Genomic DNA, 288,358 nt, shown 5'->3' with positions numbered 1-288,358 from the left:
AGGGCTTGAGGTAGAGAACAGAATGCCTTAAATATTTGGTATAAAGCAAAGTCATTTGAAGGGCTGATGGACTTTGTGTGAGAGCAGTTGTAACTCAGCTACAGATGGGGAGTTCCACAATGTACTGGTATTATCTGTGGCTGTAGCCTCCGCATCCCCAAAACTATGTAGCAGGATGAGAAAAGGCACAGTGAATATCGAAGGTCTAGAAAAGAATTCCTGCAAGAAGAAGAAATTTGCTCACAGCTGCACTCCCCTATTTTATGTCTACCATTACTTTTTCTGGGCAAAATGCCGAAAAATGAAGCTTCTAAAGAGAATCATCCTTTATGATCTGCTGGTTTGAGGTTATGGACCACTGAGCTGGGCCAGTGAGTTAATTGCCCTTTGAGACAGGGATTTAAAACATACCAAACCAAGCCCAAAACCCAAACCCTTGCTGTTCAGGGAAAAAGGGCTTGTTTGGTGTTCTGTCTGTTCCCTGAGCTCTGTGTAGTGTTTGTCTGTCAGCAGAGTAACTGCTGGGAGGGATGGCAGTGTGATCAGGGCATGAGGTACCAACATTTATAACCCACTGTGTTTCTAATGATCTCTGTTAAACACAGAGGAAAAAAAACTTCTGATGCAAGAATGGAAAATCTGTAAAACTACCCATTTTCAAAGCCACCAGTGACTGCAGAGGGATTCCAGTTTTTATAAACAGAATAAAAAAGCAAGCAGAACTTCTTCCAAATTTGTGCTTGGTTAAGAAGCCACAGATGTGTGCCTATGTGGAGGTCATGGCAACAACTTTGAGGCTGTAAACTGAAGGATGAAGTCTGGAGTGCAGAAAAACAATGGGTTGGAAGACTAAAGAAAGTACTGCCTAAAAGGAAAGCAGGAAAGATACTGGAAAAGGAGCTTAGCTCAGAGAAGGAAGAAGTGGGAGGGGAATATCACAGCATTTTATCTATTATTCAAGGCTGTTGCAAAGAGGAAGGGAATTAATTTATTTTGGGTAGCCATCCTGGATAGATCAGGAAAAATTAGGAGGAACTTTCTAACAGTAACATATTTCTGAGCCTTGTAGAACACCGACACTGCCATAAGGGGACCCTACAATGTCCCTCATTAGGCACTCTTAAAAATGCTCCACAGAAGTATCTATCAGGAAGAGCAATCTAGAACTGGTCACATTTTGTCATTCTTTGGGTGAGATCCACATTGAACAACCAGAAATTAGGACTGTTTCTACAAAAATCAGGAAATGCCAAACTTTAAGGTTTCGTGTGTGGAATGGGGCAGAGGGTGACCTTCCAACTAAAATAAGTGTTCACTGCATTGCTCATGGGTTTTAGTTGAGCGTGCAGAAAGATCTTAGTTGCCTGAGCACATGTTGGTCTCATATCATACTTTTGTATTTATCTGTTTTCTGTAAGGTGAAAGATCTTTACTTTTGTTTCTGATCAGTGTCCACACTTCAAGGAGTGCTCTTAGCCCCCAAGGAGGGCTCAAAGCCCTTCTGGCTCTTTTGAAAGACTTTCTTACACAGAAGTGAGGGAAAAGCAGAATGGATGCTTTACAAATGGCTATCAGGTGAAGAGATCCTCCCTGGGAGATAAATATGTATGATATTTGTATGTGGGTGTGTCTATACAGATAAAAAAAACATAGTAAAGCTGTATGCTCTGTTATGAAATAATGGATTTATTTTAGCTTTACTTTAGAACACTTTAAAAATAAATTAGGAAAGGAAGTGGGAAATCAGTGTGAGTTTATTTCAGTCCTTGGGAACCTACCCTGATCACCATGACATTTCAGAAATAGAGTGTGACCTCTCGGTAGCTCACTGGGCACTCGCAGTTGTGTCAGATCAGAGGCCATAGGCTTGTGATAGTTCAGTTTGTGTAAATGTTCCTTAACCTGGTCCTGCTCCATGGAGGGCAAGTTTTCCTGTATTCCAATTCTTCCTGCAGGACAGAACCTCTGAGGAGGAATCAGTTGCAAGCTGATGGCCTGCTGCATGCAAGCTGAAAGCTAATTTGGGCCAGTGAGTTTGGCTCCTTACGTCAGTTCTTTGAAAGAAACATGGGATGTGTTGGATCACCTCTCCTCTGGACACTGAAAAATAGAGACAGCCCATTTGCCCTGGCAGCTGGGCAGAGTGGCACACGATCTGCCTCTAATTAGACATAGAAGAGCAAGTGAGACCTGAGAATCTGAAATATGCAACAGTTTTTGAAAAGTCTGAGCTGTGGAAAGCAAACTTTGAAGTTTTCCTCTCTCTTGTGTCTCAACTACCAGGTTATTGATCTCAACATCAAGTTATTGATGTTCTGAGACATGAAGTCTCAGGTGCAGCTCAGCACTGGAGCACATCTTCCCTTGCAGAGAAACCAAGGGGCTGTGAATGTGTGAGATCCTAAGAAGGAGTATAAGAGACCGGTGGAGCAGGCACTGGACAGAATGAATTTCATGCCAAGAGCTTTTGTCTTTTTACTTGAGATGCTGCTTCTCCAGCTGAGAGATACTTCTGGCTTGCATAAGAACAATTGCTGTCAGAGCTGACCAAAGGATGTTCTTTTTTAATTAAACAAGAAACACTTATTTTAAACAGAAAAAAAAAATCTTTTTTCCATTAAGAGATAATGTTCTGACTAACTATTATGCAAACAGGGGTTTCTGTGTCAGAATGAATTGAAGCTTAAAAGAGAGTATTATGTGGCTGGACTTGTAAAGCTTCTGGGCTGCATGCAGGGACTATTATGACATTGGGGAATGTTTGGCCAGCCTTTAGTAGAAATCTTCCCAAACTGAAAAGTGTTGCTGTTTACACAGGAATGTTGGAATAAATGGGGGGATCATCAACACACCTCATGATATTGTAGGTCTGCCATCTCTGGGAAATGAGTAAGAACTGAAAGAATTTATTCAGTTGATTACTCATAGCTGAATGATGCTGGCATTTTCTTGTTGCATACAAGTAGAGATACTATTAAAAAAACCCTTATAAAATATAGTTTAGGTCCTGCTACTCTAGCTAAGCTAGCAGTCAGCTTGTGACTTCCCATGGGAGAAATCATAAGAATAAAAGCAATTAGCACAACAAACTATTCTGGTAAGAGAATGCACTGTTTGCACCTGTAATAAACAAGAAATCTATCCCATAAGAACCAGTGAACAAAATATGTAAACTAACCACAAATAAAGAAATGTAACAGACATACATCCTGGCCATTTACAAACCAATAAACTGAGTGTGAGTGTATTATTAGCCAATTAAGTCTAACACAGTGCCTTCTGATTTTCCTATAAATTTGAGCTTTGTGAATAAAGAATTAGCTTTCCTGCTTGAAGAAACTGAGTCCCGTCTGCTTTACTGCAACATTTTCTATGTTATCTAATGTTGAAGAGTGAGGTTTTTGCCTTTTGCCTATCAGATTTAAATACAGGAATGCTGTAAATAAGTATTAGGCCTGTCAGGAAGAGTTCTTGTTGGAAGCAACCAGGAGACATGCATGGCACATGTGTTTTCTGGCATCTTTCAAACCCCAATAGCAAATTCTCGCTGATAGCCAAGATATTTCATGACTGAAATACTCTATTTTTCTTCAAAAATCCAGCCTTCTGTTGGACATAGGGCCTTTATAAAACTGGGATTTTCTAAGCAGCTACAGGCTGTGATCCTGACTGCTATAGGAAGAAAAACCATTTTGTGCTGTTTTCCCTTGGTCAAATGGGAGATAGAGGCTCTGGACTTGATGATGTCAGTGTCCCATGGCAGTGGGACCAAGAATTTTGCCTGCATATTTTACCTGGAAGATGCTTCTGAGATTTGAAGACTGCTTCTGAGCAAGAGGATTCCCTGGTAAAACAGATGCTTGATGCTGATCCCGTGGGTCTTTTACTTTCTCATTTCTTGGTCCAGGGAAAGGATAGTGTTGTGGAGGGGAATGAACATTACTCTGCCCAATCTTCCGAATCATGTGGGAGGGCTGAAGGTTTTTTCCTTCTCGTTCTTTTCCATTTGAACTGCTCAGGATTGAAGAAATCTACTTATTGTCATCTGCCAAGCCAGGGGGAAGCCACAGACCAGGCAATTCTAAGTTACAATGTGTTTTCTCTTGCTTCCAAAGAGGAGCGATACAGCTCCTTAGTTGGCATTATAGTTGAGCTGGAGGATCATGCCCAGTCCCTAAGGAGAAGGCAATTTTAGTTCTCTTTCATGAAAAACAATATCAGAGTTATGGTCTCATCCTTCAGGGATGAGGAATCCATTTCATTTGAAGACCTCCCTCTGCACATTGCTGGGTATTCTCTTTTTCTGGTTAATGATTGTTTATTACCCTTTTCTGTTAGGTTTCTTTCCCCAAGTAGTCATTCTAAACACTAGCAAGAATTTGGAGCCATTAAAAATTCCTGGAAAATACTCTGGCTTTTCTCCTTTGTTGTGTGGCAAAATCCAACAACAATGCAAACTTTTTGAACAGAACTGTGGTGTTAAAATAATCTTAGAATCCCTTTGGCATGAGTCAAAAAATCATGTCTAGTCTCACCATGTAGCTCTGCAAATCCTGATATCTATCTACTTTCTGTTTGGGCACTGAAGAAATGTATTTTTTATGATTCATATTCCTAGAAAAACTTTCCCCTTTCCTTCAAGCTTGACCAGTAGCTTAGTTTGGAACAGTAATATTTCCTGAAGGTTGTACATAAACATTGACTTTATAATGTTCTTCTGACCCAGACTCAGGATCCCAAGCTGAGAAGTTTTCCTAGCTGCTAGAAAAATTCTGTCATGATTTCTAATGTAAGATATTTCCAAAGCGTTTATAGACATGTAGATCTTACTCCTGCCAACTTAGAAAAACCTCACCTACAAGACTCCACTTTAATTTTTCAAGGAAGAAGTTGAAACAACACTGAGGACGTATTTCCCATTCATTATCCATTGTCAGTTTATCACTGGCAACTGGGATGGTCGTGGAAATAAACAGCACTTCTGAATAAATAGTTTGGACCCATTTTGAGCTAATTCTAATCTGAAAGGACTAAAATCCTTCCATGTGTCTGTCAAAAGTTCATCTGCATCAGGGAGCGAGGAGCAGTGTCTGTCCGTAAAGCAGCAGCCAGCACGAGAGAGCTTCATCTTTGTGCTGCCAGTGTCAAAGCACTTGCTTACGGAAAGGGTCTTTTTGGTTCAGAGCTGGCAAGCATGGCTTGTTCTGGAGCCTATCATTCCAGAATCACATTTGCTCTTTGTTAGTGTGTTTTTCCACTTCAGTCATCCCCCCCTTCTCCTAACTCCTTCTCCAGCTGGTTTGGTGTACTTGATCGTTTTGGCAATCTAGGATGTAAATTTGAAGGGATGCAACTTCTTCCTCACAAGACAGGGACTGGCAACATGACATCAGAGAAGAGATTCCCTCATCTGTTTCAGACCTTAATTTCTACAAAATGTTTTTTCCCCTCCTGTGAGGACGTACATGGTCACGTGCATATCCGAGTGAGGTGTAGCTGGGCATTGTAAGCTGCAAAATACAACAGATATGACATTTTCATGAAGAAAGCAGTGCTTGTATTATTAACTGGTGGCTTGGAGGACATTTGCAGGCTAGGTGATATTTTATGAAAATCCCATTGCCAGGATTTTTTCCTCTGAGAAGCTGAGAAGCCTCAGAGGAAAAGAAAAACAATAATTATCTGCTGCTGTGGAATGCAACAGGTGCATCTTTGGTTGGTCCGTGTGGATTGTTTCTACTTAGTGACCAACCACTGATCCAGTTGTGTTGAGGCTCTGAGCAGTCACGAGCTTTTGTTATCATTCCTTTCTATTATCATTCCTTTCTATTTCCTTTCTATTCCTTTCAGCCTTCTGATGAATCCTTTCTCCTTATTCTTTTAGTATAGTTTTAGTATAGCATTTTTAATATAATATATATCATAATATAATAAATCAGCCCTCTGAAACGTGGAGTCAAGGTTCTCGTCTCTTCCCTTGTCCTGGGACCCTTGAACACAGCCGCAGGTATCTTTTTTCATTTGGCAATTAACTTCCTATACCAGCTGTATTTGTATGGAAAACTTAGTTGAGAATGTTCCATTAGTAATAGACCAACAGGTCTCTCAAAGTGCCATCTGTGATCCTTAGAGGATGCTGTGACAGTAGCAGAATAACTTCAGAAGAGCCTGCAGCACAGACAGAAAATGAGAAATTCCTGCTGTATTTATCCTACTTACAATAAAAAAGGAAATTGAAGTAATAGGTTCCTGCAGGGATAACAAGGCATCATATTTCCACCTCTTTCTTATCGTGACCTCTAGAGTTTAGACCTTTTCTCAGAACTGACTTCCTCTCACTGAACTTCCTGGCCTCAAGGAGGTTCCTATGGCAGCACCTGATCCTGACACTGAACTTTATTACTAAATTCTTGTTGAGGGGGAAAACTGCCTTCTCTCAGCTTTTCCTACAGGCCACAAACTCTACTCTTTCTTTGATATCAGGTTCCATTAAATCTACAGTGTGGAAGTAAATTGTATTTCATTGTATTCATTTTGCAGTTTTGTTTTGGCAAGGATTCTCAAAAACAAATAAGAGCTCTTAAATAGGACTTCAAAAAAAATAAAAGTGAGGAGAACAGCTGCTTCCCATAGGCATTGTAGCAAACAACTAAATGGAAAGTAGAAAATTTGAGTGTCCTTTTCCACCTTATAAATGAGACAGGAAATAGAGCACTTGAGAGCATTTAGAGATTTATATAAAATATGGAGTCTCATTACTGTTTCAGTTATTGAAACAAGTACATCAAAAGTACAAATACTCTAGCAATTGCACTGGATAAATTGGAAGCCTTGGTAAGAGTATTCAGTTAACTAAAGAAACCAGAACGATGTGATGGAAATGTTTTCTCATTTGCTGGAAGTTTCCTTTCCCATCTCCTCCTGGCCAAAACTACAGTATGAATCCAGTGAATAAGACCAGCAGTGATAACCATCCAAAACAGGAACTTTGGCTGTTCTGAGGACAATCTGTCATGAGCATGCCTTGCTATGCTCAGCTCTCCACTTTGGGCATTAGTCTCTGTTCTGGCATTCTGCTTTTATTTTCAGAATTCCTGAGAGAATTGCTATTGAAAATTAAGGTAATATGACATGTGCTGTAGAAATATGGGAAATAAAGCTGAAGAATGCCATTTTGAGGAGATAGGAGTTCAGGGCAGTGCTGTGAGCAGGTGTTCTCAAGATCCCCAATTCCCCTTCCAGTACTTCACTTCCCTTGCCATCAGCACTGCTGTCAGAGTGAGTGTGGTACCCTTTTGGAATGTCTGAAAGCAAAGTTTGAAATTTGATTCAGCACATTTTTTAGAACCTTTCCACCTTTTATACCTTTTATACCTTTTTAAAAGCAGATATAGAATTCTTATGTGACAAGAACTTTTACATTCATTTTTCTTTGTTTGCTTTTTAAACCTTTTTTATATAATCCGCTCAGAGATGTTGACTTCTAATGTGCAAAATTAATCACTGTACTTAGGTCTAAAACTATTACAAATATCTGCAAAAGGGGAGGTTCTTGGAAAATGCTTAGGTGGCAGGTTTCTGGAGAATTCAAGATTAAAATAGCTTTACTGGTCCTAAGAAAGTGAAAATTTAGATAAAAATTTACTGTAGAAGAATAAGAAGAAATATTTACACTGCTTAGAAGAATGCAGATTTTTAAACACTGCAAATAAGAACAATTGGAAATGACTGCTCAGATGATTCTCAAAATGTTGTTTAATGGACATTTTCTGAGATTATTTTTATCAACAAGGATGTGATTTTATTTACTTGATCTTTAAGATCCCTATATCTGTTTTTGTTTCCTTATTTTGATATCACAGAAGGCTGACACGGTTATCCTCACCATTTTTGCACAAGATCTGGTGCTGGAAATACGACAGAGGGAGCTGAGTAGACTAGTAGGACTAGAGTTTCTGTAACAGAAAGAATTAAATAAGTTACAACAATCTTGAAGTGATTTTCATTTAGAGTGGCGAGTGAAAACTGGGAAAAAGCAGACCAATGTCCTGTCACCGTCTTTGTTACTGTCTCTTGAAGGAAGTCACATGCTGCAGTGCTGGCCACCAGGAAAGTGCTAGAGCTGAGGCTTTTGATGTAATTGCTGCTGCATTTGCTTCATGAATGGAACAAATAATGGTAAGATTTAAATGTCACGAATATTTTTAGTGTTATGCACGAGGCTTAAAATTCTCCCTGGATGAGCTCCTGGTGAATGAACACGTGGCCTCTTTGGTTTCATTGGAGGTGTCCTGGACTACAGGAACTGAAGAGAGAAGACTTTATGTAGAATCAAGTGATGGGCTACAGTGAGAATAATCAGCTTATAGGAAGAGTAGGGAAGATGGCAAGTTGATTTGGATACTTTCTCCTATTACACTGAAAGAAAGAAATGCAGCTACAAGGTCACTATTTGGTGTTGGTACCCAGCAGTGTGTTCAAATGCAATGGATTTAAGTGCTTTAGCACTTAAGTGTGAGCTTTAGCTGTTTGCTGAGATGTCTGAAATTCTCCAGGTGCCTTTTTTTCACATGTCCCACATTTCCCTCAAGTCAAACATGTAAAGCTGTGCTGTCGTTTCATTGTGAGCTGCTGTCAGTGGCGCAAGAGCCAGCTGCAGTTCACAGTGATCAAGCAGGAAACAAGAGATTTCCCTTTGCAAAGAAAAACTCAATGGAAGTAAAGAGAAAGTGAGAAATGACCAACAATGGAAACGTATTATCTCAAACAAGGGCCTGAGAATATATCTGGAGGATTTTCCTGAGCTTCCATCATCATATTTTTGAGGTAACTTCCGTTTGCCAAGAACAGCTTCAGGTGATCTCTCTAATACTAGTTAAGACAATACAGCTGTGAAAGGAGAAAAAACAAAATAAATAAAAAGATTGGCCTTTTTTAGACTTTTTCCTTTTTTTTCTGACGGTGGTAGAAGAAAGTTGCACCTGAGGTCATTGCCCTTAACTTGTGTGATGTGTCAAACCCTATATGTGGGAGATTTTACATATCTGCTCTAGCAGCTGTATTGACATTTTTTTCACATGTCAGTGTCCTCATTTTGCTCCTGCACTCACAAGCATGGCAGTGAGGTCTCAGGGGGCTGTCATGGTCTGGCCTCATAGCAGGAAAGCAAGTGGTAACACTGACATTTTTGGAGTTGTGCCACCATGTATTTCAGACCGATCTGAACACAGCTGACAGAAGCTCTTTTTCATTACTTTAACTCCATTCACAACAGATTTTTCTAGGAAAAGCTGAGCAATATCCATCTTGCCTTGACTTTATAGTAGCCCTGTAGTTATGTTCAAAGCTGACACATAGGATACCTGAAATACAGACTCTCCTAAATTTAATAACTCCCTTCCTGAAATTTGAGAGAGTTCAATCTGTTGTAGTTTAAGGGGACATCAAGTAATGTCCAAGATTTATATTCTTAGCTAAAGTCAGAAAATTACCCGGACACTTAAAATGGGACTTATACAATTCTGACTAAGCCCAGAAATGTGACTATGGAAGCTCTTGCTTGGAGGCTGCCTATGCTTTGAGGCTCCATGAGAATGCATCTGTAAACATAAAGGTTTACCAAGGTCCTGCAGTTTTCTTTAATCTGCCTTGCCCTGTACATTAAGTGGCTATCACTTTCCTAAAACGTATTACCATAACTACACCATAGCCTTCAATCTAAGCCCACTTTAATCTATTTGTTTATTAGCAACTCAATATTTTTACTTAAAAAAAAAAAAACAATAAAGCACAGGTAACATTATGATTAATCTACTTCCCATGTTAAAACCTCTGTCTGCAGTGGGTTTTTTTCTGTGCTGTTTTAGAATGACATTTGCAAGACCTTTAAAAATTTAATGGGGGCTGTGTAGTGCTGTTGGTGCTTGTGAATTTGTAGGGTTGGATAACTGATATTGCTTTTATTACTATATAGTTCCATAAAAATCAATTATAATACATACAGAGGACATGATTGTTCTCATGTGACCTCTTCACTGATGCATGGGTTTGACAGCTTCTGGAGAAAACATGCTCTGAGCATAATAGATAATACAGATAAATATTATGAATGTGAGCAGAGATGTAGAAAATTGCCTCTTTCCCAGGAGTTCCTTGGGATTAAGCTGTTTCAGAAACAGAGCTTAGTTCTCCCTAGACATTTCAAGATATCTCATCAAACATTTGTCCAAGTACCATCTCTGAATTGTCTGCAGTATATTCAATTTAAATCATGAGGGCTTTGGTCTGGGGGATGGTACTCAATTTTTGTTCTAATTCAGACTTTGAGTAGGACCTTGGACAAAACTCCTGGTATTCAACTTGTATTTCTTTGTGCATACAATCTGAGATACCTCTGAAATATCCAATTTAAAATGCTGATGAATCATTCGGCTGAAAAGGTTGAATAATTCACAACTCTTTCATAATATTGTTTATTGGAGAAACTGATTTTGTTAAATTTTGGAATGCAATGATTTCCAGAGAAAAATCCCTGACCTGCACACCATGGAGGTTAATTTGTCTCAAATTATTTTTTTACAATGCATGGACATAGTGATTGTGACTTTTCAATCCTTGTTATATATATTTTTTAAATTACTAGAAATTTTACCACAAACATTAATGGAAGGTGTCACACTGCTCTGAAACTGGAAGTATTATACATGCACTGGTACAGGCAGTCTTGAAAGCTGTGGCTAATTACAGGTGGGAAAATCTTAGAGCATAGAAGGAAATATAATGTAAATCAAATTGGATAAAGGCTACCTTTCACAGAAGACCCTCTACCTGGGATACAAGATGCTAAAAAAATTCAGTAATTCATTACAATGTGTAAATCTACTCTTGATGTGAAAGAACAATTACACCTGTGTAATGCCTTTTTTTTTTATTTTGTGCACCCTAAACAGGTGCTTTATTTGTTAAGCTAAGCAGTGCTGTGGTTTGCTGCAGGCATTTCAAAGCTCTTTGGGGATTAGTGGTCAGTGTGCTGTTTCTAACTGCATGTGAAGAGCAAGAATCTGCTTGAAGACACAAATAGTCTTCATGCCAAACTTGCACTATTGACTTCATAATATTTATTGATTAGGGGTTATTTTAACACAGGTGATCACATTTATGATTGACTTTTATTTTTGAATAGCAGAGCTATTTATAGCATTGAATCTTGAAAGACGTGCTTTCAGGTCCCCATTTGAGCATTGTTCAGATGAAAAAACATCTTCCATTATGCTTCACACCTTTCAGGAAAGCTGCCTTCATTTTTACATGTTCTCATTTGATAAGCTCATTTATAGTGATCACTGCTACATGTATAAAAACCCAAGGCTTTCCAGATGTTCAGGTCCTATAAAGCTACCAAGCACCTTGGGAAGAAGTACACTTTCAGGTTTTCTCTTAAACCTGGAAGAGGATTACAGAGGTAAAGGAGGACAGATCAAGATTGTGAGACAGCCTCTAGTCATCCCAAGTTCATTGGACTTCTGTTACAGCCTGATGAATACCATTTTCATCCCTTTCATCCCAGGGCAGGAATAATACTATCAGTTGTTCTTATCTGTTGCTTTTCAGACTTTGCCATAATTGCTTTGGAATATTTTACAAGACAAAATTGCAATATGCCTTAGCTTTACAGGTCAGCAAACTGCAGTTCTGTGGAATGTTAACTGGCAGGACGACTCCTGCTGCCAGGGATGGCTGCACGGGGTGAAGGTGGGGGTGCAGCCAGGGGTGCCTGGGGCTGTCCTGCAGAGCAGGTCCTTCAGCCCTGAGGGCTCTTTGCCAGGCCAGGAGATCTGCCACCTGCCAGTGGCAGCTCTCAGCCTGCCTGGGAGCTGCCCATGGACAGCACAGGGGAGCTGTGGGTACAAGGACTGACTCCTGCCAAGGCAGGTCCTGCTGTTGTGGAAAGGCTGCTGTGTGGGCCAGAGCTGCTCAGAGCTCCAGCTCATGCCCAGGTCATTCCCAAGGGGACTTTTCATGAGCTCATTCTGAAATAGAGATTTTTGGAGTTCACTTGAGTAAGTGTGAAATACAAAGCTGTGTTTTGTGTCAGGCACATACAGGCAACGTGTGTACTTGTGATTGTGATATGTGTGGAAACTGATCATGGGACAGTTATAAAGATGAATTCTAATAAATAACTGAGGGAGTAAAGCATGGAAGAAGGCCTTTGAACCTATCCTTTGTTTGCAACTAATCTTTATAGCATTTGAATTAAAGCTTTAAGGATGATAAGAATTCATGATTTCTATGCACAATGAAACTGTTCAATATGGGAAATCATGGCAAATATCTTCCTCACTGTTGAAAACTTGAGCAACGTCAAACTACCAAGCCCAGACCACCAGTGTAATCATAATCAAATCTGCAAATATTGCTTTGTCTGGTGCTTAGCCTGTTGGCTTCTCCCTCTTGCATATTTTATCCCCAGGCTTTGGTATGGTGCTTATGGTGAGGTGATTTTCAGCAAAGTTTGCACAGAGAGCCTGCACTTTTGTGATAGAGGCTACGGGATCAAGCTATGGAATAGTGCTATGCTTATGTTCTCCTACTTCCATCTGTGATCTGGATCAGTGGGAAGGCTTTGTTCTTGGCTTTCATAATTGCACTGGGTGCTCCTTGATTTCTGAAAGTGGAAAGACCAGAATAAACAGCTTTGGACGCACTCCACAGGTGTATGACCCCATGAGGAAATCTGGCCCTAAAACTACCACTGGAATTCCTCTCCTGAGGGAATTTAGATCTTCTTCACCCATGTACATAGTCCTAGGGAAGGACAAGTGGAGTTGAAGTATCTAATTCATGTGATGCAGGGAGGATGGATTATCCTGAAGATACATAGCTGACATAAACATTTTCAATGAAAGGCTCATGCTGCACTAGAGCATTGCTCCTACTTAGATCTACAGGCAGCCTGCATTGGTTCCTGACCACATTAGAAGGCATGCCTATTTATGTGAACTTTTTGTAAGATATGCATTATCATTGGACTCACTTAAAAAACAATAGACAGCTACTAAAATATTTGGGGCAGTAGCAATTAGATAGCATTAAAAATATTTTGCCATATTTTAGCAAGAGAGTTGGAGAGTTGAAGAGGAATTGTCTTCACCTTGTACAAGTTAGCACCACTAAACTGAGCTGATACAGTGAGCTCTAAGTATGTATACAAGAATAAATGAACAAAATAATGCCATGTTGTTTAAAGAAAGTGCTGCCAAAGGTCTGTTCTAAAGTTTTAGAGGGGGAGAAATTATTGGAAAGTGGCTCATTGAATTGCTTTGGAGTGGACACCAACATGAATCAAGGGATTTTTTTTCTGAACCATATTATTGTAATGGTACTTTACTGTTTTCACTCTTTTTATTTATATTGTGCTTTCTTGAATAAAGGGAGGAGTAAAATCCATGACATGAACTCTCAAAGCTTAGCCTGTGATTTTCTAATTTATTTCACTTCTTCCTCTATTTTAGCAATGCATTGACTCACTGGCTTGTTATTTTACAGAAGAAAACAAAATAGAGGTTGCAATAGTCCCTTGAGGCATAAAAAAAATCAGTGGAATTAATTTGCTGCTTATAAGCATTCATTTAGACTAAGTCTTACAGAATTTGAAAATAGATGAAATTAGCTTGTCAGAAACAATTCGCAGGCAAAACTTTCTATTCTCAACAGAAAAATATCACCCATAGCAATTCCTTTAGAAATAAAAGGAAAGACAAAAATATAGTTTTATTGGCTTTGTCATACCCCTATCTAATTACTTTCTGAGACCACATTTCCCCTTCTTTCTAGCCTCCAGGAACTCAGAATATTTTAAGGCTCTGCTGCAATAAGCATATCACATAAGTAAATTGAGAATAGTTAAGCACCCCCTGCAAATATTCTTTCTGTTTTACAGACAAGAATTAATTTGGCTGCTGAGATAACAAAAGGTTCTACAGAAGAGACAGATGATGGACAATGTATGATTCACAGGAAGGACAGCACGCCATCCTCTTGATTCAGATTACACAATCTCAGGGAGGCATGAATCTTCTAACTCATTTATGCTCAAGGCTTCTTATTCAACAGCCCTTAGCAATTTATTTCTTAAGAAGCAGAAGGTTTACTTTTAACTTTCTATTGTAAACTTTATTATTATAGTGAATTATCCTTTACTGACTTTTTTTTTTAATCACAAACATCTGCATGCTGACAAGGTTCTCTCTTGTATGTTGAGATATACATACCAAGATCAAGCCAAGCCATGGAAGCCAAGGCATGAAAGACCCTGAATACAGCTAAGTTCTACTTCTCTGCCTATTCCCAGTGCTGGCCTCAGGTGTGTGGGAGGGACTGTCTCTGACAGCATGCAGGTTTACCTACAGGCTCCAATCATTCTGCACTTCCTAAAAGATCAGTGGGAGCACAGGGTTTTACAACTCCATGACCTAATTTTAAAGTGTCTTTCTTGAACTTGACCAAAGCCTCTCCTTTCTTTGTCTTCTGTACATTGCTCATTCTGCTGATATTCCTGATAATCCTGCCTATCTTAAGCAATAAAGTTAGAGTCTCAATAAAGGTATAGAACAATCAGTTGAAAGTGAAGGTTTTTAAAATATTTATGATTTAGATGATTCATATAGTGAATACACTGACACACCAAACAGTTATCCAAGTCCTAAGAGAGTTCATTAATGGTGGGGTGCAGTGAAAATATACAACTCTTACAATATATTCTCAAAACTTGTATGTATTTCTGGACAATATAATTCTTCTGCAAATGAAATTTTTAAACATAGAAGTTGGCTGTTCTGTTGAAGCTGCTGCATTTGGAGACCTCATGTTCTCCAGGCTGATTGAAGATCTGCAGCTTGTACTAATTGAGTGGAATTTGCAGCTAATTGACATACATGTAGCTGTCAAGTCTGAAATTGTAGGCAGGTGCTAAAACAGTGCCATATGTGCTGAGATGTAGGTACCAAGGACGGTGTGATCCCAAGCATCTACACAGTTTCCATTAAAACTTGTTGAAATTAAATGCTACATGACAGATACATAGATAATTCAGTGTTTATAGATTTAATAATTAAAAAGCAAGCCTGCTATGTGATTATTGTACTGGTAACTAAACAAGACATCTAATAGAAGCTTTCAGTTATAGCTCCATGCTGGGCTGTGACAAGGTAAGAAAGTGACTTCTAGTATTTCAATATTCATAATTTGTGCCTCCATTTGCTATTTGAAATACTGGTGATATCAACCAGTCTTGAATCCTTGGGGCAGCCTAGCATCACAGGTATGTATGCACACCAGTTTCCTTGCATTTTAAAGTCAATGGAACGTATTTTGTTGAGGAAATAAATGTCACTAGAATGCAAAGGAGCTTGTGCTCTTAATTGCTTTAGGACTACAGACACAGAAAACTGGAAAAGTAAATGTCTAGGAAGCTAATGGCAGCATCATTTACTCAAATCTGAGGATCTGTAGCTGGAAATGATGGTCATTTCTGCTCTAGCCCCTTTTCTAATATGGCTGGACTGCTGGGAGGGTTCTGGGAGGCTTCTGCGCAGTTTGTCAGCTGCTCCTGGCTAAGTAGCAGGTGCAGGAGAAAGCTTTGTGTCTTCATAATTTAGGCAGGAAAATGGGTGGTAACACCACTGTTTTTCTAGCAAGAGAACTGCCAGAGCCAGACAGCCTAGTTATCTATTCCCACCTCTATTGTGACAGTGCCCTGTGCTGTCTCCAGACCTGCAGTGCCCTTCTGATCTGGGCTGGTACTAAAAAAAGGGTGATGAAAGATTAAATTGACTTTGCACATGCTGATACTCTCATACTGCGCTTAACAGAATCTTAACAACCTTAATTCCTCTGCTCAGTCTCTGAGATGCCAGATCTGTTTGCTTTACTAAGGACAATATTTTGCCCAGTCAGATCTGGCTTCTGATTAAATCTGGAGTGGTGGACTGCAGTTTGGGCTGAAATTATTCTTTTGAAAGGTCCCAGGATTTGCTTGTGGCCCAGGAGGCATCCTGGGCTGCATCAGAAGCAGTGTGGCCAACAAGTGAAGAGAGGTGATCTTCCCCCTCTACTTCACTCTCTTCAGTACTGCATCCAACAGTTCTGGATTTCATGTTATGTGATGCAAACAGTTCATCCTGCCTAGATAATTCCTGAGGATACCAAAATGCATGAGGCTAGGGGTGACACTCACTGATGTCACCTTTCCAGTAAGCATGCTTTGCATCTGTTTATAATGGCCAGAACATACTGGACCCGGCCTCTGGGGTCTGTTCTGACAAAAATTAGGACACACTGACCATTTCATAGTAGGACTACTTAGAAGGCTTTAAAACTCCCTTCAGCCAAAATGAGTTGCTAAAACCTGTCTGGAAGACAACTTTGAAATAATGCTTTGCACTAGTTATTAAATGTATAGACAAATAGAATAGCATGTGCTCTCTTTCTTCATGTAATTTCTCTTAATTATAATGAGTAATGATTTACAATGGGTAGTTTAATGCAAATTACCTTATTGAGTGTATTAAGGGAAAGATGGGAGCTAAAAATGAGGAGAATGGCTGGTGCATTGTGTGCTGATTCCTGTACAGCAGAAGTGAGAATCTGGAAATCTGTTTGTAGATGTTGGTAGTTCTCCTTAGGACAGGAGATTTTGTTATTTGGAAGCAGACTGGATGCGAAGAATACTTTATCTGATGGGTCATGGAAAAACATGGGTAGTTTCAGAATATGAATTGTTGACTGTATCAAGCATGGTTGATGTGGTGTATTTCTAGCTCTAATTTTTATAAGCTTGATGGACAGATTGAAAAATCTGGACTGGAGAAGCAAAAATAAACATGCATGAGGAAGGATGTGTAAAAAAAAAAAAGGCTTTAAAAAAATTTTTATTTTAAATAAGTTCAGATACTTGTAGAAGCCCAGAAGATAAGGTGCTAATGTATATGTCTCAAACGCCTATAGCCGGATGGTCAGGAAGCCAACCGAAGTTTGTTGGTAAGAACATGCTGTGAAGAAAACCAAGATGATGCTGGAACTAGGGCTGGTAATTCATTCATTCATTGTCTCTCTCCAAAATAAAAGTTTTAAGTTTTTGCAGACCCTCTGACTTCTGTTGTTCCTTTTCAATGATGGGCATCTATGGATCTTGGGAGTTCTTTTCCTCTTAAGGACAGGATGTCAAAATACTCAGAGGATGTTGCATGTACGATTACAGGATTTATATGGATAGTTTGAGAGTACATATACACAATGGCATATATGCTTTTTTATGGGGAAATGAGTAATTTTCCTTTGAAAACATGTGAAACTCCACAAGTCAGACATTTAAAAGTTAGAAAGAGAAGTCAGACAATGATATTCCTGTTGTAATATATTTTTTAATAAACATGTAATTGATACTAAAAGGTTTTTAAATCATAGAAAATTCAGAGAGCTAGAAAGAAAGTTAGGCTCTGGGAAAATGTTAAAGGTAGGCTTTGGGAAAGTTAGGCCTTGCATTTGCTAGATCATGTGAAAATACACCTGTGTAACCAGTATATGATAAATTATATGATTGTTAGATGTGATGATTATTTAGTAATTAGATGTAATTTTTGTTTAGTCATAAGAAAAATCATGAGAAGCTATGAGGGGGATCATGAGAAACCCATGCTTGGATGAAGTCAATGTATACAATAGAACAAAGTAAGTTTAATAATTAATATGTAAGTTATATAATGATAGAATATAAAAATATGTTCATCCTGAACCCATGTCAGAGTCAGATTTGGGTCTGTGTACCCCTGATGCCCAGAGCTCCTCAATAAAAGCACCTGCATATAATCATTCTGTGATTATGTGTTCTTGAACGCTAACATAATAATCAAGTGTTTCATGTTTTCAATTTGTTTTCAAAATGTCCTATTTGATAAAATCTGTCTTCCACTAGAAGTCAGTATCTTTTCCAAGCATTATGCATTCTTACTAGAGAAACGTACTGTAATCCTAAGAGGGAAGCTGTGAAAGATTTTAATGTGCACACAGTTTCCACTTTTTTCATGGAAACAAGTAACTTGACTTTGTTTCTGGTAGGCTTGACAGCAGGGTACTGCTGCCTCTTTGTGCCTGGGTGACTGGCTGAGTGTCACTGCACCAGGGATGTTCTTACCAGTGGTTCTGTCCTGTAATGCATCATTTACTCAAATGTGACAACAAGCTGAATTCACCCTGTCTTATTTAATACATACTCCAATAAATGTCTGTTTTGAAGCAGCTGAATCAGCCTGTGCCAACAGCCAGGGTTTGTTCCAGTCTGCATGAGTGAACTGACATTCACCAACTGAAGATCTAACTACAAAGATGACTTAATGCTGCAGGTGTAGAACTTGTATTTTCTTTTTCTATTTACCCATAATGTAAAAATATCCTCTGTAACTTGTGGTTTTTGTTGTGAAGCTTTCCTTATAAACCACAAAGTTTTCCCCAAATTCCAGCTCAATTATGGTTTCCTCAAGAGAGATTTTTGCCAGTAAATTTCTGAGTGGTGTCATCTACCATTATATTTTGTATGTGGACCCCTTGTGCTTATTTTACAGACACAAAGAATTTTTTTTCACTTGCTTTTTTATCCATACTGCAGAGCAACAGCAGGATGCTTGATGGCCCCTTTGTTAAGAAAGGATGTTAGAAATTTCCATGATTATGTCTAATTATGAATAGGTAACTTACAGAGTTGAAGCTGTTTTTCTCTCTATTTCTATGATAAAGACATAACAGAGAGCCCATTATAGTTTATTTAAATCATCTTCTTACTAACACTAAGGGATTTTGGATTCTAAACCTTTTATTTGGTACCTGCAACGAACTGTAATTAGTTGGCTTTTTCTAATAGTTTCCATAACAACTAAGTTTTTAATGGCTTTATGTGAGTCCTACACATATTTTTCTAAGTCACATCATCACATTGTCCCTTAACCAGCCACCCAATCTAATGCCAGATTTCCTTGTGTTCTGTTAAGTGTCAGATCACTGTTCTTGAAGTCTTAACACCTGTGTATTATAGGTTGAGCCTAAAATTAGGCAATATGTCTCTTCTTTGCTTCAATGAGAGGCTAAGTCTAGGGCAAAATGACAAGAACACTTGGGTGTAATCCAGCATGCCTGTTGTCCTCCCTGTGTCTCGTTGTGTAGTGATGCACAGGGAATTACTGCCTCAGGTGGTATCACCTCCACAGAAGAAAATCAAAGGCTAGAACTGCCACCTGTCAAGCGTAGCATGGATTTTGCACCATGTTTTACGTGGACAGATAGTGATAGGAAAATGCTTATAAACAAAAAGAGGAGAGATTCAGATTAGATGTTAGGAAGAAATTATTTACTCAGAAGGTAGTAAGACACTAAAGAGGCTGCCCAAAGAAATTGTGGATGCCCTGTCCCTGGAAGTGCTCAAGACCAGGTTGGATGGGGCTCTAGGTAACCTGACCTAGTGGGTGCCATGGTGGGAGGTATAAGGTAGATGATCTTTAGGGTCCATTCCAACCTCAATCATTCTCTGATTCAATGATTCAGTGTGTGAGCCAATCACACACTGATGTAAGGAAGTGGGGTAGTAGACCTATCTCACAGTGTGAAACTCACATTCACTTATGAACAGTTCTCCTTGGTGTACATAGTCGATATGTGGCTTTTGTGAGTTAATGTAATGAAATAAAAAGACAAATGCACATATCAGCTGTTCTCAACAATAGTTTCTGGGGTAAAATGAACTCATAATTGGAAACAACCTAACTGAGACAGAAGTAGATTTTTTCCTAGCATATTCATAGAATTCTAGTTAGTTATTGGGGCTTGAATTCCAGAATTACAGAATAGTTCAAATGATGCAAGATGAATCCCCTCATTGCTCTAGAAACTGCATTGATGCAGTTCAAGAAGTTGACTTGAAAATATGTGGGCCAAGTGTCTTTTCACGGGAAGAATTAAAGGCTATGTCAATCCCAAAGATGAATTGCAAGTCAGCTCCCTACTTATATCATGTCCAGAGGAGGTCAGCAAAGCTGGTGAAATAAACATTCTGTGAAAAGCAACAATTGATTCTGACGTTCATTTCTTCTTAATGTGATTCTAAAGGGCCCCAGACTGGTTTAAATTTCACTCTTGAATACTGGCTATAGACATTTGAGGAAAAAACCTGGAGATGTAGAGGAGATGCCCCTCTTCTGAGCAGTTACTCTGCCCCCATGGCAGCCTGGAGGAGAAGCAGGCAGCTGCCACAGCTAGAAAAGTGAAAGAGCCAGCTGAGGATCTGGACTTCTCCCTGTCCATGGTCCCAGTGCAAGTGATGAACTTTGTTACAGGTGTAAAATATCTGGGCCCAATCCCATCCTTCTTACACTGAGGTGATTGCATCATTATTGCCAATTACACTTTGCAGTTACTCATGGATTTTCATCTCATTGTTTTATGAACTGCAACTAATTAATCCTCTCGTTCCTCTCAGCTCAACAGACGCTATTGAGAATCATCTGCATTTTTGTTTCAGATGAGGAACCACAGTAGAAATTTCAGGAGGCTTGTCAGTGTAATTAGAGGAGTCAAGGTGGTGGAAATTTGTCTCCCTTCACTTGGAATCTGGGCACAGCTCTGGCTATGCATCTGTTATTTGGAGGAGTCACACTGTAAAATTAATAGCTGTGAGATGAAATGAGGATGAGTCTTGTTGTCTTTTGTTTAATGTGTCTCAATTTCTGAAGAGGGTCAGGGCCAACCTATTCCATTGACAGAGAGACACTGGCAGACACTGTCTGCCAATCAGTTGTTGAGATTTAGTTCAGAGAGAGTGGCAGAAGTCATCCTGAGTGGCGAAACATTTTCTTTTTCAATTATCTCATTTCTCTGCTTCCTATCAGGCTTCATGCTGAGACAAGGCTTTTGCTGAATGCTGATTACCTGCTGCTCCAGGAAAATTATATTTTTTTCTACAGGCAATTTTTCCAGTTCTACATGCATGAACACAGACAGATTCTCCATGGACTGTGGTCACAGTCAGTGTATTCTCTGATGTACAGAGGTGTACAACAGAAATGACTACGCTGTTTTAAAATACTATCTAAGCCCACAGCTTGAAAGTGAAAATTTGCTTTTCATCCATTGTCCAATCCACAGTTCCCCCATTGCTAATAATCACATTTGTCTTTTAAACATCTTTCTGTGTCAGGCCAGCCCTAAACAGTCTATTGAGACCTGGGGATGAGGTTCCTCTGGTGTGTCCTGCCTGCAATTCCAGCAGAGAGGCAGGGCCAGAGAGCTGAAGGACCCAAGTGCTGCCTGCTCAGCAGAAAAAATAAACAGCACTCCCAGCTAAATCAAATTTGACCAACCCAATGAAACCAACTCATTAAACAAACCTTAAGGCAGAGTAATTTTTCAGAAGGTACGCTATTAGGCTCTTCCTATTTTTCACTCTTGACCCTGCCCAGTTCAGCTGAAAGGGAGCTGATTTTCTTTTGATTGCTTCAACTATCAGCTCCCTACTTAGACCACGACCAGAGAAGGTCAGCAAAGCTGGTGAAGGGTCTGGAGCACAAGTCTTATGAGGAGCAACTGAGGGAGCTGAGGTTGTCTAGCCCGAAGAAAAGAAGGCTTAGGGAAAACCTTATTGATCTCTACAAATACCTGAAAGGAGGCTGTAGTGAAGTGGGGGTTGATCTATTCTCTCAGGTAACAATTTACAGGATGAGACAAAATGGCCTCAAGTTGCTCAGGAGAGGATTAGATTGGGTATTAGGAAAAATTTTTTCACTGAAAGGGTGATAAAGCACTGGAACAGGCTACCCAGGGAAGTAGCAGAGTCACCGTCCCTGGAGGCATTTAAAAGACATGCAGATGTAGCATTTGGGGACATGGTATAGTGGTGGACTTGGCAGTGCTGTGTTAATGGTTGGGCTCAGTGATCTTAAAGTTCTTTTCTAACCTAACTAATTTCATGATTCTCTCTATCATGCTCTTGCAGCACACGTTTACACTGGCAGATTGGTCCAAATGCATCAATTGGTGCCAGCTTTCTGGTATCAGTATGCATTAGATTCAGCTGGAAAAAGTTAAAACCAGAACTGAAATAAAGGAAAGACATTCTTACTGTACAGACTGTACTGCCTGACACAGGATAGACTCACTATGGCATATGTTACGAAACCACAGTTTCCTTTTGTTGTAACATTGTGTATCTTTTAAATGTTTCCATAGTGAACAAAATTACCACCTTATTTTAAAAAGCTGTGTAGGCTACTGATGTATGAAGGTGGTGACAGCTGTTTAGAAAGGTGATGCAAAATGTAGAGCAGCTGAGTGCAGCACAAATTCACCAACACTAAAAACTTCAACAAGACTGAAAAAAGGAAAATCATGTTAGTTGTGTACTCATAATTCACCTAGTGCTAAAATGAAGAAAATCATTCCCCCAGAGAATCCTTTTGGAAATACAACTCACTATTCAGGGTTTGTTAGAGATGTGAAGACAATGTATTTTTTTTTTTTCCAGCATGTATAGAGGATTTGAAACCTCCATTCTGTTAGATGGGCTGATATGTAAAAAGAAGGAATACATGAGATCTGCAAGGAGATCAACAGGAATTTTGTCTTGGCAAGGACAGCAGACTTTACCCTAGCAGAGGACAAAACCCCTCTGCCCTCATGATCTGCTGCAAAAGCTAGATTCAACCCTTCTATTTATTGCTTGACCATTTCCCTTTCCCTGTCCTCCTAAAGGAGGAGAGAAGAAAGACTAACAGTGTGGAAAGGGCAAAAAGAAATAGGTAATCCAATCTTAAGAATTTTTTGAAAAGACAATTGCATAAAAAGCTGTGTACTTATTTTTGCCAAAAGAAGAAAACTCAGTTTTTAAAATTTTAAGGTTTTTCAGAAGTTAGAAAATTTTTCCTGTGATGTTTTTTGCAGTTTTACAAAGGAACCTTGCATAAACTAACTCAGGAGATATTTTCTTCTGTGTTCATCAAGCACATCCCATGACTCTGATGCCAGAGAGGAGCTATGGTAACTCCATACACAGTATGGCCTGCATGATGCAGGGCTGAAAATTCTCCAGTTATTTCTGCAGTGTGGGAGTGTATTTACACGAGGTGGGCTCTTATTCTAAGTGGGGCAGCTAAACCCCAGCTGCTCTGAAAAGCCATTTTTTGCATACATCAGTCTTTGGGAAAGTTGCTGGGCTCCCTCTGCCACTGCTGGGTGCCCTGGGACTTATTAAAAAGAAAAGAACAGGTAAGAGGGGAAGCAAAGACTGTTAAAGGATTCAATTCTTTGGTTCAATCTTCACAAGAATTTAAGACAATAGGATAATTTTAATTAAGTAGTTACAGAAGGGAGAGAAGTTCACAAGAGGCCAAAGAGCAGACTCAAGTGTGTTTAGTTAATGGAGATGTGCTACAATTCCTTGGCAAAGGAATATTAAAAAGCATTTTATAAGGGAATTTAAAGAAACAGCCAATGTAGTCTGTAAAACACCTGCACTTATCTCCACTTATAGCTATTTAATGGAGGACAGGAAAGGTCTTGGAAGACTGGAAAAGAATCAACATTATGCCTTTTTAAAAGGCAGATGGTCCATAACGTTCTATTTTCTCTTTATTTTTTTTCCCTGAACTTTGATAACTGCAAAGATTCTGCTCAAGTTATTAATTTTGATTTGCAAGATTATAAAATGGGTTTATTAAGAACAGAGCATAATAGTCAAATTTCCTGACAAGCTGTCTGGCCTGGTGAATTAGAAAAATATGACCGATGAACCATGACCTATGTTAGTAGAATTTTTTGCAGTGTCTCCCAGGATATTATCAAAAGAGGCATTCTTAAAAGCAGGCAACACATATAAAAAAATGTGACCACCACAACTTACAATCGCTGTAGGAAAGAATACAGCTTTCAAAGAGAAATGGTGAATTTTTAGTCAATCTGGGAAGATATTTCAAATATGGAAAGACCTGTCAGAATATTTTGACCTTTTGAGTATATCCAGGTGTATAAGCATTACAGGCAACAAGGTGTTGGGAAAGCTATTGGCCCTGCACTGAGTTTGTGATTACACTGAACTCTGAAAAAAAAGTAAATTCATATCATGCCGTCAGCAGGAGATGTTCTTTCCCAGTTAAATTGCCTCATTATCTTTATGAAATATGTGCATTACAGTTTTAAAATACCACAGTTGAATCCAGAGGCCACTGATTAATTTCTATGGTAAAACTTTTACTTCCCCCCCCCTTCCTGCCCAAGAAAGAAACACAGATTCTTTCATATCCTCTAAAACTTAATGCATCCAAGGGTCAGTGGCCATGAATATAATTTCCAGTCCAGGACATTTGCATAACAATCAGTCTGAACTGAGTTTTGATCTAATTGCTTTTGGCTAATTATGCTTTTTCCTTATGGTTAATGATCCCTTATAGCATGGTTTTAATGGACTGCTCATCAAATGAAAATCTTTCTCTTATGGGTTTTCTGTCGTGTTTTTTTTAAATCCAATTGCTTTTAAATATATTTTTTACATCATGAAAACAGCCTTTCTACCTCATTAGCATTCTGTTGGGTAGTTGGAAACAGCCCATAGCTTGATCCTTAACATTGAAATGTAAGAGGTTGTGGCAAGTTAGCCCTGGTTGGATGCCAGGCGCCCACCGAACCCCCTTCTCAGCTGGACAGGGGAGAGAAAAGATAATGAAAGGCTCATGAGAGGAGATAAGGACAGGGAGAGATAACTCAGCAGTTACTGACACAGGGCACAGACTTATCTTGGGGAAATATACTTAATTTATTATCAATCAAATCAGAGTATTATAATGAGAAATAAAAACAAATCTTAAAACACCTTCCCACCATCCCTTCCTTCTTCCCAGGCTTAACTTCACTCTTGATTTTTTTTACTTCTCCTTCAGCGGCACAGGGGGAACAGGGAATGGGGGCTCCAGTCAGTTCATCACATGCTGTCTGTGCCACTCCTCCCTCCTCAGAGGCAGGACTCCTCACGCTTTTCTGCTCCAGCTGGGATTCCTCCCACAGGGCTCCATTCTCTGTGAACTTCTACAGTGTGAGTCCTTCCCACTGCAGTCCTTCATGAAGTGCTGCAGGGTGGATTCCTTTCTCAGGGTGCACTATTTCAAGAACAGACTGCTCCATGAGTGGATCCCTCATGGGGCCACAAGTCTTGCTCCAGCCTGGGCTCTTCTCTCCATGGATCCACAGGTCCTGCTAAGAGCCTGCTCCAGGATGGGTTTCCCATGGGATCACAGTCTCCTCTGGGCATCCATCTGCTCTGGCATGGATGTTTTCCGTGGGCTGCAGGTGGATCTCTGCATCCCTGTGATCCTCCATGGGCTGCAGGGGCACAGCTGCCTCACCGTGGTCTGCACCGCGGGCTGCAGGGGAATGAATCTCTCTCTGGTGCCTGGAGCATCTCCTCCCTCTTCTTCTACACTGACCTTGGTGTCTGCAGAGTTGTTGTTCTCACATATTCTCACTCTTTTCTCCAGCTGAAATTGCATTTTTTTTCCTCCTCTTCTTAACTCTCCTGTCTCCTAGGAGACACCATCTACCTGCTACCACCACTGCTGGTCAGCTCAGTCTTTTCCAGCGGCGGGTTGGCTTTGGAGCCTATTGGTGCTGACAATGTTGGAAAAGGGAAAAGCTTCTAGCTGTGTCTCACAGAATCCACTCCCTCACTTCCAAGACCTGGCCATACAAACCCAATGCACAGGCCTGCAGATGGCTTATTCAAGAACAGAAATTCATACTGGAGATGAAAATGAGACATGGTGCAAGTGGGATGTTCATCACCCTTCATGTCGGTTTCCCAGAATGCATTCTCAGTAACTGTAATTTTCAGTGAAATAAAATTGCTCATATTTCCTGGAGCTGGGAACTAGAAAATTATGATGGCTTTAGGTCCAAGGCAGTTCATTGGTTGGTTTACCTGGAAATAAAAGATTACAAAGCTTCCAGCTTCAGCAGCTCGTTACTCTGCCAAGTACATTGGCAGGAAAGAAGGTGAAGTATGATGTCTGGAAAACACTTTTTCGTTGGTAACCTGCCTGACTTTCAACCTTGAAGTTAATAAAAGTTGATACTATTCCATAAGGTACTTTGATTTAAGAAATATACAACTGTAGAATATCTAATTGGAATTCCTCAAAACAGTGGCAACTGTGCCAAAGAACATATAAAATCTTTTCATCTCTATTTGATTTGTTCCACTATGCCTTTGTCTGAGACTTCTGATGCACAGAAGCTGAAGTGAATATTCAGTTCACCTTAAAGCTCTGTTGCACTTTTCCAGGAGTGAGAAATTCTAGGAGTCAGACTCTACTGGAAGCATAGTAAGCAGATACAGAACACAGATACATCTAAAATTCTAAAAATCAAGTGTAAAAGAAAGTCTTTCATGGGCAAGAGAGTTATCAAGTTGAATATGGGTGCATGCTTTTCCTTTACCACGTCCCATATAAATTTTAGAGAATTTTTAAAAGATGGGTGGCTGGGTCCTGCTTCCATGCCAGAACTTTTATTGTGAGAACAGCATGGTCTACCACAGTGCCTGGAATAAGGAAATAGGAGAGATCAAATTCTATGGGACAAGGCAGACTTTCTTTTATATGTGCTGCCCATGGATTAACAAAGTCAAAACATCATGAGTGCTGAAGAGGAAAGGAGTTGTCCAGGTTGATTTAAGGTTGTTTTATGAGAAATGATATTTTATTTCTCTAAGCTGTCCTGAAACTCTCCTACAGTGAGGTTGAGTGACTTGGCAGAAACACATTTGAGGAAAAAAGGCAGCCCTTTGCCTGAACCTTTCCTAACTAATCAGAGTGCTTGCAAGTGAGCTGGAAGATTCCAGCAAGAGCTGGAAGCTTGGATAGAAAGGATTTTTTTTTTTTTTAGCAAGCTGAAAAAGACAAGGAAAGTGTAACCAACTCTCTTCCCCCAGCCTTTCATCTCAGATTTTTTATGAGGTTGAAGGGTCAGAGCAGGGCCAGTTCGGCACAGTAAAATTTTCCATACTCCATTTTTTCTGGTTTAGCTGACAGATTAAAAAGGATGGTGGTGTTTTGTGTGAAAGCTTATTTTCCTCCTGTTTTTTCCTTTGTATTTTTTTTTTCCATCAGATTCCCTAAGAGATCAAAAAAAAAACTCCTTACTAAACCACCCCTCAAGATCTATTCTGCATAACAGACTCTGCCTGTTAGCTCAGGTATAAAAGAAAACCTTGATTATACATGTGGAGCATTTGTCAAGTTTGTACAAACTCACTTTTGCTTTAATGAATGTCACTTTCCAGTTTTAATATATGATTATTTCATTATGTGACTAAACTGTGCATGACCAGAGGCACCCAATGATTTCAGTCTTCACAATTCCCTCACAAACTTTCTTCCCTTTTCTTATTAGATTTAAGGTAGCAACTTCTCAGACTGTCTTTCCTATGATTCTTTGATGAGTGAGCTGCTATTTGTTGCCCCAGAATAAATATATTCCTGATCAGAAATAACAGACCCCTTTCTTTAATGCCAACTAGTGCTTATTTGTAAATCAGGTCAAATTACTTCTATCAGCTGTATTTGTACAGCTCTTCCACTTCTCAATATTTCGCCATATAAAGTCTACAAAAATTGCCTCAATTTAAACATTCTTTAGTGGATATTGGTAACATAATAGTTGGACTACAATCTCAAGCCCAAGAAGATATCAAAGCTAATTCATGAATACCCTGAAAATCTACCTAGACACAAGGACAAACCTGCAGGAAGTTATCCATTCACAGGCAAGTGTTGTGATGGAGTACATGTGCCTGGGAGCAAGGGACATACTCTGATTTTACTGCCATAGTATTTACCATGCTGTGTATCATACAGAGGGGCACTGAGTTCTCAGAGTTATAGCAAAACACTGCTCTCCCTACATCACTTGTCAGTGTTGTCTCATTTACACTGAAGACAAAAAAGATCTTCTTAAAATTCTCTTTAAAACTTGAAATGACTCAAAAATATTCAACATAATTTTTAGCACAGAGCCCCCTGGGGAATTGCTTGGGAGACATCAGTCTCTAATCAAGTACAAGGCTTCACAGAGGCTCTGGAATATGATTCCATAGTAATATAAAATAAACTGCAAAATGCAGTACTTAGGACTAAATTCCTCAGTGTCCTGTAACGTATAAACACAGTAACGCATTTTGAGCAGATTAACAAATTAATAAATATTTAAGTCTGAGGTTTGCTTCCTCCCTGAGGAGGCAGGGACAACAACTAATACAACACCAATCTCTCTAGGGTTTTGGGGGCTTCTCTGGCCTGTAGGAAATGAGATGAAGGAGCGGAAGGTGGCACGTAAATGAGGTGTTGGTATCCAAAACAGGGTGGGGGTGTCCTTTCACCAAGCAGGAATCCAATGGCTCAGTAGTCTTTTGGATATTCAATGCATAAAAAAGTGGGGCAATAAGGTACTTTCCTTGTAGTACTAGTAGAAGAGCCTGTAGGTTCTGATGTAGAGAGTGCTGTCAGGTTTCACTGTGCTGCTTTGAGATGCTGCTCTTCCTATCTGGAAATAGCATGGGGAAAGGTGCACTAAAATCTGTTCCAGGAGGAAAGAAGTCAGTGGTTATGGTGAACACTCTCTGTCTCTACACAAGAAATATATAATATCCTTTTGTCTTAAATACTTGGCTGCATCTCTTAGTAATTGTTAAAAATTTTACCCAATCTGGCTACTTTGCCTGGGGAATATTTAGGCTACTGTAGTTATATGAATCTCCCAAGTGTTTCTTTCCTTCTGTTTTTACGTTAAAATGATGCTACTTTTGCAGACAACATTGTCAGGAAGAGGAGAACACCATTTAAGTATGGCACTCTGGATTACTATTTTGGGGCAGTGAACCTGAGAAAATTGTATCTCTGCAGGTGTGGTTCATCTGCCTGAAGCTTGAGGTGAGAGCAGTCAGAAGTGAACTGCAGCTGACCACTGCATGCACTGTTCTGCTGAGGATGGAAGGAGGATGGAAACCTGCATGCCAACTTTACAAAGTGATGTTTTCTCAAAGAAATCTGGGCAGTGAAACTCTGAGCCCAGCCCAGGTGCAATAGTGCAGTTATAATACAATAAACAGGAAAATAATATAGAAAATAATATAGAAAATAATATAGAAAATAATATAGAAAATAATATAGAAACCCTAGAGCTGGGGAAGATAAGATTTTTTTCATATATGCATATGCATCTATTTCTGAGAAATAAAATTCTTATGGGTGTTCAGATACCTGAAAGCCTGATGGAAATGCTTTTCTGTCTCTTGGACTTGTATTCACTATTGGCTCTATGCATTTACATTTGAAATATCAAGTCAGATTTTAATTCCAGCATTTTTAAAGTGAAATTAATTTACTGATTTAGATCACCAAGGAAGAGAAGAGAAAGGATGAATGAGAGAAGGTTCACAGGATGGAGGTGTTGTTTAGTCCACACTTTCATGTGAAATACCTTTCATGTGATGCTGATTTTGATGCTCTGCATTTAAAGAGTGGATGAAGTATTTAAGATCTGTGTGCAGCCACTATGTGTGACACAGCTGCTGCATGGTTTTGTCACTGTATTATACTAGGAAGCCAATTCTTAAGATGTGTTGGTGTTAATAATCATGCCTGCCAGAATTAACACACTGTGACTAAGCCTCCAACCAAACTCCTAGAGCAAGCACCCATGCATGTAATGACTTCCTACGCTGTCACTCATCCTGAAATACAGAGTCTATCCCACCATCAATCAAGTGGAAGCTGGCAGAGATGATAGGCTGAGATGCTCTCTTTAAACTTGGAGAGACAAAACTGCAGTCTTTGTTTCAGCTAAAGCTGACAGAATGACCTAATAGTGCTTTGCTGCCAACAAAAAGTGTCAATATGTGCACAAGCACACTTCAGGCAGGTCAAGTTAGTCCTGTCAGAATGTCCCAGTGTTGCTGCTCTAGTTACACAGATCTCCTCCTGGCCTGTACTTGACCATGATGTGCTGTGCGATCTTAGGCAGTGAACTGCCTGGCACATTCATCAAATATAGACATAGTGACTGATTCAGAAAGAGGGCAGGTGAAGAAACTGTGCTGCCTTACTTTGTTTTACTACAGGAAATTCAGATCAGAAAAAAATAGGGAGTTTTTTTCCACACCACTGCATGCTCTCTTCCATAGTTTCATGGAAAATGTTAGCTACAAAAGCCAACAGTCTAATACATCTTTCTATCTCCATTCTTCAAAATTTAATTCCACCTTGAATACTACAAAAGTTTTAGAAAACCAGCAAGTCTCAAGTTCCCAAAACTCTATCAAGAATATCAGAACACAGCAGGGAAGTATTTCCACTGAGTGAAGTAATTGGACATAAAATGTGTGATTGGAATATACCTAGCACTTCTAATACCAAGAAAATCCTCCAGTAGAGATATGATTAAAGACGTGACAGAAAAATCAAGAGACGCAATTTGTTGCTACTGAAGTTTTAAGATTAGATGGAATCAAATTAGTCTGTCATTAAATAAAAGGTGATGAACGACATATTCTGCCTAATTGTTGTGTTAGAAACAATTACAAGTTGGGAGGGATGCTTTCAGCTTTGTCCTGCAGCAGTGATAACCTTTTTTGTTAGCAATTACAATACCTAACTAATCTCTTTGGTAACCATAACTTGTTTTGCAATGTTGTCAAAGTACTCTTGGCACATCTGTTTCAATATTTTATAATGTGTTGACCTCTCTCTTCAAAGAATTTGAATTCTTATTTTTTGTTCTCAGTTACAGCAAAGTCTTCTAGAATACACAGTATTTGCAAGGTGTTTGACATGGGATGAACCTTTTGTTCTGTGCTCGCTTAGTCTTCACCTAAGATGAGGGGATCCAACTGCTACAGGAATATGGATCCGTAATAAGAATGGATTTTTTGTTCTCTCCGGTGTCATGAAGATACATGGCAGATCCTTTTAAACTGAAGCCATGTTACTGGAGTTGAGTGTCTGGGCTCAGTTCCAGCAGCTTAGACTCTAACTCCCTGCTAATGCTGCTCAGCAGATAAAGCTGGTTATTACTGTGCTCTGTTCTAGTGACTGCCACCAGATTAAATACTCGGGAGAAACTCAGTAGCATCCTTACAGCTTTGCCTGAGACCTGAGAGGCTGCAGGCTGCTGAAAACCTACCCTGCCTGCAGACTGCACCATGAGCAGCTCTAAGCTGAAATGTCACTGCTTGTGACACCCTGGTGCTGAGCCTGAGCTGCTAACTCCAGGCAAGGTTTATAATCTCAAGCTGTGCTGTGCTATGCTATCACCACAGGGTTGTTCATCCTAGAGAAAAGAAGGTTAAGGACAGCCATCACTGATCTAGGGAGGGATTATGGGGAAGACAAGCTCCTCTTGAAAGTGTGCAATGACAGGACAAATATCGATGAGCACACATTGCAGCAAGGAACAAGAGTAATTCCTGGTGGATTTAAGGAAGAAAATTACTCCCTCTGAAAGAGGCTCAGCACTGAAAGAAGTTGAGCAGAAGGTCCCTGGAATCTCTGCCCTTGGAAACACGCAGTGTTGGACTGGATGAAGTGTGAGCTCACAACCTGCTCACAACTTAGAAATTGGTCCTGTTTGAAAGAAGATTGGGCCCTGGGACCTCTGAGGTGCCTTCCAGTCTCAAGAGTTAAATGGAAAGGGGGCATATCCCACATGACTTTTCTTCTTTCTCCTTCTGGCAAACTGATTTCTATGTAAAAAAATGCATTTTCCAGTACAGCAGGATTTGATTTAGAGATTGTTTTGTGATGGTAACTTCTTGTCTGTTGTTACAGTATGAATGCAAAATACCACTGTGACCCTCAGGAAAACAAATTTGTGAGGAAAAATGTTCTTGACCCTCCTGTCATGCCAAAGATTTTCCACTCAACTGCAAAATAGTCTGTCTTTGGTTGCCACCTGTAACCTGAGCTGACAGAGGCATGTCCAGTCCTCTGGTTCCTCAACCTCAAGTGTTGTAGCACAGACAGTTTATTGTAGAGATCACTCTTCCAGCATACCAATGTACACATCCTGGCCTCCTGCTCTGGCCTGGGAGCAGAGGAAGTATCCACACACAGGAACAAGACTACCATTCTTCCACTTGTATTTTGTACACTTGTGGAGATCTCAAATTCCCTCTTCACACTGGAGATGCACATTGACATCAAGTCAGAGCAGGAAGACACTTCTAACTTCACTTCAGCCATCACCTCAAGTCTTGTTTGATGGTGCACCCCCACTTTCCCTCTCCCCTTTTCAGACTGTACTGGGATCTAGAATTAACTAGAGAAAAACTAGAGAACGTAATTGAGGCAAAAGGCACCAGGACTGCAGGAAGTCGCTCTACTCCCTTGCCAAAGGGTAAGAGTTCTTCAGTGCAACTCAGATGCAGCTCCTGACCCAAGTACTATGGTATTGACAGTGTTCAGGAGAAGATACTTTGAAAAAAACCATGGCAAAGCATATCTCTATATCTCTATCTCTGTATCTATCTATCTATCTTCCTACCTGTCTAGCCACACACACTTCTGCTTTTCCAGTCTGTTTCCACTTCTCTGTCTATAAGGCACTTAGTAAGACAGAGGATTTATATCAAACTTTCACAGTTCTTGATGGACTCTCCTTCCATGAATTTGTCCAGTCCCTCTGAGACACTGCATCAGCAGAAGCAACATGTTGTAGTAGGGAACCCTGTAGGAAAAAAATAATTTCCTTCGGTTTGTCTTAGAGCTGTTACCCAATAAAATGAGCTTCTGTGATAAACTCACATTTCAAAGAATTGATTTGGTTGCAAACCCCCTTCTGTCTCCCATGCAGGGCGAGATTTTGGTTTTCTAAATGAGTGGCTGGACTTATTTAGGAAGGACAGCCCTAAGCTCCTTATTAAAATGAAAAAACACTAAATATTTTTAGGACTCTCTCATATAAGCTGTTCCACGGCAGAGTTTTATGCAATGCATTTTCTTAACATGCTGAGATTTTCACTGTTTCTCAGTAGTCCACAGTGGTTTCTGGGATGAGTAGAACAATTATGCCAGTCCCAAAACACTTATACACATGAGAAATACTTGAATCCAGCAGCATTTTACTGATGGTCTTAATTGAATTTCCGTTGACAGAAGGTGGTATAAATTCTTTAAACTTTCCATTATTTCAACGAAACAGGCACCAAAATGGAGGTTGTTTTTGTCCTTTTCATTTTGATTCTGTCTAGCTCAAGAATGACCGTCTTCTAGGAAAAGTGCCAGAGAAATAATTCCATTTTTTTTTTCAACTTTCATGTCACAGCAGGAAAAATGAACGGGGAAAAGATCCTTGTACATATCCTCTCATCCAAGAAGTGAAGTTCTTGGTTCTCCAGAGCTGAATGCCTACTCTAACAGACTGAAATGACTACCATAACTCTTTAAAAATTCCACTGAGCTTTTCAGGACATGGGATCATGAAACAAATACTCGTTTTCTTGTCTCTGCCTCCTTGTAGGGCAGCAATTCACTCATGAATCAAGAATCAATATGGATCGACTTCCTTGCCAAAGGGTAAGTTCTTCAATGCAACTCAGATGCAACTCCTGACCTAAGTGCCATGTTATTGACAGCGAATGTGGAGACAACTTATGGCTGGCTATTATGAGAACAATGCTTGTACACACTGTTTTCCTCCTGACTTTCAGGCTTAATAAGAATGCTCACATTATAACTCATCTCAGTGAAGTAATTATGTGTAATTGCATAATTACCCGTTACAGCTGTTTGACTTACTGGCACTTAAATTAATTAAACTAATGTGATGCACAACCACAAGTAAATTTAAAACAAGGAAACCTTAGAATGATCCCCCTTGAGGGTGTCTATGCAGGCATTGACACTGAGGTTGAACAAAAAATGAAATGTGGATCCTACATATTTTCTTTTACCTAGAGCTTCTACACAGTTTACTCTTAACTGGTGATGAGACGTGTGATTAAATTATAAGCTCTGTAATAATTCTAAACAAAACAAAATACAAGGCTCTGAAATGAAAATAATCTCTCGCTCAAGAATACTTGCCATGCTCCAAGTAGCAGAAAGTAAAAATTCTTGCGGGCAAATCATCATACATTTGTTTATGATAAATATTTCTCAGCGGTGGCCAAAGCTAAACTTGGATTTAGTTCAGTACCTGCTGGTATATTTTATTTTCTTCTAGCTTAAAATTCAGTGTTTGAGCCTTGTGCTCAGTCAACTATTCTGATATGCAAATTACTTTAATGGATTGACTTTTTCCTTCTACAGTGAACTCCCAAATAATATGAAAAGGCATAAGATTCAGAATATGAACTTTAATAAAGAAAACTGAAGGATTAACATAATGAATAGCAAACAGAATTCTGTCTTTATAGGTTTGGGGACATTCATAATCCTACAATTACTTTACTGAAAAAAACATGCTACTTAGTTTTGACTCAGAAAAGCGCTATTTCTGTACTTACTGTCTTTATCTGAAATTTGGTCTTTGCATTTCTTCAAAGAAAAATGTCAAAATCCACTCTTGCTGCAACAGATGAACAAAGCCTTCATTCTGCTTCCCCCCAGTCTTTGCATGTTATTGAACTTTATTGCTATAAATAGAAGGTCTGGTTACTGTGATGGGTTTTACTTGTAATAGGGGTAAAGCAGAAAAGTTCATGTCTGCTCTGTGCTCTGAAAATCTGAAAGCAGTTCCTGTAGTGAGCAATTTTAGAAGCCTAAATACTTTTCCATGAAGGAGAAAGTTTTCTGAGTTCCTACAGACTTCTGCCCTCTGAAGCTGAGCCTGGGGTGGGTTTACACTTCATACATTGAGGAAACAGCTTGAGTAGTAGAAGACTCTTCTTTTGAGAAAACTGGAAGAGAAACAGAAGCACTTGACTTCCTCAGGGGAGAAACTCGATGACCTCTGGCAATGTTTTCCACTCTTGACAAGCAGCAGCTCAAACAGTTCACTTAGAAAGTAAGAAAAGATAGAGATGTCCTTGAGACTGAAGCTTCTTGTGCAAACGGAGAGTTGCCTGGAGAAGAGGCCAGGCACAAAAATGAAGAGGCACTTATTTTTATTTATTTATTTATTTCATATCAATTTTAATTACATATTATCATATTAATGGTTTTTTTATATCTTAAAACATATTTTCATGGAATTAGCTGATAACCACAAGAGGGTCTATTAATATATTAAGGTAGTACAGTGTGTAATACTACATGCAGTGCTTTTCTCCCAATTTACCTATTCTCTCCATTTTCTTTCACTCTCCTGAGGGAGTAATTTGAAGCATTCTGCTACACTTCCGTGCCTCAGATGATGAGGAGGTTTTAATGCTTCTTTTGGTGACAGAAACCGACTGTTTTAATAGACTACTTCAATCTGCTGTTTAACGGTGAGACATTGTAAGGTGCATGTCAATGTCTTTTGTCAGTTACCTGGCTAATGCTCTATAAATGAAATTTTTTATTAGCTATGTGCTGATAGTGAAATTTGTGGGGTTTTTTTTCAGTGTGTTTGAAAAATTAATAGAAATAGTTCTGAAAGCATCACAATTTAAGACTGCTAAGATAGCAAAATGAGGCAGGGCTCCTGACCTCTGAAAAAGAGATCATCAGCAAATGAGAATAGCAAAATCCTTCTATTTTGCCCAGCAAAAGAAACTGGAGGAACAAAAATCAGCATTTCAATGAAGCTGGATGAGTACATTTTTTTTATGATGAGGCATTTAGATATTACATGTGTTCTATAAGAGTTGTCCTTTGTAGACTATTAACAAGAGAGATGTTTATATATATATTTGTTATTTGTTACTCTAGGTTTCCACCAACTGTTTGGTAAGTTAACCAGAAATTTAATAACCAAACCATCTAGAGATCAGTCTTTTTCTTCTCACATCCAGGTTTTCTCATTGTCAAAATAATTGAATTTACTAAATATCTCTGTAAAATTTTAAAATTTGAAAATAAACTACTATGCATGCCTGGATTAAAATATCTTAAAGTCGATTTCAGGTAACATCATAAAGTTTTTTTTCAAAAAATATTATAGCTGGGACTCAGTGAGATGTTTATCAATGGCACCTCCTACTTGAAAATAGGTATTTCTGCATAAATAAAAAAAATCTCAAACAAAACTGCTGGTATGATGCATCAAATGTATTTTATCTTTTTTTTTTTTTTATAACAGTGCTGACTTTTTCAACTCAGGAAAGATAGGTGTGAAGTCTTTCAATAGAAGGCTGGTAAAATTGATACACTGAGAAAATGTGATTATCAGCTTTAAAGAAATTGACACAATTTTGACTGTGTCACAAATTTTGCTTTTTCATTTGTTCTTTTTAAAATTAGCCAGCTTTTGTTAGACTCCTCATATTGAACACATAGCTGGGATGCTGTTAATGTGCTTTTAAAATAAAATATGTGAGTCTTCAGGTATAGATCCTAAACTGTTCTTTGGCTTCTTTGCACAGGATGATTGCCGCCATACCGACTGAGCTCACCCAGGTTTATGATACATGTGGGCCATTAGAGATACTTGAATGCCTTCTATCCTAGCTTTTAAAATGGAGTATCTATATTAACCCCTCATGGTCTGCTGGGTCATGTTATGTGATTGCCGGGAGATCTAACCACAGCAAAAGTACCTTGCAGTTAGGGACTGCACAGGTCCACTCCGGACTGCAGTGCACTGCTCTGTGTGTTCTCATAGCTGAAAGATGGATCTGTGAATCAACTGAAAAAGATTATCTTAAAATTCTCCCCAAGAGCATGATTTTGGCTGCTTCCATGCTGGGAACTTGTTTCTAACTAGAGCTTGAAAATCCTGCTTCTATTGTGCAGATGAGCTCTTCATCTTGATACTGAGCTGACAGCTCAGAGAGTTCACAAAGGGAATCGTGGTCTTGCTCTTCTCATCCTTGATGGAACACAGGAAAGAACTACTTTAAACCCAGAAACTGCTTGAGGAGGAAAAGAAGAGCTGCACACAAAGGATGAGAGGGTTTCTTTAGTCAAAGGATTTCTTTTTTCTCGAAGCTTCTCCTACTTTGGAAGTTAAACGCCATACAGGGTGCCAGCCTGCTTCGGTACTGATGTACAGCGGCGCACATTATTGCTTGAATATGCGACCATCAAAAGTGTGTGAGAAAAATTTCCATCCATTTTGAGAAATTAGCTCTTCTGAAACAGTGCTTGCTTCACCATGTTACCAGCATAGATTCACCTCAGCTTGGCCACACAGAATGCAGTTGCTGCTCCCTTGGCCAGCCTCCAGGCTCACCATTAATCCAGAGCATTTCACCTGTGTGAACTTTCTGCATTAGGAAGAGATAAGTAAATGTCCAAAGACAGAACCCATTGAAGAGTCACAGTTGCATATATTTGTCCAAAAGTATCACCCTCTTGCTGTGTGGTTATTGCAAAATAATTAATGCGGTCCAGAGAAAAATTAATGCTCTCCTGAGAAAATACTGGCACCCTAAACCACTGTATCACATCCAAACCTGAAATCAGAAAATCAGAACAAAAAAATTGGAGTGTTTTTTTTTTTTGTTTTTTTTTTTTTTTTTTTTTTTTTTTGCAAAGATCTCACAGGAGGTTTTGCATCAGGAAGTTCCAGAGCTGGCACAGCTACTTTTTATAGATCCTCTTTTAACATGTTCATGATAAAGAAACCCTTTTATTGGAGATGCCAGAGATTGATTGGCTGTTGCAGTACTCCAGTGCTGCTCAAGAAGCTAAAAACAGAAGATGGATCACCTCTATTGGAAACCCATGGAGGTAACAAGCAGTCAAATATGTTGAAATTGAACTTGCCAATATCTTAAGCCAAGACCAAATATGTTAGCATCATTAAAATATTTTCTTGCACAAATGCTATTGGCAGAGCATCTGCAAGTCTAATGCAAACTTCTCTGTAAATATTCAGGGCTGGATATTTAAAACTTGAGCTTGCCAAAAATTTTTGTGAGTTGTAGGGATAGCAATGGCAAAGCAATAAAAATAGGATATCAAGCCCTGCCACTTACACTGGCTATAATAGCAATCATGCAGCAACTCTTGATATGATAACAAAATATTTTGCACAGTTGTCTCATGATTTTGACTATGCAGTGCATTTTCCAGACCGTTGGGCAAAGGCCAGTATATTTTAAGTTGTAGTTGCTCCTTTACATGCAGTTAAGTTTTAACAATGCACACTGGAATTACCATTAAAGCATCAATTTATTCACATTAAAGCCCTTATTAGCAATGCATTCCTATATAAACTAGGAATTTCCTTCTAGCCGTTAAATTTCACATTACTGGTATTCTTTTATATTTTCCCTCAAATGATGTAGAACACATGGCCTTAATGGGACTATAATTAACCATTGAATTTAGTTGTATATACCAAGAATGTATATTTTGGACCAATCTGTAACCCTCTACAGTTTGACAAACACAGAAATCTTTTTTCTTGAGAAAATGCAAACAATTGGCTTTTTAAAGGCCCGTCATATGTCTTTCTGCAAATGATAGATTTACATCTTAAAGAACTTCATTATTCATATGATGTTTAAGCATGAGAACCATTCTATTGAAGTAATTACCTAAATTAGCACTTGCTCAAATGTTTGCCTGAATGTAATTTTAATTAGGAGAGCATTGCATACAGGTGATAGGTGACAGACATAGTTTGCCTTCCACCAGCCTCTCATTTCTTCCTCATCTCTGCACCTAAGGGTTGGGCTTTGTGCTGGCCTATGAATGTTTAAAAAAGCGGACATTGCTTGTGTGTACAAGGTGCCAACACATGGCAAGTGAGGTTACTTTCCTGGCTGGCATCAGTTCTATAGGATGGGGAGATGATGTGAATGAGCCTACTTTTTCTTTTTCATGTGTGAAACTCCTGAAGTTTACAAATTCCCTGAAAATGAAATACTGGTAGGGGTTCCAGAGTAAATTTCTTTTACAGTAGTCAGCTTTAAATTTTTCATGTACCTGAATTTTCAGAATAATATTCTGGTTTCCTTAGAAATCATAGGAGATAGGCTAATGGCTTCAAAAGGGCTAGGATCTCACCTGCACTACTCCTGTTCAAATAGAAAATCTTCTGTGCTTCAATATTTAATATCTTGAAAATAGGTTTCGGTAATAGCATATTAAAATTAAATTTAGTCTAATATTTTAGTCCTCTCTGTAGAAGAAATTAATTTAAAGAATAAGAAAAGTGTGAGTTTCCACTTTCTTAGACGTAATTTTATATCAGTGGGAATATTAAAAATAGCTTTTCTCATATTTGCGGATGCCCTGTGAGCATGTGCTCTTCATGACAATCTATAGTAGTTATGGATATTTGTGGATACATTTTTCTCTGAGGCCCTACTCCTGAAGTTTTAATGTATTACCAAAAACACTTTTCCCCTTAAATTTGCCTTCAAGCTCCAGATGTCATGTGTGCCTATTGGCAAGCATTTCTTTTGTTATGCCCACCAACTGTAACAGGCTTATTTGTGGATTAGCTGTGTCTCAGCTGTAAAATTAATTCAGGAGCACAGCCTGCTGTTCCAAACGAAGCCGTAACAGAAGGAAATGTTGTTTCCACGGGTTTGTCTTTTAAAGATTTGTATAATTGGTTAATGCTGTTTTGTCTTTTTGTTTTTTGGAGACAATTAATCAATACTTTGTCATGTGTAACTTTTATTTTCTATTTTCAGTACATTGCAATATACAAACACCAAAGTCAGATGATCATGTCCTCTAGTATGCAAGGAACCAGAGAGCCCTAATTAACTGATCTTATTGTATAGCAGATTTAGCAATTAATTTTGAGTCACACACCCATGAACTGAAGACTTCAGCTTTCAGCTTTCTGGATTTTTAAAAATTTAAACCAGTTTTTGCAGCATAAATGTATATTTTCACTTTCTTTTGCCTCTCTCAGTAGAACAGAAGGAAGATGGCTCAGTGCCTAAAGCCCTGCTTTTGCACTCAGGTGCTGCGGGCTCTGTTCTTTGGCCAGCATTTCTGCCTGAATGTATGAAGACACCACAAGGTGTGGGGAGAGAGTTGAGACTTCCTTTATGGATGTTTTCTTTATGCACCAGATATATATTTTTTGGACACACTGAGCCTGTACTCATTTTTTTTCAAGTATTGTTCTTAACCGGAAAAAAAACCCTCCCTGCTAAAAGCAGTGAGGAACCTCTGAGCAGTAACAGGCTGTGTAGGCACCCAGAGCTAATTTCAGTGCAAAACCCAAGAGACAGTACCAAGACCCAAGTTTACAGTACTTAGGACTTGCAGAGTTGAACAATTTGGTGCTCTGTGGACACCACCAAGCTGAAGCAACACAACCTGTTGACAGTGAGCAAATGCCTTCCTCCAGCTGAAGCTGAGCTTTGAACACAAACAGGACTGACTGCTGCCAGAGCCAGTTTAGTGCAGAATTAGAGCAGCTCAAGGCTTTAAATGGCTAAAGATTACCACTGGGTAAATTGTTTCACTCCTTTTCCGTCTACCACTGCCCAAGCTAGTTCATCATGCAAGTTTTTAGGAAAATAGAAGGCAAATGCTTTGCGAAGGAATGTAGCTGGACTGTGAAGGTTCTTTCTATTTATTATGACAGGGAGCATTTTTACACACACAAAAAGCAAAAATGGATGGTACTTGCCTTTAGAGGCACTTCCCCAATTATTAAGTAAGTTTTCCTTTGCCCAGCTAAGAAGTGATCTATTTTTTCCTATGGTTCTTCCTCCATTTGTCATATAGCTTGTACTAGGGCAGAAGGTTGGCACCAGCACACTCCTGATCTAACCACCATCTAACTTCTTTTCTGTTGTGATGTGAAGGCCCTTTTAGTACACTGGCTGTTCGTCTTAAACCAAACGCTACAATTTTTGGAAAAGTTGCTCTCAGTTTTGACCAATCCACTCTGATATCTTCATGCCTGCACAGCTTTGAGCAGTAATCTCCATTAGGAATAGTCCACATTGCTTTTCCCTGCTACTCTGTGAAAAGAAAAAAACACTGAGTAGCTACTCCATGCCTTCTTTAACTGATTTGCTGCAAATAATCACTTGAAAGAAAGCAAGTGAACCTATAGATTGCCCTCCAGAACTAGCTCAAATAAAGTACAGAACTGCAGAAGGCGACACAGGAAAGAAGAGACTGTTTAATGTCTGTATAATGGGGCTTAACCACCTGATGGAGCTTGGGGGATGGAGGTTAATTGTACGGAAGGACAGGAGATACTCAAAGCTCTTCATGCTTCCTGAGACAGGAACTGAGGGAGGAAACAGAGTGGAGTGGAGGAAGGAAGATAAGAGGGACTTCCAGGAGGACACAAAAGAGTGGACTGAACTGCAGTGTTTAGTTTCTTATAAAAGAAAAAAAAAAAAACAAAACAAAAAAAAGGTGAATGGCTGTCCAGGTGATAATTTAATGTAAGCTAGAAACTTCATGAAGAAATCTTTGTGCTAAAGCCAAAGTTTGAGCTAAACTTCCTCCCTGTCCTTGCTATTTTGTGCCATCTTGCAATTTCCTCAGCATTTTTTTCAATCTCCTCATGTTCAACCAGGGTATATTTAACACTTTGAATTAATAAAATGAAGACACACTCTTAGTCTAGTTCAGATTCCTGATACTCAAGTGAACCTCAGTCCCCAGGGCTGCAACAATTGTATAATGATCATTGACAACAGGGCTCAAGGAAATTTAAAAACAGCACAGGGTACTCCGAGGTGAGTTATTAGAACCAGGCATCTTTTCAGGTGCTCATTAAGTAACAATAATTTTGGCAATTATACATGTAGCTCAAGAGACTTGACTGGATCTCACTTGCACAGGAGGAAAAGTCCTAAAGCTTTCACACAAATGCATTCACACACACTTTATGTAAAATTAACCAGTGAAAACTGATTTATACTCTGTAGTCTCCCTCAGGCCCTGACCCAAGCCATTAAAACACATGTCACAAAAACAAAAGCTTCACTTTATCTGACTAGCATTGACAAAATGGGAAACTTTTGCCTATGATAAAGGCCTGAATTTCTGTTCTCAGTATGAGGACTCTGGTGATATGGCTATGTCTGCCAGGAGAGGAGAGAAATGCTTCTTCTCTCTACACTGCTCAGATGGGGTGGTGTTGGGCTAAACCCCAGACTTCTGTCAGCTGGCCCATAAAATAATGTCACTGTCTTTGCACATTGCACAGTGCAAGGCATAGCTGCTTGCAGATCCTCAAGAGACAGAAGAGCTAAATGGGTGAAAAACCTTTATTTTTCTCCAAATATTGCATCTTGAGAACAAAACTGTGTGGGTATGGCTAAATCACAAGCATCTCTGGAACAGGATGTAAAATGGTTCAAATCAGAGAAATCTGACCTTGTTGAAGGATCTCATGTATATGTCAGAATTTCATTTGTGGCATTGGTTTTTACTACATGTAGGTGGAAAGAAAAATACATCTTGTAGGCTTCTACATTTATTATTGTTTATTAGATCAAGTCCTGAATTACACTAACAGAGTTCCTCTTCCACAAAAGAATGAAGCTTTTTCTCTGACAATCTGTCAGGATTATTTATTGAAATAATTATTATCTCTATAGTGATGGGTTTTGTAAATTCACCAAGCAGTATTTATGACATAGGTTCTATAAATTGCTGAGATTGAAGTGTCCAGGGCATAATAATTTTGCTGCCAACATTAAATTGACAAAGGGCAACAAATAAAAATGTAAAACTACACAAAAATTCTGCAATATTTCATTGCAAAAATAGGCAATCTCTTTTATTCCTTTTTAGCTTCTGATGACTGCTGCTAAAAGGATTATTTAATCCCAGGATTTTTTCAGTGAGATTATGGAAGGTACATCAAAGAGAAGCTATAACTTTAAAAAGTAATTTAAGACAGGTTGGATGACTTCAAATTAGGAAGAGCCATTCATGTTAGGACAAAGGTTCTGTGTTTCCTCACTGAAAGGCTGGGAAACAAAAGCATTTCACTGTAAATGAAGGACTCATTTTACTTCTTTGCAGTTCTTGCATTCAGACTTTCTGTTCTTCTGTCCCCTCTGCAAACAGCATGAGAAATAGTTTTATGTAACAGAATCTCATTATTATAACTCTTCCAGTCACAAACCTTAAATATTTCAGTGGATCAGCTTAGAAAATTTCATGCAGAGCTGGGCATGGTCTATTCCTGGCCAGTGTATTTCCCGCATATGCAACAAAAATCATAATGTGGGTTTTAAGGTCAATCCCAGCTCCCCCTTTGACCTGCTCAAAGAACTTTTCCAGAAGGTACAGAAACCCTCCAGAAGGTATATAGACACCCTCCTCCAGAAGGACTGAGTCCCACATCAAGAAGGAAAAATTAAGAATGCGTCTTCCAGAGGTTCAGCAGGATTATACATTACTGTCATGTTGTTTTAGAAACTGCAGCACTTACCCCACATCCACTGTAGGAAATACACAGAAGTGAAGATAAAAGCAAACATCGCACTCCATTTTTCAATTCTAGAATCAACTTTCAACACTGTGCAGGTAATCTGGGAGAACTCTGTGTCCAACAATATTTTAAATAGAAATTATTGAAATGAAGAATTAGCTGCATGCATAAATTGCATTGCACCTCTCAGGTTTGAGACAAAGCTAGCAGTAATATCTACCAGTTAGGTGCTCCCAAAGGTAAATTAGTGCTTATTTCTATTATAAAATGATGATTAAACTACAAGTGTTCAGTTTCCACATAAAATATGATCGGACCAGGAGTTCACTTTCCCTAATTGAAAAAGCGTTTGCCCCTTCCCTCTCCTTCATCTTGTGTCAACAATACCCTCTCAACAATATAATTCTCCTGGGGAAGGACTGGTTGCACAAATTAAGAACTTCAAGAAATAGAAATAGAAATTCAAAGCTTTTAGTTTGCTGACAGGTTTTCCACTAAAGAAAATGATAAGTAACTTTCAGTGTAAACATTGTTCTGCAGCAAACTAATTTAATGGACCTTCTAGGTAGCTGTAAGTCATCAGATGTCGCACTGTAGGTGTGCACTGTAGGTGTGCAAAGGTGTGCTATGAAGCATATCTGCATACATACATACAGATCTACCTAAACTATCAATTAAAACATTGCACTGATTCAAAGGCTCCATATAAACTTAACAAAACTTAATAATAAACAAAATAAAACGTAATGAAGCATAAGATTCTTTGCCTTTATTATTTATTATTCATTAAATATTTTTAAATTAATTGCTTTGGTCTTCAATAGGTAAAAATTATGTTCACTTGTGGACCAATATGCAATATAATACCTTACAAATTAATTGCATAGCAACAATTTTTTATGAGAGTCTACCCATAGCTTGACATTTTTCCTACTCTTTTCTCCTACAGTGGTCCATGGATCATCAGAGGGAAGATTTAATCTGTCATAAGATTGACCAGGAACAACATATGAAGCAAGAAACAAGCTCTCAATGTGTGAATTTCTTACTGTGTTTAATTTGGCTCATTTTTGTGCATGTAGCAACCTGGATTTCTCTGAATTAAATTGAATTTTACAAATATTGCTATATTAAAGTTTTCCCTAAAAGCATTTTTTTTTAACTCTACATTTTCTATCGGTGGATGTTCCCTCCTTGATCCATATTAGATGGAGCCTTTATTACCCTCAGCTGTTCTTTGCTTTCTTGTGCTACTCCCCACCTCTCTACTAAACAGCTTCTAGGAACCCAGCCTAGGTTACCTTAATCAAAACCAGCTGGATTTATAGAAATTTCTGTCATTGATTACTTGATTTAAAGTAACTGACTTTGGTCACCATGAGTTGGGAATTCACACACTTTCTTTTACTGGGTGGGGGAGCAAGGGGTAATCGACCATAAAGGGCACTGAACAACCGAAGGTGGAAATTTCTTTAGCAAACACATAAGCTCCTGATCTGTAAATTGGAGTATCCAGACACATGCAGGAGCTTAAAGTAATGTTTCAACATAGAATCAACATTCAGACTTGATCTAGCTGGAAAAAAAACCATACCACTGGGGCTTCAAGTGAAGGAGGAGTGAAAGGAAGAGCAAGAACATAAGAATATAAAGGCAAAAGATTAGAACAACAGGCTGACCTTGTCTCTGTCTTCATTCTCTTCAGTCTTGGATCTGGGTACACACTGAGCTCCTTCAGTAAGTTTCATGTTTTAGCCACGACACTCACATAGAAATACCAACAATCAGAGGGATCAAAGGACAAAAGGACGCAGTGGAAGACAGCGAGTTAAAGCTCCAGAATGCCTTGCTGTTAGTTATCCCCCTGGCAGTGGCCACTCTTCCTCTACTACAGAATGATAGCATGACATAAAGATGTTTAATTCCTCTAATGGGCATATTTTCAAAAGCGACTAATTATAATTTTCACCAAAAAATATTGTGTAAGATCACTGTTTCCTTGACTACTCACTCAAATAGCAGAATGGTCACCAAAGCTGCATAATATTGCTCTTTCCTGGGTCAGCTGGTATAATGAAATGAAAATGAATAATACATTTTCAATATGAATTTTAGAAAACATTCAAAAATACTAGAATTAATGAAATCTTTGGAATCTTTTGAACTCAGCTGTGGCTGATTATTTAATGAGACTCAGAAGACAAATCAATGTAATGCAACAATTGCTGATATTAATCACTTAGCTCCAACAATCCAGCAGAATTTTTTTGTGGTCAGAACATTGAAACAATTTATGAGTTGAAGCTGCAATGAATAGGGATTGCAATAAAGTAAGCATTCACCTTTAAATGGAAATTCAAGAGACAGGTAATATTTGTAGTAGAACACTGCCTAATTTCAAAGAAAATATTTGGTGTGTTAGAATGACATCTAGTGACTAGTTCAGGATCTAATGCTGAATTATAAAAATAGAAACAAATAATTAATTTAACATTCTGATTCTTTATTTGCTGCCCCTAATAAAATACATAAATATAATGAACAGCAAATCTATCCAGAGAGAGTAAAACCTGAAAGAAGATCAAGTAAAATTAGGGCTAAAGGCAAACAGTGCATTAATGTAAGGAGGAAAAGCAATGAAATACTTCATGTTTCTGAGATCCTAGGAATTCAAAACTGTGATTGTATCCCACTCTTCAGTCTGAGTTTATTCTCCAAGACATAATAATTTTTATTTTGTATGGAACAAATCCAGTGAAAAATTTGTTAAAAGCCCTTTAAAATAGGTTCCTGATCAGAAATGTAAATTCACCTGCACTGTGAAAAAGGTTTGAGAGAAGCCCAAAATATCTCTTTGTAATGTTAATCAGCAGTTTCTTCCATTCAACATAGTCCAGCTACTGACTCACAGAGCATGGCACAACAGGGAAAGAGTTCAAAAGGTACCTTATGCTCATTCAATACTCCCATATTTGATCAATCTGAACAAGATGAAAACATTTTTATTCCATGTCTAATACTACAACTCCAACCTCTTAAGAAATGAAAATTTTAGAGACAAATGGAACGGTAGTGAGATAAAAAGTAATTACTGTGGCTAAAAGTGGAGACTAAAAGCAATTTTTAACCTTATTATTAATTTTTATTATTTTCATTAAGTATATGATTTCATTAAGTATATAATTGCCTGAAAAAACATTGAACTGTGCTCTTTTCACTGATAACTGTGAGTACGTTCATTAGATTAAGATTATTTTCTTCCTCTGACTACACATCTGACCAGTGTTCCCAAATAAGGAGAATGCTTCCCTTACAGGATAGGACAGAGCTTTCCTCTGACAGTAAGCTTCATTTCAAAAGAAAAGTTAACTCTCTAATTGCAGTGTTTCAAAGCAAACTGTGAGAAAACAATGGACATAGAATCATTACACATATATTTGCCTTAATCTGCAAAGAACTGAAACAAGTGAGGTCAGTCATGATAATCTAAAGGTCACTGTCATGCATTTTAGTGCTCATGACAGTACAAGGGAAAGAATATGCAAGAGAGGTGTTGTTTTTGGATTCATAGAGTACTTGTACTTTGATTCATAATGAAAATGTCTCGGGGATAAATTTATAATGCATAGGAAAATATGCTGAAGTTGTGCTGAAGAAGACCATGAGGACTGGTTTTGTGTTCCCCAGATAGTTTATCATAATTTCAGGTAATGTTGTTCTAACTTCAAACTTGGGAGGACTCAACTATACAGCTACACCTGATGTTGCTAAAATAACTAAAGTTTAGTACTTTGCCTTGAAATTGGTAAACTCTATAGCACCTAGATTTTACCTGGGATCTTCCTTAGTGAGTGAAATATGTGTTCTGCTCTGGATCTTCCAGGACTTTTGATAATGCCTCATTGCTCTTGTCCTGTTATAAATTTCAGCCTCTCATTATTTGTTTAAGATGTGGAAATATTACCCGTTGCTACACTGGTTTTGGTACTGGAATTCCTGCAGCTTTGCATCTGATGTGGCTCAGCAATCAAGACTATTCTCACTGTTCCCAGAACTTTTTGGTTAGATTTATTTGGGAGCAATTTGTGGAACACAACCATATGAAAACCTTGGAGAAACATTCCATTTCTGAACCTCATTTTGCCTAAAGATCCTAGCTACTTGGCACTGGAAAGGGTTGGATTATTTAGGGCATCCTCAGGAAAACTTGCTTACACATCTACTGACCTTCATAGTGCAAAATTAGTTATTCAGAGACTTTATGTGTTTTAGGGTTAGGCAGTAGGTGAATTGAGATTCTGAGTTCTCATCATGTTTACACCTGGCAGGGCTGCTGGAACAGTATGATATTAAGTTCCTTTGGCAGATCCAACCTCTATTATTTCTATACCTCAAATTCCCATCTATGGAGGAGGGAGAGTTCTAAAATGTAGGCCTACCAAGGATAAATATATTGAATAACAGGATACACTTATATACAGCAAGACTGGACAGACAATAGGTGCTTCAGATAGAGGGCATTCTGCACAGTCAGTGCACACAAAAATTTTTTTCACCCTTATTAATTTCCTAATTGACAGCATTGAACACTGCAATGTACGAGAGACAAAGAATTTACAAATGAATAGGCAGGAACAGAGAAAATGAGATTTGAACTGGAATCCTGGAAAGAATATATTGTTATTGTGTGTATTTTAATGTTTGGTTTGATTCACTTCGTGTGAGCATTTCTTGCAAGGGAACCAGTTGCAGAAAAGGTCAGAAAATGTCAGTGTCAGATAGCAAGGGTCTGATCTGAAAGGCTTTCAGAGAAAAAATAGTGTTCTGTTTTAAAGGCATGGGCAGAAAACCCCTTAACATTTCAGTGAAAACATCCTAGACAAGTTTCTCTTCTGCAAACCTAAAGCTGAACTTAATGGAAAATGCTTCCCATGGGATATTAAAACTTCATTATATGGATACTGATGAAATAAAGAGTTTTTGTAAAGCTTTTTAAAATATTTACTACACACTGCTTACCAAACAGTTTGTTCTGCAACGGCCCAATACATCTACACAAATTCGAAAATGCATTTTCAGCTGGGTACTTGCACGCACTGGTTGGCTCCTGTAGGGGTTTCATTTGGATAACAAACACAAAGAAATTAGTAGAGTAACACTATGAAAACACAGAGGCAAAAGAACACCCCAACATTTTGCTCATCTACTCACCGAATTTCATGATAGGCTGATCCTTCTGCTCCTGGCAGCACTCAGCATTGTGCTGATAACAACCCAACAGTGTATCACACTCCATTTTACCGTAAGAAATGTTTTAAATAAAAATTACACGTGGATATATGTGCAATTGGTATAATGTCTTTTGAGGAATTAATCCCTGGCTAATCACCATGTCTGGAAACTGCACTGACAGAAAGTGTGCTGTGTTGTTACTGTGTCTAGAAGAATTCAGTGAAGTTTTCTGGTTCCTCAGCTAATCCTTTTCTGCAGTACAAGCAAGATCATATGAAGAAGCTTGACTTTTACCCAATTTCAATCACATGATGATGGCATCAAAACGAGATGAGGAAACACCTGCATCACAGATCACACTTGGGGATGTGCCAAGGCCCCTTCGAGTGCAAACCTTTCCTGCAATACATCAGCTGCATGTATTGCCCCCCTTAACTCAGAGCACTGACCTGTTTCCCTGACAGGCAAGACTGCTCAGGGACATCACCCATCTGCTGCACCTTGCTAGGTGAGAGCAGCAGGGGGCTGCACCCCTGCATGGTGTTGCAGCAATGCGGGGTGAGGTGCAGGCGTGGGCAGGGGGGAATCTAGGAATACAGACAGCATCAAAGCTTTCCTTAAGCTTGTGAAACCTGACAAGTCTTCAGCAGCCAGAGAGAACTGATTCTTTAATTCAGCCACGATCCCTTCTTTAGAAAGAATGCTGGACTTAATAACAGAATTATAGGATTATTTAAGTTGGAAAAGACCTCTAAGATGATTGAGTCCAATCACTAACCCAGCACTGCCAAGTCCACCACTAAACCATGTCTCCAAGTGCCATATCCACAAGTCTTTTAAATACCTACAGGAATGGTGACAGCCTGTTCCAATGCTTGACCACCCTTTCAGTGAAGAAATACCTAGTTCTAAACCTTTCTTGGCACAACGTGAGGCCATTCCCTCTCACTCTGTTGCTTGCTACTTGCAACAAGAGACTGATCCTCACCTCACTACAGACTCCCTTCAGGTACTTATAGAGAGTGATAATACACTTTATAAAAAAGGATTCTGAGAGTAGTTACTAGAAAACATGCAAATGTGACTTATAATAGAAGATATTCTATATTTTTCTGTTTTGATTTTATGTTTGTTTGTTTTCCTCAGACAGATACAAATTACTGAGGTCTGAAGAGAGTAGAATATAATCTAGGAGGTTCATGTTAATAAATCCTGAGTTGACAGTCTAGTGCTGGCATACTGTGTGGGTCTCTGCTCTCTGCAGTGCCTTGCTGAAATCAGCTAGACTGTGTGTGGGTGTAGAAAGCTAAAATTAGGGGGTTTTGACTGCCGCAAAAAGCAAAGTGAGTGAGTGGGTTTGTCCCAGTTGCCTGCAGATAATTCATTATGAGTATTTACTTCCTTCAACCAAACTCTGGAGTAAGTGCAGGATTTTATTGGAAATTTTTCTCACAGTTCATGTCAAGCACTGTTTTATTGTATATTTTGGTCCTCTTACATTGCTAGATTTTTTTAATAAGCTGGAAGGAAATTAGTGACCTGAAAAATTTTTATTATCTGACCATGGAAAATGTTTATTGCAAGAACATTGCACTAAAGTAAAAGATTGCTAATATTCTGGGCTTATACATATTAAAAAGATTTGCATATTCTTCATATTTTACAGAACAAGACCAGCTCCACCCCACTACAGTACTGCAAAGCTATTCTGCTTTATAGGCAGGCAAGTTGCCTAGCTGCAGCTGTCTTAAATCATAACTTTACAGTTTCTTAACTCAGGTGGGAGCCATTTGAAGACTTGCACAAAAAGTGAAATAAGGTAATAAGCATCACATGCTAGGTGGTACTTTATGTTCAGCATCTCAAACAGTTTGAAACAAGTAATATGTGATTTCTAGTTCCCATGTCAAGTAAAAATACTGTAACTGAATATTCTTAGAAAACATCTCCTTTTATCTTTATCTCCCTTTTTTTTTTCCTCCTTCAATCTACCTAGGTATGTTGTGGCATTTCTTAACTGAAATACAGATGTAGAACCTGTCACTCCCTATGAAGCGTGTTCATCTCTCCTTATGTGATTTTTAAGTCAGATTGGTTTTATTGAAAAATAGTGGGATCCAAAGTGACTGGGAATTCAACGTGTTTTATTTCCATATAATGACTAAGAGCAATCCTTGTGCAAGGGTTGTATCATTTAGATATAATCAAGATCTGTGGGCCAGCTACTTAAAGAGAATCACTGGAGCTGGCAGCTTTCCTCCAATCTGGGAATGGAATTAGCTCTTGTACTGCCTTTGACAGGCGACCGATACTAAATGAGCAAATTTCATCAGGGAAATATTGATTCTCTTGTGTACCACGGATATGATGGAGGTAAGGCTAAATTCCCTTGTTTTGGTAAGTGGAGTGAACTGTGCTAAATGTAATATTCCCACTTTCATGGCAAAGAGAAATGTACTTTTCTTAAAGCAAACAACACCTTGCACTACTGCTGGTATCTCATATCTACCCTGCTATGTCAGATGGAATTGGAAGATGTTTCCCTGCAGAGCATGAGCAGGAGCACATCTCCAGCTCACTCCCTGCTCTAATGGAGAGGGAACGAAGGGAGGATGTATTCTTTTCTTTGGAATTGGAAGTAATTCCACAGAAATTAATGGAGCTTCCCAGCACAAGATGAATGTGAAAGAACCTGGCCTAGTAGTTATAAATTAAGTGTAAGTGAAATTCAGTGAGAGTTTTGTGCTGTAAGAAGCCAAATAAAATGTATTCTACTCGACTGGCTGAGAACAAAAATGAATCAAATTATTAATGAATACTGCAGACCAAGAAATAAGATCTGCTTCAGTGCCTCTTTCTTTCCTCTTCTACTGTTTTCACACTGATTGAGGTTATTGAGAAAGCTAACTTATATGATCTCCTTTTCCATGCAAGTGATCAGGAGAGTCCTTTCATACACAAATTATAATATCTGCAACCTGGAAGGAAAGAACATACTAAATACTTATTTAAAATAAGCTCCAAATTATAAGTCTAACTCTTTAAAAAGAAATGACAACATTCTAATTAAAAACATGTGTCTTTTTGTTCTAGAAAATTTCTAGGGTAATTTCAGGTGATGCTGACAGTCTGAATGTTTCTGTGGTGTATGCCAGACATTGTACTCCACTAATAACCAGCATTCAGCCTGATGGAAACAGGGAAACACAAAAGACTGTGAATCAGTGCTTCTAAAAATAGCCCTGGCTACCCCTTTCCTCCTCAAAAGAAATATAAAACCTTGAAAAAGATGAGGCTGAGAACAAGGCTGAATGTACAATGAATGAACAAGTAGCTGGATGGAGAAAAGCAGCTTTTGCAAAAACACACCACTTTTCTAGAAAGTGGCTCTTTCCTGCCTGCCTTGCTTGCAGTAAAATAAGTGCCCTGTGCTGATTTAATTGCTGGAGTAGTGTTGAGATGATAAGAGAAGACATATAAACCTAGAAAGATGCAGGAAAACACAGAAAATAAAAAAATTTGTTTAGCTGGAATTGATTTATATAGAAAATTTTCTCTGCAGTGAACTGCTGCTCTCTTCTAAGAGATAATCCTGAGGAACAACTCTTGCTCCAGATGGGCATCTGTAGCTGAAGTTCATTTTTTGTTTCACACACATTGAGGATTGATTCGAATGGGATATACTCCTCCTGAGTGACTGTTCAAGCTTAGAACACACTGACGTTTTAGTTCCCTATAAACAGATGAGCATATACAATTATGTTTAAGAGCTTGCACTGTGTGACTGTCTTAAAATGCATCTTATAAAATTTGTCAGTTAAAAAAAATTTCTGTCTAATTTCAAGGCTATAGTTGATCAGTTTTTGGTGTGATTTTCCTCTTCCTAATACATGAGGGTGTGTTTGTCCATATACCATTCAGCTTGTGCAATACTTCCTCTTCCTTCCATGTGTGGCCTAATTGCTCACTGGCCACTGACTGAAGAGAGAAGGAAGATTGTGCAAGCAGGGTAACAGAACCTGGTTCCCTTGCCAAAGTCAGCTGAGAGGGACTTTGCTTCAGAGGTTAAATATATCCACTTCATATGGAGGGAGTTCTCTGCAGCTCCTTTTGCTGATTTACACTTGGAAATTACAAAAGAGTAGGAATATATCTTTTTATGGAACCTAATTCTGTATCTGTTTCAGGAATTTGAAAATACCCTCAAGCAAGCATGTTAAAAACCCCTAATTTTCCTAATGCCTCAGTTGTGTAACCAATGTGTCATCTTTTGCTATGTGCAATATCTTTGTAAAAATGTTTTGAACAAGTGGCTGACAAGTCCCTTTATAAGTAATGCTCAATCTTCTAAGCAGGTAGAATAATTTTTTTTGTTCTTCCTGAATTTGCAGAAAGGGTAACCAAATTAAACACACATGATTGAGAAATGGTACTGCTGTTCTTCTCAGAGTTTCCATGGATGATTAGAGGAGAGTTATCTGATCCCTTTCACAGCTGGAAAATGCTAGAAATGCTAGTGCTGCATTTTTGTTACAGGGTTAATCTGAATAACTGGTTAAACTGAGTGAAAAACAGGTTTACGACCTCAGTGATCTTCTGAACTATCCACAGACTCACCCACCCTGTTGCCTGGGGCAATACTGGGGACCCTGAACCTGAAGGAGTTTATGGATTGTTTTGGAGGACTGCTGGCTCCTCACAAATTCAACACCTTCAAAACAGGCAACACTAAACTTTGAACCTGGGGAATCCAGGTAGTCTAAAAGAGAAGCTTTTCAGTGCCCAACAGCCAAGTTTTGGACAACATGCAAACAACATCCCAGATTAACTTCCTAGACAAGAAAGGTATTAGTACATTTGGCATTGTGCCTTAAAATCACAGAGGGATTTTCTCAATTACTGGAATTGCCACTGGAACATTAATTGCACATTCCACTTTCATATAATAACCAGTGTTTTTGCCGTTCATTACCTTGGCCATCAAAGTTTATGTGCCATTTTAAAATCTCCTCTCTTGTACCCATTGTGTTACACACTTCAGTAGTGCTGGGGCTCAGGTTAAACATTGCACCCTCACTACCTTTCAATAGCTTCATTTAACAACAAAAGTATGGAAAAAAAAATTGCACCTACTTGAACCAGTGCTTTTCTCCATCTGTAGTCCCAATGCCACAGGTGAATTTTTTTCACAGGAATTCACCTGCCAATCAAAGTGTCCAGAGCTTTTTGCCACACTTTCCACATTTGGGCATATGCCTTACCTACTTTTAAATTAAAACTTTACGTGAGTTCTCTTTGAAACTGAGATAAACTCAATCCTTGTCAAACTCAAGCATGCAGCGACTTAAAAAAAAAAAAAGTATCACCTTTCAGAAAAGTATAACAATTACGTGAAAAGTGGGGAATTCATTTGTAGTACTATTGCTTTTACATTTAAAGAGACAATATGGAACATCTTTGTTTTGGAGCAATCAAATCCAGAAATAAATTATTAGATAACCAAATTATTTGTATTTAGGGAATTTCCTCCAATCTATGTTTCAGGAATAAGGAGCAAGCCCCATTTATTTGAAAAATAAGATGAAAATCAATTCACATCAGCACTGAGAACAATATACTTTGTCAGTCAGTAGCATCTTTTTAAAGCAACAAAAAGGAAGAATGAACTTATGTGTGGTCTATTTTTTGAATACTTCATATACTTCTGATCTGCTCTGCCTTTTCAATTTGTAAAATAGAAATAACATTCCTTTGGTTTTTCAGCTGTTTACAATGGTGTTTTCTTCATGACAGGATTTTGCTGAGCAATTTTTGTGAGTTTTTCCTCCCTCTGAATGGTGCAGAAAAGGGTTTTTTTTAAAAAAAAATAAAATCAAAACATACACAAGAGAAACCACAGTACAGTATTGTATCATTCTTTCCTGAAAGGAAAAAGAAGGTTACAATATTTGGGACTTATTTAACTTCCTTTTGTTCACAAAAGGCATCAATAAGGTCCTTCACATTGCACAAAAAATTCAAGACAAATTCTATTTCCTGCATTGCATATGAAAATGACTATTGCAATGAGAATTCAATTTCCTTTTAATAATAATGTAATAAATATGAAAAGCCTGAGAAATTGGTCTTTTGCTTCCTTAACATTGTGAAGTACAAAAAACCAGACTTGTAGATTTGGGGCTAACCCAGGGAATTTTATCACTTGCTTAATTCTCAGTGTACACAGTATCTCCAGATACTTTCTTGATTTTTGCTAAAAACAAATATACATGTGGGTGGATGTAGAAGCACATTTTAATGCAATGACAAGCCAGTGGCAAATAAGGTAAGTGTTCTGAAAGTTGCAAAAGGATACATGGAGTTAGAGTTAGCAACATGATTCTAATAAATATTTATGAGGTATAATTTTTTAGTCAGCCTACAAGGCAACCTGCATCATTCTTTTGTAATTGAATTCAAATGACATCCTTTCCTACTGTCTTAATAAATTACAATATTTCAAAGGACTCTAGCCATCCCAACCATGTACTTGAGATTAAAAAAAAAAAATCTGGCCCATATCTTATTTAATAAAATAAGAAAAAATACTCTCCTGCAATTTTAACCAATGATTTATCCATTATCTCTTAATAATTTTCCTTTGGGGTATTTTTTTTTCTATGGATTATAATAAGGACAGACTACAAAAGGATATTTGACATACAACTAAAGTAGATGGTCCAAACTCTTAGGTCAGTTATCTGCTATTGGAATTGGTTAATTTTTAGGTTGGTTTAGTAGTCAGAACACTACCTTTCTAGTCAAAGACTGAAATTTCTGTTCTATCAAGAGTAATTAAAGTTAGTTACCTAGGTTACAATGGTTCATTAATACGTGGAATCAAAATGACATTTTGTGTTGAGTCATTAAAAACTGAGGCTTGCTGCAAATAACTGCCATAGAGTGCTCTGTGTCTTCTGTGCTTTAGTCACCTTGTAGTTTATTAAAGAGTGTGTGGAGGCTGTAAAGAGTGACCTGTGACAATGAGCTCAATGCTCTTTCACAGGATCTCAGCGACATTATATTGAAATAGAGCCAAATACATGAGGCAAATAAAACATGCTTTTAGAAATGATTCTGCAGTATGGGAATAGGTGGCAAATGCCATCTGAAAGCAAACAGTGGAGATGTTGGGATCACAAGAAGATGCTGTGAAAGAAAATCCTCATTCTATTCATAGGACTGGCTCTGAAATGAGCTTCAGTCAATATGCAGCCATTGCCAACTATTACACATAAAAGTTATTAAGTTATTTTGGCCAATATTAGTTTCTTTTCATCCTTACCTTGGTCTTTCAGAAGGGCCTGATAGTCTCTGGCCATTTATTAGAAAAGTAAAAATTTCAGATGTAAAAATCTTAAACTCTGAATATACAATTAAATTCCTAATGTTTCAATAAGTTGTCTGGGCTTTGCAGTGTGCAGAAAGACAGAGAGAGAAAAAACTCCAAAATATTTCCTGAAGACTACTTATTCATTCTAAGTTAGATATTTAAAATATTTCAAGATTCTAAATGGAGAAACATGAAACTTCATTTCTCTGTTCATGGAAGAGGCAAATAACACATATATGATTTGCATTTATGCAAGCTGAATGATAACAATCTTTAAATTCATTACTTCTCTTTCTGTCTGTCTCTCCTGTTGACCTACATGGCGTAAGGTAATGGAGACAGACTGCTGGTTTCACATTGATTATTCACTCCTAAATAATTTCTAGCTTTAGCTTTAGCATCCTGGAGAAATGAGGTACTTCTCTCTCCTTCTATTCTATTTTCAGCTCTCCAGTAAAAAAGAAGGCTTTATTTTCTATACTTTTGCTGCTTGTGTACTTATTATGCAATATTTCAATCTAAGAACAGTCTCTTTCCAGAGATTGAAAGCTGGATATCATATTTATCTTTGTGGGTAAATGCTCTTTTTATCTGTGCTGGAAAATACAGCACTATGTTAACAAGATGCTATTTCGGAATCCACCCTCATTTTGCTCCACAATACCTTTTTTTTCCTTTTCTCTTCCTAAAATGTGTAGTCTCTATCATAGGTTCTTTCTCACTGGGAAGCATTCTGTAATAAAGATTATTAAATTTGCTCCTACCTTCTTTTTATTTTAAAAGGTTATTCCCTTCTGTTCAGGCCCTATGACATTTTATTATTTTACAAACGGAGGCAACAGCAAATATTGACCCTTGCTAAAGAGTGAATTTCTGTTTGTCTTCTATAATCTGCTGAATAGGCTGATTGATCTTTGTGTTACTGGAACTCTGACACTGCACAGCAGCCAAGAAATTCTTGACAGTGGTTTCTGGTTTCCTGTCAGGAAAGTTAAAGCCATATGTCTAGGAAATGTCTCAAAATGCAATGTTTTCAGAAAAAAAATTCAACACTTAGCATATAATTTAGGAAATGACAGCTAAACAGCATCTAATAAAGCATTTAGAAATGTAACTTAATGCTGTGCCCATCTCCATGTCTGTTACAGCAATGCCATGATACTCATTTTGCAGGCCAGAATCTGGTGGCCTGCAAAAGGACCCAGTGAAGGCTAAATTACCCATTCAAGGATTAACTAATTCCCCTATAATTAGTGTCTGAGGAAAACATTGAAAGCTTTGTTGAATCATGACAATATGACAGCTGTAATTCAAACTTTGTTTTCACAGTTCCACAGCACTTCAGGTTTGCTTATTGGGAACACAAGTCCAGATTTCATTGCTTTTTAACAGAAAAAAAAATCATAGCTGAATTCTGCCTGGGATTTATTTTAATAAAATAAAAAGAAAAATCTTGGTTAACTTTTTACTTTTTGGTGGAATGGTGGTGAAATCATTAAAGGGAAACCCTTAGGCCCTTCTTAGTTCTGAAAATTTTTATGATTAAGAATTAAAGGATAACTTTTAGAAGTAGTTGCCTCTCTGAGTTCACTGCCACAGATAAGACTGCATTCCTGGCAGGAAAAAATTGACTGGGGAGTAGGATTTAAAAGGGAAAAGATAATAATCTGAGATCAATATGTTTATTTCTTCCACTCTCACATGTGCCTTTTAATGACTGCAATATAATATTGTCGGAGAACAAAAAACTGAATCTGAGAGACTGAGATGTTTCTAGACATTTCAGCCATTATCTGAGACCTAAAGTCTGTGCACGACAAAGGCAATGGACTGAATGAATACTCACTATCACCTAACTGCTCCTGCAACCACAAAAATTGTTTCCAGGAAAAAGAGAATTCAGAAAGCAAAAGCACACGCAGGAAAAAATCTGCTCTCTTTCTACTTCCCACCACAGAAATGTCTGAAGCCATCTGTCCTTCTCTTGCCTGGACAGGCCATCTGGAGCAGAATAGATGAGACTTAAATCACCAGCAAGGCTGACATGCTCACTTTGTACTCTTGTAAGGAAATTGAATGCATTACAAGTGAAAATTGAGGGTTGATAATTCCAAAAATGATAAAAAAATCCTCCCTTATTGTCAGTTTATTTCAGTGACAACCTTTTCATTTCCCCATCAGTGTAATACAGCCCTGTTTTTAAAGAGAGATAGCAGTATATAGAAGTTTTCATAGCAACAGATATCTTAATAAAGGTTTGGAAACATGGTCAAGACTAATAAACAAGCAGGATGGGTTCAGAAAGAGTAAAGGGGAGGAAGGTCTTCTCTTTTGTACGGTTCTGGCGCTAATAGAGCAACCACCTTACAACACACTGTTCTAACCAGAAATCCCAAGCACAAACAAAAACATACTATCAAAAGAGTCAGAAAATTCTCCTGAATTAAAAAGTAGGCATTGAAAAACTATTGATTTAAAATCTAATTTTTAATTTTAATAATGTAACTATTTAATGTAACTGCATCATTGGCATTTCTGTATCAGGTACAGGAAGTTCCTCTGTTATTTTATGGAAGTTTGGAAAACTAACCACAGTTTTCTCTGAAAAGTCATTGTACTTCTTCAGACTCAGGCAAAAGATAATTGCATCTGCAGCAGTTTAGCAGAATTGATACCTAGATGCTGTAAATGCCTGCATCCTGTTACTGTGCATGGCTCTCATGCACATGCAAGGTGATTGAGCAGATCTGCAAATCTATGGAAAGAATTGCTAGTGTCAAGAAACTGCATTAATTGAAAAGGTAGGTCTAAACATCAGGGTTTTTTTCATAATAGACAAAAGAAGAGAACTGGAAGTGGAGAGGGACAAACTCATTTGTGACAGGGATTTGGAGGTTTTCTTTTGCTGCTCCCCATTCTTTAGAAAAAACAGACACCACTTTTCTTTCTCTGCATCACTCTGCCATGCAGATCTGGGCATACCCATAGACTTGGAAGAAAGAGCAGTCGTTCAACACAAAGGTGACCCAAGAGTAAGTCGGTAATCATGAATTTGAGCTTTGGCACCTAAAACAATTTCTAAACACCAAAATGCGCTGACATTGCTGGGGTTTTTTCGGCTGTAAAACCATGTGGATTGCAAGCCTGAACTTTCGCCACAGTTTCCCTTTGTAAGATGTTCTTTCACAAACAACCTCATCTTTTGAAGTGATTGTTTATGCATAGTTTTGTTCTGTCTGCTGAACATAATTGTTGAATCTGAACTGTAGCCTTTAACCTCTATTTAAATTCAGTAAAACTGTAATAATTATAACCTTGGGTAATACAGATTATTAGTTGCTGATCCTTTCAAATAAAAATATTTAAAAATGAGCATAGGACCGACCTAATCACTGAAGTCACAGCATGGTTGATGGATTCCAAGAGCATAAATAACACTGGGAAAAAATTCTGGGAGTTATTTAGTCCTGCTTCAAAATGTAGGATTTTACCCCTACTTTTCTGCTCCTGGGAGCAGGTTGTCTGATAACTTTCACTGAAATTTGGGCTTTCCATATTCCAGATCTGTATGGCAGACTCATGACATAGCTCCTTTATGTGGAAAGATCTCTATTATGCCCAAGCCAGGAAATATTTCACCGATTTTGGTTCACAGCTAAAACATTATGAAACTATTCCATTAACTGAGTGTTTATTTGCTTGATTATCTTGCTGTGATTGTTTAGGCTGCAAAATGTTGAAATGCCCAAAATGGCCTAGCTCACTGCACTGTCCCAGACACAGAAATTATTTCAAGAGGTGGATGGATACATTTGCTTCTCCATGACTCAATTTCTGTGACCAGCAGGCTGGGACTTACTCGAACCAGAAATTCAGACTAAAGCATTGAATCTATCAGTAATTATTAAATGTATCTCCTCTGTCTCTGATTAATTGTTCTCAAAATTTAATTTTTCAGTGCATGAAAATATACTTCTTTTTGTGTGCTTTGAACCTGCAGTCTGATCATTTGTTTGGAGGATTCCCGGTTTCTGCATTTGGAGAAAAAAAAAGGAATAATCACACACTAACTGCCTTCTCCTAGCTGTTAGTTTCCAAAATGAAGTATCGTGACCCATTTAGTTTCCTTCCTACAAAAGCCTCCCACAGAGCTGCCTATCTTTATTTCACTTCTTGTTGTACTTTTTAAAACTATACTTTTTGAAGGTGCAACTATCAGAACTGCAACCATGAACTCATCTATTAAAAAAGGGAAGTATTTTTATTAAACACTTAAAAAGTACATTTCTGACTTAATTCCTGATCTATCAGGGAAACTTGTGTGCACACAGACAACATAAATTCACTGCAGGACTGCAACAGGCATGTAAATATATTTTCTGGATATTTTCATCTCCTCTTTCTGCAAATCCCCTACATTTCTAGGATAAAGAGAACAGCCCTGGAAATTTGATAGTTTAGTGTTGACTCTTAAAGCATTTGGGTCATTTAAACTCTTTCTAGACTTAGCTGAACATAAGGAGCTCTAAAATCATCAGCTAAGAGTTTTGAACTAGGCCAAACCAAATGCTGGAATAACTAAAATGATCATATGATTTTCAGGAAATTAAAGCAAGAAAGTATTTTCTGTTGAACCACAAACAATATAATTAATAATTTTGGTTTTTGTTACAGGACTATATACTTTCAAATGTTTTTTCCTTTTTCACCTATTTTTTACAACTTTCCATATTTACTAAAAAGACAAGATAGGAAAAATAAAGAAGAAACAAAGAAAACAGAAAGCACTAGACATTTCATTCATTAACAGGCTGTGTAAATGTTGGGTAATTGTGTCAGTATTGGTTGGTCACTTTTGCACAGTTTCTCCAATATAAAATTTTTCCTGTGAATTTTTGTTTGCTTTCCACAGAATTCGAGTTGTGATTTTTTTTTCCTTTGTCACATTTATTTTTGCTTTATTTCAGTGATATACTTTGGAACCTTGTTTAGGCAGTCAGCTGGGAACTCTGGGGAGGGTACCCAGTGATATAATGATATAAAAGGGCAGCTGTAGAAATCCTCATGACAGAGAAAGAAAATGCTAAATCCAAAGTAAATAAAGTAACTAATTTATCCCCAATACAATAAAAAAGAACAGAAGGATGGTAGTCTTTGAGAGTACTACACAGTAACTTGATAAGTAATCTTGCCCTCCTAGGCTGTCAAGTCCTATTCTCTACCACCACAAAAACTCAGATTTCTCTTCTAATAAGTGTTAGAAATAGATGCTGAGCTAAAAGGAACACTTACTTACATATGTAGAGGTATTATGAACGAAAAAAACTCTCCCTATCACAAAACTTATTTTCCAAATTTCCTGTATGTGACTTTATGTGCCTTTGATTGCATGTCACTAATCCTAAATTAAAATATAATTTCATACTCATTCATTGACCTGTTTAATTCAATCCAAAAGCATTCTGAAACACAGAACCTATTTCCCTTGCATTTTTTTTTCATTTTCTCTTCATTGCAGTCTGCATTAAATATTTACAATGTATTCTGTCAGAAGATCTTGGAGTAAAAAAGTAGACACCTGGTCAGAAAATGTTCAGATCCAAGATGATGTTGATGTTTTAGTGGATTTATTTAATTTTTGTTTGTTTGTTTGTTTGTTTGTGGTATTGTTTTTGTTTGTTTTAATATTTATTCCTAAGTAAATTTGAATATTTAAGACCTTAGTGATTTTGTTATATTGAGAACACAAAAAATAATTTCAAAATCACAGCTCACAAGACTTCAATATTTATTACTGGTTTTGCCACAGGCACCTGGAAAAATTAATCTTAACAAGTTTTCACTTGTGAAAAACTCTCTAAGCAACAATACACAATTAGAGCCCCTAATTAGATTTTGGCAGACTGATTTCCACAACAGTTTTCTGTTGCTCTTATTAAGTATATGGAGCTCCATGAACTTCATTTTTGTCACTGTGTTTCAGATCAACATAATTTACCAGCATTGAGAAGTAAATTAAAATAGTCACATTTTGGCAAGATGTAGACTCACAAGGATGTGTCTACATGCCTACAATGGAATCAGCAGGTGCTAAATGTAAAACAGATGTAAATTCCTGATGTAGGGATTATTTTCATTTTTTCATAAATACAGACCATAGGACTTGCACTCTCTTCTGTGACTGGGACCTTTAGGCACCAATACCACTAATAAATTATGTGAATAGATGGCTATCTATCCTAAGGCTGCCTTAGAGTTTTGTAGGATACTTGTTCTTTGCTGTCTTTGGGATAGGAAGTGAGCTGGCAGGAAAAACCAACCTGTTGGGCTTTGGGGGCCCTCAGATAGTACTACAAACAGTCTCAGTTTGCTGTAGGTTATGCCAAAAGCTACTTTTGCCTTTTTCAGCCTTAATTTTTGTAACTGATTCTATGGCCTGGAGACTGGAAAGAAGGTCTTATGGCATAATGCATCACATCACCACTAATCATTAAACACACTTGGAAACATACTGCAAGGAAAGCTTGAAGGAAGCAGTTTTTGCTAACCCACTGAAGGAAGCAGCTTTTGCTAACTCTAACACATGTAGCCTAAAACTGTGATTCAAAAACTACTTTAAATCTAGAACTTAATATGATTTTAAAAATTGCAACAAAACAAAATAAAAAAGTAAACAAAAAATCCAACCACCCTTCAAGATTAGTATTCTTTTTATGCAGTCTGGAAAATTCACTGGACTATGTAACTATTTCTAGAATTTCAGTCTAGGTGTTTTTTATATCCGACAAAATATATATTTAATACTCTTTCATGCCAGAACACTTTACTTCTCCAAGGAGTAGGAGTAACTGCAACACTGTTACAATAGTTGATTTTTTTTTTTATTTTGGTCAAACATATATTTACTGTCTGTTCTTGGAATTCTGAGAGACTGGCGAATTCTTGGTCAGGACAGAATCTTTAGAATTTCACTTGTTCTAAGAAATCAGCTGCACTGGCAATATTTGGGAAAGTGTTCATGCCCATGACTGAGCAAACAGATAATATTAAAGGCCACTATTTCTCTTTCAAAATATTGGGAAATTCAGTTATGACCGAACAGTCTTGCTCTCCTTCTCTCAAGAACCAAGAGATGTGAAGAATTTGGAGGATTTTTTTTTTTCCTACTTAGAGAATTTTTTTTCCTAGGTTTGGGAAAGCTCATCTTAGGAAAAATCGCTTTACACTGAATTTTTTAAAAAACTGATCAAATTAATGGTTACTTAAAGGATATCTAAATAAATGAAAATTTTGTGTCAGAAATATAAGCAGCAACAATTACGGCAGCATCTCTATCTCTATACAACTGTCACTGCATGACCTTCTACATAAATTAAGTTGCATTCATTAAAATACCCTTATGAATTTTAAGCCCTCCGTTATTTTTTTCATAGCATAAGCAGAAAAGTAGGAAGATGACTCTCGGGAAAACTTTAGATTATTATTTAGGTTTGCAAGACACTGAAGAGTTTTTCTGAGTAGAACCATTGCTGCAGCTCTTAAGAAAGTTCAAACTATTTAAACACTATCTCACAAACTAAACAAAGCTGCTATTGAGAACTGAACAAAATAGTGGAAATCCAACAACTATAACCTTTGCTAAAGTTATCTGTGACTTACGCAATTTAAATGAGGCTGTGACAGAAAGCTTAATCAGAAAACATCTGTCTTCTAAGATATAAGATTCTTCTTTCTCTGAAGTCTGTTTAACAAACTCTGATTGCTTTTTCCTAATTGCAGTAGAATGAGTGAGACCAGATTGTTTCTATTTATATATGCAAAGGAATTGCATCTCTGAGGATAAGATTTTAGCCACAAAAACAAAGCCAAAAGCAAAAGTCCTCAAGCCTTCCAGAAAATCTTCTATCAATTTATTCCCCCACTGAAGTGATTACCACCCAAACTGCATGATTTAGTTTTGAGCTCTGTTTTTTAAGACTTGAATGACTTTTTTAAAAGTGAGGCTAGGGAAGGAGTCCAAGAGTGTAAGCATATCCTGCAGTCCTCTCTTATTATTTCTTAGTCACTCTACATTTCCAAAAATGTTCTAAGGAACAGCTACTAATCCAAATGGAGCAAATAGAGGTTTCAGACTAGTTCTGATGTGAGTAGTTCAGACCGTAAAAATTCTGATTTCCATAATAAAAGTATTTGATGTTAATTAATGATGATTATGTCTCCTGCTGCATTTATTTTTCACCTGTACAAGTTACAGTGAAATAAATCCTATGGTTCCCAAAACAACTTTTTTTCAATCCTTTTTCATACTGCACTTACACAGCGATAAAAATAATTTTTACTTGCACCTTATCCTTACTACATAGATTTCAAACAACTGCACATGCACCATTTTAAAGGAATATGGACATGATCTAATGCAAGATATTGTCTTTTCCACATAAGATGTTTACAGTAGTATGGTATAGCAAATAGTTATATTTCTGACACAGAAAAAATTACAAATTGCCTAATGTCAAGATGGTATTTATATAACCATAGAATCATAGGTAGTCCTGGTGTCAAAGGGATTCACAGGGATCACCGAAGTCCAAATTCTAGCCCTGCACAGCCCCAAGAATCTGACCATGTGCATTGAGAGTGCAGTAAGTTTCAGGCTTGAAGCTGTAGTACAAAAGAAAATATCAAACTTTCTCAAAATACTTCCAATCTGACATTTAATTTAATAATAAGATTATAATGGATGTAATGAGGTTAGGTCATGTGGCCCAAAACTGAAGTGAGGTGTTATATTTTTCATTATTTATGGGTGTGAGTTTTATGTGTTTGTGCTACACACTGAAGAACACTAACTTTCCCAGGGTCTAGATCACCCTGACAAAATTTGATTTAATCTTTTATCATAATTAATATTTATATTAATCTTTAAAAATATTATACAGACTGTGCATTTTCTTGGAATTTTCAGGCCTCTTCTCATGCTTCTTATCCTGACCTTTCTAACTCCAGGCATTTTAACTCCTCGTTGACCTTACAAGAAGGGTTACTTATAAGGTACTGTGCAGGATTTTGGAATGCTGCTGCCCTTTATAACAAAGTGTGACTAATAAAAATCATGCTGCTAAATCCAAGTAAATGAGAAACCAAAGGTATTTATGAAAAATACCAACAAAGTAATTGCTACACGTAGGATTAATAATTAAACCATGTTACGCTCATTTATCAATTTTTTTACTATAATTAAGGAAAACAGAAAAGGCAAGGAAGAGACCTGAAGCAGTAATAGCAAAACATTTAAGAAGGAAAACCACAGGGAATATTCATGTACTTCTCTGTAGTGAAAGAGAAAGCTGATCACAGAATTTTGCCTGTGGCTCCAAAGGGGTTGCTTGGAGCTAAGGGAGGTTTGAGCCTTGACTGCAGCTCATTGGTTTTGTTTCGAGGACAGGTGGTGTGAGTAGGAAAGAGCTCTTGTAAAAAAATGTGAAAGAATCATTCTGCTTCTTGGGCTGTCAATTACAGCCTAAATAAGGCAGATGGGCTGGCTCAGCTGAAAGTGAAGACAAAGCGACAGTCAGCAACCAAAGAGCAAATAGACATGACTTGACAGTTCCAGAATGTAAAGGCAGGGTGTAAGGAAGACAGAATGATGTTGGTATTAATGATTAAACTTGCAGTGAAATAGAAAAAAATGCAATATTTTCAAGACTGATAAGATACTTTAGTACTTCATTGTTGATAAAAAGTTTTTAGACAGATAAATGACAAAAACTGTGACGAAAACAAGCAGCCTTTCTGCCTGAAATATACAAACTATGGAGGCAGCCAGGTGAACTTTGGCAATGTGTGTAGGAATACTGATTGGAGGAGAGAATCTTGAGACACATCATTATGGAAGAGATTAAACAGCTAGTAAAATAAGAGTTTACGACAGTTGGTTCAAAGACTGGGTACAAGCAATAAAAAACAACATGAACATGTGGCAGTAGATGACCTGGGGAACAAAATGCGAATTTTTAATTTAGAATTGCAGACTGCAAAACTGGATATTACACAGGCAGCACATTCATATGTGTATTCTTTTAACAGCCAGCTCTAACAAATGATCTAAGTAACGCACCACTCTCTACCTCCCTGGATCATCTGTGTCACAGCTTCAGTGATGCTGGCATCAGGTTTAGTTCTTTCTTGATTACAGCAGTAGTGTAAGATACTTTTGCTTCCCTTAAGGTCTTCTGGCATTCCTTCCTGCCTGATGTCTTACAGCACCCTATGTCCACAATTATAAAGCCACAACAGTGTGAAGTGTCACTCCTTCAAATGGGTTCCAGAAGTGACCCAGATAAAAAATCATTAAACCTCTACCTCCTCCCCTATCCAAAAAAAAAAAAGTGCTGTTACTTTTCTCCAAAAGATCAGTGCCTTGGTTTTGTTAACAGAACATTGTCATGCACAACTGTGCCCATGCAGTATGGGAAACCTGTTAATTTTGCGTATGCAGTTTCTATGGCAGCATTTGTTGGACTTCAGGAAGTATATGAACTTTTGAAATGACTGACAGATGTGTTTTTTATAGCAGCTTTGATGGTTTTGCAGCTGTTGCTCTGATGAAATCTTGTTTGATTTTGTGCTTGCTGATCCATAGAAAATTCACTTTGGGATGCTTAGATTGAAAACAGGAATGAGAAAGGAGTTCTCATCTTCTTCCAGAATAACTTATAATTGTTTAAGAACCTACTGAAGAAATTCCATTGCAAGAGGAAACACAGCAGAGCAATAGACATCCAATGGAATTTCCTCTTCTTACAATAATAAGTGCAATATTGTTGATTATTGAAAGAAGGGATCTACATATTGTGCAGTAATCTTTTTACTGAAGAAAGTAATATTTAAAGAAGAGACTTCAAGTATTATGATCAGAGTAGACACCTGTGCGAAGTCAACTACACAACTGTGAGTTATGCTGCTGCTCCTGCAGTGTCCTGCTGCTGGAGATTCAATTAAACACGATACATCTATCTTCCAAAATTCCATTTATTTACGCTTCCACAAGCGTTTTTATATATATGAGTTAATATACTACTCCACAGGTTGTCTCATGCTCATCACAGTAGTCTCTTAAACTCCCACAAAAGTGCACCTAACAGCCAAGTGATCAAACCAAAATTCATGTTGAGACATGGCATTTGCCTTTACTTACGCAGAGACAGTGCTGTGCAGGGAACCACTTAATGATCCTCCACACAAAAGTTAGGGCCAGTCTTAAGATTCCTTGTACCATGGATCTCACTCCTGTATCTGACAAGATTCTCTGAGTTGGCATGATATTGATCTTCTAATGTCATTCCCTATGCTTACAGCATAGAAGCAGATGTAAAATGGTATCCAAAAATCTAATAAAAGTGGAATGTGGGAGAATCATGAGCCAATTAATACCCAGTTATTCCAGTTAGCAGAGTAAATCAATAGCTTTAATACATAAAAATAAAGTAGCAATAATGCCACTTCACATATAAAATAAATTTTACTTTAATGTGAGGCAGCAACAAGACATAAAAATACAGTACATTTTTGCTCCATAAACCCAAGATAATGTCCTATATTACTGTCAGCTTAAGCTTCAACTTTAAATAATGTATGTAAATAAATGCTCATTGTTGTATTCCTATGGCTAGTTTTGCATTCTGCTCAATAAAATAAATGACATATATCAAGTTACATAGCTGTTACTGGCAATTCAGAAACAAATTTGTGACAAAATACATCACACAATATATCCCTCTATCTGATACTGTAGCTGCTCACTTATCCCCCCCCCCCCCCCCCCAGTGGGATGGGGGGGGCAGGGGGAGGGGGAAGAATTTGAAGGGTGGAAGTTAGAAAATTCCTGGGCTGAGATAGACAGCTTGGTAGTGAAAGGAACTGCTGTGCACACAAGCAAAGCAAAAAAATGGAATTGATTCACTGCTTCCCATGGGTAGGTAGGTGTTCAGTCATCTCCAGGACAGCAGGGCTACATTGTGTAAAGGTTACTCGGGAAGAGAAACACTGTCACTCCAAAGATCCCTCACTTTCTTCTTCTTCCCTCCACTTTGTGTACTGAGCATGATGTCATATCTGGAATAGTCTGGAATATCCTTTTGGTCATTTGGGGCCACCTGTCCCAGCTGTCTCCTCCCTACCTTTCATGTACCCCCAGTCCCCTCACCATGGTGGCAGTACTGAAAGTAGAAAAGGCCTTGGCTCTGTGCAAGCCCTGCTCAGCAGTAATAAATATGTATCTGTATTATCAACCCTGTGTTCAGTCCAAATCCAAAACATATTCCCTATGAGCCACTGTGAAGAAAATTACCTCCACCCCAGCTAAAACCTGCACAGATACCCATTGCAATGCCATCCATCAGCAAATAACTGACAAGTCTCTGTTTCAGAGCTGAAGGAACAGAATTTCTCTCTCTCCTATGAAAATCCTTACTGGGAAATCCTTGTCTATGCTCTGCATCAGTGATAATCAGGGAAGCCCATGATGTGGCTATAGATTGTTATTAGGTGTACTGTGTTCCACTGTGCAAATAAAAGTTCAACATCCAGCAAGATTTTGACTAAGTAAGCATTTGCTTTTATTTTTGGTATCAGTTATTTGCATCACTACTTCACTGATTAGCCAATCATTTTGTATTTCTGGCCCTGACGTTTACATGTCAACTGACTTGAGGTTTTACATTTATGGTTAAAAAATACTGATAGGTTAGCCTGCAGAGTATTTTGAAGCAGTTTGCCTGTGACTGAAGAAAGTTATAAGGTTGCTCTGTCAGTCTAAAGGATAAAAAACTCCACTTGACCACGAGCTGTGCTGGGTGAACAAAATAATTTCTCTCTATAATTACCAAAACAAGACGAAGAGTGTGTATTGAAAGGACAAGGGGGAATGGCCTCAAACTGAAAGAGAACATGTTTAGATTAGATATTAGAAATAGCCAACATTTAATATCAGAGGCACTGGAAGATTGTGAAGTTGTGAATGCTCTATCCCTAGAAGAGTTCAAGGCCAGGCTGGACTGGGCTCTGAGCAACCTGGTCTGGTGAAAGATGTCCCTGCCTATGGAAGGACGGTCAAAACTAGATGGTCTTCAAGGTCCCTTCCAACCCAAACCATTCTATGATTCTTTGATGATTAATGAAAGAAGATGAAGCTATTAGTAATATGTATTGCATAAAAACCATGGTGCAAGTATAGCAACTGAGACAAAATTGTATAGTGGAGAGTGAGGCAATTCTGTATCTCCATTTTTTTTTGCCCTGTGTCTGACTAAACTCCACACACACTGGAGACCTGGATTCTTGTGCAAATCGATCCTGCTGCCACATCAAGTGTGCCCAGGCATGACCTGGCCTGCTGCCAACCCCTTGGCACACATCTATCCATGACAGCATTCTCCAGAGGAACAGAGTGATTACTGGCTTAACCCTATCACCCAGCAACTTATGGCAGCCAAGTTCATTGTCAAAGCAAGAAAGAGCAGAGAATCGATATGGAGCTTCTGTTGCCAACTTTTAAAAAATACCTCTTTAAAGCAATGGCCTTGGAACTGGTGATGGAGTGTGTATATCATCACATTTAAATTCATCAAATCCTAAAGCACAAGTGTAGCCAAACCTTCAGGCAATGCTTCCTATTCTGCCCTATGGAGAACTCTTGGGTGACAGAAGACAGACCCACATAATTGTTAGTGCTGGGAGGGGCCATCTTCCAAGACAGGGTCACCTTGAGCAGGTTACACAGGACTGTATCCAGGTGGGTTTTAAATGACTCTCTGAAGAAAGACACTCCATGATGTCCCTGGGCACCTGCTCCAGTGCTTGGCCATCCTGAATGTAAAGAGGTTCTTCCTCTTTTACATGTTGAGGTGACACTTGTGTTTTAGTTTATGGACATTACTCCTTGTCCTGTCGCTGGGCACCACTGGGAAGAGTCTGGCACATTCTCTTGACAGCCACCCTTGAGATGTTCACATGCATTAACGACTTCCCCTCTCAGACCTCTTCTCCAGACCAAGCAGGCCCAGCTCCTGCAGCCTCTCATATGAGAGAAGCTGCCAGCCCCGACTCCCGTTTCCAACTGCCCTGCATTAAAACAGCCGGAAGCACAACGACATGCAGCCGTGGCTCAGGGGCAGCGACACCTGAAGAAGGGAGGGGAAGGGCGGGCACCAGCGCTCGGAAGCGAGTACGGGAGGGGCAGAAACCCGGCCCCGCCGTGTTCTGCACAAGGCCGAGGTGACTGGACGCGGAGAAGGCATCCGCGCCCGCCGGCCGGACACAGCGGGAGCGCCGGGCGGGCGGGGCGGGACGCGGGGCCCGGCCGAGCCGCCTCACGGCTCCCTGCCCCCTTCCCGCAACCCGCTGATACCAACGGTGCGCGCGCACCAGCCAATCGGAGGCCGCGGGCTCGCTTCTCCCTCGCCTCCCATTGGCCCGCGGGGACGCGGGGGCGGGGCAGGCGCGCGCCCGCTCGCCCGCCCGCCCGCCCGCCCGCCGCAGTCCCGCAGTGCCGCCGCCGCGCCGGGGCTCGCGCGCGCCGCAACCGCCGCAGCGGCCGCGCGGCTCCTCCCGGTGCGGGGCGGCTCCTCCCGGTGCGGGGCGGCTCCTCCCGGTGCGGGGCGGCGCGGGAGCCGTGGGGCCGGGCCGGGCGCAGCGCGGAGGTGACTCTGCTCGCCCGCAGCGGGGATGCTGCTGCTGCTGCGGCCGCCGCCGCCGCCGCTAGTACGGGAACTGCAGGCGGGAGAGCGGGTGGCCGCGGCGCCCGGCGGCATGTGAGCAGCGGCGGGAGCGTTCCCCGAGCCCCGCGGCAGCGCTAAGGGGGCCCCTCCCTCCGGCGGCGGTTCTGCCCGCCCGGAGGCGCAGCGCGGAGGCGGGCGGGCACCGCCGCTCCAGCCGCCCGCGAGGAGACAGCAGGACCGGCCACAAAGCGCCTCCGCCCGCCCTCCTCCGCACGCCGCGGCGCTGCCCCTGCCAGCCCTGCTCCCGGGGCGGGAGGGCGGGAGCTCCCCTCGCCCCCTCGTCACCTTCTCGCCGCCCGATCCATGGGAGGAGCGGGCCGCCTCCCCCTAGGAAGCGCCGCCGCGGCTCGCCGGGACTGAGTGGAGCGGCCGGCGGCCGGCGCGGCGGGAGGATGCCACTGCTGCGGAAGGCGCTGCGCGTCTCCAACCGCTCCATGCTCGCCTTCATCTTCTTCTTCTCCTTTTCCTCATCCTGCCTCTACTTCATTTATGTGGCCCCCGGGATCGGTGAGTCCGGAGCCGCCCCCTTGGGAAGCGGGGGTGAGGGCGGTGGTGGGGGGCGCGCCCGCCTCCCCCGGGCTGTCACCGCGGCGGGGAGGGCACGGGCGGCGCCGGGCTCGGCTGTCGGAACGCGATCCCGCCCGCCCGGGAAGGGTCGGGGCGGCCGGCGGGGGCGGCGGTAACGTGCGCGGATCCCGCATCTTTGTTCTGCTTGCTTTCAAACGCTCTAGAAGGTTCATCTGCCATCGCGAGGTAGGTGGATGCTGCCCTTGCTTCTCCGGCTGGCAAAGTGAGGCACTAAAGCGGCTCAGCGTTTCGTCGTGTTACAGTGGTATGAATTGGGAAAGAGCTGCAAAACTGCTGGGGTCACTTAAATGTATTAATCTTTCAGATTGTTAGTAACTGCATTAATAATAAAGCCCGTGTGAACAAAAATGAAAAACCAGCTTGAATATTTGTTTTTACTTCTATTACTGGGATCTCTGTCCACAGGTTTTACAGTTTGGTAACTCTTCCACTTCTGAAGAAACTGCTTCAGAGGGAGACAAACCGTTGATTTAGAAGAAGCTTCATAAAATAACTGTGCAAGTTTGTTTCTAAAGCAAACAAAAAAAATGTGCTGGTTTCCTTAGTTCACTCTTCTGCTGCTCCTGGGAGACCATCAGGCTTTTTCTCAGAGGATGATCCTTTTAGAACTGGTTAGCATTACCCCAGAGCTAAGATCAGTGGTATCCTGTATGGTGCTCTGTGGGATTTCCTTGTCTTGGGTGTCCCTTGATTAGGGAGTGTTTTCCTTTTTTTTCCCCAGGGAACATTGCCGCATTTTTCTGCACATCACCTTGCTTATCGGGTGTTACCTAAATACTTGCAAAATCATCTCTCTCTTCATCCTTAGTGCTTAAAACTTCTCTCTGCAGTCATTACTACAAAACGTCCACACTGATGTGACCACTGAATCTTCAGGAATTGTTTCCTGTTGATTGTGTCTTTACGCTGTTTTGATCCCTCTTGTTCATTATCTTCTATTTAACTTGTAAACACTTTCTAGGTGCAGTTGTTGCTGCTATACTTGAATAGTTCCATATAGTTCACCTATCATTCTGTGGTTTTCCTTTACTTATGTACTTCCTACAATATTGACAAATCTGCCAATTATTCCTCTAGTTCAAATAAATACAAAAAAATATTAGGAAATATATAATATTTATAGGGTTAGAATTCTGAACTTTCTTGTCTGTCAGTGTTTCCCTGCTGGAAGGGATCTGATGTAGTCTTCCAAGTGAGAATGATGCTGATGTCCACTTAGACATCTTAGGTCTTTGAGATGCTGGTGCAGGACACATATATAAAGTAGACTTTAATTGCAAGTAATTGATACATGATTTAAGTAGCAGAGTGCATTTTCTACATCTTTATAAGTGAAACTTCTAACATCTTACATAATGTATGCAGCCGTAGTTTTACTTTGTTACTTAAATGTTTCTTGCCAATGGGTACTTTCTTGAGAAGAACTTTGTCTCACTGCTTATGCAGTACCTTGGTCAGAATCAGAGCCTTTAGTGACGAGACTTTTAATTTCTGATTTCATCTTTGTGCTCAGCTATTGGGAATTACATATCTGTTCAGTTTCCTTTGTACCAGGAATGAAGTGACATCAACAGTATGTACCAAAAGTGTTCTTGGGGTAGATTAGATCTGATCAACCTGAGGTAAAAAAGAATCATACCAAAGTAGTCAGACACAAATACTGTAGTTGGCCCTTTCGAGATGTGGTTTAACAATGCAAACATCTTGGGTAGTTACATGAGTTTGTGAGGTTACTGCTCTTTCCAGCTGCTGATCAATGCTGTGCTGCCCTAACTGATCCAGTGGTGTTGTGAACTCATCCAGCTTAGGTGAAAACCAGGCAATAATGAACTTATTCCTTTTCTGTGGTACTTTTTAGGTCCATCTTGAAGTGCTTCTGTGCTGTGCTGGTTTGAAGGATCCTGGGGAAGAGAATATAGAAAATGGTGAAGGGCAGTAGGAAAGTTTTACATCTCAGCCTATCAGCCTGCAGATGTAATGCTGATTTGCCAGGAATTTGCTCCTTAAAATGTTACTGTGTGGAATGGAGAGAAAGAAGGTCAGATTTTATCTAAAAACCAACAAGCTTCTGGGCAGTATAGTGAAAATGTTAGTTGTAAGAACAGAAGATTCTCAAAGAATTTAGGAATCCCCAAGTTTACAGGCAGATGATTCATCTAATAATCTTATGCTGTGTGCTCATGCCGGGTTCTGATAGAATAGAATATTTCACTGTACTTGCACCTTTTTACTGTGTGTAATGAAATAGGTGCATCCAAGTCAAGGCTGATTGTGTGTGATTGTGGAGAGGAGGAAGGCTGAAGGTTGGTTGTTGAAGCTCAGCCACCTTACCTGTTAGCAGCTTTTAATGAAATATATTCTGCATCTAAGTCATAAATGGTCGGGATCTGTTGTAATTTATGTGTACAGATGTGTTTTACTGAAGATATTTTAGTTCACCAGAACATTTTCTTCCTCAACATGCTACAAGGCACAGTGTCAGAGAGGAAGAAAATACTAATTGTGTTGTAGGGAACTGGAGCTGCTCTGTGGCTGGCTTCTCTTGTGGGAGTGTGGCTGGCTTTCTCTTTGTGAAAAGAGAGGGAGAAGTTGGACTCCCAAATGTTTTATGGAGCAGCAGTGTACTGGAAGGTGGGAGAGGAAAAATACATGAGTGGTGCAGCAGAATGGTTTTGTGAGATGTCAAAGTCAATTGAAATTTTGAATTCTTATGGGCTAATGGAGTGGGAATCCCCCTAAGAAAGCAATTAATGGCTTATCAAAGGGAAAAGACCTCTGCACATGTAAGCCCTTAGCACTGGAAGAATTCTCAAAGAGATCACTATCACATTCCCTCTGTCCTTCAAACTGTTTAGAAAATAAGAGTTACTGCATTTTTTTTTTTTGATGAAACTGCAAATTTTGTAACAAATGGAGTTTAGGTCAACTTGAAGTATTGACAATTTGTTTAGAGGAAAGAAATTGTAATTACTTATATTAAGGTATTTAATTATTTGTCTAATTTTTAAAGTTTTCATTTGCACTATAATTGCAGATATTGTAATAATATCACTGTTCTGTTTGTTTTTTGGAGAGACCTCTTAGAATGTTAGTTCTTTGGGAAACAGAAGATTTATTATTCCATGTACTTCGGAATACAAGGGGAGGAAAACCACATTTTCATGTTTTCAGAAATGGTTCTGTGTTTTGAAGAAATCTAGTACTGCAATTAATATAAAAATATATCGTTTAAATTGCTGAGAAGAATTCATACACTATGTTGGGATTGTTCATGTGCCTGCTTTTCCCTTTTTTGTAAGCACAGATGATTGGATGAGGTAGAGGTGATTACAAGCCTACCTCAGCCCCCTGGTAGTCTTTTGATAGTCAGAGGATCTGAAACACAAGACCAGATTGATTTCTAACTATTAATTAGAGAAGACAACTAGTTTTCTAATTTAAATTTTTCCTGTTTAATTCAGTGGATGTTTCAGAGGAAAACCTTAATGGACAGGATGGCAAGTTAAGGTCAAAAACATTTAAAATGTTTAAAATTAAAAAATTTCATTTAAATGTTAAATGACACTTCTGTGAGATAGTCTCAAGTATTCAATGAAAGCAGATAAGAGGTGCTGCTTTTCCAGAATGACCACTTTTGTGACGGCAGTTCATTTTGTGCTCCTCTGGTAAAAGCAGAAACTGAAATTTCTGATCTTGAATTAATAGCCTGTGATTCTGCAACTTCATTGAAAGTTGCAAATATTAATGTATTAGTTAAAGGCTGAAGAAGCTAGCTGAGAGCAGGAATATTTGGCACCAACATGAGGATTTCTTCAGTGTTATAGATAAAAGTAGTAATAAAAGGGCCTCAAATAATCTATGTCTGGTCCTGATAGCTATCCAGAACCCATATGTACGTTTGAGTTTACATCGTGGAAAGGATCCAAAGATTAGAAGAATAAGACAAATTAACAAGGCAATGGTGACCAAGGGAGAGCATTTGCTGGTCTAATTTCACTGCCAAACCAATCTGAGTATTGCAAGAGACAATTTTTTTTCTATTTTTCCTGTTTTTTCCATTTGCTCTCAGCGTTATAATTGAAATTACATTGGACAAATCTCAGAAAATGATCTCTTATTCATCCCTGGGTTATTCCTTTCTGTCTTGTTGAAGCAGAGAACCTTTGCCAGATTGAGAGGAAGAATATCTTAGAGCTCTCCATATTGTAGTCGATTGCAGTCTAGCTTTTCAGCCAGAGAGTGCTTGCGTACTGCAAAAGGCTCTCCAGGGAAGAGGTCACAGCATCAGGCCTGACAGAGTTCAAGAAGTGTTTGGACAATGTTCTCAGGCACATGGTGACGTTCTTGGATGGTCCTGTGCAGGGTCAGTAGTTGCGCTTCATGATCCTGATGGGTCCTTTCCAACTCAGTTTATACTGTGATTCTAGCTTGTCTACCTTGGACATAATGACCTATGCAGTTCAAGAGAGAACTGGTTATGAAACAGTGCGGTGATCAAAGAAGATGCAGTCTGCTTTGACATCAGTAACTAAGAATCCTGAAGGGTGAAATGAGTTTGAAGAGGAAAAAACAGCTAATGTTTTCTCTCTTATGGTCTTATGGCTTCTTTTATTAAAATCTTGCTACTTTTTTTGTCAGTCCTAACCAAAAGGCAGCTGTGCAGCCTGCATGAAACTTGGAATCATCTCTATTAGTTTTAGCTCACAATTTTATATAAATCCATTTCCTGTTCTGCTACTAGTCTGGTTTTCCTAATAGGAGGAATGATATCACTCCTTTTTGAACTTGTGCAGAAATGGAGAAGAGTGCCGAAAATGCTATCAGCAAGATAAATGCTTATCATGGCTTTCAGGTGCTGAGCCCATAAATATGGGTACAGCCTTTGTGCTGGTATTCTTTGTTCCTGGCATCTGTGGCAGTTGTGGCATTTCTAAAGACTTGCTGTTTGATTACAGAATAATTTAGATTGGCAGGGGCACCTGGAAGTCACCTGATCCAACCTCCTGCTGAAAGCAGATCCTACTGGATCAAATTGCTCAGGGTCGTGTCCACTTGAGTTTTTGAATAAATCCAGGGATGAAGATTTTGCTGTCTCTCTGGGAAACCTGTTTCAGTGTCAGACAACTGTGAAGAAATTGTAATATGTAATCGTAATATCCCACCTTATGTTCATTGCCTTGTGTCTTTTGACTGACTACTTTCAAGGGTTCAATTTAGTCTTCTCTTTTACAAGAATACTGTATCGCTGAAGACAGCAAAAAAAAAAAAAAAAAGCACCCTCCTCTTAGCCATTTTTATTTCAGACTGAAAAAACAACAAACTCATTTTATTTTAGTTTCTGCTTGCACATAATATGCTCAATTTTGGAAGGTTTCCTCTGGGCTTGTGCTGGTATTAATGTTTGGTTCTTACTGGGATGCCCAAACTGGACATGGTACCCCGAAGACGATTTTACGAGCTGTTGAAGAGACAACTGTTGCTCGTATGGATGTGCTGGTTATACTGTTGCCAGTACAGGGCAGGATACTGTTGATTGTGCTTGCCACAGTGATAGGTGGCTGGTAATACCTTGTCTGATGGTTTTGTAATAGAGCCTGTGTATAGGTTTACTGCAGCTCAAGGGCTGCAGTGAAATAGGACTAATACAACTTGCTCATTTCTCATGCTGTGTGGAAGTATCTGATAAAAGGCTGATGAGTTTTGCAGAGTGTGGTAGATGTTCATGTTTGTATTTTTCTTTCCCTGTTATTGCCTTCTTTTATTTCTTTCTAGGGAATTATTCCCATGGGTGTCTTACAAGTTTCTTGAGTAAATGAAACTTGTCTGTCCCATTGTTTCATAATTTCTGCAGGGAAATGCCTGTACTACAGAACTGGTTGTTGTTTGGGAGCTATTTTCAGCTATATTCCGTTATTAAAGTTCACCTGTTATTAAAGGCTTCATTTGGAGCAGGAGTACTTTCATTAACTGCAGAGGTCTTCTTCTTGCTTGCATTGCAGTTTTTCATGTCAGTTCCACAAATTATCATCAAATCCTTTACCTGTGAAATTGTAGTTTACCTTCTGACTAATAGGGACTTTTTTCTCTTGTGCAAAGGGGAAATGGAGGTTTAAACACTCTGCTTGATCTCTGATTTCCAGTGATCAAATGTTCCTCAGCATTCTGACTAAGCACTTGAGCTCCTTGAACCCACTGAACTTGGGCAGTATCATGGGCACATTTTCTGCCTTGGTCTGGGAGGTGCAAAGACTTTTCCATTATGCTGGCCAAGCACAGTCATTCCTAGCACTTGATGCTGAATAAATTATTGTAGTCCTGTCACTCATGACTGTCTTTCACTTTTACCAACAGATTAACTTTGACTAAACATGCATATTTATTTCTGAATCAGTTGTTCTGCATTTTTATCTGATAGTTTTCCTAAAGCCCTTAGGTATTACTATTTATTAGTCAGGGAACTTGCCTGCATAAGATTTCAATCAGTATTCATTTTGTGATGTTGTTCTTAATCAGAAAACGGAAAAAGCCCAGGTACTTATGGTGTGCAGCTAACTTCACAAGGACAAAGTAATTATGAGACCTCATGTGAAATGAGTTTTCACTTAAGCCAGCCAGTTACTTGAATTCATTCTTCTCATGGGTTGAGAAGGAGAGATTGTATACCCTGGGGACATTTATCTGAACTGTGATGCCTTACTGACAGGGCCAAAGCTTTAACCATTTCCACATCTGTCTGTGGTGGAAGATAGCTTATCTACTGGCTTTTGATTAATAAGACTGTTTCTACAAGTGACTATTTTTACTTGCTTTTATATGGCTCTTTCTCTTAGGTAATCTTTTGTATTCAAATTATGCAATCGTATTATGGGGAGCAGCATGAAATAATTATGCTTTGTGTGGGATTCAGTGCTAGATTCTTATGATCGCAGTGCAGAGATTGGTTTCAGGACTTTCAAATACAAAAGATGCTTTTTTGCAAGGTATTGCCAATGGTCTTCACTTTCTTGGGTTTGTGCTTGTCCTTCTTTGCCTTCAGTTCATTGTGCATTTACTGAATTATTCTACAGGTTACTGTATAATCAACTAATAGCCTGAGAGGATAGAATAGCATCAAATATGTTAGACATTTTATTGAACATTGTATCCTTTATAATGCTTAAAACTACTGCTAGAGAAAGAAATTTTGATTCAATTTTTTCTCTGTAAATTGAGATCCCCTTATTTGCTGTCTCCCAATAAAGAGTGAACTGATATTTATCCAGTTCCTCAGACTTGCAGTCAGAGGACTCATCCATTTGACATATTCATTGTTGCAGGGAGTATACAGAGGTTGTCTGAAGTATTAAAAAAAACGATTTGGAGCTTCTCTGTTGCAGCTGATACAGATTTGTCCATCTGCACCATTTGAATGATCACTGTTAGCTGCCAGAAACACTGGTAGCTTTTGTTATTTTCAACAGATTGAGGTGATTTATGTCTTTCTAAGATATTTTTCTTATAAGGAGGTATACAGACTCAAACACAGTCTCACTATCCCTGTGAAATTAGATTGGATTTATTATTATTTTACAAATAGTGCAAAACTGCTATTGAATATTGAAAAACAAATCAAGTAAAGAATGTATTTCAAGGCATAAAGTTTTTTTTCTTTTTTTTTGTGCTGTTGTATCTGTTTTAAAAATAACTTCTGATTAACAACAAATGTGTAAAAATAAATACAGTGCTAAGGAAGTCGGACACTTGCAATAGTATTTATTGACGTTTGTTGTAGATTTCCGTTTTTGAATAGGAACCAGTTTACAGCAGTCTTACCTCACTTGGGGTATTGTCCTTCACAGCTAAATTGTTTAATGAATCAGTTTCACAGACTAAAGTCATTATCCTGCAGAAAATATTCTAGCTCCTAGAATTGTAACTGTGATATTTCAGAAACAATCTCAGCAATCTATTTACTGTTTATTTAGATTAATGATAACATTTAATCTTTAACACTTCTGTGTTAATTTGCCATGCATGAAGCCTGCCAATAATGTATTTCTAACTCTAGAATTGCTGAGAACAATATCACATAACCTTGAGATAAGAAGAGATCCATGTGGGACTTGTTCTAGAAATGCCCCCATGAGATGATTTCCCATTTACAATTACTAGTGGAGACCTTTCTGTTAACCTATTTGAATCCATACCAATTTTTATGTAATATGTTGAATGTGCTTTTCGGAAGTCCCATGAAAACTGGTGTTGACTAGCAGATGAGTAACTTCAGGGTCAATGGTCATTTGTCAAGACCTATTCTCTGTAAAGCTGTGTTTACTGCATGGGGATCTTGCAGAATCCATGGATTCTCTATGAAATATTTCCTATCTGAGTTTTTCAGTAATTTTTTTTCCCAGAAAGATCAGTGTATAATGTTGCTATAACTGCTCTGATGATAGATCATCTTCTTTTGTCTTTTTTGTAAAGGTCTAGGCATGTTAACTTCTTGCTAAGAAGTTCATGTTAACTTCATGTTAACTTCTTTGCTTTGAAAATATTCTTGACATAATGCTTTTTTCCATGTTGTTTGGTTTGTTTGGCCTTGGTTTTCTGGTTTTGTTTGGGCAGAATAAAAGCTGCATTTGAAAATCAAATTTGTGGCCTCCAAGTTTGTTCATTTTTGTTTGGAATTTAAAAATAATTTTTGGTAATAATTAATACTTTTCTATGTTTTTAAAGTCATTGCATTTCTGACTTCCTAGTCTTGTTCAGAATGTCAGTCATTGACCCAGTTTCAAACTCACTTGTCCTGTTGTATATTTTACTACATCAATTGCTTCTAAGTGCATGGCATATTTTTTTGGCTTTGCTTTGGTGTACGAGTACAGCATGATAACTTACTAAGTTTCTATATAAAAATGAGTCTTGTGCTTTTCCTGTGAAATTGTGGGATGATAAACTAATGCAGTATTGTGAGAAATGCTTTGATTTTTGGTGTACTGCTTGGAAGGAGCTTGGTTCCCTAATGGAGAGTGATCTGTGAATGGTATAATTTTCTTTAAAAAAAGGGGTAAATAGTCTTCAAGTGAATAGTTAAATAACAAAAAGCTATCTGATATAAAACATTGAGCCATTTTTACAGATTTTTTTATACTTTTAGAATTAATGCATTGCCCCCCCAAGAGTCTAGCACACAAAACTATTAATAACTAGTGAGCTATAAAAATTCTAGACAAAAAATGATTCATCTGATACTTTTAATATGTCCTCTGAAATACAGGATGATCCCTTCAATGCCCTAATGTGTTATCAGAATGAGTTTTAAATAATGCCCTAAAACCAGGACTTTTGATTACTGACATGTGGCTGTGTGTTCATGATTGCTGATGCAGATCTGAATCAATTGATAGGAAAACTTCATCTGAATTAGTTATGAGCTCTGAGCTTACACTTGCAGTTGCTTGAGATGGAACACTGAGTATAGTATTGGTTCCAAGGTGTACTATGTGTGTGTTGTTTTATATTCCTCACTGCACTTTCCAGCTGATTAACCTGTAAACTGTGTGACAGCCTGGATTCTATGTTTCTTGAGCCAGAAATTCTCTTTCTTACTTATTATGAACCATGTACAGTGAAATAAGAAGAATATGAATAAAATTGCTTCTAGGTGGTTACATTGTTAGATGTTTTCTTTGGTTATGTGTGAAATTTTGCCTTCCTGTTTTGTGCTTTGCCTGGCACTGTGACAGCAATGTACAAATGCAGAAAGATAAAAGTAGACGAAAAATCACAGATTAGTTGAGGTTGGAAGGGATCTCTGGAGATTATCTAGTTCAAACTCCCTATTGAAGAAGTACCACCTGGAACCAGTTGCTCAGGCCCTTCCAGAAGGCTTTAGAATATTTCTGAGGATATTCTCCACAACCACTGTGAGCAACTTGTGCCAATGCTCCATCCCCCTCACAGTATAGAAGAGTTTCCTGGTGTTCAGGTGGAACATCCTATGTTTCAGTTTGTGCCCACTGCCTCTGGTTCTGTCCCTGAGCACCACTGAGAAGTGGCTGGCTCTGTCCCTTTTTGCACCTTCCCTTCATAGACATTGTGAACATATACACCTGCCCTTTGTACACATTAATGTGACCCCCTGAGCTTTCTGTTTTGGGCTCAATCCCTGCTCTCTCAGCTGTTCCTGATAGAAGCGATGCTTCAGTCCCTTTGTCTTCTTCATGGCCTAGTGTTGGATGGTCTCCAGGACGTCCATGTTCTTCTCTATTCCACTGTGGCGCTCCGAGCTGGACACTAGACTAGGTGTGGCTTGAACAGTGCTGAGTGAAGGCTGTGAAGGATCACCTTGACCTGCTGGCAGCATTCTTCCTAATGCATCCCAGGATGCTGTTGGCCTTCTTTGCAGCACATTGCTGGCTCATGTTCCACTTGATGTCCACCAGGACCTCCAAAGCCTCTTCTGTCAAGCTGCTTTCCAGTTGGATGCCCCTAAGCATATTTTAGTGTCTGGGGTTGTTCCTCCCCAGATGCAGAAATCTGCACTGTTCCTTGTGGATTGCATGAAGTTTGTGTCAGCACATTTCTCCAGCCTGCTGAGGTACGTCTGGATGGCAGCATGGCCCTTTGGCATATCAGCTACTTACCCCATTTTTGTGTCAATAAACTTTCTGAGGTTTTGTTCTGCCTGTCATCCAGATAATTAATGAAGGTGTTAGACAGGAATGAATCTGGTATTGACCCCTGGGCAACATCACTGGTCACTGACCTCACCCTTTGGGCTTGGTCAATCAGCTTTTGATCCAGCTCACCATTTGCTTAGCCAGCCTGTACATCAACAGTTTGTCAATGAGAGTCTTATGGGATACAGTGTGGAAGGTCTTACTGAAGTCCTGGTAGACAATGCCTCCTGCTCTTTCCTTATCTATCTTTCATCAGAGAAAGTTACCTGGTTGGTTGACTGTTTCTGATGATTTTCTTGTCATTTATGTACCTGAAGAATGGTTTCCAAGATCAGCTGCTCCATCACCTTCCCTGGGATCAAGCTGAGGCTGATCAGCCTGTACTTCTCTGGGTCTTCCTTCTTGAAGATAGAAGTGACATTCGCTTTCCTCTAGTCCCAGGACAGGACTTCTTCCACTCATCATGATCAATCAAGATGGTCAGGAGTGGCTGTGCAATGACATTTGCCATCTCCCTGAGCACTTGGTACATCCCATAAGGGCCCACGGACTTAACCTAAGTCCTGTTTGCTTAAGTCTTCCACCAAGGACAAGAGTACAACTTCCTTGCTCCAGACTGGTCTCAGGAAGTTGGACTTTCTGAAAACTGGTCTTGTTAATAAAAACTGAGAAAAGGTGACATTCAGTATTGCAAACTTATCCATGTGTCTTTCTCATTGAGCAGTGGGTTCACATTATCCTGAGTGTTCTTCTTATCACCTTTGCACTTATGGAAATGCTTCTTGTTGTCTTTGACATCCCCGGCCAGACTCAGTTCCATTTGGGTTTTATCTTTCCTAACTGCATCCCTGGATCCTCAAGTATTTTTTCTGTATCCCTCCTGCATTCCCTGTAATGGCTTCCTTCCAGTGTATTATTTTTGTGTTTGGTTTTTGTCATGGGAGGCCCTTGTTCATCCATGCAGGCCTCCTGGCATTTTACCTGTTTTAATAGTTGTCAACATGGATCTCTCGTAAGCTTGAAGGATATTATCCCTGAATATTACCCAGCATTCTTGCCCTATATTCACTTGAGGGCTTTATCCCATGGACTCCACACACAGATATTTGAAGAGGCCAAAGTCTGCTCTCTTGAAGTCCAGGATTGTGAGCTTTCTTTTCCTTCTTCCTGCCCCATGGATCCTGAACTCCACCACCTCATGATCTCTGCAGCCAAGGCTGCTTTTGATCTTCATATCCCCAGTGAACTCTTCCTCCTTTGGAGTTCACTTCCCCTCACTGACTCTGGCACTTCTGGCAGGAAGGTGCCATCAGGGCACACCAGGAACCCTCTGGAGTTTTATCTGGCTGCCTTCTGCTGTCCGTCATCCCCCACCCCACTGGAAGAAAAGCTGTGTTTCTCTGTTGCTGTTTTGGCCTGTGTGGGTTGAATATGTTGCTGCTGTTGCTGCTGGTTGATGTGACATGTGAACTGCACTCTTTGTCACAAGTCTTTGCCAACAAACCTGTGCCAGTAGATGAGATTTATTTTTAGGACTAAATTAATATCTTTGATTCTTGCCTGATGTTTTAACTTCTGACATAATTAATTGGCTGCTCAAGCATCTGCTGCTACCTAAGCAGCTGCTGAATGATAGTGGAATAAACTGAGATCTGAACTCCTTGTAGCTGTGATTGTGCTGGAGAGTCAGGTAGTGGGAAAAAGACTGCCCAGAAAGGATAAAGTTTCATTCCTAATTAATTCCTGATATAATTGTGTAGAGTTGGATAGTGAGTTGACAAGCTGCTCAGCAACAAAGAGGAGGTAGACTACAAGAATTACTTGATAAAAACATAGATCCTCCTGGCAGCAAGAGCAGCTCTTGCGTACTTAAACCAAGGTGGCAGCAGGCTTTTTACCTGGTTGGGTTTTTTCAATTATGTCTTTTCATGATGTCTATTTTTGAGGCAAATGCCTTTTCTAACTTTCACAAAGGTCTTGTGTGTTTGTTCAAATTTTCTCCTCTGTGTTAGAAGGGGTAAGTACTTCACTAAAGGGAGGATGTATGTGCTTTTGCAGAAAATCTTGTTTTTCCAAGGCTTATGTCTACATTATCTGGACTGCAATAACATTTCCCACAAAAAGTGAGAATATTTACGTGGCCTCTTGCTTTTGTTGTGGACTTGTTTGAAAATTCTTACTTTCAGTTCTTTACTATATCAGGTTCCTAAGACTTTTGCCCTTCTTATTGTTTCCTCCATCTCACTTCAGGGGAGTGAGCAAGCAACTTGGTGGGGACTTAGCTGTTAGCCACATCAACCTACCGCACCTGGTTTATGTGAATTATCCTTCTACAAACCTGCTGAAAGCTCTATAAACCTTCTGCAGAGCTAAAAATTCAAGTGACTTTAGCTTTTGGTATCACACTAAAAAGAAGAATAAAGCACAGAGTCTTCCAGGGATTAGCTCTGAAATCAGTATTTACTAATGGATTTATATTAAAAAAACCACTTTATTTTAGTGTTGGAGTTTATTTAGTGTTGGAGTAGGAAGATATTGAAGAGAAGAGCTGTACCTATAGGAGAAAAAAACTTATTTGGGGAAAAAGGTGATACCAATTTAAAATATCTTAAAGTTTGAAGAAAGAAATTTTTTGTTAGTTAAGAATTTTTTGTCCTGTTTGAAAGGCAAATATACACATGGTTTTACTTTCAGGAAAACCTTGAATTTTGAAATTGTTTGTTTGAAGGTAAATAATTGCTCTTGGAGGAACAGATCAAATTGCCTTTATTTTGATTCCAAAAGGAGGAGGTTTCTTGAGTAGGTAACTTCATACATGAATTCATGAATTGTACAGATTCCTTGAAATGCTTAGTAGAGACACCCTAAAAATCCCAGTATCTGAATGGAAAACTACAAATGGAATGAAACAATTGGAACCACAGTGTGTTACTTTAGGTGAATTGGGTTAAAATTTTGAGAAGTTTTTGTGTGATTTTTGTGTAAGGAAATCTGAATGTTATCTGTTGTCTTGAATCCTGGTAAGAATCTTTCTTCTGGGGTTTCCTACCTGTTGTCAGGCCAAGGTTGTAGCTTTTTTGTTTTGTTTTGCTTCTGTTTGGTGGCCAGAAGGTGTTGAGGCAACTTCAGGATTGTAGCAGCTGAGTAACTTCTACACTCATGTAAACTCTTGTTAACACATGCAGTTAGTCATGCTGGCCAAGGGTTTGAGAATTACATGCCATGCACAGCACCTGGCATGTTCAGAGCCTCTCTTTTAGCTGTCAGTATTCCTTGTTTTAATAAGGAGTTCTTTGAAAGCCAGGACAACCCCCCCATTCATTAATTTAAAAATTAAGACATTATTGTAGGACATTGAAATACTATTCCTTGAAAGATTAAGCTGTATTTTTAATCTCTGTGGCTGTTGGTAGTATTGTTTGCTAATGTGATGGAATCAACACTGTGTTTTCCTCTGGAAATGCCCCCAGTCCCTTATACACAGCTCTCTGTAGCTCTGGACTCTCTGCATTGGGCTAGAAGTTATTGGTTGATCTGGAGTTACTTGTGTCGTGCCACTGGTGCTGGGTCATCTGATGGAGTTCTTGAGATAATTTTCTAACTTTTCCTTAATCTCTTTACTTATTTTTCATCCCTGGTATGTTTAGTTCTTTTCCCCAAAGATGCAGAGCATTTTTTTGTTGTTAGGGTGGTTACTGGTTATAGGAAGCCAAATATTCCCCAGACAACTGGGTGCTTAATGTAGGTGAAGTGACAGATGATCCCCTGACCCTCTTTGCTACCTTCTGTAATGGAAATTTGTCCTTCCCTTTGCAAGATTTTTTTAGCTCTTCAAGTCCCTGGTAGACATTTGCTCACTCAGATATAAATACAGCTTCAATTCTAGCTTACTAACTTCTGTTGAATACAAAGAAATGTCTTGAGATTGTATTTGGGGCTTTGGGTGCAAGACTGAGACAGAGAAATATTTCATGCTGTTGTTGTTAGTGAGTCACTTAATTACTCAGAATGTTGATTTACTCACTCTTGATGCCTATAATAAATATTTCATGTATAATTATAAAACATTAATACTTTGAGATTGGCAGAGATTTGTAACAGTTGTATAACAAAGCAGCTGTTTGGAGTGAATGAATAAACAGTACATTCTGACTGGAAGTTGTGTTAACTAGTGAGTAAAAGGGGACCATTGTATGGGTCTAAAAGACTTTCTAGACTTTTTTTTTTGTTCTGTATATCAATGATATTTTTGTAGATCTATATATGAGACATGTATCTACATATGAAAGTGTTTTATTGGTGAATTAAATTTTCTTGTCATTCTCAGTTGCTTTTTGTTAGTTAAAGAGAAATGAAAGTGTCATATAAAATGTGTATTGATAGTCTGTAGTTTTTGGGTTTGAATAGAGCCATGGTTGTGAATCCATTTTATTCTTTTCTATTGTTGCTGTTAGGTTGCACTGTGTGGACCTTCATCTCAAAAAAATTATTGTCCACTGACCATGGATTCAGACACAGTAAAAAATGTTGAGCACATTGCAGATATATGTTAGAATAATTTAGAAATGCACTACTTTAATACAAATTCAAAATTTCTTTTTTGTTTTATCAGCAAACACATATCTCTTTATGGTGCAAGCTCGTGGTATAATGTTGAGAGAAAATGTAAAAACAATAGGACACATGATAAGATTGTACACTAACAAAAATACTACACTGAATGGCACAGGTAAGAATATTTTTTATTTAATTTTTAAAAGACCTTTTTTAATTAAAAAAAAAAGCCAATCATTAATGACATAGCTTGATTATGAAAACTTAGACCCAAATCCTACTTCTCTGAAATTGGAGTCAAGGTCAAATAGTTACTATTTATCAGTTCACTTCAGTAGGAAATATTTCTATTAGCTGTAACAAAGAGACTTGTATTTAATTATTATTCCTCTAGAGCAATAAAATGCTTTTTAAATCATGTGCTAAGAATTTGTTAACTAAAAATTAATGCTCTCACCTGCATGATGATAAGTTGCAGTTTCAGTTAGTAACATAGGTTTTTACAAAAATCAATTCTTCTTTTTAAGATTATCCTGAAGGAAACAATTCTAGTGACTTTGTTGCTCAAACAACGATGTATCTTCCAGAGAACTTCACCTACTCTCCTTACCAGCCTTGTCCAGAGAAGCTGCCTTACATGAGTAAGTTTTAAACTGACCTTAATGTTTATGTACTAAATTAAATTGTATTTTAAACAAAACACAGTTATTTTAATATAAAATATAATTGTAAGGAATCTAAGTATATAACAGAAATTAATGAATAAAATACATCTGATAATGCACAATGATGCTTAGCAGAAGTTTACCTGTAACTAATGCGTTACTGAAGCTTTGGTCTCTTTACTAATCTCCTTTACTAATTTGAAATCAAATAATTGAACTACTCATTTGTAAGAGAGAAAATGACACATATTTTCTGAAGTTATTTGTAATGTATTCCAGAATTCTAACCTCTTGTCTTTTAGACACCTGGCTTAATCTGTGGGCTGTCATTCAGCATGAGCAATTAATTAAATATATAAAATAGCAGTTCAGATCCATATAATAAAAAAAAAAAAAAGGTTGCTGGCAGCTGAACTGAAATCTGATCAATTTTTCTTCAAAGAAAAACAGTGGATTTTATTAGGATAATCTAGATTCCAATATAATATTTTTTAAATCTCAACTGAGTTTATCTGTTGAACACAACAGAAACAGCACATGTTACCTGTGTTTCTTCTCGATAATGTCAGATTCTAAGCTTTGCTTTAAATTTTAAGCATACAGACATGATGCCAAATTGTAGATCAGTTGCTGTTGCTTATGAAACTAAATCATATAGAAAACTGTCTTAAGTCAGGTAGTAATTAGCCCCATGGTGTGATAATATCCTTATTTAAACCTCTTTCCCTCCAGACATAGGGTTTGACTTTCAAAATCACATTTTTATATATTTTTGAACAGCTAAACAAATTAAACCAAATTATTTCAATAGTATATTTTTTTAGATACTTTTGGAAACATAAAAGGTTTGCGAATGGCAAATCTGGATAATCAGAAAAACAAGATGTGATGTTTTTGCTGATTGAAAAATGCATATAAATTAGTATTTTTAATGTTACTTTCAAGGGATCTGGCAGTTGGAATTCTGTCAGATTAGTTCAAAACTAAGTAATTCCACCAGTAGTAGTTTCTGTATAGATCTCTTTGTTGCCACTCTCCTTTTACCATCTTTTTTTTTTTGTTGGTGGTGGTTTTTTTTGTTAGTAATTGCTCTGTACTTCTTCTATCCTGTTTAATTTAATAGAGAAATAATAATTTTAATGGAAAAGAATTCACTGGATAAGTTGCTTTTCAACCAAGGGATATGTGTTTCCCTTTTTGGCTTCCATGTATGCCATTTTAATCATCATCTCTCTTTCTAATTATAATCTAAATAAAGCACCTCTGAAGATCTTTTAATTTAATGAAATCTTGCAGGAAGTGTGAGATAGCCAGGCAAGAAAGAGTATGGAATCGTGTATACTTTGACATGCCTAATTAGTCTAAGCTTATTATAGAAGTCAACTTTTCTTCTTTACATCAACGTGTCAACTTTATATCACGAAAGGGGCATGGTAAAATCATATCTGGTCCCAAGTATATATGCTCTTAAAATAGGAACAGTTATTGCCTTTTTTGTATGACTCAGTAGAACAGGTTATACTGCCCACTGGTTGAGCCGTGCTGTTGTAATTTGTAAGCAAAACACCTTTTCTTCGAGATAGAAGCAAGAATCTGTGCAAGAATCTGTCTTTTCCTTTGGAGATAAACTGATAATCCCAACCTTTCTAGACTGCGTAGTTTCTAAAGCTCTTGTTGTTCTTGAATTTTTTGCACCGTAGGCTGTCTTTAATTTGATTTCTTTCTAAAGCATCGTAAGTGGCTTAAATCCTGGTTACAAAACAAATTAGTTTTGGAAGAAAACTTCTCTTTTTTTCCACACAGCAGCAGTTAATACATTCCAGGATAACATTTTCTGGTTTTGTACAATTGCATTATGTTGGCTCATATTAATGTGCAATCCATTATAAACTGTAAAACTACCAGGCAGCATAGCCAGGTATTGCTTGTTTTGTTGTGCATGCTTCATTTTTCCTTCAGTAAGAAACCATCCTTTATTATTTTCAATTAATTTTACTTTATTGGTTTCTGTGTCTACCTCATTTATTGAATTTTTTTTTTCTGACTTTCTTCTTCAAAATATTTTTTTGCTTTCTTAGCTTTCTTATTTTGTGGGTAAAACATATAATTATGTTTTATTGCAGCCTGCTAGACAGTGACGGAACTAGTGAATAATAAGTGCAGTTATTTACAGAGATGCTTTCTCCTGCCCCCCACCAGTGACAGGGGAAAAAATGCTGATTTCTAGTCACTCATCTCCTGTGAGCTTTTGATAGTACCAATACTTCAGGTTTTACTATAGCTTCTTTTTAAACACTCTGGATGGAATTTCATCACGTCCCATGGAGTTAGAAGCACCTTTATCTAAAGGCTTTCTCTAAATACTGTTCTGCCATTTGATGTTTCTTTCTAATTTAAACTCTGTAGTCATCTGATCACATGTGAACTTTTCTCAGAATACTGAGGTATCTGAATCACATCATGTGCTATTTCCTTCCCTTGCTGGTGTAGCAATTGACCTTTATTTATCTTTATTTTCCTTTTAGATTCTGTATTTGAACTGAAAGGGTCTTGTTGCTTTTCTGTCTCTTAGTAGTTGAAATTGGCTTTTTAATTTGGTTTTTAATTTTTAAAATTTATTTTGTGCATGTTTATATACTAGTCCTTTGTTGATTGACCTTGATTCTATATTTCGTAAGATTTCTTTTTTGGGTTATTGAAGAGTTTCAGACACAAGCATTATGATAATCTAAGCTTATTTTTAAATAATTATTTTTATTTTTCATTATTTTAAAATTTTTATTTAAATCTCTGCAGGACTAGTATGTTCTAGTGTCTATCTATACAGGTTTTTTAGCAACTGCCAGGTTTCCTTTTTTGCTAAAATAATTAAATTAATATGGGTTTCTTTAAATCTTCTCTTGAAATAGCTCCATAGTGTTGATAATTTTTCACCTATGATTTTACATTTTAAAAAGTTACCTTCTTCATTGCAAGTAGTACTATATTCAATTATATCTCAAAGTAAAATAGCTCTTGCAGTGTCTTCTACCTTCTTTTGAAAACAATAGTTATTCCTAGTATGTTCCATAAATTTCAGTGTTTTTAAAAGATTTACATAACTAGTCAATTTGTTGACACAAATGATCTATTTGGCACAAATAGGATCTTTTTTGTATGGACAAATGGGAGAAAATGGGAGTAATTTTTGGACTGACTTTAAACCATCCCTCACCAAAATACTTGACTTTGTATACAAAACTAAGAAGAATATTTTATGGTGTTTGTCAGAAAGTTCTTGCAAGATTTTTATGTGATGATTTAGAGTGTAGTACTTCCTGAAGAAAAACTTGAGCTTCTGGTTAATGAGTATTACATTAGTCTTCTCAGATTTTCTTGCTTCTTTCTATTGCATTTGAGGGTATTTACTATGAATCATTATTTCCAGTTTTGAACTTTTTACAGAAGCAAAAGCTAATGACTGACAACTTTCAGCTGTCAACTAATGTTCATATTTTCTCATAGTAGGTACTAACCTAATTTTTTCCAAATCATATTGTGGTCTTTATTCAATAACTTACTGAATTTCACTTTCATGCCTTTTGCAAATGCTTTTCTCATTGGGGTCATTCTACCAATGGCAATTCTTAAATCCAGCCCATTGCTATGAATTGGTTTGAAGCAAATAGTGGTGATTAGTGGAAGAGGACTCTACATGAAATGCGCATATAATCTAAAATTTAAATTCAGGAAGTTTGTAGAGTGTAGTGATGATACATTTTCCTTTAATGTGGAAGTGGAGCAGGAAGGCACACAGAATTTGAGTAAAGGTTCAGTAGTGTGGATGATGTAGAATTGTTAACAGTGGTACTTGAAATGAAAAGCAACACAGATTTTCTGTAAGAGATGTAGAATTCAAATTACTTTGCTTGTTCTGTGTCCTTTGAAATGAGTATTTTGTTTATAGGTTTCATGGAAGGAATGTTTGTTTTTGGAAACACTAAAATTTCATTCTGTAAGAATTAAAGATTAGGAGGATAGTATAATTTTTTTCTTTTTTCCTGTAGGTAGTGTAACTACAAATTTCTGATGCTGTTTGTCTATGATATTCCTTGTAACATTAGGTCAATTTTCTTTTGAAATTAATATATAAGGTTTTTTTTTCCTCTCTTTAGGAGGCCTTATTGATGTTAATATGAGTGAAATTAGTTTTGATGAAATTCAGCGACTGTTTTCAAAAGATTTAGACATTAAACCAGGAGGACACTGGAAACCAAATGACTGTAAACCACGGTGGAAGGTTAGATGCTGATTTTCTGTTTTGGTTTATTTTTTCTTGTGGGTATATAAGAATAATTCACCATTGCAAGCACTCAGTCTTTGGTGCTATATGTGTAGTATCTTATAGTATTTGTAGTATGCCATCTGTGCTCAGGAAGAAACTTCAGCTAGGAGAAAAATTTGAAATGGATCATCAAGAACTTTTAAAGGTTCATTAGCTGTAGTTACTAAACATTTCATCATGTGGATGCAAATCTGTCCTATGTGTCTGTTGCTTGAAGTATAACTAGAAGCAAGTGAACATAAAAGGAAAATCTTATTTATGTTTTACTCAAGATTTTTTTGCTTAATTATTTGAGCAAATTTTTAGCACACTTTCCTAGGGAGAACCAACATGTAAAACACTTAGCCAATTTAAATGTAAAAGTTGAAAAGCCATGGGAAACTTGATCTTTATTGGAAAATTAATTTTTTAAAATGATGATATAATAGATTTTTTTTGTTTTTCTGAAGGTGGCTATCCTTATTCCTTTTCGGAATCGTCACGAGCATCTTCCAATTTTTTTCCGTCATCTGATACCTATGTTGCAGAAGCAGCGTCTGGAATTTGCCTTCTATGTTGTTGAACAGGTAACAGCATCTACTTGAAAAGTGACTTTCAAGATTCATTACTAAAAGGGATTTGATATTCTTGCCAAGGTTTGGATGAATCCAGAATTTAAACATTGTTACTCTACTTTTCTGCTCCTTTAAATGAAAAAGGAAAGCTCTGTTTCCATTCCTCATCTTGAGCAGTGGCTGGATACATGATGCTTTTCTTCAAATATAGCCTGATATTTTGTAGGTAATGAGATGGCCTCTTAGAATCTATTGTAGTTGTAAGTTTTCAATGCAAAAAAGTAGGTCAGCAGCAGTGTTCCTCAGGGCTCAGTTCCAGGGCCTTACGTTCAGTGGATGCAGGAGCCGAATGCACCATCAGCAAGTTCCTGATGATATCCAGCTGGGAGGTTGTGGTTGACTTTTAAAGGATGGGATGCCTTGCAGAGGGTTCTACATAAATTTGAGCACTGGGCAGTGATTAATGGGATAAAATTTAATAAGTCAAAATGTTGGACTCTGCACCTAGGATGGAGTAAAGCCAGGCACAAGTGTAAAGTGGGAGAGGAGTACCTGGAGAGCAGCCCTGCACAAAGGGATCTGGGGGTGCTGTGTGGCAGCAGAAGCCAGGCTCGCTCCTGGCTCATAGGAGTCAGCAATGTGCACTCTGGCAGCCAGGAGGGCAAACCTCATCCTTGAGTGCAGCCAACCTAGTGTGAGTTGCTGGTAAAAAGAGGCATCATAGTAATTTTTTTTTGTGTGTGTTTGTGTGTTAAAGTATTTTTTTCTCATAGTATGGAATTTTTTGTCTCCTCTTGATTTTTACGATGTCTCCTTTGTTTTGTGTGTGAAGACAGGTACACAACCTTTTAATCGTGCAATGCTCTTTAATGTTGGCTTCAAAGAGGCTATGAAGGATGCTGTCTGGGACTGCATAATATTCCATGATGTGGATCACTTACCTGAAAATGACAGAAATTACTATGGATGTGGAGAAATGCCACGCCATTTTGCAGCAAAGCTGGACAAGTACATGTACATGTAAGTAAATAGTTTTATTCACATTATTTCTTAAATACTCAGAAATATTTATTATTTTATATAAATATTTTACAAATATATATATAAATATTTATAAATATATATAATAAATATATATAATATTTTACTCAGAAATATTTGTGACACTATATATATGCAGTAGGTGAAAACAACAAAACAGCCTCCTACTATGCTATTTACAGAAATGAATAGTTAATAAAATATGGATTCAAATTTAGTTTCTACATTTGATGTGTTACTAATTAGAAGATATTATTTATGGTTTTCAATGTTGAGCTTGTTACAATGATGTTGATCTCAAAAAAAAAAAAAAAGACTTTATATATTAAGGGGGAAAATCTTACCTAACTTACTAGAAATGTTTTCTGGCTACATAAACACTTCTACTGGTTGTTACAAAAGAAAAGCAGATAATCTGCAGCAAAATATCACAGGAAGTGTCTTTATTTTCTGATAAATATACACTTTTATTTCTGTTTCATACTGCTTTTTAAACTGAAGATTTTCTTGCTGTTAGACCATTTTGTATGTTGTCTCAGTCTCTATTGACATTTGGTGAATGTAGTGAGACCTGCAGTTTTCTTACCTCTTTATCTTCTGTCAGTTTACATTAATAATGTGCCACTTGCTTCTTCACACTCTGCTATCTCATGGCATTCTTGGAATCACTTCACAGAAAGCTGTGGCTTATTGCTTGCTATGTGTATGTATTTGCTATCCTGGACTTTACTTGTCCTGGACTTTACTTGAAATTAATCAACTTGACAACCTGCTCAACTAACAGATGAAAAGCAATGCCTTGAAACCATGGCTCTGTGTCTGGACTTCAGATTGTCAACCAATCAGCAGTTAAATGTTTAAAGATTTAATGTGTATTTAAAAATAAATAAATAAGCACCTATGAACAAATAAGAGATTTCATCTATCTTTGTATATACTTATAAAGTACTTAAAGCATTTATATAATGTCTACATAGGTAAGCATTTACAAAATTGATAAATTTTGTGTAAACAAAACTGATTTATAAAATAAAAAATAAATAAACCTCAAAAAATCCCATTAACTGTCATATTTCAGTTGGTTTTGGTTGGTGGTCTGGTTTTGAGTTGGCAATGTTTTTTTTGTTGGTTATTTTGGAGGTCTGTATGTGGGGTTTTTTGAGAGGCAGGAGGGGGGTTAAAACACCTGCTCTTTCAGTTACATGTTGAAAGGCAAATATAATTGCAACCTTCTCCACATACTATTAAGATTTGGTTGAATCCTATGTTTCCATAGAGATCAGAAATTACATGATTGTCTATTTCTATTTTCTTTCCCCTTGCATTCTGGAGTTATTCAGTGTGGCAATTGTGTCCTAAGCAATGGTAAATCTTTTTGTAGGTGGCTTTAACTCCTTGAAGGTTCCAGATTTGGAAGTCTCCTGAGAGACTTTTGCTTTATGAAATTGTGTGCTGCTTCTGAAAGAAAGCTACTTTACTGTAGCAGCTTCTGAGTGAAGGATGCAAATTAATATTGATGGAAGTAAATATAGATACTTAAATGTTTTAATTTTTTTTAGATTGACAGTATTTGGAGGACTGGAAATAGCATTGTCTGGGGCATAGTATGTTATATGGATAGGCTGTTCATGTTGGCCAACTGCTTATTGCTTAATTATATGTGTTAGCAAATACTGTTGCATACTGACAGGAAAGCCTGTAGATCCTTTTGATTCAAAAGTTTATCTTTTAAAAATTGGAAAATGATTTTTTAAAGTCAGCATGCCATTCACTGTTTTATATATACTGTTAAACTGTTTCCCTCAAGATTTAACACTTTTGTAGAATATAGTCATAAATTAAAACTATTTAATTGATACATTACTGATTTGTAATTTTTCAATAGATTAAAGAGGGATTTTTCAGTTAAATAGTGTCAATATAAATAGTTTGAGGGCTTCACTTAACACTTCAACTCTGGGTCTAAATCAGCCATCTGAAATTCCTGGTATACTTTTGTTTCATATGTGTGATACTAGTTGCAGCTACAGTTTAAGAGCACCTTTTATGCAAATCAGACACTACTGCAAACCTTTTGTTCAGCTTGCTGTATGTTACTTAATGCTGGCAATCCATGAACCAGTTTCCCTTGGTGAATACATTCAGCCTCTGATCATGTCCTTAGCTTGGGGCTCTTGATTTTTTGGAAAGGTATTGTTCAAAGAGAGGCCTACCTATCAAAGTTCAGCTAACAATATAGAATTCATCTTTTGTTTCCAGCCTTCCATACAATGAGTTCTTTGGTGGTGTAAGTGGCCTCACAGTGGAACAATTCAAGAAGATCAATGGTTTTCCAAATGCCTTTTGGGGATGGGGTGGAGAAGATGATGATCTTTGGAACAGGTGAGCTTTGAGTGCTTAGGTCTTTCTGGACCATCCACCCTTTGAGACCAACTAGGTGCTTTTTGTCCTGTCACTTGTTACATTTTTGTAATTTGTTTTAAGTGGACAAATTCTACAGAGTTTGCTTCAGAAATATCAGAATATACCATTTGAAGGAATAAGTATGATGTTGTTTTTTCTTGGCCTGGGGACAACTAGTAGTTTTTTAAGATCTAGGTCTTGTAACAATGGATAGAACAACAGGTAACCATACTAAGCACATTGCGTCACTCTTACTGGTAGCATTATGAAATATTATTATTTTGCACATTGTTTTGCCAGCTTTTTTAGTTGTTTGGTTTGGAGTGTTGTGGGTTTTTTTAGGAAGGGAATGTCAGTGAACATAAAGATTTAGCTTTAAAATATTTGATGCGTTTTTCACTTGTATTTTTCACTTTTGCTTTAACTTGTATGATGAGTTGTAAGTAGATGTTTTTACAAATGTTTATGTGTTGTACCGCAGGGTTCACTATGCTGGATACAATGTAACAAGACCAGAAGGTGATTTAGGGAAGTACAAATCCATTCCTCATCATCACAGAGGAGAAGTCCAGTTTTTAGGAAGGTAAGAAAAACAGAAAAATATTCAAATGCTACAGCTAAAGATGTGAAATTTTTTTTCTTGCATCCACACATAGGAATAAGCAGTCAGTTCTCATCAGTGCTATTTCCTCTTTGGTGCTAAAATTTGTGTTTTCTTAAACACATTACTTTTTTTTTTTTTTCTGTTTTGCTGTTCAGATATTTTTATTTAACCATGAGAGAGACTAAATTTGCGTGTCAGAAGATATTATCGTCATAACCTTTGATCCATAATGTTGTTGTCCCATAATAGTTTGGGCATTAGTGCTGGCAGGGCTCCATTAGTTGGCTATTTTGGGTATTTTGCAAAAGGAAGCAGTGCAGCTAGGGCAAAGGACTCCTGCATAAAAACTGACTTTCAAAGTCCTCAAGGGTTGGTTTCTTCCCTCATATTTCATTATTTTTTGAGATACAGGTCTTCTCATTTCCTGCATACGTTGATTTAAACCTTTTCTTTTGGGGTTCCGTTCTTTTGCTACAAAGATACAAAACACTTAAACTGGCCAGTAGGTTCTGGCTGCCCTGGAATGGAATACAAACCAGAATGCAGCAGATGAGCTGCACATAAAATTTAGAAGGTGAAACACAAAATAAAGGGTTTATGATGGTTTTGGGTAACTAGAAATACTGCTCAGTTATGTTATCAATGGATGTCTTTTTCTGGGAACATTTTTTTTCTCTTTTATTCATAGTTTTGAATTATGAATAAAATTGTAGAGATGCACAGTAGAGATAAGTAAATCAGTTGTAGGAAACTAAAATGTATATATGGATAATCAGGGGAGGAGAACTTTTTTCCTTAATCACCTCAAATTTAGATGTCTGCAAATGCAGGAGTCTCAAGAGTGAAATGAAAATAATTTCAGACATTTAAATGTATAATGAAGAACAGTGAAGATTCCTAAATCTTCCCTGAACTCCTTTGTTGAATTTTATAGCAAAAGAACATGAAGAAATTGGATAATCTTTAAAAATCTCTTTAGTTTGGGACCATGAGAAGCTTGTGTATTGAATACTTCCTTTGTTATTTAGTCCTAATGTTAACTTGTATATGTGACCATAAAATCTAATTGTATTAAAATCTTTAAAATCTTGCTTTAAAACCTAAGGTAGGTTATTTGGTAATTTCAAAGGTCTGAGAAGTAGTTTCAAAATTTAAGGTGTACTTGAAAATTAAATGACTGCCACAGTATCATGTCTAACATCAACAGAATTGCTTCTTGATAATCTTTCTCATTTTTCTTCTTCCAACTCCTTCTGCAGATACAAACTTCTGAGGTATTCCAGAGAACGTCAGTATATTGATGGGTTGAACAATTTAGTATATACTCCCAAAATATTTGTCAGTAAATTGTATAAAAATATAACTGTTAATCTCCTACCAGAACTCGCTCCTGTTAGAGACTATTGATGGAAGTGAAATGGCAAGATAGCCTACCAGAATAAACTTTTAACTCTGGAAGCTACTGATAAACACTGTAAAACAAAACAAAACCAACAGCTTAGAATTAGAGTTTTTTGACCAACTGATGATGCATATTTGGGATGAGAAGTGCTTGTATGTACCATGCGTTTTGATCTGAAAGAAAAGCCAGCAGCTACCACTCAGATGTTTACAGCATGAGACTACTGTTCAAGCCTTCATTCTTCACACTCTCTATCTTAACTACTCAACTAAATAAACTGCAGAAACAGACTTGTAGCTTCTCTGGAAGTTAGGACAGAGGCCTCTTCCAGGAATTTTTTATACTAAACTGCCCCTCCTCATATTTAAATGAATGCTTTTGTTTCTTTTTAAAATGTGTTTTGTAAATATGTGATGTAAATTAATGTGTGTACACTGCTTTTCAATTGTTCAATATTTTATGCTTCTGTATGTATTTGAGTGTGTTCTTGTTTGAATTCTATAGGAATGTTTTTATTAGCATGAAAGAACAAGTGTAAAATGTAAGTATGCTTATAAAAAGGTTATACCTTATGTGAAATGAAGGAAATATTAATTGTTGGCCAGCTATGACTGTAAACTGTTATACTAGTTTTGAGCTCTAGGCCTTTTGCATATCTATTTAGAAAAATCAAATTCTTATATGAACCTGCTAGAAAGAAAGCTTTTGATTTTATTTATTGCCAGCAAAATTGTATGATACCCTGCCTGTCATCTGAATCGTATTTATATGCATATTGCATGTGTATTACAGAAAATCTTGCAGTTGTTGCATATTATGATCTACAGGAACTCTTAATGGTATCCAAGTGTGCCACTAGTGTCAATGTCAGGGATTTTAATGCCTAAAACGATGTGTCTGGGTGCGTACAGTATTTTGGTATTGGTTTTTTGGTTTTTTTTTTTTCAATTCTAGTAAACAGCACTTTTATTCCTCCAAAATCAGAAGAGCCAAAAATGTGTCTTCATTGGAAGAATATTAAAGTTAGATTTTTAAGAGAATAATAAAACATAATTCTGATAATTCAAATGCTTGCAGTGTGGGATTCTCAGAAGCACGGTGTTGGTCGCTCTGTTCTGCTGATGAGGATGGTGATGACATAAGCAGAACAGAAAGCAGGCCAATCTCAAGTGCTTTTTAAAATTCCACTCATAATATATTATTCAATATAGCTATTTAAGGGCCTATTCTGGTAGAGTGCTGAGTGCTTCTATGATGCACTGAGGATCCTCAAGTCGATGACTGCCAATGAGATTGAGGTTGCACAGTCCCGTTAAGGATTGGTCCTGTCTGTTTCTCTATTTTTGTGGTGTTAAATGTATGAGTAACTAGCCTCTTTCCTTATCTTCTTATTTTCTCTTTGCTTGTAATGTTATGCTACCTAAAACTATCCCACTGCTAAGCATTATTACCTTTACTAATATTTTTTTACATCCCTTGTTAATACAAAGGAAAAGGACCAGGTCATTTATTTTCTATGTTAATGCAAATATAGTGACCAAGATATACTAAACTGTTTTGTTTGTCACGGTTGCTCAACTCTTTAGGAACCAAAGACTGACTTCTGCTCCCATAAAGAATGGAAAGCAGTATATATAGTAAGGATTGTTTATCCATAGAGTGTTCTGTAAGAGTGTTGACAAAGAATCCTAACTTTAAGTCATTACTATATGTTGGTTTCCTGAATGGCTGCCACAGATGGTGTGGTGCTTTGTGTATTTTAAGTTTGTTTGCCATACACACCTTATATTTCTTTGGTATCCCAGCAGAAAATTTTGCCCTTAGCCATCCTTCAGTAATGTTATGAGCTTAGCTGTAGGCATCCCAAATATTTAGTAGAAATATTCTTATTTAATTTAGCAGTTGAGAACAATTGTAAGGAATATTTTATACCATACTAGAATTACCTTAATATCTACCAGTTAATCTAATATGCTTTAGGAATGACATAATACAATGAAAATAGCTAAAATCATAAAGTGAAGAGAACATCCTTCAAAAGCATGCTTAAGTGGTTTGCTCACCTCCTGATAGATTTTTCTATAACTGGGTGTATAGAACATTCTGAAGCATATAGAGAAAGCCGAGATAATACACTATATGAACAATTATATCTTCAAAATAAAATTAGTCTTGTTTCATAGCAGACAAATACAGTTCTTTAAGAACAGTTGAGTAAATTTTTAAATCCCTCATGTAGTTTTGAAGTGATTTCTGGTCTTCAGTACAGGTTTACTACAATTTCACACCTAAAATTATGAAACATCCTTTGGTATTGTAGATCTGTACTGTTTTCTGAAGCATGCTTTTGTTCCCATTTCTTAGGCATTCTGTGAAATTTATGTGTAATTTAAAAAAATCTAATGCATATATATGTATATATACTTACATATATACATACTATATTACACATATGCTGTGGCTGAACTAATATATCTTTACAGCTTTAAGTGATTGATCATGTATGGTCCTAGAAAAATGTGAATTAAACCAGTATGTGAATGGATTGTGACATATAGCTGAGTTCTTAAAAATTTTGCATTTTGGTGCCCCAAAATGATGGATGTTAAATTATGAATTGTTGACCAACACTCTTCTCTAAATACCTTTTATCACTTTGTTGGGAAGTTTTAGAAGTTGCCATCTTAAATTACATCAAAATAGTGCTTGTATACTACCTGTCTGAACTCAGTACTCTTCTGTAGTAAATTTTAACATAGACAGTGCCTTCAAACAAAATAAATACAATCCAGAACTAAGAATTGTGCACATTCCTTTTGATAATTTAGTGGTTCTTGTAAAATGTAGAGAGAAGCCAATCACATTGGCTTTTGTATTGCTGACAAGGCAAATAAGGGACATCTTCAAGGAGTGAACATGGAGGGAGAAGAAGAAAGGAGTATTTTACAAGATTCTGAAGGTCTTGCAAATTAGCAAGTAAAAACATTACAGAAATATTAAAAGTAGAATCTGGTTAATATGCTAAGATACTCTCAAGCCCATTTTCTATATTTCAAATTTAAGTAGGAGAATATAAAGTCCATTTTGCAAGTAGACAGTGTGTTGAAAAGCAAGTGCAAAATGTCCTTTTTCTTGGATCTTGCCACTCTATTTTTCTATTGTTATGTTTACTAATTGTAGTGGGTTACTAATGAGCCAGCTGTTTAAAAAAATTACAAGGATCCATTGCATATCAGCAAGCGGAAGTGTACTTAAGATTATTTTATTTGTAGAGGTATGTAAGATAGGCTCAATGAAAAAATGCACTGAAACAAATGCTGGGAATTTCCTGTGTACTATCATAGTTTTGGGTTTTTTTGTTGTTCATGAAAATGTTTGTACTTTTTTATCATTGTCTTTTATGAAATATAATGTTCTAAAGATTGCGTTGGTTTGTTTATTCTGAGATTCTGTGGAAAAGATATTATCTTTGTGTTTTGTTTCTCAACAAAATGCTTGTTTTTCTAGCGCTCAGTACCCCAAAGTAACAGCAAAAAGAAAGGACACACCTGTCCAAATTCATCAGGTTAGGCTGTGATGGGATCAAGCCTTAGGCTAGCAGGGCGTTTTCCCTTTCTTTGTATTTATAGGCTTTCAGCTTTGGGTTTTATTAGTCTGAGAGACTCAACCTTTTTGCATACTTTTCCCAGACAGGGTTGCTATTCAGGTTCTACCCTATATAGGAATTACTAGAAAGAGAATAGAAGAATTCATCCATATTTCTCCTGGCATTAAATAGGAAACTGATTTTCTCAGAATTCATCAGTTATCCTTATTTTTGTTTGCATTTTACAACTATTATGAAAAAGTCTGATGGTTTGAGGTATGCATGTAATTCTGGGGAGTACTTTAACTTGGGACAATATTTGCAGAATTTTCTGCAAGTACATGAATAAGCTTCTTCAAGCATGTTTGAGTGATATTCTTTTCTGAAACACAGGCTTCTGGTCTGTCCTTGAAAATGTCACTGGTTATGATATATTGGAAAACAGGAACAAAGGCATTTTAAGGATCTGTAGCCTGCTTAGCATCTTTAAATGCTGTTCTACTATGCTGTCTCCTTTACCTGCTTTCACTTCTATGTCTCCAAAATCAGAATTGAGAGGTGAGTTTATCTTGATAATTATGTGGGGCCCTGAGTGAGTAATCTCATGTGACTTCATCTGTTGTGGGCTTCATTAATAAAACATAGGAGATAGTAGTGGTGGACTGTATTTTCCATCTCCTTGCTTTTCATGAGACACCTTTCACAGATGTGTTTTGTTCAATTCCTTTGCAAGAAGAAATTTAGTTTACCAACTTCATGGAAGACTGGTTTATTCTCAGAGTCCCCATAATGGGATTTCAATATATTTTTTCCTGAGGTTAATGTGTTTTTTTCAAATCCTAAACTTTTATTCAGAAGGGCAATATTGACAATACAGAAATGCAGAATACTTTTATTCAGAAGAGTGTTTGAAAACAAATACACTTTCTTCCTAAAGTTAACAAAGGGAATAAAAAACTTACTGCAAGTGATTTACTATGAAATCTAAAGCTGTTGATACATTCAGATACTAAGTTCTTATCATTTATGGAAATTTTAATTTACACAACTGAATTTTCATGCCTATTGTCAGCTTTTATTCCACTGGCTCGCTAACTACTGCTGTGGTTGAGTAAGAGAAGGGACTGAGGACAACAGCAATCTTGTAACGCCGATTACCAGCATCATTAGCTGTGAACACCACCTGGAAAAAGAAAAAAACAAATACGAGACAAAATGAGAAGTGATATCTAGATAAAAACCTAGATGGAACCATTGTGATCATTCTATGTAACTTGACATGAAACTTCAGAAATATTCTCACTCTGAAGTGTGACTGCTTGTAACACAGTTTTTCCTCTGGTTAAATACCATTTACTAAAAGTAAAAATGTCACATTATTTAAGACTTTATTAAATTTATTTATTATCTTAATTGGCATTTCCTTGTTGATACTCATAAATAGCAACAAGACTTTTTTTCTTGTTTCCTTATGAAGGTCTTCCATGAACCCCACTGATTTTCTTCATTTAAAAAAAAAAAGGTTAGCGCATTTGCCCATTCTTTCAAGTGTTAAAATGCTTTTGTTGATCTTGCCATGTTCTGTACTTCAAGGAACAGAATTAAACAGTGCTACACCAGCTATCATTAGGCCAGAGTACAAAACAATAAGTTTCTTTAGTTCTGATTCAAAATCTAGTAGTTAGAGAAAGACTGCATTAGTTATCTGGCCACAGCATAATAACCTTACATATGAATGATTTACCACAGCCCTATTAACATGTCCCTGACCAGCACATCCTGTCCTTTGATTTCTCACTCCACATAATACATAATTTTGTATTGTGAGATGAGAGGTGTCAGCTTTTAAAATAGACAGTTTATTAGCATTCTGTGATACACAGCTTGTGCTCCGTTCAAAATTAATAAAAAAGATGCATATGAAACAACCAGTGAACTGAGCAAAATGTGTTCCCTACTGGGGCTTATTTTTAAGAAAGAAGGCTCTTGCACTGTAGATTAAATTAATTTCCAGTCAACCATTATCTTGATATACAATCAATTTACTTACAAGCTGTAAATCTTTCTTCTTCCCTTTTTTATTTCAGTTCCCATAGAATGAAAGGCTATCTATCATTAACCTTCATTATTGTCTAGTATAAGAATGTCATCTTTTATTTGTTGGAAGACAGAGAATTTAATCCAGGTGTTAGCCACTTTTTCTTCACAGAGATAAGGAACATCTAAGCAGATCTGTCACAGTCCAACAAACACCTAATACAGAACTGTTGCTACTTGAAAGGTCATAGGAAAGCACTAATGCTATTGAGGGGAAGGAGACAGTCCCCAAATCCTTCAGCAGTACCTGGTTTGGAACACCTTCTTTCTAACCAGTTTATACATACTTCTGTTTCTTTAAAAATCTAAATTATGAACTTTGTCTGTAGCCATACAAATGATGTCTCCAAAAGGCAGATCAATGCTTTTCCCAGGGGACTTCACAGAGTACCCCACTTGCTGTCCCTCAAACACTTAGAATAATCACAAAAACAATCACGGGCTTAAGTAGAGGTAGAAGGAATGAAAACCTCTCCATAACTAATGCATCCAGTAACTGGAGACTTGTGGGGGGCTAGTAACTAGGTTCAGTCATGACTGTGTTCCTACAAAGCTTTGAGACTGTGGATTTAAAGTGTTAATGTGAAAATATTTTAAAGTGAAAATGAAGCTTGACATATGCAGTTAGTAACTGAAGTCCACATATATTAAATATCTTTATTCTTTGCTACTGAAGTAGAAGAAAAAAGGAATACTCACATCAGCGTGTTGGTGGAAGGGATTCAAGCCCAGACTCTTCCAGTAAGAAGCTGTATCAAGCTCAAGCTTGTATAACCCTGCTACAAATTGTTCTTTCGTTGTAAGCTCTGGGAGGCCTCCTTTTTCATTGGTTTGCCTGTGTAATGGTAGAAAAACACACTTTTATAGTTTGGTTAAAAGCCTGAGAAAGATGCAGCTTTTAGCAATTGAACTTGAGTGTGGCTTAAGTAATAGGATGAATACTTCTATTGATCTGGAATGGCTTATGTCCATCTGTATTATGGATGCCTCAGAGCTTATCTTGGCATTTGCTACTTCCACAGTGACCACAGCAGATGGCTGCCTGCCATCTCATTAACTCTGCATGGTTTGGAGGTGAGCCAAAAGCTGGCATTATTGTTCATAGACTCTTGGCAGAGTCTTGGAGTTCAATTAAATGAACCCACTCAGAGGGAAAACTTCACCATTGCTGTAAGCAACGTGGAAGCTCTATGATGCACTCGCTGTGTAAGTAAGTAGGGTCAACTGTCCTGATTTTTCCATGGTTTTCTTTCTTATTTAAATGCATTGAGTTGTTTTATCAGTGGAAACATTGTTTACCGTTGGCTATTAGAAATTTGAGATCTGCTATTTGAAATGACCATAGGTCAGCTAGTAGTGAAGCCTCATGGAATTCCTTGTGGTCTGTGTTGGCATCAACAAACAGGCAGTTTTGTTTGATTTGAAAGTACTATCAGTGTTATCTAAAGCCCTAGTACTGGTATGAAACCATACATCTTTGAACACAAACCCATTTAGGAGTCCAGAAGCAATATTGAATGCTGTCTCTCAGACATGTCCCCTTTTTGAAACACCTTTCTGAGAAATAAGTTTTGTAATACTAGGAGGTTTTTTTTTAGGTATGTTATTCACAAATAACAGAGCTGCCAGTACCTGATTTTGGTATGTAAAGACCACTGTCTTTTGTTCTAGCTGCCATTTTTTTTTCTGAACATATTTTATTCAAATTGATTGCAGAGAAAAATAATGTCATTGTGCAGTGCAATACTTAGGATTTTTTTCTCATGTAGCTTAGAAAACAAAGTATAGAATACCATTTATATTTTACAAGATGCTCCATAGTCAGTTATCAGAAGTTTTATATCTGTTCAGCTGTCTCTTTTTTTCTTTGTCATAGATTGATCATTGCTAGATAACTGGTCACTTCTCTAATAAGCGTTTTCAGATAATACCAAATGCATCTTTGATTGAGAACATTTGTTACAGGATGTCTTGCTAGCGTTCAATTATTTACAAATTATCAAGGTGGGAGAGGTTGATTTAGTATTAGCATGACTTTTGCTTGCCTTACCGTGAGGTTACTTTGCTCCTTGTTTCAAATGTTAATTGTGTTTTTGAGACTTCAGTCAACATCCAGCTGTTATGAGTATCTTTATATAGAGTCTCTAACCTCAGAAATGAAGATAAGTGAACTGAACACCCTTACTGAGAAATTTCACGCATTTACAGTGATAGAATATGTGTGAAATTGTCTTCTCACTTGAGGGAGTGAGGCAATTTAGGCAGGACAACATGAATAGATTGTTTTCCCCATATACAAGGATGTGTGGCCTTCACTGTACCTATATTTTTCAAGGACACATGGGAGCAGTGTTGCTTGTGCCAGCCCTGTTCCGCGACATCAAAGAGGCAAAGAGGCATTTCAGCAGTTTCTGCAGGAATTTACAGAAATGCATCTGAGTCCAGGATTCCACTGTTAAGTTCATGTGCTATGCCAGCTCTAGCCCTTGAGAGCCCTTTCTCACTATTTCTTAAAGGTGTAATAGACTGTTAGCATACCTGGAAAGGTCTCAGGTGAGACTTTGCAACTGTCATGAGGAGCTTAGTGTGGAAGTGGAATATTGCTTGGTGAATAAAGAATGCTCATTCCATGTATTCCCTAAGAATTTTTCCAATTAAATTTCATGCTATACTTTAAGTAAAAATTGCTTTTTATTGTTTTAAAGTGTTCATATATAAAAAAATAGAAGGCAATTAAAAAAAAGTCAGCTGCATCCTAAATTCTGCAATTATGTTTTTCAAAGGACATGGCAATATTTATATATCTGGAGAGTCTTTTTTATTATTTGAGGCATGATTTCTTCTCTGTGGAGGAGAAGGTGAGAAAGATTTATCCCCAAATTTTCTTCTTTTGGCTAAGTCTTGAAGTAAAGAAGGCTATCAAATATGACGTGGTATATGTTCAAAACAGTTTCTTTTTAAAACTGTGATGTTGTAAGAAATGAAAATCCATTTAGAAAGATGGAAAATGGCCAATAAAGGTAGGATTGTCAACCAGAGTCTTGGTTTCAAAATGTAAGAGTCTATCTGATACTTCTGGTAACAATGCAGCAGTTCATTGCTGGGTACTTCAAGGTAATATAGACCTTTGCAATGAAATTAAAGAGAAGTGATGACTGAATTAAAGGATAGCTTAAAATACTCTCTTGTGTTCATAAGATTTATAAAGCACTATAAAACCATTTTTGTAGTTGAAACTACAGTACTTTTAGAAGACAGTCTGCAGCAAGTTAATTCAATTGTGTGTTATCTTTCCTCTGAGCAAAACAGACATCTCACTTTAGAGAATGTAGAACTGCTCTTTCAACTATTTGGCCTCTTCCCATTGCCTTTCCCATCTTTCACTCATTATTCTAGTGTGACTTACTGTGAATTTAACAGTTCCCAAGATCCATCTGCAGCTTCTTTATATAATTTAACTGCAACATTTGGAGCTGGACTTCCGCGGACAGAATCCACAACTTTTACGGAAAGAGGATGCTTGGCATCAAGATGGTCCTGCAATAGGAAGAGAATTTTTATGTTGCAAGAAGGGAGACATTGCATCATAAAACAGTGAGGAATGTTATTCTTCAGATCTACATTAGAGACCATATTTTCCATGAGAATATTGCTGTGTACTGAGGAAACATAATCTGAAGCTTTCTGGGGGCTGGATATGGTAGAGCCAGGAAGGAAGATTTCAGGAGCTGTTGGGCATGTAGCCATGTACACCAAAGAGGCACTGCAGGTATGAGACCACATTTCTATTCCTTCTTTGGCATGGCTTAGCTACACATTGTCTCCAGCATGAAGTTGTAACTAAATTGTGGCCTCAACAGGAAATAATTACATCCTCAAAGGTAGTGGGAATGTTTAAATATCTGCCAACTCTTCCCCTGTATTTTGGACTGGCAATTTGAGCACTGCTTTCTGGATTTGAGAGCCTCTGATACCTTATTCCATAGAGCTATCTTTGTTGCCACAGAGTTACAGTTCTGCTGTAAACATTATAAGCACCACATACAGACTCTCTCCTAACAGCATGTTGAATCAGATTTGTCAGCCCCGGCAGCTACACAAGGACAGGAGAGGAAAACTTTCCTTCAAATACAGGATGGCTATAGTTTCATCCCAATACATCCATCACAAGTAGTAATTATGGCTTGATGTTTTACCTTTTCAAAAATAGAGTTGAACCAGTGCTTTGACCTTACCAAATTCTGCAGATGAAGAGTGAGAAAATAGAGCTTTGTAGAAGGTGCTAATCAGGGATGATCTCAAAATAGCAGTCACTGGTATCCATTTAATCATTGCAAAATGAATTGTGATGTAGATGGTTAAAAATTAAGAGCCCTCACTTTCATGCCCTCTTACAATCTGGGATGTTCCACAGGCCAGGAACCCTGTCTCGTATCAATGTATCAGCATGTATCTCTGCTGCTTGTACGCCCAGATTCCTCATGCTCCCTTTCCGGGATGCAGTGGCTCCTCACTCGTGCTACATGCGAGGCCTTGGCAAGAAGGGCTGCACTTCCACTGCTGATTTTCCTGAATTTTGCACCCTGGGAGTTCAATGAAATCCTAATTCCTCAGCAGCGTTAGTCAGGTACTACTTTCCCAAGGATCAGAGTTGAGAGAAAAATGAGTAGTTGAGGAGAGAGAGAAAAGGCTGTTGTAGGAGAATTTCAGGCTGAAGCATCTGAGTCTTTAGCCTGCTTTCCTGGGATAAATGAGCCCTCTAGAAGAAGAATCCTGACTTTAGGTCTGTTCTTTACTTACATGGGATTAAACTGTAATGGGTAGAGCAGTAAGGAAGAAGTCTAGAGATGGCTTTTCTTCAGCATGGATTTTGCAACAGGAGATGAAATTCCTCATGACACAGCTTGTTCATTATGTTATGAGTGCTCAAGGTTTTTTGTCTAGTGAATACTTTCTTGTTTTACATTGTTTTTTAAGTAGTTGCTGTGTCTAATAAGTGCTACTTCTCTACCCATAAAGTCCTCTCACTAATCACTAGAGAAGGAGAAAGAAGGACTAGAAATGAGCAATAGCAGAGAGCTACAGTCAGTACATACTGTAAAATCAAAATAATAATGAAAAAAACAATAAAAGAAAAGAATTGGGACTACATCAGTAGAAGGACTTCAGTTCTGAGATACTTACCAATGGTGCAGCTTCGGAGCAAAGTGCCAGGCCAGCTAAGAAAACCAGATATACAGAATGAAAAGCCATTTTGCCTACCACTAGGAAGTCTGTCTCAGCAAGCAGAAAATGGTGGGAGCTGTGATTTTTATATCAAGGCCTCTGAAATGAGAAAACCCCTATGACTTTCAACACGTAGATTCAAACTATTTACTGAGTAAACAATGAGAAAATAAGTAACCCATACAAACATGAACCTTGTCTGTAAAAATAATTCTTTTCTATCCTTGTCTGTGGAAATATAGAGAACATTGCCTAGTTCAACTACTGTGTCAATTTTCTTCAAAGAAATGTCTATTCTGTATTTTTCTCTTTTTATTGAGGAATAATACTGTATTGAGGAATAATTGCTGTATATACCTGAGAGAAATACAAATTTTATATCAACTCAGCAATTTCAGTGAGAAATTCTCTGTGGTTATGGCTTGGCTTAACTGAGTCACCCACGCTCATCTATTAAGAGATTTCTCTCTGTGTCGCTCTCCTCCCCAACTCTAATAACAGGTAGGTGGATAATCTGTGGGCTATTTTGTTATCTTGAGCGTTCCCTAGGAAGAAAAATATATTACATTTGGTTTTCAGCATGGTATCAAGATACCAACACACCAACTTCTGAAGTACATTTTAACAGTATTTTACGTTGTGTCTCTTGTCCCTTAGATTCAGTACAAGCTCAGGACTTTCCCCATATATCTGCAATTCCTACCAGAAGCATCTGGTTCTATTGAGGGAAATGTGGCTTCTTGAAATTCAACTTTGTCTTTCTGACCTTTGCTCAGACATATGTGCATACATTCTTTTACTAGGTTTATCCTCCCATCAGATGGATGACTACAAGCAGAGTAGTTTTTTTCTCTTTTTTTTTTTTTTGTTTGTTTTTTTTTTTTTTTTCTGAGTGTATCTATATGAGCAAATTTAAGTCCTATTTTGGAGGCTCAGCATAACACAATTCAAATGAAGCCTACCAGTTTTCAAGCTCCAGGAATATCAGGATCCCATGAAACCTCCATACTTTATGATGGGTGCTGTTTTGAAACTGTTTGCACTGCTTACAAGGGTTGTGTAACTATGCTTGCATCTAGAAATCCACGAAAAAGTAGCCAGTGGAATGTTAAAGGCAAGCTTTTGTAACTTGTGAATTCACTTGCTATGCCGTCATCCCAGCAGGCTCTGGGTATAAACTCCAAGGTCAGTGGCAAATGAGTGCTGCAGGTTTCTGGCTGGCATGATTTCAGTTTCTTTCTCTGTAGTTTATGTAATCCAGTTAGAACCGATTTCTCTACTTCAGGATGTTTTAAATACTATACAGAAATCACTGCTGAAGCCCTCAAAGCCCTTAGTCAGTTTATCACTAACTTTATTTGAATCACAGTCACTCAATAGCTTACCTTTTCCTATTTCTAAAAATATGAAGAGACTATCAAGTTGACGATTCTCTTTTTGGACTTTTTTTTAATGATGGCTACAGATTTGACTTATTAGGGATTTAACTGGAATGCACCAATATAGGGTAGTCAGCTGTGTTATGTCAAATAATTACTTTAATATCAAAGATGTTAAAAAGAGTGCTAATTGAAATTACTTCAGTACTTCCTAAATTGATTGAGCAGCCAACTTTCCTCTTGAGACATCAATGTGTTGAGGTTTACCTGAAGTTTTAAGTAAAGGTACACAGATTTTAACTCTTTCAGCTCTCTGGTCATACTTATTTCAATGGTTTCTACATTGCTTGTTTTGCTGCTAGGTATTCAGAATTTCACCTATTCACCCTGTGACCTGGTTGATAGTAAGACCATATTTTCTGTGTGTAAACTTGGAGTAGCTCAGATGACTCTCTTATTTTGATTACATTTATTTTGTAATTTTTTTAAGGTAACACAAGTATATAAATTTCCTGTTTTGAGCCCATGTATTTGGTGCAACTTCTTTAAGGCAGTGGAGGAAGATAACGAAACTAAATCAAGTATCATCCCATGTGTGTTTTTCAGATGTCCTTTGCACTTCAATGCAAATCATAATACTTTAGAAAACAATAAAATTCCACTAATTGAGTCAAAGTTGTTTTAAAGAAGTAATATTTTATTGACTTGTCTGAAGTTTGCCAGGTTACAAAATGGAAAAAACCCAACTAATGTAGCAAAAAGTTATGCATTAGCAGTAGGAAAACCCTTCCTCCTAAAAGCCTATGATAGTTCTAGTGGAGGAAAGTATGAAAAGACAGTACATGTTTATTCCTGGGGGTCAGTGACAACAGCAGTGGTTGAGTAGGAGAAGGGGCTGAGGAGAGCGGCGATGGTGTAGTGGCGGTGACCGGAGTCATTAGCAGTGAACACCACCTGGAAAAGGGAAAACTTGTGGTCATGATGAACAACATACAGCCAAGCAGCTTATTAACAACTAAGCAGCACACCCCACTTCATCAGCAGAGCACTTTGCTGGTTCTGTTCAATGCTTTTACCCTTCTGAAGGGAAATGCTTCCTGTTACTTTGTGATTGCCAAGGACTGAGATGTTTGTGAGATTTGGGCCGAGGTCCACAGAGAGCCTCAGCTGAGGTGAAGCTGGGTGGAAATACCCACACCTGAGCCAGGCAAACTGCTTTGTGATGTGGAATAGGAGGGTAAAGGGGAGGTATCTCAAATGACCAGTAAGAAAGCCAGGGGTGAAATTCCACCTAGGGAATTTAAATACAACCCCTGTGTGACACGTCCAAACAAGGCAGCTGGAGCCAAAAGCTATTTTCTGTACTTCAGTGCCCCCTCCTATTTTTAAGACCATTGGTGATGGGTCAGTTTTTGCATTAAGAACTGAGTGGCTATACTTGCCAGAACAAGGAGAGACCTTTTCCCTAAGACAATTCAAATCTGCTGCTCTTCAAATTAGTCCAATGGGACTTGGGACACACAATTCCCAGGAAAGTATTGTCACCTGGGTTAAATTCCAGCTTTCTTAGGCTGATATTTGATCTATTTTCTAAATCATGAGGCACTTTCTATAAGAGGACTAGAGAGTTCTCTCCTAAGACCCAAGTCTAAGCTGCTGGGACTTGAGGATGGTGGGCTTCAGTGACCCTGTACAGTCAGTGCCTGAACTCTTCCCACTTACCACGCTAGCTTGTTGACCTGTAGGCTATTATGTCAAGGAAAAGCTTCCTCAGCCTAGCTGGAACAATCTCAGTCAGGCACTTTTAAGCACCTTCTGAGGTGTACTCCTTATAACTTTCAGACATCTAAACGGTTAGGGAATATTTTGGTGGGGGTTTTTTTGACCTAAATCACCCAAACTGCACCTCAGACTTTATGGACATGGGACTCAATAATTTGTTTTAGTCTTCCACTAGAGCTCCATGAACTTGTGGTTTGACGTGTTCTACAGCACCACCAGTAGCTGTTCCAGAGTACTTAAATTGGGAAACTTAACTTTAATGACAGATTAAGCCTGAAGAATTTAAACAGATTTTGGATGTGCTAAGTAAATGTAGTAGAATATTTACATAATAGTAGTAGAAATAGAATATTTATACAATAAATCAGTGTAGGACTGAAAGTAAAGGGAGAGACAGGACATGATCACATTTGTGGCCTGCTTATAAAATTTGAGTATCAATGAAAGAGTCAACTTTTCCTTTCCCACTATGGTAATGCCTTTACTTTTTTTTATACTTTTTTTTTTTAGTTGTATGTTTTGGTATACTGAACATCATTTAAAAAAAGACACACCAAAAGGAATAGTTTTTTTCCCCATAATTACATGTCATATTAGAATTCAGGGATTTTCATGCGACTGATATGGGGGAAATACCTCTGATTTAAGCATAGTTTATTTCCTATAAAATTAGGGTTTCCAAATCTCTCAATACCTTCAGTGTGAGTAAAAGCAGTCTCTTTTATTTTATTTTGTTTTTGGTTTTGTTTGTTTGTTTTTATAAAAACTGTCTACTATTGAATAATGTAGCTCTTTTCAAGCAAGATTCTCTACTGGCATGAGTGGGTGAATGGGCACAACTACACTTAGGAAGGGCTGTGTCAGCATTTGCAGGGAAGCTGGCTCCTACCTGTGGCTTAGCTGGATATTTACTGCCTTTATTTGCCCAGTGCTGTGTGGCAGTGAACCACTTCACTGAGTGTTGCTGCTCCTTCAGTATTAAAGGGCTGTGTTTGCTCTTTCCAGCTGATGCCACTACACAGGCAGTGTGTACTGGTTATCAAGGATATTTGCCACTACTCACATCAGCGTATTCATGGAATGCAGAAAGCCCGAGTGCCTTCCAGTAGGAGCTGGTTTCGAACTTCACCATGTACTTTCCCTCTACAAACTGCTCTTCTGTCGTGAGATCGTGAATCTCCCCATACTCTGTGGTTTTCCTGTAATGATTAAATATCTATATAAACATTTTATACTGTCATTTAGATGCTAAACAGAAACAGTCAGTGTGGAATATTAAGTAGCAGAGGTGCCAAATTCTACATAGAGCAGCCTAATCACCTGAACAATTCCTTCCCTCTATGTAGAGTATGTTTCCATACATTGCAGAGTCTGTCCTTGCTACCAACTCACCCATATACATCACAAATCAAAGCTGGCTGGTTTAAGGTCCCGCTTTTAGTATCATGTTTAACTTGTAACCAATGTCCTCTGGAACCAAAGGTTACTGTCTTAGGAGAAGGAATGTCATGATGAGAAGCAAGATGCCAAATCTCAAAATAAAACTAAGGAGAGAAGAGAAATTTTATTGGAAAATTATTTTGTTTTCCAGTTATTAGCACTGAGGCTCTGGAGTCTATTCCTATACACTGATGTGATTTTATGTGACTCTGAGTGGTAATGTCTTGAAAAAGCAATTTAACATCATAAGATTTTAATAGTTTGAATTACAATGCCTTGGTCAAAGAGCAAGGGCCTATTCCACTGGGTACCATATAAATGAGCAATAGGAATTCCCAGCTCAGAGCTTACGTGCTCAGCTCAGAACAAAAAACTGTGGATGAAGAAACTCCAGCAGCAAAAAGGAAGTATAGCTGTATAGCACTGCACCCTATTTGTTTGAATAGGAGGCATTTCAAGCTTTGTATGACAGCTGTTTAAATATTTACATACTTAGCTCCTAAACCCCATTTATCTCTTTTCCCTCCTTTTACTTATTTTCTGATTTTTTAACCTTTTTTGTTTGTTTGTTTTTGTTTGGGTCTTTTTCTGCTGAAAATGTTTATTTGATATTTATAGCACTTCATAACTACATGATTTAGTTGAAGGAAAAATGAAGAAAGCCTTGACTGGGAGAACCAGTGGAACTTTCCTGTCTTATGGCAAGGAGTAACTGCTTAGGCAGAAAACAAACTTGAGGAAGAGGAGAGGAAGTGGAGAAAGCAATGACATGCTGCTTATTTGGGACGGGATCAGTTGTGCTACTGGGCTTTTCTTTCCCAGTCCCTTTCTCCTCCTTCACCTTATTTGTAATCTTTAGTTCATGGTGTTAAATAAAAAAAGGACTGAATGACAGAGCTTTTGCTTAAATTAAGAGGCAGCAGGATTGAAAATCCCAGGGTAATTTTCATTTTTCTTATTTGTCAAGACTGACAAAATCTCACTGGTCCAATACAAGTGTAACCAAGTGTATCAAGGGCAGAGCAAATCTGCAGAGAATCAAAGTCCTACTTGAAACAAGTATCGCAGTCAGTTTGTAAAGTGTATGCATCTGTTTTCTTTTAGTTTAATTAGTAACTCCTGGTTTGATCTATAGTGCTATAATAAAAGAAGAAAGAATTCATTTGAGAGAGTCCTCGAAGCTGTGAAACAGAATTACTGAGATCTTGCAGAAGAGAGTTAGCAATCCATGTACTTCTGCCTTATAATCTGGATAGTCTAGATAAGCAATTAAAAGGAAAAATGGTGTCTTCCTCAAAATTTTTGTTCAGGAAAACAAATTAGTTTTAATTTGAGAAAAGTGTGGATGGAGCTGTAGAGCTGGAGTGGTGCTTTCCCTAAGGGGCAGTGCTCCAGAGTGTCTGATGTTAACCATCCAGAACAGCTGGGAAACTGCAAACAAGAGCTCACTTGAAAAGGCATGCCCACTACCAGAAGTTAATGGCACTTTCTCTATTTTAATAATTAAGTGGTAGCTATTCAGTGCAACTGGTCTCACAAGGAAACCCTTCAGCATTACTGCTGCACTGACAGACAACAGGACAGTGTGTGATTCAGAGCCTGGAGGGGATTAGAACAAGGCAGAGGATGCTCAGCATTCAGCACTGGTAGCAAAACGCTGCAATTGCTTCTGAACAGCACTTGTATTTCTGTTTGAGTGGGGGACTAAATATAACATGGTTCCTTATTCTTAACAGGATGTGGACTGCCAGCATCTGCTGTAAGATGGACAGTTAAATTAAAAAGCTGTGCTTTTCCGGTGAAGTTACTACAGTGCCAGCCCATACTGCAGTCCTGATCCTCGTTTTGACTTTCTGGACCTTAGTTATATATTGTGGCCAGGTTAAAACTACACTGTCTGTACAATGATGTTTATGAACTCTTAGGACATACTGCACTGAGATAAATGAGGAAATATCTCAGGAACACTAGTTCTTATTTTGGAGTTTAAAAAAAAAAGGAGGGTTGAGGAACAGAAGTCTTTTCTTTCATGACTTGTAACCTAGATCACATGAAAACTGTGTTCGCTGAGTGCAACTCTTGAACCACATGATAAGACCTAGATTTCCAAAAACTTGTGAGGAGTGAGAAGATCAAAGCTAGTCATGGGAGGAGCTCATATAGAATCCAAATCACATGTTCTTAAACCCTTCCCTAGTATGTCTTAGCTCAAGTTATCTCTTTTTGCATATTTTTAGCTAGAGTAATTTTGAAATAAGCCTCTTTATAAAGTCAGGTCCTACTATTCTAACTCCCCCACTGCCCCTTAAACACCATTACTCAAATTTAATAGTTGCTGAATATATTTGCTTAATTCCATGAAATGTGCCATGAAATGGTAAAAACATAACTACAACAGACATTTGTACAAAATGTAACTTTCCTGTATGTATCTGCTAGGTATTGTAACTTCAAAATGTTATTCACCTGACAGGAGTATTTACAGATTGTGTTCCTGGATTCATTCATATTTTCAGCTGTTTTAACACAGGGAAATTCTGGCTTCTCCAAAATAATAAAATTGTAATTGCATATGAAATCTTGGTTCAAACAACTGTCATCACCTAAAGTCAGTGGTATCACTGAAAGCAGCCTTGGTTGTGATGCAAGTCAAGAAAAATGTTAAAATCTTTACCTGCAATACAAGTTGTGTTTTAATGTTCTTTCACTGCCATCCCCCAGCAAAATGGTTCTCACTTCCCTAGGGTTAATCTTCCCAATTTATGCTTAAGAAGATGTGATTAGATTTTCTTGAGTGTACTAACCTAAAGTGTCAGCAGAAGTTGCCTAAGAGCTACAGGATTTGTCTCCATGGGCTTGTTGTTGCAAACTGAACAAGAAAACACTGTTATGTCCCAGAAGTGAGAGCATTTAATAAAGACATTACATTTCTCTTATTCTTCTGTAAATTTGTATTAACTGTTAAACAGTACTTGATGAAACGTTTGAAATAATTTGGGTTTTCTACTAAGGAAAGGAATGCTCACTAGGGATAAGGTCCTTGTCTCTGCTTTCTTTGAAAAAAATATGTCACTTCTCTTGGAGTTTCTCTGTTCATTAAAGTATATAAATCCATTTTAGGAGTCATTTATTCCTAGGTTAACACTCAGCACTTGCGAGTGGAGTTGTTTGTTTTTTCAGTCATGAAAAATTTCTTGCTACTTTTTAATGGGGAAAAGCATTTTTTTGGTTTATATTATAAAAAAAGAAACCATTCAGATGGAGAGAAAGTTATCTCTCCTCACAGTCTTCTTCTCTGGGGTTTTCTTTTATTTTCCCTGCTGCTTATGTGTAAATCATGCTATAAAAAAATCCTAGTAAAAGTTAAATGTACAGTTGACTCCTGTCCATTCTTGTGCTTATCATTCTGTGCTTGAATATTCTGCTGCTAGTGGAAACTTCTCTTGAGTTATTTAAAAATCTGATTCAACAAATTTTTGCAATGAAAGTTAAATGTCTCAGTACCTCGGCTACTTGAATTTTAGTGAACTGTGTTCTTCTGTTATCCATACACCTGTCATGGACTGAAGGTATTATTGTCTGACCCTCTGTGATGTGCTAAAGTGATTGTAAGGATGCTGGGTATCTGTTGGTTTTGGTCTGTCATTCTAGAAAAAGACATTCAGAGCTAGAGAAATGGCCTCAAACTGTTGAGATTTTGCTTCTGCATTGTGTTACAATAGTACTCTTAAAAACTTTCTGGTCAAGGAGTTTCTTCCAACCAGCACATTTGATACACAGCAGAAGATGAATAATGCAATTATTATTTACATGTGTGCAGACAAAGCTCACAGCGAGGATTTTTTATGTGACTACTGCAAATAAAGCTCTATATCCATTGCATATGAACATAGGTTAGTCTGGATTACCTGCAAAATCCTGGTAAATAGCCTTTTTTTTTTTTCTTTCTATAGAAAGGAAAGATAATATTGGAGCTAGGAGAAAAAATAAGTATCAAAACTAGTCCCTTACAAAGATAAGATGAGCCTCTGAACACATTTTTGCAATTAACATTTCAGTCACAGATAAGTTCCACTTAAATCTAATGGATTTGAGATCAGAATTCATTTGCTGTGAACACTGATAGTGTGGCACATGTGTCAGAAAACATATTTCTGTTTTGATCAGACCTCCATTCCGTTAACTCCTCAATTGCTTGCCCGAGGCACCTTGAAAATGGCTCCAGAAGACCACACAACTTACCCAACAGCAAAGTCCTGCCAGCTTCCATCTTCAGCAAGTTTAAAAACTTTAACAGTTACATCAGATGCAGGGCTTCCTCTGACTGCATCCAGCACTTTCACCATAAGAGGGCATTTGGAATCAACAGAGCCATGGGAGACCTTGGGAAAAGGAGGAGAAGTTGTATAGGAGCTGTTCACCAAGCCTGCAAAAACCTTCTCCCAAAGAAAAGATAGATTCTAATTGCAGAATTACTGTTCACTTCAAAGCAAGTTCTCTGCCAATGCTATTCAAAGCTAATTTCCAAACACCTATTTCTTAAGCAGAGTATCTTAGAGCTTTACACTGATACTTTATTACACACACACAGATTGCTTGATGAATGTTTTAAGTTGCTCTAAATGGCTCCAGGAAAATGGTGTAATGTTATACCTTTATAATATGATCACAAATATGAAAATAGCAAATTCTTTTAAGTGCAGACAAAGTATGTTATCTGAGGAAACCAACAAAGAAATACATATGACATCCTAAGGCTGAAAGAATATCCTTCTCTTAGGCTTCATTACATTATAAGGAATCCTTAGTCATACCTCAAAAATATTTTTTAGTGCTTTAGAGAAGCACTTGTTTGGTGAAGCTGCCTCTTTATTGAGGATACAGGATGTGAGTCATGAACAGATAGAAACAAATCAAAAGAAAAGGTCACACCACCTAGATCCCTAACCCTTCCATAATATCTTAAAAAAAGCAGGTGGGTAAATGACAAGAAAAGAAAAAGGTTTTAAGAATTCTGAAGAATACTATTAAAAAACCCCAGAAATAGCATTCTGATAAAGCCCAATGGTCACAGAATTTCATGGATGAGGAGGATGCTAGTCATCTAGAAAATGTCGATTATGATTCTTGTAATGATTGAGTTTGAATACAAAGAAACTCACCAGTGGTGCAGCTTCAGAGAAAAATACCAGTCCAGCTAAGAAAACAAAGAGCACAGACTGAAAGGCCATTCTGCTTGCTGTTAGTGAGCCTTGGTGCCAGCAGCCAGGAACTGAGGGGATTTGGGATTTTATAGCCAATCCAACAACAAAACAGGCTGCTTATTGGGTGCCCATATGACTCCAAAACTGCTGATTCTGATTATTTGCTTAGTAAATAGCCCAATCCTAGAGTCAGTCCATTGCTTCATGGCACTGCCATTGAAGTCAATGGAAGGACTGCAGGATCACTAGAGAAAAGAAAATAAGTAACGGACACAAACATGACCCTTGCCTGGGGAGATTACACTCATAGAAAGCCCTCCACAAAATAACACAAATGACCTTTGTTTGCCCAGAAATCCAACTAGTTCTAGGAGAATTTCTTTATCTTGCCCTCAGGTTGGGCACGTTAATGTCCCAGTCTGCACCTGCCCCATGTTTCTTCTCAGTATATTCAGTGCTTTCAGAGGATCAGATCCCGCATGAGGATGCAGACTCAGTATATGGGTGATGGAGTTTGTTCATTGTCTGGTTCAAGCAGTGCTGGATTCCTAGTCAGTCTCCCTGCTTGTTGGAAAGGAGCAATGTCTCTGTTTTGAGACACAACTTAAATGGGATCTGACAAAATCTGTCACCTACCAGAACTTCATAATGATTCATCTTGCCCAGCCTTCAGGTAGGAGACCCTGAGGTCTCCTCTTAGTCACTGGGCAAAGACCTCTAGAGAGATGTCCCCCTGGGAAGGGGGACATCAGAAAAGTGAAATGAGTTCTCTCTTGCACCATGTACCCCAGGAGGAGCCAAGGCAGCCAGCAAAGACCAGTAGCTTTTGTTAACATCTGGCTAAGATTCCAGTTGCCAAACTTTTATTATGCTGGGAATGTTATTGTTACATGTATGTTTGTACATTTCTACATTTTTAAGTGTACAAATGTACATTTCAGAGGTTTTTCAACCCCAGCCTAAGCTGGGAGAAGTCATCTGGGGGAGCTGGCATGGTATAGCTGGTTTTGTTCAGCTGCATCACGTAAACTGTCCATACTGTACCTTGTGCTAGTTAAGAGACAAAGAAACTGTCCTGTTTAGCATTTCCTTTTCCCCACATCCTAAACAGCCCCAAATCTACACTTTTCAGGAGCTGGCACTCATTTTTTACTGATTTCACAGTATTCTAACAAAAAGCAGTTTTCTTGAATAGGATTATGATGGAAGTCTTAGAGAGAAATCACAGATGGTATTCTCCAGAGACTTTCATGCCTTCAGGCTGCTTTAGGCAGTTTTTCTCTCCAGGCAAAGTTGATTTTTGAGGAAAAAATCTATAATACAGTAATCTCCTGCACTGGGATCAAAGTGCCCTTTGTCCTTACAGCAAAGCAGGCTGATACGTAGGAAACATTCTACACACATTTTGCCTGCACGTAAAAGTCAGGGGCCCAGCAGTAACAAACCATGCTGCAATCTAATGCTTAGGGGTTGTATTCAAATCTAGGAAAGTTAAATGCTGCTCCTAGATCTATGCAAAAACATATTACCTCAATATTTTGTTCTCATTATATATGAATATTTCTCTGAAGCAATGAAGCTTTGTATGTCTGGAAGAGAAATTATCTCTATTCTAGGGCAGGTAGGCTGTCCTGTGTTTTGCTGTCAGCTGTTCTGCAAGAAGACAATGCCAAGGAGTTAATTATATTGGCACTTGGCTGCATGAGAAATTGCTCTCCTATGGGAAAATTACTTTAAAAATAATGATTTTCTTCTAGGTTTTCCTGCAAAGTAGCAGCTTCTGAAAATTCAGGTCTACAGGGATAGTACATTTCAGCTGTCCATATCATTTTGCTTCTCTCTTTTATAACATTGATTGACCTTTTGGCAGCTGCTTCTTAGAGTGCATAATGAGCGTGAAAAATTCTAGCCTCTATATAATTTTTATTCCTTGTCCTTCATTTGCTGTTTCTTTCCAACTCTCAACATCCTATACATAACCCAGACAGGGACTCTTTGACTACTGTCAGGGACACCAGTTTGAGTGGAAAACTAGACTTTGTGTGTTTATGAATTTCCATTCACACATTTTGCACACAACTAGATAATTTCTGTATGTTCTAAGATACAGGTGGACTCAGTGAGAAGGCAAAAAAAGAGTGTCTACTACATCTCTGATCATGAAGCATCCAGAATTTATACAGAATTCTATTAAAATCCATGTGAATCCAATTTAAAATTACTATAGCCTAGTGGAAGCAATGCTAGGTTGATCTTCCCCCTTCCATTGTCAGCCCCAACTTAGTACCACAACGTGGTAATATTTTCCAAAAAACACATGTGAAGGCTCAGGGATTTGGAACAGCTGGTGGAGAAGGATGGTTCTCCTTTGGTAGAGAAAAAAAACATGATTGTGGGAGGGAAAAGAGGATGGCTAACTGCTGAGCATCCAGCAGGTGCGGATTGCCTGTTGTCTGTCTGTTGTTAAATGTTCTTAAACATTTTCTGTGCAACGGGATTCTGAAATTTATATACTCAATAGCTTATCCCAGATAAAAAATAAGAGGAGGTGAAATGAAAAGAGGCTGAGCTCTGAGATGTAAGTGGGGCTGGCAAACTCTCGGCCTCCTGAAGGAGGAGGGAAGCTGCCATGAAGAGCTGGAAAGAGGGCAGCTCCCAGAGACTTCTAGCAGGGTACGTGCCACAGAAAACGTGGTGCAACACAGAGCCTTAGCACAGAGCAGTACTGTAATTGCCCTTTTGTAATAAAAGAATAAACTGAGTTACTGAAACCTCAACAGAAAGAGATATTTAGGAATCCTGGTGTGGAAGAAGCTGCAGGGTAACATAGCTAAAACAGAGATAGTATGAGGCTATATAGTGCAAGCACCTGGGATCTAGGGGACTCATGAAATCCAGAAGAAGGGGTGCTCACCCAGCACACAGGGTTATTAGGGTGCTGGAAAAGAGAACGGCCAAGAGTCCCTGGTGTACCTAGTAACCTCAGCTTTATGGAAGCCAACAAGTGTGAGGCCCCCAGTTATGGAAAAATTTAGATAATCTTCAAATATGTGAATGCTTTGAGGCTTATCTGAATTCCAAATCAATTGAAATTCATCTCTGAAGAATTAGGATTAATGCCTATTTCTAATGAAAGTGTGCTCCCTGCTTGGAAGCATTAGAGTGTTCAGGTCAAGAGCAAACATGTCCTATGGCTAAAGCTCTTGTTTATGTCAAGGATTTTTCCCACTATGCTATGGTATTTTTCTCTGTCTTCTATGTAGTCTCACACACTTAGGCTTGTTTCACACAGATAATCTCCTTATTCTATGCAGCATTCCCTTCTATTTGACTTTATTTAGAAAGCCAACTGCTTCTACATAGCAAAATGCTCAGACAGGCTGGAATACCTGACTTTGACCATAAAAACCTGTAAGCTTCTCCTGTGACATTGGAATGAAAGGGCCTGATAGATGGTAAGCCATTCAGTAATCTGGATAGAATTACCAAACTCCCTGTTTGAAGAATTAATGAATTCCTAGCCTCTGAAAAAATCCTTTCTATTATATAGAGACCTGAATGTGACACCTTTTTTTGCTTCTCTGGAGTAACATTCCATAGGGACTTAGAGGAAAGGACCTGAGATTTATCTCTCAAAGGAGATCACCTAAATTTTCTAGGTGCAAAAAGAGTCAAGAACTCTGTGAGTTTTACTTCGGGTGCCTGCCAGCTCAGTTCCTGTGGCAGAGCTCTGGCAGTCAAGGAGAGTGCTCAATGCAGTAACTGCTTGAAGCCAGTGAGAAATCGTCTACTGCTTTCACTATTTGCTGGTTATATAACGTTCCCCCTCTCTGCAAAGCCAGGGATAATGCTTTTCTAATTAATAAATGTGCTCAGGGAGGTTCATGTTTGAGCTTGAATTTCAATCTGTAAAGAATGGTTTTAAAAATTGTGGCATTCCAGGTATGCATGGTGTTTGCATGTTTATCAGCCTTTTTCATTTTCATTTTTGCTGAGGAGTATGTATGCATTTTGAGTTTTGATGGTCATTATCAGATTTTCACAGGACTAACACTGCCTATTTAATTTGAAGTAAGGAAACACTACTGATCTTAGGCAGAAAAATAAGAAAAACATCCTTATTTTGTATCTTAAATCAAATCCAGTTGCTTCAAAAGTGAGGAAGATGGATATTGTTAGCAAACAATTTTGAAGACAGATGGGTTGGGTTCGTCTTGAGGTATAAAATCACAGGGTTTTTTATATTTGCCAAGGTTGTGTCTGAGGAGCATCCTGGGATATAGCTTAAAGTCCAAAAAAAGAGACATATAAATAGATGATTTTTGCTTTAGGGCATTTGTAAAGTGTGAATTCACCTGGCACCTGCTCATCTCAGCAGGCTCTGAAGTGTTTAAACTTCAAGGTCACTGGGCACTGATCATTACTTCTTCATTAGCTACCCCTATAGGTCCTGTGATCTCTAAAAAACAAACTTCTGTTATTCAACTTTAATATGTATTCATGTCTACATACTAATCTATCAGTCTAGACAAGTGATTAAAAAAAACCCCTAATTCAGTTTATGCACAAAGCTAACTGCACAACCTTGTGCCAGACTTAATATTTCCTGTGTATGAAAGATGCTGGAACTGCCATGAGATCAATGTTTTTAAAGGTCAATCTATTAATTAGTAAAATTATTAGGTGGTTTATATTTTAAATTTAGCTTCTGTGCCATTCTTACAGGAAGACATACACAATAAATCTACAGCATGATGCAAATGTTCCAGTAGCAAAAAGAAACCTTAACATGGATCTCTATTTTCCTGTAGTCTTGGCTAGGCTCTTTTGGGAGTGTATTATATTTTTAAGAGAATTTCCATAAATTATCCATTTGTTCTCAGTGGACTGCAGATATCAAATGATTAATTAGAGCAGACATGACAATCAAAATCTTCCTCTAGCAATAATGACCAAAAGATGTTCTGTAGGGTTAAATTATAATCTTTTCTTAGGTTATATATATTTACTAAGCTATTGCAGCTATGTACTTTGTTCATCATCTTGCTGTTTAAGATTGTAAAATGCTGAGTCTAGGGCACTTCATTCTGATACCTAAATACAAATAGGTGAGGAAATGCCTGTTTTTCCATCATGCAGGGCCACCTGAGCAGGCTCTTGAAAAGCTTCTGCAAATTTGCACAGGGCCAAATTAGCCATTGGTTAATGTCTTCTGAATTACCCAAGTCTCTGTTTAGTGGAAATTATTGTAGATACAGGTAGATCACCACATGGACACACATGGATGCAGCTTCCATGTGAACTATGGCTGGTGTGCCTGTGGGTGTCTTTGCATTGTGTCATGTGCCCTGGCCCACCCAGACCACATCTCCCTCCTGTCCATCTGTGCCATCTTGTAATAAGATCCTCATCTGCCCTGCAATAAAATCCCCCAGGCATGTGGTTGACTGGGAAGCTACCAAGTGACAGTGACAGTGACACATTTATGCCTTTCTTTTTATTAATTGAACTGGTGCCTGCTTCCTGCCAAAAGCTCTGAGGAAATGCTGTACTAATCATTTTATCTCATAAACAGGGTTCCTGTATCCACTACAGGCTTCACTCAACTTTGGCATCAGCTTCCAAGCACATTTTTCAGTGTCACAGTGACAAAACCCAATGAGTGCCTCAGGAAAATGGATCTGAGAGGAAACAGCCTTGTATCTTGTAAGGGATAAAAAGAAAAATGTATTTCAAAAGGTAAGGGACAGAAGAGATCACGACCCTATGTACAATGCATTAATAACATCTGTCTTTTCTTATTTAGTTTTTTCTTTTCTTTTTGTTCTTCTTCAGATTTTAAAGACAAGAATAGAGTATACTACAGCATTTCTGGGAGAAAAGCCCAAGGGCTAGACACTTTTGTAATGTGGAACCAGCAAAAGAAAAGTGGTAATAGCTATTTTAGACAAGCCTCTGGTCATAGTTTTTTTAGCTTTCTGAGCCAAAAGCTCTCACTAGTTCTGCCTGTAGCAGATGTGAAAGCTAGCTCTGTGACTTGGGTAGGAAATACTGGGTGAAGGCATACTAAACAAAACAGGAGTAGCTTTGAGGTAGTGCTTCTCAGCATCTTACCCATACACTGAGCTGTACAGATAAAAATGATTCACATGCTTTGAAATGCAGTGGGGTCCGTGAGTCAACAGGAGATTAATTGGCTGTTCTTCCTTGGTATATTGTAAAGGAAAAATCTTGCTTGTGTATGGAAATTCACAAACTCTCCGGAGTCCTTTCTGCACAAACTGCTGTGTGCCTTGCATAGTGGCAAACACAGGATGCTGCTAAAATGGCTGGACAAAGGCAACATGTGTATACTTTTCCATGCTTAAGCCTCTGTGGTTATATCCCCCTTTACATACTGCCTGCCAAGCTGGGAGACTGAATTCCAATCACGTAACAGATACATGCTCAGGTTTATAGAGTGCAAGCTTGTGAATAAGTCGATGCAACACTTGCTGCAGATAAAAATAGCAATTTCTTTTCTCACTATCTCTGAACTAGGTTCAGAACACCTCCTGTACCAGAAAAATAAAATAAATATCAGCTGAACCTACAACTTAGCTGTATCTATGACTCTTGTGCCACTGTTCTAGATCTACAGTCACAGCTGTTACAGAACCTGCTTTCTGCAGTTAAAGTGCATTTTATTCCTGCATTGTGTTTGTGTATCTTCTTTCTGGGGAGCCTTTAGCTTCTCTTTCTTGGCCTGCATAGTATATAGGTCCCCACATACCACTGCTGAGAAACTGTTCAGTATCTGGACTGTTCACAAATTTTTCTGCATTTGTCAATAATTGTAGCAAAGCAGAGGCTGTTGTGTCTTCAAGACAAACTCAAGCAGAACAACCACCATCTTGTTCAACAGACCTCTATGTGTCATGCAGTTTCTAGCATCCAGGGGGGTCCAGTGGCTGATTTACAGCAGCCAGTTATGTCCCTGCTAGAGTTAGGAAAAATTATTATTTCCTGCACTCAGGTCCAAGAGGAACTAAGTCTGAGCTCCTGATTCCCAACAGCTTGCTTTACAAACCTGGAGTCCACGTAGTGCTTTTAAGCATTTTAAAAAAAACCCACTCTGCAAGTGGAGTGATCCACAGTGCTGGATGAGTATGGAGCTGTTGAGGAATTATTCCTACTCCTCACTCTCATGAGGTGTGGAGGTCAAGTATGAATTGTCATTGCTGTACTGCTCTTCTAACAGTAGTTCCCAGACCAGACCACTCCTGTTCCTTGTACCCCAGCCTTCATGCAGAGCTGATCCGGGAGCCACATCTGATCTGGGGGCCAGGCAGTGCCCTTCCTGCTCGTAGGGCAGCACTATGGTCCCTTCACTACTACATGATGCAGTGCACATCATCTCATGTCTTCCTGAAAGTGCATCACAGCCCATAATATTGGAGCCACTGGAAACCAGCTTAGGGAAATATGTACTGGTAAACTAAATTCGTTTAATCCCCTTCATCTCTCTGATTTTCTCCTCTGAGCATGAGTCAAAAGAATTTTAATCCCTCTCATGTAGGCCAGAGAAGGCATCGAGGCCAGCAGCTTGTCCACACCTAGCAGAACCGTTGCCACACTTTATGTTCTCATTCTACCATAATAAACTCTCAAGTATGGCCAAATAGACAAGTCCTTAGAATTGCTTGGATGCTTCAAAAGGCTTTGAAAGGTCAGATCAAAATCCTTACCCACTCTTGCTAACTAGCATTCTCCCTCAATAGAGGACAAAAGACTCATGCACTCTGAATGGTTTTCTTTATTCTGCTCTCCTTCTTGCAATTTAAAAGATTCCCTCTGTCCTCAGTACTGGACTTCACAACACTGTTGGCTACTGCTTTGTACTGATGATTTCCAATGAGCTTGACATCATCAGCTATTTGGCTCCTGGTGGCAAGTAAAAAGTAAAAAAGTAAATTTTAGCTTTTTCTTTAAAGACGATACTCAGCAAGTAGGTGCATTAGTCTTTGAAAAATGATGAAAGAAGCATAGCATGAGGTGGGAAAAACCAACAAATAACTCCAGCTCATGACTATTATCTGGGGAATATTTGACTATAGACAGAACTGTAGATCTTTTATTAGTATCAGCTTGATGAGTCTATTGAAGTTTCTCCACAAAGTACAGAAAGTCACATGAAAAGAGGAACACATACTAATTTTGCTCTTCCTTTGTGTCATTATGTGAGGAAGGCTGCAAATAGCAGAAGCGTGTAATTGCTAGTCACACTCCTTTCTGTTGAGCAATTTGTCTTTTTTTTACACCCAGGGTTGCCATGCAGAAGCTGGGGAGATCTCAGTGCAGGAAAGCACTGAGTTATACATGGCTTATGAAACTTTTTACCTCCTCTGCCTGAAGTGCAAGCAAAACTGTGTGTTGCATATATCCAGCTGGCCTGTTGATGGTGGATTTATTTCCTACACAAGTCCATAAGTGCTCAGCACAGGTGTAATTGCCATGAGAAACCATCCCCTGGGCTCTTTTGAAAGCCAGAACTCTTCTGGCCATTCCTTGCCTGCACCCACCCAAAACAGTAGAGACGAGGCAACAGAGTGCCCTATTCTGCTCCTCCTCTTTGCCTGCTAACCAACTCTTTCCTGAGGGGACACAGTCCTGTGGACCATGGCATGGTACCCAGCAGCCATGGAGCTCTGTAGGCCCTTTGGACAGATCCCTGCCACTGTGTTTTGTTTGGTCAGGAATGAAGAACTCCAGCAATCTGGAGCAGAGCCATGTTGTGGTACAAAGAGCCTCTCTTAAACAGGGTGCATCGGTCTGCATAGGCAGGTCTTGGCTGCTCAGTTTTAGAGCAAAACATTACTGTAAAAACAAAACCAACAAAAAAAAAAGGAAAACATGTCCTTGGCTGAAGATAAACCCAGCAAAGCAAATTCAATCCTTTTAAAATGTAAATATTAATTTAAACTTTCTTTTTAACAGCACCCTTGGGTCTGTTGCCCTTTGGTTGGAATACCTCCCCTCTCTCCTCTGCTGCTGGGCAGAACTACTGGGATGGGAGCCCATCCTTTCCACAGTACAGGGAACAAATTGCTCAAGGTGAGAGGAAGCTGTCCTTGTAGGAGTCTTGTCTCTGGGATCATGACACGTGCAAAGGAAAAGGCATCTGAGTTGGACTATGGGAAGAATCTCCTGAATGCCAAGCAGGCCATGCAGTCTCACCAGGCACTCCAAGATATGGCTGAGCCTGGTTGTTAGGGGCAGCTTTTAGCATGTCTTTGAGCTGTCTCTCTGTGCCAGACTCACAGCAGCACTGCAAACTATGATGCCTTATCTGACTGCTCAACTCTGTAGGCAAGAAACACAGGAAAAGAAAAAAGGTGAGAAAAAGAAGGAAAAAAAAAAAGGTAAGAAGGAGATGGAAAGAAGAGGCTGAGCTAAAAATAGCACGGTGGCAGGCACTTAAATTTACCTCTTTTCTGATGTTTATGAAAATAGCCGAACCTAAGAGAGGCCTCAGGTATGCTGGCACTCTGTTGGGTTCAAAATGTCTCTCAAAGAAAGGACAGTGAGGTCCAGTGGGTTTGGGTAGGGATCACTGCTAATTAACACCCTCCTGCATCTCTCCTGAGCATCTCTGTGACACTGTGGATCTCCCAATAATATGATGATTGCTCTTTGACCCAGCAGTTAAGAATAGTTTTGACTGCAGCAGTTTTGGCCCAACAGTCCCTTCTTCCACATTCTCCCTTCTGAAGATGTATGATTTTAATGGACTTTGTGGACATGTGTGTCTGGATTAATCTTGTGTTTCTGTGAGTAAAATTTACTAATTCTTATAAACAAGGTTATTTGCCCAACTGAGCTGTTCTTCGGGCATGAAATTCAGGTGTCTGTACTTATATTGTGCTGAAAGGCACAATTCCCAGTAGCTGGGTAACCTGTTGTGCCTGCTTGAAGAAGGACCTTTTTTCATCTCTGTCCAGCAAAGAGAGGAATTTTAAGTCAACTTGGCTTTCCATCCTCAGTTTGTAATTCTGTTGCTAAGTGGCAATGAAAGAAGATTACCGGCTCACAGATTAACAGAAACCTCTATTCAGTGCTCGTATGTAATTACACATTTCAGTTACTTATTTGAGAACTGAGCTTTAGCTTCTGGGCTCCTACCTCAGCCTCACCCCTCCAGAGATTTTTATCCTCAGGGTCTGATCAGGATTCTGATAAATTGGCCCTTCTTTTCCAAACACTTAGGCTCTGCACCCTGAGGTGGCTCTGCCTGCAACAGTACCCTGAGGGTCTCTGCCCTCAGGGGGCTCTGAGAAACTAAAGTCCTACTCAAGTATTTTGTAACTATTTATTTTGAGAGAAAGCAGGAAGAGTATATGAAATGGTATAAAGAGTTCAGACCTGTCAGAGGCTACCCATTTGCTTCCTCCACTGATAAATTCCCTATTTTTTTCTCTCTTTTCCAAGATGATATGTTCCACTGTCTCAGCAAAAGTGGCCAAGCATCATCAAAAAGTGGAGGAAGACACAAGTCTGAGTGGCTGAGGTGATTATTGAATGTTAAGGGTGAACTTCTGGCAGAAATTGTTTAGAGTGAGTTTTGAGGGGAACACAGTGGAAACAGCAGGGAAAAATTAGGAAACAGCATATCTGGCTAATGCTGGAATGCAGACAGAGAAGGAAGGAGACGTCTGGGAAGGAGATGTAGTTTGTCAGATGTGAGAAGGAGGTAGTACACAGCACTTACATTCATAGTACAAGTGTGAGGGGCAAAGGCCTCCTTATGGAGGAAAAGTTTTTGATTATTTTAAGTAGAAAAACTGCACCAGAGAGAACCATGCAAGGAACAGGAGACAGAAGAAGGGCAGAGCTGTGTGGGGACCCATCTCTGTAACTGAGCAGGAGGAAAGAACATGAACTAAGCATTTAACAGGAGCAGGGAAGGGGGATGGTTGGAGGAATCATCTGGCATAAATTCAAGTAAAAGGAAGAAATGGCATGGAGGGACAGTGAGAAACAAGAGCTGCAAAAACAACAGAAGGGAAGGATGTATACAGGGAGAGAGGATATGCTTTCAGGTGGTGATGGCCCCAGACTGTCATACAAATAAAGCACAGAAAGAGAAAGGAGCAATGTATAGAAAAGTAAATCTGTTGGCAGTTCAATATACCTGCTTTACAGGGGACTGGTATTTCCAAAGTCTTATGCTCAAGTCTCCAAGGGAAGCAGCAACTCAAGAACAAACAAGGCTGAAATAATATTTTCTGAGTCAGTCTCTGTGTTTTAAACTGTAACTGACATTAAACATGTGTTGCCCCTGTGCCTGCTCAAGACTGGGTTTGCTGGACATCCTGTTTTACAGAGCTCTTTGCAAAAGTTTTTTGATCTCAAATTTTAGAAGGAATGAATGCACACTGTCCTTTTTTTTTCTGAAGAGCTTGTGTAATTCTCCTGTCAGCCCACTCTGCTGTAGCTTTGCATGTAATTTCTCTTTGGAGGTAGCTGTGCTGTTTCCAGGCAGGACACCTTTTCACTAAGATCAGTTTTAGCTCAGCTACCTCAGGGTAGCTACTGCCTAGAGCAGTGGGTCCAAAAATTGACCTCCTCTTGCTGGGATGAATCAGTTGTTCAAACATGGGGTAAACATTCACCTTGTGGCTCCTACATCAGAACAGATTTTTCCCATTTATATTATGGGTCTCCTTCAGACTCAAAGAAGAGAATTGGCAAACTGCAGGAGGTGTTCGCTGCCCTTGAGGTTTGGCCACAGCACCCCGGATGAGGACAGGATGTTACTTCCTTTGTTTCCTCATCCAAATAAATTATAATCTGAAACACAATGTTTTTGAATTTCAGTCTGAAGAGGTAGCATTGACATCATCATGGCAGTGCCCATGGACCACTCCAGAAGTAAGGGCCCAGAAGAGCTTGCTGTGTGGAGATGGTGGAAACCAGAGAAGTGAGCAGGCAGATGAACCAGCTTGTACTTCTGAGCAGTGATATGTAGCTTGTGGTTGCTGACCCCATGAGCAGCCTGCTTTTGGGAAAAAAAAATAATTGTGAAATGTCTGGTAGGGTCCTTTCTTCTGAAGTAATTTTGGAAGGAAGAAAAACACACTTCAAAAATAGAGAGCATTCTCTTTTCATTCCTACAGACATCCTGCTGGTTTTGTGGTTAGTCATCTGCAGTCTAAACTCCAACTTTAACCAGAGTTATCAAACACTAAATTGTTTGTATCCATGAAAATTAAATTACTAGGACTATGTCAGTCTTGCTGTTTGCTAGAGTATTCTGTTATGACAGGATGACTAATTTATCCCTCACCTTGGAATTACAAATGTTCCCCTATATGACTGATGTGATTTACAGAAACTCCCATTAGAATGACACTTGCCTGTCATGCCAGGCTGAGCTCTGCTCACAAGGAAAAGAAATTTCTGGATCCTCTCATGGTGTCCTTGCCTACATGTTGAGGAAACTACCTAGAGAGCCCTGATGAAGTAAACACAACAGTGCCCTCATGGCAAAAAGGGTCTAGTCTTGACCCTAGGTCAAGTTTAGTTTCCTCTTACAAATCTTCCAGAATAGTGAGGTGGAAAAAGAAAGAAGCACCGGTAAAGGAAAAACTGATATCTCTGGAAAAACCATAAAGCATGGACAGAGAAAAGGGGTGGAAAACATACCATATTGCAAAGCACATAACAAGATTTTTCTTTTTCTGAGGGGACACCCTGTGCTGTGTTGTACAATATTTTTAATCAACTGCTTCTTAATTTTTTGCTTATTAAAAAAAAATAAAAATCAATGTCCATAGTAGGTCCCTCTCTAAAGCTGTCACTGACAGGTTGTTCCTTTTGACTTAGAGTGATAGCCATACAGAAGCCACCTCACAGTGAACTGTGCTGCTGGGATGCTTTTTTGTCTCCTCCTGTAGCTTGACTCATCACCTGTATAAGCCCAGCATATGGGTAGAGCTATCTCAGGTTAAAACTATGCAAAGCTGAGAAGAAAAAGAGAGAAATGGGGATGGAGATGTTGCTCTGGCATTACTTGATGATTTGGGTGCTGATCCTTCAGGGATCAGTTTGTTAGCTGCAGTTCTATTAATCAGGTTGTCTGTTGTTTCTCTTTTCATTACAGCACGCATCAAAACTTCTGAAAGAAAAATGCTGTAAGGGGGTCCTAAGGGATTCATCTTTTGAGAGCAGGAATGTGCTGATATGTTACCAGAGAACGTCTTATTTAAGAGAGCAATGACAAAGCTGGAAAAAAAATCTTTATTATTTGGAAGGGATTTGTTACCGACATGAAAGGAAGCACTAGAAGAGAGAGGCTGTTTGTTTCCCTTTGTTCCCATGGGCTTTACTGGGCCCAGCTGGTTTCAGCTTAGCGCCACTAACGATGTGTTCGTAGCCGAACCAAAAACCTTTCAGACGCAACGAGGCCGGCGCGGTCTCAGCGACAGTGGCGTGTGCTGTGAGGGCAGCTCTGCAGCCCGTCCCTGGCAGAGGTGTCCCCGGCAGAAGTGTCCCTGGCAGAGGTGTCCCCGGCTCCTGGCTCCGCGCGTCGCCGTGCGAGCCTCCCGGAGCCCGGCCCGGCTGCTGCCGCATCCCCCGGCAGGCAGGCAGGGGACACGCGGGCACGGGCTGCCACCTGCTGGCCTCGGCCACTGCTCGCCTCCTCCTCACGCCCCTGGGCGTTTTCCTCCAATTCTAGGAAAGATACTTCTTGCTGTTGTTGTTTTTGTTGGCGGTTTTGCTTTGCGGTTTCGTTTCCGAGGCAGTGGGGCAGGAGCGTCCCTGCACAGCAGGAGGGCCAATGGAATCCTGGGGTGCACCAGGAACAGTGTGGCCAGCAGGTTGGGGGAGGTGATCTTCCCCCTCTAGTCAGCCCTAGTGAGGCCACATCTGGAGTGCTGTGCTCAGTTCTGAGCTCCTCAGCACAAGAGAGACAAGGAGCTACTGGACAGGGTCCAGTGAGGGTCACAAAGATGATTTTTGGTCTAGACCATCTCTCTTATGAGGAGAGACGTGGGACCTGGACCTGTTTAGTCTAGAGAAGACTGAGAGGGGATCTCGTTAATCCCTATAAATATCTTAAAGACAGGTGTCAAGAGGATGGTGCCAGACCCTTTTCAGTGCCCAGACACAGGACAAGGAGTAATGGCCATAAACTAACACTCAAGACATTTCACCTCAACATGAGGAGGAACCTCTTTCCATTGAGGATGGCAGAGCACTGGAATAGGTACCCAGGAAAGTCATGGAGTCCTTCCTCTCTGGAGACATTCAAAACCCACTTGGACACATTCCTGTGTCACCTACTCTAGGTTACCGCACCTCAGCAGAGGGGTTGGAGTAGATGATCTCCAGAGATCCTTTACAACCCTAACAATTCTGTAATTCCATAAAGGAAAGAATTAATGGTTCTGCTTTGTGAAATTATGCCTTTGGTGCCTCCTGGGAAGCAGCTGGTCATCTGCTAGTAATAAAGATAACAAACCAATTCTTTTATTTTCTTTTCACTGACACCAGGAAAAATGTCAGCCATTCTTCTGTTGCTGTGATAAAGAAGCTTATCTGTGGTGGCAGACAGAGCCAAACATAATAAAAAAAATCCACCCAAAACATAATTTTGTTACTGAAGTAAACAAAAAAATATATGCTGAAGGCAGATTTCTATTTCCCTTCCCTTTGAAAGCCTGGATTTATTTTCTAATGCTCTGCAGACAAACTTAATGCACTTAGATATTGTCAAACTCCAACTCCTTGAAACAAAAAACCACCCAGTCTGCTGGATGAGTAGGCGGCACTGTGGAGTATTTCAATTCCTGTTGATCCTTTAATCTGGCTGTAGAGCACAGCAGGAAAAGGTAGACGTGGGAGAGAAACAAAGAGGGGTTATCTGAGGGGCAGGGCCTTCCAAAGGAGGCTCTCTCTGAAATGAACCCTGGTGGTACTAACTGCTGATTTATTTGTGGTACAAATTCCTTCCAGTGCAGCAAGCATTCCTCACAGAGTATTTCTCTCTAACACACAGCAGATAATTTTGTAAACTCAGACTGAGCACTATGTTCAGCACATTCTCTTCCAGAAATAATTTAAAAAGTAACACCTTCTCTTCTTCTTCCACACAATATCGTGACACACATTGTGTCACATTGTCCTTTTCTGCTCACCTCAAACTTCAGCTGATGCAGTAAGAGAGCCTCAAATTTTATTTACAGCAAAACCTCACTGCTTGGAGGCTTTCTACCTCAAATTATTTTATTGCTCCTCAGACTACATCACAACAAGAATGTTTCTGTTCCATTCATGTACTTCCAAAGTATTCTTCTTCTTTTGTCATAGGTCAGAATACCTTTTCTCAGTGAAAAACCTGAATAAGAGATCTGAGAAATACGTGAAGACATTCTGGGACAGCATCATGTTCTGCCCTTCCCTTTGGTTTTTGCACTGTGGATGCAGTGTCCTGGCTCAGTCCCTTCCTTGCCCACCCCCATCCTGCTTGCTGACAAGACAATGTGAGCAGCAGAAAAGGCCTCAACACTTTGCAAGTGCTGTTCAGCAATAACTAACACATCCCTGTGTTAGTAACACTGTTCTGCTCATAAATGAAAAGCAGCACCACATGTGCTCTAAGAAGAAAATGAATTCTATTCCAGCCAAAAGCAGTACTGTGGGATGACAGACTGCACTAAAAATTATTAGTGTGATTTGTAGAGAGGGGATCACAATAAAGGGGTGAGATCTTTGGAAAATGATACACTGAAATACATCTTATAAGTGTGTTAGTGGGGGCCTTGAAAGTTTATGATTTTTTTACCAGAATGTTCATTTAAATATCTCCTTCAAAAGACTTCTTTAATCCCAAAATAGCCAACTACACTTCTATACTGACCAGGATTAATTTACAAGTCAAATTTTACTATGGCTGCTTTCCCAGCTCCTGTTACTGTGTTATTGTATTTGTATCTTCCTTTAATTTGACACTGGTTTGCAGGAATTTTCTTGAATTTGAAAGAACACAATGGAAAAGGCATCTAATTTTTTTCCTTATTTTAACTCTATTTTCAAAAAAAAAAAATCCCTATATTTCTGGCAAGTATTTTGAACTAATCTTTTGAAGTAACACAAGCAGAGTGAGCCAGGAAATTTATCAGAGTTTATAATGATGGTTGACTCTATGCAAGTTGTAAGGGCTATTTTCATGTGAGAGAAGACCTTGTTCAGTTCCATTCTATCTTCCCTTACTTTGATAAGAGCATCGTAACTAACATGAAGGGTGCTGTATGGTCACTCTGTTTGCACTTGCTTCACATGGTATCAAATATTGAAATGCTCATTAATTCAAAGAACAGGGGTGTGTGAGATTGACCCTTGTGCTCCTTGTTCAGGACATGTCCTTGAGATCTGTTACAGCTTGTTTACCTGCTGTAGTAGGGACTTCATCTGGCCCAGGTGACAGCCGTTTATCCAAAGTGCAGGAAGCTCAACTACTAACCAATTCCACTAGCACCACCTGGAAAAGCATATTTTCAAGCATTTTTTTAACCCATCTGACACTAAGTGTAATTTGCTTGCTTGCTTGAAAAGATGCCTGAAAAACCTCACACAGGATCCTGACTGATATGGTTTGGTTTGTTTGTGTTAGGGAAAAGTATTTTATTCCAGTAAGGCAGAGTATAGGGAGTTCCAAGCTACCATGACTATGAAAAATCAAATGTTTGTATGGATTTGTATTTCATCTCTCCCACCTTATTCCCACAAAACTAAGAAATTGATGTCAAGGAAACTTTTCATTAACAGATCTATTATTTTGACAGTAACTCTCCTGGGACTGCGATTCAAAAAGGGTATGAGAGGCTTCCTGTCTTTTCTGCCGTTGCAAAAATCAAGCTTGCTGGTTACGGAAGTGTAACACATTTGATATTTATTTGATAAATAACAAAACAAAGCACACAGGGCAAATCTGTCCATGAGCACCAGCTGTGCCACTGACAGGTGTGTGATAGATCAGGTGAGATGCATCACCTGGGAGATGCAATTTGGCTCCATCAGAAAGCTGATGCTCTAAGCACATAATCCCTTCTAGTTGGAGGCTCTGCTTTTAGTCTTATTTTCAAGAAAGAAGTAATTGGTAATACTTAGGGAATAATAACAATAGTAACAATAATGAAGTAAATCTGCCTTAAAGAGTTTTTTATAAGGGAAAGAAATATAGGGAAGCAAGGAAGGCACCAGCTTGACTTAAGTGAGTGGCAAGAGAAGGCGGAAAATGTCACCAGGCTGGGATGGAGGTTGTCCTGAGCTGTCACAGCTCTCCCCCTGGTACCCAGCCCAGGGTTTGTGCCTCTTGCTGTGCAGTGCCATGTCGCTGCCACTCAGCTACTCCCAGCAGCTCAGTGTCTGCCACCATCCCACGTCCCACAGCTTTTTGGGAGGCTGGATTCAAGGCCCGAGGGAGACCCATCAGCTGGTACCAGCACTCTCTGCTCAAACTCTTGCTCTGCCCCAGGGTTTAAACTTCAGCCATGCTCCAAAGATCTTGGATAATCATTAGCCAGGGAATCGATGCAGTTTTTGCGTAATCATTGTGAGGTGATATCTCCAAGTTCTATTTGCTCTAGCAAATAACAGATAACAGATCTAAGAGAAATAGTCTGATGAAACATTTGAAACGTAGGTCAGAAACCAGCTTGAAGATGGGGTGGGTAGGCTATCCCTCCTGCTTCCCCAGCACCCACAGAACAAACTTTGCTATGTGCTTTTCCCCCAGCATGTCCACAGCACCTTCTGGATGCACTCCTAACATATGGCTGAAGACTTTCTGTTGCATATTTCAAGGAAATGAGTTTCAGGGCAATTTTAAAACCAGTGCTACCACTCCATACACATCAGTATCTAACAGAAAATGATGAACTAAGCAGGGGGAATAGCTGCTCAGTGTGAAACCCTCTCTCCCTTGGCTTCCCTAACTAATACAAGATAGTGTTAGAAGTTTCACGACTTGGCATAAAAAAAATTGCTAAGAACTACATAAAAATACAATTTTCAGCTGTGGGTCCCACTGTTATGCCCCTTTTCATTACAGCCTCCATGGCTTCACGAATGGGTCGCTGTAAAAATGAGGATAATTTCCCCACATACCAGCCCCACAAAATAGGGAATAGATATCCAGCTCTGCATTTGATTTTTGGCAGCCAGGAGGCTGAGCAATATGACATGGTGGGGAGACCTGACCACTTGCACTGCTGGCTCCTGGGGCCAAGGAGAAACTGGGAGCTGGTGACTGCAACCACTTTGTGTAGTTCAGGAGTCACATTGGCTACATATGTGCAGTTGTTTCCTGGCAGTGACTCTTACTAGTCACACCAGAGGGTTGGGGCACTGGGCATGGCTTATCAGGCAATCAGGGCCCTACCCTACGTGATTTTTTAAATTCAATTATTGCTGTCTATGCAGGGAAAGGAACACCATTTCTCCTCATACAGTCACCTTAATCCATCGTTTTGCCTCAGGTGAGTGCTGTCCTGTTACAACTCGACACCGAGCCCCTCCCTCATCATGCCAAAAGTCCTTGTCATCCAGCATCCCATGTGTGTAGCAGCAGCCACCCAAAGGTGCCTGTGGAAGAAGATTTTCCTTATAGAGCTCTCAGCTTTTCCCATATCTGGAATCCATTTTTGTGAGTTCAATAATCCCCAATTCCTTGCTTTTCCATGCAGTGGGCCTTGAAAAGCTACATGAAACCGTGCAAACTCTGTGTGCTTTGAGAACCTGCACTAGCTGCAGGCAGAGGCCAACCTTCCTGCAAATAAGGTAAGAAGGACAGACAGCTGTCAATACACTCTGAGCTCCCTGGAAGCTCAAAGGCCACCTGGAAGGAGAAGGGGCCAGCAGAGGAGACAGAGAGCACCACCAGCTCCACCACTGCAGTGCACACTGGAGGAGTGATGCATTTTTGAGATGCCTTAAGGCCATAAAACACTCTCCTAGGGATAGCAGCTGATTTAACTTTTTAAAAACTGATTTACTGCTGATAAGCCTGAGAAGCTTTAAACCTTTGACGGGGGACTATGGGCAAATTCCCAGGAAAGAATGGAGCCTGGAAAAGATTGTACTATCTTGCAAAGTCTAACCTAGCTCCAACTAGACACTGAGGGATGACACAGAGATACTTCCTTGTAGGTATGCAGGACACAAGCTGCATCCTTGTTGTGGCAGGCTGGCTTATACTCATGGAGTCCACCATACTTACCAAGATTCACAGGTAACATAAATCACAGAAAGCAGCATGGATCTAATCCCTGTCATGCTGGAATTTCAGCATAACTGTGCTCTATTATTGTTAGATAAGAAAATTACAGACTTTGCTTTCCTTTTGAAGTCACAACAAGGCATCTCTCACAAAGATAAGTGTCTGGGGCTAGTCCCCCTCTCAGGGTTATCTAGTAGTCAGATGCTAACCAGGAACTTCCATTAATTTGGGTCTGCACATTCCTCCCACCAGTCACTATCGTTTACAAAACACAGCTCCATGAGAAGTGAGTGACTTAATCTGATGGATGTTCTGCCAGCATTAACACATGCTGATATGCTGATAGTAGCTGCAGCCTTGGTACAAGTCTAAGTAAAATAATGGAGACTTGCTCTTACCAAATCCATTCAAATAGACTCTTTACAAGCAGATCTGTGAAAGCAGTTTATATACGAACATTACACTCTTACCTCTTCTCCTGGATGCTAACAACTGTATGTTTTAATGTGTTATAAAACTGAGACTGTTCTGTGCCATGCATAAACTGGAAGCATAAACTGATTTGAAGGGTCTGACTCAAAGCCCAGTAAATCTATGGCAGGGATGCTGTTCTCTTGCATCAAGTTAGTACAGAATTTAGTGCACTTAACCACAAGGCAGAATTCACATTTTTGTCAGAATCTTTAAGTTACAGCAGGACACCAACATTTTTACCTCTGCATCCTTCAGATATTCCTTGAGGCTGTTTGGGAAATCTCAGTCCTCATTCTATCTTTAAACTCTTTATTTGCAGTAGGAAAGCCACTGTTTTCACTGGGGTAGCTGTTTGAATGAAGAATTAAAAAATACAGTAGAGTTCTTTATTTTAAGATTGCATAAACGCACAAAGATACTCTATCAGAAATTCAGAAGAGTGGTGACCACTTGGAACTGCAGGCTTGCTTAGAAATAAATGCATGTATTTTAAAAATGTAGTGTAAGAGATAAATAACCAATAGGTCCAAGCAAGCAGGGAGTCTGATATGTTTGAAAATACTTCTCCACTTAACATAATGCCCCAGCTGTCACAGTTGAGCACAGCCATGGTTTCCTAGTTCATGTATTTATGTTTTTGAAGCAACTTTTACTATTAGTAAAACTAAACACAATGAGAGCATTTCCAGTCAAAGGCAGAACACATCAGTGGAAAACATAACACTGCAGCTGCAGGAAAATTCCAGGAGATGGAGACAATCTGAAAGTTCTGCAGGTCCACGGGCTTTGCACTTGCCGATTTTACAGGTATGAGATAAACATGCTACCTATGCCTCCTCTAAAATACTTCTACTCTGAGAAAATATAAGGAGTTGTAAGACATTTTTTCCAGTATAAAATTAACTTCAGAATGTTCCAAACAGCATAAAAATATTTACATGTGTGCATATATATACAGTGCAGTACCATCTCTTGCTTTTACCACATAAACTTCAAGGAAAGCAAAGTAAGCTCAAATATTGCAGAGCTAAAGGGAGCTTCCTGTTATCTTGTCACAGCCAAGGGAAGCTGTCATTACACAGCACTATACCAGCCACTTGAGCTCTGATACTGAAACTAGTGGAACCTCACACACACAAGGCTGACTTCTATGTCTGTGAGTTCCAGAACCAATTCCAAATACCAAATTGCACCTGTAAATCAGCTCCTACAGATGTCCAAAGGCCGTAAGCTTTGCTGACAAAGCCACTGACTGAACCTCTGACTCTAAGGCTAAGGTAAGCCTTGGCTGTTTCTCATGAGTTAAATAAAGTGAGAAATGTGCACGATGCAAATGCTTACTTGTCCATTTCAGTGTAGACCCACACCAAGTAATGGAACTTTTAGACTGAGGTAATGAAAAATTGTAGTTCTCAGCTTTTTTGCTACTTGGTCTCTAACTGCTGTGGTATTATGCAAGTATTATTGCTTAAGTTACAAATTCTGATAACCCGAAATTGTGACATCTCTTCAGGAGATCAACACACCACTGCTCTGAAGGCATACTAGCTTTGGTGGCCTGGGCTTCTCAGGAGGAGTTCTTGGCAAGGTTCAGGAGGAGCTACCATGGCCCACAACACAACGGCAAACACACAATGAGAAACTGACTGCCCTCACAGGAGGACTTCAGATGCAGTCAACAGCAGTTCAAAAACTTTACTTGTGCTTTGCAGGCTACTATCCATCACTAGATTGGAGACTTTTTTCCTGTTTTCCTATAATTATACAGCTCTGGTTATATGGCATTGTTACACTATCTGTCTAATAAAAAGCAATAAAAAATAGCAAACCAGGGGAAAAAAAAAAGTATTTCCCACATCTATCTTTTCATTTCAAAGGCATCCCTACCAATGTAACATAACACCAGATTTCCTTACTTGCTTCCTGGTCATATAATCCATACTTATACAAACTAGTGCAAATGAGTACATGTCATTCTGGAAGCTCCAGCTGGACACTGCCACCCCCGCATGGAGCCAGGCTATGAGCGAGTGTACTGCACTGTGCTGTATTTGGTGACCCTGGAAGACTTGCTCAGTGTGGCACCGGCAGGAGATGGCCCTTGTGAGACAGAGCCCATCAAGTTAAGTGCGGAGTCTGTGATCAGAGCATGCTCTTTCCTTCCTGAGCTGGCACCTGTTGCCTGTTCAGCTCTGCTCTGCAGCCCCGAGGCTGTCACCACCCTTTCATTCAGCACCGTGCTGCATTCCTCTGTCGAAGCGGGGAAACTGAGCGAGCCCTGCTCTGCAGCTGGCACAAGCACCCTCTCTCGCTCCCTCACCACGACATACTGCGAGTCAGGAAGATCCTGAACTGCCAGGGCTCCTGGCCCTGTACCTGCTGACTTCACCATCCTTTCTGTAACCACCACGTTACTTCCATGTGGCAAATCAGGGATTTTCACCATCCCCTGAATGCTCGATGCAGGTGCCAGCACTCTCTCTGTCACCACTACATTCTCCTTAAACTGGGGGTCCAAAAAGACAGGGGCCGAGTGGGCAGGAGCCCCCACAGAATAGGATGTTTCTGTCACAGTGACATTGCTCTCTGTGTGGCTTGTGGGAAGGTGACGGGCACTGTGCTGCCCAGAATGGGATGATGAAAAGGTTGTTTCTGTGACCACCTCCTTGGAGAGGGTGCTTTCTCCTGTGCCACTGCCTGTTTGCATGGGTGGGATGGACTGGAAACCACTGCCTGAGGCAAAGGCTTGTTCAGAGGTGGAAGCATTCTGCTGATGTAAGAACTGTGACTTAGCTTCACTAAGACCAAAACCTGATTCATTCTTGTAGCCACTGTCTTTCATGTTGATCTGTCTACCTATACATATTTCTGCTAGAGTCTTAAACTTTTCTCCTAAATCATCAAGAAAATGGTCATCAAGATCCCCCTCAATGAAGCTGCAGCAGCCAACGGAGCCATGAGGGGAGCCTGATTCTCCCTGGGAATAAATCAGGAGACAGTCTTTTGCAGCTTGCTCTTCATCTTCATCCGCAAAAGAGACAGCTTTCTGCAGACAGAAAACAAGATCAAGCAAAAGTTCATTAATACCAGCTCTAGACTTAGTAATTTTGAAAAATCAGAAATGCTTGGACAATTCAACAAATTCAAAATAAGAAATAAGAAACTGAACTGATCCCACAGAAACTGTCAGCCAAGTGAGGGCTGTACCTAACACGTTTTTTGTTTTTTTGAAATTAGTCTGAACTTGACAGTGCACTTGATGAGAAGAAAAATCTGAGATTATATTTAAAGCCTTGGATACCATCACCACCTGCTGCTGTTCCTTCCAGTAAATGTGCCACTTGTGATACTGATCCACAGTCATGAAGAAATTGCTTTAGTTTTAGTTCAGTGAATGAACTTCACCTTTAACTAGGTTTCTGTGGGAGAACACCAAGACCATTTCTGAGAGCATCCTAACATTTAAACATTGAGTACATGCTGACATGTTATCACCTACCATGGCCCTTTTCTCTAGCGCAGACTACAGGATCACATGCAAGATGCCCAACAGGAAACAAATCAAAAAGTTATATGGATTGGTAAAGCATGGATGCATAGTTCATCATATAAATTCTTAGGATCTATGCAAGCTATCTGGCAAGAAGGAGGGCTCACGAGTTCTGGCTACAGTGCCTACAGGGTCAGCTCAATCTGAAAGCAGTGTCTGCCTCGGAGCTGATGCGGTGCTGGCAGAAATATCTGTGTATGTGCTTGCATCAGCTCCAGTTCCAAAAGTGAAGAAAGCCAAATCCTCTGGGCCCGCTGAACCAGCTTTATCTAATATGGCTCCTGGCTTGTGATCAGAACCACCTTTCTGCCACATTCGAAGTTCTGGACAGCAAGTTAGCTCAGGAGTCTGTGTAATGTGCTATATATCCAGACCGCATTTGACTCTGCATGTTTATCTGCATTTGATCCTGGAAGTAGGCACACAACCCAAGGTTCTGCCACAAAATCAGCAGTTGAAACAATTTGGTTTGGTTATTTGTCTGTTTCCTCACCCCTAATCTGAGATACTTTAGCCTCCCAGAACGGATACTGAGTATGACTTTCCTCCTGCGGATTTCATCAGGCAGTTATGCTTTTAAGTTATGTCACAAAGAGTTGAAGAAAAGGAGATTGCTACTGTAGCATCTGTTCACCTAGGAGACCAGTAGCTAGACCACTCTGAGACATACAAGTACCTAAGGCTCAAATCTTTCCCTGGCCTGAGGTGGTGATTGAAATCTGCAAAGTTACTCCCCTTTAAAACCACATCAGCTGCCAGTTGTAGGGTGTAGAGACGTTTTGTTTGTACAGGTGATGGTGCACAGAAGTCAAACTTTCACTATGAGGAGCTCTTCAGCCAAAGGACTAATGATGTGTGTAACATGAAGAGAAGTAGCTTCAACAACAGGAACAACCTACTGGCCAATGGTTAGGTCAGTAAAAAAAAAAAAGGAAGGGGATTGCAACATATGCCTCATACACTTTTGATGAATGGCCCTTTACCCAGGCTGCTGGGCAAACAGACAAGTCAGCATCACTTACTGCATCAGCTACTTTGAAAATACAGCCCCACCCACAGGTGTATGACATCTTCGGCTTATCTTTCAAAAACCTGCTCCGTGGTAAAGTTTGGAGCTGTGACTCATGATGAGTCACAGGTACCTCCCTAGAGATCAGTTTCATGTTCTTAAATCCCTGAGATTTAGATCACACAATCTTTCTCAGGGCTTTTTCCCGGGCAAGGCGCTCCTGTGCTATTGCTGAATATTCTGGATCCCATCCACAAATACTTCCCTTGAGAGAAAGGTCTATTTGTGTGGCCTTGCAAGCATTCAGTGCTAGAAGACTGAACACTGTCACACTCCAAGTCCCACTCCAAGTGTGGTCAATCCAAAAATCCTTAATGCCCCCATCTCCATATGCGCAGTATCAGGACTGTTTATATCTACATATTTAATCACCTCTGTCTGTCATAACATGATATTTCACAATGCTAAGTGCAAACATCAAAATACTGTTATTTTTGGGTCATATGCTTACATCATTGAAGTAGTCTCTTAAGAATTCTTCATTCATGGCTCCAGCTGCTCCCACAGCAACTCCTCCTCCAGACATGACTGTCTTGCCATCCACACCTGCCATGCCTTCAGCTGCTCCAGCTGCCATGGCTCCATAGTCGGCAGTAGAAAGAAGACGCCTTTGCTCTTCCCATCTTTCCCTGGTAATAGTGTTGTGATGCTCTCCTACGTGAGAGACAGAGCTGCCTGCTCCTATTAGAGCTTCTTCTCCACTCATTCCTGCTGCTGCTGCTGCTCCTGCTGCCGCTGCTGCCGTTCCTCCTTTCACGTTCCCAAGCACAGTGGGTGGAATGAAGCTTAGCACTGGCTACATAAATAAGACAAATTAAGATGTGACATGAAAGCTTTGCTGTCTAGCACACAGAACTCACCAAACCAGCAGTGGGGCTGGGTGGGAACAGGGAGGGTGCTGTCTTACAACTTGTTTGAATTTGCACTTATACATGTTGCTGCAAAGAGGAAAAGGCCTCCTAAAACAGGGTGCAGCGTCCACAAATGTATTGCCAAGAAGGTTCATCAAAATGTTTCCATAGATCATTGTTTTCTTGAAACTCAGAGGATTGAAAATGAAAAAAACCAAAAAAAATTGAAACAAAAAACCCCAACAAAAATAGGCTTGCAAAACTCTAGGGAGCTCTGATGTTCCAAGAAAAACTCTGCCCAGTTTTCCTCAGACACTAAGTGGGGAAGTATGCACTGCCTGCCACCTTTGTGGTGCTGCCTGGCCCTTTTTTTTTTTCCTTAACAAGTTTGGCTTGTTAATTATCTTTTAACAAGAATTTGGTGAGAGCGTTAGCCCTAAATCTTTTGTTTCTGTTATTGTGCAAAAGCATGTCAGTGTCATGCCCTTTTTTTGAAAACCTTGTTTTGCAGCGTAGCAACAAAGAGTAAATTTCTCTTGGTATTTACTGTTCCCTCTGCAGATTTGCACTTTTTCTGCCTTTTTCTTTTTTACTAAGGAATTTCCTCTGTTTCAAAAAGAAAATACACAGAGAAGTAATTTAAAACAGTCTGAAAGTTTAAATGAAGGGAAGCTCAGCATCATAACCCATTATTTTGCTGCTTTATCATGCTCCCAAAGGGGTGCAGAGCATTCCAGGCTTGCAAATGCAAATGTTTCACTCTCTATTGGTTCAACACTTTTCCCACAGTCCTATCTTCTGCTCAGATATGATCAGCATTTGCTTGACTGCTTTCCCTATATTTTAGGATTTAAGTGCTATGGTTGCTTTTTCTACAGCTGCTGGTGGGAGTCATGTCCCACACATCCTTCACTGAGCTTCACAGGGTTAATTTAAATTAATATTCATGTGTTAAAATCTGTCGTAGAGCTTTGAAATATCCACCTGCAGTGGGGAAGAGGCCCCAGCTGCCAAACTGAACACTGGGATAGAAATCAAAGAGAAGGGCTATTAGGGATACATGCCTTCTCCTCAGGAGCTGCTCCTTCACTGTTCCACTGACGCAGCATCGCTTCACTGTGGTCTGGTATGTCAGCAAACGTCTTTGCTCCACCAAATCCCTTTGCTCCCAAGCCACCCGGACACAGGAGCAGCAACAGTGGAACAACTACAGGGAAACAGAAGGTTGCCATTAACTGCGTGGTTATCAGGATCTTAGCATACTTACAGCCACTGTAAGTTTGGCCAGCTCCCATACCCAAATGTATTTTTAATGAGCTAGTGATCAGTATGAGGGCTGGCAAGGACTGAAGACAGGTTCCCAAATATTCAAGGCATTTCCCAACAGCATATGTTGAGGCCAGTTTCCAAGAGAGCAAACTGACAACGAACACATCAGGGTCTGAATCCTGCAGATGGCCACACATGTATGTAGCTATACTTCTATCAAAGATCTCATATACCAATTCCAAGCCCTGGCTATCACTGTACAACCTCAGCATTTCTAACTCCTCCTCTTCTTTTTACTACCAGATAACAACATGGCGTCACATAAATTCCACCTCACCACTCCTTTGACATGACTAGTGTGTTGCCTAGGGGACTCAAAATAACCCAGTTTCAGAAGCAGAGAATATTATTCCTGTGGCATGAACTTTGTTTTATCACAATTAGATTGTTGCCAGCACAAGCAATAAACTATTGTGAGTTTAAATGCAGCACTGCTACACCTGGCCACAGCAGAATTACAAATATTCTTATTTTATCTCACCAAAGAACAATGTCACATGCTGCTCTGAGCAAGGCAGTGAATCTGCAGTGACAGAAAAGACAATGGAGAATGTGCTGTGGTTTGAGTAGGAAGAGCTAGGGTTCACCTGGGGACATCTCAGAATACCAAAAGCATTCCTCACTGCTTCCCCACTAGTTATTTACTGCACCATAAACAAATATTAAAAGTTGTTGATATTAATTTTAAAATGCACAGCTTGAAATCCTTTGAGGGTGAAATGCTGATATTACCAAAATTAGCTGGGGATCTGCCATGACCTCCACAAGACTAGGAGTTTACACAGAATGTATCAAGATGATAAAACCTGGGAGTTGGATTGCTTCTTTCCTCATGCTTTGCAGACCACATTTACAGTGCTTCTGAGATAATATGAAACAATTACTTACGCAGCAAAAGTAAAAATGCCAAGATGATTAGTGCAACTGCTGCTGGTCCCAGACCCACTGACTTCACACCAACAAACCTCTCCTGGCACACACCATCATCTGTACAGTCACAAACAGTCAGCTGCAGAGACTGTGGCAGAGCACAGCTGACCCCCTGGAAATCCTTTATTAGCATGGGAACTTCAGTTCTGCCCGGCTTCAAGTTTTGTGGTACCAGCTGGATGCTGGTGTCTGAGACAGAAGTGGAGGGAGGTTAAAAAAAAAAAAAAAGACAGAGTGAGAAGAGAGAAAATAGACTCCTGCCAATGAACTAAAATACCACTGTTACAGTCTTCCAACAAATCTCCTCCAGTTAAGCCCAGCCAATGCAATGGAATAAAGTTTAATTAGCAGCTGCTACAGTATATGTGCTTTTATTTTTATCGAGTAATTCATGCTGGTAAGTGAGCAGCCATGCTCACTTGCAGCCTCAGATAATTGTGAAATTTCACATTACCAGAGACAGCATGGAAGGCAGCCTAAATCAGCTGTATAGCATCAACCATGTCATCTGGATAGATAAAGGCTGAACTCACAGAGCTTCAGGCTTGAGATTAATCTGTTGTAGGCCACAGACAGAGATCAGGAGTCAACAAAACAAGTGCTCCTGTGGCTATGTCATGTCAAGGACTAACTAGGCAGAAGATCACAGAATTAAAGTTAGGAGGGACCACAGGGGGGCATCTCTACTGGGCCCAACCTCTGTGCTCAAGCAGAGTCATCCTAAAGCACATGGCACAGGATTGCATCCATACACTTATCGATTATCTCCAGTGGGAGAGACTCCACACCCTCTCTGGGCAGTCTGCTCCAACTGCACAGTCACGACACAGTAAAGAAGTTCCTCCTTGTATTCAGGTGGAAATTTCCTGAGCATCAGTTTCTGCCCATTGTCTCTTGTCCCACTGCCTGGCACCACCAAGAAGAGCCTGGATCCATCCTCTTGACACTCTCCCTTCATCAGATACTTATAGATGTTGATGACATCTCCTCTCAGTCACCTCTTCTCAAGGCTGAACAGGCCTAGATCCCTCAACCTTACTTCATAAGAGAGATGCTCAATCCCAATTATCTTTGTTGCCCTCCACTGGATGCTCCAGGAATTCCATGTGTCTCTTGTACCAAGGAGGCAGAACTGGACACAGCACTCCAGATGCGCCTCACCACGGCACAGGAGAGAGGCAGGATCACCTCCCTTGACCTGCTAGCAATGCTCCTCCTAATGCACCCCAGGACACCATGGACCTTTTGCCCACAAGGACACACTGCTGGCTTGTGTACAGCTTGTCATCTATGCTCAGGTAATGCAGCACTGCATATTATCCATAAGAAGATGGGGATAGCTTGCTCCTAGCATTATTAATGAAATCCTGGTCATCACACATAGGGTATCAAGCCAGACAAAGATAGTCAAACTGAAGGATGGCAACACACCCCAGAGGCCAGAGGACATGTCTGGACCTTTATAACCTTTAGAGGAAAAGGGAGCAGAATGTAAATTATGGTCTTAATTTCTGACTCCTTATATAGGGCTGCTGTATTGGTCTCACTCAGCCAAACTGTCAGTTTGACTGGAATTAATAAATTACGACCTTTGGACTTCAAAGAACTGAAAGTAATTAAAAAAACATTTTCTTACCATTTCCAGATGCAATTATCCACTTTTCTGCTGTCCCTTCTGGCTCATCAATGACAGTAAAGCTGAAGGGATAACTGTATGGGTAACCATCCAAATCATGAGCTGTAACATCAACTAATTTCGCATCTGAGCACACAGTCCGCACAGGGTTCACAATAACTGGGCAGTTATCATTCTCATCTTTAACTTGAATGACGACTGTGCCAGTGATTGTTTTCCTTGGGGAATCTAAGAATTTAAAATATGAAAAATTAAATTGATTTGTGCACAAAAAGTTATCTTAAAATAAAAAAACCCCAAACCTTAGTATCTTCCAAAACCCCAAAATTGCTGAAGTAAGTTGAAAGAGATCTCCCTGGAGCTTATGACAGCAGTGCTTCACTCCCAATGTTAATAAATATATCGACAAAGTTCTTCTGAAGACAAGCTCTTTTATTACTTTAACTTGAAAAAAAATCCTGTATGGTGACACAGTAACATGTAGATTATAAATGAAGAATTCTACTTGGATACAAAAGGAGTTCAGAGAGTCTTTCTTGCTTAGAAGCTGAGCTTAGAAGCTGTTTGATGATAGCCATATTCAGATATTGGCAATTCCCAACTCTTGCCAACAGTTTCCTATCAGACCCATCTTTGAAAACTCTTATAAAAAGTTCATCTCCATCTAGTCAAAGGGGAGAAACAGATACCTTGGGAGCCCATTCCAAAAAATGAGTTGCCTGTGTCTCTCCTTTGAATACTGAGACTGCACTTGCTGCCTAACTTAAGAGATTGGTTAAACCAATAACCCTTGCAGACAGGCAATTTGTGTGAAAACAAAACCCTCTCGACTTACCAGTAGTTACACCCAACATGGTGATAGTGTAGGTACCATTTACTACATGAGGTGATTCATAATCAAGATTTTTAGCAAGCCGTATTTCACCTGTGACTGAGTCTACAGTGATCCAGTTTGCTGCATCTTTTCCTTTCATGTATCTGATGAAAATAACGCATAGACGGACAATCAAAGATTTAGGTATGGGTGCAGTACAGAAAGTACAATCAGGGAGTGAGACTGGAACAGGAGACACAGCTGCACTGCTGGGCATTGTCCTCTTCCCCGCATTCTGTGCTCCCAGCAAAAGCTGAGCATTAGACACCCATGAAAAACTGCATTACAGGCATGGGGGGAAGAGCTCCATCCCTGGGTGTGCAACTCTGCTTTGCACCATTTGTAAAGGCTATGGTGGTGGTTAATTAACATTCTATCTGAAAAGCTATGATTTAAAACCTAAGCGCACACATGCAGACATATTTGTGATACACCCTTTCTGTCTGACTGATAAATGCTTCTGCATATTCCTTCCTAATTTTACTGGAGACAATGGAATCAGATTGGTAAATCTAATCTTGAAAGTAGACAGGTATGACAAGCACACCATGCAAACACAAACAACTTCAACCCAAACAACTTCAACCCAAACAACTTCAACCCAAACACTCAGGTCTCGCCATATACAAAAAAGAAGGAGGATTTTCATATCACCAATTTTCTGCATAATAGAATATTGAATATCATTTATGATGTTTAAGGTGATGTTTAGCAGAAAATTATTGCCTTTGAAATTATTTCAGTTTAACACACAAATGTTGACAATAAGATATGACTTCTAACATACAGAGTTATGGTAATAAAAAATTCTTACCTAATGTGTTCTGCTATTTTTCCAGTGTCTTCATCATAGGCTTGATACTGTCCAATAACCTGTTTTACCTGCAGTTCCTCACTTGCTTCAATAATTTTTGTGCCACCAGGGAACACAGGGCCTTCCTGCACATTGATCACCTTAATTTTGATTGGAATTGTTTCTGCTTTATAACTGGGTTTAATCGACTTGTGGAACTCTGCTTTGTTTGTAACAACAATGCCTAAGTTTAAGCTTTGCATTTTTTCATAATCCAGCTCCTAGAGCAATAAAGAAAATTTAAAAAAAAATCAGAATTTGTCAGAATCCAGTATCTAGACAACACGCACATATTTAATATTTAAATAATACTATAGCATACTTATTTGAGTAATAGGGATGTAAATATTTAAGCAGTAAGGATGTTATAGTGCAAGGAAATTTCTTAACCTGTTAGTCTTGCTCATTTTTAATGGATGACACCATAGGTATGGCTTTATATTATTGAATGAAACTTATTCAATGTATGTGAAAGGAGGCCTACCCATATATTCTGCCTGTCCCTTCAGTGAATCAGTCCTCAATTACATGGCTCCTCCAAATTTATGTGTTTGCATTTGGTTTTTTTTAAACCTAATCATTCACTTAATAATGCTAAATTTTTTTTAATAATTAGCAGTTTTCAGATAAAGAAACCTGAGTAGGGAAAAAAAAAAGCTACTTAGGGCACTATGCATCTTCAGTACTTGTGGACTAATGAAAAGTGAAAATTACAGAATAGACATTTCCACTAATTTAAAATATTTTCATCATTATTTCAACTTGCTGAAATTCATAAAATTGTCTGTAGCTCATGAATCATGGAACAGGTGTTGCCGGCAACATTAGCAGTGGCCAGGGGAAATAAAGAAATTTATACTGAAATAAAGGACAGCAGAAATGTGAAAGTTTACAGCAGTTGCTCAAAGGGCAAGGGAAGTCTAGAGACTCCTGCCCTACAAGTTATATTAGTGATCACACAAAATGCAAACAGAAAAGCTTGACAAAATTATTATATTGCATGGAATTACTGAATGCATTAAAAATATGGCAAAGGAGGAGTATGCACACATTTTACATATTGACTGAATAAACACAATTTGTCAACACAGATGGATAAATTATTCTATTATTTAAAGTAAACTCTCTAAAATCTATACTTACCTTCACAACGGTCAAAATTCCTTCATTTGTTTGGGTATCTGTTACAATTTTGAAAAAACCACCTTCATTGCCAGAAACAAATGTAAAGTTTGCCAGCCAATTATCAGAAAACTCTTCATCTTTGTCAAATACTTTTATTCGCATAATTTCCACATTTGCTCTGTTTTCTTCAATGCTTCCTTCAAACTGCAAATAAAAAAAAATCCACTCTTTAAAAAGATGTCATGGCTTACCTCATTTCATCAGTGCAAGGAATTTTGCACAGTGCCTTATTATGGGGTAGTGGCAGGTGTAGGAGCATGCTAAGAATTGTGATAATTGTACTTACTGCATGACTTTCAACAACAGGCAGATTGTCATTGACATCCAGAACCTTGATTTCTAAAGAACATGTTGCAGCATTCCCATCTTTTTCACCACCACGGTCCTTTGCTTCCACCACCAAAGAATAACTACTTTGTGTCTGTCATGGTAAGAAAAAGGTGTTTAATTAATCCAAGCTAAAAATTCTTCCTTTGCTCTATGACTTTCATTACATTTTGGTAATGTCTCTTATGGTCAAGTGTAACTCCTCTCTAGCTAGAAGTAAATCTCACACACAAGTGCCTTGACAGATTCTGCTGGAGTAGAACTGAGGGTTTGAAAAGGGTACAGGACTTTCACATCTTCCCCACCAAGAGTCAGACTGTACTTACATCTCAAAGTAAAAAATGCCAGTGACCATGAAGAGGGACAAGACCAGTGACACCTACATGCCAGGACATAGGCAGAGCTACATCCCTCAGCCAGAGAGCCAGCATTCCCATCACCATCTGCTGGCCAAGGAAAACTCTGCAAGCACAGGTCGTGCTCCTGGTAATATGTGACTTCCAATGCAGTTTCACAGCAGCACCTGTCCTAACTATTTGAACTGCGTTTTGCATGGCAGGCCACAAAAATCCAGATGCAGCCAGCAACTTTGCAGGCGGTGATCAAGGTTATCTTTGCCATACACTCCCCAGAAGAAAGAAATGATGCCTTGTTTTGTGTAACTGCTGCCCTGACTGCACAGGAGGGACAGAAAGCAACAACCATCAGGCTGGGGCTGTGCTAGGGAGGTGATGGGGGGGATACAGCCTTAATCCCATTGCCTCCTCCCTCTGTCCCTGAAAAGCATGCTTCAGACAGACAAGCTTTAATCTCAAGGGAAGTTAAGAAAGGTGAGAGGGCCAGCTCTTCACCCTGCAGGCAGGGCTGAGGGTGACACAATGGGCACCAGAAAACCATTATTAACAAACATCAAAAAAGGAGGTGTTTTTTTACCTCTCTGTCAAGGTTTATTTTGGCTACTCGAACCTCGCCAGTATTCTTATCCATGCTGAATGCATTGCTAGGGCTTTGGGAAACAATCCTGAAAGCAATTTTGGAATTTAGATTATTTGGTTCATCTGCATCTGTTGCATTTATCCTCATTACAATTGTACCTGGAAAACACAAACAGAATAGGGCACTTGTTTACACCACCATGCACTGGTATATACCTTTACTGCAATGTCCAAGAGCAGAGCATTTTGTTACATGCACTGCCCAATTTTCTGATGCTCTTGACTTTATTTATTTAATGCATGAAGTTGAACAAGTGTTCTTAAACCCAATAGGTACATGTTAAAACTATATGTTCTAGCCAACAAAAAGATTGCATTTGCACACCTGTAACTCATAAAATTCAATGTGCAAATTAAACAAGGGGTTAAATTCTCTCAGTAATTCTGACAGAAAAATGTAGATACCACACAGAGCAGAAAGTACAAGCTTTCGAACAATGAGCAACATTTCCCTCACACATTATTCTAAAGAGCACTAATTATTCCTCTACCTGAACATTATTAATACCAATGATCTGTATTGATGCCCTCCAACAACTTCATTCAATATACATGGTGGTACCCATGGTGCAATCCCCTTACAATTTAATATGTTTCTTCACATTAGAGTGGCACTGAAAGAGACACACTGCCAGGTATTTATTAAGTAGTTTTATTCCAGCTTTTCTAATCTTCTTGAAAATAATCTGTTGCTCTTATGTTTGCTGATGTGAATAGGAAAACGGCCATTAACTTGTTCCTCAATGGTTATGGCACAGCCATATGTGCTTACCTGGAAACTACCTCTCCAGCCCACAAATAAAAGGGTGAGGATAGCAGAGTGGATGAGGATGGCAGAGAAGTCCCTCCCAAATAGGCTGTGACTACAAGGCCAGAAGGAAGATTGCATTTCCTTGCAATTCCTGCAGACGAATTCTGGTTCCTGGATTTGTGGTAGCTCTGACAACAAACCAAAGGTGCCACAAGAGGAAATACTGTTGTTCCCTCTTGCCCCTACGGGGATGCTCTCCCTTAATCATACAACACAGCCTTGAATAAAATCCTTCATTCACACATGGATGACCTGGCTTATCTCAGCAAGAGAACGTGCCCTTGCTACTGCAGATGTACTGCTTTCAAGTGCAAATTCATATGTCCCCTTGCATATCCTGGGAAGAACTGAAAGAAAAAAAATTAAAATAAAGTTACCTGTTTCGCTTAATTCTTCAACTGAACCAACAAAAACTTCATGTGAAAACACTGGAAAATTGTCATTTATATCCACAACTTTAATTGGGAGGTCTATTGGCTCTTCCAGTTTTGCCCCATTCTTATCTAGTGCATGGCCTCGGACCTGATAACACAGACAGAAACAATAAATGAATCCAATGAGTGACTGTCATACATACAAACATATATGCAAAACAGAAATACACCCACTATATATAACAAAGTCTAAATACTATAAAAGCTTATTACATATGCTTACAAATACAAGCAGGTATCCACAAATATCCAGAAATACATTATATATGTGTATTATTTCAAGCAGACACATTTAAAGAAAATAAATAAAAAATGGATAGGAGGGGACCTATAAAGAAAAAAAAATAATTTTCAACTTACAAGAAGAATGGGAGTCTTCTCTCTGTCCACCCTTCCTGTTATGTTCAGGTCACCAGTCTTTCCATTGATAACAAATAATCCATAAGGGGGTTCTGTTACTCCTTGACCAGATATAGTGTAAGTTACTACTATTCCTGTAGCTTCAAGATCTGAATGTATCTAGTAGGAATATAACAAATTAAATAGCACTCAGTAAATAAAACCACATTTAAAAGTGCAACAAAATATTTTTTCTGTCTTGTAATGAACAAACAAACAAAAATATTTAACACGTTTCCCTGCACTCCTCTGACTGTGGAGATGTAGAGATGAATGCAGGAAGGGCTGTATGTTCTATTTGAGAATCTGGTGTGGGGAGATGAGAAACATCTGGAGGAGGGAGTTGACCTGGGAGGTCAGACCTTGGCTAGGAAATATACCAGGACTGGAGAAGGGATAGGATGGAGGAAAAAGGTCAGACCTGGAGATGAACACATAGAAGAGGCTGCAGAGACTAGAGATTACATCCTTTCTCTGCTGTCAGCAGATATTCAAACCATCTGGAAAAGTGTGCATTGTACCAATATCACCATCAAGGGGCATCTCAAGCAGAGGGCAACAGCTTGCCAACACCTGCAGTCACCTCATATGCTGAAGTGGCAGGAGTGGTGAATTTAGGTTTGAACACTGGTGCTGAACCAGATGCATATCACCTTCACACAGGATAACACCTGGGTTATTTTTAGCTCTGTTTCCTAAAAGACTAGGCATACATAATCATGTTCTATGTACATCCTTCTGCCCAATCAGCACCAGCACATGTGGGACCCACTTGCCAAGTTCAACCCCACCTGAGCAGGGGTAGTGGGGTGAAAAAACTCAAAGGTATCGCATTCCCTTAATGAATAAGCTTAATGAAAAATGGGGCTATGAAAAGATGAGAGACTGAGCCAAACCAGGCTTTAAAAGTAAAGGAAACAGAAGGAAATGTGTCAATCTTCAACTAGCATTCAAGTTCTTTAAAATTAAAGAAATATTTGTGCATGTGTTTAGGGAAGCCACATTCTCATTTTACATTTCCATCTCTATTTTTTTATGTTTATTTCATATTTAACTGCTTTCTGGGCTTACTCTAGCAATTGGATTCTTATAGGAATTGTCCTCCTCCTCCCGTATGAAAGCTGGAGGGACTGTCCATTCTCGCTTCTGTCTGACTGGGCTGCTGGGATGAGACAGCAGGCCACTCCTGTCATTTCGGTTATAAACCTGTGAAAAGACAAGATGGAATGTCAGCACTGCATTTACTCATTTCAGATAAATGCTTTATTGCTGCTGTAGCCAAGATGTCTGAGCAACTTTTGATCTTTCCATAGCTAGTAACTTCAAAATCATGGAGCAGCATCTGCCTTCTGAGTCACAGTCTAAGAGCTACACAGTCCTCAAGCTGGTGGAAGAGGAAAACTGCACTGGTCTTTTCATCAAGACAGAATTAGGCAAGACAGGCTTTAAAAATATGAACAAGTTTCCATGACCGGCGGTTGGTGAAAATACACCTTCTCTGGAAGATTTAAATGCTTGTCATCAGATGTGGGAAGACGTTTGGCACTAAAGCTGTTTTGAACCACCATTTCTGCATCACCACTGTGTTTATCTTCCCACCAACAGTGCCTTGCATATTTAACCTTCTCCCTGCAACAGAATAGATGGAAGAGCAGCCCTCTATTCGATCCACCCAATGTCTCTGTTATCCTTGTTTAACTACATCTAATTCTCACTCTGCATGAGACCCCTCATCCTTCTGTCCACTTTATTTTCTACTGTCTCTGCTGACTCCCAGCTTAACATATTCAATAAAACAGTGGTTTTTCATCTACCGAGATCAAAAAAGCAATTTACACTTTTACTGTGTTAGGGGAAAGTTTCAATGCCACTCTAGGTGATGGATGTAGGAATCTATTAACTTTTCAGCTTTCATTTCTCTATTCATTATGCAGCTTTCACATTTCAGAAAATTGTAGAATTCAAGACACTTATCAACTGAAATAAGGTATGGCTTTGATATGTTGCTCAGAGAACCCTTCTACAGGCACTGATAAAGAAAAAGCTTTCCATTATATCCTACCTTCACATAGAGTCCATGTCCATAATTCAAACAGATCTGCAATGGAAATTACGACAGTCATTATTAATTCTATGTCTTTTCAGCAGCACTTAAACATAACTTTTGTGACCCGCTTCCTAAGAGCAGCAAAGCCATAAGGAAGAAGGATTTTGACATGTATAAATTAATATTTATTATTTACCCATAACAGCTTCTGAAAAATTCACCCATAACCACTGACATTAAAAACATGCAGCACTTTGGTGAAGCTCCCTTTTCTGGGCAAGCCTTGGATTTGTGGCTGTGGTGGGTTACCAATTGCATCAGAGAAGAAAAGCAGATAAATGGTGTTTAAAGGTAAGGACTAACCCAAACATCTGCTGAAGTGTACATGACAGAAGCAGCTCTCCTACTCAGAAACTTGCTGGGAGGATAAATGGCATCACTTATTTAAACAAGGCAGAGGTGCTTGCTCTGACAAAACCTCGCAGGCTAATGTTCAGCATAGGGACTGCCAACCGCTTCACACACCAGGATAGGCCAGGACAGCTATGCATGGCTTTGAATGACTCAAGTGACAAATTCTGGCTGGAAGAAGCCAACTTTTCAGAGACCCCCTGTTCATGTCCACTTTCCAGACACCATAGACTCTTCAAGTAACAACACCCATAAAATTGCAAAAAATGTAGGTATTGGGAAACAGGAACAATAAAAAGTAGGCTATTACAACATGGGAAATCTACAAATCAAACTTTTGAACTTTGTACAGGTAGCCGATACTGTTATTGTTCTGAAAACTATTACTACTTATATTTTGCAACTTAGGTGATTATTTTCTTAGGCATACTACTGCCTAAGGCAGAGCAGGCTCAGAAAAGGTGGTTTTCTACTCAAATTAGTCAGTCTCTGACTGGTTTCTAGTCTGTTCACTGGGCTCTCCCTATTCTTCCCTCTGACTCAGCCTTGATTACTGAATTGATGACAGCTTTTTTTTTTTTAAATAAAAGATACTATCTTGTACCCACACAATCCATCAGACTGTGTTGAGCAATACAGCAGATTTCTGTTTCAACTTGCTCAACAAAACTGTTTTTCAAATGGTATTTTTCCAAATTTTTCTGAAGACAGAAATTATCAAGCAGTAAGTTTCCTAATGGATATGCATCAGGAAGGGGACAGGATCTCACACCAAGCTGTTTTCATGGATGCTCTTAATCTTATTTGATTTTACTAATAGTATGGATTTTCAAAATTTATTTTCACGGCGAATGAGATTATACCAGCAAGAGTGTCAGGAGAATTTTGCTTTATAGTTAAGATTTTCCACAGAAGCTCCAACTCTTTTGGAATGTGAATAATTGTCAAGATATCATTAGAAACATCCTTGGTTGTTCTAACTGGTAAACTGGAGGGAAGGCTGTTTCTGTCTCAAAACTGAATAGAGACAAGAGGCATGCACTGAGAAGTTTACTTGTATTGGAAACTTGAGAACACACTATAAACGAAAGTGTCAGAAAACCAAGAATAATCAGATCTTCCACTGAGATGTGTGTCAAAAATGTGTGAAAAAATTCCACTAGTCATTATAAAAAGAAAATCTTTCATTAAGATAAGTAAAAGTAAAAAATCAATTTGTTTGTATAGCAGAAAATGTCCCTCAAAACTTTCTAGGTTAATGCTAAGACAGTAAAAAATACTTTTGCTCTTGTATTATTCAATCTGCAGTCCACAGGTAGCCTCACAAGGGACTTAGAAGATATCTACAAAAAATTTTTAAGAATGATGGTTTTATTCACAAGATGCATAAACACAAGGGAAAAAAAATACATAAAGGGATCCAGCCTTTTAATGAGAAATTTTAAAAGTTCCAAACATTTTAAACTTAGGGAAAAGCATGTTTTAGTGACATTTTCTTCAAGGACAAGCGAAATGTCAGAATTTACTGCCTGTCAAACATGTGAATTTCCCCCCCCATATTTTTTTTTCTTTTTAGTATCTTTCAACTGCCTTCTGTTACATGGCTCAGAGAAGGAAAGCTCTGTCACTTGCTGTGGATCACAGCCTTGGCTCAAAATCCAGACATCTACTGATGACAACTGTTGACCAGAGCTGAGAACACATTGTCAGAAGAAAACAGGATGGTTACAAAAAAAAAGTCTGAGGCTTGAAGTAATGAAATGAGAATGAAACACTACAGGAAAGAAGCAGGAATAGGCAAGAAGGCATGGGAAAGAAGGGAGTGACTGCCATGTACAGTGACTGCAAGGCTGCTCTTGCCCAAAGCCCTTCTCATCTATAGTCAGGAAGTGACTAAAGGACGGATTTTCAACGTAAAGCTCAGATTTAAGCTGTAAAACTATAAAGACTGAGTAACCAAGAAGGTACGTGTCTGCATTTACTACACCAGGAAACAGACTAAGAAATGTGATCTTTTCTGTGCGCTGTGTGTTAGGAGATTTGGAGCTTGTACCTCCTGTGAGTCAGTTTGGTGTTGAAGACAACATGTGAAGACCTCAGAGAAGCAAGCGGGGGGACCCTCCATGGTCATCTACTAGTACATCTCCTGGCCCTGGGGAAAACAAACTACACCCAAATGCTTCCTGACAACTGTTTATCCTGTTCTTAAAAATGAGGGATAGATGTCCCTCAGCCTCACTAACCTAAGGGGGCCCCTAGATAGTCCTACAGATGAAAAGTCTGTTAATTTTCATCTTCATTTTATTATCCTAATTCTTAGCTCCTTGCAAGTTGACCATATTGCTGCTTGCGTGATGTTCTGAGTAAGGCACACAAATTTACATATCTAAATGAAAGCTAAGTGCCTAAACTTTCATTATGATCAGCAGAAATATAGCCAATACCCACCAGGATCGGAACGCTGCTCAACTTGCCCCCAAACCAGTCCATATTTATTTCTCTCTGAGCTCTACTGATTGTAACTACATTCAATTAAGTACTGTAATCCCAACACAGGAGGATTTGTAGAGCAAAGTATTTGACGCAGAGAACCCAACACCATACAACCCATGGTTTGATGGATCCTTCAGACTAGAATTAGTTTGTTCCCACAGATCAAACATCTACAAGCAGATGGATGCATCTCCCAACGTGGTTTCACTCAGGAGGGATACAATTCACACATTCTTGAGATTTTCTTCAAAAGTACAATATAATCCAACCAAACAGGTGCACTCAGCATCCACTGCATCTCCATATACATTAACAGAAACTTAAACACCTATATTGAGATGTCTTAGCCTCAAACCAAACGTCCTTTGTCATGTTGGCAGTGCTCTCATTGTACAGTGCAATTCGCTTTTCTTCCACTCTTCATGTATCTGCAAACTTTTCAAACATCTTAATCACCGTCTTTTCTCACATACCAGTTCTTTAATTTCCCTTAAAAAATAATAAAGCAGGATTTTGTGACTTTTAATTTTTTTTTACACTTTTTTTCTGAAGTTTGGTCTCAAAAGTAACATACCACTTCAGTTCAATACAATGGATAAAATACTAGACCTTATTTATTTCTCAGGTGCTTTCAGACCTCACCACAGACGGGCTTTCTCTCGTTTTTAGAACAATATTAAAATGTTGAATCAATCCACAGATGGTTGTAAATACTTTTACCACGCTTCAACATGTTCTGGCAACAGAAGCCAGGTTGCTTTGAATTACCTCACCTCTGCTCTTCGTAAAACCAAGCATCACTTTGTGATAGTTTTTACTTAACTCGTTTCTATGACTTCTGAAAATAAACTGTCATCGACTCTGACATTACAGAGTTACACTTACAGACATTACATCTAATATATTCAGGACAGAATTTCATCACACTCAGCTTAAGTCTAACATCCCAAACATCAACAGAGTACAATCCGAGGAAGGCGTTCAGAGAAAAGGTAAATTTTGCTACTCCCATAGTAAGATTCATACATCTCTGTCAACTATTCTTTCACTCAAATGCAGGAAGTGTTCTAAGACTTCTTCTTTTGGATACATGATGTCCACCCCCTTTAGAAATGACCGAGAAACCTCCCAGTCTAATAACCCTTGATAGCTGTGCCCGCCTGGCAGGCCCAAGGCTCTGGGTGTGTGTCCTGGACATGCTCCAAGCCAAGCCCAACCCTTAGAGTGCACCGCCATTCAGCACAAATGTTCCTGGAAAAGAGTTGGAGGCAGGGTCCTGGGGAGATCCGCCATGACGTCTGCAAGGTACCCAGGGATGATGATACAGGGATGCAGCCTGCAGGCAGGGTGGGAGCACTGAGAGATACTTCCAGGAAAAACTGGGAGAGGAAGAACCTACCATTCCTGATGCTTTTAAGGTAGAAGACGCTCAGAGAAGACACTACTTTTAGACTAATTTTGTTTTTCAGTAGCTTTGTAAGATTTGTAAGAAATAAATGACCCTAATCCAATACTCTCAAATTAGAAACTTGACTTATTGATTAGAAAAAGAACCCCAAAATTTCAAAACCCAGCAGTCCCTCTCTTTCTCTTCTGCCATCAGAAGCTTTATTCACTCTAATATTCTGACAATGAGTCTTTTAGGCCAAAGTGAGTTGACTCTCAGTACATCATATCCTGACCCAGCCTTAGCTCAAACTGATGATGATGAGGATTGAGAAAAATAATGTTCTTCAGGCAAAACTAACAGCATCCTGAGCCAGTGCAAGCCCACCGAAATGGACCATGGTGTGGCTTCAGGTATTGCAGGAAGAATATGTAAAAACTTTTGCACAAGCGGTGCTCCATGTTTTCCATCATTAATTTGGACAAAATGAGGATAAAACATTTTCCAACCAAACCCCAACTACCAGCTTGCTGTAAAAACAGGTTCAATTGTTGTTGGCCAACTTATGCACAACCATATGTCTGTATTAAAGTCATCAGACAACAGGTCTTTAGATAACAAATCTGATTTTGCAGGTTCCTGAGCTCAGGGAACAAGGTCCCGACCCCCCCGTGCCTTCCATTCTGTCCATGCAACAAGCCATTCCTGATCCCTGCCCAGCTGCTCGGCAGCTCCTAGCACAGCCCAGGGCATGGCCTCCACCCTCACCTTTGTCTGAGTGGCGGAAGCCCAACTTACGCAGGCGTTCTGCCAGCCTGGAAAGGTGAAAAGCAAAAGCAAATGCCGCAGATACAATGAAGAGTTTGCTGTAAACCAGCTAGAAAGAGCTAGAAAGCATCAGTCCTAATCCAACAAACCAAGTGTTTCGTTCTCTGTTTGTTATGAGACAGCCGTTGCTTTTAGCCTCAGAAAGTATTTCAGAGGATGGAAGATCTAATGGTTGATGGCTGAAAAACAGTGAGAGAAGGGCAGGAGAAAGCCTAAGGAGTCCTGGATTGTTAAGAATTTGATGTAATTTTTCTAAGGTGATAAAGAATTCCAAACTTTTTGATTCATCTTCCCTCCTGGCACTGTTCCCTCAGAGAGGAAACGCAATTTACTAATACAGAGAGTGTGTTGAACATGAAAACGGCAACAATATGAACTTCTCACCGCATTCATGTTCTTTCCGGCGCCTCAGCAACCCCACCCATCCCAGATACCGCTCCTGTTGGAATTTCCTACCTCCACCTGCTTTCAGGCAGCAAACAGCGATGGCTTTTATCTAATTCCCAAAGAAAGAGAGAAAACCCGTTCCCAGCCACATGCAGCGTTGGGAGGGGCTGCCAAGCGCCGATGGGAAGGAACACCTCTTTCCGGCGGCCGCACTCGGGACCCCCGCGGCAGTACCCCCGCGGCTCCATCCCGCGGCAAAGCAGCTCTCCGGTACCGAGGGATCCCCGCGGCAAAGCAGCGCCCCGCACTCACCAGCAGCGCCAGCAGCCGCACCGCCGCCACGGGGCCCCGCGACATGACCGCCGTGCCGGGACGGGCTCAGCTCCCGCGGCCGCCCAACTCGGGAATGCCGGCGGCCCGTGGAGGGGGGCACAAGTAGCCGCGGGTGGGTGGAGTGTGCCGGGCGGGATCCGCGCCGGGAGGGGGCAAGAGGCAGGCGGCCCCGAGCCCCGCCCGGCCCGCGGCGGCGAGTCCCGGCCGCGCCTCGCCCGGCCCGGCCCGCGGCGGCTGCACGGGACAGCCCTCGGAGCGCCGGGCCCCGGCTTCCCCAGGGCGCCCTGAGTTTGCGGTTTGTTTGCCCCGCTTCCGCCGAGGAAGGCGAGCCGGAGCGTGCAGGAGGTGCGCAGGGCTGCGACAGCGAACCGATGCATTAAGGAGTAATTGCTAGGGGGGAGCGCAGTCTCAGGGGGAAATAAAATTGTGGGCGTTTTTAGGACAAGTTTCCCTGTAATCCTCATTTTTTTTATACGCCACGAGCCATATTCTTCCTACTCTTATCTGGCAGAGATCTTTCCTGGATACACCTTATTAATTGATGCTTACGAAGGCATAACTGATTCTTCACGATGGTGCAACAATTAAACGTGCTTTCTTGTACATCCTCTCTGCTGAGGCCGTTACCTGGTTAATCTTTCCAGGATCACACTCAGTTGTGGTGAGTAACTTCAGAACCTGCTGGTTATGATACTATTTGTGATACTATTGGGGTCCGAGAGGGGAACCAGCCTCAGGGGGGTCTTTCCAATGACATTATGTACCTTTATTGCATGTTGTAACAATGCAAAATAAATAATTCAATGTCAGTTGCGACAGTTATAATTTCTATGGCCGTCATTAGGGGAAGAACTTTACCTCAAAAGTTTTTCTGAAGTGACATATATCTGTTGGTGTTATTGACACAGAAGAATAATATACCACTTTATGGAGTTTGCTGATACCCCTGCATAAAGATAGTTGTCTTTTAAATTTAAAGAAAACAAAAGGCGTAAATGAGCCAATATATGTGAAATGCATAGTATTAAGGGCTTTTGCATGCCTTCTTTGTTCTGTCACCGAGTCACTGTGCTGGACTGATCACTTCATAACCACACAGAACTATGCATGTTCACACAGCAATACACACTGAGATCTTGTGAGGATTCTTCTTCAGGATCTGGAGGACAGGGCTGTATTTTGGCCCAGGTTTAACAGCTGTTGTAGCTACTGCAGCTAATGGTTATAGAAGTACTGTGAAGTTTTCTTTTAGCTATTCCTGTTTGAAATAAATGAGGCAGAGCATGTCTCGGAGAGCATTCACATTGCAACCCTTTTAATTTGGTGATTTAGAAGTAGATTCTGCTTTCAGATGTATATTACATTTCCTAGACTAATGGTCAAGTATTTCTTTACATCAAAAGGCTGTAACAGAAAAACCATGATTTGCAGCTTTCTTTTCAATCTGCAGGTTGCTTTGTGGAGTTCTGAAACAGTTTTTCATTGCTGATCCAGCACACTGTTAATGAGATAATATATATATATTTACAACTATTTGCCATCTTTAAATGCTGATATGGTGGAGTAAAAACCTAAATGAATTTCTTTTGAAAAATTCTTAGTGTTGATTTCCCTTTGAAGTCATATGTGCTTACAGGAAAAATGAATAGAATAATCTTTTCCTGGAGCTCAATAGCACAGGAGCTCTTCTGTAAATTATCTTGAGCTTAGATGTCTGCTCTTAAGTTGTTTATGGCTAAAGTGTGGGTCAGCTACATGTCCTGGACATCCTACAAGAACCTCAACTATTATAAAAATGTTGTTTGTTGGTTTTTTTTTTCTCTTTAATTTGGCTGCCTTGTATGAAAAACTTCTGTGATCCCTATTTTACAAAAATAATTATCCTGCTGTTAGAAAAAGAATGTCAAACAGTATAGATTTTGTTTTAGTACAGCTAGTAAGTGTGTCAGCAACCATTGAGGCTGAATTTCTTTCTGTCTTTCCCTCACTTTAACCTGGCAGCAGCTAAACACTCCTCCTCCCACAACCAGGCTGCAGTTCTGTCCCTACAATCAGTTTTATAGGGAGGATCCATTGAGTATTAGATCTTTGTTTTCCCGGTGGGGACAGCAGAAATTCAGAGTTCGCCGACACCGCAGAACAAAGAGAAAGTTAATCTTTGATTTTTCAAACCATAAAAGCAGCTGAGCCCTTCTTGGTGCCTGGTGAAGAGAGGGGCTTTCAAGGTGTGAGGCATGCACCAGGTTGCTGTTTTCTCGAAGTACAAACATCTAAAAAAATGTCTAAACTTTTAACAGCAATTAATTATCATCCAAAACAGCCAAACCTTTGTCAGGAGGGAGAGTGTTTGCTCTCAGGAATAATAGTTGTAATCAGGAATAATAGTTGTAAGCACACTATTCTAGAAAGTTACTATCACACTATTGCCATAGTGGCTGGATCTTGGTAACTCCCTTGAAACCTTGCCCTTCCCCCAGCTCTGCCTGCCACTCCCTGTTCATACTGACTAATCTTCCTTACAGCAGTGCGAGGAAACTTCTGGCTTTCCTGGGGAGGGGGACAAGGATGTGCTTGATCAGACCACCAGAGTCCACCTCTGCTTCTTACAAAAGCAAGGCTAACTTTACAACAATTGTGGTTTTTCTTGTTGTTTTTTCTAGAACAATACAGTTTCTTCTTTTTGACAAGTGATTCAACTAAATAAGACAAATGTGGTACCTAGCAAATGGTGTTAAGTTGGAAAACCCAGTGTATATTCTTAGTAATGAAATGTTGAAATTCATTTATATTCACATTAAGCTATTATGCAAATATTTTGCGTTGTTTGAGATTGTCATTAATCTTTTCTGCATAGTTTAAAGAGTCTTTACTGCATTGTGGTTGCAGATGCCACTCATTTTTTGGGAACAGATCCCAGTAGAAAGCAATGTATCAGGGTATTGCACAGATATATCAAAATAACATTTATTTATTTAAAATAGGTAGTGGATTTATACACATCACAGAGGGTTTCTAACACCCAGACAGCTCTTGAAACCGGAGCAATTGCAATAGGTACAGTCACCAGCTTCAAAATGCTCACTACAACCAAGCACCTGCATTTTTTTTTTGAGAGCAAAAATGCTCCGAGGAGAGTAGATTAGCACCAGGATTTGATACTTTAAGCAAACATTTGGCATTCTAAAAATGGAGTCATTGTTGTTCCTGTGTGGGTGAACTATGTTTTTGATTCTCCATGCCTCCTGTCATGCGCCTTAAACAAATTCAAGCCGGAATTATCCCCCCCTTTCTTTTGCATTACCTTCTCTCTCTCACTTAACTGCTTTCTCCTTATCTTTCTCTGTTCAGCTCTTTCCCTTATATGCATTGTTCTATTTGCTTATTTGCTACTTGCCTGGTTTTTTTTTCTTTTTTTTTCTTTTTTTTTTTTTTTTTTCTTTCTTTTATGGTGTGGCGAGGTTGTTTAACTTTTCAGGTGCCAGGTGCAGCTGTGGAAATGAGTAAGCCTGCTGAGGTGCAAGCTGTGGGATTGGCAGAGCTGTAAAATAGCCCGGCCAGATCCTTGCCCTGAACACAGGCGTTTTGTTACTGACAGCCTGATATACTGTCTTTTATGTGTGTGTGAACAAGGCGTGGCAGAGTAACCCTTTTGTTGCTTTCCCTGTGTAGCAACTGGCACTGCTCTGAAATTGCCTGTAGACTTTTTTCGAGGTGGTGTGGTTCTCTTTCTGGGAAAACTCACGACAGAGAGCATTTAGATACATACAAATAAAAGACTGCTCTGCTGTGCAGCAAGTAGAATAGAATAAAATAAATGGAATTAAATAGAATAGTTCAGCTGGAAGAGACCTACAACAGTCAGTCCAACTGCTTGACCACTCCAGGGCTGACCAATAGCTACAGCATGCCATTAAGAGCACAGTTGAAAAGCCTCTTAACTATTGATAGCTTGGGGCATCAACCATCTCTCCAGGAAGCCTGTTCCAGTGTTTTAACTCTCATTAAGCCTCTCATTAAAGAAATGCTTCCTGATGTCCAGTTTGAAACTCCCCTGGTAGAACTTACAGGTCTTGTCACTGGGTAGCAGGGAGAATAGATCAACCCCTCCCTCTTCACTTCTTTTTGAGAGGTAGGAAGTAAAGAGGCTGCCCCTTAGCCTTCTTCTCTCGAAGCTAGACAAACCCACAGTCCTCAGACACTTCTCCTAGAACATTCCTTCCACCAGCTTAGTTGTTCTCCTCTGGACACATTAAAGACCTTCACATCGTTCTTAGGTTGTGTGGGGCACACAGTGCTCCAAGTGAGGTCACACCAACACTGAACACAATGGAATAATTTCCTTTTAAGACTGACTGGGTGTGCTGTGTTTGATGTACCCCAGGTTGAGGGTTGCTCTCAGGGCTGCCAGGGCAATGCTGATTCCCACTGAGCCTCCTGCTAGCCAACACCCCCAATCCCCCTCTGCAGGCTGCTCTGCAACCACTCCTTTCCCATATTATACTTGTGTTGGGCATAAGTAGAAATATTAGCCTCCTTTTGGTCTGTGAATTTTCATCAGTGCTGAACAACTGAACTGTATTCAACAGAAAGATAATTTTGAAAAGTTGCGCCTTGGAAAAAATCTGCTGTTCTTACTCTAATCTGTCAAGTCCAGTCTTAGCTGCAATGGTACAGTGTAAGTTTTCAGGGACTGTAGAGTCAGGAATGTGATATTCCCAGTCTCAGAAGAAAAAGAGTATTATTCTATTATTTTTCCTGTAACAACTGAGGCATATGAGCTAATAAATGTAAAACTATTGTGTGTGCCTCTGCGCTATGTCGGTAGGTAACCTTAGAAAGGGCTGGTTTAGCAAAGAAAAGAGGGCTCCAACTGAAGAACAATGCAGGCAGAAAGCCAGATATCAACTGACCTGAAGTTTAGGCTGGAAACTGGAGGAAACTTCACTAAGGCACTAATCACAAGCCCGAGAGACTGGACTAGAAAATCTTTTAAGAAGCCTTCCAAACCAATCCCTGATTTTGAGTCCGTGATTTCTAAAAGTTACATTAGAAAGGACTTATGTGCTCTCTGCATTTGCAAAGAATGACAAATTGCAGTAAAGGAAGATTTAAGTAAACTATCAGTTGAACTTTCCAGTAGGAGCAAAAAGACAACTGGGAGCTTGTTGAATCCTCCTTTCTGGAAATTCTTAGGGTTAGGATGGCCATTTGTCAGGAAAGATAGTGCTAGAATTGATCTGTTGAACTGATCTCTTCAGTTTGCATTTGCATTATTCAAGTTTGACTGAATAAAACATAAGCAAGTTAGATGGGACAGTGAGCTCCAGTCCTTTAAAGCACCAGGCTTTCCTATTCAGCATCTCCTGGTGACATGAGAGGGGCTGCTGATGTAGTTAGGTGCTGTTTATTAGTGATTGGGGATGTAGAATAACAGAATCTTAAGACCTTAAAGATCATCTAGTTTCAGCTCCCTGGATGGGATGACTTGCAGAGAGATCTAGATAGATTGGAGTATTGGGCAGTGATTAATGGAATAAAATTTAACAAGTTGAAATGGTGGATTCTGTACCTGGGATGGAGTAAAATTGATCACAAGTATAAACTGGGAGAGGAAAGACCAGAGAGCAGCCCTGCAAAAAGAGGCAGGGACACCTTCCATTAGATCAGGTTACTCAAAGCCCCAACCAGCCTGGCTTTGAACATTTCCAGGGATGGGGCATAGTGTCTCATCACTGTCACAATAAAGATTTTCTTACTAATATCTAATCTAAACCCTCTTTCAGTTTAAAGCCACTCTTCATTGTCTATCACTATATGCCCTTGTAAAAAGTTCTTCTCCAGCTCTCTTGTAGGCCCTCTCCAGGTACTGGAAGGTTGCTGTAAACTCTGACCTTATAACTTTGTGTGCACTTATTTTTTCTTTAATTTCTTGAATGGATGGTGCTGTGGTCTAAAGCACTTCCCAGAATTAGAATTTTTTCCCCCTCTCTTTTCCCCCTTTATTCCAGTTTAGTTTGTATTTGTTGACCTGTTACACATGAATTTTCCCAGTCCCTTTCTAAGGCTCTTGGGGTGCTTACAGCTTACCATGGTGTCTTTTATTCAGTTATATATTAACTAAGAAGGTCAAAACGATAAAAGCCAGATGTACATATCCAGAAACAACACAAGAAAAGCATTACTTTCCTACTAGTATTTATAAATTTTGCATGTCCAATAGCTGTTATTTTGCTATTTATATTCAAACATTTGATCTAGAGTGGATTTTACAGTCAAATAGCATTCATATAATAGACATTCAACATCAAAGACTCCAGATGTCCCTCTGCATATGTGCTTCAGGCACATGGCTGACAACGTATTTATGGGGGTTACCAAAACACCTTAACGCCTGAGCATCTTGCAGTCATTGATGAATTTGTAATCATATTCCTAAGGGGAAGAGATTAATTTGCAATTCCCCTTTTCAAAGAAAATTTATTGAAAATTCAGAAAAATTAAACAACTTACCAAGATCCTGTAGGGAATCCTGGGGAGCCTTTGTCTCTTGAGTCCTGTTCTGGTGTCACAATTCACCTCCCTGACAGCCTGAGCCTGCAGTAACTGGCAGAGGAACAGACCCTTGCCTAGATCTTTGGTACTGGAAAACTGTAAAATCAAAGCCTGCAGGTAAAAAACTCATTTGTTTTACCTAGATTTTGACTGGCTTGAAACCAATCTTTAATGAAGGATCTGCAAGGAAGCCTAATATAATAGGGTAGTAATAGTAATTAGTAAGTAAATAGTAATAATATTTTTTGTTGTTGCTTTTGTTGTTGTTCTTTAGAGCTTTCCCAAAAAGTAGAAAAAATAAAAAATTAAACTGGCAACTATCTGAATTTGCACGTAAGCCCAAGAGCACATGAGGAACATCAGAAGTCAGGATATGTGACGGGTGTCAACTAAGCAGCTTTTGTTTCCTAAGTTGTCATTTTGTGACTGTTCTTTTTCATAACTTATTTCACTGTATCCTGAATTACAAGATGCTATTTAACATATGGTCACAATAAGAAAGCATGACAGATTCATCTTTATACAAACATGCATCTAACACTGCCATCAGTTGTAATTTTGTCATATTCTCCTTTTTCAAAAATTTAAGCGCGCTTGGAATATTAAATAACATTTTCTATTGACCCATTTTTGACTTGTATCAGTACTCCCATATATTTCAGCTCAAGTTGCTTGAGCATAAAAACTGATGTGTAACATAGCTTTGGTTCATTTCTGTTTAGGCAGGTTCTAAATACACTAAAGAGAAATGATACATTATCTTTGTTGCACTGGAATTGGCAGCATCATCAGACTGATAGCAAAGTTGCTATAAATTTGAAGATGGACATTCTTTTCTTTTAACTTCCTGAAAAGACACTGAAATCATTATCTGAAATATGTATGAGTGCCCATAATCATTCTGTATGAAACTGCAGAAATAAGATGTCAAAGTGCTAAGGTAAAATAAAATGATAGATTAGATGACATTTGCTTAATACATGATACTGTTTTTCAAAGCAGTACTTTACTGAGTTCAGATAAAAATTTTTGAAAAAAATCTCTGTACAAAAAATAATTATTGTCGTGAACACCGATCTGGAATATTAGAAAGAAATTTGATTTTAGAACCAAAGTGTTTTCCTTGGTTCAACTCATTCTGACCAATATGCACTGAATGTACCTGTGATGCCTGTGCTGCCCAAATACCGTGTTTCTAGAGACTTCTGCTGTCCTTCTCTCTGTGGCTTGTAGTCCAGCATTAATTTATAGCTCCTCTGAAGCACTGTTTCAGAGTTGCAGGACAGAAGGGTATCACAGAAAAGGCTGTCTAAAGAGAGAGAACAATGCAGAGAATGATGGGTTGAGGAAATTGTACTGTAATTCTTGTGAGACCGGACACACATTTCTGCTTGACAACCTGAAATAAAATATTGTAGTCAATTTGACACATGAAATAATTTTGTTTTGGAATTGCCTGACTTTCTAAATCAACACCTTCAATTTTTTATTTTCATGAAAGAAGGAGATTTTTTTTCTTAAAAAACCCATCAGTTTTAAGGAAACTGTATTTCCCACTGATAAATAGAAAAAATATTCTGAGCCACTCTATGTAAAACATGATGTTCCAAATGATCATTTATTGTATTTTTTCAGTGCCATTCAGAAATTATTACAAACAAACCTCTAATATTTTTATTTATGAAAACACAAGCCCACAGTAATATTACTTATATTTTAAATAAAATTAAAATGATGCATTTGGTGACTCATCATTGAGGAGCATTTGAATTATGCAGTTATGTTAATTCAAGCAAAATGGCAGAATTTTTTTTAACTGGTGCTTAAATTGTGTGGCCTTTTCATGTTGCGCATAGTAAGTGCTGCTCACAACTGTTTAAAAGTGTTATTTATTACTACAGAATTAGGACAAAGTAAAAAGTATTGAAACTTGCAGTTCAAATTGAGACAGTGCTCCTAAGATAGAAATCTAACGAGACCCTCAGCAGCTTGTGGCTCTGTTTTCTTCCATGTCAGTATACTTCTCATCATACCAAGATCTCACTGAGCCTGTTTAAAACTGTAGGATCCTATTCCCAAATAAACCCGAGTAAAAAAAAAAAAAAAAAAAGCAAGCCATACACTTGGTACTGCATGTTGCTGACTTTAAGTCAGAGCATTTCTCTTGAGTGGTTTAGAGCAGAACTGATATCACCACTGTCTTTCTTCCCTGAAAACCATTCCTTCTTCATTATTAAACAGTACGATTAAAGGTAAGACAGCAAACAGGCTTTTAAATTACAACTGGAAGAAAAGAAACAAAACTAATGTCTGCTGGCCAGAATTAAACTATATGCTATTTTTTAAACAATAAAGCTAGAAAAAGAATTTGAACAGAATTTTTAATGAACCAAGTATTTGTTCACATCTTCACATGCATTTTTTCTTCCACAATTTGAATCTAAAAGATTTGAACCTTAAAGAATCCTCAATTCACTAAGAAAACAATTTTTAGGAAGTTTGTAAAAATTACACAACAATAGGACTTAATATTCAGAAGCGCACGGGATAATGCAATTGCTGTTTGTTGTGAGAAACCAATATTAAAAGATGCTAGAAATACTTCAAGAAGTTGTATTACATAATAATTAATAGAGTTGGTAAAAGATAGTACTAGAAGTAGACAACCACCACAAAATCAAAATCTGTCCTTTGAAACAACATTTTTCTCTATTTTTCTATTAGTTTTCTATTTCTCTATTTTTTTCCTATTCATTCTTCCCCTATTTCTAGACATGCAAGAGACCATAGTTCAGACACTCATACTTCACACAGCATTCCTGTTCAAGGAATTCAGCATGTGCTCCTGAAGACTAGTTTCATTACTTTGAACACAATTCAGAAAAGTATTTCTGATTTGCTTAAGATGATTATGGAAATATTTACACTAGACTTAACTTTCTTTTTTTACATTACAATATTTTCTAGAGGGGTTTGGCTGTATTACATAGGCTTTTTGTATACCAGATAGTAATATGTATTTTAAATATTTGCTTTTTAATGTAAACAGGTAGTTAGCAAAATGAAAGGGAGTTTGTCAGCATTTTAGTGAACTTCTGCAAAAATTCTCAAGATGTAAAAGGATATAAAAGCTTTATATATTAGTACCTATTTTCCTTCTTTAAAGAATGGTTCCAGAAACCATAATTACACTTGGTACATAACTTATAGGGAAGACTAATCCCTTTGAAGTCAATGCAATTTTAGTGATATTTAAGATAATCAAGATTACAGATAGAAGCAAAACCAGCAATATGTCAGATTTTATGGGGAGAGCATCTAGCATGTTCAGTTGCTGTAGAAAAGACCCTGAAGCTATGGAAGGGACCTTTCCTGGAGGTAGCCTTGGATTTGGTCATGACTCCTAGGGATTACTGATGTTGACAGTGGCATTGACTCAGGGGGCACTGCAGGCTGTGGTTGACAGTAAATCTAGTTGCATTTCCAAAAACATCTTTAAAGAAATCTTTTCTTGGTATCAGACTCAGAAACTGGTAATCCGTTCCTTCTGAGGTAAGTTAGTCTGGATACACAATTGAGTTTCTTTTCCATTTTATAGAGTGGGAGGTTCACAGACAACTCTTAAATTTTTCACTAACTTATCTGTCAAAGCCAAAGAAGCAAAATTTGCAGTAAAACTACGGATTTGGTGGTCTAGCAAAAATAGCTAGTCCCTCCCTATAACTGTATTTTATTTACACTGAAGCAATGTTGGGTGTGCTATGGTTACTATACATATGATACAGAAATAAAATGAGATAAAAGATATATTTCAGTATTTTGGTCCTTCAGATCATATTCTAAGACATGTTAAGGTATTATTAGAATAACAGAGTCCAGCAGAGCTGTTTTTCTGGGAAAATAAAAGCCAGATTTAATTAAGTTTATAAACTCATAAAGACTTTTTCAATTAATACATTCAAATAAACTTTCAAAATATCAATGCAAAATACATTGACATATGAAATAAAAATTCTCCACATTGCTTATTAGCAAATTTATATTGCTTCCAAGTGTTTTTTTCTTTTCAGGAAGACTTCTGCTACCAGTGTCAGTAATATGATACTTGCTATTGCCTCCTTACATCACAAAGCTTCCAAGATTTTCTTTTCTTATCAGTATGTGAGATGAGAATTGGCACAGTATATAATAGACCTCTTAATAAAACCTGACACTGGCAATTTAAATGGTAGTCATAGTTTGGCACAAAAATCTGACTAAGAGTTCCTGGTTGTCACTGAAGTCCTTTTAGATTTAAGCAAAGCCGTAATGGCAATGGAGAAAGGATGAAGCCAACATCTTCTTGGGTGACAGTGTCAATGTGGCAGCACCAGCTGTGACAAATCGCTCCTCACCATGACAGGAACAGTATGGTAGGCTGTGTCAGGGTGTTTGTTTACTGAGAACTTCAGAAAGCAATGGAGGTGTGTTATGTTTATATAATTATTATTTATAACTATTGTTGGTGATGGGAGAAATGGTTGAAAGTGCCGTTTTGTAGCGCTTCTTGAATTACATACAAAGTAAAATGATGCGTTTGAAAGTGCTTATTTAGTCTTGAGTTGACTAATTATTAACTACATTCTTTTCCTCTCTTGTCAGTGAGGGCCTATTAACCCAAATCTGCTTATTGTGAGAGATCACTCAGCTGTACACAATATTAACATGCTTTTGTACGACGTTAATTCATGCTGTGTGCACACAAGGATCCCCTCTCAGTGCTCTCCTCGGTAATCAGATATCTCTCCAAAAATACTAGTCTCTTTATACACTTTCAGTGCTAGGTGGAGAGAAAGAAAGAAATTTAAAGCTAGCTTGTATTTTCCCTTCACTGACAAAGTGCATTTGACCTCAAAATGGGGCACCCGTCAGAGATCCTTACACAAGCAGGAACCCCTGAAATTTTAGCGCTATTTCTTAGTTATAAATAATAACAATATTCTTGATGGGTGGCAGCTAATGAGTGTTGGTGCAAATGGCGATTTCAGCAGGAAGGGGTGCCAGCAGAGGCCTTACTGACTGGAGTACTGCACAGTGCTGTACTTTGTCACTCGTCTCCGGGAGGTGCCTGGAGATGCTGTGCCCATTCCCTGACCAAGATGACATTCGGCACTGAGCATCTGACCTGTGCTGCTCAGGCCCCCCAGATTTGCTCCTCCCAGGCTTGTTCCTCCCAGGCTGCTCATCCCAGCCCCTGACACTACTCTCTCTGTGACCACCACGTTGTGGGCATTGGATAACTCTGAGGGAATATTTATTAGGCTGCCCGGCATGCCGGAGGCAGGCCTGAACACCCTTTCTGTCACTACAACATTTGACCCATCTACCAAATCAGGAATGCTCAGAGATGCCGGGAGTCGGGAGTTAGGCGCGATTACTCTTTCCGTGACGATAACGTTGGAGCCCTCTGTGAGATCTGGGATATCTAGCATGCCGCGCAAATCAGAGGCAGACGCAGGCCCAACAACCCTCTCTGTCACAACGACGTTGGATGCACGCAGAGGGTCAACACAAAGAGAGGGCGAGCTGGAGGTGTAGGTCTCGGTCACCGTCATGTTGCCATGGAGCAAGGGATCCGGCATTGGCCTTGGGGGCTGTATGGTTGTCCCAGATGTGTAGGTGTTTTCAGTAACAACCGTTGTAGTGCCAGCGGGGGGAGGCATAGGTGCACTTCCATTGACAACGATGGTGGTGCCCGGTGGCGGGAGGTTTAGATCACTCTCAGGACTGGGGAAGGGAATGTTGACGCCTGGCCAGGGTGGGTTAGCATCAGGGAAAGGTTCGATCTCTTTGCCCAGACAGATCTCTGCTAGGGTCTTAAATTTTGGTCCTAATGTATCCAAGTATGTTTCATCTGTATCTTCTCCAATAAAGCTGCAGCAACCCACGGAGCCAACAGGAGTACCGACTCCTTCATGATCATAAATTAATAGGCAGTCATTTGCTGGCCGACCTTCATCTTCATCTGCATACACAAATGCTTTCTGTAGTTTACAAAAACAAAAAAATGAAAAAAAAAAGAGAAAAGAACAGAATAACAGAGTGAATTTTGTTAGGTTTTAACCGTGAATACTCAAACCACAGTAAAGTTTCCCTAACCACGGTAAGGCCCACCTGATTTGAAAAATAGGACATCAACAGGACAGACTACACCATCAACATTTTTTAACCTTTAAATAAGTTTATTTATTCTTGTTTCTGCTGACATGTAGCATCTTGAATTTGGTCTGTCATCAATGTATCTGTCTATGGGACAAAAGGGACAGGCAAACAGATGCCTTCTTTGGGCAGCAGTATCTGAACAAAGTGGTAGGAAGAGGATTGAAGCAGGATGGCAATGGTAGCAATGAAAAGACCAGGAAAGAGGAGATGGGATGGAGGATTGTCCACAGTGGGTAGACTTGGTGAGGCCAGAGGGGAGTCCATTTTGAGCAAGAAGGAAATTGCCAAGTGGGAATGATATTTTGGATCCTGGAGTGGTCATTGCAAAGAGATCAGGCAGGAAAGAGGAAAATTTAAAGTGAGTGCAGAGTGGGGTTGGAGGAAGTGGAAAAGGATGGACGGGGAGGCCTGGGAGGGAGAGTCAGAGAGTTTGGGAATTGAGATGGTCCAGGAGGATAGCAGTAGTATGTGGAGGCCTATGGCTGGCAGACAATTAATACATAGTGCTTCAGGCCAAGGCAGGAGGATTGCAGTCTGGGAGAAATCCATGCTCAGGATGTCAGGACTGCTCTGTTCTCTCCTCCACTGAACTTTGTTTAGATTTTGAAATACAGAAATTTTTATATCTTAATTGATATTTTGGTGACATGCAATTATAACATTTATGCCTCACAGTTCATGCATATGAATAAAAATATAGCCCATGAAACCCTTAATAATGTAAATTCCATACCATTTTTCTAATCCCATATGTAAAGGCGAATTAAGGTGTTGCCAATTGAAAAATTGCATATTGGTGTCACTGGTAGTTCACAAGTCTTTTAGGGAGCAGAAATGACAATAAAAATAAGGAAGAACTGATGTTTAAAGTTCGTTCAGGATTAAAATGACTTCATCAAACAAACTGTACAGGAAGTAGGAGTTAACAACTCCAAAAAGTTATTAAATATTTTTACACTGAGAAAGGTTGAAAATATATAAATTGGGTGGGTAATTATGAAGTTGAAATAATTTAATTACTTCCTACCTCGACCCGCATTATGTCCATCAATTTTACAAAAAGGCTGTTGAACAATCTACCTACTATGGCAGCAGCTCAAAGAGAGTACTAGTGTTGTAACTTTTCCTACCAGTGTGATCACCTTTGCTCTCACAGCAGTCTTATAGCAAGGAAGTTTCAATTTGAGTAGAATTAATTTGGATTTCCACTGTGTAACCTGGGAAGGAGAATCTAACAGAAAGCCTGCTCACAGATGTAACTCAAAGAATAGCATCTAATTACCTCAGAGAAATAGTTGTCTAGGAAGGCCATGTTCACTCCTCCTTCTCGATACTCTTTTATTGTTCCTCCAATTGACCCTTTTGCTTCCCCTGTTCCAGAAATTCCTCCAGCTGTTCCATAGCCAGTGCCAGTGCCGTAGCCAACACCTGTAGTTTCTTCAACACCAGAAGCTACTACTCCTCCTCCTCCATATGTGTTATTATATATTTCTGAAAGCAGAAAAAGTTATCCCTCCTGTGCTCTGTGAAACTTTACACACAATTTGTCAGTTGTTTTTACAAATGTTCTAATGACCACTTCTGAGTTTTCTAAAGGTTTTTTAGACCAATCTGAGTCACAGGCACGTGCGTAGGTACCAAACTTTGAAACTGCAGTAACAATTATATACATATTAACCGACACCTAAGCACTTGATTTTATTCCTGAGGCTAGGCAGCATGTGTGCATGTGTTTTAGAAAATCAGTGATTTATTTTGTTATTGACTGGACAGATTATTCTGTCTAATGTATATATATGCTTTTGTGGGGTTTGTGTTATAAAATCAGATAATGTTTATCTATGCAAATGCACAAATGCATATTTATGATCATATTTGCATTTTTTTCCCCTTACACACTTAGAAAATAAAGAGTTTTGTAAAAATTTTCACATTTTCAAGTAGTGAGATTTTTTAGGGGAGAACAACAATGGATCAAAATAACCACCAGTTTATAATGCATAATGGAAATGGCCTTTATAATAAGTTACAAAGTAATACTTACAGGATTTTATCTTCTTTGTATTTTTTTAGTCCATGATAACAAGGAAAGAGTTTTCTTAATAATCATATTATAATAAAAGAATAATATTATAATAAAAGAATTGCATACAGTAGTCTTGACTATGGTTATGCTGGGAAACATAGACTAAATTACATATATTTTTTGTTTTTGTGAAATGAGAAATCTGTATACAGATTCTAGTATAATAAATAAATATTCTTGTATAATAAATAGTAAGCAGAGAGGTTGTCATGCAGAGTAACATTTCTTCCTGTCAGAAGCTAGGGAAAATGGATCTGTGCCAGCAGCCTTCCTTCCTCTTCTGAAGTAAGGAATGGGGGAGAAGGATAAAGTAGCACTGCACAGCTGGACTTATTCTCTATGATCATTGAATTCCTAGAGGAACCTTATCTCAGAAGCATACATTTATTGTGTTATGTATCAGTTTGTCTAGGTTAACACACAAATTGTCGGTAATTAAGTGGCTAGTTGACATGCTCCCTTGTGGGAAGGGAGCAGGAAACTGGGAAGAACTGAAGGTTTTACCCAAGTTATGAAAGCAAATATTTTTATTCTGGCTAAAGATTGATTTCTGCTAAAACTGATGTCTTGAAAAGGCCCTCCATTCAGTAGCTGTGTTGATGAAGAAAAATTGCCTGGTATTTGAAAGCCTTGGAAGATATTTCAAAATAAGTGTAGTTTGCAGAAATTAATCTGTTCGAAAGCTCAAACCCCAGATTTTTTCATACTGGAGGTCCTACCAGCATGAGTTTGATCATCTGCTGATGTGAGACTGGCAGTGAGATTGGAAGGGTAATAGCTGGGAAACCAAAGGACTCCATGAATCTGAAGGCATGAAGTTCTGAAAGACAGCTTTATGACAGCATAATTTATAAAAGATTTAAGGATCTGCTTACCAGAAGGTTCACCAAAATCACCTCCTGCAGCGGTTGTTGGGGCAAGAATGTGCGAGACATCCTGGAAAACAACATTTTAACTCCTTGAATGATTACCTTGAAATTCCCATATGAAGACCAAGACTTTGTGAATTATATTAAGGAATTAGCAGTCCAAACTGTTAACGATAGTTAGTCATTATCACCACCCCCATTAACAAACAAAGCAAAACAAACCAAACCAAACCAAACCAAACCAAACCAAACCAAACCAAACCAAACCAAACCAAACCAAACCAAAACAAGACTACAAGTTTTTTCCCTTGTCGACATGAACAATGATCAGTGACGGTGATTTGTGTTCCCTTTTCCTAAACTTGCACTGAAGAAGCTTGCTAGTTATTATGCTTCATCTGAAGGAACAGTGGCACCAAACTGTTGTGCCAAACTAACTTAACCACTGCTTAAAACACATAAACCCCATCACTGAATGTTAATTAAGCATCACCTTTCATATCTTCCTGGCAATTGTTGACAATGCCAGACTGGTTTTAGATTACACAGTGCTATCACATTCTGTAGAAAAATGCAGCCTTTACTCATGAATTACTTGTGGTTTTAGAAACATGGGATGTACTGACCCTGTCTTCAGGCTGTGCACCTTCTATTCCCCATGGATGAATTGCCCCTTCTGTACATTCAGGTACAGGTTCAAATCCAGTTCCAACTCCACCTGCAGCACCAGGTCCACAGCCACAGCAGTCGCTCATTGACATCAAAATTGGAATCACTTAACAGGAAAGGAACAGGAAACAACGATTTAGGACGTCTTTTCCTCACAGGAATAGCTGCTCTCCCCAGAGGGCAGGTGCTCATGAACTTTTGAAAATATGCCTTTAAAATATTTCTAACCAAGCAGCCTGCAAGTCTGGCTTTTAGAATCATTAGCTGCTTATGGAGATACCTGTATTTGGAAATTCAGAATAATTTGTACCATTAGTTATAGCGCAGCAAAACAGGGGTGGGGCTGTTACTCTGAATTTATGCTTATACACCTGGGAACAGACTTTGATCTGTCTCAGTTGAACCAATATAAGTTGCATACATATTAAAATTAAACAAACAGAACCAGTGTTGCTAGGTATAGCATTCAGTGCTATTCTTTCCAGATAGAGGAGCATACATTTTTCTCTTCAAGTATTGTAATTGAAAAGAAATACACATTAGTAATAATAGGCATATGAGAATCAGTGGAGAGTCCACCTGACTACAGTGATCATTGGCTAAGGCTCCAGTTGTACATTACATATACATAATGCTTGATTTGAAAAAGCAGCAGGGGCAGTCCCCAAGACCTAATTTCACCAAATGTTTACATACAGTGAGTCAGGTTTCCCAGAGTGCTGTATTATGCTTAGATGTTTAAAGAACTTGGTGCTGGAAATTGCAGAATGCTTGTAATGGCCAGCATCAAAAACACTGCTTATTTTAGAAAGGCAATGCAATATTAATTCCTAGAATCATAGAATGGCTTGGGTTGGAAGAGATCTTAAATACCATTTAGTTCCAATCCCTCTGCCATGGGCAGGGACACTTTCCACTTACCATGTTGCTCAAAGACTCATCCACCCCAGCTTTGAACCAGGGATGGGGCATCCACAACTGCTCTGGGCAATACGTGCCTCTGTCTCATCACTCTCACAGTTAAGAATTTCTTCCTAAACCTACTGTCTTTGAGTTTAAATCCATTGCTCCTTGTCCTGTCACAACATGCCCTTTCAAAAAGTCCCTTTCCAGCTGTTTTGCAGAACCCCTTTAGGCACTGGAAGGCTGCCGTAAGGTTTCCTTTGGAGACTTCTCTTCTCCAGGCTGAACAGTTCCAACTCTCTCAGCCTGTCTTCATAGGAGAGTTGCTCCAGCCCTCTGATTACTTGAACATCAAAGTGAAATGAAAAGGGGAAAGGACTATACTATGTACAAAGTGCTGCCTCATACAGCATGACTAAGGATGTATTTACTCCAGACTATGAGGGGAGATTTCCAAAGGCAGAAAGACAGTCTGTCCTGTAAGATATCTGGGGACTACAAATTACACAGCCTTTTGAAGCTTCAAAATTTTGTTTGTTGATTCCTACTAAACAAAGATCAAAACCTGAACCAAACCCCCCTCCTCAAAAAATCAGGGGAAAAAAAATCCATTTCCTCAGGTTTTGTAGTCAGTATTTCTGCAATGGGAAATTTTAGATGATGATTATTTGATACCCAGGCCATGAAAGAAGGTTGATCACCTATGATTGTGGTAGTCTGAGAAATAATTACTTGTATAAATTCTAACTTGACCCCATGAAGCTCATAATTCTTCATGAATACTAGGACAAATGAATTAACATCTTGTTTTGATCCTGTTATCATAAATGCTACTGTTTTTTTATTATATGTAGTGTTTGGAAGGACTAGCCAAAAGTTTCAAAATCTATGACTTATTGTTCTGCTACTGAAATCTGGCTTTGAGTTCAAAGGAATCTTGTTCTTTAGATCCTTTCATACCCAACTTGGAGCTGATACTTGCCCATTTCTTCTAGTAATGTAATGGAAGTAGAAATTGCAAAATGTGACAGGATAGCTTTGTCTAAGAATTGGATAACAAGTCTTAGAAAGGAAATGCTTAATTTTGAATGAAAAATGTATGTATAACATAAAATTTATGGAAATTCTTTTTGTTTAAAAGACAATTTTTTTCTCTGTCAAATGGCCAATGGAAGCCAATGGATTAAGAACCAACTGGAAAAGTAACCTTATTTTAGAAGAATTAAAAAATGCACTTTTTACATTATTTAGAAAAAGAATAAAAATTGTTTTCTTAATTTTATACTCACAAACAAATATTAATCCACCGAGGAACATCAGGCCAATGGCAGCAGCACTAAGTGTGGTGTTTGATTCGAATTGCCTGCCATAATTTTCATTTCCAGCATAACCATCATCAGTGGAAGCAGTATATCCATCCTCACCTCCTTCGTAGCCATCAGTATAACCCTGCCATTCTGTGTGGTCCTCAAAATCTCCTCCTCCAGGTCTAGTCTGGCCATAATCACCACCACCTTGTTGTCCTCCCTCTTCCCGGCCTCCTCCACCAGTGCCACCACCACCACCACCAGCAGTGCCACCACCACCACCAGCGCCACCACCACCACCACCAATGATAATTATTCTTGTGGCCCCACTGGTGCAGTAGTTCCGACTATCGCACTGGCAAGCTTGCACAGGAATTATGTGTGGTCGAGCACAGCGCCGCCCTTGGCTATCCCTTACAACAACATGGATCCTGTAAAGGTAAAAGTCTATATTCTGGCCCACTAGTTCTGCAGAGGAATCTTGGAGGAAAAAAAAAAAAGAGAAAATTATTTGGATGAAGGTATTGACTATAAGTGTTCTAAAAATCTGTACTACTTGTATATTACAGTCATAGAACAGAATGAAACAAAGTGTTCCGTTTCTAAGCACCTCGACTACTTACGCATCTACAGTATTTACTCAAAGCTGAAACATAAAATACTCATCTGTGCTTGGTTTTTGTCTTGCAAAACCTGAGACAAATCGGTCTAGTTATCACTTCTAAACTTGAGAAATACAAAAGGAGAAAATGAAATCTTTTATTTCCACTGTTGCGATTCCTGAATTTTATTCCCACAATAGTAAAGATAAAAGTTGAAAGTTTTATGCATTTCTTATTCCTCTCTCAAGGAACTCATGCATGTTTTTCAGAAAGTTTTTCAGTGGGTTTAAAATATTTAGGATTACATATTTGCAGCTGTTTAGGACAGGTAGGAGCCTCAAGAATACTTGCAATTGTGCTACTTGCCATTTAGTGTAGTCTTCTATGTAAACAGTAAGTTATGCAAATTCTGTCATTTAGTAATGCATGGGATTTGATTAATTCATTATTTTGTCATGTTATATTGAAGGAAACTGGCATAGCTTCCCTGGGCGCTGACTAAAACAATTTTCTTTAAAATACAAGTAGGTGTGACTGGTACAATAAATTAAAAAAGTTGTAATCTTAATTTGCCCTTTTCATATGCCTCTCATGAAAGTAAAGCTCTGCTAACTATAAAGTTTATACTTTAATAAACAAATTTGAGATTTTTGATATGCTTAGGATTTTTTAGATAACACAGAAATAAAAAAGTGTCAAATTATTCCTTTTGATTTACTTCATCATGTGTACACCCGTAAAGGCTCTTGTCATAGTTATACTCAAAGTACAGTTTTGCTAGTAAATTTTCAGTTTCCTTTAAAATGTAACACATATAATAATTCTGATTTAAATATTCTTATATATATATGTACGCATGCATATATTCAAATTTGGAGTAACTTCTTAGATTCATATTTAACTGAGATTTTAATAGATTCTAGAAAGTGTTTTGTTTGTTAATAAAGTAACATCCCAATCAGTTATTTTAGAGAAGAGCTTATTGCTATCATTTATTCTGTTATAAAATGTAGGTTAATTTACCATTTATTCGTCTGATAATCCATGTAGTCTGGGGTTCACCATGTATGCTGAATGTGAAGGGGGTAGCATAGAGATCACCATCCCTATGCTTTGCTGAGATAATCACCGATGGGGAATTCATACATACTTTCCTCATTTCAGTATTAATAGTTGGGCAATTGGCATTGATGCCATCTAATGAAAGCACAATGGTGCCAGTAGCAGTATATCGAGGAACCCCTGTGAAAGGAAGGTATTTGTGGTCAGAAGGGAATAGTGATACTATAAACAATGCAGTTCGGGTTGGAAAACTAGAAACAACAAAAAACATTTGGAGAAATCTGGAATTCAAAGGGTTTATTTCAGAAAACTTAATCTCTTTTCTTACCTCTGGTGATAGCCAGAACCTCTGCTTGGTACTGCCCATTGACCACATAGATGGAATCCCGGGTAATAACTTTGTTCAGTGTGATTTCACCAGTGTTCTGATTGATTCTGAACCAGGCAGCTGGGTCACGTCCTATACTATATCTGTGTTTGGTGAAGTAAAAATACTCAGCGTTATGTTATGAATGTATGAATTACATATTTATTTTGCACATAAAATTTGGCACTCTGGAGCATTTTTTTTTGGCTATGCTAGATACTATTGCATTTCACTCAGTTCAAGCAAAATCCATGTAGATCCAAAGGATGTAGACCAGAAAATTAGGAGTAAATTAGAATTAGGAATAAAGCAAATGCGTAGAAGCCCATTTTATTTTGAAAATGCCATCATAGTCTAAAAGCAAAACTTTTCTGGATCCTGTAATCCTTTACTAGAACCCTTGTTGATAGCAATGGTTAAATCCACAGCTCCTCCCATAACATTCTGCAGTTGTATTTGCTGACATATTTCTGTGTTTTAGGAATTTTTATCAAATATTTGTAAATAAGCTGTATTTATTTCTACATGCACTGAAAAGCAAAATATAGTCTCAGTTGGTATTGTTAATTTCAAGAGAAGCAAGAGTAAATTTTTTTTTTTAAATTGGAGAATGAACTAGTAGGGACCTCTTCTATTCTGATTGGATAATATTTGTTATTGGGATTTGTGATTGGACTGTTATTGGGATTTTCTGTCTGCATTTCTTGCGATGTTAACAAATTCCCTCCTTGTAGCAAGTGTTATAAGAAGAAACAATCTTAGGCTGAGTAAAAAAAAACAAACCCTATTCTAGTCTATTTAAGTTACAGCCTGTTAGAAAAGTGGTATTTTCTTTGTCTTGTGTATAAGGCTAAGGAAAGTAGTGAGGAAAGAAAAGCAATTATGGCACAAAAATGGGCTATATACTATTCTATAATGATATAGAATGTATGATACTATATGGTACTATTCTATTGCCATTTTTCTATTGCTAATCAATGAATATTGTTTTTTTAAAGCATCCTTTAAAATACTTATTCCTCATCCCATTGAAATTTCAAAATAATTATTCCATCCAGGGAGTTAAGCAGAGCAGAGCTTACACGACATTTGATGCAATGGTTCTAGTGTCCTCATCCATGGCTGTGTATGTTCCTACAACATAATTCACTCTTGCACCTTCTGCCAGGGAAAACACAACTGAAGATGGATGAAATCTTGGTGGTTCAATCAAATTTTTTACTTCTACTGTGAGGGGTGTCCCAAATATTTGGTACTCATGTGCAACAGAGTGGTGAAATGCAGCTACATTCCTGACGCCAATCATCAGTGAGTGAGTTCGCATATGTTCAAAATCCAGCTCCTAAAAGGTAAACCACAGAACATGAAATAATACATAAAAGCTCTTTTAATATTTTAAAAATATTTTCTTTTTTAAATGGTTGAGTGACAGTGTTTTTACTGCCTGTTTAATTCTACTAACAATTAATTAAAATTTCAAATCAAGAGCTGAATCAGTATTTATCCATACCTTAATTACTCTAAGGATTCCTTGATTTGTAGCTCGATCTGTAACAATTTCAAAACAGTTATCTTCATTACCGGATATAAAGAAAAACTCTGCTAACCAATTGTCTGTAAACTCTTCATCAGCATCCAGAGCTTGTATTCGTAGCAGTTCTGAACTGAGTGAATTTTCTGAAATACTTGCTGAAAACTGAAATGAGAGACAAATACCTATTAGCAAAAATATATGTGTTTGGAAAACAGGAAAACACAGCTGTCTGCAGAGATTCTTTTGAAGGATATTCTGAGCACAGTCCATGCCAATTTAATAAAAAAAAGTGTTCTGGGAAAATTGTGATTGTGGTTACAGATTTGAAAATCTCCAAGTGTCACCTCCAAGGTTTGCAGAGGCATCTTAGAAGAAAAGGATTTGTACTTTCTATAAGAAATGGTCTTCCAAGGATTGGGTTATTCTACATAATCTCATATTGTAGGGATCTTGGCACCTGTATGACAGGATTTCTCTAAAAGAAAGTCAGTCAAATACAAAGAAGTCAGTCCTGACAGTGTCAGGAATTGTTGCACAATTGTATTTTGTATTTCAAGGGAACAACCCTGTAAATCCCATGGAGCATGTAAATGTGAATGTTCTCTACGGGTTAGTAAGGGCTGTGTTACCGACAGGGCTTTTAAATGGGGTTTTAAATCAGTGTTGCTGCTTTTGTTACTGGAAACTTACAGAGCTTTGAGCAAGAGTTGGAAAGTTGTCATTAACATCGATAACTTTCACGTTACAGCTACAAAGGGATGATATTCCATCTGCAGCCCCGTCCCGGTCTGATGCCTTCACAACCAGAGTGTAGCTACTATGTTGCTGTCACAAAAAGAGAAATGAGTATGTTAGAAGACCATCTTATAAATAATTCATGCTTGCTACTATTTCCTAATGCAGGAATTTGACTTAGACATTTTATTGTGACATATCAAAACCATGCATTTCTCCGTTAATATTTGTAAAACCCACAACGTTTCTCTCTCTGCTATATTTTTCTTGCTCTCATAGCACATACACACTACAGCATAATTTTATTTAGCATTGGAAAGGGAAATGTTACCTCTCTATCAAGATAATTTGCAAGATGGAGTTCTCCTGTGTATTTATTCATAATGAACATGGGTGGACCAGAAGGTTCCTGACTTTCTATTTTGAAGGCAATTTTAGAATTCAAGTGGTTAGGTTCATCCGCATCTGTTGCAATGATTTTCATCACCAGTGTGTCTAAAAATAAATTAAAAATAATAGTAATTAAAAAAACCCCCACAAAACAAGCAAACAAACAAAAAAAACCAACAAAAAAAACCCCAAACCAAACAAACAAAAAAAACCTCAGAAAATCTCTTGAGTTCCTGCAAACAACTCATCAACACAATGCTAAAACAGTGTATGAAAATGATAGAAGGCTATCTATTCCTTGACATTTACAGAGAAAACCAAAACTTTAGTTTTGCAGTACTTATTCTGACGATGTTAATGACTTCAAATGAATTTAAAATCAAAGTCAGAAAGAATAATGCAGACTTTCACCACACTTCTTTAAAGAAGTTAAATTCCCTATCACCATAGGGAATATGCAAATACAGTAAGTACTGAGCTTGTAGAGATTACTATAAGAAATCACAGCTTTAAATGAGAATTTCTAGAAAGAAGAAAATGAGTGTTAGGCACCATTGCCTCAGTGCTATTTGCATGTCTAATGTTGATTGCTGCGCTTTTGGTAAAAAGAACCATTTTAATGGTTTAAGTATGGAATTATTTAGTAATGTTCTGCTGCAATTGCAAATACACAGGCTGCAAGTACAAATATTTGAAAGAGAAAAATGAGGAAAAATGTATTTTACATACCCTCCAAGGAAATAAGTGTAATGATATTTTTATTCTAATGAGAAGGAATGAAATGATTTCTTTTACATTTTCACATCTCAAAGAATTTGCATGATGGTATGGTTTAGAAACTGGAACATTCAGCACTCATGTGTGGGAGGAAAGGGAGAAGGAAGCATTGCTGTTTAATTTATAGCAATTAGCCCAGGCCCTGGCTCAAATAGCACTTGGAAAAGCATCTGCTGCTCCCTCCTCTGCAACGGCTCTGACCAATATATGTCATTGCCTATGAAAAGCAGAATATATTAAGGTTTATATTAACTGTACTCTGTGAGTTTCACTAGCGGTCCAGAAAAAGGCATAGAATAGGTACTCACTGTCCATGCTGCTCTCTTCAACAGATCCTGTAAATACAGTTTGTGCAAATACAGGAGGGTTATCATTTATATCCAGGACTCTGACTCGAAGTTCAAGAGGTGGTTCCAAATCTATACCGGTCACTGAGTGTTTAGCAAAGCAACGTATCTAAACAAAGAGATTCACTTGTTTTAAAACCAAAAGTTAAGTAAGCAAAATAGCAATCTGAAACAATTTTTTTGCCTGCCCCACCCTGGATCCATCATTATAAAGGTCAAGAAAAAGGGGAGTACTTACAACAAATACTGGTGTTATTTCCCTATCCACTATTGATGTTATATTAATTTCTCCTGTTCTTGGGTTGACAACAAATATTCCATAGGGTGCACGATCAATTCCAACTCCAGAGATGCTGTATGTGATTGGATTGTTTTCTTCACAATCAGATCGGATCTACAGTAACACAAACAGACAATAATAATTTATGCCAGTTAACTGAGGACATCTACAGGGTTTTTTCTTCTATTCTTAGTTCCTGTAAAAAATTCTATGTAACTTCAGTTTCTCAACCACTTATTACAAGGTTCAGTTGACAGAATCAATGGAAGGCTCTTCTACAAAACGTCAGCCTAGGCATCCGTCTTGCCTTAAGGGCTGGATGGGCCTTCTATTTCTCTTAAATCTGTCAGGGAAATGGAGAGAGAAACCTCCAAGGGTATCACACTGTGGCTGGAACTCAGTAAGGGCACGGTCACAGTGAGAGAACAGGAAGGTATTTCTTTTTCTCTGTTTCCTGCAGATCTCTGTTTCCTGCAGATCATGAACAATCTTTGAACTACTGCTCAGGGGTTTCTCAGGATGAGAGAGAGAGAAGAAAAATGTCACTGGTTGGAGCTGCCTGGGAAGTAGACTCATGGCAATGTTCTGGGAAGCATCTGGTTACTCCTCAGCAGCCACATGGATTCACCTTATGAGACTCTCAGCAGAGCTGGAATGTTGCATCATCCTTCTTTTATTCTACATTCCATGTTTTTACTACTCTAAGTATATGTATTTTTAAATATCTCTGCTTTTATCAGCCAAAAATATAGCAAAACTTCCTTGTCAATGAATACTTGTGTTTTTCTTTCTACTTACTCTGGCAATTGGATTCCTCTTGGAATTGTCTTCTCCTTCTCTACAGGCTGCAGCAAATTTGATCCATTCACGTTTTTGTCTTCTAAAGGTTTTCCATCTTGCCATTCCATTTTCATCCCATTCTTTTACCTTTGACAGAGAGTTCCAGTATCATGTGACCTCAATCCATTTTAAATAAATACAGAGAATTATAATTTCCAACAGTAAGAAGAAAAGAGATTTTTGTAGACCATGTGATTTTTTACCATGTGCTTTTTTACATGTCTGTGGGCCCCAAACTCTATGACTGTACATGTTTATTTTTAAATTACTCATTTGTATGAGATACTCATTTAGATTTAGGTGAATTTCTTTTGAGAGGGTTAGCAGGTTATTACCTGCAGCTGTTTAATATTTAAATATGTTTTCAATCTTCAGGTACAGAAGTGTCTTAGTTGAGTATTTTCCATGTGATTTTTTCATCTGTTACATTTTGTTTAATCAGAAAAATAGTTTCTAAATAAATGTATATTACCTCTACATGAAATCCTGTGCTGAAATCCAAGAGTACCTGCAAGAACAATAAAAAAATTGGCATGTAAAATTCAAGGCAAAATGCAGCAAGCAAAACCCAGCTGCAAGACATTGCTATACTGCAGACCTATTGCAATAGCTTATCTAGCTGCAAGATTTCCACAAATGACTTTGTGAAATTCAATTTTTTCTATATCCAGCACCTAAATTCCTTGACAGTTAAAATCTTCAAAATCCATGCTGTCTTTCAAGACAGAACTTTGAGCTTGAATGGATATGCCTGAGCAATTTTCAAACTATACCTTCATCAAAATAAAGCTTTCACACAGATTTTTAACACCTCAGCTGAAGAGAGAAGTGTTTGCAAGAGTTTTTATGTTTTTACCAAACACTGTAGGAAACCAGAGAAGTATTTATCCTAAATATTTTTTTTCATTATTTTTTTTCCAATTTAGAAAGTTGACAATAACCCTGGAGTACTCAATTATGTAATTTAACCAAAAAGAATGAAAATGGGTTTTTTGCATCTTCCCAGTGTGATTGAAGAGATTCAACATAAGATGGAAACCCACCTGAAGTTTTCAGGCAAATTTCCCTGGAGTGCAGTTGATTTTGATTTGAGACTCAACTATGCAACTAATCTTGAGTAAATAAAGGTAGCAGGATCAGATGCAGTATGTAATTATGTTAAAAATAAAATTTAAATGAGAGTAGCCTCAATTTCTTGATTAGCACAATTTAAAAGATGGCACAATTTAATTAACTTTATTCCTAAATCGGGTGTGAAAATGAAGTTCACTTTCTTCAGAGCATCTCTTTCAGGTTTAGGATCTGCTTTGGCTCTCTTCAGACAATAAAGGGTGAAGAATGTGGGATTTTCAGGACTGGATTCTTGTTTCATTCATCATTGGAAGATAGAAAATATCCAGGTTACTCAAAAATTTTTTCTGTGTTTCTCTTTTCTCAACAAATGTTAACAGCTGCAGTTATGAGTATTTCACTTCCTTATAATTTCTCATAGCTTTTTGGTTTGGTTTGGTTTCTTTGTTTTTTGTCTGATATGTTATATCTGTGGGGTTTTATGTCAGCTGTACTTGGATAAAATCTGGCATCTTTTATCCTTACATCATGGGACTTTCCTCACTTCAAATTTATTGCATTGTACTGGCAAGACTGGAACATGGACACAACATTTTTTCCACTTCATGTTAAGACAACTTCTTACATGCAACAGATTAATGAACAGCAGCTTCACCCTCCTTCCTCTCTCTTTGTTTCTCTCTTCCCCATTTGCCTATATGCTGCAAGAATTCACCATCTGTCATTTACTGAACAGTGTTTCCAATGATCTGGTTGTACCCAAAACATTCCTTGAGACCTTGGCCTGTAACAGATGCCTTAATCTGCTTCTCAATAGAGGAGTTTAGGCTGGATCTGCCCATTTGATGTGCATATGTAGCTTGAAACTTTTTTGACTATTCACAGAGTAAGGATTTTTCCCTTGTTTGAGCCAGTGATTGACATAAATGGTTAAGAAAAGTACTCTGCAGGAGAATCACTACAATATGTTCATGTTGTGCTAAGAGCACCAATAGATCTTTTACCTTATGTCAAGTTTATGACTGTTTAAATCTTCAGCTTCAGAATAGGGTTCAAATTCACCTGCAGCCATTCTGTTCTTCATCTCAGAGAAGGGACAATATCAGACTCATTGTGAGTGGCAGGTTTGTTCCCCCCAGTGGGAGCTCAGTCATGTTTTTTTATAATCCCCCTTGGAACCCAGGGGAATGTGGAAGAGTCAAAGGGGCAGACTACACCCTCAAGAGAGAACCTGAGTGATGAGGTCCACCAGAAATAACACTAATTGAACGTCTCTTATCAGTCTATCCCACCTCATTTGGTGAGCACAATGAAATCTTCTCCACCCTTAGGCTGAAATCCCTTCTGGCATGCAAACAATTGTCTTGACCCAGCAAAGTATGGGTATGCACCTCCCAGTGCAATGTTAGTGAATCTTGTCTGCTGTCTGCATCATGTGGCCTATCCTGTTACTTAACAGTGAAACTAATACCTCACACCCAGCCACATCACTTTCATATTCTGAAAAACCATTCTGAGTTTTTCTGAAATAAGAATTATACCTGTAAAGAATTCTATTACTTAAAGACATGAGCATTCATAAATCTATTGATTCCAGCCTATAGGAAGTTCTGTTTTCAGTGAAAAATACATATTTCACACTGGACTCCTGTCCTTTGTTTTTGAGCACTAGTAATGGGAACATCAGGAATCTGTGCGTTGGTGATGCTGGGGATTGTAAATTTAGGCCCTGTATTTTCACACTTGTGCAGTGATAGTGAAGGAAAACCCCATTTTGCTACTTTTTAATAATGGAAGATCTTGAATTCAGAGTCCTTAGTACAGTTCATGTTATTATTTGAAAAGGCTGATCTGATGAACTTGGTGGCTTAGTTTGGTATTTCTCTCAGGTATAGCTGTGGTATAGGAAGGAGGGCAAGCAGATATCAGACAAAAATGTCTAGTTCACCAGATAAATCTGAAAAATTTTGAAATTACATTTATCCTACTTGATTCAGGGATAGAGACTCCTCCACCTCCCCCACTAGTGCCTTCTGGTTCTCCACTGTCACCAGCAGTTAGAAGTCTTCCCCTAACCCAGTTGTCTATTTCTAATATTTATCTGAGATGCAAACCTTTTTTTTCTAGTGCTATTTCCAGCAGATAAGTTCTGTCTCCCAGCAGCTAACCCCAGCAAAATTTTAGGTAGTTAAAAAAATTCCCTTCTAAATCCATATCCAAGTACAGTACTTTCCAAAGACATAGGGATAAACAATAATTAAAGCAGTAGGAGCCACTGGAATGTGTGGGATGCATCCTGAGGACCTTGGGGTAGGCAGGCTGGTCAGAATGATGCCAAGATTTGCTGTCCTGTTAGTCTCTGAGAGACTGTGAAAAAAAGGAAGCTGCAGAGAATCTAGATGCTGGTTGCACAAGCTGTTTCTGTTTTGGGCTGGGAGATGTGCAGGCAGGAAACAAGTTTATGGTTGCTGTCATTTGCACAATGTTCTGTCTGAAAGCTTGTCTTTTATTTTAATGATACCTGGACAATGTGTCCAAAATGACACCTTAGAGTCACACTGACGTTCTGGAGTCTGGATTTATTCTGATGTAACTGGGGACAGAATTAGGCCCATAGGATGTCTACTGTTCTTTGCACCCTCAAAGCAATTTACAAACAAGAATTAACTAATCATTAATTGAGTGCCAAGCAATATCGTACGTAATTACGGAATCCTCCCTTCTCCACCTACTCAAATCTAAATGACTGAACATGCCTTTAACATCTTCCCAGCATTATTCATATGGGATCTGCTTCTCTCTCTTTGAAGTCAACAGTGGCATTGTTGTTGGCCTGGATGGGAGGAGTGCTGAGAACTCACACGTATTGTGTTAGTCATCAGGCTGCCGTAGTAGCTCTGGTACTGTCAGCGTTTTGGGAGTTTTACATCTTTCTTACTCATTCAAAGCCCTGACTAGAAAAGGGTTGCAATAATGAATCCCCTTTATTCATTCTGCATCTCTTTAAAAAAATGATACATCAGTGCATAGGAAATAATGAGAAGCAGAGTTCAAATATAAGACAAACCCTAATATTTTAAAAATATGCCATTTTTTAAATTTAAACTTTTTTTTCTATATTTCACTTTTTCATATATCACTTATGAATATACGTCATGCAGTTTAAAGGGAAAGATTTTCTAGATTATTTTTCTGGCATTTTGTTTTCTAATTCAGAGGAGGTGTAGTGTTTCCTATGTTAGCAATACTTTGAGAATTGCACCCAGGATGGATAATCCATTACTCTTTCAACAATTGTGACAGGAATAATTAAAGAATTATGACAATACTCATGTCAAGCTGAAGAACACACTTCGAAGTTTTATTTATTTTAAAATAAGTTTACTCAAAGAACTGACAACTTTAGGAAAGTTTCCACTGAGATTCTTTCTGTTCTGCTATTGTATCTTCTATTGTATGCAGATACAATACATTTCCATAGAGTAATCAAGCTTCACCATTAGAAAAAATGAACAGAAAAGTAATTTCAATATAGGGTGTATGCCATTAGCATTAAAATTTGAGTTTTTCAAATTAGTCATGCTAAGTGCCCTCAATAAATCTCCTCAATAAAACCTGAATTCTGATATGACTTAGAGTGTTCTGGTTGCAAATGCATGTTTGCTTAATGGCCATTTTACTTAGGAATGTAAAACTGCAAGCTTACATACCTAGTCTTAGGTGATAGTTCCTGGATATGGAATTGCTTTAATTTCTATTTCTCCAACAAGATTATTTGGCAGAAGAACCTGCAGGTTCCTGATTCAATTCTGGCAGATGTTTCACATGAATATACAAGAATAGGATGTAGCTCCTGACTATTTTTACGTGCAATCAAGTTATGAGTAGGATGTGTAACCATAACCTTACAACTGGGGGGAAAAAAATAAGCCTAGATAACATATGGGAAAATGTATCCAGACAAAAGTGCATAAGAGATGTGGTGAATTTAAAATTATTGGCTGTCACATGATAGCTGGCAGGAGAAGAGTCATACCTGATCAAACAGGTTATTTCCATAAAACGTGTCTGTGCTAGTATCACAAACAGAACTCCCTTACTCATGAGAATAATGTCTTTGAAGTCACATGAGCAAGGGTTGCAGAATCAGTCCCACCACTGGTGAAATACATGGAGAAAATTATTTATTTCAGGGCTGGTAATTGTTCTTTTTTTTTAATGCAGTAGTGTACTAAAATATGTATAACTCCATGTTAATTTTATTTTATGCAACTTATTAGCAATATACTAACCAGACACACTATTCAGACAGGTGGTTTTCATGAAAGATTAGTTAAGCTGAAAGCCAAAATTTTTTTCTCAGAATACACTAAAACTGGATACATAAATGTATAATTTGATCTCAACAGTTTGTCTGCCACATTTCTTTTAAGTGTTGAAAGACGCTATTAAGCCATACAGGACATCATGAACATTGCTGGGCAGAAGAACACATAGCAAGAACAAGGGTTTCCTCTGGGTAGTAAAAGTTCAAATATCTGAGAGTCATCAAAACACAATGGCATTTTCCAGAATTGCTCTTTTTTTCTGACCCAGCACCTATCCTCCATCACTCCAAATTGTAACAACAATATACTGAGAGAATGAAAATGGCTCCAGAGTTGCTGAGAGAAGTAAAGCAGCAAAATGCCTTTGAATGGACAGGTCTCAGACATAAAACAGTCAAACATTTTGAACTTCGACACACTGGGAGTGTGCATCACCAGGTAACTGAGTCAAATGAATAGTCACTAGAGCTTCATGAAAATCCAGAAGTGTTAGCGTGATGTGCAACAGGCCAGTTTCAGACACCTCTCTGCTGCCTTGAACAAGCTGAAACTTATCCGAACCATAACTTGCTTTTGCCAAGTTTTGCCCTTGTTTGCTTGGCAGCTGCTCTGTGTTAATTAGTTCTACTTTACTGATTGCAGAGCTGTCACCTAAAATTAATGGATTGTATTTTCATAATGGTTTTAGGATTTCTTAACCTGTAACACAAACTTTTTCTCAGACTACAGCATTTCTAGAGAGGTCAGTATTGAGAAGTTAACAAACATTTACACATACTAATACTCTGAGTAAAATGTAAAATTTCATGAAAACTACAGGACATAACTATAGCAGAAGTCCTGCTCTTCTCAGTCTTCAGGGCTTTAAACCTCTACTGAATTTCAAGAGGTCAGCAGAGATGAATAAAATGAATCCACACAAAAATCAGATTGCAGGAGCAGTAGGGCACCCATAGCCCTTTAAAGTCCCTTCTGGTTAATTTCCATGCCTTGATGAACACATTGAACAACTATGCCACTTGACCATAGCCACAACTTTCCTTTTACAGTGAGGAAAACAAACCCAAAGAGCAACACTTTCATCATGCATTCACTTGCTCAGCACATGGCGGCTCAGACACTAGGGCACAACAACACAGGAATCCTTTGCAATGTGAAATAATAGGCCAAGTCTTGATTTTTACTTAACTGAGATCACTAAATTATTGTTTTTTTCTCTCTTGAAAATAGCTGTAGGATTTGCTCAGCTCTGAAATGCTATTGCTAATCGTTTTAGAAAAAAGACATTTTAAATTTTTAGAAAAAGGTATTTCCTCAACTGATAAAAAAGTAAAGACATAGAACCAAAATATATCCAACCATTAAAATTTTTATAATTATAGCATTTTATTAATGTGACCTTTAAATAGCAGCCACAGAAAACATTTGCCTGAAAAATCATGCAGTAAACATAGAAAGTCACATCTTGAACATCAACATATCGCCAAAAGTCTAAAAAGAAACATATGTCAGTATTTAATGAAAAGCTAATTTGATTTTATAGAATGTTCAGAAGTGCTGTTTAAAATGAGCAAAGCTTTGGTTTTTATGGCAAATTTCACAAGATATTTTTGGGGAATAGTTTACATTGTAAAACGCAATGGTCTGCTGAGGAAGATGAAACTGGTGTAGTAGTCACAGCATTTTCAAATATTGTTTTAAAATCCGACTTACCAACAAAAGGAACAGAAAAGCAGCCGTTCGGTGAGGGAGCCAATCCATGGCATCTGACTTCTCAGAAACAAGTCCAACTGAGTTATGGTTACAAGTCTGTTCCTGTTCCCCTCCCCCCCCAGCTCTGGTGACTATTTAAAAAGACACTCTGTACATGTCCTTATACTCAGCCCTTCAAGGTGTCTCTGCCTCCCTCTGAGGGAAGAACTGAAGATGCTGTATAACAGAGTGTCTTTCCCCACCCCAAAATCCTGGGCTGGTCTCACCTGAAATGCTTGACAACATCATTATTGCTTGCAGGTAAAAGCTAAGAGACACACCTTAATTCTTATTGCACTGAAACCCTTTGTTGGATACAAAAAGGTACGTTTTAAAAACAGAGGCAAGCTTTGCTGAGAAGATACCGGGTGATTTATAAATTACTCACAACATAAGGAATCATTAAAATGGTAACTTATCATTGCTTTGAAAGCAACTTCCAGTTTTCTCTTTGCACCCTGTATAATAGAAGAACTAAATGAATATTACGATAAAGAATACGGAATTTAAAAATCATTCATTTAAATTAGTAGTCCATTTGTTTACTTCCAGGCACAAAGGAGTGAGTTCCATGCACATTGTTCACAGAAGTGAAGCGCTCAGAGCAGAATGGGGCTGTCACTAAAGAGATATATTAAATTTGGGGGAAAAGTAGTGCTTTATTCACGAGGCTGCAAGAATATCTGAAGCAGAGGAGAAAGATTTTCTGCCTCTACCAATTGCAAAGCCTCCTCATGCCATACCTTTCCCTTCCAATGGGCTGTGCTCTCGCTGACACGGTGGAGAGGGAGAGTGTTAGAGAAACTGGAGAGCTGCTCAAAACAGCAGGTAGTGAAGGAGAGAGAGGATGTGCTGCACAGCTCTCTTCTGGCCTCGTTTTTGATAGCAAGAGCAGAGTTTTTAGGGGACAAAGAAAACACAGAAGGTTCCCCACTTTGCTGTCTGTTCTGCAGCACAGGTGTTGTTAAGTGCCTCCTCGTGTCTTTGGGACATCTGAACCCCCCCTTAAAGGGCAAGGAGAAGTTAGTGGCCTTCTGCTCTGTGACTGAAGCTGGGAGGGGGGTACACAGTTCACCCCCAAAAGTGCAATACCACCGGTGTGCTCCTGAGCCTGCTGAGCGCTGCATGGTGCTTGGCGTCTCCCAGGGCTGGACTTGAGCTGGGAAAAGAGTGCTCAGCACCTCTGGGGTTGCTCAGCCCCTGCCAGGGTGAGGTCCCATGCTCCTGCTGGGTAAGCAGCTTTGCAGCACGCCGAGTCTCCATGCCACTTGGCATGGGTACTTGGCTGTCTTGCGACTGGCTGGGGCAGCCAAAGCCAGTCGTGCATGTCCCCATTTGTCACTCAGCACTTGGTACCAAGCTCAACAGGCCCATCAGTGAGTCAGTGGGGCAGACCGGGACAGGCAATGTTAAATGGATCCTATCTGGATTTTCCCTTTTCTGGGAAATTCTCAACAATCTGAAATTTGCTTTCAGCTTAAGTAAAAAGGTAATTGTTGTACATATAAAATATGCATATTCTTTTATGAACCCAAGTTTCTTATTTCAGAACTTTTGCTTAGTCATATATTAAAAAAGCTCACTTTAAAAACATTTCTTATTTCAGATTTTTCAGTTGTTCAGTTTGTATGGATTTTTTTTTTTTTGTTTGCAGAATTTGAAACATTATTTTTGTATTTTTTATTCTTTCATACCAGACTGACAGCCAAGAAAGTCTGACAGTATTTATCACTCAAAACCTCTTCTGGCAATGCTGAAATTCTATTTTGACCACTGGATAGAAGAAGTTATTTCTTGCAACCACAAAATAGTCATGTTTTATTACAGACCAAAATATCCCTTGCTGAGTCAATTTTTTTATTATAACAGAAGATAATTTGATCTACAAAAGCTGATAAAATGCTTCGAACAACAATAATAGCCCCAGCAGAAATGAAAACAAAATTACCAGCTGTTGCACTGCATCTTTCTTTGCCATATCTCATTATGAAGAGTGCATATGGATTTATGAGAAAAGATAAATAAGAACAATTCTTCAATGGGAAAACTTGTCATGAAATTTCGAATAGGATTTTCAAAGAAATGTTTAAAAATATAATTATTACATTTACAATGTTTAAAAAATAGTTTAGTGTGAATGAAAATGACTGAAAAATGTACAGTAGTTTGATGCATCTTGAAGAAGAAATCCTAATCTGCTGGCCATTACCCTTTTGGAATCTGGGAGTTAATAAAACAGTACTAGTGGCATCCACCTAACAGTCTTTTTGTAATCTTGGTGCTTTTCACTCCTTTATATTTTGGATGAAGTTTTTTATATTTTTTTCTCTTATCCCCGTTAGCATCTTAAAAAACAGTAGAGGAAAGGGCCACGGATCATTTTGGAAACAGAGATACATAATTAAAAATACAATTGGTGTATAATGTGGTTAATTAAAACTTTTCCTTCCATGAAAAGATTTTTCAAATATTTTTTTTGGTATCTGAAAATTCAACCAGTCACCTATGCATATTACAGAGCCAGCTAAGAGTCCACATCCTAGTGACTCCCATTTTCAGGAATTAGCTGACATATTTGACTGCTATTCTATGGCAGTGGTCTTGTTACTTTTAAAACAGAGCTCTTGTGCCATTTTTTTAAAATGGGTCTCCAAATTTGAAAAATCCAAACCTGCACGTGATTTCAAACCTGCTTCATCCGTATTTGATGCAGTCTATTTTCAGACAAACATATACACACATTTCAGTCAGCTTTCTGAACATTTCACAGGAAAATATTTGGGCCTGTACCCCTCCTGGCACAAAGTCCACAATATGACTTGTGCCTGCCCCTGTAGTGGGGTTTGGAGAGGAGGTGTTTGATCCAGGTCAGCAATGAGCAATTTCCCCCTCAAGTGTCTTGTATCTACATGAGATAATAATGAACACACACCCTAATACTGCACTCTCAAATTAACCTTCCTGTGTGGGAAGTGAAAAACCCCAACAACAGAAACAATTAAACTTTTCTGCTCTAGCTTTACCCTCTTGATTAAAGGAAGCAGGTTTACTCAGCAATTACCTGGAGAATCTGTCATACTTAAGTTAGCAAAAAAAGAGTTTCTCTCCATTCTGAAAGGGAAATCCAGCCTAAATCCTGAACTATCGGTTTTCTGGCAAACACCCAGGAATGTGGATTTGAATTATTTTATCAGAATATTTTATTATATTCAGACCTTTATGTAAGGCTACAAAGGAGAGTTTCTGTAATACAAAGAGAAGGCAACTAGGAAATGCCATGTGCTCTATCAAAGCAGTGTGTGATGATGTTGGTAAGATTTAATATGTTTTTTGTTTTAATATGAGGAACCCAAGACACAGCAAGATGCAATGACTTGCCTGAAATATCTCAGCAAAGTAAGGGCAGCACTCTGTCTCACCTGGTGCACTTGAAGATAACTTACGAGTGGCATATGGCAAGGCACTCACCTCTGATATACCTTATTTTACATTTAGGGAGCTGAAGCTCCTGGGACTTGTTTGTCAGGTAAGGCACACAGACACACTTTGCAATGCTTATGATACATAGGTTTCTGTTTCATCATATACTTATGTTTTGATATATTTTGGGAATCTCACTTAAATATCAGCAGGACCGCAGCAGGCTGGGAAAACTTTTATGCACTATGGGCTTCTCCTGTCAACATTATTCTAGATTGCTAAGCATACATATCAGTCCAAAAGAATTTCTCTCATTATACTATCAACCCATCTGTCTGGGAATGAAATTGAATGTTAGAATTTGATTTTGTCAGGATTATGCCAAAGGCAGTTTTCAGTTTCCTCAGAATAGATGATTTTTGCAGCCTATTCATTCAGCTTACTGCTTCTGGAGACTGTTGATACTAATAATCACGATGACAAAAATGTTATTTCTGAGTTGCTGAAAATGTGTGGGGCAAACCTAGGAATAGAATCAGAAAGACAGCCTTGCATATAAACTAGAAAATGTATATAAGAATTGCTCACTGAGATGATTCCTGTCATCTCTGTCAAACCTTTGGATTCAACAGCAACAGAAAAATACTTGGCTGCCTTATTCTCCCACTGTGGGGTACAATTTTCCTTTTATTTTTAATGAACAGCTAGTGAGTTTGATTTTCTGCTGAAGCCAAGTTCAGTGGAGGGCCTAGGCTTACATGCAGGATATGGATGCCTGAATGAGTTACTGCCACAGCTCCCCCTAAATGATGAGTCCCACCACTGAAAGACAGTGTTCCTATCTCTCTACTATTACAATCATGGGAGTACTTTCCAGCTCCTGGGCCTGACTGCATAGCCCAGGAACTCTCCAAGACCCATGTCCAACCCATGCTTCTCTGTTGTGATGCACTAGATTGTTATTCGGATACTGCACTGGGTGTTGTGTTATACAAATGTTTCCCCCCTTTCCTGAGATGGTGTATCCCTCAGATACACCTGAAGTCTTGTACCTGTGGTCTTGTCCCTTGAAGCCCCTCCCTTCGCCCCTCCCCACTGGTGTGGCCTTCTGTCCCCGCCTCCCATTCCGCAGGTATAAATGTCCCTTGAGGTGGGCGTTCACTCTCTCTTCTTCACCTGGAAACCCTACGATGCAGATGTCCCCTTCCAGCTAATAAACAGGACATCAGAACCACGTGGAGAGAGAGCGCTTCTCGTCCTTTACTTCGTCCATGTAGGACCCGTGCGGGCGTAAATCCCAAGCTAGCCGGGGGGATTTACAGCCCGAAACCCACGCGTTCCTTCACTTCTCCTTCAGTTTTCTGTGTAATCTGCATCTCTGCAGTGATAAGGCACAGACTTCTGGTGTAAAATAGAACATTCACTGGCATGGCAATATCTGGAAAGTGATACCAGAGAATACACGAAGTGCTGGCCAGAGAAGTTCTTCAGAGGTCTTAAAGTATCATCTTGGAAAGCCAAGAAAATCTTGGGACAATATAGCCCTCCCCATCTCTCTTCAAGCCCAAAGCTGTCCTCGGCCATTCATTATTATGTCCTGAAAAGGAAGACTTAATTGAGAAGGTAAAATTCACTTACTACTGAAATCATCCCCAGCTTCCTCATTTTCTTTACCTCTTAGAGGAAAAGAGGCTAAGCAGATTCTTCTTCTCCCATTGAGTTTACTTAGCTTATCTTCAGTGCCTAGAAAGAAAGATCTGAAGGCAGGGCAAAAGACATCAAATAGCCTCTAGAAAGCAGCAGCAACCCAGGAGCAGTAAAGATCAAAGAGATCTTTGCTCAGGTTGTGAGTTTAATATGTAGTGGCCAATCTCACAAATTATTCCTTTAAAGATGGGGATGATGATCACCTTAATTTCCTTTTCTAGATTTTACTGCTATTGATTACTTCTGTGTTTGGTTTTCAGAAACCAGATGCAGCTGGTCCCACTCCCTCCAGCAAGATCCAAGGATGCTTGGCCTTGGCTTTGTAGCAAGCTGGGTCTCATAAACAGTAGACACAGTTGTGTATGAAAGATTTCTGGTATTTGTCCAGACTAGATTTTGCTTTTGTTTCTGGTGAAAGAGTATCGGTTTGTGGGGAGTGGACTCTGCTTTGATCTTATCTCACTCTCACCAGAGAGAGCAACAGAGTCTCCCAAGATCATTGCTCTGAGCAGGATGCAGAAGTTCTGGAGAAACAAAAGAAAGGAGATGTTCAGAAATTTCTGCAGTTTTTACTCAGATATCATAGAAAAAAAATAATCCTATAAATTTATGGTTCATATGTGGTGAACATCTTGTATTCCTGACGGGATTAGCAAAGTCATCACGAATCCATACCTTCACTAACTTTGGCCTGTGGTGGTGATTTTAGAGCTATTTTTTTGGAAGATGTTTACGTATGAAGGGAAGCATCCTTGGAGCCAGGAACTGAAAGCAAACGATAAGCATACTCATTGCTTACTCGAGGGAGAAAATGGTCTTAGTCAAGAAAGCATGAGTGGCCACTGCTGCAGGACCTGTGTGCTGCTTTGCTGCAGGTTGCTCGTATCTGCGATGCTGCATGCAAGAATAAAGTTGCCTGTATGTTGGTCTGCTTTCTCCTAGTTTGCTAAATAAATAAATAAATAAAAATAAAGCCTTCTCATACAAAAGGAGAGAGGAAACCTGTTCAATTCGGACAGTAAGCAAAGGTCACGTGAGTGCAAAATTAATGGTTTATATTACTGCATTTTAAACATAATATTTAAAACATCACTTGCAACATATAATTAACTTCCTTCTTGTTGATCAAAGACATTGATCTAACAATTCTATATGAGGACCAGCCAATTTATAAATGTATCTCAGTTGATAATTGATAACTGACTCGCTTTGGGTAAGGATGAAATTGGTGTACTTCCCTGTGCTGTGACAATGTCTGAACAGCATTTTGAAGATCTGAATATAATCCATTGCAAATTTCTATTTGGATGCGGGGTTGGAGATGAAGAACCACACTCACAATTGAGGAGCAAAGGGAACACTGCTATTTGTTTGACTTCAGAAGCACTGGAGGGCAATTGGTCTCTGCCCTTAAAACACATGAAAAAGTAAAAAAGTAGTTTTGTGAAAAAATATGGGAAGAAATCTCTACCTGCTTCTGGAATTATTTCATGAAACACCTTACATCATTAAAGCTATTGAAAAAGTTGTTCTTTGTAGCACCTGTGACATATTGGCAGCTAGATAAATAATGAAAGATTGTCAGAACTGAAGATTCTGTAATGTTAGTGAAACATCCATCTGCAACAAGAAGCAATATACTATTTATATTGCAAATATTTTAACATTGTTATATCTTTAATTATTTATTTCAGTTTTTTGAATAATCGGTGTTATGTGAAACACAGTTCTGATTAGGTATCTGATAGGTATCTGATTACATTTCTGGCACCTAAATAATGCCAAAAATTACATTTTATCCACAGAAGTTTAAAAAAAAAATGCTAGGCAACCAGAAAAAACAGTAAAGTACATGAAAGAGAAGTTAAGGTTAGTTTGGGGAAGAGTAGGGTGGCTAAAGCAATGTGCATAAATAAAACTCTGGCATAATGTTTGAAATATATTCCATATTTTACTGTCTAAACAAAATTTTTCAGTGCCTAATGAATAAAATTAATAATATTAATTTGGAAATTTTGCTTTTACAGTATATCTTGTTTAACTAAAAATAAATTAGAAATCTCATGAGCTGTTCTGCTTACAGATAAAGAAGAGAACCTCTGTGCTGGGATAAAGAACACTTATAATCCTAGATTTAAGGGAGAAAGTGCCAAGAAAATAAAGATCTAGGAGGGTAGGAGCAATATGGAGCTACCCAGGACTAATGACAAGCAGAGGCTGAGCTTTAAACAAAATCTCTAAAAACTCTTACCAACTAACAGACTTGTGAAGTCACATGCAAGCATCTAAGTGGCATGACATTGAAACCTGTCAAGCACCAAGAGGTTAGTGCTGCTAAAATCAGGCTTGCTAATTAGAGAACCATGTTGGGTAACAGCATCACAGCATCACCTCAAAAGAAGAAGATTTAAGCAATCTAATTTCAGCAGTCAGTAAAAAACCCCAAAAAACCACAACAAACCAAAAACTAGAAAACCTTGGTTTGTAAAGCTGAAGACTTATACTTCTGGTGGTTAAAAGTGAATTTGATTAGATGGTGAAATGTTAGGTATCACCTTCATTAGATTTGGCTTCAGATAAACAAGTGGAACAGCAGAAGCATGTGTGGGCAAAAGGGCAAAGCTATAAAACTGTGTCTGGAGCCCTGCTTCACTCTTCTGGTGTTCCTCCTTCAGCTGACTTGCTAGCTCTTCGTACATGATAAGAAGATAACAGTAAGGTTAAAGTCTGGGTATAAGCTTAAGAAGCTCAACATTCATGACAGGATAAATCAGATTTTTTAGATGAATATTCACATTATTTTTTATATATAATTCCAAATTCATGTTTAGGTCCCAAATGAGCTAGGAATATATGTCTATACTAATGCAAACAAACTCACTCAATATATGATATTAAAACATTAATGGATTTGAAACCCTGAACAATATTTTTACTCAGTCTTAATGCTTTCTGTACCCAAAAGCAGGTAAACTCCTGCAGCATAGTGCTCTCATCCTGCTTTTACTTTCAACTTTTTTCCATTCTTGTCAAGAGATGTCACATTCCCATTTTTTTTCAAAGTCCTTTTTGCAGGACAACTGTTTTATCTCTGACATGTTGATATGTTTCCTTCCTCCTGAAAACTGCTAAGCAGGATGGGCTGATGAGAGACAGACAGACAGACAGGCCTGCTCAGTCCATCTGTCACTGCAGTGGAGCTAGAGGACGGGTAGCAGTATTGCTGGCTGAATGCCCCTTGCAATGCCTTCAAATGTGGTGCGAGGAGAGTTAATCCCTCAACCTCCCCTTCTTCGTGGGAAGAAAAGAAGAAGAGACGAGAGAAAGGAAAGATGTGTCTTTCCTTCTGGCCCTTGGAGCCTGTGCTTTAATTAATGAGTATGCCTGACAGTGATTGAAGAAGTCCCAGTGCAGCCTTTCTATAGCAAGGACTGAGTATTTGTAGATGCTGCTGCAGGACATGGTCAGTAATCTCCATTTGCTGCCTTTGCTGTGGCTCAGGGAGCATTTGCACTTCCACAGCACTGACAAACCAGCTCTCAGGACACTGCTGGGAGTGTGATCGCTTCTTTTCAACTGACTATATAGTGCAGGTATGTGAGCTACAAGCAAAGCATGCAGTTTCTTGTCTAATCTGACTGCTCAGGCAGTGATTGCTGTGTGAATTGCATGACTAATAGCCAAAGATATTCTGAATCCAGCCTTATTCAAGTATGAACTGGGTCCCTGAAGAGGTAGCCATTTGCTTGGATGTTTTTTACCATCTCCGTCATGGCATTGATAGTGACTTCAGGTGCTGCCCTGCCCCTCCAAATTCTTTTGGTGCAAGGACACGTGTGTCTTTTTTTCAAGGCATATTTTTGTGGTATGGCTTGCATCTGGGTGTTAGGGATCAATGAGAAAGTGGAAGTTGGTTTAGCAATCATCATTACAGTATCGCCATTGGCAACAGTAACCAGCAAGGTTAAAATCCCCTCTCTAACACAGTGCTTTATTAAACATTAGTAATTAAACATGAAAATCACTAAATAAGATTAAAATATTTTAAGAGATCAGATTTTAATTAATTTTCTGAGTGAAAAAGCCAATGGCTAGGCTTAAGCCTTGGAACATGTATTTTAATATTTTCCATAATGTAATACTTCTGTTTTACATTTTATTTACATAACATATTACACATCACCTTCTTTAGTACAGTGGCATTGTTATTTTCTGGTTTTATATGAGCACTAGTAAAGTTGGCATCTGAACTCTTCTTATGTTTCAGACAAAGCCTGCAAAGTATTATGTCTGGCTGTGGATCTTTGTATGTTCTATGCTTGGATACTGAACTTGTGAGAAGATGGCTTATTAAAAATATTGCATTATTTTAATGACATAAAAATGTATCACATCACTAGCCATCGATATCAGACCATAGTTCCCTTTAACTTAACAGCATGAGTCTGAGAGTGGCCAACAGTGACTGCTTGGTGTAATAGCCAAGTTCAGAAAGGAACAGATGGTAGAAGGTCATTGGTGGTTAGGAACTTCATGAGCTGGAAATTGCATCCATACGGTTATACCTACCTAGTATTTGATGCACTTTTCTTCATTAATTGAACACTTTCATACCACCAAAACACCCTGTGGCAGTGAGTTCCTCAGCTTTAGTTAGGTGCAATGTGAAAAAATTCTTCCTTCTGTTGTTTTAAACATGAAGACTGATTATTTCACTGAATGCACTCTGTTATGAGAGCAATAAGGAGCTGTTCATTAGTCACCTTCTCCAGGTCATTTACTGGCATCTTACTGAATGATGGAGCCTTACACAATAAAATAAAGAGCCTACCTTCTAAGAATCACGACTAAACTTCTCTTTTAATCAAGAGTAAGCCTTCCCTGTAAGTAACCATCATTATGTACCATTAGGGATTAATGTGGTGCATTGCTGGAAATAAAGATTAGCTTGTTTATCTCTCCAGTTGTTCTGGATTCTGTCTTTCATCTCTGGGAAGTGACTGACCCAGAGATTATTGAATTCATGCAAATGGATATCCTTGAGGTCCCTGAACTTTGGAATAGGTCCCATGAGAGAAAATCTGTTTCTGAGGTGAAATGGGTTTCCTCATATACCGTATAGCAAGAAGCATCTCTACAGGAGGTTTGAATCCAGATCCATGAAGCTGTAGTCCTAAACTATGTGAGTCAGGCATTTCATTTATTCTCTTGACACAGGTACTTTTTAACACCCATCTGGTTTGTTAGGCCTTGCAAACTCTCTTCTGAAGAGCAGATGGTGGAGATTTCTCACATCTCTAAGTCCAAGAAATAAATTCCCCCAGGGCCTACAGGGGATCACCTGAGGCTGAAGAAGCATTTAATAAGCTGTCTGTCTACTATTTCCCATGCCTGTCATACCTGCTGTGTGGACCAGCTTTCCCTTACCTCCCTCCAAGGCTTAGGTTCATGTCACCTGCTTAAGTTTAACTTCACAAATGCTTCTATTGTCAATAGGGTGTCACCTGCTCCAGACAGCTCAAGGATGAGCCTCCAGAGATGGCTCTTTGTGACTCTTGAGAAAGTTAAAATGACTGTGCTTTAGCATCACAGTCTGTAGTGCCTTCATTGGGAGGGCACTTAGTTAGCCAGGTGGGATTTATCTATGCCTGAGTTCCCAACTCTGCGTGAGCTGAAGATATGACCAACCCTTGTGCTGGTCACTTGATGATGGGCAGGTTCATGATGTGTTATTCCATTGTTCCTCTGTCAGCTTCTGTTGCAATCTGGCCCATGGACATCTCAGACAAGTTGTTGAAGAACATCTAGACTGGGCTGGGTACCTATTACAAGCCTAATTAAAAGGAAGCAATTACTGGGATTACATGTACAACCAAGATTCTGTGCAAGCAAATATCCACTTTGGTATTTATTGAAGCATCATTTTAAAAATACTTTTTACAAAAATATTTGTCTATTAATTTTCCTTAATTGTGAATACAAAGCAGAGATTTAGATTTCTTATAAAGTTCTGCATTTTATCCAGATCTGTTTTGTTTTGAATCTTCAGAGACTAATTTTCTGGTTTGGTCACCATCACAAGGAGGAAAGACATTGTCCCTCTGAAAAGTTTCAGATCCTACTTCTCTCCAGTTTAATTAGCACATCTTTTACTACACCTGTGAAAACCCACTGCTTTCTGCTGTTTACTCACAGCTTTTACAGATGCCACAGCTCCCAACGCCCATGATGATGATGACAGTGCTGCCTCTGAGCACGGGGGGAGCAGATGATGCCAAGTCCTCACTCACCCTATGTATGATATCTAAAGGACACATGAAAATTTTTAAGCCATGCTTAGTTCAAATAATTTGAACAAACATTCTAGGTATATGAGAAAACCTAGGGAAATAGATATTCTCCATGTTGACTAATCTAGTTTTTGTTTGTTTGTTTGGTTGGTTGGTTGGTTGGTTGGTTGGGAGTTTTTTGCTATTTCCCCCCTTCTGGTGGTTTATGTGGGAATATTGCCTTTAGAAAGCCCTTTCAAACCAGCAGATATGGATTTTTCTAATTTTGTTTGCACTGCATTTTGGCTAAAATGTTTCAGACCTGAGCCATATAAATCTAAAACTGTCTATTTTTCTGCTAGTACCTGATACACACCCCCAGTGGCAGTACAAATTTGCAGTGCTTGCAGGGACTGTTACTGAGCCCTGTGGCATCTTAGGGGTTGTCTCAGAAGTGTCCCTCAGGGCAGACCTTGTCACTGTGGTAGATCCTCCCCTGCTACCTGCAGTGGGGATTTTCATTCTCCAGGCCTTTACCATGCCCTCCACCCTTCCCAGCCCCCAGCTCGCTCTTCTAGTGTCATTGCTGAGGAGAGCTCCCTTGCTGCTATGGAAGATACACGGGTGCATTCTCTGATCATTTGGTATATTTAATCCATGCATGAAATATGACAGTGTACTTGAACACACATTCAGAAATTAATCAATATGGTGGGAATGTAAAAACATTTTTCATCTGCCAAAAGATGCTGAGATAACTATGCAACTTCAGACAAAATTAAGTTGTCTGCCATTTCACTGAATTTATAGTCATGCCCTCCTTGCCTTTCCTCTCCATCTGTTTCTCAGCTAGGGATGTTCCAAACTTTGATCTTGAGAGAAAGCTGCCTCTTGTAGCAAATGTAGAAAAAACACACAACCCTCTCACATGTCATCTTTGAGCTTCCAGGGCACTTTGAAACCATTTGGGTTTCTTTTACACACAGGCAAAGGATGGGTAGGTGAAGCCAATGAAAGAAAAACAGGTATTAAGCACAAGAATAAGTATTCAAATATTGGATCTCACACTAGTGTTTAGTTCTGTAAAAAGTAAATCATTACCAGCAGTCTATGTCTTTATGACTCTGATGCATAAATGATGCTGTCAGAAGAAGCAAAGATTAAACACTAAAAGAGTCTCAATCACTGTTAAATATAAAACTGATGCCTCAACAACAACAACAAAAAAAAAAAATAGAAGAAGGAAGCATTGTCATGATATTAGCAAGTTATCCAGTTGCTTTCACAAGATATGACGGTGCACACGTAATTAGACAAGGAATGAGAGTGGTGAAAATGGAGAGGTGTGGCTTTATAGTGCGCTGAGTACTGGCACACACCTAAGAAAATAATCAGTCACTCAGGAAACTGAGTGATAAACAGTTTCTGTACCCCATATCCAAGGTGATAAGCTGAACTCCAGCATGGCAGAACACTTCATCCACTGGTTCAGCTGTGTCCCTCAGAAGTGTAGGTCTGCCAACCTAGCTTTAGAAAGGTATGTGAAACCTAAGTCTACTTCAACCAAACATTGACTTCAAGTTGACTGGGAGAGTGCAACTCCAGGAAGCCACACAAAGGGTTCTGTCTGTTCCGCAAGGATAGGAACATTTATAACCATTTAACCATTTATACTCTTCTTGCTCTCCCACTTTTGAACTATGACCTGACTGTAACTGTATTCTACCTTTTTTTGTTAATTAATGACAAGTGCCTTGTCACAGAATGGTTTGACTTGAAAGGGACCTTAAAGATTACCTAGTTCTACCCTCCCTGCTATGGATAGGAAACCTTCGATGAGACCAGGATGCTCAAAGCCTTATCCAGCCTGGCCCTGAGCACTTCCAGGGATGGGACATCCACAACTTCTCTGGGCAACCAGAGTCACATTCCAGTGTCTCACCACCCTCACAGAAAAGAATTTCTTATTTAGCCGATCTAAACTTAACCTCTTTCAGTTCAAAGCCACTCCCTTTAGTCCTATCACTACATGCCCTTGTAAAAAGTCTTTAACTGTCTTGCAGGCACTGAAAGTCAGCTCCTGGAGCCTTCTGCTCTCCAGACTGAACAACTCCCACTCTCTCAATCTGTCTTCATGGGAGAGGCATTCCATATAGTCGTATATGGAGCGCCTGATCATAGTCATCGCCCTCCTCTGGACTTTCTCCAATGGGTCGACAACCTTCTTATGCTGAGGGCCCCAGAGCTGGATGCAGCACTCCAGGTGGTGTCTCACAAGAGCAGGCAGAGGGGCAGAATCATCTCCTTTGACCTGCTGGCCATGCTGCTTTTGATCTAGTTCAGGTTGTGGTTGGCTTTCTGGGCTGCAAGTGCACGTTTCCGGTTCATGTTGAACTTATCGACTAACAGCCTCTGGTCCTCCTCCGGGCTGCTCTTAATCCATTCTCTGCCAAGCCTGCATTTGTGATTGGAATTGCCCTGATCCAGGTCCTTGCACTTTGCAGTACCTTGCACTTTGCATTGTTGCACATGGGTCCACCTCTCAAGCCTGTCCATGTCCCTCTGCGTGCCATCCCTTCTCTTTGTTGACTGCACCACCCAGCTTGGTGTCTACAGCAAACTTGCTGAGGGTGCACTTGATCCCACTGCTCATGACACTGACAAAGATGTCAAACAGTGCCATTCCCAATATCAACTCTGAGTAATGCCGCTCGTCAGCGGTCTCCATGCAGACATCAAGCCACAGTTGACCACATTTTTTTCATTTGTGACCATTCAGCCAGTTCATTATTGACCAACTGACTATCCATCAAATTCATGTCTCTCCAGTTTAGAGACAAGGATGTTGTGCCAGACAATGTCAAATGCTTTGCACAGGCCCAGGTGGATTACATCAGTTGCTCTTCCCTTATCCACCAACTTTGTAACCCTGATGTAGAAGGCCACTAGATTTGTCAGGCATGATTTACCCTTAGTGAAGCCATGTTGACTGTCATCAATCATCTTATTTTTCATGTCCCTCATCACAATTTTCAGGAGCATCTGGTCCATGGTCTTGCTGGGCACTGAGGTAAGGCTGACTGACCTGTGGTGCCTTAGGTCTTTCTTGATTACCTTTTTAAAAATTTGGGTTATGTTTCCCTTTTTCCCATAAGTGACAACATCACTGGACTGCCAGAACCTCTCAAATATGATCGATAGTGACTTAACCACTTCCTTGTCCAATTCCCTCAGGACTTAAGGATGTATCTCATCAAGTCCTATGGCTTTCTGCACCTTCAGGTTCCTTAGTTCTTGAACCTGATCTTCTCCTACGCTGGCAGTTCTTAATTTTCTCAATTCTTGCCTTTACTTTCAGTGACTTGGGTAGTGTGGATGGAGCACTTGTTGATGAAGATTTAAACCAAAAGTCCTTGAGTATACCTGTCTTCTTCTTAGGTAACCAGATCTCTCATTTCCTTCTTGGGAGGACCCACATTTTTCCTTGTCTTTCTTTTGTCACCGATTGACTTACAGAGGGTTTTCTTGTTGCCCTTTATGTTCCTGGCCAGATTTAATTATCTCAGGGATTTAGCTTTCCTAACCTGGTCTCTGGCTCCTGGGACTATTTCTCTGTTTTCCTCCCAGACTACCATCCACTGAGACTTCCTTTTTTTAATTTGAGTTGGTCCAGGAGCTCCTTTTTCATTCACACAGGCCTTCTGGTGCTCTTGCCTGACTTCCTTTTCACTGGGATGCATCATCCCTGAGTTTGGAGGAGGTTATCCTTGAATATTAACTATTGTTCTGGAGCCTCTCTTCCCTCCAGCACTTTATTCTCTGGCATTCTATGAAGCAGATGACTGAAGAGGCCAAAATCTGCCTGAAGGCCAAGGTAGGGAACTTGCTGTGCACCCTTCTCACTGCTATGAGGATCTCAAATGCCACAAATCCATGGCTGCCCCACAGGTTCACATTCCCTGTGAAATGTGAGCAAGCCCCTCCCTGTTTGTAGGACAAGGTCCAGCTCAGCACCTCTTTTTGTTGGCTCCTCTGTCACTTAGAGAAGGAATTCTCTATTGGCGTCATTCCAGGAACCTCCTGAATTGCTGTGTTGTCCCTCCAACAGATATCCTGGCAGCTGAGGTCCCCCCATGAGCACCAGGGCTTGTGAATGTAAGGCTGCTCCTATCTGTCCATAGAGAGTCTCATCTTCCAATCTTCCTGGTCCCATGGTCTGTAGCAGACCCCCACTACAAAACTGCCTGTCCCTGCACTCCTTTTAATCCTGACCATTAAGCTTTTGCTTGGTTGTTCATCCATCCCCAAGCAGAGCTCAATGCACTCCAACTGGTCACTGACTTAGAGTGCAACACCACTTCCTTGTCTTCCCTACTTGTCCTTTCTAAAGAACCTGCATGCTTCCCTTCCCCTCCAACACTCCAGTCATAGGAGCCATCCCACCACACCTCTGGTCTCCAGGATGCCAATAAGATCATAGCCTGAAGGCATATGCACATCTCTAATTCCTGTTTTTAATTCTTTCTGGGAGAGAATGTGGGTTTAGTCATGTTCATAAAAACCACAGTGTTGTATAATTGTTTTCTAATAGTAGCAATATCATTAATAATGGTAATAACAGTGGGAAATAACAGAATCACAACAACCTGAGTTGGAAAGGGTTCCACAAGGATCATTGAGTCTAACTTCTGGCCCAGGAAACATGAAAATTTTTGTGTTGTGTGCAATAGAATCTTTCTTTAAAAGAAATGTTTGGGTTTTTTTCCCCTCCAAGCAATTGCCCAGGTATTTAAAAGGATTTGAAATTGCCAAGACTTGAAAGGAGCAGCAAACAAAACCAGAAATGTAAAGAATCTATTAAAAAACCCTGTCAGAATAAAGGAATGCTGAATATATTGGATTACGGGACCAGGTGCTTATATTAGTCTTATAGGAGAACCTTGTATATAATGAATGTTATTGGTTCCCTCTGTGTGAAACACATGGTCGTCTAAAATAAGTTAATAGTCTTCTTCTTAACAGCTGTCAAAAAAGCTCAAAGAAGGGTAATAAGTTAACCTCACTGTACTGGTCCAACTGGATTCAGGAAGCGGCTGAGAATGAGAGTGACGCAGTTGGTAGTTTGGTATGGAAATTGCTAAGTAAGCAAAAAGCAAGCAGACTGTCATTCTCTTTAGTAGACACTTTCCACTTATACCAAATCCATAGATTGGAGGGGGGAACAATGTTTCTAAGAATCCTCTAAAAATTCAGTCATGATTTATCATTAATAAAAAGCCAATACTTCAAAAAGGAATTCTACCAAACCTGCCATCTCCCATTATGGACTCTACGTTGGCTGTTCTTTGCTGTTTATCAACAGAAATGGCTGGAAAATCTTATCTGATGCATTTATAACTCTTGGCGCAATCTTGGAGTTTCTCATTTTATGGAAAAAATTAACATTTTACCATAAAGTTTAAATGATTTTAAGAAAGGTAATCAAAATCTTCATATTTTTCTAAATCCCATCTGATTTTATTCCTTACTTCAGAAAAGTATACAGTCAATGTTCAACCAGTTTTTGAGTAGGAGGAAGGAAAATTTGAGGAATCTGCAAATATGTAATTTGTGGTGGGTGCTGGGAGCTGAGCTTGCACTTGAAACTTTTTCCTGGGGAAGAAAGGCACCACCTTCACGAAAGATGGCACAAACACAGAATGCAAAACTAGACAGCTGGACCAGCAACACCAGTGAAAGAACATTCTTGAATCCAAATTTTCACTCTCAATTGTGATTTTCCAGGTGCTTCTCTTGGATGTCCTGCCCCAGCTGGTGCAAACTGTGGTTGTTCAGAGAACAAGATGAATGAATCCTCTCTCTGTGCTGGTCACTGTTGCCTTTCATTAGCCGACCGCACCAATTTCCTCGCAAGCACCTTTCCTTTGGGGTGTGGTTTTAAGACCAGTGGCTGGCGCAATAAACTACTTCTCCTGTCAGCCTGCTGAGTTAGGCTGCTGCACCAGAGGAAGCAGTTCATAGTTTTAAGGCTAGAGGGGACCATTACAATAATTTTACTTGTCATGCATTAGAAACAAAGTATATAATTCAGAATATATCTGGTCCTGACGCAAGGCTTTTGCAAGCTGGATATTCCATTGCTCCCCATGATTATTTGTTTAATGTTTATTTTACTTCCCTCTGAAAATTGGTACTGCATTTACAGCTTGTGTTTTTTTAGTATACAGATTTCAGCTTTGGATTCTTGCTTAGTTTACTGAAGTTAGAGGGTCCTCTAATGACTAAATTTTCTACTCATGTACATAATTATGGCCCATGAAAATATCTATGGACCTTTCTGCCCCCAGTCACAAGCTGTAACACCAGCAACAGGCGCAACTTGCTGTTCCTCCTGGAAGTCATGAGCTGCAAGTCATTTTCCTCAGTCTCTGTTTGCAAAAGCCATCTCTATCTTTTAATCAAGAGCTCCCAGTTTTCCTCTTCTTTGCATCTAAAATATGCAATTAGATTTAAATACATAGATGGCTGATTACATGCTACCAACAACAGACTGTGAGAGGAGAGAAGCAAAAGAGGTGGCCAACAGTCATTCAAAAACTGTTTGTAACTGGTTATCGATGTAAGTGACAAAGAGTGATTGATGAGGGGATGTTAGACTTGGTATCCAAACACTCCTATGCTATTCTGTTCCTACCCACCATAAATCCCTTGAACACAAGGCCACAGTGTGCTTTGCTCACCCTTCTCCTTTCCTCATGCAACCAACCCTTCACTGGAAAGGTGATCCCTCAGAGAAGCTACTTCTCCCAGAAGGAAGTAACCAGAAATGCAATATTCATATCTGAGGAGGAGTAGGAGGAGTAGGGTTTTTTTGTCTCCTTCTACCCCCTAAACTAAATCCATCCAGTGGTAGGAGCATAAAATTTAATTTCCTCTAAAGAGGAAAGGAGCAGAGTAGGCCCAAACCATTCCCCAAATCATTGGATAAAGTCTTAGTGCAGTTGGAGATAAAAAAAAAAAAGTAAAAGAAAACTGATTATTTCTGTGAGAAAAAGATATTGGGGCAGTCTAGATAAGCCTTTCTCATTTGCAGAAGGGAATGCACATATTCTAAATACAAATTCTGTGTAGCTTGTTTTCCAGAACAGAAAAGGAAATGAAGATGGAAGAAAGCATTGGGATTTCCCTGGCTGGTCTGGAGAATTCTTTAGCATATTTAACTTTAAACACTTGGGTAAAGCAAATAGGAGCACTGCCTCCCTGGGCAGCCACGGGAGAGGAAGTCTCCTGTAGATGATGAATCAGAGCGTCCAAATTCTCAATTACTTACTGGAGATGCTTATCTCCTCCCAGTGACTAGAGAGGGAGCACAGGGTGATGACATTCAACAAGACAGAGCATCAGCTGAAGACCTGCAGTGAGCTGGCTTTCCATCCCTCTCAAGAAATACATTTTACATGCATTTCTCTGCTTATAGAAGTTTTTCCACATGGTGTGACTACGGAAACAGTGTTGTATGACTTAAGTGAGCTGCATGGCAAATCTACTTCTAAATCCTGTTTTCTGGGTGTTTAAATGAATTCTTCAGTAGCTTTTGCAGTCACCTTGCAGCATCACACTGCTATTTTGGCTAAATTAAATTGGTAAATGCACAAATGAATAAACCACTCTTAACGCTTAAGAAGTTTGCAGTACAGGCTGTTTACAGACAGTATTAGCTGCAAATTGGTTGCCTTATCGTCTGCAAAACTTTGTGGGCACTTAGCACAGAGCTACAGCTGATGCCTAAAAAAGCAGAAGATTCTGTGGTTAGGGAGTACTTCTGGCTCATTCCCTCTCCTGTTACCCTTCCCCTATGACACAGGGTCTGACATTTACTCATGATTCAGCTTCAGAGCTCACACTATCCATTAAATGGAAAATATTGTCCTTTTCCAGAGCAGTTGTTAGAAATCATACTGGAGTCAAGCACCATCAGGGTGCAATCAGGTCAGGTACAAGATCAATTGTTCATCCCTTAAAGTATTTTCAATCAAAAGTTTTCTTGGTGAAGACAAGTTTTCAAGCAGTTTTTATAACTGCTGAAACTCTTACTCCTTTGCAGCTTCTTTCATCTTTCACTTCATCACTTTATAGCTCTAATTCATCAAGCAGGATGTGTAAACTTCCAGAGATAAATGAATACCATGCATTCCATCAGGCTCATGCTCCATGGTCCTTTCAGTGCCTTGAACACACGATAGTTTCAAAGCTTTGACAGCTGGCTGGAAAGAAGCCTCAAGGCTTATGCTGTGTTTAGTTATGCTACCAGCCCTCTTCTGCATATCTTGCAAAACAAGCTCTGGTGTCTATGCTGCAGCTGAATTTACAAGAAATTCCACAGAGGTCTGAGAAGGCAAAAGCAAATCTATCCTGTCATTTGCAAATTACAAATTCAGCCAACAAGGGGCATGAATTCATGCCTCTTAAACTTGGAAATTAACCATACAAGCCAGAGCAATGGTAGCTAAAAGTTTTCTGGCTTAGAAACTGTATGTGAGTTGAAATATGCTGATTTTGAGCATGCTTTAAGACATGGACAAGTGAAGGATGAATCACCCCTGAGAACTGGCATAATTCAAACCGCCCTGGCCGGTGTCAGCGGTAGTCACCGAGCCTGAGGGACAGCTGAGCTCCTTGGTGAGGGGGAAGCCTCGGCACAGCAATTCTGCAGCAGTATGCAAGGCAGAGGAAGTTTGAAAGGGTAGTGCCTGCAATTCCTGCGAGTCTGGTTGCCACAGCTCCATCTCTCACAAGGTTATGTCAGTAGTCTGCAGACACCCTGCAGGTACACAGGTGACTGAGGGCATGGCACTGCACTGGAGTCCTCTGTTGGGAAGGTTATCTTCACCAGGCACTGTGCAGCAGACTTCCTTTGGGTTGCGTTGTGGTTTCATATGGAAAGAGTTAAAGCACTGTTTCCCTCTGCAAAACACAATCCTGCCTTTCCTCCTCCTGCGAGGAGTCCCATGCAGCCAGAGGAACAAGTTAGGCTTGTAGGTTGCGTATACATCAGCCTTTGAACTGAACTCTACCTCCAGTTGCTCCTCTATGAGTTAGTATAAGTCTTGTCCCTCACTGAAACTAGCTGGGAAATTTCATTGCTGATGCAGAGGAAAGAAGACAGTTCCAGGAGAAATTTCCCAGTACAACAGCAAAAGGCCAAGTGAAACAAATTTTTATTAGTGTAACCATTAAGTCACCCTTGCTTTCTGAAGACAAACATATTCAGAAAATAATTCTTGGCGTACTTCTGTAATAAGGTATTCATAAGAGCTGAGCTACAGCTTTGAGTAGTACTTTCTATTCAGAAATCTAAGCAAACTTAAAAAGCCTTTATCAGGTTTATTGACCTTTTAATTTTAAATTAAAAAAACAAAGTAACAGGACTTTTCTTCAAGAGAGAGGTACAGTTTTTCTTCCATTTGTGGGAAATATAACAAGGCTAAAAATACAAATGAGTCTGCTGTAAAAATTGTGATTTTGCTTGTTTTCCCTAAAGCAAAGGCTTTTAAGGCAGTTTCTGAAACAAATATTTGTGAAAAAAATATTGTACAGAGGAAGATACACTAGCAGTAAGTTTGGGTGAGATGAGCAGAGGAAGTCTGTGAAGCAAGAAACAGCAGTTCATGTAGAAACTTAGTTTTAATAAGATCAAGTTTTGCCCTGCTGTGTTTTGAAACTATCTGGAAGAGCCTGTTGCCTTCCACAAAGAACAAACACAGCTAAAATTACTAACGCAATGACTCTACTTAACAAACAACTTAATACCTGAAGACTTTCTAACTGGGTGTGGAGGTGTAATTTGCTCTTTTGGATATTTCTGCTTGGATGGCAGCCAGTGTAAACTCCCAAGACAAGTCATCCCGATTTAAAAGCCATTTTCTGAAGCTCTCAGTTCCCATGAAAGCCTAATATCTATTTAATACTGGAGATTCAGATACAACTGAAGCACTTCCTATGGAGGTTTTCACTAAGTCCATAATAGTAGAAGAACAGACATGCTTTTGAACACAGAAATAATGCAGTACACATTGTTACTTCTAAATAAATAAAAGGAAATATTTACAAATTGACAATATCTGTTTATCTGTATGAGATCATCAAGCACAAACACCTGTATTATTTTTTTTTAATGTGAAGGTTACATTGTACTTGTAGTTGCTTTTCTCATAAGGTGGCGTTTATAATTTTAACAGGAAAAATGTGATAAATTCCAGCAGCTTTTACATTGTCAGAAAAATATGGTGAATATTTTTTGTAGATGCAGTAACCCAGTGTAAAGGTAAAACTTTCTATTTGTGACTAAGAGATCATGTACATTTCTGTTTACCATTTTTAAAACTGCCTTGGACATCTTTTACCTGTGAATGCTGGAAAACCTTCATTGTGCAATTGTTTTGATTTTTTTTCCAATAAATCAGATTAACTTCCACTCATCAAAATATGATGAGCACAAATCCAAAACACTGACCCACACCAGCCACCATAAAGAAATCTAACTCCATCCCAGCCATATCAGGCACAGTGGCAAAGTTTCATCTGGCATGTGAAATGAGCAAAACTTTAAATTAATTCAAAAATACAAGGATTTAAATCAATTTTTGAAAGGCTGTTATGCAACTAACTAGACAAACTTTTGTATCATTCAGTTAGGTCTGAATGGTCTGCAAAGCATTTATGGCTTATCTACTCATAGTCTTGGTGAAAGCTCAAGGTAGAGAGAAAACAGATTTCTGAAAGTATTGCTCTTTAGTGAGAAAGGAATGGAAGGAGAAGTAAAGAGCTGGGATTCCCCCCTTCTTTGTGTGACAGTCACCAGACATGAGCAGACACAGAGGCAGGACACAGACAAGTTGCCCTTGCAGAAGGGTGCGGAGGAAGGATTTTGTTCTAGCGATTCACCCTGCTGTGTCTGGGCACAGCCCAGTTTATACTCCCCGCTACACTCAGGGCTCTTCTACAAGTCTAAGCTTATTTCAGAAACAGAAGGAAGTCACAGGCCTTATTTCCACTCAGTTTAATTTTGCTCTTTGTTATATATAATATTTTCTCTTTGAAATAATTATTTTTATCCGGATGATTACTAAGAATGGCAGGTCAGTAACATTTGCCATCAGCTGAGGTAATGCCTCTCAGCTACTCCAGTTTTCTTTGCTACGCTTTCCGACATGTTTTCTTCATATCTCAGTCTCCAAGCACGTCTGGAGGGCAAAGTGGCCGAGGTGAAAACTAAACCACAGATATAAGACTGACAGTCGGGCAACCACATGAGAGATGAGCTAATTCTGCCTTGGCAGAATTCTACCTTGGCTGGGACCAGGGGTGATGCAGTGGATCTCTGATAGCTGCATTTTTGCCAGAGAGAACTGATAAAAATTTTTTTTGAGTGATATCCTGCATCAGAAACTTCCCAGCACAAATCATCAGGCCACCAGCACCAGTGTCATTTCATCTGTGCTAGTATTGCAGGTGTTATAGGAGCAGAGCACATTCAATAGCAACTGTCCTGACTTTACTGAGGTTATATACACATTTTTACAGAGTTCATGGTTAAAGCTTTCCTGACTTATCTGTTAATGCAAGGAATGTTTGTGGTAGGAACTAAAAATAATGAGGGTAAATTGCAATACTAAAATTAAGCAGTAAAAATGCCTTTTGAAGTATTGCCCTGTAGAACTAGCTTAGACTAGTTTGCTCAGGTTTGGGAAGGGTAAGAAGATGGAGAAGCTGAAAATGTGGTGAATCTCCATTCTGACATGACAGAAAAGGCATTTTACCCATCTCATCACTGAGAGATGTAAGACTGAGCAAGACAGAGACAAACCCTCAAAAGGATTTTGGTGTGGAAAAAAAACATGACAAGCAGGTAAGCCAAGTATTATTCATACTATTTCAACATTTTAAAGACATTTTCTCCTAAGTGCTTCTTTTTTTCTAGTTAAATAGTACATGCATTTTGGAGCTGGACAGCTGCTGGGTGCCTCTGAGAGAGCAGCACACTGGGAGAGGTACAGGGAATCCAGGACACTCTCTTCATCTGTCAGGTTCCTGGAGCAGAAACCCAAATCCAGAACACTGGTCTAAAGGTTTCTGCTCCAGGAACCTGACAACCAAAAGCCTGTGCTACAGCAGGGAGAAGGTCCTGTCAGACTGGAAAATATGCTTTGCATACCGGAAAATGGCCAAGAAGAACTCGGGGGTAGTTTGCAACATTTAGGTGTAGCCGTTACTAAGGAATGATGTAAATTCTTCCAGGAGGAAGCATAAGGGAATGTGCCCACACATTGCTTTACCTTGCCATAGCAATGGCATCCTGCATGGGGTGGTTTGCCCTGCTTACCCAAGTGTGAAAGGCTGGACTCACCCTCTCTGAAAAGCTTGTTTTTTTTCTCAGTAGATGGGTATGAAGTAGGGCTTGTCTTCCTCTGGGGACAGAGTGAAATTCTCTCTGGCTATCCCAGGGACTTTGAACCAGCAAACTATAACTCTTCTCTGCTTTTTCTGATATGAGTCTAGCCAAAGAAAAGGTTTCCCATGATCTTTAAGCTCAATGGAACCTTTCCCCCCTGATTTCAGTATGATCTCAAGTGTTTGTTACTAAAGACAGTTTAAAAATTTTTTTAACATTTAAAAAAATTTAAAAAATTTTGCCTATGTAAAAATGGTTGATTCATGCCTCTGTATGTATAGGGACATGGGTTGAAACCCTTGTCCCTTCTTTTTCTGTAACCAGTCAGTCTACACAGGCATAGGTAATAACTATAAGGAATGAAGCAGAGGAAAAAAACCCAGCAAAAAATAAACAAAGCCCCTTGCAGACAATAGAGACTCCCTACAGTGCTCATTTCACATTATGAAGAGAGTTTTAAAGTGTGCAGAGAAGATAAAACTTCTGTGTTGTGGCTCCTTTTACAGTGCCTGTGTTATGTAAAATTACATTTGCAAAACAATGAGGTAAAAATATTTCAAATCCATAATTTCTTGTATGCAATGCTGACAGTAGTTAATGAAGACCAGTAACATGAAATGCTGAAAGAAATCAAAGGGAAAAAAGGTATTTTTAAGTTTTACAGCTCAAGAGTAAAACATGGGAAATACTTGAACAAACTGCTATCACAGACCATACTCCCAGTTATATGTGCTAAAAGGTCATATGTGGCACTACTGCTAAACCAACACTTATAATTTCATGGTCATGTTCTAGGGTTTTGCATGCATTGAAGACTGTATATAGGTTTAGCCAGGATGCTGCCACCTTCAGGAATTAAATTTTGTGTAAATTTAAGGTAACTGCAGCTGTAAGCGGTAATGAAGTAATTCTGGTGGTAATCTCAGTTTAGATAATTTGCCAGGCATGTAAACCACCTTATACCCCCTGTTCATCTGATAGTCCATCTCTGAATTTTTTCCTTTGTTGTCTAAGGGTTAGAAATTCTAGGGCAATCTAAGGCTGGTTTAATTAGGGTGCCAAGGGACTGGGTAAGGGTGTGCCATGTTAAGCAGACAGCAAAAAGCGATTTGAATGTGTAAATTACAGTCAATCAAAACATCTTTTAAATTAGTCCCACTCTGTGTATATATTCTACCAGATGGATCAAAAGGGTTAGATGTTCAATTATGCCTTGGAGGCACACACTGGAGTGAAAAAATGGTGTGGAACTGAAATGCGCAAAACACATTTTTCCATCCCTTTGTACTATTAGAGGTTTTCAAATGAGTCCTGTACCACATTGGAATGAAAAGGGGAGCCTTCAAAATTTTTTAAAGGTCATTTATATCAGAAAAATAACTATAGTAGCCTGATAGTTAGTAGACTTTGATAGAATGTAAAATATGCTGACTTCATTCCTTGTTTTGAATTATTAAGAAAAAAGATTTTTCCCAAAGTCTTTCCTATTTCAAGAAATAACCCAATCAGTTGGCTGTTTTAAACTGTGCCTTGCTCTGGTATTAGTTCTGTTTGATAGGAGTGAATCTTACAAAACCCCTGCTGACAGTACCAAAAGACCAATATTAATTTGTGTAACTTTTGATGTCTGAGGTGTAGATGTCTACATCTGAGCTAGTCACACAGGTAACCCAGGGACACGTAGACACCACCTGTAGTCAGTCAAAGTAGAATGAATACAATCAATGCCTCATAGTGAAATATTAATCTGACCAAACGTAGGGACTGAATTTAGGATGGGACATATCCATCAATTGTTGGCCAGATCTCTGCTGACTATAAAAGAGCCCAAGCTCATATGTTTTTGTTGCTATAGTACACATTAATTTAGTCATATGAGTCTCAGACAATTCCCCACATTACCTAAATTTGAGGGATTGGTTATGATACTTACCTTGGGTGCCTGGGAACAAGAATTAAGTATTTCCTTAAGCAATTTTGTCCCATCGTCCTAATCAAACAGACCTGGACCACACTGTAAAAACAATTAGATACTCTTTGGTCATCAACCCTGATTCTATTTGATTAATAAGATCTTTACGGGATACAGCTTCAACTTGGATTAGTAAGCAAGTATTGTCCCAATTCTTTCCATGTACCTTAAATTGCCTTTTAACTGAAATAAAAATTGCACACATATATATATATACACATATACATATATAAATATATAATTACTTATTTTTTTCTATAAATCTTAGAAATTGGAACTTCCCTATCTGAAAATTAGTGAATGTCAGAAAAAAAAAGCTTTTAGCTTATGAAAGGTATTTTTTTCTTTTATCAAAAGTAGAATTAATCCTTCCTTACTTTCAGTTTTTAAAAATTTAATGTAATGCAGTATTATGGCATCCATGAATGATAAAGGTTAAAGTTGTTATAAAGGAAAAAAAGTAAACACAATGAAAATTATTATTACTGTTTTTAAGTCAGTCCCTATTATATAGCCTCCATTTTCCAGATAATATAGTAAAAAACCTCAGCAACTCTGGAATATCCTTGTACCCTCCAGATCTTATCTGCTTCTAACAACCGGTGATCACAGCTTTATAATTATACATAGTTACCTAAAATAAGACTTGCTTTGAATTGCTTGAAATGCAGCATAAAAGAACTGTGCACTCCAAATGTGCTAAAGACTTAGCTTGTTAGAGTATTGAAAGGCAGCCTACAGTTAAAATACTTATGGGACAGAGGGTTTATGTTTTGTCCAAGGCTACACCACAAACCCAAGAAAGTCCAATTTAACTTCATGTTTATGTGACTTCAGTAGGAATTTTCCTGGATCCAGAAAAGAAAGGGAGGATGATATCAGGCATCAATGGCTTCATCTTGAGGGAAACCTGAGACAGATACAGGACAGTTACTTTCAACTGAAAGGGAAGAACCTTAATGGTGTAAATACATGAATGCAGCCTCACATTCAAATATTTCCCCTTCTGAATCTGAAAAAAAATTGTTACAGTGTAAGTCTTCAAATATTGCCTTTTCCTTTATCATTTGACTGCAACTTCTGTTGTGGCAGTACTGCACCTCAGGTGTAACAGCATTGTTTTTACTCTTTTTAGTGACTGAATATAAGAAAAAACAGTGTGAACGAAGATGGAAATGGCAGAGGAATCCTACCAGCTGCAAAACCTGTGGAATAATAACCATTTAATTTCTAGTATCTTCTAATAGGAAGAAATATTTTGTGCAAATTTTTTCTTCTCCAAAACCAAGAGATAATTTTCTTGCCTGACTGAGCAAAGCACTTCTTGTCACAAGGGAAAGTGTCTAGAAGTAGGAAGCTGTTCCCATGTCAAGTGTGGTCAATGGTGCCCTTGGAGAGCTCCACCTCTCTGGCAATTAGGTAGGGACGGGAGGAGGGATGGTCCAGAGAGGTGAAGGTAGGGAAAGAAAGCTGTGCAGGTGCATTGCTCATGTTGAGGGCCTGGGAGATAATTACAAGTATCACAAAAAAAAATCTTTGTTTTGTCTAAGACCACTTTGCCTTTAGATAGAGACACTTTCATGGATCCACTCACAGTTTCACTTGTCCTGAAATTACCTTCCTCCTCTTTTACTCTCCTCTTCCTGCAGAAGTTTAGAACAAGTTATGATTCCTCCTTCAGGTCTCCTCTTCTTTGGACTGAGCAACACAAGTTCAGTCAAGCTGTATCACAGGCCAGATTTCCCAGGCCTTTGATCAATCTTATATCTCTTGTGCAGGCATCTTATAAACATCCCACAGTCTTATCTGAGATTAGGAAGACAGAAAGATGGGTTCTATGTCTTACAAACAGTGCTTCTATACATATATCAGAGATACCAGGATAATGATAATTTTGTTGTTCCTACAGGCTGTTTTCTTCAGTAGTTGAAAGCCTTGGATGCAATTTAGCTTGTGGTCCTCAAAAAAATAGAACATATTCTGTATTTTTGTTGCTTAAATAGCCATTGTCATCTCTTGTAAAAGTAAACATGTTCTTATGCAAAAGCAGAATATTTTTTTACATAACTTGGGTCAAATTATTACCTTGATCAAAATTTTAAAACTACATGTATTGCTGAATAATTTAAATCCACACTTACTGTTGTGACACAAAAACAATTGTTTCCATGGATAGAAGTTTTCTAGTAGTATTTTGTGTTTGCAGCTGTTGATGTGAGTTGAATGTGGGAGTACCTGAGTATGTGGAAATCATGTTAATAAATTGCTGCTAGCATTTGTACAACAGCATGCATGTTGCAGCTTGGGTTTCATAGCATTCCACTACATAGGGATCAGAGCATTCCTTGCTCTTTTCAGTACCTATTAACCTTGTTTAGAAGTGCAATGCATTTGAACATCATTAAAACAAAAAAAAAAAAAAAAAAAAAAAAAAAAAAAAAAAAAAAAAGAAAAAAGGAAGGAAAAGGAAGAGGAAAAATGTTTTCAGTCTTCATAGTTTCTGCAGGTGGAAAGGTGGAATACATTTACTGTTTAAACATAATATTGTTTTTATTTGGATTTTTGAAGAAAAAAGAAAAATAAGGGTCAGCAAAGTGTCTGGAAGTAGATTTGGATCACTAAATCATTCCTCCTGGACTTCATTTAACCGCACAAAGGACAACCAAATGTTTCAGATCTATGTTGGATTTTGTATGATCTTTGAGGGAATGGTTATGTGAAAGTGTTACACACACAAGGAAAACATAAGCAGTGAAAAGGACAAGTTGTCTGCTTCAGGTATCATGTGCTTTGATATGGTGTAAATATGGTAAATAGCAAAGTAATATATCAGCAAGCTTTGGAGAACTTCAGAGATTGTGCAGAACTTATGGTATGCAGACTTTAAATATAGAACAAGATACTGCCTGTTGCTTAGGTTTGACTGAATGATAGAGTCCAAGAAAACACAGAAAAAATAGTCTTGACAAGTTACTTTCTGCTTAACTGTCATGCAATCCAGTGTTTTCCATCATGCATATTAATGTTTTTGAAGGATAGTGAGTAGGCTTGTTTCTCAGCTCACATCACTACTATCAGTGTTACCAAGACCTGTTTCAAAAAGATCAACAGTATTATGCAGATGAAAAAAGGAGCAAACAATTAGGAAACAAGGCCCACTATGCTTACAGTTTTTCACTGAAGGTGCCATTAAGCAGTTATTCTCTACTCCTTTACTCTCTCCTCTGTCTTTCCTTGTAGAGTCATTTATAAAGTGAGAAGTAGCAATTATATATTTCATATTACAAATGTCTATGACTGCAATTATTTTCTGCACACTTTCCACAGGAAAAAAATGACTACCTAATCTACAGTTCATTATTCTAGAGGTCTTTTATGTTGACCAAAATATTTTTGAGTGCTGCAAACAGAGTTGAATTTTTATGGAGACAACTTCCTTTTTGTTCTTTAAAGCATTTCTTGCCTGAAAGACTACTATGGCAAATGACATACAACATGATTATGATTATACAGTAGGTGTGCAGAACAGTGCTGCTGGTTGGCTCAGAATTGTTCATTATGCATTATCCTGAGTAATTATACTAAAAATGAGGTCAAAAATAGCCAGTATTGTTCATATAAAATATGTCACCAAAATCTTACATTTAATTAACTATTTCCTAAGAGTAATTTCTTAGATAAACTATCCTTGTTGACAATAATTAAATGAAACATTAAACATATAATACAACACTTTAAGAGTTTATGATCTTGTAATACAACGTTCAAAGCTGCACCAGGGAAGGTTCAGACTGGATATCAGGAAGCATTTCTTTACTGAGAGAGTGGTCAAACACTGAAATAGGCTTTCTGGGGAGGTGGTTGACATCTCAAACTTGACAGTGTTTTAGAGACTTTTGAACAATGACACTAACAGCACACTTTATCTTTAAGTGGTCAGACAGCTGGACCAGATGATCATTGTAGGTCTTTTCCGACTGAACTATTCTATTCTATTCTATTCTATTCTATTCTATTCTATTCTATTCTATTCTATTCTATTCTATTCTAAACTTAATAACCCCTTGAGAGGCTTCTTCTTTGATCATGTTTGTGCCACCAACCATTTTTGTTGTGAATGTGCTGTCACACTTGGAGAAAAAAAAATCTTCTGTTTAGCAACATGACTGGAACTAAAGGATAGCACCTTGAGCCTCAGAACTGCCCCAGGAAACTCAGCTGAGAAACAACTGTTCTTAAAGGCTAATAAAGAGTAATCAAACAACAGATAAGGACTGAAATATCATTGGACTGTAACCAGACAAACACTAAAATCAATTTTTCACAGTATTGTTTACCTTTTGAAACACTGGAAGACAGCAATTACTAAACATAAAAGAAGCTGTCAGATTTCCTGCTGTAAATGCAAGCTTAATTGATTACTTACAAGTTTATGTAAAAAACTTTGACCACCAATCTCTAATACTACAAAAATTGTATTAAAATTATTCTATGTACTAAAGAAAAATATATACTCTCAATGATTAATATTAGTACTGATTATTCCATAAAAAAGTATATGAAGTAGTGAGAATGCTATACAAAGGACTGCAACTGTTTGTTTTTATATCCATTCTCTATTTAGTGACTGAAGAAGTATAAAACATTTCTTCATATGTTTTTATTGCCAATTTGAGACACATTCCAATTGCTTTCAAGAAAAGCACAAAGAATTTGGTGGGCTTCCACATCAGTTATATTCAGAAAAAAATCCACACTTGTGAACTACATGCACAATCCAAAACACAAGAAAAAAACTGCAGTATCATAATTTTTGCATTTGTAGAAACATTGAATTTTTATTTGCTGGCTGAAGGATACAATCATTCTGCTATCTATATTACTAATTCTTTAAAAAATAAATTGCTTACTATTTCTGTGAACTTTAACTTTTACAGAAACTGGTATTGTACTGATAAAAAAAGCAGCTCTGTGTTTTGCTGAGTGTTCTCTGATTTTTCCTAGCCCTCTCTCCCGAGTTTCCAGCTCTCTGCACATGCAATGTAGAGCTTTTTTCCTCCTAGGACTAAGCAACACTAAGCAATTAGGTGACAGAGCAGCTAATATGCCTTGAGCCCTGCTCTGGCACCTCAGGTGTGCTAGGACAAAGCTGGCCATGGATCTGTGTGCTTTCCTAGTGAAAACTTGGAGGTTGCTTTTACCCTGAGGAATGGAGTGGGAGGAGTGTTAATATACAATCAACTTATCAGTCTTAAATAGCCCAATAAAATAGTATTAACAACAAAGACCTTTTGTTGGCCTGACTGGATAGAAATATTTCCGGAAGAAATTTCTCCTGTTCATGAAGAAACTGCATGAAATACTTCTGGAATAAATCATTCTTGCCCATTGAAGCATATTCTTTTTTTCAGATTTGTATGTATTTAACTATGCAGGAAACATTTTACTTGTAATATTATTTGTGATTTTATTCACATGTATTTCACATATATCCCACGTATGTTCAACATAAGTATGCAAAAGACATATGTAAAAGATATATTTTCAAACAAATACGAAAATGTTTCTAATTTTAACTAACTTGGGTGACCAACATGCTGTATTATCTGAAGGTGATAACCACCTAGGGAATAAAACATCACAAATATGTCAGCTGGCAAGATTGAATTGCTTTTACCACCACAGAGGTGAAACCTGAGCCTCCTGTGAACGTTCAGAAGCCTTCATCTGCAGACATCATCACAGCCTGGCAATCAGCTCTGCTTATTTATAGAGGTGATCACAGCATTACACCAAAGGGAATATGGAAAGAGGAGCCATGGAGTGTGGCCTAGCTAACCGCAGTGGGGCAGGTACAATCTGGCCTTTCTAAAGTGAATCTTATTTCACACTCTTAGAGAAAAACCGGCTGGGACAAAGTAACAGCTTAACTTGTTTAACTAGTTCTGTTTTATTTACAGTAAAAGGCAACGTTTACATTGAAGCCTGAAACCTTTATCTCTTTTCCTGTATTTTCTCACTGCTGTTGTGGTCTCTTTTTTTTTTTTTTTTTTTTTTTGGCCATTTCTAGAATTACAAGACCTTATGTTAAAAAGAAAAAAGGGTGCTGAGACATTGTAGAAGGATAGCACGGGGTATGTCTGCCCCATCTTTCTGCTTGGGTTTGGGTCACAGAATACATCCACACAGGTGGATGTGAACCAGTTCCTCAGGCATGGCAGTTCACAGCCCAGCGTTGTCATGTCTGCCAAAGTGGATGTTGGCTAATGCACCTGACTGTGAATTACAGCAGCCAAATGCGGGCCGGGCCCAATCTTGCTGACTGTGAGAAATCTGAGGGGAGAAGAAATTCTTACACCTGTTATCTTTTTCTTCATAGATTATGGAGGTTTCTCACCTTTTACCACTAGAAATTTTTGCTGATGGGCACCAGCATTGTCAGGCCCATAACAAAGCAGGAATTGTGTTTTGTTCAGGATTCTTGCTGTAGCACATGTCCTACTAACACAGAGTTTTGTAGGCTGAGGTTAGGCAGAACAGGGCAAATGAGGGGGAAAGAACAACAGAAAGGAACAGTGATTCTTTAGGTATGCTAGTGAAAAGATCGTACTGGAGTCACAGCTTTTAAAACCATCCTTGAGATACAGGGAAGCACAACACACCCACAGCAGCACAGAGGACTATAAGAAGAGCTGTGCAGTGTGATTAGAAATAAGGCTAATGAGAAGACTGAGTACTATTCTACCTCTGAACTATACACTGGTCCTCCTGTTCTGTTGCCATCAATGCTGTTAGCAAAACTTTTAGAGTGCTCGAATGTGAGTCTCAAACTAAAATGCCAAATTAAGTGAATTTTAACCCATAAGAGCTTACCAAAACCATCTTGTGTGGGTCTTAAAAAGAAACCACATAGTGAACATTTTGCTTGGTATCTCAGCGTGAGACACAGCATGCAGCCAAGCAAAACCACATTCCCCTACTTTTCAAGTATCTTAAAAATTTTATTGCCCATTAAATATTTGTTTACTCAGCCTGTAGTTGAAACCACAGCACTGTAAACATTGCTAACCAATGCTATTTGAGGTTTTGACTAAAACCTCACTTAGATGTGAGATTTCTTGGACTTTCTCAGGGAATCAGCCATGTGTCTGAGCACAAAAACAAGCCTGGGTATGAGAGAATGTAAGTCCAGGGTCCCACCCAGGGTGCCTTCCTGGCTCAACTTTTCTGTGGCAAGCCCCAAACCTAAGAGTCCGTGTGGTGGAGCCATCATTGCTAAGGAAAGGGTGCAAGAAGAAGGATTCATAGCTTTTTTGAAGTTTAAAAATAGGGAAAGAAAGTCTTCTATTCAGAGCGTTTAGGAATCAATGGGATCAGAAAATCAGGGGTTTTTGGTCATCAGAATAGTGTCTTTTGGTTTTTTTTTTTTTTCAAATATGCAAACGGACAGAACAATTAAATTAATTTAGAAATTAGCTACTAAACAAAGGTGAAAGTTAATGTGTTAGAGCAGCATTATGCTTTTAATCCCTTTTTAGATATTTAGTCTAAGTCTAGTATGGAACTGTCTGTAGTTGACATCAGAAAATAAACCATGCCGTGTTTTGGCTACAGCCGCATAAAAGCTTTGTTGAAGAGAAATACAGGCATGTTCAAGATTTTTACCTGAAAATAGGAGTATATGCCACTCTGTTTTTATCTACAAGGAAGAATATGAAAGTATTTTCATCAGAAGCATTATAATATGGTCATTACAAAATACTCAGACAGTATTGCTAAAAGTCTGTTTCTTCCTGCCTGCAAAGCACCTGCTTTATTAAAACTCCTATAAAATATAGAAGGGAAGGGTTATTTATTAGTGTGAATGAATCCAGCTCATAAATATTTTCTTTTAAAATAGATTAATTTCAATAACAAGTCAGAGTATGTAACATATGTTACTCTTTCATTATGTCAATATTGAAAGCAAGATGCAAATAAAGTGCCCTCATCTAGAATTTCTGTATGAGTGTGTAAGTTAGCCTTTTTCAACACTCCATAACATATGAAAGAATTAGAAATCATAGGTACTTTCCTGATGACTTGTCCACTACTGAGATGGTTACTTAGTGGTATCAACCACAGCAGTTCAGTAAAACTAAATATTTATGTGAGGAGTGTGACTAAAGCAAGTTCAACAGCCCAGCTGTGCAGATACACGTTGATTTTACTGAAGGACTACTTTTTTAAATCAGAAGCAATTGTAACTACACAGGGTAGAAGAAGTAAAGTCTTTTATTCTTGAGAGTTTTCAAAACAAAATGTGCAGTTCCCATGTGTATTTGCAGAACCTAATGACATAAGAAATGTACAACATTAAGCATGAGGGTACAATCTGTGTTTGAATTTTTCTAAATTACACAGTCACATATTCATTCACTTGGCATATGACATTAGTATAAACAAGAGAAGACTGCAGCTAACAATCTTTAAAATGGCAAACAAATAGCCAACTAGTTCATTATTATTATTATTTATTATTTCATGTGTAAGAGAGACAGAGAAATTCAGGATTTGCCCAAAGCCACAGGTAGAGCTGGAAGTGCATCAAAGATTAAAATGGAGGACAAAATGGTTCACTGTGTTCACACTTCTTGTAGACTGTCCAATAAAGACCACATGAAGCTAGATCAGATTGTTTTCACATGAAACAATCTGACTAATTCTGTTATTTAATAAAACTTTTATTAAGAAAGGGTATTATGTATTAAAAAACCCAAAACTATACATGTTGCAAATTATTGATTTATTTTATTTTACAGTCTTTGACAATTGTGCCTACTAAATAGGTCAGGTAAAGATTCTGCTCTGTCAGCACACTGATTGTTGTACATATTGTTCTGATGCTATCAAGACAAATGTGTCACTGAGTCTCATCTTTTACATGAAAAAAGGAAAAAATAACAAATCTTAAAGTGATTAAGCCACACCAGAATGAACAATGAAGAAACACAATTGAATGGTGATCCTTAATATTCATTTTTACTCTCTAGATACATGCATATATGATATAGATATATACACACACACATGTATACATATACACACAAGTGTATTTGTTGCAGTATGTATGCAAGAGTAAAGATTTTATCACCTGCAACATCAAGATAGTGCATAAACTCTCTAACTTGGTTCTAGCTGTATAAAGACAGATCAAAGATTCAGCCCAGGTGTGGCTCTGGAGTTTCATTGCTCAAGGCTAATTATTCACAAAAAGTCCCCACCCTAGAGACCTGTCAGGCCGGTTTACCTTTTGGTTGGTAGACATTTTAGAGAAGACACTACCTAAGCTCAGCTATTTTGTATGACACACTACAGCATCTAAAACAATTTCACAGATTTTATGAGACATTTGACAAACTGCAGATTACATGTGAATGTAATTTTGGCACCCAGAAGCAGAGAGGAGTTTCCAAGACGTTGAGCTCATGCTGAGCTCTAATTAAACCAATTTCAGTGAATAGGCAAAAGCACAATACTGTAGAGATGGCTCAATATTTTGACTTCATTATGATCAAGCCTACCAAAAATGTTTATTTTGATCATGACCAAAACATGTGAAACATTACACTTACATACAATAACTCATTTGATAGTGCACCAAATACCATCATTTAAAAAAAAATCACTTTCAGAGATCTTTTCTTAAGGATGGCCTCTACCTTTATTTACTTATGAGTCATTAACTGTGATCAAGGCTGCTCTAGTCTGAATCAAGAAAAGACAAAAGATTTATTGCAACCGTCTGTTCTTGTCATAGCTACACAGGGGATTAGCAAAGAAAAACAATGATATTTTTGTAGAGACAATAGGTCTGTCCTGGGCACCAAGTTGAAGAGTTGAGGGCCAACAGTGGAGAAGTGGAGACAGTTCTGTTTCTTGCTGTAGTGCTCTGTTCAATCTTTTCTCCTGAAATTTTTTAATGGTACAGCTGAAACACTCAGGAATTTCACTCAATTGTTTGAGCAAGAACTCTATAGAGAACAAAAATTTATTTCTCAGTACTAGCAGCCCATTTGCTAAAATGGTTACCAATATTTATTTCAAACAAATTAGTTCTTTTCTTTTAACAGTTGAGATTGTGGGGGCACTGGTCCTGCCTATCTTTGCTTTATTTTAAATAAGATTTCTTTCTATTCTCTGCTATTTCTGGTATTTCTATATCTGCCTTTTGGAAATGTCTTGATAGTACTGAAAAGTCAACATCAACATCTATCACATCTAGGGTTTTCAAGAGGTAGGTAAGCTAAGCAGTCAATTTGCATAGATATTTGAATTTGGCAATAAAATCTGAGATTAAAACTCAGTAAAAATGCTCCTGGAAAACAATACAATTTCCAGGAACTGACTCAGGAATGAGTAACAGTTTTGCACTAGAGGAAATCTGAAGAACATGTCATCTTCTATTAATATTGTAAAAATCAACAAATCAATGAAATACATTTGTAAGGAAGGTGTCTTTATGCATAAACTGGGATGCAGATAGTTTAGTAGAGGAAAGATAAATATGTATGAGTGATTATGTGAGCTCTTACTGGGATCAGAAAGGTTGTGCTAACAATGTTGTGTCTAGTTCAATGTATTAACCTGTCATAAAATATTGCATCCGCTTATTAAGGGCTATCGCTGCATGGAGAGAGGCTGACTGGGCCACCAGGCAGGATGCTCTGGCATAACCAGAGGCCACCAATGACTGGCCTCCTCTTTCAGGTCAGTAGGCAAGTATCCCCTTTCCCTCCATAGAAACAGCATTTTAGTCCATTAACTTTATTGGGTGGTTAACTCCCACGAATAGATAAACAGAAACTGTTTCTGTGTTTTGTGGCTTTGCAGGATTCAGCCTTTCAGGAAGATGGAATATGTGTGGAAATGTAAATGCATTGAATATTTTTGATATCAATGAGAAAGATTTGTATGACGTTTTAGCAGAGTAAAAATAAAGTTGTAATAAACCAAGTAAAGTATTTTAAGATGATTCTGATTCCAGGTGTGATTCTCCCCTTTGTTCAGTTTGTGCATGATCTTGGCTATTTGTATCAGATTAGAAGACCACAAAGATTCCTCTTTTTCTCTAAATCAATGAATTAATTTCTTCCTCAGTTCTGATATATAAACTACGTAATTGGAAAAATATTGTATTACTATATTTTGAATGGCACTTTCTATCACTTTCTGAGCAGGAGGTATCTTGATTTTTTTTTTTTTTTCAGTTCAACAATAAAGAATTCAAATGATAATAGCTTACTCTTCTTCCTGCCATTTTGCATATGTGTTTATATGCATGTTCTCCTCACTGTGTTACATCTGGGCTTTTGGCAAGGGTACAGTTTTCTTGCAGTCCTACAGAAAACAGCACGTTCAAAATGATTCTCCATGATGTCATCAGAACAACTTCAGTAAGTGAGATCAGCTTGGAAAAGAAAGTAGAAGTTACCTGGGATCTCAGGAAGGGCTGCATGAGATTGTCTTGATTTATTAGACCAGGGGTTTATTCTGACAAATACAGCCTTGGAATGGATGGAGAAATAATGTTATTTGAAACAAATAAAAACTTTAAATACTTTAAACTCTCAGTTGTGAGATCATTTCTATTTTGGGGCTTGTGTGTTATATGAGACTTGCAAATGCTTAAGACAATTTTAATCAGAGCAATCATGAGACCTCCTGGCTTTCATGGAGGTTGTTAATATGGATAAATCCCCAATGGTTAAAGGCAATAGCTTGTGAAGAAAACAAATAGATGATGATCTGAAATTTTATCTATTAGGTATTCTATATCAGTTATGAGAACTTTTCTGTTCAGTAAAATGATGCCATGGGAAAATAATACATAGGACTAGTTTCTATAACTTGGTATCATACCATTAGTGAAGCCTTATTTTGCTACTAACAGCAAAATGTTGTAATTACAACAGCAATGCTGTTGTAATTTGTAGCAAATGCTATATAAAGAAATTAAGTATAAGTTACCTGACCTTGGACTCAAATGTATGTGGACTATCATAGCCTGCATGCCCAGTAACTCCACTCAGATGGGTGGAGATTAAGTAAGCACTAAATACGTAGTGCTTGTAATAGTTTATACTTTATTTAGTATAAATTGCTCTAAATAAGCAGCATATGGAACAGCATAACAAGATGGCACAATTTGCTAATAGTGTTGTCGACAGCACATGTGTCACTTCTTCCTCTGGAAATAAAAGGGAAAGGAGGGAGAGGAAGAGGGAGTAGAGAGGTTCCTCAGGGACGCCTTGCCTCCTGAGGGTATCCAAAGGTGAGCTAGAGCTCACGGACATGTCTGGCTCACAGATCTGACCTGAAATGTTTGTCATGCTAGTATGGAAATAGGAGCAAGGAGTTGATGTCGTGCATAAACCTGTGAACATGTCCATATGTACATATGTGGGATTAGAAAAAGAAAACTGGAATGTGAGGAATTTTGTGACTGGATTTTTCTAGTTTTCTTTTGAAGCTGTGTATTTTGGGGGGGGGGGGGGAAGGAGAGAGCAGAACCACTGCAGAAAGAGAAACTGTGTTATATGAATAGGCAGTCAGTGTTTTCAGGAATTTGCAAATATTTAAGAAGCTAAAGGTGCTAAATAAGAACCAGAACTTTTATTTTTTCACAAGCTTCTGCCCATGACACACCTTATTTTAACTGATTATTACACAAATCATGAACTACGAAGATAATTGCTTCCCTGGCCAAATGACAAAGGAGTTCTTATTTCCAGTATATGCCCTGTTGAATGCCGAAGGCATTGTACATGCTAAGGCTGATGCTTTGCTGTATAATAGACACCAACTGATTAGTAGTTCTCAAGCTTAATTTGGTTATGGTATGATAAACTAGGGAGTGTCTTTCTAAGTAAAACTGACATAATGCTTTTCTTCCACTGGAACTAAGATAAATCTGTTCTTCCAATACGGCACCTCCAGAAAAGTTAATTAGATTAAATTTAAAGCATCTTTTACACTTCATGTATTTGACAATTAAAAAAAAATATTCAATTTTTTCTCACATTTGAGTGTTGTTCCTGTCTAATTGTTTTTCAAAGTTACATTAGGCAACATGAGTAGCAGGCTCACGTGTGGCTCCTTTGTCTATATCTCTCCCCAGGGGACATGTCTGTGTTTTTCCCTTACATTCTACTAATGTTTTTCATAAGAAGCCAAAGACTGCTTAAACTGATCTGGCTTTTGCATTGGATACACACATTTCTCTATTTTAAAACCTACCAGGGGGAGAAACTAAATGCATTTACCTGTAGGAGGTTTCTGAGAAGACTGATACTGGAGTATCACTGCAAAGGAAAAAAAAGTGATCATATTGGTGGTGTCTCACTGGTAATTGAGAACACAAGAGATCCTAAGATCTGCTGCTGGAATGAGAGTGTGCTCTGTATTTTTGAGAAAGTTTTTAACTGAGAGAGAGGGAAGTGCTTTTGTATCCCTTGGACCTAAGTGACTGCCCAGCAATCAGCTAAGGCATCAAAGCACATGTGGCTGGCTGTCATTTTGTCTGGATAAGTGGCTCTTTCTCATGCTTGATAAAGATTGATGAGGTTCTGAACCGTTGCCAAAAATATGCCCGTGTGATTCAATTTAAGCTTGTCCTTGAAAAGATGATCTATACAGCTTGAAAGCCATTGAGATTGAGGCTGTGAGGAAGAGCAAGAATTTGGGAACTGAGTCAAGCTTAACCTGGTGGGCTTGGGCAGTCCCACACCCCTACATGTGCAGCAGGCTGATGTGTCTGTGCTAAGCAGGTGACCACAGTAAAGCCCTGAGGTCTCCTCAGATGAGCTGATGTTGAGGAGCCAAGTGTACCCCTAAGACCATGCACAGCACTTTGGTATAAAGTGGTTTAAGATTAGTGGTTTTCCACCTGCTTACCTGCCCTAAATAAGCTCTGAATATGTTTGCTAAAGCAGATGGATAAGGAGTCAAATTGCTAGCAAAAATATGCAAAACTCATGCCAGAGCAAATATATGAAACATTCAAAAAATACTTGTGCAGGCAAGTAAGGGGCTCTGCAGGCATCAGGGCAGTAGGAGGGAGAAACTTTACACCATCCTCTGTGATGTTTGCGCTGTGGTGTTCACATGGGAGTGGTTACCAAAGATCAAAGGTCACATTTCAACAGAGGAAAAGAATTATGCATTCACACTAATTCGCATAATTATTCCCAATTAGCTGGAAGATAAATGTAACTGTCATTTATATATTTTAGGGATTCTGTTTTTATATTTGTAGGTCACTCGATGAAACACCACAGACATTACATTACAGACTGACTGCACCTTAAATTTAATATCCCATGAGGACAATAAGACCTACATGATGAGAAGAAGGTATTACTTGTTGTTCCTAGTATTACTGACCTAATACTATAAGGATATCAAAATAAAATTGAGTCAGTACTTTAATCAGTAATATTCCTTTAATGGAATACCTGTGGAATGACCATATAATCATACCATATAACCAGCAAGTATGCCTATACATACTTCAGCTTGGCTTTTCTAGAAGACAGATAGTTTATTAAATAATTATTTGAATGTTAATAATAATTATTTTTAGACTACATAGTCACACAACACTCAGAGTCACCTACAGCACATTGCCCACAACCTAATCTTATGTGAACTACTTTATTTATAAAAAAAAGCATCTCTAACTATTGGGTCTATAACTCTATCTAACTTCTTGTAAGATTGGAAATTATAGGTGGATGTTACGAAGGAAGCATCATCCATTCTCTCCAAGTTCACAGCAAATACTATCTGTCATTCTTTCTAGATGAAAGTTTTAACATAAAAGTACTGTTATAAATGCAATCCAGATTTGCCCATTAGGCAGTTTAACACAGATTCTACTGCTGATTCTTAAAACAGTCATGGGGCTGAAGATCACAGGACATGCATATTAAAATAAAGTTTTTGTAGCTGATGGGCAGAAGTCAAGATGTGATTGTACCTCCCAGATGCTCACAGTCTCATTTGGGGTGCTGCTGATGTGGGGTGTGCAGCTGGGCTGAAAGGTGACCAAGAAGTCCCTGCTTGCTTGCTTCCACCCAAATCATTGTGAGGATGTAATTCTATTCCTTTGTCCTTCACTTAGGGGCCAAAAGTCAATGGAAGCAAATTGCAGTGAGCCAAATATTTATTTGGGGTTGAAGAAAAACTCAGGAAAGGCTGCAATGAACAGGAATGGTAGGGACAATTTATTGTTTTAAAAAGCCAGAGATTTTGTGTAAAAACAAACAAAACTTTTCAGCTCTATAGAACCTTGAAACAAAAGTTCTCCTAGTTGGAGAGATCTCAGTGGGATAATCTGAGTTGGATGTGGACTCATTCTAAGACTGCAGTCTCTAGGGGGGTAGCTGCACTGTGCCTTATCTGTGAGACACTCTTCAGGGGTGTATCTGCTTGTGGCATAGACTTATCCCCAGCCACCATCCTTTGGAGGTGCCTCTTCCTGCAGGGCCTTCTCCAGGGACCAGTGCCTTCAGAGACAGACCTGCTCCAGCATGGCCTTACCCACAGCCACAATCCTTTCAGAAATAGACCTGTTCCAACACGGCCTCACCCTTAGCTGCAGGCCCTTCAGGGGTGTTCCTGCTCTGTCGTGGGCTTATCCATGGCCACATTCTTTGAGGTGCTCCAGCACAACCTCGTGCATAGCCACTGGTGCTACAAGGTGCATCTGCTGCAGCAAGGATCATCCACAACCACAGATGCTTCCAAGTGTACCTTCTCCTGCAGGGACTTATCCTTAGGCCACAACCCCTTCAGAGGTACACCTGCTGCAACACAGACATAACCATGGATGCAGAGTGTCTCCTCCACAGGGATGGTCCCTTCAACTCAAGTTCACACTGGAGTTCCAGCCTGTCCAGGAAAGCAGCATAGGACCAGAAGTGACACCTTGGCCACCTGCCAGCTCAGGCCCATCACCACTGCTGTTATCAAAATGTTCCCAGGTACCTAACTACAGCAAGGACATAAAGCAAAACTGGTCACTAGTGAACACTGGACTCTAATCCACAGCTGGGCAAGCAAGGCCCATGGCAAGCACAGGAACCTGCCAGTTAATAGCTAAAGAGCAATAAAATAAGAAATAAAACTGATCTAGCACATTTCAATAAGAAATAAAACTGATCTAGCACATTTCAGACAGTCTGACTGTCCCCTCCTTCCTTCTTGCCCCAGCTTTCTGACAAAAAATCTGCACATTTGTTTCCAAACAGTTGAAATCTTGCTTCTTAGCATTCTCATTATTACACGGTGATAAGTTCCTAATCTGTCACCAGGAATAATTACTGTTACTATTTGTTCAAAGTATTCTGTACCTAGATTATGAGATAATAAATCATTCCTGATAGAATTCAATACAGCTTTGTATTGGAATGCTCCACAAGGTCCTCAGCAAAAGGACATTGCATTTTCAAAAATTATAAAACCCAACATTCTTAGAAAATCTATATGATGCTATGCAGTGGTTGATATTTGAGCTAACATGTTCACAGGCACATATTAGCACCATGAAGAAACACTAAGTAAGGTTTTGAAACAGCATAACTGCTTTCCAGCTAATTAGTCTGAACACAAATGCCACCAATGCAGTTAACAGTACTAACTCAGTAATACTCCATGGATTTCTGCTCTGTTACACAGACAGACTCCCCTGTAACGTTATGCATCTTACATTTTTAGGTGCTTTTTCATATTTCCTGGTTGTATATAAAGTTTTGTTTATCTGCAGATTCACACTGAATAATTGTAAAACATGAATACTGTATAAAGTATCTGGAATATGTGGTTAGTAATAAATGTATTGGTTAATTCCAGGTGTTTCTTATCATTTCTTGCAGACATCATGCTTTAGCCCAGGGATCATAGACCCAGAGAATTAATAATTTGTACCACCTTCTTCCTCCTTCTTTGAGGAATGGGCTAATAGGTTAAATGAATAAAAGAAAACAAATTCCCTGTTATTGTTCATGGCTTGAGTGTGGGTAGGCTCAGCCTGCTATCTCACAATTTGAGGTGAGACTCTGGATGTCAAATTTTCTTTCCAATTTGGCTCCTCGGCTAGAGGTGGCTCCAAGGCTCAGCAAGGACTGAAGCTCTGGTAGACAGTTTTCCTAGTCTTGCAGACTGTGGCAAGCCCACACTTCTTTGACCACACATGAGAGCAGTGAAAAATCAGAGTGCTCTGGCTTGCTGCTGGTGGACTGCAGCGGCTTCCTACGAACTGTCATCAGACAAAGCAAGACCCAGTGTGCAACTGGGCCCAAGTGGAAAGCTGCCCCAGAAGAAATTATTTAGTTACTTTATCCTTAAGCAGACTTTTTGGGCACAGAGCAGCTGCTACAGGAACACCACTTTGCTGTAAGGCTTTTGGTGGAGCAACCTTAGCAATGAAACCACAATAAAACTAAAGAAGGGACATCCCGAGACAGCAAATCCAAGACGAGGGATAATACTTCCTGAAGAAGCATCACTGCACATTAGGGATGAAGAAGTAAGCCACAAAAAGGATGCTGACTATAAAACCACAGCACTATATCCTTGGTGCTGTTTTTTAAAAGGCTTTTCTCAGTAACCCAGCTTTCTGACAAACTCTGCAATGAGCTTATCCATGTGGCACTCTCCAAGAAATAAGATATAATGATTACTTTCAATATAAAGAACATGCAAACAATTTGGCTTGAGTTAATCTTGATCCAATATTCTAAGAAAGAAAAATCAGCCGAGGGTCAAAGGCTGTATCAGAACCCAGCTGATCCTAATCTTTTCCTGGGCCTTTTCAGCACAGACCACATCCTTGGACTAGTCACTTCATGGCTCCATACCTTCATTTTCCTCCCTGTAGAAGGGTCTATGGACTTTCCTGCCCTCTGAGGTGTTTCAAGAAAGTTTCAGGGGAAGGATGCTATTTATGAACAAACAGCCACAAACCAGTTAGTAACCTCATATGGAGTTCAATGGCTGCCCATCAATCAGTATCACAATTATCAGCATGACTGTGTGTGGAATGTCCAGTAACATCTGTCTTTAGGACTGCTTTCACTCTCCTTTCACAAACAATGCATTAAGATGCCATTTTCAAGCATTCTTTCTTTATTCAAAGCAATCACCCTCTATATTTTGTCCGCTTGGGAATAAAAATGAAATAAAAACCAACCTGATCTAGCGATGATTAATTTGAGGTTGAGGACCATACAAGTGAGAAAACATCCAGTATTTCTTCATGTTCATTCCTACCTCTGCCTCTTTTCCAACAAAACCTGCTGTGTGTGCATGGATCTCTACATGGCTTTGTTTGCTTATACTGTTCTATGGCTGTCTGCCCTTCCTGTGTATACATTTATTATATAAATAACTATGACTTAGTTACTCTTCTGTGATCTACATGAGATCTAACAGTAAACTGCTCAAGTTCAAGAGTAACACACTGATATTCGACACAATGATTAAACTCTCCCCAAACAAGAAAATACAAATATACAGCAAATGCTTGACCTTGATGTGGGGGAAAACCTTGTGTGCTCCCATGGTCCTGCAGGTACTCCAATGGCAGTGGTGGCACAAGTGCAACCCTGTGATCACCCAAGTTGAACAGATAGGGTTCAGAGCAAGGGATGTGGCACTGGTCTTTTGGTGTCCCTATAAAAAACACGAGGAAACTCAAATAAGCCATGGAAAGAATAGAAATAACAAGGTCCATCCCATAAGGATTTAGGACATTGACCATGAAAAAGCATTGACTTTTTGGAGTGTTTATGTGTGCTCTTAACAGAAGCTAGAACATGCTTCAAAGCCTTGTAAGAGATAGAGTGGCTGGCAAAAGTTGGCAAACTTGCTGTGCTACACAACTGTGGAGAGACTGCGAAACACTAAAAGGGAAGAGACAATTCCAGAGAATGTGCTGCTGCCTTATCAACAGTTATCAGCCATAAAGAGACCAGGAAAATAATAAAGAGTATCCTCTCCCCAAAGACACAAAAGAAGTAAATATTGCATCAATGAACATACTGAAGTCTTCCAAGATGATATCACATTAAAAGCAGCAAGAATGACTGGAAGAGAAAAAGTGTAAAAAAAAATCAGCTACAAGGAATAAAAGTTTTCATGGTACAACTCATGGTAAAGGAATGACTTTAATTTGTATTGATCCATTTTAAGATAATATTAGGAGGCATATTGTTACCGCATAAATACCTTCACAGGTGTATGTGGTTTTGACTATCAAGTAGATTGGCCCAAGGGGAACTAATTGCAAATTGACTATTATCTGGAGCCAGTGATATAATGTCTTTAACATATTGACCTCAACTATTCATTTTAATTTATTTTAATATTTTATTTAATGTTAATAAATTTAGTGAGTTTTCTCCTCAGTTTTTTAAGTGTTGTTTTATACTGTCATATTGTAAAAGAAATTATCATTTTTCTATGTAAGAAAAAATATGAACTAATTTTCTATTAAAGGAATTTTTATTAGGTTTATGTCTTTATATTATTATCAAGGTCCTTTTTGCCTTTTCCACTTTTTTTGTGATTTTCAAGGGCATGTCCCTGTTTTCACAGCTTTGAAAAAATCAATAGTATTCTGGAAACCAGAACATATGTTATTTCTTAAGAGTTATATTTACTTAAGGCACAAAAAATGAGATGATTGTATAGGACATATATTTTTTACACCAGATATTTAAAACACATAAAAACTTACTTCCCTTGCATTATATGCAGAATATTCTACAGAAAAAAGTGTACAATATATTCCATATGATAAAATGTAAACCAGTAATCAGTAAGCACAGTGTCTCAATTTTGTACTCTTGAGTAATGTGAGAAATTAAAAACAAAGATTATTTCTGGCAGTATGCTCTTTGCTTTACAAACTTGAGACTTTGGTTGCTTTCCAACTTACCTCCCACTAGACCTCTTTCTGTGAAGGACAATTTTATTCAATGCTAGACTGGTAATATTCAAAAGCCCTTTGATCTCAATATTATGCTCAGTCTTCTCTCCATCTGGCAATGAGCTTAAAAACCACCAAAACCATTCAGCTGCTCTGTCTTTCATCATTTCAGTTGCGTGCTTAAGGTAGTGTTTCGTGCCTCATATATCAATTAATGTTTCAATCTGCTCCATCTTCTCTAGCAAGTCATGGTGAAGATTACTAGACTGGCTTCCTGTCTCACTCTGCTAAAGGAACTCTTAAGGAAAAGCATCCTACCACACTGTGAAAACACTTTCCCATAGTAATGAGTTAGAGTTTCTTTTGTAGTTTTTCTAACCATTCCTTTACAAGCCTTTTGCTCGTTGCTGATACCTGCCACAAATGTCACATGACCTTCCAACTGGTTCTTAATTGCCATCTAGTATTTCCCTATAGGGACTGAATTTTTTAAAGTTTCTGATAAATACATTTTGATGGAGTCTTTATGTCTCTTTCTTATCCACATGAAAGCTAGGAGAGGATCCTGGAATTCAGGAGTTAAAGCTTAATGGCTCCTGGGAAAAAGGGAATAGGAAAAAGAAACAGGCAATTGCTGTCCTTTTGATCTACCATCAGGTCAACCGAAACAACGATATGAAATGCTCCAAACAAAAGCAGGGATTGGTCACTTGAGCCATACCAAGTGCTGGAAAATCTGATGCCCTTTCCCTGGCACCCACACAGCACAGTGATTAATTGGCAGCCTAGTGACCTAGACAGTTTCCTGTTTTGCCTAAGCCTACAGCCATCACCAGATCCACATTCCCAGTCTGGCAAACTAACGCGGGAGGCACAGGTATGACAAAAGCCTGGTGGCATTACAGGCAGTCCTCACGTCAGACTTGCAGGTGCCAACGGGTCTTTACTGGTGGTAATGTAATGATGCAGGAATGCAGCTACTACCAGTGGAGACAGCAAGTGACAGGCTTGGGAGATGCTGCTTATATGCCTACAGTGTCAAGTATTTCCTGCACCCTTTTCTGTAGCTTTAAGAAACTTGCCAGTGTATTAAGGATGCAGCTTTATTTATCTAATAGCATTAATGCTAAACATACTAATTTCAGATTCACCTGGGTGAAAATTGACCATAAAAGTGTATTAAATAGTACTAAATATCTGTAGATGCCTGAAATTTATCAATAAGTAATTGATCAAGAAACAGAAAGAGGAGAGGACAGAAAATAAATTCTTGCCAAGGAATCAAGTATTTCATATGATCAGAAAAAAAGAAATTTTATTTCTGATCAATTCTGAAGCATAGACTTGCTCTATATATCTTCTATTAATGAAAGCCTTTAGCTCCTCCCTCTCACTCTAGTAACCATCCAGTCTGAGCTTAGAAGCACCAATGAATTTTAGTGCTCTGTTGTATCCTGCAGGGCTCATAGCAATTATTGCAAGAACACACCTAAAACATAGGAAATTTACCCTTAGCAATCCATTGTTTTCTTTCCCAGACATCTTCACTACTTTCCCTTCCACACCCACTTCTGTTTTCTCTGAGGAGCAAAGCTGAGAAGAGGAGATGAGACTGTTTTCTACATAAGATAGAGACAGGGAAAGGCAACTCATGTCTTTCGACCTGACTGAAACCTGCCCTTCAGGACCAATTCCAAGTTTCAAAGTAGACAAATCAATCCTTCTTACAGCATTCATTATGCTGTGCACTGGAGGACAAGAAGGTTAAAGAGGCATGTATTTCCATACATCCTGTTTATGTGAATTGCTAAGGTCAGGCCTGAGTTGTCCTGAAGATAGGGAGAGAGACACTGGAAGAATCCTCTCTCCAAGGGAAGCTACCTAGGGTTTAGATAGTAATTTCAGAAGTCAGTGTCTCACTTGACACATGGGCTTTAATCAGGGCGGGCTTTTCCTCTAGGGACAGGTCTACATGCCCATAAAGACATGACAGAGCAGAAAACAAAGGAAGGTTCAGAGATTTCAAATCTACTAGAAGTACTGGGTAATGCTGAACTGTGCAATATCTAGCAAAATGACAGTAGGAGAATGCTTTTATTGTTGTCATTGTCCTTCCCTTTCTTCACTCCTGAGCATCATCTTCCATGACGCCCAATGCAGTAATTTGAACAGCAGAAGGAGCATAGCTGTGCTATTGCTTTCTTTTCCCCAAATTGCTTAGCTGCATCCAGGTTTAGATTACACTGTTAAGTACTCCAGCTGAGGTCTGTGTTTTGCCAGCAGTTTGTAAAGAGCAGCAACAGCACAAGAGCCTTGAGAGCCACAGGATGCTGGAAATCTCTTTGTAAAAATAAATGATTGTGAATAGGTCAATATTTTTAAAGCAGTCTACTGTATTTCAAATCTAAAAAATATATGTGGTGAAAATTTGTTTCCATACCCACCATTGTCACTGAGGTTTGAGGAAAGTTAGGCTGGATATGGAAAGGCAACTTAGTAGCACAAGGTCTCTCAGAAACCCTGAGTCAGCTCTGTGAGTTCCTACTTGAGGTCTCTTATAAGAGATTTCTTGGTACACAAAACACAGATTTGAAGGATGAGTGGGTAGTCTCCATTTACAAGTAAACATGAAATATATTACATTGTGTTCTTTGGAATGGGATTCAAGGCTGAGCCTCCCAATTTCCAGACTGATGGAAAAACCATCAGGCACGTGAAAACTTCTCACAGCAGAGAGTTAATACCAAGAACCTTGGGCACTCCCAGGGGTAGTGCAGAATAGAGGCAGAAAATGAATTTAAGTACTAGAGCAATACCTCATAGAGTAAGTACTATAGCTTGAGTAGTATGGATGGCTGATTATACCCTGCCTTCCTACATTTTATGAGAAAGAATTGGTTGAAGCATGCAACCTGAAGAGGAAATTCAAACAGCAAATAGATGGCATCCTAATCCTCTTTACATGGATTAACCGCTAAGTTTTCTTCTTGAATACTTCTGAGTTGTCAGTTTAGGCTGCTCCTTGTTCCTTTAGGATCCTCACACATGATCTTAAGATTTGCCACTGTGTGCTACTGGAAGAGAGAGCACTGAATTCAAGGACTGTGTGTACTATTGCTGGTGAAATGGCATGAAGTGAACACGAAAGGCTTTTATACAGCTTGTGTTACCTGACATACTTCTACTGGTTAGGAACCATCCCTAACTCTGATGAAGTCAGCAGCTGAACCTACATTAACAGCAGCGCTGCAGAGTCAATCTCAGCATTGTGTTGGCCAGAGATCTCCACTGATGGAGCATGTCCTGAGATGTGAGGTGTTTTCATGGAGATTATGAATAGAAGAGTGAAACAAAAGGCTCAGGGATAATGAAGACTTGAGGGTTTAGCCAACACAGATCACAAAGTAAAGAAAGAGTAAATGCACTTCACTCATCAAGTGCTGCTTTCTAATGAGAGGGCTAGTTGAGCCTCATTTGACTAAAAGCTTTATTACAGTTTGTGCACATATCAGCCACAAGTCAGTCATAGAAACTGCTCTGATTGCTGACGACAGAAATCTAAGCTGCTACCTAAAATGATCCTTTCTTGAGGAAGTAATAGAGTAAGACAGGTGCTCATCCATCACTATAGTGTAATAATAAGAGGAAAACCATAAAGGTAAATATTTTATGGAGCAACATTTTAATTTATAATATAATACAATATAGCTTTTAATTATATACAATACAATTAAAAAAACATCATTAACTCCTGATAAAAATAAAAAATCAGTTTCTCACACAACAGCTTCATGGAGTAGAACAGCTCAAAGGCCTGATTATCTCTGGTTTTCTTTCAGGAGACATCAGAGTGTATTCACCTCAGCCATGATGCAGAAAAGGGGTTTGTAATTGTGGGGGCTACACTGTAGGCTACAGACCTTTGAAGTTTTCTTATTGCCTCACTTCAGCTCATCTTTCATATTTTTTTCTCATGGTGCTGGCACCACTCATATTCCTGCTATTGGGTGATAGCTGGGCTGCATGAAACATGACTCTGGCATTGTGTCCCGTGTGCAATATAATGTTGCTGTGCTACCATGCTACAGATTTAATTGTAAATATCCACATGGCCCTCACCCTATACACAGCCAACTGACTTCAAGAAGTGGTGTCGAGTCATTCACTAGATAAAACTGGACTGTGGTTAGCCCTTTCCTAGGGCAAATTGCAGCTAATTGATTGCAAGGAAAAGATGCACTATTCCAACGCGGCACCTCCCATTTGTTCATTGTCACTTGTTCATTCCTTGACAAGGAAGTTATAGTTTCGAAGGATTCATCTACAGCCTGTACAGACCTGTCAAGTCACACGTGCTGAGTAAAGGCTTGCTCACCCTTCTGGCCCCCTTTGCCTGTCCCCTCCCAGTGACATCTCAGGTTTTGTAGCACGTAGAGACCGCTTCTCCCTTTGTTGGCCCCCTGTGTCACATGCAGCTGGCCACTGTTATCAGCTCTTTCCTGGGAACAACACTCTGCATAGGTCCTGTCTTATCACAGGCTTTTCCAGCATGATTCCCAGGTCTTGCAAAATCTGATTGCAACATGTTCAACAGCTCCTCTGACTGCAGTGTTATTGATGTTCCTCTAAACAGATGCAACTTGTATGTCAGTTGGGAAGTAAACATAGTCCTGACTCCATTTACACAAATTTGTGTCTATCTTTGAATGGAAAAGACAGACAAGCCTGAGAGGAGTGCAATGTTAGTCAGTGTGTGCACTGAACTCAGTACAATGCTATCCTCATTCTCAAAGATCATGGGAAAAGTTCAGTCCTTTTTTTGCTGATTCAGTGCAGAGAATTTTTGATTGTTTCCTCTCAAAGCAATGTCACTCTCAGTGCATGTCATTCACTTACTAATGCAGACCTACCTTATATTTTTCAGCAATTCTTTTCCTTGCTAATCTTTCATATATGCATGGGTGGAGTACTCATGGTAACTCAAACCTGTCCAGCAAGAAAGAAGTCACTGCATGGAAGATGTATCAGTCTCCATTACACATTTAAAATTGTAACTGACAATTGGTTCTGGAGTTTCAGAGTGATACCAAGAGTTTTTCAATAGCATCTTATTAAAATTTTATAAAAAAACCCACTTGTTAGATGATGTTACCTTTTTTTTGGAAGAAATGTGCTAATTTGGTAACATTTTATTAGGCACAGGTTAGGATCCTCACACATGTGAGGATCTCAGTACTTTATACTGAGATTATTGTGTATGGTTAATTCACGGTTGCAAACTAAAAAAATTAAAGCTCTTGTTCTATTGTTTAATTGATTTATTTATTGTTGAATTCAAAGGTTAGAAGAAATGTTTTTCTTGTTATAGCAATGTGATAAGCACCAAATACTCCAAATTATTCAATTATTCACATGTTGGAAAATGTCACCCTCAAGTGTCTTTACAGTTTTTACTTCAAATTTTCAATTGTAATGATGAACTGACATTTTTTCTCATTGCTTTCATTTTTCAAGTTATGCATAAAAATAAATGAATGTTCATTAAAATACATATCCACTTTGGACTCCCTGTGTCATTTTTTAAAGCTTGTCATGGAAATAAAAATCATGCATAATTAAGAGCAGATACTAAAAAAAATGAAACCTTTCCAGAGCTTTAAATTTGCAAAATGATCCAGTAGAAAAGCCAAGAAACACAAGAATGCCTAAACACCCTTGTAAAATAGAAGCAGCAATTGATTTTATTCAAGGAAAACTTTCCTATTAGTTGAAAATCCTGTGTGTTGACAAGTCATGAAATATTATGATCAGAAATGAATTTAATAAATTGATATATGTACCATGTTGAGAATAATCAGATGAAATATTTAATTTTAAAAGAATATTATAAATTATAGGATAAACATCTGTTTCCTAAATATATTCAAAAACCTGTAAAAAATAATTACACTACTAGTACAGAAAAGGGTAAAATATGCCATTAAGTTATAATTCTAATAGAACTATAGCAGTTCAATAAAAAATGGAGTCAAATTCTTCCATCACTTACAGAAAGAGCCGAGTCTGTCTACATTCATGAATGACCTGTCAGATGTCTGGGATGAAATTACACTAAATATTTTTTTTTTTAGTAATTGCATCTGCATATGGGAAAGGGATAGGTCTGGTACTTTTTTTCAGGGTGTGTTGTTTTATCTTGCTGTTTTATAGCACAGGACAAGTGGTCCCAGCTGGGCAATCAACAGAGCTTGGACTCCTTGAGGAGAGCATGTCTCACTCACATTGCTCCTTAGTACATTGGACTGCCCGGGTCTATTAGCATCTATGACTCACTTGTGTCTGTGACCCTGTTTAACATATTTTATAATAAATTCTTTAGTGAGCTGGAGTTGAACTGCTCTAGACAACCTCTATTAGCATGAATCATTATTATCTAAACATTCAAAGGTAGAACTGGATCTATGTTGTCTGGTTTCAGCATAGCCAAACCTAGCTTGCAAACGTATTCTAGCCTGGAGCTCTATCACTTAAAAACAAACTTGAATTTGCTATGCCAAAAGCAGTATTCATTAGTCAATCTTGAATTTCAAATCCTGGCTTGTAATAAGGAATTGAGAGAAATAAATGTTTTAATAAAAGTAAACACTAAAATTGTTTGAGAAATAATGCTTGTGATTATCAAGGTGTTGCTTTGTCCTTGCATCATGAATGTTCCAGGCAGTCCTGATTCTCCCACCTCAAAAAAAAAAAAGGATATGGAAGAGCTCTAGTAGATAGAGAGAAGACCAATAAAGATGATCAAAGATATGAATGACTTCCAAGGGAGGAACAATTGTACAGGCTAGGAAACTTTATCCTGGAAAACATATCATTGACAGGATATATGATAAATTCATAAAAAATTGAAAATTGGGAGTGGCATGGTGAGGTTGAATAGGCATCACTTGCTCATTGTGTCTCTGCATGGCAGAAGTAGACACATCAAATGAATCCATAAGTGGTTGGGTCAAAAGAGACAAAATGAGGTGGTTTTTTCATGTAGCATGTTAATGTTAAGCACTCCTTGTGAAAGGGTTTTTTGAAAGTTAAAGCTTTCACAGGTGGAAGGCCAAACCGGAAAAGTTCATGGAACAGATATCTATAGGGTCACAGCGTACACAGTGCCTATGAACCGCCCACATTGCAAGTAATCAGTCTGCTGCAATGTTTGGGAGAAGCATGACTACTCACTTCTCCTGTTTTCTCAATTTTTCACCTGGTATCCTGTCCTAGCAATCATTTTGGTCTGGTCCAACACAGTTATTCTTATGTTATTTGTTTATTAATCAACCCTCTTAAATATTTATACAGCACATATGCACTTTTTTGCGTATCTATCCAATAATTATGAGTTTGTGTCTCAAGATTACTTCCTGAAAAATATTACAGAAAATCTATCAAAATAGAAGTAAAATATGAATGAATATAGTGTGATCCGCATTTTAAAATTAAATAAAACATGAAATACTAGTCCAAAAATTTGTAGCTTAAATATACACATACAGTTTTACTAAGTCTTCCATTATGGTATAAAACATTTAAGAGATTTTAGCATTGCTATGAACTGTATTATCTTTCACCATCAATGAAATTAAGTACCAAAATATATTTTTAAATGTCATTATATTGGAAACGGAAATAGTGTGTAATGAGGACTGGGAAAGCTGGCAATTATAGGTGGAATAACCTGACCTGTAATACAGGTAGTATTGCTAACTATTATTTGGACCTCTTACATTATTTGCCTACTTGAAAATCTAGTGAAACACACTGATTTTGATCAGGGTCTTAATCATGAAATAGGACAATTCAGTAAGTGTTTTACTTGACAACTTCATGGTAGAAAATTCAACATTTGGGTATGCCATTGAGAGACCTCAGTGAGACACTTTATGGGAAAGTTTTTATTTGTTTCTGGTGGATCTCCTTTATTTTATGGCAGGTGAAATCACTCTGCAGTTGACAGCAGAAACACACAACTCTTTATGGCAGGTGAAATCACTCTGCAGTTGACAGCAGAAAACTGGAGTGCAAATTTATACTGGTTTTAAAATCATAGTTAAGCACATCTCTCTGGTCTGATGATTTCATTGTTTAGCCTTGAAAAAAAATGTACTCCAGGGAGATTTTATAATAGCTTTCCAGTTACTCAAGGGGGCCAACAAAAAAACTGGAGAAGGATTTTTTATAAGGGCACAGGACAAGAGGGAAAGGCTTTAAACCGAAAGAGAATAGGCTTTGATATAAGGAAGTAATTCTTTACTTTGAGGAGACACTGGAACAGATTGCCCAGCAAAGTTGTGGGTGCCTCATCCCTGGAAGTGGTTGGCCCGATGGAACGGGGTTTAGATCTCATTTAATACCTTAAAGATCATCTAGTTCCAGTCGCCCTGCCGCTGGTATGGTGGACAGTGTCTCTGCCAGTGACAGGGGACTGGAACTAGATAATCTTTAAGGTATTTTCCAGCCCCAACTATTCTATGATTGGATGATAATTCAAGTGGGTCAATGGTGCGTTTGTAAAAGGAAATGTGAATCCAACCAGTAAAAAACACATCAATGTCACTGGAAAAGTTTACACTTTTGCAGAAGCAAGAGCAAAGGACTTATACCTCCCTTGCTTCTTATTTTCTTTGAGGAAGAGGGAAGTATTTACCTTGGTAACAGGGATTAAAAATCAACAGTAGCAAACAGACAAGTACATCTTTTCAATAGTAATAGAATATATGAAATGAGATGTCAACTGGTATTTCTAGCACTGCTACTCAATCAACAGCAGTTCCTTTCCTAGCATTTTCTCGTGCCATTGAGCCCCATAGCTTGTATCCCCAAATGACCCAGCAGAAGGTGTCAAAGAAATCTGACTAGGCTAATCAAAGACTTCTGACTACTCCAGAGGGCAGTACATAGGACAAGTTGGAGTATTAACCTCTTGGGGAGATGCTGGAGGGGAAGGACTGTTCACTCGCCAAAGAAACAGCTCTTTGAACAGTCATGCCTCTAATGTGCCTTTTTTCATATTTTGCTCATATTATCCACCTATTAAGAAAGCATAAGTTAAGACCCAGGCTGTTTGCAATAGAATAGCATAAATTAACAAGAAACAGACTTGAAAAGTAACAGAATCAAAAAGTAACAGCAAATGGCAGAGCAGCCTTTTCTTTAAGGTTTTAATGTACCTCAGCCTGCATGCAGACTTGTACACCAACTATCATTACTGCATAAAACATAAAAATGCATCCAAAAGATTTTTAAGATATAGATGGTTTGCTTTGCTATTAGTGTTTGTATGCAGTAATAGTTTTACTTTCTGAATTTAGTCTTAAACTGACTGTCCTTTGCAGCTCAGAAAATGACCTTTATTAATATTAACCAAAAATATTTTATAACTGACACTGAGTGACAGATAAAAGTACAGTTCTACTCAATGGGAATATTCCACTCTGCACAGAAAGAATGTGTAAACGTAAACCCCCTAATTGACAACCTAGTCTAATAAAATTACTTGTTCTATATTCTCTCATTTTCTGTTTTCTTTCATCATATCAAAATTGGAGGAAATAAAACAATGGACCAACTATGATAAATCACAGTGCCTCAAACTGTCAAGCAGGAAAAACTGTTATCATCAAAATAAAACTCAGCAACAGTGGTCTCCTACTTTGCGTTAAGTAGATTGATCATCACAAAAAAAAACCACCTCCTACATAAAGTTATGCGACAAAGACTCTTTGTCAATCAAGAGGAGTGTTTTATTATCCTCAAGAAAGTCACTAGGCAGTGATTTATGAAAGCACTAGTTTATGAGAAATTAGGGACTTTTGGGAGGGGGGAAAAGTGGAGGTAGAAGAACCATCTGAAGGCAGAGATGGGCTTTTCTCTCTGCAGGGGAAGTTTGGTGGAAAATATTAAGAGTAATTGAGAGTAAAAAGAGGACTGTAAAAATAGAGTAAAAATTGAGTAAAAAGATTGTTTCAGTAAAAGGTGGCATGAAGAGATGACATAATCATTTAGAAGAAGGTGATTAAGTGAAACAGAGCAAGCGGAAGGCAGAGGGGCACTGAAGACAGACTTTGATAAACCAGAGGGCTGGGCAATCACCAAATGTATGAAGTTTACATAGGGAAAGAAAGGGCCAGATTCTGCACCTGGGATGTACAGACAGACTGGGGAATGAGATACTGGAAAGAAGTACGGTGGAAAGGGCCCTGGGGGTCCTGGTTGATGGCGAGTTGAACACGAGTCAGCAGTGCCCTGGCAGCCAGGAGGGCCAACTGTGTCCTGGGGTGCATCAGGCACAGCATCACCAGAGAGGGGATTGTCCTGCTCTGCTCTGCACTGGGGCAGCCTCACCTTGAGTGCTGGGGGCAGTTTTGGGTGCCACAATATAAAAAAAGACATGAAGGTATTAGGGAATGTCAAGAGGAGGGCAATGAAGATGGTGAAGGCCTCTGAGGGGTAAGACATTTTGAGGAGCAGCTGATGTCACTTTGGCCTTTCCCCAAAGGGAAGAGGAGACTGAGGGGAGACCTCATTGCAGTCTACAATATTCTCATGGGGAGAAGATGGGGCGCAGATCCTGATCTCTCCTCTGTGGTGACCAGTGACAGGACCAGATGGAATGATCTGAAATTGTGTCAAGGAAGTTTAAGATTAGATATCAGAAAAAAAGATTCACCTTAGGAGTGGTTGGGCACTGGAACAGGCTCCCCAGAGAAGTGGTCAGAGAACTCTACCAGAGTTCAAGAGTTTGGAAAACACTCTCAGGTACATGGTGTGACTCTTGGGGTGTGCAGAGCCAGGATTTGGACTTGATCCTCGAGGATCCCTTCCAATTCAAAATATTCTGTGATGCTTTGAAGTGTGTGGAGGAAGGAGGTTCTAGGGAACCAGATCTGCAAATGGATGGGTGAATCATGTTAACACTGAAGAAGCCGGAGTTTAACATATGGAAAGAGGAATCATAGAAAAATTGTTGAGAGAAAGAAAATCAGCAAGAATGATGCAGGAAAATATTTGTAATGTAGAGAAATAGGTAATCAAGCCTTTCTGAAAGTTTGAAATAAGGAAAAAATGTGGCTGATTGTATAAGAAGCTAAATGAGAATGAAAATTTCCCCTCCTTATCAGGTTCAGATAACATTGAGTAAAGTTCAAAACAAAGTGGTAATGATTGCAAGAGGCAGATCACTGAATTTCTATTTTAGAAGGGCGCCTGAAATAACTCCTCATCATGGAAGCCAGATGAGAAAAATCTTTTCCTCTGGACTCTTCCTTCCTCTGGCCACTTTGATGCACCTCAGGGTTGTTACACCTTATGTCATTTCCAGCTTTGGTGAATTCTGTAGGTCTGCTACTCCAGGGTATAAAGGTTCTCAGGGTATAAACGCTTAAGTCAGCCCCACTGAAATCAGACACATTTATTTACTTTGGAATTTATGACTTCCTCAATTCCAACTTCTATTTACCATCCCAGACAGAAACCACACTTATAGAGGAAAATCAAATAGACAAACAAAAATTGTATCTATACCCTAAATCTTGTTTTTCCTGGTTGTTAGTCCAGGAGGACTGAAGTTCTTTTAAGGACTATTGTGCCTCTGTGTGACAGAAATTCTCTGAGCAACACCTTCCTCTCTCCTGGAAATACAGTCTCTGTTTAAAGATCACTATTTTTATATCAGGGGTCAAAGAAATGTTTCTGACTTTGTCTTGTAAAAACCTTCGGTGACTTATGAAGAATTTATTTACTATTAAGAGTAAAAGAGTCATTATTTTGTCTTCTTGTTTGTATTTCTTTACAAAGCTGTATTACAATGAATCAATATCCTGTTACAAAAATATACTAATTGCTGGGCATACACCATTACCACAAATTATAGCAGAAATCCTATGGTCTTGTAATGCACACTTAAACTACAACTTGTTGCAGTAAGTATTAGAAGAGGTTTATTGCAGTAACTGAGGGAGAGGAACCTGTGCATGTTCCACCCAAAGGTGTATTATTTTTCCATGAATTAAAGCAATGTAAACAAAGAAGGGATTGGTTTTCTGCAGTGTCACTGAGGTTGTAATTAAAGGACAGTGAACAACACATCTAATTATTAGGAGATGGGAACTTGATAACTTTGGGGAAAGGACCTCTCTGATGTTTTGCTTACAACAACAAGTTGGACTCAGTGAGCCTGTAAACATATTTTATAGCCTTATATTATGAATGTCAACTCTGAGCTTATCACCATTTAGTCAGACTGGAGACAACAAGGACAAAGATTTGCTCAAATGTGTCAGCCTTTTGAATATCAAGCAGATTCTGACTGCTTCTTAAAATCCTGTCACTCTTTGGATCTTATGAAAGGAATTAAATAACCTAGTAAAGAGTTTTACTGGGTTATTTATTCAGTCAAAAGATATCATTGTGATACCGTTTTACCTTAAATTCATTGCTAGCTGCTTCTCATCACATAATGGTTTTGCTGGTTGGGGATCTTAGAGATTATTTAGTTCCAACCCTCATGGCCATGGGCAGGGACATTTTTCACTAGACCAGATTGTTCAAAGACCATCCGACCTGGCCTTGAATACTCCCAGGGATGGGGCACCCTCTATTTCCCTGGGCCAGTGTTGGGTTTCTCATCACCAGTACAGTCCAAATCCTTCTCTTCAGAGCTGCTCTTAACCCATTCTCTGCTCTGCCTGTATTTTTACTTGGGACTGCCCCAAGCCAGGTGCAGGTCCTTACAACTGGCCTTGAACTTCATGAGCTTTATGTGGGCTCACTCTTCAGGCCTTCTGGATAGCATCCCTTCCATCCAGCATATTGACTGCACCACACAGCCTGATGTCAGCAATCTTGCTGAGCGTGCATTTGATCCCACTGTCCGTGACACTGACAAAGATGTTAAACAACACCAGTCTCAATATGAACCCCCGAGGAATGCCACTCATCACTGGTCTCCACATCTAGCCTTTCACCCCATTATGGATAATTCCCAGGCCTATTAATACATTTTCAAAACAAAAGTTGGTAGTTAATTTTGTAAGGTCTTAAATCCATATTTAATCCATGGAAGTAGTACAACTGCTGAGCCACACTGGTGATGGGAATGAGCAAATTGTTGGTAGATAGTGTAGGATCACATACAAGATTAAAGTTCCTATGTTAAGTGTTTTAAAATGAAAAAAAAATTGAAGTATCAGGCAATTTAAAAAGAATTCCTAATAAAGAAGAGTCTCTGAGACATCATTACGTGGTGTAGCAAAACAATTAAATATTCAAGCCAGCAAAGCTCTGGATACAGAAATCAAGCATATGTGATTAACATTGTGTTTTATGGAGTGAGACTGTCTGAAAAAAGATAGTACCAATGATGGAAGGAAGAAGGTGTTGCATGAAGGGGTGGTTAGTGCAGCCTTCTATGATTAATTTAAAAATCCTGCTGTGATGACGGAGGCAGCCGGAGCATTTCTGTTGAGTGACAGCTGAGGCACAGTGCCACTCACTTCAGAGACGTGCAGAAAATAGATGACAGATGAAGGACTTACATTTGATGGGGTGTGTACATGCCTTCTGCCTTCTGTAGTTTACTGGTGTACAGAATCAATGGAATGACTAAACAGAAATCAGCTCCCAAATGCCATTGTCAACAAAGAAAAAAGCTATAGGACCTTGTTTCTGCTTTCACCATCTTATGAACTTCAGAGCTGAGCAGTCTGGTATGCAGAAAGCCTTGACATGGCAGGTTTACTGTTTTATTTCTTTTCTGTCTACACCAATTAATCTATATGGATTGGTATGGAATATTACTTGTTCTTATGAACTCTCTGTATCTATGGATTACCTACATTATTTTAAAATCTTAAAAAAGGCAGGATATACAACATGAAAATCCTATTTAAGCAAGAGATAAAACATTTCCTCCAGGAACCAAAGAGGTAATTTAAGCCTTTTCCACCCTTTGATTAAGAATATCAACACATAATCTTTGGAGAATAATAAATAAGATGTTGAGAGTAATAAAATTACTGGTTTGAATAGCTGCCAGAGTATCTGATGCCCTCTGATTCTTGTTAACTGGTGGTGTTTTGTATTATAGAAACACCAATAATACAAAAAATGTTATAACACCATAAAAAGGAAAATAACTCCACTGAAGCGCTCTGGACCATGCTGCTAAGCAAAGCTAAAGTAGTGAAATGGTCAGAGAAAAACATGCAGAGTTTCTTCAAAGTGTTATTTTCTCTGAAAAAATATGCTTATTATGTCTAACTTAAGTGAGAAGGTACAAATAACAGTGACAGGGAACATATGAAATAGTTAAGTCTCAGAGTGTTTCTGGCTTTTACTACTTGTTGCTTTGAAAAGGGAAGATGTAAATGAATCAAGTTCCATCTTGTACAGAAGATAAGGCTCTTCAAGCAATTGCAAAGAGTAGGAGGTGTTGACGAGTGATATCTGCACAAGTGCCACTGGGAGAACTTGTATTGCTATTTGATTTCGACAGTGATAGGGGAATAAAATTTTCTTCATTATCATTCAGACTAATTCAAAATATTAGTACTGACCAAATGTAATTGTTTCAATTGTTTGAAATAATCAAGCTCTGTTCTCTGATTGTCCAAACATTTTTGCATTTATTACATAAGGAAGTCAAGAAAAAGGTAACTCCTTATGTTGCAACATCTCTCATGTTAATGTGCAAACACACAAGCCAAATATCATACACAATATGTGCAAATGACAAACATCTAATTTGTATTGACAGTTATCACAATTATTTGCACAAATTACTGTCACATACATATGCATAATTAGTTACATTCAATAACCAATTTGTTTCCAGATTGAAGTGTGCATTTTTCATGTGCAACACTATATCTAAACAATTTGCTATTTTCCAGACACTTTAATGTTTCTGATCTCCAAGATAAGCATTTTCCTTCCCAAAATGATACCCAGAGGTGCATTTCTAAAGACAAACAGCTGTTGTGTTGTCCTGTCTGTACGTCACCTAGAGGAAAGTTGTCATTGTGGTGTCTTCTGTGTTAGTATGAAATATATATAAATAATTTACCTAAAAATACTGCACATCTTTCTTGCACTCTACAGTCATCAAATCCCAGACACATACAGTTTTCCTCTTACAGTGGAAACAACAGTAGTTAGGCTATGCCCAGAGTTATTTTTACAAATAATTTAAACTGATGATGGGATTTTTTTTTTCTGAAACCATCATAGGCAGCATGGCAGCAATACTGAGGATATGAAAAGAAACCACAGTAAACAAAGAAGAAGCACTGGGCGAAGTTGCAGCCACTTGCTGGATCAAAGTCTGGCTTCAGTCTCACAGCGGTGCTTTTGCCTCTGGCTGCGGTCCAGGAGAAAGGCCCAAGGGAGCGAGCTCCCTGGCGAGTCACGGCGTCTCTGCAAGCAGGCGTGACATCTCCTACAAAATCAGACTTGGCCTCACCCTGCCTGAAAGCAACTCTCTGCCCAAGCTAGGAGTATCTGAGTTGACTTCTAAACTCAGTACCAAGCCCATTTTTAATTGGCAAGGTAATCGTGTGAAAATGCTGACTGAACGTCACTCGCATGTACCAGCCTTTTAGTTAAGCACATTTGTAGGTGGGGCATACATAAGCATAAAAAGGCCTGAGGACAATTGGAAATTGAGCTCTGGCAGACACTTTGTCCCCAGATTACAATTTATATATGATGTTCACCAAAGCTACATAAACTTTTCAAACCTACAGTCTTGTAAATCCCATGAAATCCATTGCTTGAGAAATTTGGCTTTCCCTTGGTTTTTGTACGATGAATCCACATTTGTGCCTTTTCATTGTATTTTGCACACCTTTATAGGACTGTAATTAGGTTGGATTTAAGTCTGAAGTAGAAGTAGAATAAAATTCTAAATTCTGTGTAATTTCAAGGTAAAATCTCCAATTAGGTCAATAAAGCAAGTTCCCCACATCTTCACATTTGGGTCATAGAGAGGTCTTTGAAGTCAGTTGTGTTACAATCCTCTAAAACAGTGTTAATGGCCCAATTCTAACTTAAAATCCAGTTTTATGGCATTCCATTCATTTCCATGATGTTTGTTTCTCATTTGCAAAGTCAGATTAGAATCAAATCCAATGAGGTTTTCTGCAAAAGGTTAGATAAGACCGAAAAAGTATCTCCAGGCTTTTTTTCCTATGGAAACAAGTCTTCTAAATCATGTTGATGCTTGCAAAAGTATCAAGAATGACTATTAAACAGCAATTCTATTGTCTTAATTTTGCTTGTTTGGTCTGCATCTTATAGGATGAGCTTAAGTCCTCCAGAGACATCTAAGGTTGTAAAAGCAGCAGTACCGAATTAAACCACGGCCGGCCCAGTTCACTCTCTGATAATGGCCAATAATGGATCCAGGGGAGAGTATATGAACAAAGTAGGTATAAAAGTGGCACGTTCCTAATGAGCTTGCACAGCCTACAGCAATCTTTGGCACAGTGACTTCCCAAGAAAAAACGTGACATGCTTGTTTCTTACAGCAGAGTGTAAATCAAGAGTAATTGCATTGAAATTTTGTGGAGTTATAAAAGGGTATGCAGTCAACAACAACAGGTGTATTTTTTTCCCTGTAGACCCAGGCAAAACACTTGATTTTAATATCTTGCTGTCATTGTGAATTTTGAATTATGTTTAAAAATATCATCTTTTCATTAAAAATACCTCATTACTTTATGGTATTAGTAACACAGAAAAATAAAATACTTTTGAAAAAAAAAATCAAATTATTTTGAAATCTGGTAGCAGCTACTACATTTGAAATCATATTATTGATTAAAAAACCCCATTAAAATATCTAGCATTAATCATGTTAATGTTCCAACCACAATTTACATTGTCAGCTTTAAAAGCGGTGGTTTTTTTTTAAAGTGAGTGCACTGAATGAAATTTTTAGACACATCTGCTTGCCAATAAGAAGGTTCATGATCATTTACTGTCGTATAGTGCCTCAGGTACAGATTGTGTGAATGGAGCTTTGCAAATACAAATTTAGACAAGGTTCCTCCCCTGAGAAATTTGGAGCCTATTTTGAACAACTACAGTGTGAATAATCTAAGGATTAGGCACAGGAATAGGTGTAAAGAGACAGAGAAGGTCAAAAAAGTCACCTGAAGGAGGAGAGATTTAATAGGACGTCTGAAACTCACTTGATTCACAGGTGGAGCAAATGTGTTCTCAGAAGAAATACTCTCATGCAAAACTTCTTCAAAATATTTTTGAAGGTCAGTAAAGGTCTTCACAAAATACAGGAGATAAGAACTGATGTGCATATGAGCTGTTCATAACTAGAAATTATTATTTCCTCTGATCTGAGTTTGTTTCCTTTTCACACAAAGTTCCTGAGTTTATAGCTTTTGCCTTGCCCCAAAGTAGTAAGGATTGCATGACTAGAATTTTAATTTGCTGTAATCTAACTACTTTTATTTACAACCTTCAGGCCAAATTAGAGTGATTGCAGGGAAACCCACACTTTTCTAGAAACAAAAGACCAAAATTGCAGGGCAGTCCTAAACCAGCTTTTTCCTCAACAAACATTCTTTGGGGCTTGCACACTCCCTAGCCTTTTTCTTGGCTCTCTTTGTGTATTCTTTCTGTCCCTGCTTAGAAGGGGTTGGTTGTGCCTGGTGACCCATGGAAATGGTACAAAAGAAACCCTCCGCCCAAGGGCCTTATGGCTCATTTGGGCATCATTGGGCATCATTTGGGTTTTGTCACAGCTAATCTATGGAACAGCTTGGACGTGAACTCAGCAAAACTGCATGTGCTCGGGCAGCAAGAATTTTTTTCTAAATGTTTAAATCGTTGCTATCATAGACAACAACTGTAAATCACTTTTTCACCTCAAAATATAATGCTGACCACAATTCCTGTTTTTGTGCCATAAAATTCATGGCTTCAGTATTTTGGAGATTAACCCATTCAAAAAATAATCCAAATCTGTGATTTTTTTTTTCTTGTTACAATCTCTTTTCTTCTCAGCATTAGAAATTGATCTTGATTTTTTTTAGTTAGTATGCAAGGCACTTGCAGTCAGGTGAGACTGTGCCGAAAGTGTTGCATAACATCAGAAAGAAAATGTATAACTTGCTAGTTTGAAAGTATCATTTCACTTTTTATTAGCAAACTAATTTTACATGATGAATTGAGTCAATTAGGTTATTTTTAAAGGTATACAGAGAAGGAAGGAAATCCCCCAGTTAACAGAAATACAAAATGATAATAAACAATCTCCTGAAAGGTATTTTGTTGGATATGTATGAGAAATAGAACAAATGCAAGCAGAAGCACATACCTATCATGTTAATGAGTTACATTTACAAGCTAAGGGAAGGGTATGTAATGCTGTACAGAGTACTATATACTTGCAATCTTTGCTTTTGCTTTTCAGTATTTTATTGCTGCCTCTGGATACTTTGAAAAAAAATACAGCATGAAATTACATAACTGTAAATCATAACTGGGCACCAACATGAAGCTGAACCCTTAGAAAAAGCTGCCACAACTGAAATGCAGTTAGTGTCATGAAAGCAAGTAGGGACCTGTTAATATATGCATTTTAACACAGCTGTCTTCAAAAGGACACAGATTAAAAGGATACAAAAATTATACATGGAAACAGAAAAAAAAGGTTAAAACTACAAAGGCATTTTTTAAATTGTACTTCTCTGGTGCTACCCAGACAATGGCTGGAAACCTGAGATTTCTGCAAATAATAATAATGATATAGATTTATTCTTTATTATAGTTTGGGATTCATTTGAAAAACAAACAACAAAGAGATAATTTAAAATGACCAACAGCACATCACTCTGTCTCTATACTTCAGAGGATACACAAAGACTCACATGACAGTGAGTGCTGTGCTGCTCACATGACTTCACAGTGCTGTCAATGAAAGGAAGGAAATATATAACCTATTGCATTTTTCACAATATACCGTGTCTGTAGAAAAAAATTAATTGTAGAGTAGAAATTGTTCATCTTTTGTCAGAATTTTTAAAAATTGTGTTCCTTTTTTCAAATCAGATCACAAAAAACCAACAAAAGCAATGAAAAAAAAAAAAGATGAAAAGTGAGAATGAAATGCTGGAAAAATACAGGATTCAACTAATGCCACTGGAAATGAAGATGAACAATAACCACAATGCCAAATAGCAAGTACAGTCTCTTCCTCTGGGCAAACCAAAACAAGCCAAGACAGCCCTAGAGCACAATCTTGTGAAGCTCTGGGCCTGGCAGAGACAGTGTTTCAAACACAGGGCTAAGGAGGAGCAAGCACAGCTGCAGCATACACCCCAGTTCTGAGAAGTGGCCTTAAACATCCTTTCTGCACTCCAACCCAGCCTGGCTCTCTCTCCTAAGAACCAAAGCTGTTTCTGCAAGTCTGTAATAGAAAAGCAAGAGCAAAGAACTGATGAATCACTCTCTCATTGAGTGGCCATAAAAGAATTATTGATGTTTACTTAAACCACTCAAACTGTTTTAAAAGCAGATTTAAATGGGCTTTGGCCCATTCACACCTCCCCTGTATAAAACTGTTAAAAAGAAAACCAACAGAAGTGTCACCTTCTAAGCTGGGCTCAGGTCCATGCCTAGAAACAAGAGTCTTGCCTGCATGTTCAATTTCCCCCAGTCACTTTCTAACCCAGTAAAACTCTGACTTTATACTTATGTATAAAACATACGCTCCATGTGAACCTGCAAAGACCCTCTCTTAATTACCCAGGGCTGGAAGAGGGACTGTTCATTTGACAATGGAAATGCATGAGATCTCCATGGCTGAGGTCTATCACTATAGACCGGGACAATCCCTGCAATTCTGGGCTCTCTCCAGTAAAGCTACAAGTTTATGGTGAGCCCCCACACTCCCAGGACTTTTCCACATGGATGTGTTTTGCTCTTTATTTTTCCTGCACTGACCCTTTTATTTCAAGACACCCTTACTTCAATAAGCAGGCAGAGAGATGCACAATTTTCATCATGGTGATCCAGGAAACAGGGATAATCCCATAGGAGAAATCCAGATGGCATCACTTCCTGTCATGTCTTTTCTGGCTCACCAGCAGGCAGACACATTCCAGTCAAAATGGGGGTCTCGAGGAGGATTTCCAGGGGAATTAGGGGCAGGGAGCACTGGGGGCTGAGGTGGCAGGTGAACACAAAACTCTGCAAGATGAGAGGAAGTTGGGGATAGAGAGACTGTTGAAGAAACTTCAAGATTTCTCTTACTGTTTTTTTCTCTGTGAACTTTTGTACTAATGTAGGAAAGATGGGTTTGGGTTTAGGAGTGAGGCGTGTGTATCTGTGAATGTAAAATTTGAAAAGCAACCTATGCCTGTAAAATTTTGACAGTAGCATAACATATATCACAAGTCTTTTTCAGGGAAGTTGTTTTATTATGTCTTCAGAAGGGTACCTATGAGATATATATTTAACTTTGTCTCTGTCTGAAGCTAACTGAAGCTTCTTCCCAAAGGCAGAGGAATCAAGGCGTGAGTCCATTTCTGATAGATACAGAATTAGAATAGTAACTTCCAGCATTGAAAGCAATAGGACAATGGGATCTAGAAGCCAGCAAACATCTTAAAACCAAAGAAACATTTTAATATTTATAAAACACTCCTTTATCTCTCCTGAAAAAATGGCTGGAACTGTATAAACTGTATTGTACTTCAATGTGCATGACTTAAGGATGGTTTAAAAGTCCTACTTTAGTAACAGAATATATAATCAAGAATTTCAAAAAGGATTTCAATCTTAAAGAACCTGTGTTGCCAGAAGGTATGTTTTCTGGCAAAGAAGTTGTTTGTACAGACTGTTTAGCAGGTTGTTTACTTCCACTGATTAGTGTGTAGCAACTTCATAGTTAGGAACTGGGGAATTAGATGCTACTTAAATGGGAATTTCCTAACAGTTTTCCAAAGCAGGTATCTTTCTTGATGTCATGCGCACATTGTAAAAAGTTTGCACTTTGTCCAAAACTTTTGGCTCTAATTAGTACGAAATCACAAAATGATGTTTCTCTGTACATATATCTAGGTAGACCCTACTGGTCTGTGAATAGAGTTGGACCTCTGAGAGAGAAATAAAGTAACACAGGAGTTGGTGATCTTGATTTGTCTGTTGTTCCTTTTAGTAGGGATCCATGATCATTTCCAGATCTAATATTTGAACTCATATGAAAGTTTTAATTATTTTCCTGACCCTTGATATGAAATAAAGAGATCAAAAGCTTTAAAGTACTAAACACAATTAGGAAATACTACAACAGATGAAATTTCCTCATGAATCTGAAATATCTGATAAAATATTTCTGGCATGTACATACTACTATTACCATTTCAAAATCTGGTCTTGCAGAAGTGAGAGGCAAGTCAAGCTTCTGTACAGTGACTACACCTACAATGAATAATTCAGTTGCAAGAGCACGTGAGTCATGTTAAGATTTCACCTGGCTGCCTATTCCCTGGGATAAAGGCTTTAGCAGATGCACTGCTACCCAGGGGAAGGTGTGGCTGCTGCCTTCCTTTTTACAAAATATAAGTATCGATGTGGTCTGATTTGATTAATGAGCTCAGATATAACTAGACCAGACCATTGGTATAAAATTCCTTTGGGGGAATGGTACAGAATTGTATTCTGAGATATCACAAGAACATCCCCCAATAGCTTTTTGGAGCTATAATGAGTCTCACTAAAAAGTGTGGCACAGCTGCCCTCAGACGGTGCCCAGCCCTGGTCCTGCACTAGGGTCCTGCACTGGGGACAGAACAGCTACAGAAGTGACATCTCACATTTCCAGCAAAAGGCAAAATCAAACCTGGTTTTACACAGAAGGAGCACTTGAATATTCCTCCTGGAATATCTGGTAAAGATGGCCAGACTCTTTGAGACTTCAAAGTGAACACCCATAAACTTTAACAAAGAGTGGACTGACTCCTTGCCAGCCTCTCAGAGACCTTCACAGAGCATCTTCTGGACAAAGCACTAGAACACACACAGACTCTGCACTGTGGAAAGCAACCTTTCCCCACCAATTTAGAATAGCATTCATTAACCTTAAGATTCAACATTCAAAAAACTGTTTTTCTGGCAATCTGAAGTAATTGGAATGAGTCCAGAGGAAGACCACCAAGTTGATTAGAAGTATGGAGCATCTCTCATATGAGTAAAGACTAAGAGAATTGGAATTATTCAGCCTGAAAAAGAGAAGGTGTTGGGTGACCTAATTGTGGTCGGCCAGTACCTGAAGGGAACTTGCAAGAAAGACAGAGAAACTTTTTACAAGTGCATGTAGTGACAGGACTAGGAGGAATGGCTTCAAACTGGAAGAGAATAGGTTTAGATTATATTTTAGGAAAAAGTTCTTTACTGTGAGGGTGCTGAGGTACTGGAACAGGTTGTCTAGAGAAGTTATGGATGCTCCATGTGTGGAAGTGTTCAAGGCTAAGTTGGATGGGGCTCTGAGAAACCTGATCTAGTGGAAGTTGTCCCCATCCATGACAGGGGGATTGGAACTAGAAGATATGCAAGGTATTCTCCAACCCAGGCCATTCTATGATTCTATGATACTACACAAAACTTATTAAAAACCATTCTGTATTTAAGGATTTTTAACACTTTGCATAAAATGGACATTTAGAAATCGTGGTAGATGTGCCACAAACTACACCTGTGTTTTGAAAAGCCCTCATATCCATGTTGATGTATAATGTGACAGCCATATCTTCAAGTACCAATTTCTGACCACTCTGTTGCATATGTGCCAGGAAGTTCAGTGTATGTGGGAATGTTGATGGAGTGTTCATATAAATGCACTGGTACAGCCTTACTGATACAATACTTGCCAGTATAAACAGTTTTAGTGGAAATAGGCAATACAAATACTTATTGTTATGAGGGCCACAGGTGAAGATATCTGTCATCTTCAAAGTTTTAATTTTCAACTACAGGACATGTTTCTCAAAGGTTTTTTTTTATTTTTTTATTTTTTTTAAACATAGCCAACTACAGAATCACAGAATGGATAAGATTGGAAGGGACTGCAATGGTTCATCTGGACCAATATCTCTGCTCATGCAGGACCATCCTAGAGTACGTGACACAAGATTGTATCCAGACAGTTTCTGAATATCTCCAGGGAGGGAGATTCCACAACCTCTCTGGGCAATCTGTTCCAATGTATGGTCACTTGCATATTAAAGACGTTCTTCCTCACACTTGGTGAAGGAAGGCCACTTCTCCACCAAGAAGAAGTGGAATTTCCTGTGAATCAGTTTCTGCCCATTGCTTCTTGTCCTATTGCTTGGACAGTTGCTGTACAGCTGCCAAGATGGACAATAGTAAGACCCTGAAATGCAGCTGACAACACACGATACAATGACATACATTTAAATACTGAACATTTAACATTGTTTAATAATGTCTCTTTTGGAAAAAGGTCCAAATTTAAGTATAATTATAACTGCTTAATTACAACTGAATATATGAGGAGATAAATGTTATAGAGATGAAAAATACACTGTAATCTGACTTTGATATCTGAACAGCAGCTTTCCAACCAAATGCAATGCAAATGTTGGTAAGTAGCACAGTCAGAGATAATTTTCCCATTAATCCTTAGGTAAAAGGAAGATCTAAGTTTTGTGTTGTGAATAACATCTCTAATGGCTTGCTTTACACTAACAGTAAAACTATTTGCCTAATTTACAGTACTTAGATCATGTGACACTATTGCTCTTGCCTATCCAATAAGGCAGCTAACCTATTGATCAAATGCTCCTTCCAGTATTACATTAAAAGTGTAATCACTTGCCTATTTTTAACTGAAAATCCATTCTTGCCTGTAATCTCTAATTTGCAAGTGACCATAGCATCACAGCTACCTCTTCACATAGTCACATTTCTCTAAGAGTGAGAAGAGAAACACAAAGTAAGAGAAAGTGTCAGGAGTTGTGTTTAACAAAATTTCTTAGTTCCTCTGTGACATCTAGATACTCTGGTTGTGTGCTCCAAACAACATTTTTTTATCACTACTAATTTTTTGATTCAAGTCATGATAAGAAAGGCAGATATTTCAGCATGGATTCTCACTGTCACTCAGTATACACGTTCTGCCAACATTTTATGCAGCTTTGTATGTTATGCAATATAATGATATTTTTTTAAGTATATGTAAATTATCTTCTTGAATTCCCTGACCAAAAAAATGTCTTAATCTTGAAAACATTTAATGATGTGCATAAGAGCATAACTAGTAATCTCAGTTTAGCACGTGAAGAAATGTTTTCAAAGCTAGAGGACATGAGTGTGCTTGAATTTAAATTACATCAGTATTCATGGAATAATATACAAAAATTGTAAATTATAAAATGGACTATGTATAAGCTTTCATGTGTGTGGACTTGCAGCCCATGGAAAACATCAATAACAAACTTATTTCCATACCATAGGGCTGGTTCCTTTTAAGAAAAGAGCTCCAGCATACTCTGATTCTTGTCTATTTACCTGACACTGGTACAAACATTTAGATCAAGAAAGCAGTATATACAAGCATATAATTGTAGAAATTCACTTTGTCTTAAACAATAAAAATCTTATTTTTTACATTATGTCTCCTACATGAAGTCTTCACTGCTTCCCCTTAACAATAAATCCACAGAATGTTGAAGAAAGCTCAGTTCTCCAAAACTGAACTCCTTTTACATTTTTTTTTCAGGAAAAATCAGCAACTCTTATAAGATTTTGCTTTTTTACTCTATGAAGTCTTTAAGATAATAAATATTAGCTTAAACTGTCCTGCAATGATAGATTCATTATGTAAACCTAGGTGTTGAGCACATTTCTTTCAAAGCAGGAATACATTAGAAATGGGGCTTTTGCTGGCCACAAGAAAAATTTTCAAAAACTCCTTCACAATTTCAGTTTATTTACTTTGCAATTTAAACCCCCAAATAAATAGATATAAATCAGCAATTGACCAGTTAAACCAAGTAAAGTTCCAGCAATGTGGGTTGTTAGATTAAAACATGAATTAATACATGAAACTACATTTTCATCATGTTTGGAAAAGGATTTTTAGAAATTTAGGATTATTACTCATATTCAAAGGCATTAACCTATCATAGATTTCAAGGTCAGAAGAGACTATTATTTTACAAAGGTTCAAACTCTGTAATCTGCATCAAGCCCATAACTACTATTTGAAATATGCTAGTGTCAAATAATCCATAAATTAAAAGTACAGAATGTGCTGGCTAATAGGACTAGGCCACTCTGAATGCTTTAATCACTAAGATCCCTCTTGATTCCCCACACTGTTGGTTCCTGACCAAGCAGGGCCCAGCCTCAATAGGAAAAGTGGCTCCACCCCAATTAACCTGATATTTAGGATAGAGGAAATAAAAAATATGTGACCTTAATTCTGCTAATGTTGGGGAAGGCATTAATTTAGGATACCCTATAAATATTTTAGTTAAGTACCGATCTACTTGCCTTGGTCTTCTGTGTGTGGTCAGTCCTGCTCAGGTCTTCCATGGAGCAGTTAATGTGCCTGCTCCCAAGTTCCTCTTGGAATGATGGATTTGGGTATCTCACGAAAAGAACAAGCTCAGGGTTCCTCAGAACAGCAAAGAGTGGTATTTTTAATGTCCCATGTATTTAAATATGTTATAAATCAACATTAATATTTCAAACGCTCCACGGCAAATAATTTTAGGATCTTTGATACAAGATCAGAAAACATTGCCTTGTAAAAATTAAAGTTGTATATCACCCTTGAAGGCTAGAGTGTGACTTCAGAGGGCTATTTATTTATACATAGGCATGTACTTATTACATAGCCAGCAACTTTAGCTGTGGCTTGTTATGAATGTTTTGAACGGGTGACTGTGAGCAATAATAGGAATTCATCATTTTGTTTTCAGAAAATACTAAATATAAGAAACAGTATTTAAAAAAATATTTTGTATAAATAGAAAAGTCTCCTAAGGGCATGCAAAAGTACTAATTTCATTCTCATATAAATTATTTTCAAGACAGTAACATTTTCAGAACATTAAAGATACATCACCTAATTTACAGACATAAATTGAAGCTGATACTGAACTACCTATTAATGCAATAAAAAACAAATAAGAAGTATGCATTAAGTGTTGAAATAATATAAACTCATGCATTTTTTTCTCATCTCCCCTTTAATCATGCAATATTACAGCACACAGATTTCTGTGCAGGTGTATAACCTTTAATCCATATTTACAACATAATTTCAAAATTATGTACATCGCATAAGAGACAATAGCAGGAATGATAATGTTGGCTTTTCTTCATTTGTGAAAAAACCCCATACTAAATGTGTTTAATATGTTTTTCTGCTTTATTACTCTGTTGACAATATAAATGCACAATTTTAAAACTGAATACTTCCAAATTACTTCATTTTTCCTAAGGAAAGTGTGGTTTTCAGAGGGTGCTATTGTTATTATTTTGATCTTTTGGCATTTGCATATACCTGCAATTAGAACCATGGCAATAATCTATTAGTTTGAAGTGACATTTGAGATTCTTCTGTATAACTGTACTCAACCAGTTTGGGTTTTTAACTCATATAACAATACTATGAGACTCAATATTGCTCATGTTAGAAAGGCCTTGAAATGAACCTATATTGAGCAGTTTCACACTTCATTGGAATTTGATTTACTTTAAGTCTCAAGGAATGTTTCTCATTACAGATATACTGAATTTATTTTCAGACACATATATATATATATATTCTTAAGAATAGTTTTTGACACAGAAATATGATGACTCAAAGATGTGAAAAATGATCCAAAAAAAGAGAAAGTTTAGAGAGTTTTGTAAATTAAATATGCATTGAGACAAATCTTCTAATTCTGTCCACTCTTCCTAATTATAGAACTTAATAACTAATGTGCTCTTCTTTTTCTTATTACCATTTTTTGACTCCTTTGTTGGTGCTGACCTGTAAATACTTCTCTACATGGTTGCCCTGGAAGAGCCAAGTATATTGCAGGTGTTTAGACATTTCCCACAAAAATTCTAGCTGCACCTGGAAGGAGGAACTTAACAGATCATAGTGGGTAATAACTGAGTTGTTAATCACTGGAAATGTGGCAGCCCTCAAAGATATGATTTTGTCACATTATTCTACAGAAAGTCTCTGCTAAAAGTTACTTCTGAGTGCCATATACACCAGCACTGAAAGTTTCATCTTTTCTCTGGAGGACTCCTTTACCAGTGGATTGCATCAGTCAGCCTTGAAAACGGGGAAACTCGGCAGCTCTGCCTTCTCACTGCTTTTGTAGAAGTCTAGCTCTTAAAACTGTGAGTGGTGCAGACTGTATTTACATGCAGGATAGGATCTCTTGTAAGCAGTTGGTGCTGTTCTTGCATGTGGGTTGCGTTTGCCTCCTCTTGCCACAAGCCATGCTGGCCCTTCATTGCTGCTGCCAGCCCCTCTTGTAGACCCATGCAGAGGCTGGGTATGTTTTATGTACACAGAAATAACTCGTTCTCAGTAAAAAAAATAACCACAACACTTAAGCTAACTTAGGCAGATTGCTTTTTCACCCTGACCAAGTATTTTGCTGCTTTAGATACAATGACTGCCCACATTCAAAAGTAATTGCTCATGATGCTTTGAGGTTCTAGTGCAAAATCTCACAGCTGGGTGAGGTTCAGCTTTCTCACCAAGCTGGCATGACTGAGCTTGCCTTGCTGAACTCATCAGAAATGATATCTCTTGCTGCAACTCTCTTAAATTTGTTCAAAACATCTCTTCATCAACTGAATGTATTTGTTTTAAAACTATATATTTAGATTTTATTAGAATAAATAATACCATACACTTACAAAATCTCATGGTGTTTTGCTGTTAATGGTTAGACTATTCAGATGTGATATAGCACATTCAAAAAGAAAATAAGCTTGTGGGAACCACCTATGCACTTGTCCAGTTCTAGTAAGTGTGAGATGATAGTTTCACTTGCATATACATGCCTGAGGTACACGGGGAGTTTGACAGTCTTTGACTAAACACATTCACATGAAGACCAAGCAAAGAAAAAGAGAAAACCCTTATAGTATCATGTCTCTTGTTTGTTTGTTTGTGTGTTTTTTTGGTTTTTACTTAACCAAAGTCATGCATATGCTAATGAGGGTACAGACCCTTGAATTTGCCTTCTGTAGACAAGACAAGTCTAACCTGAACTTTGTTTTCCTTACAGTCTACTTGCCTGCTTACAGACTGGAAACTACTTAAACTAAATTAGTTGGACTGCTGAATAATGCACAAACCACTGTGTTGGCCTAACTCTGCAGTGCCCCGTTAGGCAACAGAGGGCATCAATCGAGGTGAAAATGCAGCTGCTACCATGAAGCCAGTGGTTTTATACCAGATGAAAACAGCACAGGTGATGAAGAAAACTGGTCCTCCCCATCCCATCTATAAAAATGCTTCAGGGGTCTATGTTACCAAACACAGGGGAGAAGTGCTGAGAGCTTTTTGAACTCTACCACCAACACTAAGCCACCTTCTTTTTCTTTTGTTTAGAAGAGGAGTGGGGCAAGAATTATCTGTTCACCTCTCCTTGCTGGCATGTGCTCGGATTCTCTTGGAGTCTCTTTTGAGCCTGTGAATGTCACTTCTGAAATGGGGAGAGGTACTTGCTACCAGGTGAGCTGAGGCACTCCTGTCTGCCCTAGGGCTGAGATTCCATTAGGCAAACACTCCCTGCTCATTACTAAGGAAAGGAGGCAGAACAAACATGAAAAAGGACTCTACTACTCCTCCTCTACCTTCCATTCTTACCTTGCTTTTTTCTCCCTTAGCAACTTTCCTCCTTGTTTTCATATCTCAGTATTTGTGACTCATGCCCCTATTTTATGCTGAGACATTTTTCAAAGCAGTATGTATTTCTTCTCCACTACTGAAATAAAAAAAAATATTTTTTTTAAGCTGACTTTTCAATGGAGCTTTATTTTACTTTGGTACAATTTTTATTGCTTCCTAATTATTTTCATATTTCCATATACTTTTATTCATCTATTTTATTTTGTTTCTTGTTCAAACTAGTTACCTCACTTTCTCTAGTCGTTCATTCATTTTGTCTCCTTTCTGAATTTCTTCCCCACCTGTTCATTCAGCTCTCCTCTCATATTTTCCTCTTACTCTTATCCCTCCTCTAATTTCTCTGTAGTTTTTTTTCATAATTTTCAAGCAGTGTCCTGTATGGCTTGCTCAGCCTTTCAGTCCCTGGGGATGGGAAGGGAGAGGACTGGGAGGAGAGAAAATGAGGAAGGAGGTTGACTTGAGCACACTGTTGTCCTACAGGAAAAAGAAATGCTATCTTTGCAAAGTCCATAAACACAGTTTGACTGACTCACTGTACGCCATACTGAGCAGCAACCTCCTTTCCTAGGATAATGAGAGCCTTGGAGGGATGGTGGTTCCCTGAAGTATGAAAACATGAAAGAGGACTTCCCCAAAGCCATTGGGTGGAGCACAAAGGATGTGGAAAGACTGGAGGGCTGGAGAGTAAAGATGATGATAGATAAAGGTGAGGAATTCAAGCTCCATGAATATCAACAATTGAATAAGGTGGTGCTATAAATATTTTGGCTTCCATTGACCATCAGCTGGTGAAGCTGGGGGAGTTTTGTATCTGTGAGTCTGAATAAGTCCAATGCTATGAATTCTGTCATGAATTCCTGTATCAGTATACAATAGCCAAGCAAAAGATGCGCATATTACAAACTCAGTTCATATACGTTCACCTGGAAGAAAAAGGACATCTTTGTTCTGAAAGGTCTGAGATATAAACTTCTTTACTGCAGGTACAGGCTTAGTTATTACAGATGCATAAACAATACTGTATAAAATACCTTAGTAATACTGCTGAGTCATTTCAGGGATCTTTTGTGTTTGAACACCACCAGTTATGTCAATAATATTTGATTTCTGGATTCATCCTTTTTTCTTCCTTTTCTTCCTACCTGCATCCTGATTAGTAAATTTTCATTGTAGCTCCCTGTAACAGAAAACTATGAAAAAATGTCTTTCCCCTTAAAAACTTTTCCCTAATTTTTTTATGTGAAAGAAACATGCAACATGATTGTGTTCTTATGCAACCATCTTCATGTTTTTACTTAGTTTTCTAAAAAGTGAGGACAAAATCATAAAACAAGAACATCTAATTTGCATTTATTCTACAAAGATTTAAATTTCTATTAAAAGCTTCAAGAAGAAGTGTGGGGCGCATAAGGAGGCTGTCATCACTATATTTCTAGCACTGAAATCCAGCAAAACAGTGGCTTATGATATCACCTGAAATCTGAAGGACCAACCCTTTGTTTTAATGTTCAGTTTAATTCTTCATGCAAAAATTCTAGAACAAGTTTCAAGGTGGAAAATCCAAGAAGGCTTGCACTGTAATGGACAGTTCATGCTGTCCATGCAGTTGTGCACCCTCACAATGCAGGTCTGCTGGATCTGCATAGGTTACTGAGAGAGTACAGATAGTATTATCAATAGTATATGGTATTCTAATATAATTTGAACATAGGTCTGCTTAATTTTCTCATAATTAGCTAAAGCTCTTTTATTCTGTGGTAGTCAACAATGCAACAATGTAAAGATAAAAGCTTTTCGATGTCTTTTGCTTGTAGCAACACAACGAAGAAGGAAATTAAAACAGTTTTATTTTTTTTAAATAAGATGTTCATTTTTTTGAATATCAGACAACAGTAGAGATCAAATGAAAGAGAGAAAAAGATACACAAACCAAACTGATAACAAGAAAGGGTATAAATTAATTAGACTGAAAAGTGTTTTGGTTTTGCAGCCATCTTTCTCTATAATCTCAAAAAACATCTAAAATAATAAATGTTAAAAGTGTGCCGAAACTAACGTGCGTGTATGAACTTGTCTATGCTTACAAATGGAATAATTTAAACAGACCATGGTAAGGGAATTAGAGAAATAAAGAAACAACCACGCCTATCCTTGTAAAGCATGTAAAACTGAATAGCATGAAAGAGCATGAGTGAGTGAAAGAAAATTCTATGTGCGTGTGTATAAGCTACTTAAGGTGATGATATTAAATTAATGTATCACTAACACAGGGTGGATGAGGTGGACCTGGTCAGCTTCCTCTTTCCATGACAAAATAAGATCTGATCAACGCATTAATTAAACAAGCGTTTCATCTGTTAATTACTCTGTTATTTTCAGAGTTTTAACAATTCTTGTGAATGCAAACCACAATGCTGAGATTTTACAGGAAAGATCCTTATGACATTAAACTGACATAAGTGCAAGATTTTAATATGGGATGGAGTCAGCATGAAGAAATAAGTGAATACTTCTGGAATTATAAATTTACCCAAGATTTACTCCACATTACGTAGAAGTCACAAAGAGTCTTGTTTTGTGGTTTCTGTAGCCACCAAACTAGAACACCATAACACAATTCTATAGAACTTGAAAACTATCATAGTAGGAAGAGTGTCTCTTCACGAATGCCAAAGCATCAAGTAGAGACTGAGATATCTAATTCCATGTTCAAACTTTTGCCCTAATACACAAGGCAATGTTAATTTTCTTTTAAAGTTGGACGCATAATTGGAGATTCTTTTTGAGCATTATGAAGCAGAGGGGGAAAAAATAACCAAATGTAAGTCATCTGGAAGTTATAGTCAATGTGAAACATTCAGTTATCAATAAGTATATGCTTGTTATGCAATTTGAAAACAGCTTTTTGAGTATGAAAATTCTATGTATATTTTAGCATATATAGTAAGACTTTTTGGAGTGCTCCAACATCAAGCAGAGAACCCCAACCATGTCCTACTGGAAAAAAAAGAAATCCTCCCATGTTCCCTCTGTCTCTCCTTCTCCTCTGTGTCCCGATTTTCACTGGATGGGAACATGTGCATGTGGAAAGCCCTTTGTATGACAATAGGTCACAATAGATTTCTTGGGACAAGCACAAGGCCAAGACTGCAGGAAGCACTGAGGACACCCAAGCTCACTAGTTACATTATAGAGTCACAGAATGGCCTGATTTGGAAGAGACCTTGAAGATCCTCTAGTTCCAAGCCTCCTGCCATGGACAGGGCCACCTTCCACTAGACCAGGTTGCTCAGAGCCCCATCCAACCTGGTCTTGAACTCTTTCAGGGATGGGGCCATTCACAATTTCTCTGGACAATCTGTTCAAATGCCTCAGCATCTGCACAGTAAAGAGTTTTTTTCCTAAAATCTTATCTAAACCTATTCTCTTCCAGTCTCTTTATTCTGTCACTGCCTGCCCTTGTAGAAAGTCATTTTCCATCTTTCTTGCAGCCTCTCTTCAGGCACTGTAAGGATGCAATTAGGTCATCCCAAAACCTTCTCTTTTTCAAGCTGAACATGTACTGTTATCTAGAGAATGTACTGTTATCTAAAAATTATGCCAAGCATAAAAATGTTTCTTCCCTCTTAAATTGTCATTACACATTTCAGCTGGGGTCAGTTTCATGGGTATACATAATATATAGTATACAGAATGTAACAGTTAATCTCCATTCGAAATTATGAGAACTTAAACAGAAAAAAATGCTACAGTACCTGATCTTTTGTCTTTTCCTACATTTGGGTCAACTCCTCTACCAATAGGCTCAGTAATTTGTGCTTGAGTAACACTTTAAGGCTTAGGAAGTAATTATTAAAGGTCTTGGTTTAAGGTCTTCAGCAGCACGAGTCTTCAACTCCTTCACCCCTCTTTTCTTAGCATGCTGAGATTTTACAATCTCTCACCATACATAGTATCTACCAATTTTCAAATCCTAAGTGCAGCTTTTTAGATGTTGCTTTTAAATTCTTTACCATAAGTATGAGGTGCACATTGTTCTAGTAGTGTTCTTACCAGAATTGGATACATATGTTAACTCTCTGTCTTTTTCTCCCAATCTCCATATTCTATCTGAGGGTCATATTAACTCTGCTTTGTTGACTGCTAGCATTGGAAACCTGTGTTCAGTTGTTGCTCCTGTATAATTCCCCTACTACAACATGAAAAAGGCCAAGGTAATCCACACTTCGTCACTGTTTTTATTGGTAAAATGTGCCTTCACCAACCCCATATCCCTGAGACAAGAGGGAAAGTCGGGAGCCAGGAAGGCTTACCTTCAGTGGAGGAGGATCAGGTCAAGGAACATTTAAACACACTGAACATACAATGATCCATGGCACCAAGTGCTGAGGGAGCTGGCTGATGACATTCCAAAGCCACTCTTGAAAATCTTTGAAAGGCTGTGGGTATTGTGGAGGGTTCCCAAGGCTTGGAAGAAGGCAAATGTTATTCCTATCTTCAAGAAGGTCAAGCAGGAGGATTACAGGGTGGTAAGGTTTACCTCAATCCCATGGAAGGTGATTTACCATGTAATCCTGGAAGCCATACCCAAACATATTAAAGATAAGAATGTGACTGGAAGGAGTCAGCATGGATTTATGAGAGACATTGTGTCTGACCTACCTGATGAAGTGACTACCTTGCGGAACAAGCTAAAAAAAAAAACAAAAACCAAACAGTGAAACATTTTTTGCTTTAACTTTAGCAAGGTTTTTGACACTGTTTCCCATAACATCATCCTTAGATGAACACTGAAGTATGGGCTAGATAAGCGGACAGTGAGGTAGATTGAAAACTGGCTCAACTTCTGGGCTCAAAGGGATGCAACCAGATACCGAAGTCCAGCTGAAGGTCAGGCAGTACTGGCATATTTCAGGCTGGCACTGAGGGATCTGATACTGCTAAACATCTTCATTAGTGACCTGGACAGTGGTAGGACAGAGTGCAGATCCTCTGAAAATTTACAGATGATCCAAAACAGAGGAGGAGCTGATACACAAGAGGGTCATGTCACCATCCAGATGGAATGGGACCGGGGCAGAGAGTCCAGCAAAGGGCAACAGAAGTGATTAATATCTGGGAGCATCTCACTCTGACATGCACTCAGAGGGTGAGAGAGTTGTGACTTCTGAGTCTGGAGAAGTCTCAAGTGGGATTTTGTCAATGTGCATAAACACTTAAAAGTTGGAACAAAGGAAATGGACCCAGGATGTTCTCAGTGATGCAAGGGACAAAGACAAAATGAAACACAGGAAATTTCACTTAAGAGAAAGAAAAAGCTTTTTTACTATGAGAGTACTCAAACATTGGCACAGGTTGCCCAGAGAGTTGGTAGAGTCTCCTTCATTGGAAATATTCAAAATCTAGCTGGCCACAGTCCTGAGAAACCTGCTCCAGCTGGCCCTGCTCTGAATACAAAGTTTGGATAAAATGATCTCCAGAGGTATCTGCCAACCTCAGTCATTCATTGATTTTGTGGTTCTGTAAATGACAGGATATAGGTTCAGTAATTGACATGACATAGCATTACATTGTTAGGTGCAGCCTAACTCTGTTTTTCCAACAAATAGGCACCTTTTATTTTAATGTGATTTTTTAAAATTTATTTTTATTTTCAAGATATTGTACATAAAGAAGAAAACTTGAAAAGCCTTCAGGGCTGATTTCCCTAGTCTTTATTAATTGAAAGGCACTCTCAGAAGCCACAATTGATTTTATAAGGGTACTCCATTCCTGGAAAAATTGTTACAGAAATGCATGAAGCACTTAAAACCAAACATGTTAGGGCCAGAACAAATAACAGGGCATCAATAAAAATAGTAGTAGAAGGTTAAAAATTTTAAAGCTGGGTACAAGATGCTTTCATGTAAAGTGACAGGGAAAGTAGGAGTGATAAGTTACTAAAAAGGAAAAATAAAAGTTTATGTGTTCATTTTTAAGTCTATTATTTTATATACTCCCCTCCCCCAAACAATAAAGGACATATTTGCTTGATTTTGCAGTATCTAGTATGGGACAATAAGGTGAGATCCCCAGACAAGTAGTGACTGAGAGTAGAGGTGAGCATCTCCCACAGGTGAATCCTCCCCAACATCAACCATTTTACAGAGGGATCATCCTACCCTACAGAGGAGTGAGGGAACTTGGGAGAATGTATTCATGACTTGCAGTGAATTCAGTACCTAAACTTCAGAAGAAAGACTCTTGGACAATCTTTCAAACCAACAGACACCAGAGTTAAAACTTCTAATGTTTTCAGTGAATTTCAATTTCAGGTGACTGGGAACAAAATAAATGATTCATAGTTTTATGAAAGCTGTTTTGACATAATTATTCGTCTGAGTTACAGTGGATAGGATAAAGACAGGGTATCAACATGTTTCTGGGCATGTATATCTCAAAAATAATCTCAAAGTGCCTTGAGGCACCTCAACAATGTAGGCAAAACTAGATGGCGGCAAAGGGCATTTCTCATGTGAGTGAGTTGGGATGGAGGAATCTGGGAGTTGAAATAGGCACTGTATATCTGCTGAGGTAGGAAGGTTTAGAGGGCCTCAGGAAACCCTAGGGAAGCAGCAAAGGAGGAAACAGGAAAGGCCTGTGGGGATTATGGGGGCTCATGGGGTGACAGCTCAGTGGCTTTCCAGGCTTTCCTCTCCTAGAAGACAGGGAGAGGCCTTAGACAGGCCATGGAGGTTTCAGAAGGCCGTAGAGTGTCAAAAGGGTCTAGAATTCCTTTCCCACTCTTTTCCTTGAAAAAAAATCCACTTACAAGCTCATTTGATTTAATAATCCCAGATAGCAGCCAACACAACCTCCCATACAGAGTTTTCTTGAAGGGTTATAGGCATTATCCTCCCACACTTGGTGCCGTGTTGTGCACTAGACACATCTACTCCCGCAACAGGGAAGAGGAAAGGATGAGGCTGGGCTGAGGGGTCAGGGACAGAAGGGGGCTGCTGACCTTCAAATAAAGCCTGAGAGATGAGCAGAACAAGATGCAACAGCTGTTGCAAGAAGGAGCTAAAACCAGCTGCCCAGCTGCTGACCACTGATTTGAACTGATTCTTTGGAGACAGCAGCCACCAAATTTAGTGTAGGTAGACAGGCCTGTATAGTCATCCACTTCCTCTGACTCTTACAAAGAGTTTAACACTGTCCCAGAGGTTTGCTACCTTATGTACCTGCTTATTTTGCTCTATCCTAAAGCCAGCTGTGCAATAAGCATTTGTAAAACTTAGGAATAAATGTAATTTGAAAAAAAAAAATCAGTGGAGTAAGAAATATGCCGCATTTATTCCTGCGTGCAGCAAAATTTGGCAGATCAATATACCCTAACCACCAGTGAAGTCACCCATCCAACTGCAGGTATGTCAGCGAGGACATTACATGATTTTCAATGTAAGCTACACAATATAATATATCTTTACATAAATCTCTAAGAATGTACACTCAAGACTCCATTTTATTGATTTTGAATACCAATGCCAGTTGTCTTAGCTTCTGAATAATTTCTATATGTCCACAAATAAGGTGTAAGACATATACATAAGGATAAAGAATTTTACATTTTGATACAATTCAGCTGAACAGCTTTCATTTCCCCCGCCTTCCTGAAGGATGATTCTTAATGGTCTTGGTTAAGGTTATTCTGGCCTTGCAGAATGCACGGTATGTGGAAGGTATACATCCATCTTGTTTTTTTTCAGACTGTATCCTTTGTCAGACTAGTGTTGATCACATATACAGGACCAGTACCAGTTCCGGCAAACCCTGCTTTGCAGTGCTGAAGTCAACTAAAACGTTAGGTAAACATATAGAGAAATAACCTTAAAGACTTAAACTATTTCTAAAAGTACAGATGTTACTTGTTATATCTGACACCAAGTCATTCAAGTTAAGGTTAGTAAACCTAAAAGGATATATTATCTGCTCATCTGTCTTAAATCAATAATACAAACAGTTTCTTCTGTTTGAAAAGAAGTAATCTCTTTAAATATTGTAATTGCTTTTGTTCTTTACTGGCCACAGAACACTGAGAAGGATCCAAATGTAAACAAACTTACTGGCCACAGAGAACTGAGGAGAATCCAAATGTAAACAATCTAATTGGGAAATTTTCTTTTAGAAACATTCACTAATCAGGTATACAATTTTTTTGTATGTTGTGGATAGTGCAGTAGCATTAGCGAGATCACAGATGAAATGTTCCTTAAAATGTTAATTTCAGAGCACAGAAGGAAACTGTACATAGTACCATTTAAAGAGAGTATTTTTTTTAATATTATGGAGTTAAATTAAGAAGGTAATAAAGAAAAACTCTCTGAAGCACTTTCCCCTTAAACTTGTCACACTGGTACTTAAGAGTTTGATCACAATATATACTTTTGAACAGAAATTAAGAAATAAATAGAGTGCCCATCTCATCTAGTCATCATCTAATTGATACTCTAGGAAAGCCCTCATTATTTCATCCCATATTTAGTGAAACAGCATCTCTTCTGCAAATATTCTCCATTAATTTTGGTAACAATTCTAGATGCACAGAGAACAGTAATAGTAAGAAAATCAAAATACTGCCTGTATTTTAACCTGTCACATGTATTGGTACCATTGTGTCTTTTTAATTGTACTCACAGAAGCTCCATTTGATTAAAATAAATACGTCATTGGCATTTTATCGGCATTCCTATTTACACTAACTGAATTTGCCTAATGACAGTAACCCACATTTACAGAAGTTCACGTGAGCTTAAAGAAAAAAAAAATAGTATAAAAAGAACGCTTTGCAATATGCCCAAAATTTTGTGAAATGAAGGATCGCTATTTTTTATTTCAGTGAAACTGAAACTGGAAATTGAGTTTTAAATTTTTCTGTTCCCTTCTTTTCTTCTCCTTGAGATTAACGATTACCTGTTTCCTCATTCACAAGAGACGTTACTGCACTTTTGCAACCGCCAGTCTTCTGCACAGAGACTTTTAAAATGTTTTAATTCTCAAAAATCATTCCTATCTGCAAATTTTACTAATCCTCGGGGAAAAAATATATAAAAAAAAGAGCAAGTCCTTGGGGTTTATGTTGTTCCACAGTCAAGGACACTTGGGAGACGTGTCCTACGAAACTCTTTTAAATGCAGTTATTTGTGTGAAAAGAAAATGAAGAAGTAATTTAGAGCTGCACAAATTTCTTGTCAAGAGAAACAAAAAAAGCACCAGGGCTTGCTTAGTTATTTTCTTATAAAAAAGGTGAAATGTTGTAAAACAATACCCTGCAAACATGTCAATTTTCTACCTTTATCCATATATGAGAAAGCAATACTCAACAGTTAATGAAATAGAATGAAAATGTCTATACACAGCTGTCAAAAGAGACCTTTTTGGCAAATGACTATTTTAGGTTCTCAAGGCTATTTAAATGCATGCCATTCATTACATTTCTCTACACATTTTTAATTTTTTTAAAACTAATTGCATATTTCCTCGAACACAGTATAAATACCCTTGCCTAGGATATTTCTATGCAGCATAGCAAGGAAGCAGACCAGACACAGCAGTACTAGATGTACAAGTAGAAGATGTAGTTATAGAATTACAAAACAATAAAGCTACAAAACTAGTATCAACTATAGTAATATTTTCAAAACCTGTTTAGTCATTCTACTTTTCCCTTTGTGTCTGTAACATTATTTTTTTTCTGACACGCACAGTATATAAACATCACCAAAATACTGTTTTCTCTAGAGTATTAAAGATTTTTTTTCTTGATTATAAGAAAATTAAGGTTTGCAGGCATACTTAAAATTTGTTAAATTCATACTTCCATTTGTTAAAATAACTATTTTCCTTAATAAGATGAACCTAAATAATAAATTTGCACAGAAAAAGAAAGGAGAGAAAGACATTCTTGGGCAATTCTGTGTTTTCACACAGAATCCCAAATGATTGTGACTAAATTTTTTTCTGGCTTTTATTCTCATTGACAATTCCTGAGTTTTTCCTTATACTACTGTTTTATATAAAAATACAGAAAGTTGTCTCAGGGAGTTTCTCTTCTAGGAAGATTCATCTTCCAGAAAAAGTTTTCATCTGATGCTGTAGGAAAGAGAGGAGGGAAAAGAGAGGAACATGTCTACAGTTCCATGAAATGCATATAAACTACAGCTCTGTCTTCAACAGAAACCTGTCTGAATGACAGAGTAATGTGTTAGGAACTTAGCCAAATTTTTCACCAGAAAAAATAATAACATGCAACTTGAATTAGAGTCCTCATTTGCCTTAACAAATCGTGTTTGATTTATTCATTGGAGTTAAACAATAGATATTTTGGCCAGCATTCAATATCAGACTGCCACTTTCCCCTTTTGCTGTGTTCCAGCAAGGGTATTTCATTACTTTTAAAATAGTTGTCACATATATTGTGATCAGAACTATTAAAATAGATGTTTATATTCAGATTCTTCATCTTAAATCCTCTTAAAATGTAACTACATTTTAGGTCTTAGGCTCTGCCACAGCAAAAATTGCTTATCAAATACCTGGGTACCTCAAAATTACTCCTGCAAAACTTAAATGACTTTTAAAAACAGTATTCATGAGGAAGTTGCAGTACAGAAGTGAGATTAAGACCCACCTCTGTTGTAAACTCTAGCTGGCTCTCAGTATCACAGTGGAGAATGGCATTACAGTCTATAATCAATGTTAATTCCAGAAGAACCCATTAGAAAATCTAGTTCATTTACCTGTCCTTTGTACATCAACTCGAGAATGTGACTGAGACTCCTTGGCTTTTATTAAAAAATGTTTAGATCTTTAAAAAAAAGCTGTATCTTGGGGAATGCTCTCTCTCCCTGGGGAGAGAAGGAATGTTGCTTCAGTCTGTGTCACCAAAAAAAGTGAGAGTGTGAAATATTATTAAATAATCTGATCCAAAGAATTAAAATATCAGGCATTCTAGAGGAAAAAAAAAGGCAAAAACAAAGGAAGGGCTTTCCAAAACAAGTCCTTATGATACTTGGATCTGAGGAGAATTTACTTTCTGATTCTAACTCAATGATTGATGATATCTTATCCCCTTGCTGTTGTCTGTCTTTGATACCTTCCAAACATGGAAGAAAGGGAATTAAAATTTCCGTGCAGTCTACGCTGTGCATCAAAACTTGTAAAAATTCTTTCCTGGCTTATGTACAAACTATGTGAATCCATTATCCATGGGATAAACTGAATTCAATAAAAGACACTGCAATAAATATTTCCAGCATTTTAAAAGCAAGTATGAGTCTGTAAAATCCCTCATAAATTTCACGGGCATAATTTTCAAACAATGAGGGTTTCTTGCCTACCACTTCATTTGAAAAGCACATGCAGGGTTTCACTCTTCTAATAGTTACAGACTTTATATATACAATGCTGTTTGTAAGATCATTATGCTTAAAAATCATTCTGTCTCTGGAGATTATCCAACTGAATTTTAAAGAATAAACATATCTTCTCTAAAACTTCTACCTTGATAGCTTAAAAAGCCTTTTAAACTTTCTAAAATACCTCTTCCTATTACTATATTAGTATTTCTTTTTTTTGGTCCAAATTGATATCATTTTATAAACATGGAACATCTTGCTAATACTATGCACTGTAATGCTAAAATTCCTCCATCTTTACTGAAAGTTCTCCTGTAACCTTCCAGTAAATGTAATTCCCTCTCTTTAAGTGTCAACTCCAGTTAAGCCTTCAATTTAAACTAAAACTTCTGGATTTAGTGTCTATATGCTTTACTTTCTATTATGCTATTTTATCCTACCTTTTTAATTCCTACTCACAATGTGCAGTCCACCTGTTCCTGTCAACATTAGCTGGATATTTCCAGTGTTACATCATCCACACCATGGTTTATTAAAGCAAATTTTTTTAAGCAGTGTCGTAAATAATGATATTAAGCAGAACTTGTTCTAAGAATGGTCCTTGGAAAATATAATTTCTAGCCTCTATCCATCTGGAAAATTCTCTTATCATTGTAATCTTCCCTTCAGCTACCACGTTAATCATTCCATAGTCCTTGTTTTAACTTCCACTTTCATTTCCTTTCCTTTGATAGCAATTTTAATTACTTTGAGTCACTGCTTAACTGAAACATAGATTATTAAATTGAATTCATTGATCTCACCTGAAGGATATAAAAGAAAGATGTATTACAACATGACACAATCTACTTTTGCCAAAATTATATTGAATTTATCTTATTTTAACTTCATGTTCTTGGTTACTCTTCTATACAAAACCTGCATATTTTATTAAAGATAAATGAGGAATTCCTTTGGATATTCCACTCTTCCTTATCAGATACATGTATCACACTTACTAGTTTCTAATGGAAAGCAATAAAGTACCATGACAAAAATTGCAGCTTCTTTTGAAATAACTCACTGGACATTATCCAGGCTGTTCAGATTTCACACAATACCTGCTTATTTTTGAATTCACCGTGGATGTTATAATTTCCATTTCCTATTCTTCTTGGATAACCTTTTCCTAGTCATACATATAATTTCTTCAATTAAAACTGGGACAAAGTATTAAGATGTGTGACATTCAACGTCCCCTAATCTCTGTCTGATTCTCAGGAATTGTTTCTCATAACATGAGAATGATTCTCATATTGTTTCCATAGTACTGTGGTTAGAAATCTTATAATTTTGTTTTGTTTCTTTGAAGGATCTAGCTCAGATAGATATTTTGCCCTTTTGACTCTATTTTTCTGACCTACACGTTGAAAGACAATCTCATTTCAGTAAATTCCCTGATCACCTCCTATGTCCTGTTTGAAGTGTTTAGTGGTCCAGGCAGGCCCACAGTTCTTTCTTTTCTATGTACTGCTGCTTAAAACTCAACCCCAGATTACTGAAATTTTCTTTTCATGTGATTCCATGGGTCATTTGCATTTTAGTCCATGAGTGCCTCTTTCTTGCTTTTATTGCCTCAAAATGTGGAAGCTTTAATTATTACTAATCTTTGTCTACTCTGCGTCTCAAACTACTTTTCTCTCAGCTCAGTCCAAACACTTGAATCAAGATTTATGGCTTTTAAAGTAAAGGTAACATGGCAGTTACGATTTTTTTTTTCTTATTAAAGAAATTTGTCTGGTATCTTCTCCAAGAACATCTAAGCTGATGTCATGGTATAATTAATACTGCAACCTATTAGCTTTTTTTTTCTTTTTTATTTTTTCTGTTAAAACCATGTCTAGGAAATCGATGTATTTTTCTCATAGTTTCTAAGAGTCTTCTAACACATATACAACTCTGTTTTGCAGATTATAAAATGTGTTAGAGAGTGCTCTTGGCTTCTTTAAAGACAACATCTTTCAGTTAATTCTCTAATTTTACTCTTACATGCTAGGAATATGACAATAGGAAGTTTCAGTTTTGACACCTGTTGTGAGTAAAAAGGAGTCATAGGATTAATAAAGATAGTACATGAAAAGAGGTATGATGAGTAACACTCAAGCAACTCCTGTATCAGCCCCTCCTATGCAATTTTATTATGCATCTTTGATGCGAGACAAAATAAAGCTGTGCAGAACAAATATATCCGGTTTCAAAGTATTTGACAAGCTCCTGTCATTCTGTTCTTCATTTTTATATATGTAACTAGAAAAAATAGAAAAGAAAACACGATACAGAACTAATTCAAGATTTTAAATGTACCCAATGTGTTTTATAAGAGGCATGAAAACATTTGTCTCATAACACTTAATGCCCTCACCTCTGCCAGATGTCTAGGAAAATACAACAGACAGACATTGTGAGAGAAAAATAAAATTAACTTGCTTTACCTCAGCCTTTTGAAGGTCCATTACATTCATACTATCTCTCACAGAACAAAACCAGAAAACTGATAGTATAAGAAACAAAGTGTGTGTGCATTGTCTTTTCCCAGTATACTCTTCAACTCTGCCAATCAGTGTTTAGGGATTTCCAAAGTCAAGCACTCAGGACTGTGTCTCTAGCAAACTCTGATGAGCGCACCTTGTGCTATTTTTTCTGATCCTTTTTCTGACATGTTTATGCTTCTTTTTCCTATAATAAGATAGTACTAAGGTGCAACATATGATTATTTACTATAAAAATAAACATGTCTGCTTTTACTTGTTTTTATCTTATTGCCTCAGCATTCCCCTTGGCAACTTTTAAATTCTCAGCTTACAAGAAACTGTGATTAAATATTCCCTATTATTGTCCATATGTCATTTGTTACATTGCAATTCTCTGTTATAGTCCTTTTCCTCACCTATCTAACCTACTACCCACTGCCTTCCATTGTTGATTCTGGATTTAGTTTCATTGTATGAAAACCACTTTTTAGTTCTTTTCTTGATAGATTATCTGCCTTCTGAAGGTGCTTTCTGAGACGCCAGGACCAGCATGCAGAATTTTCACAGGTAAATTCCTGAATTCACACAGTGGCATGATTCTGCTTTCAATTTTCCATCCCCCTTCTTCCTTTCTTAATAAGTTTTGAGATACCAGTTGCTTTTCAAATGCACCTGAGTAATGACCTGATGTTTTCGGAGAAACAGAAATTCTTTCACCATGAGGGGTTTCTGCACTGAAAATTGTTAATGCTTTTTCCTGCAACTCAGGACCAAGTGTGTACACTTGCAGAAAACAATCACTTTTTATTTTGGTAATAGTGAAGATCAGTTGGCTAAACACTTGTTAAACACAGAAAAAAGCTGCATTATTTTCTTACCTACAAGACATATTTTGCCTTCTACTACTCCATTTTTTCATTAGTTAAGCTTATGACATTTCACCATCAACCACTTTCTTTTAAAATCTTTTGATTTGGACAAAGTTTTTGAACTAGTTTTGAAAAAAAAATCTAATTTTAATGTCAGCTTTTTGCTTCCTTTTGCTCTTGGTTTTGGCCTAAACGTGGCAAAACCCCTTGCCTATAATATTTCCTTCATTGTCACTTGGAGGTAGAAAATTCTGGATCTTCACTTCCAAATAAACTGATATAGCAGCAACAATTTTCCTGTATCTTTACCGGGAGACACAGTTTTGCAACCAAGTGTTAAAAATGTCATGTGCTTTTAAATAAACTATTTCAATTTAATTTAAAGATTCATTATCTGTATTTAAAATTATTTTATTAAAACAAGAACTATTTAATAAAATGTTTAAATTCATACAAGTTTTTTATATAAAGATCTGGAGGTATATATACTTAAATGGCAAAGAACGAAATTACCTAGCATTTGTTTGAAATTGCTCAATGAAATACCTGATTATTTCCCCTTTGAAAAAAACACATGAAAATCAAGATCTGCTGTGGCAACAGGTATACTCAGATCATGAAAGGTACACCTTTTACTAGGCAAATAGTGGTTTTCATATAGGGATAATAATGAGAATTAATAAGTGCAAACAAGAAAAGCTAGCTTAAGTACAGATGGCGCATTTTATTATTCTATAATGTAATACTGATATAAATAAAAATTTGGATAAGCATTTAAATGAAAACAGTTTCAAAATTGGAGATTTTATCCTAACTTTCAGAGTACGCTTGCAATTTAATATGATAAAAACAGACGTGCAAAAGTAAGAGGCAATAGGCTCCAGTGCCTTATTCAATCCAACCCTCATGTGGGAATGAGTAATGTGGAAAGCTTCAGACCACTGATAATAATTATTCTCTAAATTAAAGATGAGCGTTAACCCATCTTCTTTGATGATTAAGAAAGCCAAATTTTCAAAGCTAATTAGTTTCTCAGTAAGGGTCATTGTTGTTTATTGTTCAGGTACTCTTAAGGTAATTAGTATACCTGACCTAAATTAGGCATATTTTGCACATTTTATTAACAATGCACAGTAACAGAAACCCCTGACCAAAATATATGCTGTGCCTCTCTCTTCTGAGGTGGCCTACCAAGGAAGCAAATTTCACATCCAAGGATGCTTCCAACATAAACATCTGGCTGCAGGTTCTTGGTTACTCGACCAACAAAGATTGCACCATCCTGCTGCTCAGGGAAAAGTGGCTTCTATATTTTCCAAACCCTTTATTGGTGCTATGTTGCTTCATGTGCAGTGAGGAACTGAGCACAGCCAGACAGAAAAGTACTCTGAACTACCAAAGGAAGCAGTAAGGACTGGTTTGCCATTCTGTCTCAATAGCTTGCTATCTCAGCAGTAGAAAGCAGCTGATTTTTGCAGAAAAAGAGTAGAAATCATAAATTATTGAATTATCCCTCCTACCTATAAAAATATATATAATCTCTTCTGGCTTCCAACCATTAGCATTTAACTTTCTGAATGAAAGGTGAAACTGCTTTTAATATCCAAGATTTAAGTATTCTGATATTCAGATTATGACAAAGTATGCAGTCCTTCCCAGCTTGTCTTCTTTGTATTGTTACTAATTGTGTACACCTCTAACACACTCCTTCTTTTTTCCAAGCTCAAGAATCCGGTCCACTTAGTCTTCAAAGCTTCAATCTCTTGTTGCTTCTCTTGGTCTTGTTTTTGCTTCTACTACTCCTTTTATGAAATAACTTAACAGAATTGCAAATATATCGTTTTCAATAGATGGAGGTACCTGTGGCTATAGAGAATGTAACATTAAACATTAAGAGGTTTATGTTGTTTCTTTCAAAAGAATTACGCTGGTTTATGTCCCTTTGATTGACATTAGTCACTGAGCTCAAGATATTAGCAGAGAACTATATAAAATCTGTTCTCAGCAAAGTAGCAGCAAGGCTAGAGCCTGCCATTCTATTCGCATCACATTAGTTCCATAACTATTATAATTTGAAATTTCAGTTTTCAATTTAGCATCTTTTCACTCACCTTTGAGTGAAACGTGGTAACATTTTTTACTTTGGGTAGCCAGCCTTAAATATGGCTGTCATGAATATGACAAATTCTCCATTGTTACTGTGTTACTACTAATGTCCTTTCACACATCCTTTACGAAAAGATGGCCAGGTCCAGCTGTCAACCTCCCCTACAACACAACTTACATAATTCTTCTTTTCCCCATTTACAATCACTTATGATCACAGAAAAACTTCTAATTCTACTGTAATTTTAATTTAGGATATTTTTTGGTGATAGGCTTTACCAAGCTCTTGGATGAAACTCCTGCATTGAACAGATGAAACTTAGCAATTTATGTACTGAGTCCAGTCTTACACTCTGGTTGACTTTTGAGATGAAACGGCTCTCTGTGACACTCATGCTAACTCTTCTCCAATACTTCACATGTCTTCACATGCTCACTGAGCCCACCCTTTAATAATCCCTCATACTAACTGGTCTCCAAGATAATCAAATTACAAGTAAGTTTTTTTTTGTCAAAGATTTTCCCCCAAGATTATCACGAGTGCCAGTGATGTCAAAGTTTTAAATAAAACTGATGGAGGATTCATTCTGCAATTACGTGACTGTGTTGTGGAAATTGGTAGGGTCTCTGTGCCCAAAATAGCATGAAACAAAGGGATGTTTCCTGCCTCCCCCCCCCCCCCCCCCTTGTAGCTTGACTCTAGACCTAAGAATGCATTCACATGAACTTAAAATATAACACATCCATGCACACCTATGGTCAAAAGCATAGTGTGGGAAGAAGGTTAATTCAGAGCTCCAGCTATGAGAGATTGCTCATGATCAAACCAAAGCCTTGAAATCGGTGCATAAGCTCATGGACACACAGCTCATAGGGCAGGGATTTACTCCAGTTACACAATACAACTCTTCTGATGGGCAGGACACACATTGTCAAATACCTCCCTGCTGTCCAAATGTTTCCTGGTGATGAGGAAGGCATGAATGACTCTAAAAAGTGCTGTGACTAAAAGGCATTTACTCAGGTGGAATTTCCAACTGGATTTTTGAACAGCTGAGCGACTTTGATGCAACTGAGATTAAGGAAGACCCAAGATTTTCTGGGAGGAACTCATGGTAGCACAGGAGCACATGAAAGACCAGCCAAGCTGTGTCAAATTTGATGGCCTCTCTAGCCCAGTGTGCTTTCTCCAACTGTGGCTGTAAGCCAACAGCCACAAAAAGTAAGAAGAAGGCAGCCTTGGGCTGAGGGTATCACAATCCCATCTCTCTCCTTCCAGCATTTGCCCTGTCTTCCCTTAATTCCTGCTTTCTCAACCACAGCAGCAGCATCACATTCAGTGTAGGGGTCCAGTGTGTTACTGCAAATACTGTACAGCATGTAGGAGGAGGAAAACATGAGTGGTACGAAGCCAGGCCAGAATTTTAAGATTGTTAATTAGGGCTTTGGAATAGACAGTCTGGGTCAACCCAATCTAGGCACCTATTCTGACAGATGTGGGTTTGTCCCACACTGACACTAAGCAAAGAATTCAAAAGCTCAAAAATGAAGTTTTGACCACAAGGTAAATATTCTGAGTTATTAGGTTTGGATGGAAATTATTGCAGGTCCAGACAATTCATCCCCTTTCTATGTCCACGAGTACTTGAATAGAGCATAATGAATTAAAATAGTTAGAAATTGGGCCCTGTGCTTCCCACCAGGCTAGAAACCTCACTAAGGCAAAGTGGAGGGTCTGGTGCAGCTGCAGGGAGCTGCAGAGGGCTGAGGGCTCTTATTTTGTGCTTATCTGAACACTTGAAGTGGGACAGTGAGGTTGCTTCTTAAGACAAATCATGCTTTACCAGTTCAAACAAAAAAAAAAAAGAGAATTGTTATAGCCCTATTTTGTCTGCTCCCACTGAGGCTGTATGATGGAATTCGGTGCAATGTTGTTATGTTTAGGGTGCAACCATCAGCAGAGCCATCCTACACCACCAACATGCCATGGAGTACTGCAGCACATAGTTGTGACTGTTATCATAGGTTATCACAGGTTACCCTACAGAGTGCCCCGTGCCCACAGTGCACTGGTATGTAACCAGCTGCTCACACACCTCTGTGGACGCCCATGTGACAAGAAGGGGGACATGGTCATGCTTTTAGGCATTCCAGCATTCTCATGCCCATACAAACATGCACATCCCACTACCATTGCCCGATGGTTTTACCCCTCCCTACCTTCTTGCCACCTACAGTCACTACTGGTGATCTCCAGCTGTGAATGTCTCACGCTGTCAGATACAACTGATCCCTCTCATTAGCTTAAAATTGTAAGAAACAGGTTTGTTTTTCAGAATTTTTGCTCCTGAACTGTGAACTTCAATGTACACGAATGTAAACAAATACTGCAATCTACTTGGTCTCCTTTCTGGCGTGCTTTGGGACTGGCTACAAGTCAGCAATAATTGTTTCTGAAGCAAAACGTGGAATAAAATGTAGCCGGCAATAGAAACGCCATTCCTTGCTCCAGGCCGAAAGGTCTTTTGAGCGCAGGCTGTTCCCATGGGAAGCCCACCCCCTGCGTGTGCAACCCGCGTCTCCTGGTTTATCACTGTTATTTCGGCTTTTATTCACCTGAAGCCACTTCGAAACCCAGAAGCCACAGGCGACCACGCACGGCCTCACACAGATCATCACAATCGTCCCGAAAAGAAGAAGCCCGGCCGAAAATCCTAAACTTTGGCTCTGAGCGCAGGGTAC

At 38.6% G+C, this 288,358-nt stretch overlaps 5 protein-coding genes and 1 long non-coding RNA gene across 6 annotated transcripts; 2 read left to right on the top strand and 4 right to left on the bottom strand.

Moving 5' to 3' along the window:
• The first annotated feature begins 70,727 nt into the window (after positions 1-70,727).
• B4GALT6 (beta-1,4-galactosyltransferase 6) lies at positions 70,728-101,150 on the top strand. The gene is made up of 9 exons (XM_038127924.1): positions 70,728-71,436; positions 86,791-86,907; positions 87,260-87,373; positions 91,552-91,676; positions 92,171-92,287; positions 93,108-93,295; positions 95,576-95,698; positions 96,201-96,302; positions 97,583-101,150. Exons 1-9 carry the CDS (start codon positions 71,322-71,324, stop codon positions 97,728-97,730), a joined length of 1,149 nt encoding a protein of 382 aa, XP_037983852.1. The 5' UTR covers positions 70,728-71,321; the 3' UTR covers positions 97,731-101,150.
• Positions 101,151-102,176: 1,026 nt separating this feature from the next.
• Positions 102,177-108,749, bottom strand: LOC119697303 (transthyretin-like). The gene is made up of 4 exons (XM_038127926.1): positions 108,593-108,749; positions 106,815-106,945; positions 104,108-104,243; positions 102,177-102,494 (listed from the first exon to the last, which is right to left on the bottom strand). The coding sequence occupies exons 1-4, from the start codon at positions 108,659-108,661 to the stop codon at positions 102,387-102,389; spliced, it is 444 nt and encodes a 147-aa protein (XP_037983854.1). The 5' UTR covers positions 108,662-108,749; the 3' UTR covers positions 102,177-102,386.
• Positions 108,750-110,689: 1,940 nt separating this feature from the next.
• On the bottom strand, positions 110,690-118,574 carry TTR (transthyretin). The gene is made up of 4 exons (XM_038127925.1): positions 118,398-118,574; positions 117,478-117,617; positions 112,859-112,994; positions 110,690-110,967 (listed from the first exon to the last, which is right to left on the bottom strand). Exons 1-4 carry the CDS (start codon positions 118,464-118,466, stop codon positions 110,860-110,862), a joined length of 453 nt encoding a protein of 150 aa, XP_037983853.1. The 5' UTR covers positions 118,467-118,574; the 3' UTR covers positions 110,690-110,859.
• Positions 118,575-137,288: 18,714 nt separating this feature from the next.
• LOC119697461 (desmoglein-2-like) lies at positions 137,289-161,463 on the bottom strand. The gene is made up of 15 exons (XM_038128257.1): positions 161,283-161,463; positions 155,480-155,515; positions 154,489-154,623; positions 153,379-153,537; positions 152,962-153,106; positions 151,712-151,872; positions 150,738-150,872; positions 150,410-150,595; positions 149,228-149,487; positions 148,375-148,517; positions 147,540-147,767; positions 145,862-146,092; positions 144,709-144,851; positions 143,245-143,589; positions 137,289-141,220 (listed from the first exon to the last, which is right to left on the bottom strand). The coding sequence occupies exons 1-15, from the start codon at positions 161,325-161,327 to the stop codon at positions 140,195-140,197; spliced, it is 3,378 nt and encodes a 1,125-aa protein (XP_037984185.1). The 5' UTR covers positions 161,328-161,463; the 3' UTR covers positions 137,289-140,194.
• A 52-nt stretch (positions 161,464-161,515) lies between these two features.
• LOC119697462 lies at positions 161,516-231,350 on the top strand. The gene is made up of 4 exons (XR_005255853.1): positions 161,516-161,648; positions 161,815-161,964; positions 230,452-230,543; positions 230,667-231,350. It is a non-coding gene; the product is annotated as an uncharacterized LOC119697462 (long non-coding RNA).
• On the bottom strand, positions 165,260-195,553 carry LOC119697459 (desmoglein-1-like). The gene is made up of 15 exons (XM_038128256.1): positions 193,937-195,553; positions 186,783-187,332; positions 185,943-186,098; positions 185,666-185,813; positions 184,522-184,685; positions 184,146-184,280; positions 183,432-183,617; positions 183,004-183,263; positions 181,883-182,025; positions 181,516-181,734; positions 179,873-180,370; positions 177,638-177,786; positions 177,018-177,078; positions 175,339-175,547; positions 165,260-173,878 (listed from the first exon to the last, which is right to left on the bottom strand). The coding sequence occupies exons 2-15, from the start codon at positions 186,885-186,887 to the stop codon at positions 172,907-172,909; spliced, it is 3,405 nt and encodes a 1,134-aa protein (XP_037984184.1). The 5' UTR covers positions 186,888-187,332; positions 193,937-195,553; the 3' UTR covers positions 165,260-172,906.
• Positions 231,351-288,358: the final 57,008 nt, after the last annotated feature.

The sequence above is a fragment of the Motacilla alba genome, chromosome 2 (genome assembly GCF_015832195.1).
Source record: "Motacilla alba alba isolate MOTALB_02 chromosome 2, Motacilla_alba_V1.0_pri, whole genome shotgun sequence".
In the NCBI taxonomy this organism is placed as follows: domain Eukaryota; kingdom Metazoa; phylum Chordata; class Aves; order Passeriformes; family Motacillidae; genus Motacilla; species Motacilla alba.
The sequence above is the reverse complement of the archived record's forward strand: the minus strand, read 5'-3'. Positions and strand labels throughout refer to the sequence as shown.

Coding starts and splice junctions, on each gene's coding strand:
- TTR (XM_038127925.1), bottom strand. CDS start 118,466: ATGGCCTTTCAGTCTGTGCTCTTTGTTTTCTTAGCTGGACTGGTATTT. Junction 112,995..117,477: donor TGGCAGGACTTTGCTGTTGG/GTAAGTTGTGTG, acceptor TAATCATTACAG/GAAAACCACAGAGTATGGGG. Junction 110,968..112,858: donor CATTCCATGAATACGCTGAT/GTGAGTAGTGGC, acceptor TCCCTTTTCCAG/GTGGTGTTCACTGCTAATGA.
- LOC119697303 (XM_038127926.1), bottom strand. CDS start 108,661: ATGGCTTTTCATTCTGTATATCTGGTTTTCTTAGCTGGCCTGGCACTT. Junction 106,946..108,592: donor GCTCCGAAGCTGCACCATTG/GTAAGTATCTCA, acceptor TTCCTATTGCAG/GACCATCTTGATGCCAAGCA. Junction 102,495..104,107: donor CCTTCCACCAACACGCTGAT/GTGAGTATTCCT, acceptor TTCTTTTTCCAG/GTGGTGTTCACAGCTAATGA.
- B4GALT6 (XM_038127924.1), top strand. CDS start 71,322: ATGCCACTGCTGCGGAAGGCGCTGCGCGTCTCCAACCGCTCCATGCTC. Junction 71,437..86,790: donor TTATGTGGCCCCCGGGATCG/GTGAGTCCGGAG, acceptor TTGTTTTATCAG/CAAACACATATCTCTTTATG. Junction 95,699..96,200: donor GATGATGATCTTTGGAACAG/GTGAGCTTTGAG, acceptor GTTGTACCGCAG/GGTTCACTATGCTGGATACA.
- LOC119697459 (XM_038128256.1), bottom strand. CDS start 186,887: ATGGCAAGATGGAAAACCTTTAGAAGACAAAAACGTGAATGGATCAAA. Junction 185,814..185,942: donor AAATAACACCAGTATTTGTT/GTAAGTACTCCC, acceptor CTCTTTGTTTAG/ATACGTTGCTTTGCTAAACA. Junction 183,618..184,145: donor CAACTCTTGCTCAAAGCTCT/GTAAGTTTCCAG, acceptor CTCTCATTTCAG/TTTTCAGCAAGTATTTCAGA.
- LOC119697461 (XM_038128257.1), bottom strand. CDS start 161,327: ATGTCGCGGGGCCCCGTGGCGGCGGTGCGGCTGCTGGCGCTGCTG. Junction 149,488..150,409: donor GAATTTTGACCGTTGTGAAG/GTAAGTATAGAT, acceptor TTATTGCTCTAG/GAGCTGGATTATGAAAAAAT. Junction 148,518..149,227: donor AAAATAGCAGAACACATTAG/GTAAGAATTTTT, acceptor TATTTTCATCAG/ATACATGAAAGGAAAAGATG.